A 218,339-nucleotide genomic window follows, 5' to 3' on the forward strand; every position below is an offset into this window, starting at 1 on the left:
GTAGGCTCAGGCGGCCACCCTGTAAGTGGCCAGGCAAGGATGTCCGTGTGTACATTGCAGGAGCCGCTGCCTCTATCACGTGGGGGGATGCAAGCTTGAGCCTCTCTCTGCTTGCCCAGAGGCAGTGAGGTCCCATTCACCTTTGCTCTTTGTCCTGGAGCCTGGGGGTGGCCAGTGGGGCTGTTCCCTGGGGCTAGATCGGAGCTTCCAGGGAACAAATTACCCACCCCTGCTTATTGACTTTCCCACCCCTCCCCAGAATGCCTCTAGGATGGGCTGATTCCAGAACCTCCCCAGGGTGGAATCTGGAACCAAGATCCTTTCAAAGAGCAGGGAAACTTTGGTCCATGGGTGGAGTTTTCCTTCTGTTTCCAAAGCCCTAATGGTCAGGCCGGAGACTGTGGCCTACTTGGATCTTCAAAGTGAGCTGTCAAGGAGGCCAGCCTCTGTCCCTCGCCATGGACCCCTTTTGGTCTGGACTCACAGCCTGTGTATGAAAACTGGCACTCTCTGCTCAAGGAGAACATGGCCAGATGGCAGAGCCTGACACTGAAGCCCACGGGGCATGCCAAGTAATTACGGACACATCTGAGGGGTCAGAGACATGCTGCACACTGCCTGGCAATGACTCAAAGCATCAGCCCTGGGCCATCTACCTGCGGCCTGGGAGTGGGGCCAACTGATGAGACCACCGTGCTGGGCTCCAGACCCTCGCCCCGCCGCAGCAACTGGTCGACTGTCTGGCTTAGATTCCCCCACCAGGCAAAGCTTCCAGACTCCGCATGTGCCTGTGCGCGCCCCTCAGAGCACTGTCACCTGCATTCAGAGTTCAGCTCCATTCTACAGCCAGGCCCTTCCTGAAATGGCCATTTTACAACTATCTGGCTGAGTCTCAGGAGGGCATGGCTAAGGAAGACTCCCAGCCACACAGCCAAAGCCGTAACACCTGACCCCGCCTGCCCCCATCACCGCAGCTCTTCCCAGTAGAGCATGGGCAGCCCTCATTCTGCTTAAGGATTCACTGACCCCAAGGGGAGGCTGGGGAGTGAGGAGCAGCCCGTCTCTAGGAAATGTTTAACCATGTGTTCACTGGAATGGTTTTCAAATCGATGGCACATTTGCAAGCCAGACACGGTGACATCAGGGCTTTGCACAGCCATTCCTCTCTCAGCCTCTGCTGTGGGCAGAATGGGGCTACAGTGAAGGCAGGTACAGAAGGCCCTGGGGGTGCTGCCTGTGTTCTTTCCTGTCAGGGAGCCTTCCCTGCACCCCCACTGACCTCCAGGGGCCTCTGCACCCCCATCCCACCCCCACCCCAGCATGGCCTCCCAGCAGCAGCCTAGTACTCCCAGAAGGCATGGCAAGGAGTTCCGGGGTGGATGCCACCTTGGAAAGCAAGCTTGACGGAAACTCAATGCAGCTGGAGTGGAGGGAGCGTGGGCCACACACATTCTGGCTCAGGAAACAACTGCCCCACCCCTTGTGCCCAGCACACGCCTGCACACACATGCAGAGGAGCAGGGGCTCAAAGGGCCTTTAAGATGACTCCCACGCCAGCTCCCCGCCCCCAACATGAAGGGCAGGAGTGTGGCAGTGCTGCTCCCGGAAGTTAGAGACCACCCCTGGATGTCAGGTCACTCTCAGTAGAGGACCACCTTCAGCACATGAAACCCCGGTGCTAACGCAGGCTGCCTGAGCCGACAGCCTGCTCCCCACCAGCCCCACACAGAGAGCACAACCCCTCCTCACCAACACAGGTGCAGAGGCATCACTGAGAGGCCTTCTAATCCGCAGGAGGCTGGATGGAGGGTCCTGTGTCTGTCCAGTCTGCAAACCTCTGGAGTCACCCCTGAGTGCCTGGTGACGGGTGGATGTGGCTGCCACCTGCATGGTGTCCCCAGTCCAGAGGAGAGGCGGGTAGTGATGTAGTGTTGCATCTGCTGGGGCTGCCATAACAAAGCACCCCAGATCAGGTGGCCCAAACAGCAGGGATGGATCTGTCTTGCAGTTTGGGAGGTCGGAAAACCCAAGGTCAAGGTGTTGGCAGAGCTGGTTCCCCCTGTGGCTGTGAGGAGGAAGCTACCCCAGCCTCCAGCTTCTTGCTGCTGGCAACCCTTGGCACTCCTTGGTTTCTAGAAGCATCACCCTGATCTCTGCCTCCATTTCACACGTCTTGTGTCTTCTCCACGTGTCTCCATGTCCAACTTCCCCTTTTGATCACGAACATCAATCTACTTGAGTCTGACCTCAACTTAACCTGGTTACATCGGTAAAGACCCTCTTTCTAAACAAGGTCACATTTACAGGCACTGTGGGTTAGGAATTCAGTATCAAGGGGATACAGTTCGTTCCATTAACAAGTAAGTAAATTCCCAAGTAAATATGTAACTTCAGATTGAGAAGTGCTCTGGAGAAAACAGGGGAATTCACCAAGGTAACCTAACTATGTTTCAAAATATTCAGAACACATTGCTATTAGAAGACCATTCTCTATCCTTCCACTTGGACTGGCCTCTATCCCTCTATCTTCAAACAGCCCCTGAGGACTCAGCATTTCATTCCTTGCTGCCCACGTACAGCCCTGGGGCTCTTTACTCTGCTTCTGGGGTCTCACGCGGAGCTCTGAGGAACACGGACAGCCGTCACAGGAACCCTGGTGAGCCCCGGGCAGGCTGCACAGCAAGGGCAGGGGACTGACGCTCAACAACCAGCCCCTCCCGCAACAGGCCACGGCAGCTCAGCAGACACTCCCATGCTGCCTCCCAAGGCCAAAAGAGGACGTGTTTGCAAAGGGTGTTGTCCTTCCCCTTGCCTGCAGTGATTCAGCCAGCCGAACGAGAACTCGTGGTCACCTTAGGTAGCCACGCTGGACAAAGAAAACATGTAACCAAAATCCTCTTTGTCTTCGTTCACAATGCTTCCTGCCTAAATTACCCACATGTCCACTGGAAGACTCGTGCGCATTTCGTCTGTACCAAGAGCAATCAGGAAGTTTGGGGTCTGTGGTGCTCCCCACTATAGCAAGCTCCAGGGCTACAGGGGAGTCGTTAGCTCCCAGGCCAAGGCTCTGTAGACACTGTGAAGACCGGTGCCTGCTGCAGGTGGAGCAGCTGTGAGACCTCCTGGCTTGCCTTCCCAGGGATGTGGGCTTTAATTTTCCATCCTGGTTGCTGTCCCCTTCCATGACCTATGCTTATGAATGGCCATGTCTAACAAGTGCCATCACCCCCTCCCACTCTCTCCAAGGATCCTGCTCTGGGGAATGCTATCTTGTTTTTCTAAAGAGTCACATCTACAAGCAAAGAGGAAGATGTGTGGTGCGTTCCAAAGCGCTAGCTGCTGGAAAAGGACACATCCCTCACACCTCCTTTTCGAGCTGCAGAAAATGTAGCTCAGAGATGCCAAGTGAGCATGGCACTCAGGAAATGTGCTGTGCCCTCCGTGGAGTCAGACTCTGGCCTCAAGCAAGAGCCGGAGAAGGCGAGGGGGTGGGCAGCAGCCAGGGGCAGGCGCTGGCATAAACAGATGAGGATCTAAATCCACCTGCTGGTCACACAGCCCTGAGCTGGCGTCTCGCCCCTCGCAGCCCCCGCTGCAGGTGTGTAAAGCTGGGCACAGGTGGACAGGACGCAAAGCAGTGATATGTGCCTCCAGTCAGCCCCGAAGGCCAGGGTGGCAGCTTCCCCTAAGAGCAGAGGGGGCCTGGGTGGTTGCCCCAAGAGAACAAAGCAGTGCAGACCTGCAGCTCCCCCTGCAGTGAACAGAGCTCTCTGCAAACGTCCTCTGACAGCAATGTACTGAAATCTTTTCCTAACTCAAGTTTACAAAAATTTTGTTTTCTTCTAGAAATTTAATAGTGTTAGATCACATATGTGGGTCTATGATCTGTTGAGTTAAGGTTCTGTATGTAGTGAAAAAGTATGCAGTTCCATTTTTGTGCCAGTGAATACCCAACTGTCTCTGCTCCATTGTTAAAAAGACTTCCCTTTTCCACTGAATCATCTTTGAATCTTTGTTGGAAATGTGTGTCTGTATTTGTGGGTCTATTTGTGAACTCATTCTGTTCCACTGATACACTGTCTATCCTAATTTCAACCCCACACTGTGATTACGGTAGGTTTACGGTAAGGAGGCCTTGGCCTCTGGCCTGGGGTGTTGACAGAAGCTGCCCCCAGGCAGTGGTTCCTGGGGACAGTAGGGGCCGCAGGACCCCGCTGGCCCACTCTGCACCTCGGGCCGCCTGCCTCTGCTTCCACTTCCTGCCACCTTTGCTCCACAAGGTCACAGCCCAGGAGACCAGGCAGACTCCCCCAGGTTTACGTCCAACACCCGATCTGGGTTTCTAAAGAAATTTCTCTAGGAAACGCCCAGCTTCCCCAGTTTCCTTTGTTCCCAGAACCAGCAGGGAGCAGAGACAAGAATCATGAGCCTCCCAGCAGCCTGGGCCCTGGGGGAACACCACCACCCTGCTGTGCTTCACATTCCCCAGCCACAAAACCGGACAAGTCTCCCCTCCCCTCCTGGATCCTGTCCTGTGTCCTGGAACCTTCCAGAGAGAACAGGCCCAGAGCCTGCAGAACCTGCGTCACCCAGAACCCCCACTGGCTGCAGAGGAGACTCGCTCGGGCTTTTGAAGGCCTGCACAGTTCTCTGGCTGCAGTATGAGGAGTGGTGGAGGCTGCAGGAGGACTGAGGGCCTCCACTGCAGAGAAACCAAGGAAGGAGGGGTGCTGCCTGCCACGAGGTGGTCCTCAGCCTGCCAGCGCCCACATCACAGGGGCTCCCCCATCTGCCCGCCTGCCCTGGAGCTCACCCAGCCTCCGTCTCCCTATCTGTCTCGGGACACGGCGACCGTGCCCTCACCCAGTTGCTCTGAGGACAGAAAGCAATAATCCACTGAAGCCTCCTGCAGGCACACAGGGTGGAGACACTCAGAACCCAGGCCCAGCAAGCAGCCCCTACCAGAACCAGGCATTCGTTCACACGCGTCAGTCATTCTGGGGGAGGGCAGAGGACAGGCCCTGACTTTACAAGCCCCGTGCTCGCAGATGAGGGGGAACAGTAGAGATAGAGGCTGGTTCTTCTGCCCTGCCATGGCGGATAATGGGAAACCGCAAAGGAACACACTGTGGCTGTTTCTTCGGGATGGACCTGCGAGTCCTCACTGCATTTCTCTCAGGATCCTGGGGCTCAAGTGAACCGATGCCATCCTTGGTTCATCGTTTGTTCATGTAAGGCTCCCTTGTATTTTCATTCATTCATTTTAATAACGTGATAAGCACTTGTGAACCTATCCCCCTCCAAGAAGTGGACAGCAGAGAAAGCAATCAACATGCTTCTTTCCCTCCCATTCCCACCCTGCCTGGCAACCCTCATCTGGAGTTTTCTCCTTCTCCTTTTTCTTAAAATACTTATATACACACTTTCTTATATACACACTTGCTGAAAAACACACGGCTTGTTGTGCTTGTTTCCAAGCCATATGGGACAGAGTCACACAGTCTTCAGGACTTGTCATTTTCACTCAGTCTTATGCTATCTGGTGCTGTCGCTGTGGCCTTCGCTCACCAAGGCCAGAGCCACGTAGGGTTTCAGTGTGCAGTGCGCCATGATGTGCTCCTTAACTCTGGGATGGCGCTGGGCTGTGTCTGGTTGGGGCTGCTCCCAAAAGAGCTGCCCTGAGATGTGAGCACATGCCTGAGCTTCTCCTGGGGGTGCCTGGAGGACACCTGCTGTAGAAAGGGCACGTGATGTTCAACACCACACACAGTGCCAAACGGGTTTCCCAAATATTCAGACTGCTGCTCTCCCAGCAGCACTGGTAGAGCCACACCCTGCTCAGGCTCCAGAGGTTGCACTTCCGAGGCTCGGCCAATCTGGTGGGTGCACAGTGGTCTCCTTACCATCCAGATTCGTGTGCCCCTAGAGACGAAAGAGGTTGACCATCTCTTTCCATGTTTGCCAGCCAAGTCACTGAGAAATGCCTGCTAGTCACATACGTGTGTTTCTCCATTGGGTTGTAGGTCTTTTTCTTACTGATTGGTAGGATGTTTTACTTAAATTTCTTTCAGGTGGTTTTGGTAAGCATGTGTTCTTAGCTTGCAAACTTTCAGATTGTACCAACTCTTTCATCTTTGGCTGCCACTCTTGGGTCTTGCTGAAGCCACCTTGCTGCTGCAGGTCCGTGGCTATTCGCTTGGTGCCCTGCTCTGGGGAAAGGCAGCCCGGGTCTGCCCCGCTTCCGCCAAGTGTGCAGGCTCTTCCTTCCTGGGAGAAACCCTTCCCAGAAAAGCACCACTGGGGACAGGCCCTGCCTTCTGCTCGTGACTTAGGACACACCGCAAGCTCCAAGGGACCCGTCTGCGCAAATGGCAACCACAAAGGACACCTCTGTGGGGAGTCATTGATCTCACAAGGCAGGGAGGGGCCTCAAGGGGTACCCCAAAACAAACTGAACAAATGCAAGCTGGACCCAAAGGGCAGGATTCTTCAGTGGCCCAAAGTGGACTGAGGTACCCAGCACTCAGGAGGCCAGTGTGCACCAAAGCCCAGGCTCAGGAGGACAGAGCATTGGGTAGGGGCAGAGCCGACCAGACTATGGTGACCACAAGGCCAGGCCAGCCAAGTGGCCTCTCATAGGCGCAGTCGGCAAGACACACATGTGGCCTGTGATGACACAGGCTCTGGACTGGCACTCGAAGGTCAGAGCCAGGATGGGCCAGCCCTGTTCTCACAGGCATGTGACCAGCAGGACAGTGCAGCCTCAAGGAACAAGTGAACTGAAACACCAAGAACGGCCCCGTGGGTGCAGAAGCCCCGGGCGGCAGCAGCGTCAGAACAGCTGCTTGCGGACCCACTGTCCCTCCCTCCCTCTCAGCCAAGTAACTCAGTGCTGCAGCATCTGTACAAGATAGAAGCGCATCAGTGATGCCCCACAGCCACCACAGGCCCCCGAGGCACACAGGCAAGGCCATTCAAAACAACACACAAGGGCAGGCAAGGCTCTCTCCGGAAGACCATGACTCATCCCATCTAGACAGGCCAGAGCAGAAGACAACACGCCAGAGGCAAGCACCCCCCAAGACAGCCCGGCTCCACCACCCCCACTCCCTGTGCAGGCTGAGAGACGGCGACAATGGCACCCTGGCACTGCGCCACCCTGGACCACTCCTTGCTGTGCCAGGCTAAAGGACAGCCGGTCCTGCCCTCACAGAGCACGTGTGGCGAGGTCCCCACTGCTGAGACAGCAGTCACCTGGCTCTTTTACTTTAAAACGCCCCTGTGAGACTGGAACAGGAATGAAGAGAAATTAAAGAACGTGTAAGCAGAAACTCAGTTGTATGTAAGAAAACCCGATTCCCCCTGAGGAAGAGAAAGAGCTGGAGTCTTTACAAATTAATGGCCTGTTTTTCTGTGGCTAGTGAGCCTTCTCTCTCCCTTTCCCAGGCAGTGTGGAGACCCTGATTCCCTAGCTGTGCAGCTGCGAGGTCACAGATAAACTCGAGTCGCAAAACATGTTTCTCCTTAAAAAGTAAGAAATGACATAATACATGTCTCAATTAATTAAATAACTGTCTTTGTTTCTCATTTGTGTAACATGCATCCCCCTGTACAGATCTCCCCCCACCCCATGAGATGCTTAAAAGGAAACTTAACTCTGTGTTCAGGGCTCAGCCCTTTGGATGTTAACCTGACTGGGCCAGTGCACCTGAATCATAAACACCCTTCTGTACCCCATCGGTCTCTCTGATTCCTTAAAAAGCCCTGCTACGAGACGGCGTCCGCTCTGGGCTGTGTCTTTCACACTGAGGTCTCCCCCAGCCAGCCCGAGGGATCGTCTCCCAACTGCTGTGAGCTGACCCTGTGCTCACAAGACACCTTAGACTCTTCAGGCTTGAGGTTTGTGCACAGCTACCTTCAATGAAGAGCAGATGCCTTTCACTGCTGAATTACCCAGAGAGGAATTCATGTTGTGGCCAGGATGGGAAAGGCTTCCAGGAGCCCGAGGGGTGAGGCTGTGCTCCATGCTCAGTGCTGGAAGCCTGGGGCATCAGGAGGCTCCCACTCTGCCCCTCATCCCCGAGTTCCTGGTCGCAGACGCAGCATCACACCTGAGAGCCAGAGGGAGGTTTCAGGGTGTAATCTAGCCTGTGTGACCCCTTGTTCCTAATAAACACCTGGAACCCAGGCCAGCAGCCTCCCCTGTGCCCATGGAGTAGGCAGATGCAAAAGCAGAGGCAGGAAGAAGGAAGTCCTTTCTCTTGGATCCCACTCTGAGTTACAGATGTGGCAACCATTCCTAATGCTCATCTCCTCTTCTCCAGCCCGTCTCAGAAACACGTGGTGAAGCTCCATGATGAAACACTCTGACCCACTCTGCGGGTGCAGCATTACTGTTCAGGTCAGCTTCCTGAGCCCAGGAAACCTCCTGGCCCTGGCACAGCAGTGGGTGGCTGGTAGGGCCCTGAGCTTGGCAGGGAGGCCCCTCCCCAGGCTTCTCTGTTCTTTCCCAACCCTGGGAGGAACACCTGGATGGGGCCACCCTCTACCTACCCCACTGGCCTCAACAGAAAGAAAACTAGACTCGTGAGATGCTCAGACTCCCAGGCAAGGACCCCCATGAACAGCAGAGCCCAGCAGGTGAGGCCCCCAGGAACAGAGGTGTCCGGCAGGTGAGGCCCCCGAAGAACAGCAGTGTCCAGCAGGAGAGGCCCCCCAGGGACAGAGATGCCTGGTAAAAGCAGCCTCCCAGGGACAGAGGTGTCTGGCAGGAGAGGCCCCCCTGACAAGCATCATTCTGAATGTGTGCCCCAGAGGAGGCCCCTCTGGAGGTAGGTGGGTACAGTCTGGTGGCGACATCCTGCACGTGCACGTACAAGAGAAGAGCCCAGGCAAGTCCCCAGCGCAAATGCAAAGTCCTGCCAAGGATCTCCTGCCCTCTGCCCGGACCAGGGGTGTGCGGGGAAAGTAGGTGAGGTGGCTTTTCTTTCCTATGGACCAGACCCCGCTCTGGGTCAGAGGTAGGGCCTCAGGACAGCACTCCCTCCAGGTGGCAATTATTCTCAAGGAGTTACTCTTCCAGGGCTGTCTTCCCTAGTGTCTTCCGTGAAGCGCCGTTGCTGCTGGTGAGAAGGAGGGGAGAGGAAAGCCATCTTCAGATGCTCAAGAATCTGCCAGGTGTGAGAGGGACCAAAACTGTCTCTGCAACTCCAGAAGACATAGCCAGGATGACTGGGGAAGAGTTAAACAAAGGTGTTTTCAACTCCCTGCTGAGAACTTTAAACAGTGAGAATTCTCCAAGAACAGGCAGGATGAGGTGGAAGTTCCTCTCACCAGTGAGTCTTAGATCCACAGCTGCACATCATACTGTCCCTTTTCAGCCCTATACTGTCCCCTGTGCACAAAAGCTTGCCATCTGCCCTGCATCCTCATACTGGCTGGCATGACCTCCTTGGGACACCCTGTGGATGCCTTCCTTGCCACTGCACACTGTCCCCTGGCCGATATCACTCTTGACTTTTATACAAGCCTTGGGGAGTCCCTGAACCTCTGGCACCTCTGTCTCCTTTACATTTCCTGCAAATTGAAAGTCTGGTCTTGATCAGTGATTCCCAACTCATGCTCCACGGACTAGAAGGGGCTGGACTAGGGTGGCCCAATGGTCAGACAGGCCTGGGAAATGCTGGGCCAAGCAGAGTAAGCAGGCGTCTCTGCTGTGGATTTCTCAGCCTTTAATTGGTGCCTGTTGCGAATCTCTGAGAGAGCAACAGGGCTTCTAGGCTCCTCTGCCCCTGCAGCCACTGATCTGCAACATCAGGTAACATCCCTGTGGTGGGTGAGCAGCAACAATCTGGGCCGGTGGTGCTGGGGTAAAATAATTTACCAAGACAGTCGTAGGCAAAGAAAGGCAGATTTATGAGAGAAAGTATGAAAATGCGTTGCAAGGTTGCAATGCGCAGAATCAGCAGAAGAGGAGCCAATTGTAAAGAAACAAAGGCTTGCTGGGGATTTTATAGGGTGTTTCTTAGGCTGCAGAGGGCGACATGCAGAACTGGTAACGCCAAGGCAGCCGGGAGCTAACCTGTAGGTGTCTGGATGTAGCTCGGCACAGGAAGATCATGAGTTACCTAAGCAGGAGACCTGCGTGTCCTGGACCATGAAGAAAGTCAGATCTATAGCTTATCTGCTTTCTCTTTTTGCTTGCCCTTGGTCCTGCCAGCCTGACTCCTTCTCCCTACCTAGGACTCCACAATCCCAAGCCGCCAACATTCACAGACAGGCTGGGAGACACTGGCTGATGCAGGAGGTGAGGGTCGCTTATGGCACCAACACCACTTGCTGAGGCTCTGCTGAGACCCGGAAGGTTCCCTAGTGGGTGAGGGTCCCTTACGGCACCAACAGCACTTGCTGAGGCTCTGCTGAGACCCGGAAGGTTCCCTAGTGGGTGAGGGTCCCTTACGGCACCAACAGCACTTGCTGAGGCTCTGCTGAGACCCGGAAGGTGCCCTTACGTGGAGCCAGAGAACAAATGGAGGCCACAGGAGGAAGGCAGGAAGAGCTGCTTCAAAAGAAAAACTTCAGGCTCCCTTGAGCCTTTTAACTGCCTCCCTGCAAGGCAGCCACTGACTGATACCAGCCAGGCGATCAGTGCAGGAGAGCATGGGGCCCCTCCCCATGCGGGGGAGGGGGTGCTTTACAGACACTTCCAGAAGGTCCCCAGGGGAACCTTCGCAATTCAAGGGCAGAAAGGATGTGGGGTCTGGTGAGGTTCCAACTGCCAGAGAGGAGCCAGGCAGGTCCGTTCAGCTTGAGAGCTTGGCCCACCAGCAGCTTGCATTGGGTCAGAGCCTTCCTCCCTCAGCCACAACCCCCTCCCTGCTAAACAGGGAGTCCCAAAACAGGCAAGCCCCAAAACAGGCAAGTCTGAACAGGTGTGACTAGAGGGAGCCAACAGGCAGGGTCCTTGGTGGGTGACACATGCTCACTCCCGACACTGACTCAGACAGCAGCAGGGAAGGGAAACCCCAAACCATCAGGGCTAGCTGAGTCAGCAGGTGCAGTGTGGCCCAGAGTACAGGCTCAGCCCAGCTGACTCCTGGTACCTTGGGGAGGCACTGGGAAGTTTCAGCCAGGGAAGGAATGACTGCTCTGATTTCTATTTCTAAAAGATCCAACAAGCCGCTGGAGAGAGAATGACTGAGAGTGGAAAAACAGAGTCTGGTGAGACGGACACTGAAGGAGGAAATCAAATGGCTCTGCCGTTCATGAGTCCACAGGGCCTGGACACAGAACCCTGTTACTCAGCCAAACTCTACTCTAGGAGTTGCTAGGAGGGCATGTGGTAGCTCCGGGTGACTTTGAGTAAAGGAGATTGTCCTCAAACATCTGGGTGGGCCTCCTGTCAACAGCTGAAGGCCTTGAGAGCGACAGAGAAACTTCCCTGAGGAAGGAGAGATTCCTCCTGTGGACTCCATGTCAGCTCCAGCCTGAGAGTTTCCAGTCTCCCATCTGCCCTGGATTTCAGACTTGCCTAACCAGCACCCCCACAGTTGCATAAGCCAGTTCCTCGCCATATATGATGCGCCACATTAAGCATGAAACGTCTGTTTAGCATCCAAATGTGCCAAAGAAAAAGATTTACATTGATCAGAATTTGGTGGCATTTGCCGCTGGAACTGAGTGTGGGGGCTGCTCTGGAGATGGGTCCAGCCCAGGGCAATGTCCACATTGAGATACCCAAGAAAGGAGGCCAGTGTGGTTGGAGGAGTCCTGGGAGGGAGCTGGCTCAGGCGAAAAGAGGAAGAAGCACTGGTGCTGGGGGCAGGGGAACTTTGACCCCAGTGTATCCAAGTGTCAGGGGAGGCAAGGGGTGGCAGAAAGGGTGCTGGTATCCGAAGGGCAGGAGTGGACTGATGGGGGACATGTGCTGTCAGTATTTCCTGAGATGGAGCAGCTGTTTCCCGCCATGGTGCAGCTGCATGGGACAGCCCAGAAGGGGCAGAGCTGAGTGACACCAGGGCCAGCTTTGCCAGACAAGCGCGACAGTGGGCAAGCAGTGAGAACATGAAGGGTGTTCGTAATGGAGTGGCTCTAACATGGTGCAGCCATGGAAATTTTTTAGGGAGGAAGAAGGCCAGCCGGGGCGAGGCACAGGGGGCTGCTGTGCCAATGGGCAGGACCAGCTGTGCCAGGTCCGGGTGTGCAGCCAGCTTGCTGGGGTGTGGTCTTAGAACCAGTGAGAAGAAAAATAGAAACGGGCAGGCAAGGGGTTCCCAAAGGGACCTTTCAGAGGGGTGGCAAGGCCAAGGGGCTGGGCAGCCTGGAAGGGCCACAAGGACTAGTTCAGGTTGCCCAGAAGCTAGCACCAGGTGGCTGAGGCCACTAAGAGAAGCTGATGGGGGGCGGCAGGGGCAGCCAGGGCATTTCCTTTCTGAACTGTCCCCGCTTAGATGAAAGCACCATGACTGACATACATCTGTGCACACGGCGAGTAGCCATGGAGCAGCTCCTCCGAGAGCACGCAAGGCACGAGAGGCACAGAGAACCCCATTTCAGAGCATCCCATGGTGGCACACTGGGAGAGAAGGCTCCTGACAGAGGGGCTCTATGAAGCTGAAGCTGTACCTCCCTGTGGAGTTGCAACTCACACCCGCATGCACACATTCATACACTCATACACGTGCACACACATGCACAAACCTCCACACACTCACAAGTCTATGTGTATGAGCACACATGTGCATACACTCACACATACATGCAGCCACCCCCACCCAGCACCAGGTACCCACCCTCGAACTCCAGAGGTTCCTGGGTGCAGGTCCTTGAGCCTGTCCAGGGCTCCAGCTCCCAGCTATGCTCATCCCAAATCACTCTCCAGACTGCCCAGAGCATGACTCCAGCTAGGGCCCCTCTGGGGGCCTCCCTCAGCCTCCTCCAGCTCTCAGGCCCTTTCCTGGTCCTCAGGGCCAGGGCAGATCCCAACCAGTGAAATGGGGAAGAGGCACTTGGGACACAAGGGGATAAGAAATGAGTTCCCCAAAATGCTGCAATAACCATTCATCGCCAACTTGAATGGGTCTATAATCCTAGATATGAAAAACAGATGCAGGTATTAAGCCAGTGTTTATGGAGATACTCAGCCCTCCCATATCCCAAGAAAGGATTAGGCCTTCCAAAAAATTCTAGTGACAACTTTCTAGGAAGAGTAGGCCTTTGGTGATGGCTGGTCTTGAGGGCTGGGAATGAATGGCTGGGCTCCAGGAGGAACTGAGCTCAGGTGCAGCCTGTCCAAGGGCAGTGGGAGGCTCCAGTATGATGCTAGAACATTCTGTCACCAAGGAGAAGGTCAGTCCTCTGTACAGAGTTCAGACAGTCCCCTCCACATAGGCTTCTGCCAGCCCTCATGACCTTGCAGCTGGCCTCTCTGTCCTCCCCATTCTTCACACCCAGCCAGTTTCTCCCACACACGGGGCCAGGGTTGCCCAGCCCTTTATATCCGGCCATATTGAGAGAAAAAGCATTTATGCCAAGGTGATTTTTGCCAAGAAAGAAGACAACCATGGGCTTGTTTCCGTCATTCCTGCTGCACTAACCCTGTCAAAGTGTGACAGCCACTGCTTCCCAGGTGGCAAGACAAGAAATGCTAGGTTGAGAAGCTGGTCCAATGACCTTGAATTTCTGGAGCGAGAACTTGGAGGCCTTGCTCTTCTCCCTTTTCTGGGCTCACAACCTCAACACACACAATCATTCTTCCACAATGTGGTGGTGAGGCATCCACACTGGGTGACCAATGGAGGCCGGGTAATTATCCAAAAAATTAAGCCTCACCAGAGCAATTTATCTGGCCATCCATTGTGAAATATATCTCAGACGTTCTAAAAAGATAGGAAAGAAAAGAAAAAGTCAGCCTGTAATCTTAGTACTCTGGGAGGCCCAGCTAGGAGCTTGAGACCAGCCTGGGCAACACAGTGAGACCCCCGTCTCTACAAAAAAATATTAAAATTATCCAGGTGTGATGGCATACACCTGTAGTGCCAGCTACTTGGGCGGCTGAGGTGGGAGGATCACTTGGGCCAAGAAGTTCAAGGCTGCAGTGAGCTATGATTGTGGTACTGCACGCCAGCCTGGATGACAGAGTGAGACCCTGTCTCTAAAAAAGAAAAAAACAAACAAAAAAATAAAGAAAAGAAAAATCCAACTCCAACAGAACAAGACCAAAGCTAGATATCCTCCTGTTTCCCCAACTTCCCTCTGCGATGGCCTCCCTCTAGAACTTTCTGTCCTCTTGGAAAGTGGCCTTCACTTGAGTTCAGCAACATTTATTGGACATGGCACTGATTTGGTCCAGACACTGGGGACGTAAAGAACACAGCCTGGTGGGGGCACAAGGCAGAGAAACCATGAGGCCACGCTGGCCCTCCCAGTCTGCTGGCCCCAACCTCCCCTCCAAGTGACACCCTGACGGTGCACATCCTATCCCTCTGCCCAGAAGCCCCCCTTCCCACCACAGCTCCTTCTCTGACTCCTTGGCAGAGCGTGTGTGTCCTTCCAAGTCCAGCTCAGACATCACCCCAACTGCCAGAGCCCCTTCGTACCAAAAGTGTCCCCTCTGCATCTGTGCTTCACTCCAAGCCCCAAAATCCTTCCATTATGGCCAGCATCTACCATCAACTGCCCAATTCAAACCCCAGCCACTCTTTCTAAAATTTAACCTCAAAATCTGTGTCCTCATCTACAGAATAATAATGGTTGCTAAGCTGAATATCTGTATTCAACTGAACTTGAATATGTGTATAGGGAGGCGCACGTGAGACCATTCAGATAACAGGCCATGTGTGGTACGTGCACACACTAGCGCTTAGAAAACATCTGCTGAGTATTCTGATGACTGGTTTGAGTTCAACCCCCTGAGCTGTGGATCCCTGAATCTGTAGGGTCTGACCCAGGGCCAGAGCACAGAGGTTCTGATATTGATCTGTCACACTCACTGTGCCCAGCATTTTGGAGAACCCTGCAGGGGAGGAGGAGGGGGACTGCCCTGTGGAGAGCTGGGTCGCTGCCGCATGTGCTTACTGGCTTGTGCATTTCATTCCTCAGGTTGTTTGGGCTTGATAAGTGTAAATTATGTAGCAAGTGCACGAATGATCAGGGATACATACTTTGACCTGCACTGGGGCAGGAACAGGACTTCCTCCTGGACCTGGCTTCCACCAGAGCAGAGCCCAAGGCAGGGCTCCTCCTATGCAGAAAGCTCTGTTGTGGTTTTTAGAAACCACCCCCAGGAAGAGGAATGGCCAGGGGAGCAGAAAGGAGGAAATGTCAGCCCCAAAGTTGCATTCTTGAGTTGGTCTCCTCTGTGGACAACTGAGGCTCTGTCCCTCAGGGACCCTCTGAGGAGCTGGGGAGAATGGAGCTTGTCTGCACATGCTCTGCTCATAGGAGTACTGGCCTGGTATGGTCCTGGTATCCTACCCTGCCCGATCTGAGAAGCCCAGGAGAGGGCAAACGGGGCTGTTGGTGATACCTGCATACAGCAGTGGCTGGCGCAAAGACAGGCCTGGAAGCTGTAAGGAGGTATAAGAAGTGTCCAGTGCCCAGACCCATCACTCCACAAGAGACAGGCCTGTTGGTGTCATGTGGAGAAAGACCCTAGGGCTCCAAGCTCTCAGGGTGCCCGACCAAAGACTCTGCAAGACCCTTGTCGGCCTGTCACCCAGTGGGTGCTCTCTAGAGGACAGAGGGGTAAATGGCAGAGACACCTGAGGAACAGGCTTCCATGCCGCCACAGAGCACCAGGTAAACTCCAGACAAGTTCACACTGTGAGGCCCAGGCCCAAGGGGCAGGGGACAGGAGGGGCCCCATGCCTTGTTGCAGGGGAAATCTGCTGCCCTGACCCAGCCTCTCTGGGGACACTACATCAGGACAGGCTCACCCTGGTGGTGTCGCTTGCCTCCAGCGTGCAGTGTCTGCAGGAACATCTGAGTCCCTGGCTAGAACCCCTCGTCCTGCCTCTCAAGGGCTCAGGGTGTGCTATGGAAATGCAGATGAATTCTAACAGGATCCCAAGCTAAATGCAATCAAGGAGAAATGAAAACTTGGGCAAAACATGTCACATGTCCCAAGGTCAAAGGTGAAAGCTGTTTGTGACTATCGCACATCACTTCAGCTCTCTGTCACAGCCCTGCCTTGCCCCAGTATACCGCTCTGATAGTTAAGTGATGTTTTAAGTACAAAAAACTGTCACACCTGGCAGGTGAGGGGCCCTGGAAACCTGAGCTGCTGGGAAAACATGCTCCCCTCCTCCATGAGGAGGACACAAGCCCACACCCCTAAGCCACTGTCATGGGGCTACTCTGATGGGGCTTCAGGATGTGCCCCAGCCTGGAAGGAGCTTGCTGATTCTCGCCTCTGAATGGCCACGTCCTGAGCTGGAGCACCTGAAGACAGCTATGGTGCCCAGAGGCCTGGGAGCTGTGGGGTAGCCTGGCCCCACTGCAGGTGGCAGATCTGGGAGCCACAAGAAATGCTCTGCTATTTCGTACAATGCATTATTCAGAAGCTGGTGCAATAGAGTTTAATCAACTTCCTCTGAAAGAGACTATATTACACGGAGATTTGTAATAAAGAGAAATAACTTGAACTTTGGTTTATTTGTTGTTCTTGGTGTGCACATTCATAAATCTCTAAAAACCCTGAAGCACAAGCGCTGCCTCTGCCTCTCCTGCTCTCTGCTTGGTGGTCAGGCCACTCCATGCTGCAGACGAGCTCAGGCCTATGTGGCCTGGAACCATCTCTTCTACATGAGGCAAGGACGGGAGCTCTGCCCCCACCCACAAGCACATGGAGAGGGAGAGGGAGCCCCCTGCCTGAGCAGCAGAGACCCCGGGAAGGAGGCCAAGCCCTCCTCACACAGGAGGTCTCCAGCTGCCCTCTGAGGTGAGGGCTGTCTCTCCCAAACAGCACAAAGTGCAGCCCAGACCAGAATGTTTTGGAAGGACTCAGAAACAAGGAAGTATGTGCTGAATAAGGGCAGGGGCTGCAAAACACAGGGAAGAGAAGCCACCTTGCAGCCTGGAGTGCGGGCTGTGCAAACCCTGCCGGCTGCAGCCTGCCCTCCCAGGCTGGGGATTAACACGGGAGCAGACGGCTTGGCTCAGAACCAAGTGTGACTAATTGAGAGGACAAACAGGAAGGCTTTTCACCTGCCCAGACCTCATTCAGGGTTTCCTACGAGACGATAGCATCAGGAGCCCTGGCGAGTACAGGCAGTTTTGTTCCTTGCTCTGAGTCTCTTGTGCTGATGACGTCAAAGGGGCCTAAGACAGTGTCCCCAAACCTGGCCAGAGCGTGGAGGAGAAAGAAGGCTGGTGAGCAAGCGTTTGGCCTTGAAGACCAGATCGCTCATCCCAAAGCCTGCGTCCCTGGCCTGGGAGCGGGGTTTACTGATTCCCCTTGTGATTCTAGCTCCTTTAACCTTAAGACGGAGCTTTTCTTCTGGTAATTTCCCAGGAATGGGATTTTCTCCCAGCACAGCAGAGAAAACAGGATTAAGCAAGGGGCTTTGGATCCTAAGACAGCCTCCGGAGCTGGCAGGAGAGTATGGTGGCTTCTGCATTGGGCCAGACTTCCACTCAGGTTTCCAGTGACAAGGTTGTTGGGTTTTAAGAGAGAAATGCAAATCTGATGAACATTTCACTCCCATAAGCAGACAGCTTCAGGTTTGTCCTGCAGGACTCAGAGGTCTCTGACCCCTGACACATCTACACTTGACCTGTAGCCAAAAACAGTTAAAAAGATTTATACAGCCCTAGAAATCTGGCCCTGTCTTCAATGCCCACAGGGTAAAATGTATCCTCTGGGCTCATGGGAGGGATGCAGTCACAGCGCCCTCCCGTCCCCTCATACACGGGGGTGCAGAGCCAGGAGCAAATGGGAGAGAAACATTCCCCTAAACCCTAGTTCCAGCCCACACAGCTAAAAGCCAACTCCCCCTTAGAAAACCCTAGTATGCGTGTCAGCCAGATTCCTTAGGGTTGAGGCAGAGACATAGCGAGGGAAGCCTGCCGGACTAGAGTCAAGACGCAGGTATGTTTAGCATGGGAAGGAAGGTATGGCAGTCCCCACACACAGAGACGCAGACACAGAGAGAGATATGCACACAGAGACACACAGAAACATACAGACAAGATACAGAAACAACACTCAGACACAGTCATGCAGACATACATGCACACATACATGCAGACTCATACAGATAGGCACACACAGAGGCACAGTCACACACAAAGACAGACACATACACACAGAGACACACACACAGATCTGTGGCCATCTCCACTGAATTGCCAGGAACATCACTGAAACAACTTAAACTCTGTCCACACCTGATTCAGGCAATAAGTGTCCGTGGGTCAGGGCCAGGGTTGTGGGTGGATCCCACCACGGTGTGACTGTGGGGAGAGTCCAGGGCAGCTCAGCAGCCTCCAGGGAAGGACACAGCCCAGGAGACGTGCTAGGGGAGTCTGGGGCCCTGGCGAGTGACTTGGACAGGTAGTGAAAGCACACCCAAGGAATACTGGCGCCCAGCCAGTTGAGTGGCAGGGGCTCTAGCCACCCTGGGCATGGGTGCCTTTTCCACCCAGGGTAAACCGCAGCCACAGGGGCAGGGGTCCCCGAGGAGAAGGTGGCACAAGGAAGGGCTCTCAAGGCACCTTCTTGAAGACCAGGAAGACTTTGTGAAAGAAAATAAATCTCGGGACCCCAAAATCACTAAGCCAAAGGGAAAAGTCAAGCTGGTGTAAACCAAAAATAAAATTCTAAGTCCCCTGACCAGAACGGACCCCTCCTCTCAGCAAGGGCATTCCAAAGCTAACCTGAAAAACTTGTTCAGGCCATGATGAGAAGGGAAGTCAGGCATGACTCATTATACCCTCTTCCCTTTTGGAATTACTGATAGAACAGGGTCTTTAAGTCTGATAAGAAACATTTACAATCTATTGTCTTGGAAGCCTGCTACCTGGAGGCTTCACCTAGGGTCTCCACAAACCCTTATCTTAACCCAGACATTCCTAAGTCTTTAAACAATAACTTAACTCTTCCAACCAACTGCCAATCAGAAAAGCTTTGAATCTACCTAAGACCTGGAAGCCCCCACCTTCCAGTTGTCCCACTTTTCCAGACAGAACCAAAGTACATTTACATGTATTTGATGTCTCATGTCTCCCTAAAATGTACAAGCTGTACCCCATCCACCTTGGATACATGATCTTAGAGCCTCCTGGGGTTGTGTCACGGGCCACTGGTCACTCATATTTGGCTCAGAATAAATCTATTCAAATATTTTAGATAGTTTGACTCTTTTAGTTGACACTGGAACTGCGTCAGGCCTCCCATTTTATTCCTAAATGAGATAGCTACAAAGATTAAAAAAAAAAAGCTACATACCTCCTTCACAATTTGCCTCAAGATCTATACCTAAAACAGTTCTGTTGATTTTCACCCTGGCAATGTTAATTGGTAAGTTATCTTCACAGGTGTGGGACAAAGGACAGGACTCAAAGTCATCCCTCTGGTCACCTGAGACAAATGCATATCTGATGGCTTCCTCTGCCCTATTGTTTATGTATAAAAATGCAGATTTGGCCTGGCACAGTTGTTCACACCTATAATCCCAGCACTTTGGGAAGCTGAGGCGGGTGGATCCCCTGAGGTCAGGAGTTCGAGACCAGCTTGGCTAACATGGTGAAACCTGTGTCTACTAAAAATATTTTTAAAATTAGCTGGGCATGGTGGTGCGTGCCTGTAATCCCAACTACTCGGGAGGCTGAGGCAGGAGAATCACTTGAACCCAGGAGGCAGAAGTTGCAGTGAGCCGAGATTGCGCCACTGCACTCCAGCCTGGGCAACAAGAGTGTAAAACTCCATCTCAAAAAAAAAAAAAAAAAAAGTGCAGATTCACTGAGCCAGACTTAGGCATAAGTGATTATTCCTCTACCTGCCTCTCACATGTAAATTGTATATTCAGTGAAAGGCTGATCAAAGACCCAAAAGAATGCAACCTTCTGTCTGTTGTTTACCTATGATCTGGAATGCCCTCCCACTCCGCCCAGCTTCCAGTCTCCCATCTTTCTGGACTGAACCAATGTACATCTTACACATATTGACTGATGACTCATATCTCTCTAAAATGTATAAAAGCAAGATGTGGCCCGACCACCTTGGACGCATGTCATCAGGACCTCCCAGGGCTGTGTCACAGGTTCATCCTTAACCTTGGCAAAATTAGCTTTCTCAATTGATTGAGGCAAGTCTCAGATACTTTTGGGTTCACAACCTGATGAGAGAACAGAAAGGCCCCAGTCTGCTGACTGCCACCCTCAACATAGCACACCCACATGCCCCTAAATACAGCACACATACCCCAACACAGCACACACACAGGCTGCTGCTCCAAGCAGCAGAACAGCTCATGGGACATTCAGGTGCTGCCTCCCCGTCCTGGGCTCAGGACCAAACCAAAACTACCTCGAAGGAACAGGTACCTAAGCCAACACATGCACCCCCAGCCCCTTTACAATGAGTTTCACAGAACCTTAGGTACACAGAGGTAAGAAACTTCATCCAAATGTGAGAAAACAGCCTTCTACTCTCATAATTGAAGGAAGTGTGCTCAAATGCCAAAGTGTAGTACTAAGTTTCTGGAAAACTTACTTCCCTGGCTGAGGGTGGTAGAGGGAAGGACACTGATTCATCAAGAAGAGGAAAATGTTCCAAGTACAGTGTATAAAAAGTAAGCATGCGATATATTTTTTAAGAATTTCCATTAAAATGGTTCTTTCAAAAAACAGCTCTGATGCCTAAGCAGTGAGCTTCAGCTCCCAGGAAAAATGCACACTTTGTGAATTGTATGCTCACTCCACTCTGTCCTTAAGTAATCTTAACCTCGTCTAAGTTTCAGATGCCCCTTTATTTCTCTTCTATCAGTATTTGGATTAAAAAAAAAAAAAAAAAAAGAACAGAGCAGAAGCACCTGCTATATTGCAAGGTATGCTCTTACCTACCCCTCTCCCCATCCGCTCTGGCTTGGTCATGTCAGCCCTGGGCTGCAACCACCTACCTGCCCAGAGCAGGGGACATCTCGAAGGGAGAGGTCCTGTTAACCCTAAGCCTAGTGATGTCCTGTGCTGGCTTTCTGGCCTAGAGCAGGGAGGAGAATTTGTCATGCTCCTGCCCTAGTTTGTCTCAGCTCTGTGGAATCTAAAAGGCTGAAAGAGAGGACTACTCAATGATTCTAAGCAAGGTAAGACAGGTTGTAGTGATCCCTGAGCATGCAGTTCATGGAGACAGGAATGATAATTTTATAAACTGCTGTAGATACTGAACAGAACCTTTTAAAAATCAAGGCTTTTGATACTGATAATTAATCTCTGTCTCTCCCTTTTTTTCTGAGATGAAGTCTTGCTCTGTTGCCCAGGCTGAAGTTCAGTAGTGCGATCTCAGCTCACTGCCACCTCTGCCTCCACAGTGCAAGCGATTCTCCTGCCTCTGCCTCCTGAGTAGCTGGGACAACAGGCATATGCCACCATGCCCACCTAATTTTTGCATTTTTAGTAGAGATGGAGTTTCCCCTTGTTGGCCAGGCTGGTTTTGGACTCCTGGCCTCAAGTGATTCACCCGCATCAGCCTCCCAAAGTGCTGGGATGACAGGCGTGAGCCACCGCACCTGACCAACTCTCCTTCTTCTTTCTAAATGTTCCTGTGTGATCAGGCAGCCACAAGAACCTGTCACGTATCAGCACATCTTGTCTCAACACCAGCCTGGTGGGGAGCAAGGGTTACTGCCCCCCACCACATCATCTACTCCCCATCTGTTCCCTCCCTCTTGACCCCATGGGCCTGCTGGTGGAAACGGAGCAGCACATTGGCCAGAGTGGCTGCAGACCCTCTGCCAGGGGGTGAAGCAGCTCATCGCCAGAACTGCAAATGCCCAGGTGCAGGACAGACACTGGCCTGGAGGCAAAGGACCCTAGATAAGGTTATGGGCCCAGGGAAAGGGAGGTGACACCAAGAGGCGCAGATCTAACCGCATCCTGTCACTCGAGTCCAGTGTCCTCACCTGCAGTGTGTGGCTGGTGATGCCGACCTCACGGGATGGCTGTGAGGACTGACTGAGCTGAAGGATATCAGGCAGAGGTTCTGAACTGCCACCAGGAAGCCAATGCTTTGTTTTCAGCTATGGGACTGCCGTTAATGTGGGACGCCTTACAGTATCGTAGACATCATTAAATGCTTTCAATGTTCCAGTGCCTGGTTATGTGCCTGGTACTACACTAGGCCACACAAATTCCACAAGCCCAGGGCAAAGTGCTCCTTATCAAAAAGTAAATGATCCTGAGGGGAATCCCACAAACCCCCAGAAATTGCAGATGAAACATCAGATAAGCATGTCCATATATTTTTGTATAGAGAAGGTTTCTCAGATTCTCCGAGTGGCCCATGACCCTATAACAGCTAAGAACCACAGTTCTAGGGCTTATGATCCAAAAAGACAGTAGGTACAAGTCATGGCCAGAGGAAAGGCTGCTGGTGCCAGTGATTGAGCATGAAGGCACAGGATGGCAGAGGAGATGCTTTCCTCCCTGGTGGGCAGGTGGCAGGCCCCACTCCAGCAGGGACCTATCACCTTCACGTCAGCCCACGCTATACAGGACCAAGTGTGTGTATGGCAGCTGGGCACAGTGTCCAGTGAGAACGTGCACACTTGGGCCTCAGATCTGGGTGTGGCTGGAGTCTGCGGGGAGAGTGAAAGCTTTACCCTGGGGAGGCACGTTTGGAAACAAACTCACTTCAGCAGTCTCGAGGACTTTTGCCATTTGAGGTGCTAGGGGTCAGGAGGGTAGCAATGACTAGAGGCTGACAGTGTGGTCATCGGACAATCTTAAGAGCAGATTCCACTTTTTAAATTTTTTTTTTATTTTTTACATTTTTAAGTGTGAATCAGAGGCTGCTCCTGCCCCAGGCCCTATAGCCATTGCACAGAGCAAGGCGAGAGGTCTCCCAACCCGCATCCGAGCACTCTCTGCTGCCCTTCAAACATACACCAAGCCCACATTTACAGGGCCTCTGCACTTCTTCCCAAAGCCTGCACTGGTCTCAGACATTGAAACAGTAATATTTTGCATAATACCATTTACTCTGAAAAGTTGGGCTGCAAGTATGACTTCGATTTAAAAAGACTATGTGAATGGGAGTCATTTTTTCCAGCTAACAGTCATTTTGTGCTGAGTATGATCTAAGAGCATTAAACACACATTTATGATGGGAAAAGCAGCAACTTAGGGAGCTCCACTGGAACAATATAAAATCCTATAATAAAGGCTATTCATGGCCAGGTGCAGTAGCTCATGCCCATAATCCCAGCACTTTGGGGAGCTGAGGCAGGTGGGTCACTTGAGTCCAGGAGTTAGAGACCAGCCTGGACAACATGGTGAAACCCCATCTCCCCCCAAAAATACAGAAAATTAGCCAGGTATTGTGGCACACACCTAGAGTCCCAGCTGCTCTGGAGGCTGAGGCAGGAGATCACTTGAGCCCAGGAGGCAGAGGCTGCATTGAGCCGAGATCACTCCACTGCACTCCAGCCTTGCTGACAGAATGAGATCCTATCTCAACAACAACAACAAAAAAAAGGCTATTCATGAAACCAAATAATTTAAAAATATGGCAAGCATATGAGCATAGTATTCATAAGTGTTTGAGTTTTGAAACTCACATTTGTAATAACATTTTCAAATAATAATTATAAAATTCAGCAAGTGGTGGTGAGAAAACTGAAATATCCACATGTAAAAGAATGATGCTAGACCCTTAGCTTAATGGTATGTAAAAATTGACTCAAAATGGATCAAAGATCTAAAATGAAGAGATAAAACTACAAAATGAAGAAGAAAACACAGGAGAAAATCCTTGTGACCAAATCATTTGATAATGACTTCTTGGATATGACACCAAAAGATAGGCAATAAAAAGAAAAAAATCAATAAACTAGACTTAACCAAAATGAACTCTTGCACATCAAAGGACACTATTAATAGAATGCAGAAGCCCAGAAAATGGGAGTTAATACCTGCAAATCCCACATCTGATAAGGCGTTCGCTTCTGTAACTCAACAACAGAAAGCAAACAATCCAACTCAAAAATGGGCAAAGGCCTTGAATAGACTTTTCTCCAAAGAAGAGATACAAACGGCCAATAAGTACAAGGAAAGATGCTCAACATTATTCATCATTAGGGAAATGCAAATGAAAACCTCAATAAGATGCATTTCACACCAATTATCAATGGCTATTATCAATAAAACAGAAAATAACAAATGTTGATGAACACGTGGAGAAACCGGAGCCCTCGAGCACTGCTGCTGGTGGGGATGGAAAGTGGTGCGGCTGCTGTGGAAAGCAGGTGGCAGTTCCTCAGAGAGTTACACAAATAATTACCATGTGATTCAGCAATTTCACTCCTAAGTACACACCCCAAAAGATTGAAAGCAGAAATTCAAACAGATACCTGTACCCCAATGTTCACAGCAATACTATTCACAATAGCCAAAAGGTGAAAACAAGCCAAGGGTCCCTCAACAGATGGATATATGAACGACAGGTGCTGCGTCCACACACTGGATGATACAGCCGTAAGAGGGAATGAGTTCTGACACACACTACAACACGGGTGAACCTTGAGGACACGATGCTAAGTGAAATATGCCAGACCCAAAAGAACACAGATCATATGACTGCACTTCTATGAGGTGCGTGGAGTAGTCAAATGCATGGAGACAGAGAAGAGCAGATACTAGGGGCCAGGGGAGAAAGGTTTAGGGAACGGGTTGTTATATAATGGGTACAGAGTTTCTGTTTGGAATGAAGAAAAGTTTCAGAAACAGATAATGGTAATGATTATAAAACACTGTGACATATTTAATGCCACTGATTCTTCACTTTAAAATGGTTAAAACATAAATTTTATGTTAGGTATACTTAACAATTTTAAAACTTTTTAAATTACAAATTAAAAAGGACAGTAACAACAGTTTTCATTTTGTAGCATGCACTAATTAGCACATTCAAAGACTCCGATTTCTTATTCTACATCTGGAGATAAATTTAAATGTGTGCGTTCTCAGAGCAGAGAGGCAGCCATAGCTCTTAAAGAGAGAGTTTGTGAAGACAGAGGTGTACAGTTATCTCTTGCCCTTCTTACCTGAGCCTGGACTCAAAAAGCATCCAAAGACCTTGCAATGCCCTACAGGATGCCACATCCTACACTGTATCAGGGTCTCTACTCAGGATCCTACACTGGCTGGAGAAGTTCTGAGGCATTCTCAGCATCTATGCCATGGAAGACAGCAAAGCAAACTTCAGGACTTCTCAGAAAATTAGTAAGTCTGCAAAAGTTTTTATCAACCTTTTCCATTTATATTAATGTGTGGCAAAATAGCTAATGGCAGGTCCAGCCAAATCAATGGAATGAGCAGGCACATTTACAAGCTTTATTCAAAAACTCTGTAAACCAAAAATACAATTCTAAGTCCCTCAACCATCCAAATGGACCCCTCCTCTCAGCCAAGGGCATTCCAAAGTTGGCCTGAAAAACTAGTTTAGGCCATGATGGGACGTGGAGGTCAGACAAGCCTCATTATGTCATGATGGGAAGTGGAAGTCAGACATGCCTCATTATGCCCTCTGCCCTCTGGAATCCAGGTACAACTGACTGGTATAAACATTAAAACAGAGATCTTGAGACTTTTTGTTGCAATAAGACACCAAATTCTAGCCTGACTCTAGTATAGCATCACATGACAGATACCAGGCCCTGAAAGAAATCAAAATATTTTACCCAAAAATATATTTCTTCGACATACTTTGAAATGGCCCTGCAAAGCTGTCTCTTGTGGGGAAAAATTTACATTCTGTAGAGAATTCTTTTCCTCTTCTCTGATCCAGGAGAGAATTAACTAAGAGTCTGGTACCTTTTTAAGTCTGATAAGAAACATTTCCAATCTATTCTCTCTGAAGCCTGCTACCTGAAGGCTTCATCTGCATAATAAAAACCTTGGTCCCCACAACAGATACTCCCTCCTAGGGATTCCAGGTCTTCTGATAATAACTTAACTCTTTAATCAATTGCTAATGAGAAAATCTTTGAATCTGCCTGTGACCTGGAACACACCCCCCGCCCCCTCCAATTGTCCCGCCTTTCCAGACAAAACAAATGTATTATACATCTCACATCTATTGATTGATGTTTTATGTCTTCCTACAACACATAAAACCAAACTGTGGCCCGTCCACCTTGGACACACGTTTCCAGAACTTCCTGGGGCTGTGTCACAGGCCACTGGTCACTCACATTCGGCTCAGAATAAGTCTCTTCAAATATTTTACAGAGTTTGACTCTTTTCGTCAACACTTCCTTGACCACGGCCTGACTTCCAGCCTTGTTCTAATTTTCTTCAGGCTCCAGACCTGTGATCCTATGCTTGGTACTGTAACTTTAAAATCCTCTGGAATGAGTGAATGGCACAGGCGATATAACTGTATGGAACAAGAAGAACTCTGTGGCATGAGGCTTATCCCAAGCTATGCCATGAGGAGGCATAGGTCTCCAAAGCCACACAAAAAGTCTCCATATTGCTCTCAGTCAGAACAAGGGTTTGCTCTTTTCAGACTGAAGAGAAAGCAGCACTGATGGTTAATGAGCTGCCAGACAGCAAGAGGCCTGCTCGGAGCCTCTTGTGTGGGGGAAGGGGTGAGGAAGGAGGGAGTCAAGTCTGACGTCTGGCCTGCCAGGTTTCACATCTTTACATACAAACTGACGGTGCCAAGGAGAAAAATAGTTCCTTAACTTAATAAACGTAAGAGGAATTCTGTTAAAATTACATTTCAAGGTTGGGCACAGTGGCTCACGCCTGTAATCCCAGCACTTTGGGAGACCGAGGCAGGCGGATCACTTGAGATCTGGAATTTAGACCAGGCTGGACAACATGGTGAAAACACGTCTCTACTGAAAGTACAAAAATTAGCCAGGCATGGTGGTACAAGCCTGTAATCCCAGCTACTCAGGAGACTGAGGCAGGAGAATCACTTGTACGAGGAGGCAGAGGCTGCAGTGAGCCGAGATGGCGCCACTGTACTCCAGCCTGGGCGACAAAGCAAGACTCTTGTCTCCAAAAATAAAAATTAAAAATAAAAATATAGGCCAAGCGCCGTGGCTCATGCCTGTAATCCAGTACTTTGGGAGGCCGAGGTGGGTGGATCACCTGAGGTCAGGAGTTCAAGACCAGCTTGGCCAACATGGTGAAACCCTGTCTCTACTAAAAGTAACACAAATTAGCTGGGCGTGGTGGCAGGTGCCTATAATCCCAGTGACTCAGGAGGCTAAGGCAGGAGAATCGCTTGAACCCAGGAGGCGGAGGTTGCAGTGAGCCAAAATCATGCCATTGCACTTCCAGCCTGGGCAACAAGAGGGAAACTCCGTCTAAAACAAACAAACAAACATTTCAAAATATATGCACTATTTCACTTTGATTTTAAAATTCACAAGATCTGCAAAGTACATGCTTTTATGAATACCTTTTCAAAAACTGACATTTTCTTTAGATCACTAGTTGTAGAAAAATTAAAGAACCTATGTATTCCTGTTGACCTTCATATGAAGAGCTGGAGGCAGGTCACTCCTTAAAACTGGCCTTATGTACTTTTCCTGGGACATATGTTCAAAATACGGATTTGTCGTATGTTTCTTCCTGAGAGAGTTTTCATAAGAACTCTCGCTATTCTTAGCACCTCAAAATCAGGAGAAAATAAATGATCCTTCTTAATCACATCCATCCACTAATTAGCCAAACTACACAACATCCAAGAGTCTGGCCAACGCTCACTCCTCTCTACACACTGTTGACCCCATCTTTGGCAGGAAAAGGTCCTGTAGTTCTAGAGGCAGCATCTCTCATTACCTTATTAAATAAACAGCAATCAAAAAGAAGATAGTACCATGCTATTAAGCATAAAAACACAACATTCTCAATTTTATTCACCAATAATCAGGACCTACAGAAGCACACAGCACAGATGGATCAATTTCTGCCTCCATGAATTTTAAATTGCCTTTTGCAACATTCCCCTGGCTCAGATGAGCTAGTGTTCCACAATATGCTGGCTCACGAAATCCAAGCAACTGTGCCTTCCTCTACACTTCTTCACTCAGCCTCAGCCTTAAATTGCACACTGCCTATAAAAATCTACTTAAAAGAAAAATGAAGTTACTCTAAATGCCATATGCAACCAAACAGCTTATTCTTGTAGATGGGGCTGCCACTGGTGGAGTGCACCTGCATTTGCTTTGCTCTTACAGCATGCCCAGAGCCCAGCAGCCCTTCAGCATCACACCGAAGGAAGCGGCCCAGGAAAAGGAGGGAATGTGTTCACTAATGTGACTCTAAGGATTGATTTAAATGGTGACGTGGTGAGGCTTTGTGTCCCACCCACATCGCAGCCTGAATTATAATCCCCGTAACTCCCATGTGTCGAGGGAGAGACCAGGTGGAGGTGACTGAATTATGGGGGCGGTTTCCCCCATGCTGTTCTCAAGATAGTGAGTTCTCAAGAGAGCTGATGGTTTTATAAATATTCGGTAGGTTCTCCTGCATTCATTCTCCTTCCTGCCACCTTGAGAAGAAGGTGCCTTGCTTCCCCTTCAACCATGATTGTAAGTTTCCTGAGACCTCCCCAGCTACAGTGAACTGTGAGTCAATTAAACCTCATTCCTCTATAAATTACCAAGTCTCAGGCATTTCTTTATAGCAGCATGAAACAGACTAATACAAATGGCAACTCTCACCAATCATGGTATCCGTGAGAAATGAAGTGCATTCTCCCTTGTTCTCTGCCAGTGGCCTAGAAAACAAGCTGGATGGCAACCAGTAGGCAGATAAGACAGATACGGCAGGGCCCTGGCATACGGGCACACCCATGCACAAAAACGGAGCTGGAACTATCATTTCATTTACAGAATCTCAACTAACTGCATGTGTTCTAATCTATTATACAAGTTGTTTTTACAGTATTTGTTATAAGAAAAATAGGACTTCTAAGTTTATAGCCAGAGGGCCCGGAACAGTTTAAGGAGAGTTTTTTTTCCACCAACCAAGAGTAACATAGAAACATGCAAAGATCAACTTCCTAGTATCAAGTTTAGATTTTAGACAGCAGGGGTTGTAATACAACTCTTCTGACTTTCTTTATTCAAAAATAAAACAGGCACAAAAAATATAGAACTAAAATGTCCAGTGTCATCCGAAATAGCAGGTTCACCAAAAGGTTATAAAAGTAAACTTGCATTTTGGGGTGATTGATTACAATTACTAGAGAGAGAATGAGTTGCTTTTCAAAGAAATGTATCTCAGGAAAATGCTGACCAATGGGGTAGATGGTTATTTAATTTCCCTGTTTTATAGGTGAACCTATCAGTCATGGTCTTTTGAGTAGCAAGAAACTGCCCTAAGCAAGCCCTCTTCCAGCCAGCAGACATGGACCACTTTTCTGGAAGGCCAGGTTCTTTCATGGCCTCTTCCTTGGCAAGCTTAACCAACCGCCTACAAGTACTCTCACTTCCAAGGCAAGTTATGTGGGATACATATCAATTCAGGTCCATCTCTAGTCAATCACATTTTGCCAACTCTAACACATGGCACATGGTGACGGTTTTGCAGTATCAAATGAGGGATCTGGGGAGGAGAAGGGACACCGGCATTTTCACCAAAACCCTGGTGGCCGAGCACACCTACACATTATGCTGCAGAGTGCGGAGGTCTTCCAGGAGCTCCTGGGCTGCGGTTTGCAGGCGGGGGTTGCGGCTCTTGGACATTGCCAGGATGCGTTGCAGGGGCAGGGAGCTCCGGAACTCAGAGGCCGACTTGGAGAAGACTTCAGGTTCCAGAACCACAGACTGGACAAGCCTCAGTACATGAAGGCACACCTCTGCATCAGGATCTAGGGGGAAGGTAATGATTCCGGTTAGAATAAAATTTTATTTTTTCTTTTTGCTTTATTTTTTGAGACAGAGTCTCGCTCTGTCACTCAGGCTGCAGTACCGTGGTATGATCTCTGCTCACTGCAACCTCCGCCTCCCAGGCTCAAGAGACTCTCCTGCCTTAGCCTCCCAAGTAACTGGGATAACAGGTGTGTGCCACCATGCCTCGCTAATTTTTTGTATTTTTAGTAGAGATGGAGTTTCATCATGTTGGTCAGGCTGGTCTCGAACTCCTGACCTCAAGTGATCCACCCTCCTCGGCCTCCCAAAGTGCTGAGATTACAGGCGTGAGCCACCACGCCCGGCCTAGAATAAAATTTTCTACTGCAATCTACCCCTCAAGGGGTTCCTGGCCTTTCTGAACAACAGGTTTGACAGTTTAGAAAACTACAGGCTAATCTAGAAACGGAGTCAATGACATAAAGGCTTAGCTCATAAAAGCAGCATCAAAAAACTCAATAGTCTAATAACCATCATCTTCAAATACTACAGTCATACAATTTTAAAGTGCTAAACTAGAAAGATGAGAGCTTTCTACGTTTGCTAGTAAGGACTAAACTCTGATTTTTAAAAATCTTGCCCAAATTCCTATCTAAGAGGTCTGGGGAGTCATGTCCTACAAATCATAAATTCTCATCAGATGGGTTTTATTTAACCCTACATATCGTGACTCTCCAACCTGACTCTGGCATAACATTATGAGACAAGGAAGAAAATAATAATATTTTAACCCGAAATATGTTTCTTTGCCATATTCTGAAATGGCCCTGCAAAGCTGTTCTTTGTGGGGGAAAATCTGCATTTGTAAAGAATCTCTACTAACATAGCTAGACCTTTTTCTTTGAGACCCTCCCAGTCCTAAAGAGATTAACTAAGATCTGAATAAGAAACATTTGTCATCTATTGTCTCTAAGGCAGCCACTATAAGAATTCAAAAAGCACTCTGATGTTCACAATCATTACCTTAACCTGAACATTCCCTTTCTATCAATCCCAGGTCTTTATCAATCAGAAAATGTTTAAATTCACCTACAGCCTGAAAGCCCCACACCCCCCGGCTCTGAGTTGTCCCACTTTTCTGGACCAAACCAATGTACTTCTTAAACGTTTTTGATGGATGTCTCACACCTCTCTAAAATGTATAAAACCAAGCTGCACCCCAACCACCTTGGGCACATGTTCTGATGACCTCACTCATATTTGGCTCAGAACAAATCTCTTCAATTATTTTATAGAGTTTGACTCTGTTGACACTAGCATTCTGTCCACTTATAACATTGTTTTAAAAAGTATTACTTCTTTTTCACTCCAACTGCAGCACATCCCTCGGGGGCCACATACACATGCAGCACATATCAGGGCCACTGAGTTTACACAATGTCACTGGGTATATAAAATTCACATTGTTTATTTTCCATGGGAATGGCCCCAGGAGTCATAGAATCTGGTAGCTTTGCATACATTGGAGCAACCACTAAAAAACAGCTAGACAACCCACTGGAAGCTTCAATTCATCACCAGAGTGGAGCCAACTTTCCTTACCATTCCTCTCTACTGGCAGCCTTTACAATGCTGTAAATTCACTTCTTGACTGAGTACTGTAATTGGAGCCAGGCTCAAAATCAGCACCTCTTTCTTAGCACATTTACTTAACAAAAAAAGAAAGAAAGAAAGGAAAAAAAAAACCTTTTAAGATGTAGACTGAAAGAGCAGACTGAACAGTCTCTCAGTGGGAGCCGCCACAGCACTAAGCCCTAACAAGAAGCTTCTCACCTACAGAATCAGAAGACTGCTGTGGCCAGGGAAGCTAAAAGGCAATCTGCTCTAGCCCTCGGGGAGGGTCTAGGAGCCATCTTAAGTCAGACTGTTAGAGTCCTCCTACTTTGGGGGAAGGGAGAGGAACTTTCTCTAGTAGAGACCTGCCAAAGATAAGGGGCAGCTAAGGCAGACACAGAAGCAAGGCCAAAAGCCATGGGTGAAGACGCTTTGGCAACTGAGCCCTCATCCTAAGCTCAAGGAAAGGTTAGAGGAATTTGAAGCCAGTGGGATGGAAGGTACATACACAACAACAAAACCCAGACCCACCTCAACTCCCCAACAACGACAGCCCAGCAGAACAAGAGGAGTGGCCGTTCCTGAGTATAACACAATCTACCCACCTCATTCCCCCCTACGGAGAGGGTACGCTATGGCCCGGAGGCCAAATGTAGCCCATGACCTGTTTCTGTACAGGCTGCAAGCTAAGAATGGCTTTACTTTTTTTCTTCTTTTTTCTGGAGACAGGTTCTTGCTCTGTCTGCCAGGCTGGAGTACTGTGGTACGATCACGGCTCACTGCAGTCTCAATCTCCTGGGCTCAAGCCATCCTCCCACCTCAGCCTCCCAAGAAAGCGGGACCACAGTACATGTGGCCACGCCCAGTTAATTTTTTGTATTTTTTTTGTAGAGATGGTGTCTCACCACATTGCCCAAGCTGGTCTCAAACCCCTGGGCTCAAGCAATCCTCCTACCTCAGTCTCCCAAAGGGCCAGAATTACAGGCATGAACCATTGCACCCTGCCAGGTTTTACATTTTTTAAGGGTAATTTTTTAAAAGTAAAAACCAGAAGAACAATATGCAACAGGGACTACATGTGGCCCTCAAAACTCGAAATATTTCTTATTTGGCCCATTACAGAAAACGTTTGTTGACCTTGCCTACAGCCCTCCACACAATGTCCAACACTGAAATCAAAAATTACAATGAAAAGGCAATGGAGGCCAGGCACAGTGGCTCATGCCTGTAATCCCAGCGCTTTGGGAGGCCGAGGCGGGTGGATCATAAGGTCAGGAGTTTGAGACCAGCCTGGTCAACATGGTGAAATCCCATCTCTACTAAAAATACAAAAATTAGAGGGGTGTGGTGGCACATACCTGTAATCCCACCTACTCAGGAGGCTGAGGCAGGAGAATCACTTGAACCCAGTGTTTGGGTGAGGGAGAAGGGACAAAATAGAGGAAGGTGAACAAGATGGCACAGTCCCGATTGCTTCCGGGTTCTTCATCACCAACTTTCCCGTGCCCAGGAAAGTGCAGGACAACCGAGCATGCGCCAGGTGATGTCAATCCGAAGAGATTGAAACTTACCCGGCCACGCCTTCAGAGCCGCCCCATCACGCCCTTATCCTGCCCACTGCCCTCCCCCTTCCAGTACCAATGCATAAAAGTCTGCCGCCCGCAGGAGCTGGCGTGACTTCTTCGGCCCCTCCTACTTGTGGACCGGAGAACCTGGCCCGAGAACGCCAGCTCGACTTCCCTGGCCCCATACCTGAGGACCGGAGAACCTCGCCCGAGAGCGCCGGCGTGACTTCCCTGGCCCCATACCTGAGGACCGGAGAACCTCGCCCGAGAGCGCCGTGCGTGACTTTGCAATAAAAGGCTGCTGCTTTGTTATGTACTTTGGCCTCATGTTTAACTATTTAGCTCTCCCAAATTAAATTAAATTAAATTAAGACACCCAGGAGGAAGAGGTTGCAGTGAGCCAAGATTGTGCCACTGTACTCCAGCCTGAGCGACAGAGTGAGACTCCGTCTCAAAAACAAACAAACAAACAAACAAAACAAGGCGGCAAAGGAAACAAAAGGCTCATTGTCAAGTGACAATCAACAGAAGCAGACACACAGATAACCTGGAATAATAATACACAAATTTCAGAAAAAGAATCTGAAATAAATATGATTAATAGATGGGAAAACACTGTTTTAAGGTACTTACACTATACCTGAAGCAGCAGATTATTATTTAAAGGTAAACAGTCATGCAATGCATAACATTTCAGAGGGCTTCATTCTCAAATTCTATCAAACAATTAAAAAAGAAATAATAGAAATTTTAAACAAGTCTTTCAGAAAACAGAAAAGGGGGAAATAAGTCAACTTTTTTTTATGAGGCCAGAATTACACTGACACCAAAACTAGATAAAGATGTTAAAATAAAGAACAGACCAATATCCCTCATAAACAAAGACACAAAAATCCTAAACAAAAAAATAGCAAATTGCATTCAGCAATATATAAAAAGGATAATACTTCACAGCCAATAGATACTTATTCTAGGAATCGAAGGCTGGCTCATTATTTGCAAATCAGTCAATGTCACCTACCATAACAGTAGACTAAAGATGAAAAAAAATTATCTCTTCAATAAATGCAGAAAAGTCTTTTGACAAAATTCAACACCTGTTCATAATAATAATAATAATAATTATAATAAACCCTCAGCAAACCAGGAATAAAAAGGAACATCCTGAACCAGATTAGGGGCATCTACAAAAAACACACAGCTAACATCATACTTAATGGTAGAAGACTGAATGCTTCTTTCCTAAGATGAAGTACAACGCGAGAATATCCTACCACACCCCTATTCAAAAATCATAGTAGAGATCCTAGCCTGTGCAGTAAGGCAAGAAAAAGAAATAAAAGATTTATTGATTAGAAAGGCAGAAATAAAACTGTCTCTATTTGCAGATGACATGACTGTCTATACAGAAAATCTCAAAGAAACTACAAAAAAAGTTATTAGAACTAATTGAGTTTAGCAAGGTCACAGAACACAAATTACACATACAAAGGTCAATTGTATCCACATACTTGTAATAAAAAATTGAAAATCTAATGCTTTTTAAAAACTACCATGTATTATATAATAGCACCAAAACATGAAACACTTAAGTATAAATCTCATGAAATTATGTGCAAGATTTCTATGCTGAAAAATGACAAAACACAGATATAAGGATCCACAGACATACAAATGGAGAGAATATGCCATATTTATGGAGTAGAAGACTCAATATTGTTAAAATGTCAGATCTCCCCAAATTCACCTATATAATCAATGCAATGCCAACCAAAATCCAAGTTGAAATTTTAGCAGAAATCAACAAGTGATTCTCAAATTTATTTGGAAAAGCAAAGGAACTAGGCCAGACAAAACAATTTAGAGAAAGAGAAATGTTGGAGGAATCACAGTACCAGATTTCAACATTTACAGTCATCAAGAGTGTGGTACTGGTCAAGCGACAGACAAAGAGATAAGTGAAATAAAGTTAGAGGATCCAAAAATGAACCACAGCTTTGTGAACTCTCAACGAAGGTATACATTCAATTCAATCAAGAAAGAATAACCTTTACAACAAATGGTACTGGAAAGAATTGAACATCCATATGCAAAAACAAAGAACTTCAATCTATACCTTGCCTAACATACAAAAATTATACAAAAAATAATAACAGACCTAAATGTAAAACCCCAAATTTTAAAACTTCCAGAAGAAAACAGGAGAAAAATCTTTGTGACCTTGAATTAGGTAAAGATTTCCTAGACACAAAACCAAAAGCATAAGCCACACAACCAAAAAATGTATTAACCACACCAAAATTTTTAAAATCTGCTCTTCAAAAGATAGTTACAATGAAATGCCAAGCCACCAGATGAGGACAAAACATTTGCAAAATACGTATCTGATAAAGGACCTGAATCCAGAATACACATACACCTCTGAAAACTCAGCAACAAAACAGCCCAATAAAAATAGGCAAAGTGTTTGAAAAGACACTTCACCAAAGGAGATACATAAATGGCAAGCACACAAAAAGATGCTCAGCATCATGGCTACTAGAAAAATGGAAATTAAATCCACACCTATTAGAATGGGTAAAATTAAAAAATAAAAACCTGAAAATACCAAGTGTTGACAAGAATGAGGAACAACTGGAATGCTCATAGATTACTGGTGAAAATTTAAAATGGTGCAGCCACGCCAGGCGCAGTGGCTTACGCCTGTAATCCCAACACTTTGGGAGGCCGAGGCGGGCAGATGACCTGAGATCAGGAGCTTGAGACCAGCCTGGCCTACATGGCGAAACCCCATCTCTACTAAAAATACAAAAATTAGCTGGGCGTGGTGGTGCACGCCTGTAATCCCAGCTACTTGGGAGGCTGAGGCAGGAGAATCACTTGAATTTGGGAGGTGGAGGTTGCAGTGAGCTGAGATCGTGCCACTGCACTCCAGCCTGGGCAACAGAGCGAGACTCTGTCTCAAAAATTTAAAAATAAAATAAAATAAAATAAAATAAAATAAAATGATAAAAATAAAAATAAAATAAAATAAAATAGTACAACCACCTGAGAAAACAATTCGGCAATTTCCTATACATTTAAACACATACTTACCATGTAACTCAACATATGAGTTATATGCTGAGACAGTTTTATGTCACAACTCACAGAACTGTCTACTAACAAGTGAATTTTGTTCTATGTAAATTATAACTCAACAAATCTGGCTTTATATTAAAAATAAGAAGGCGGCCAGGCATGGTGGCTCACACCTGTAATCCCAGCACTTTGCGAGGCCAAGGTTGGTAGATGACCTAAGGTCAGGAGTTCGAGACCAGCCTGAAAAACATGGTGAAACCCTGTCTCTACTAAAAATACAAAAATTAGCCAGGTGTCGTGGCAGGCGCCTGTAATCCCAGCTACTTGGGAGGCTGAGGCAGGAGAATCACTTGAACCCCAGAGGCAGAGGTTGCAGTGAGCTGAGATCACACCATTGCACTGCAGCCTGGGCGACAGAGTAAGACTGCATCTCAAAAATTTAAAAAAAAAAATTAAAAAATAAAAATAATAAGAAATTAGATCCTTGGACTCTCTCCCCTACTCCCTGCCTCTGGACAAATGCCCCTTCCCTAGTAGAGACTGGACATTTCTTTCTTTTTTTGTGTGTGTGTGAGATGGAGTCTCACTCCGTTGCCCAGGCTGGAGTGCAGTGACGCAACCTCAGCTCACTGCAACCTCTGCCTCCCTGTTCAAGTGATTCTTCTGCCTCAGCATCCCGAGTAGCTGGGATTACAGGCACCTGCCACCAGGCCCGGCTAATTTTTATATTTTTAGTAGAGACGGGGTTTCGCCATGTTGGCCAGGCTGGTCTCGAACTCCTGACCTCAGGTGATCCGCCCACCCCGGCCTCCCAAAGTGCTGGGATTACAGGTGTGAACCACTCCACCTGGCCTGGACATTTATTTTCTAAAGAATCTCTGGAGATGAAATATCAGGCACAATTGAGGATGGAGGTTCTGTCTGGAAAACACGTGGATTAGATAAACACATACCTACAAGCTCTAAGACATTCCCTCTATCCCTACTTTGTTTCCAGAGTTTATAGGCCTTCATCCCTCCAGAAAGAAGGGTAGGTGAGTCTTCTCTGGACAATCTGAACAACTCAAGACAACACAGTCAAAGATACTGACCTATGGGTTCCCAATTAATTGATGCACCAGCTCATACTGCAGAAAAGTTCAGAAGCTCCACCCATATGCTCACAGCTTCCAATCAGCATTATAAACCCCACTGTTAAACATGACCAGACAACCACACATTGCCAGACACCTGAGAAAAAGATAGATGGCTATCATTTTAAACAGGAACAAAAGGAGGACAAAGAAAAGATTGTGCAGTGAGAAGAAAAGTTTTAAAAAACTATTATTAATATCTTCCTCAAGGAGGTAAAAGAAGCTATATCATCTGTTAAACAAGAATGGGATGCTATTTTTTAAGACAATTAAAAAACAACCAGCAGTCTTAGAAATTACATGCCTGAGAGCAGAGATGAAAACTTCAATAGGAAGTATGAAAAAAGAAGTTGAGAGTACAGATTTTCCCTCTTACCTGTTGCTAAAACTTTCTGTGGTAATGCCAGCATGTGTCAAATACAATCAAACTTGTTCCTGTCAGGTGCTTCCTGACAGTGGCAAAGCTCTCAGGGCACACACTGATCATTCTCTCCTCCTGTGGGCTCCCTGGCCACCTCCAAAGCACGTATGGATTCCAGAGCATGTCAGCCACATCTGAGGCAATGCCCCATGCTCCCTGGGACCTAGGAACATGGAGTCATCCAGCAGCAACATAAGCCCATTCCTCCAAGCTTCAAAGAACAAGAAGGCAAAAAAAAAAAAAATCTTCCTTGACCCCAGACTGTCCTCCAGTTCTGCCCAGTTTTTGACTTCCTTCCCAGAAATATTCCAAGAGTTGTCTGTTGTTGCTACCGCCCCACCTCACCTTCACCCTTCAGTCATGCTACCATCTGCTCACTCCTGAGACAGCTTCTCTCAAGGTCACCAATGTCTTCCATGTTGCCACTGTTCAGCTTTCATCTCACTTGACTCCTCTGGCTTTTCTTGGCTTCCATAGAACTCCTTCTTCGCCATTTTCTCCTTATACTTCTCCTTTAGATGCTAGCCCAGGGCTCTGTCCTAGGCTTCCTTATCTTTCTACTCTCCTTAGGTGACTTCGTCTACTCCGTGACTTCAAATCCCACATATCTACCAGTGACTCTCAAAACCATGTCTCCAACCTCGGCCTTTCCCTGGAATTCCAGACTTCATAGCCACAAAAACCTGCCTGGACAACTCCCCTTGGGAATGTACTGCCAACTCAGGTTTCACAAGGCCAACCCCCAACTCCTGAATCTCTGTGCTCATCCCTCATCTTCCCCATCTCAGTAAACACCATTACCATTTACCCACCCAAAGATGCAGGTATTGTTATTGATTCATCTCTTCTCCTCTCACATCATATCTTATCAACTCTACCTCCCAACACGCCCTAAGCCCATAACCACCACCCTAGTCTAAGCTATTCTGCTTCCCCTACTGTAACAGTCTTCTCGGTGGTATGCTTATTTAATCTTGCATTCTTGCCTCTTCCTACCCCTATCCATCTGCCATGCTGCAGCCAGAATTCAACTGTTTGTCTGTTTGAGACAGAGTCTGGTTCTGTTGCCCAGGCTGGAGTGCAGTGGCACGATCTCAGCTCACTGCAACCTCTGCCTCCCAGGTTCAAGTGATTTCTCTTGCCTCAGCCTCCCGAGTAGCTGGGACTAGAGGCATGTGCCACCACACCCAGCTAATTTTTGTATTTTAAACTTTTTAAACAGAAATCAGAATATATACCTTCCCTGCTCTCCCACAGATCCTCACTGCACTCAGGATGGAGCCCCAAGTCCTCGTCCTGGCTGATGAAGCCCCGCCAGATCCAGCCCTGCTGCTTCCCAGCGCTCCCATCACATCACTCATCCATCTGCACCATGCCCCAGGAGCGCCAGCCTGCTCTCCATTTTCTTAACCAGAATGTTCCTGCCCCAATCTTCACATGTCTTGCTCCTTTCAAATCTCACGCAGTGCAGCAATTCCAACTCCCACATGCTGAGGACTAAGCTCTGATTTTTTTAATCTTGCCCAAATTCCTACCTAAGGGGTGTGGGGAGTCATGCCCTACCAACCATGGATTCTCAGCAGATGGGTTTTATTTGACCCTGTGTATTATGACTTACTTTTCATTCTGACTCTGGCATAACATTATGAGACAAGGACAAAATATTTAACCCCAAAATATATTTCCTTGCCATGCCCTGAAATTGCCCTGCAAAGTCTTTTGTGGGAAAAATCCACATTCTACAGAGAATCCCCTTCCCACTTTGTTTTCCTTCATTTCTTTGCAGATCCAGGAGATAATCAACTAAGAGCCAGGTACCCTTTTAGGTCTGATAAAAAACAATTTACAACCTGCTCTCTCTAAAGTCTGCTATCTAACAGCTTCCTCTGCACAATAAAACTTGGTCTCCGCAATCCTTTATCTTTAACCTGAACATTCCTTTCTGTTGATCCTAGGTCTTCAGACAACCTCAACCAATTGTCACCCAGAAAATGTTTAAATTTACCTATCGCTTGAAAGCCCCCGCTTTGGGTTGTCCACCTTTCTAAACTAAACCAATGTAAGTCTTAAATATATTTGATTGATGTCTCAGGCCTTCCTAAAATACCTAAAACCAAAATATACCCCAACCACCTTGAGCTGAATGTTCTCAGGACCTCCAGAGGGCTGTGTCACAGGCCATAGTCACTCATAATTAGCTCAGAATAAATCCCTTCAAATATTTTACAGAGTTTGACACTTTTTGTCAACAATGCAAAGAGTTTAGAAATCAGCACTTCAATCCTTACACTAAGAAAAGCAGAACAAACAAATCAATGACTTTTCTTGGACCCATCAAAAAATTAAGCCACGGAATTACCATGAAATCATGCCACCATGAAATCCGGAGAGTCACAGCAAGATCCGCTTCCCTGGAGGGAAAGCTGCTGTAGTCATACTGGTGGGAACATTTAAATGACAAATTGTTGGAAGCTGAGGGTAGACAACCATGAGAATCAGGAACTCCTGGGGGTCACAACCTTAAGGGGCCCCCATATTTCTGTGGATTTTGTCTCTAGGAATCCCATGAGGTTCTCAAAGTAAAGTGCCAAGAAAGTTCCCTCATGGCTCTGACGGGGGAAAGGCAGAGAAGCCATTACGAATACACCCTGTTTCCAGGGGAAGGCCTCACCAGAGCCTTATCTCACCTAAAGGGAAAGGCTTTTCTCCCACTCCAGGCCTCTCTGCCATCCTTGACTTACCTAAGCAGGAGAGGGGGTTAAGAAACACTTTTGAAGATCAAAGCCCAGAGACACAGACCCGCTAAAAGACTGAGATGATAAATACTTCTCCTCCCCACACACACTTTGAATCATACCAACAGAGATGAGAGAGCATAATAACACACAACAGGGATTTTTAAAACAGGGGATTACAGCTGAGACAGCTGAAAGACACCAATTCTATCTAAGGAGGAATTTGAGGGAAACCCAAAGGGAACAAGGGAGCATAAACAAGGACGCTAGAAGAGTATAAAACCTCTGTCCCCTACAGTAAACACAGCCCAACTCCTAGCCAGATTACCAAAACACCTCACGCTAAAGGCCTGTTTTCCTCAGTTCCCATTACCCAATAAATCACGTCCAGCTTTCAACCAGAAATTGCAAGGCATTCTAAAAGGAAAGAAAAATCACAGTCTGACGAGACAAGCTAAGCATCCAAACCAGCTGCAGAGATGTCAGATTTTAGAAGTATCGGATAGGGAAGTTAAAATAACTATGATTAATACGTTAATGGCTATTAGTTTGCCCAGCCTGCCATAACAAAATACCACAAACTGGGTGGCTTAACAACAGGAATTTATTTTCTCACAGTCTCTAGAGGTTGGAAGTCTGAGATCAAGCTCTCAGAAGGCCTGCTTTCCTCTGAGACCTCCCCTCCTTGGCTTGCAGACGCCACCCTCTTGCTGCCTCTTCATGTGACCGTCCCTCTGGGCACACAGGCCCCTGGGGTTTCTCCATGTGTCTTCATCTTCTCTTCCTATAAAGATACCAGTCTGACTGGACTAGGGTCCACCCTAATGGCCCAATTTTACTTTAATGAAAAGGCTCTATCTCTAAATACATTAACAATCTGAGAGACTGAGGGTTAGAACCTCAACATATAAACGGGGGGTGGGGAGGGGGAGAATATTATTCAATATATAACAAATTCTAATGGCAAAGTAGAAAATATGCAAGAACAGATGTGTAATATAAACAGAAATGGAAATTCCAAAAAAGAATCAAATTTCAGCTTACATATTCTCTCTTCAGAGAGGCCGTCTCTTATCGCTCACTCACTGTCAAGCCCATTAACCTATTTTAGTTCTCTCAATAATAATTATTCTATGAAATAGGAATAAGTGTTCTTCCTTAGGCCGGGCGCAGTGGCTCAAGCCTGTAATCCCAGCACTTTGGGAGGCCGAGACGGGCGGATCACGGGGTCAGGAGATCAAGACCATCCTGGCTAACACGGTGAAACCCCGTCTCTACTAAAAAATACAAAAAACTAGCCGGGCAAGGTGGCGGGCGCCTGTAGTCCCAGCTACTCGGGAGGCTGAGGCAGGAGAACAGCGTAAACCCGGGAGGCGGAGCTTGCAGTGAGCTGAGATCCGGCCACTGCACTCCAGCCTGGGCGACAGAGCGAGACTCCGTCTCAAAAAAAAAAAAAGTGTTCTTCCTTAGGCTGAAAGCTTCATGAAAGCAGAACATTGGCTGCGTTGTTCACCACCTTACAGTAAGGGCTCAGTAAATATTTGCTAAATGAATGGAAAGGATTTATTTTATGTGGCTAAGGCTGTTGGGATACACGGTATACAAATGATAAGCAAATTTCTGGACAAATCGAATCACTAGTCAAGCTGAAGAGATAGCTACATGAGCCCCCTGAAAGGGTAAAATAAAACAGGCCACTTTAGCCATAAGACAAATGCTGTCAAGGGCACAACCCAAATGGAACAACCTCATGAGGACATCATCCTAAGGAAAACACAGCAGCAGGGTGACAGCCTTTGAGGAGAACACAGATGAAAAGGATGTGAATGGCTGATATGCACCAAAACTCTGCTCATAACATAGGCAGGAGAGTAACACAGAGCTCAGGTCTAATCATGAAAAACCTCATTACTTGAGACTGAGAACATTTACAATAGTCATGGCTGAACTTTGAGTTTAAAGACACATGAGGCAACTTAAATGAAAAAGAAAACTGCCTGACACCAGCGGAGATGACACAGATGTTCACATTATCCGATATTATTTAAGGTGGTTTTAAATCGGCCCTCATAAAATTTCTTTAGTGAGCAACTATGCTGGAAACCAATGAGAAAAAAACAACATATAAAGAAAACCAAAATGGAAAGATTAAAACGGAAAAAGTAAAATAACTTAAATTAAAATCTTGGTGAAGACCGAATGGAGGGGACAGAGGCAAAAACTAAAAATAAATAAATCAATAAATTGGAAGATAGGACAATCAAAACTACCCAATCTGGGTAACATCATCAAGATAGCCGACTAGAAGTGTCTGGCACTCATCCCCTCACAGAGACAGCCAGAACAATGAATCACAACTACATGTTAAGAGAAACAACTGAGGGAGAATGCTAAAGTGCATTAGAGGAGTGATGGAAACCCTGGCGAGCCCAGAAATTCATGAGAGTCACAAAAAGAACATAAGGAAACGCCGGAACCCTGCCACCCCATCCCCTAACCAGGGTCAGCTAGAAGCCAGGAAAATATCTCCCTTCAGTGAGGAGGTAATCAAGAGGACCCCAGCAGCCCCCACCAACACCGTGGACACCCACCACCCTCACCCTTGGGGTCCCCTGCAGTCCTCACAAGCACGAAGCCCAGGGTGGAGTGAGCTACCTGGAGGCCACACCGCGGTGCTCCCACCGGAGAAGGAATCGACACTGTGCCTGCCCCCATGGCCCTGCCTGGTGCTCCTCCTGGGAAACCCCTGGGAACTACCGTGGAGTGTCCTATTCCTGGGGAGCAGCCTCCCAGCTCCTCTTTCCCCACCCCTGAGGCTAACCCGCCAAGCCCACCAACACCCCAGCCCAGTGGCCCCGCCATCCCCAGCCAAGCTGCAGGCATGTTACACCTTCTCTGTGGGGCCAAGCAAAGGTGGGACTCACTCACCCGCCTCGCCTCAGGCTGGAGCTAAAGCCTGGCAAACTGCCTCAGGAAAGTCAATACCTTGGTTGTTCTCGTGAGCAGTCACCTCCTAACCCAAGTTGGAAGAAGCACTCTGCATCCAGGAAATGATGCCTGGGCCGACAGTCCCGGCCCCTCAGGCCCGAGCGGAAGCAACAAACCACCACCCTAAGGGGGAATCAGAGCCCTGGCTGGCCGGAGCAGTTGCACACCCTAGGGCTGAGCTGGAGCAGCCCCATCCTAGAGAAATGCAGAAGTGAAGGAGCCTAGACATCCCAATCTTACAGGCCAGCCCAACCCAATTGCCTGTTTCCCTGAGCTGAACCAGCCTAACCCCCAGTCTGGTTGAGACACCTCTCCCCCTGCAGAGTGGAATCATGGATACACTGCTTCCCACCCTCCTCAGGGCCCCAATGGCAAGTGTGCTCTGTCATTCTGGGGTACGTTCTCCTGCCACACATGGCCTTACAGAGTCTGGGATACTCACAAGCCCCACCATCCCAGGGTCTTGAGTCATCGTTACACAGTGTCACATCCCCTGGGACCTGTTGGCTCAGGTTCTGGAACTGCAGCCACACCCTGCTCCCTAGGCCCAAGCCCCTAGAGCACCCCTTCTTCCTCAGAGTTCGGCCAGTGCTGTACCCTGCCCCGCCCCCTGGGGTGGAGTCATAGTTACAATCTGGCCCCCTGGGCCCAAGCTGCTAGAGGGTGCCTCAGAGTCACAGATCCTGGCTCTGAGGGCCACCTACACCCAACCCTGCTGTAGAAAGCAAACCTGTACCCCAAGACCCACATGCCACAACAGGGGTTGTGACCCAGCCCTGCAACCATTACAAGCACCTACACCTGGAACGCAGCACCAGGGCAGCTGCTTGTAGGCCATGTCAGAGCTGACATCAAAGGGATTCCCCTCAGCTAAGTGTCCCCATTGCAGGGAAAATGAGACTAGGATGACCCCAAAAGTCCTTGATACCAAGGACATCGACAACTTACACTGTCACCACCATTATAACAAACTTCTATAGCCTGGGCCACTGAGGCTAATGCTGAACACAGCTGAAAAAGGTTCATGGAGACTATACCACTGCACCTAACCAGAAACAGTCACTACACCCTTCCTAAACAGCACACTAAAACCCAACTGCAGGTAAAAGTCTCTCTCTACAAAAACCATGCTAGAAAATTTGGAAAAGGCAATTGTTCTACCACATGTACAGATACCAATGCAGGGACACAGGAAACATCAAAAAGCAAGGAAATAGGACACCACCAAAGGAACATAATAACTTTCCAGGAACAGAAGACTGCAACAAAGAAAATCAGTGAATTGCCAAAAAGAAAAATTCCAAATGATCTTAAGGAAATTCAATCAGACATAAGAAAATACATATAGACAATTCAACAAAATCTGGAATTCATGATCTAAACAAGAAATTCAACAAAAAGACAGAAATCATAAGAAAGTACTAAACAAATCCTGAAGCTGAAGAATTCAATGAATTGTATTTAAAATACAATAGAGAGCTTCAACAGCAGACTTGATCAAGCAGAAGAAAGAATCTCTAAATATGAAGACAGGTCACTTGAAACTGCCCAGTCAAGAGGGGAGAAAGAAAGAAATAACAAGGAAAAAGAGTGAAGAAAGTCTACAAGACTTATGGGACACTATTAAGCAAATGAATTTCATATAATGAGAATTATAGAAGGAGAAGACAGATAAGGGAAGAGGTATAGAAATCCTACTTAAATAATAGCGAAAAACTTCAAAAGTCTGGGAAGACATATGGACATCCAGGTCCAGGAAGTCTAAAGGTCCCCAAATAGATTCAACCAAAAAAAAAAAAAATTATTCCCCAGGCACACTGTAGTCAAATTGTCAAAAATCAAACACAAAGATAAAATTATAAAAGCAGCAAGTCACATAAAAAGGAATCTTCATTAGACTAGCAGAAAATTCTCCACAAAAACCTTACAGACCAGAAGAAAAGGGGATGTAATATTCAAAGTGAAGGCAGAATAAAATTGGCAGGCAAGATTATTATACCCAGCAAAGCTATCCTTCAGAAATGAGGGAGACATAAAGTCTTTCCCAGACAAGAAAAAACTTAAAGGAATTCATCACTACTAGACTGGCCTTACAAGAAATGCTCAAGGAAATCCTACATCTGAAAGTGAAAAGATGATAAACACTCTCTTAAAAACTCACAAAAGTATAAAACATACTGGTACAGCAGATACACAAGGGAGAAAGAGAAAAGAATCAAGCCTTATTTCACTAAAAAAACACACTAAACCTCAATGATAAAAAACAAGATAGGAAGAAGGAAACAAAGACTATACAAAACAACTGCAAAACAACAAAATGACAGGAGTAAGTCCTTACCTATCACTAATAAAATTAAATGTAAACAGATTAGATTCCTCCACTTAAAAGATATAGACTAGCTGAATTAATTTTAAAAAATACTAACTCTCTAGTAACAGACCCCAATGAAAAGGAAACTACGTATTTCCTACATGTAACTCATGTCACTTATAAAGACACATATAGACTGAAAGCAAAGGGATAAAGAAAAGATATTCCACACGAATGAACACCAAAAGCAAGCAAAAGTAGCTTTATTTATATGAGTTAAAATAGACTTTATGTCAAAAACTACAAAAAGAGACAAAGAAGGTCATTATATAATGTTAAAAAATCAATTCAGCAAGAGGATATAACAATTCTGAACATATATGCACCCAACACCAGAGCACCAGATAGAGCACATACTTTTAGATCTAAAGGGAAAGCCAGAAGCCAATACAATAATAGTTGAAGACTTCAACACCCCACTCTTGGCATTGGATCACCCAGACAAAAAGTTAACAAAGAAACATTGGATTGAAACTGCACATTAGACCAAATAAGCCTAGCAGATGTTACAGAACTATTTCATCCAACAGTTACAGAATACATATTCTTCTCATTAGCACATAGAACATTCTCCAGGATAGACCATATGTTAGGACACAAAACAAGCAACAACAAATTTTTGAAAACCAAAATCATATCAAGTCTCTTCTCAGACCACAGTAGAATATAACTAGAAATCAATAACAAGAGGAACTTTGGAAATTACAAATGCATAAAAATTAAACAATATGCTCCTGACTGACCACTGAGTCAAGAAAGAAATTAAGAAGGAAATTTTTAAAAAGTCTTGAAAACAAATGAAAATTGAAACACGTACCAAAACCTATAGAATACAGCAAAAAAATGCTAAGATGGAAGTTTATAGTAACAAATGCCTACATCAGAAAAAGTAGAATGATTTCAAATAAATAATCTAGCAGTGCACCTCGAGGTACTGGAAAAACAAAAACCAACCAAACCCAAAATTAGCAGAAACAAATAATAAAGATCAGAGCAAAAAAAAAAAAAAAGAAAGAAAGAAAAGAAAAACCCACAAAGGATCAACGAAACAAAAAAAGTTGTTTTTTTGACAAGATAAACTTGATAAAGCACTTCCTAGACTAACCAAGAAAGAGAAGACACAAATAAACAAAATCAGAAATTAAAAAGAACACATTACAACTGATACCATGGAAATACAAAAGATCACCAGAGTCTATTATGAACAACTATACACTAACAACCTAGAAAACCTAGAGGAAATGGATAAATTCCTAAGCACATACAATCTACTAGATTGAATCAGGAAGAAATAGAATACCTGAACAGATCAATAACAAGAAATGAAATTGAATCAGTAATAAAAAGTCTCCCAATGAAGTCCAAGACTGGATAGCTTCACTACCAAATTCTACCAAACTTTTGAAGAACTAACACCAATTCTCCTAAAACTATTTCCAAAAAATGAAGAGAAAGGGATTCTCCCTAACTCACTCTATGAGGTCAGCATTATCCTGACAGTAAAACTAGACACGGATGCAACAAAAAAAGAAAATTATATGCTAGGCCAGGCGCAGTGGCTCACGCCTGTAATCCCAACACTTTGGGAGGCCAAGGCGGGTGGATTATGAGGTCAGGAATTCAAGACCAGCCTGGCCAATATGGTGAAACCCCGTCTCTACTAAAAATACAAAAATTAGCTGGGTGTGGTGGCACACATCTGTAATCCCAGCTACTTGGAAGGCTGAGGCAGGAGAACTGCTTGAACCTGGAAGGTGGAGGTTGCAGTGAGCCAAGATAGCACCACTACACTCCAGCCTGGGTGACAGAGCAAAACTCCATCAACAACAAGGAAAGGAAAGGGAAGGGGAAGGGGAAGAGGAAGAAGAAAAGGAATGGAAAAGAAAACTTATAGGCTAACATTCCCAATGAATATAGACTTATAAATTCTCAACAAAATACTAGCAAACTGAATCCAACTGCACATCAGAAAAAGAACACATCATTATCAAATGGAACTTATCCTAGGGATTCAAAGATGGCTCAACATATGCAAATCAATAAACATGATACATTACATCAACAGAACAAAGGACAAAACCATATGATCATTCAACAGATGCTAAAAAAGCATTTGGTAAAATTCAACATCCTTTTATGATAAAAACCTTAAAAAAACTAAGGATAGAAGGAATATACCTCAACAAAATAAAGGCCACATATGACAAATCCACAGCTAACATCATACTAAGTGAGAAATGCTGAAATCCCTTCACCCAAGAACTGCAACAACACAAGATGCCCACTTTCACCACTCTTATCCAACACAGTACTGGAAGTCTTAGGCAGAGCAATAGACAAGATAAACAAATAAAAGGCAGCAAAATTGGAAAAGAAGTCAAACTGTCCTTCTTTGCTAAAGATATGATCTTCTACCTAGAAAAATCTGAAGAGTCCACCAAAAAACTGTTAGAGAACTGATAAATCCAGTGAAGCTGCAGGATACAAAATCAATATACAAAAATCAGTGGTGTTTCTATATACCAATAATGAACAAGTTGAGAAAGAAATAAAGAATGAAATCGCATTTACAACAGCTACCAAAAAATTAAAATACCTAGGAATAAATTTATCCTAGGAGGTGAAAGATCTCTACAAGGAAAATGACAAAACACTGATGAAAGAAACTGAATAGGACACAAACAAAAAGACATCCCATGTTCAAAGATTGGAAGAATTAATAGCATCAAAATCATCATACTGCCCAAAGCCATCTACAGATTCAATGTAGTCTCTATCAAAATACCAATGTCATTTTTCACGGAAATTGAAAAAAAAATCTAAAATTTGCATGGAACCAAAAGAATCCAAATAGCCAATGCAATTGTGAGAAGAAAAAAAAAAAAAAAAAAAAAAAACATAAAAGCAGGAGGCATCGTATTACCTGACTTCAAAACAGATTACAAAGCTTTAGTAACCAAAATAGCATGGTACTGGTATTAAAACAGACACACACACCAATGGAACAGAATCTAGAATCCAGAAATAAATCCGACTATTTACAACAAAGATGCCAAGAACATACCTTGGGGAAAGGGCAGTCTCTTTGATAAACGGTGCTGGGAAAATTGGATATCCATATGCAGAAGAATGAAACTTGATCCCTATCTCTCACCAAATATTTAAAAAGCAACTAAAGATGTACTAAAGCTTAAATGTTAGAGACCCAAAACTAAAAACTACTAGAAGAAAATATAGGGAATACACTTCAGGACATTTGGCATAGGCAAATATTTTATGGCTAAGACCTCGAAAGCACAGACAACAAACAAAAATAGATAAATGGGACGATATTGAACTAAAAACCTTCTGCACAGCAAAAGAAACAACAGAATGAAGAGACAATGTGCTGAATGGGAGAAAATATTTTCAAACTATTCCTCTGAAAGGGGATCTATCTAAAAGGAACTCAACTCAAATAAAAGAACAAATAATCCCATTAAAAAGTGAGCAAACGATTTGAACAGTTATTCCTCAAAATAAGCCATACAAATGGCCAATAAGTATATTAAAAATGCTCAATATCACTAATCATCAGGGAAATGCAAACCAAAATCACAATGAGATATCATCTTACCCCAGTTAGAATGGCTATCACTAAAAAGACAAAAAACAGATGCTGGTGAGGATGTGGAGAAAAGGGAACTTTTACACATTGTTGATAGGCATGTAAATCAGTATAGCTACTACAGAAAACAGTACGATATTTCTCAACAAACTGGAAATAGAACTACCATGTGATCCAGCAATTCCACTTCTGGATATTTATCCAAAGGAAAAGTAATCAATATGTTAAAGGGATACCCCCAAGTTTATTGCAGCACTGTTCATAACAGCCAAGAGTGTCAACCTACAAGTGTCTGTCAACAGGTGAATGGATAAAGAAAATGTGGTATATATACATAGTGGGATACTATTCAGGCTTAGAAAAGAATGAAATCACGTCATTTACAGCAACATGGATAGAACTGCAGGTCATTAAGTGAAATAAGCCAGGCACAGAAAGACAAATTTTGCATGTTCTCACTCATATGTGGAAACTAAAAAGGGATCTCATGAAGGTAGAGTGACTGACAGCAGAGGCTGGGAAGGGTCTGTGGGTTGAAGGGGGATGAGAGACGTTGGTCAACACAAACACAGTTAGATAGAAGGTGTAAGTACTAATGTTTGAGAGTAGAGTGATGATAGTTAACAACAATGTATACTGTATTTCAAAGTAGCTAGAAGAATGTGAAATGTTCTCATTACAAAGAAATGATAAATACTCAAGGTGATGGATACTCCAAATACCCTGACTTGATCAGCTTGATCAGTATATATTCTATGTGTGCAATAAAATATCACATATCACCCCATAAATATGTAAAATATTATATATTTTAAAAGTCTGAGAACAGAATGAAGGGAAGGATAAAGGAAGAGAAGGATGATAGAAGGGGAGGACAGAGAGAAGAAAGGAGAAAGAAAAAGAAAGATTTGCCGAAGTCCTTCCCATATCTCCTGGTCAACTGCACTCGTGTTCCCAGACCCATGAACTCGGCAACAGGGTTCAGCAACCCCTGCCCACCCATCCTAGCCCTTACTGACATATCCACTCTGATTCCTGGCTCTACCAGGATCCTCACTGCCTGGGCTCACATCCTGCTCTGCCACTTGCTCCCTGGGTGAATCAGCACTGACCTGGCAGGGCTGGCGAGTTACTGCGTGGAAAGTGCTCTAATAGGGTTCAGCACAGAGGAAGCACTGAGAACTGCTCATGATCACAACTATCATCTCATCAAGTACTTTGTACTGTCTGAATCTAGTTCATTTAAGTCTTGCCTTCTCGGCAAATTTCAAGTTCTGTCACACAGTATGTAAGGCAGTAACCCTCACAGATCTAAACCAGTGCTGTGTACACTCCCGGCTGCCATTGCACCTGAACACATACCACTGTGGTGAGCAGGGTTGGCTGGACCCATTGAGATGTGCCTGCAACACAGTGAGGCCTAATGCATGTGGAGTGCGTGGAGTTTCCCAGTCAGGTAGGAGTTGCTGTCCATACCCTGCATCGGGACTACTGTTCATGGGGTGTGCCAGCCCAGGCTGTCTATCAATGCCGTGCTCCCACACTGTCTAGTAGACTAAGATCTAATATCAGGTAAATTCTAAAAATAAACAATGCCAAACATATATTTGAAATAAGCTACATGTCATCTGCCACAGCACACTCAGTCAAACAATAAAATCTACTTGGTTTTCCTCTGCTCCTTGCAGATTCTTTTCCTTTAAGCTAAAGAAATAGGTGCCTTGAGCATCAAACTATCATTTTAAAATATCCTGAAAGCCACCAATGTTCTCAGCTACAATCTAAGAAGTATTCATTCAAATCACACCTTGTACACTGCTATTTGTTCCAAGTGACCAGTGAGCATTTTAAAAAATCTCTTATTTCTGTCAAGTTCTTCATAAATCTTTCTGGCCTTTCACAGTGTTGTTTCTTCTGATGGCAGCTGCCCTTGCCCTACACTGACATCTGATTATTTCTCTCAGATGATTACCATGCCCACCAGCTCTTATACATAAATATCAATGTGTGTTACTCTGGAAACAACATGAAGGACATCTCTACAATACTTCTCTGCAGTAAAGAAGAAAAAATTCAATGGGTCAAGAAAAAAAATCCCATTGAATTTTTTAAAACTACTTTTATAAACCAACTATATTAGTCCATTTTCACGTTCCTGATAAAGACATACCTAAGACTGGGAAGAAAAAGAGGTTTAATGGACTTACAGTTTCACATGGCTAGGGAGGACTCACAATCATGGTGGACGGTAAGGAGGAACAAGTCACATCTTACATGGATGGCAGCACGCAAAGAGAGAGCTTGTGCAGGGAAATTCCCATTTTTAAAACCATCAGATCTTGTGAGACTTATTCACTATCATGAGAACAGTACAGGAAAGACTCGCCCCATGATTCAATTATCTCCCACCAGCTCCCTCCCACAACACATAGGAATTATGGGAACTACAAGATGAGATTTGAGTGGGGACACAGAGTCAATCCATATCATTCTGCCCCTGGTCCCTCCCAAATCTCATGTCTTCACATTTCAAAACCAATCATGCCTTCCCAACAGTCCCCTAAAGTCTTAACTCATATCAGCATTAACTCAAAAGTCACAGTCCAAAGTCTCATCTGCGACAAGGCAAGTCCCTTCTGCCTACAAGCCTGTAAAATCAAAAGTAAGGTAGTTACTTCCTAGATACAATGGGGGTACAGGAATTGGGTAAATATAGCCATTCTGAATGGGAGAAATTGGCCAAAACAGAGGGGCTACAGGCCCCATGCAAGTCCAAAATCCAGCAGGGCAGTCAAATCTTAAAGTTCCAAAATGATCTCCTTTGATTCCATATTTCACATCTGGCCTTGGGTAGCTCCACCCCTGTGGCTTTGTGAGGTATAGCCCCTCTCCTGGCTGCTTTCATGGGCTGGTGTGCCTCCACACACAGCTTTTCCAGGTGCATGGTGCAAGCTGTCGGTGGATCTACCATTCTGAGGTCTGGAGGATGGTGGCACACTTCTCACAGTTCCCCTAGGTAATGCCCCAGTAGGGACTCTGTGTGAGGGATCTGACCCCACATTTCCTTTCTGCACTGCCCTAGCAGAGGTTCTCCATGAGAGCCCCATCCCTGCAGTAAACTTCTGCCTGGACAATCTGGCATTTCCACACATCCTCTAAAATCTAGGCAGAGGTTCCCAAAACCCAATTGTTGACTTCTGTGCACTGACAGGCTCAATACCACATGGAAGCACCCAAGGCTTGAGGCTTGCACCTTCTGAAGCCATGGCCCAAGCTCTGTACTGGCCCCTTTCAGCCATGGTTGGAGTGACTGTGACACAGAGCACTGAGTCCCTAGGCTGCACAAAGCACAGGGACCCTGGGCCTGGCCCATGAAACCACTTTTTCCTCCTAGGCCTCTAGGCCTATGATGGGAGTGGCTGCTGCAAAAGTCTCTGACATGCCTGGAGACATTTTCTCTACTGTCTTAGGGCTTAACATTCAGCTCCTTGTTACTTACGCAAATTTCTGTAGCTGGTCTGAATTTCTCCTCAGAAAATAGGATTTTCTTTTCTATCGCATTGTCACGCTGCAAATTTTCCAAACTTTTATGCTCTGCTTCCCTTATAAAACTGAATGCCTTTAACAGCACCCAAGTTACCTCTTGAATGCTTTGTTGCTTAGAAATTTCTTCCACCGGATACCCTAAATCATCTCTCTCAAGTTCAAAGTTCCACAGACCTCTAAAGCAGGGGCAAAATGCCACCAGTCTCTTTGCTAAAACATAACAAGAGTCACCTTTGCTCCAATTCCCAACAAGTTCCTCATCTCCATCTGAGACCACCTCAGCCTGGACTTTACTGTCCATATCGTTATCAGCATTTTGGTCACAGCCATTCACCAAGTCTCTAGGAAGTTCCAAATTTTCCCTCATTTTCCTGTCTTCTTCTGAGCCCACCAAACTGTTCCAACATCTGCCTGTAACCCAGTTCCAAAGTCACGTCCACATTTTTGGGTGTCTTTTCAGCAGCACCCCACTCCTGGTACCAACTTACTGTATTAGTCCATTTTCACACTGCTGAAAAACAGGTTTAAGGGACTTATAGTTATGCATGGCTGGGAAGGACTCACAATCATGGCAGGAGGTAAGGAGGAGCAAGTCACATCTTACATGGATGGCGGCAGGAAAAGAGAGAGCTTGTGCAGGGAAACTCCCATTTTTAAAACCATCAGACCTCATGAGACTTATTCACTATCAGAACAGCACAGGAAAGACCTGCCCCCATGATTTAATAATCTCCCACCAGTTCACTCCCACAACACATGGGAATTATGGGAGCTACAAGATGAGATTTGGGTGGGGACACAGAGCCAAACCATATTATCAACCAAAACTAATTATTTGATTCTCTAACCAAAAAAGAGTTATTGAGCTTTAAATATTAAAACCAATAAGATTCACATTTAATACTGCCATAGGAACCTTTGTATTAAAGTAGCAATTTGAGTAGATTTAGTGCTATCATGTAAGAATAATACTTTCATAGATGATGTTTACTTCTGCCCTTTTTATGAGTGACCCTCACCGAAGTGCACTGGTCTTGCTGCTGCCATCTGCAATGAGGTTCTGGAAGGTTCAACACCTTGCCCTGTCTTATCTAAAAGAGCTGACAAACAGTGAAACTAACACAAAAAGGCAACATGCCTGTGGAAATCGACAATAATCCTTGACACACAAGCATGGGAAATGGGAGAGCAGGTGTGCTTTCAGCCTGTTCTTGGAGAACATTTAAACTATAAAAAGGGCGCTTGATAAAACAGATCAATTTCAAGGCAAATTAACAAAAGTACTAACCACAAGATCCTGTTAAGGGTGGGGAACATCACACACCAGGGCCTGTCGTGGGGTGGGGGGAGGCGGGAGGGATACAATTAGGAATATACCTAATGTAAATGACGAGTTAATGGGTGCAGCACACCAACATGGCACATGTATACATATGTGACAAAATTGCACGTTGTGCACATGTACCCTAGAACTTAAAGTATAATAAAAAAAAGATGTTCAATTACAATTAGAACATAATTTGATTTTTAAAGTCATATATATTAAGATATGCTTATGCAAAACAAAAGAATCCCTTCCCTGGAGAAAAATTATCTAGCTAATTCTTAAAAAAGAATTTAGAGATTACAAAACGAATTCCAGCCAATCTTCTCAAAAAAAAAAAAAAAAAAAAAAAAAAAAAAAAGAATAGGTAGTTGCCATTGTGTGGAACTAAGAAGGATGAAGAGAACAAGTAATAATAAACTGAAAAGTCCTCCACAGAAGAAAATTTCTCTCTACCAAAATCAAATATTCAACAAGAATCTGCTAAACAAAATAAAACCATCCAGAAGAAAACCGGTCTCTCCCTCAATAATTCAATATGGCAGAAGAGAGTGTAGGCTGGCAGCTATTCCTCCCTTGCTGTGAAAACTGCCTCTTCCTTCCACAGAGTCCTGCCCGATGACCAACATCCAAAATGGAAACAGCCTAGGAGGTCTCCAGGGCACTACACTTTCACCGGAGTACCAGAACTCACAGAAAACCAAAGTTTGCTCTCCCCTTCAAGGCACTCAGCTGTGTGTGTGATAAGTACACACAAAATACTGTCATTATTCAGAACATTTTTGGAACTCCTCCTAGAATAGCCTTCAATCTGTGAGCCACACACAAACATCAGTGTTACCATCTTTTGACACCACCTCCCCATCAGGATTCTAAGACTGAGAGTGTTACTTAAAAGTCACATTGGTGGCCAGGTGCGGTGACTCACGCCTGTAATCCCAGCACTTTGGGAGGCCAGGAGGTCAGGAGTTCGAGACCAGCCTGGCCAACATGCTGAAACCCTGCCTCTACTAAAAATACAAAAAAAAAATTTGCCAGGCATGGTGACACATGCCTATAGTCCTAAGTACTCAGGAGGCTGAGACAGAAGAATCGCTTGAACCCAGGAGGCAGAGTTTGTAGCAAGCCAAGATCGCACCATTGCACTCCAGCCTGGACAACACAGTGAGACTCCGTTTCAAAAAAATAAAATAAAAAATAAAAGTCATGCTGGCTACTGTGAGTTTCATTTATGAGTCACTAATGAAGGTGAAGAGACCAAGTGGCTGCCTTGAGCCCCACTCACACAGCTGGGCCCTCTCACCTGCCCGCCTATAGGCTTACCTGCCCAGCTCAGGAGCATAAGACAGTCCCTAGCTGCGTGTGGAAACACCGTTTCCATTTAGCCCTGGAGGACACTGCATCTTCCTGGCTTTCCTCCGACCTCACCTGGCTGTTCTGTGCTCCCTCATCATCTTCATCTGCACTGAAAATGCTGGCCCCACAGCTTCATCCTCAGCCCCATATCACTCCCTCAGCAATGCAGTCCCCTGCCATGGCTACAAATACCTTCTAGACCATGATGATTCCCAGCACCAGCTATTCCTCTGGCCCCGACTCCTGAAATTCCCTCCTTATCCCCTCCAGCAACACTGGCCTTTAGTCACTCCTACAATATTCCTTTGCCCATAGCTGCCTCAGACCCTTCCCCTGCGACCCTTGGCCTGTGATGCTCTGCTCAAAGATCTCGGCACAGGCTGCCCTTCACTTCATTCAGGTATCCACTCAAAAATACCCAAAACAGCAGCTCCACCCAACACTCTCTAGCCTGCTCCTCATGACACTCCATTTTTATTCGCATTACTATATGATATATGCCATTACATGTGTTTACTGTCAAGTCCCCTTACCTGAATATAAGTTCCATAGGGAAAGAACTCTGTCTCGCTCACTTCTGAGCCTGACAACTACAACAAATGGGGCTGCTTCTCTCCCTGCATTCTGACCCACCCAAGTGCTGGGAGCTCGACAACAATGGTAATAAACAGGCGGGCCCACTCCCTGCAGACTAACTCTCGTGAGTGTGCTCCAAGCTGAAGTGCACCGTCCCATGGCACCACCCCCGACCAGGGCAGGTTCAGCACCCTGCCTGGCTCAGCAGCATTGTCTGAAGAGGGGATACAAAGCTCCCTCAGCGTATTTTGTGGAAGACAGAAAAGAAACACAACTACTCCCTTACCGAATCCTTACTTTCTTACCTAGTTAGGGACTTTTCTTTTTTTTTTTTTTTTGAGACCAAGTCTCCCTCTGTCGCCCAGGCTGGAGTGCAGTAGTGGCATGATCTCAGCTCACTGCAATCTCCGCATCCCGGGTTCAAGCGATTCTCCTGCCTCAGCCTCCCGAGTAGCTGCGACTACAGGCACTCGCTACCACGCCTGGCTAATTTTGGTATTTTTAGTAGAGACAGAGTTTCACCATGTTGGCCAGGCTAGTCTCGAACTCCTGACCTCAGGTGATCCACCTGCATCAGCCTCTCGAAGTGCTGGGATTACAAGCATGAGCTACCACGCCTGGCAACGGATTTTCCAATGAAACCATTTCAGAAGGTAAAACTACGACCCTATTTGTAATATTCACCATGGGATACAGAAGAAGGAATGATCAGACTTGAGGATGTGAAATCTGAAAAGGCTCTCCGGGAAGTGGTTTCAAGTTGGCTTTTGAAGGTCTAGGAACATAAAGTATCTACCCATTTAAATGATTATGAGATGGACTCGTAAAACTTTATATAGTAGGCTATTTTATATTTCTGACTTTTTCTTTCCAAAAAGATGCTATTCCCTCAACCTTTACAGTAAATTAAAACTCCCTTATAATGGAATGTAACATCTTGGCTTCTTCCATTAGCTCATCTGTTTCTCAATTACACTCTGGCAACAGATTCCTCACTTCTCTCTTTCCAAAATCGCTTCTCAACTTTTTCAACATGATACTGTAGACAACAGATCACACACAGAGGAGAAGTGGAAAAGGTGTTACTTGGCCCAGCCAGGAATTTGCTCCTTTTCTAAAACACACTTGCACGGCAGATGGGTCAGCCCTGATACATATGCAGAGCCTGAGCCACTACCAGATTAGTCCCACTTCCACACGTCAAAATACATTAAAGTAAGCAGATGTCAGTAACCATAACAGAAATACCACTGGCAAGCAGAATTCTCAGAATGGTATATCATCTATTAAAATGAAGGCAATATATAATTTTTACATTTCAAATTAAATGTAGGTTTAATTTATAAATTCGGCATGGCACAGGAGAAAACACACAAGCTGAGGTAGAGGGTTTATAATCAGGGGCCAGGATATGAATGCCAAATGGGGTACTGCCTAACTAACTGGCCTTGGCAAGCAAAGCTTTTACATTCTCTGAACCTGTTTCCTTGTCAATATAATACAAAGTACATCCATCTCAAAGAGTTTTATATAGCACATTGGATAATACACGTAAAACAGGTAGAAATTTAATAGTAACTATTAGGGCTCTCATTGGCTACTCTGCTTCCTTTGGCCATGCAGATTATCACATACTTATGGCCTGAAATAATTATCTTTTCAAGAATTACCTTTTGGTTTGGTTTTCTGGGAAGTTTAGTTTGTGGAAAATACAAATATGTTTGTGTCAGCAAATATGTTTCTGTTTATTGTGATAACACAATGTAGGGCAAAGCAATACTTATATCCCTCACTTTAAATATATGTACATATGCTAGATTAGTCACGTATACTGAATTATTTGTGTATATTTAAAACAAAGACATATAAGCATTCTCTTCATTGCAAATTAGATCAGAAATTCTCCAGAGGTACCCAGATACAAATGCTGTCCCACAAAGTCCACAAAGCCTCTCCCATCCCACAGCATCTGTGGAAGTCCCTCTGCTTTGACTCACGCCTGGGCAGCCCCTCCACCCTCTGTCCACGCAGCTTTGCCCTGCCACTGGGTCATTTCCCTCCTACCTGCTGCCACTGCATACCTCGCGGGGCCCTCCCTCCGTGCTTGTCATCCCTAGCCTTCCTTCAATATGGCTTCTAGCACCACGATGCCACTGATTCTGCTTTCTTCAAGGAACCCAGACATCTGGACACTGGCTCTCGGGGCCTCTACTCAGTCCTCAGCCTCTTGGTCTTGTTTTCCCCTCCTTTTCCAGGCTCTCCCTTCACTGAGCAACTCCGAACCCCTCAGCAACTCTGCCTTCCCTTTCTACAGGCCAGTAGGAGTGTGTGGCAGCTCAGCCTCCTCCATTCACTGCCACGCTCATGCTCTACCCTGAAGATGGAATCAATTCTGCTCCATATCACAGCTCAAAATAGAGCTCTCTCAAATTCACATTTTGAGAGTTTCTCTCCCGAAAAGCTCTCACCTTTCTGAGTCCAAACCCAACAAGGCAATCTGAGGAGTGTGAGCAGAGAGACACGGTGATGAGGATGTGGTCACGTGTGACCACAGCCTGTGTAGGATGCCCAGGGGTGAGGCCAGAGGAGGCCGGATCATGGACTCTGATCAGAGCCCCTTCTGGTTTTCAGTAGGGATGTCAGTGATGTGATCTGACTGTGAAAGATCGGTCTAACAAAACGGCGGGGAGAGAGAGGGCTGAATCAGAGTGACTAGGCCCGAAGTCGAGGGAACCACCAACAGATCCCCTGGTAGCCCAACAGGAAATGCTCATAGTCTGGACCCAGTTAGAGTCTGCAGGACACAGGAGACATTCTGGAAGTTACAACAGCCAGGAGCAAAAGGACACATGGCCTGACTGGACCCGCATGATGGGAGTGAAGGGAAAGGCCAGGCCTGGGGGAGGAGAGGGGACACCATTAGCCAGGATGTAGAAGAGAGAGCACAGGGCGAGCCCCAGGGGAAACACAACACGTCCAGCTCTGGGAGTCACGAGGTGGCTGTGGGACATCCACGTGAAGGAAAGGCACAGGCACTGGACGTGCTAGCCCAGAGCTTGGGAGAAAGATCTGCCCAGAGAACACGTAGCCTTGGAGAAGAGGCCTGCTATGGACAGGAGCCTGGGGCAAGACGCATTCTCAGGAAAGCAGGTGAGAGAGAAACAGAGATGTGCAGTGCAGCAGAGAGGGAGCATGCAAAGTCACCCACATTTCCTACACCCAGCACAAGAGCACACAGGGAAGGCCCACCACAAAGCCAGTGGACAGAACTCCCTCAGGGCTTCAGCAGCGACGCCCCCTCTCGAGCTGCTCCCTGGCACTCAGGTGTCTGAGAGGACAAGGACGAGTGCTGCTGAGCTCTCTCCTCTCTGCTGGAAAACTAACCAACGATGTCTGGCAAAAATGACAGCTGCAGATGCTGCCTTTTCCAATGAGCTGTCTTCAGAGTCAGAGCCCTCTGAAACACACACACGTTTTCCTATATTTGAAAGTTTAGCAAAGTGAAAAAGTTCCAGTCTTTGGATAAATTGGACATCGGGGCTTAGATGTTCTTGATATCTTTGACTTTTCTTCTCTATGCTATAAAACTCTTGGATTAGACCCAAATCAATTCCACTTTCACAATGCTAAACAATAACAAAACACACTTAGGTTGGAGTACACCAATGAACAGACGTTAAATCTGTGAGCGTTAAGAAGTTTCCCTTGTTCTACAACACTAGCGGCGCACTTGGTCCTTACGAGGCACTAAGTGTTTGGTGAATCCACGAATCAGCCCATGAGTGAGTGAATGAAAGAATGTGTGTCCCCCAGCTGTCCGCTGCCACGGCTCTGCATGGGTGAGCCAAGCATGGTGCTCTGGAGTCAGAAAAGCAGGGCTGATCCTGGCTCCCCTGCCAGGGGAGAGAGAGGGCTGAATCAGAGCGACTAGGCCCAAAGCCAAGGGAACCACCAACAGATCCCCTGGTAACTCAACAAGAAATGCTCACAGTCTGGACCCAGTCAGAGTCTGCAGGACACAGGAGACATTCTGGAAGTTACAACAGTCAGGAGCAAGAGGACACATGGCCTGACTGGACTTGCATGGTGGGAGTGAAGGGAAAGGCTAGAGCCTACTAGCTCTACCGAAAAGCCACCTTTCCATTGCTGCTACCCAGTGTGACAGGGGGGCTGACGCTGCCCACTCCCCATTGCAGCTGTACCGCCGAGCCAGCTGTGTGGTGGGCCCATGTGGGGGTGCTCCATTCACAGAGCTACAGGCACGGCCCAGAGGAGCACAAGGCTCCCCCTGAGAACCTGTCAACGATGCTACCATCTCAGAGTGAAATTAGGAAAACCCACAAACTTAGAAGGTACGTAATTAGAAATCTTGGAAAATAAATTAGATATCCAACCGGTAACATATGAAGAGTCCTGAATTACCCAAAACTCCAATCAAAATGACCCTGCTGTAACCTTCAGAAGGCCAGACCAAAATCCCTTCGTTCATGTGATAAGTGCAGATGAAACACTGCTACTTCCCCAGCTCCGGGTCACAGCGGAGCACAGGGCAACGACCAGGACTCGGTCTCTGCCCTCTCCCTCACAGGGGACAGAGAAACTGTGCTGGTGGCGCCCTGGGGGGAAGGCCCTGTGAACTGAAGGGAAACCTGGCAGCATGGGGGAGGGCGTGGAGGACAGCACGGGAAGGGGCCATCACTGGAGTGGGCACTGTGCTGGGGGAGGGTGACAGCTGGGCATCTCGGGGCTCATCTGCATCTGGCTCCCCACATCTTCCACTTTGCCCAAATTCCCATCCTTTTGGGGCAACCTCATGATGAGTAGCTTCATTTGCTAAGTCGCCGGAAACTAGGAAGAAGTCATCTTGTCTACATGGGACAAGAGCATCCCAGTCACTAGCAAAGCAGCCTCGAGGTCAAGCCATCAACGGGCTTCTGCTCCATGAGACTCTGTGAGAGCAGGGCCGGGACAGCCTTTCATGACCAAGACCACCGTGGGGCCCTCACAGGGAGAGGAGGCCAGACCACAGGCCCAGCAGGATCTCTTACCAGACTGCCAGCATCCTGCCTTCCCCTGGAAAACAGCACAACTATGTCATCTCGTCCTTTCAACTTGTAACTATTCAATTTAGCACTTAAATTTGAAACAATAAAAAAATCAATCAGTTGCCATGCACTAGCTGACTCCTCTGAAGACAGCAAATCTACACGTTGGGTGATTATCTTGGGAGCAATGGTTCTTAAACCTCTTTTTGAGTTTAAGCCCTTTTTCAATTCCAGTAAAAGCTGGGGCCCAGTCCTCCCCAACCCCAACATCCATGCACACTGGGACCCCAGAGCACACAGGTCCACCCTCCGTGGGGAGCAGCTGTCCTTGAGGCTGATCTTGCTTTTCCCTCCTCTGCAATGGCTTCCTCACGGCTCAGCCTCCTAGGGACAGGGGGTGCCGTCAACCCAGCTGCTTCCTCTTCTCTCCCAATGAGGGGATGGCTCAAAAGTGCCAGCAGGACAAGCCACGGCGGACACACAGCTCAGGGCCTCAGGCTCTGCTTCCTTCCACTCCCAGGCCCGATAGAACCCACAGGGCTCACCGCATGTGCACAGGCGACCAGGGCACAGGAGCAGTAGGCCCTTCCCTCCCCATCCTGCTGCTCACAGGGCTCCTGCTGTGCTTTCAGGCAGCTCCTTCATGTCTTCTTCCTGTTTTAAGAAATGGAACTCAAAATGTTTGGACCTCCGGGGTTTGGAATTTCTCAAATGTTACAGGATATTTATATCACAGTTCTGATAACAGGTGCACTAAGTCAGCCACAAAAGTTACAGAATATGAAAACACGAGGCTCCACTGGGCCGCACAAGCATGCTCACCTTTCGGGGTGACGCAGCCTCATCCTTTCATGCGGACAACTAAGGGCAATTTATTGTGAAGCCTGCACATCTCCGTGGAAAAACTCATAAACCTGTCACAGAGATTTACACCCGCCACCTAAGCTTTCAGACTCCCTTTAAAAACTTCAGAAGATACTGTAGCCATTCAACTGCAAGAAGTGGGGAGCCGATACCTAACACTGTGGGACAAACTGCCGGCACCCTCTGAAGGCCTGATTCTTTCCAGAAGGAGAGGATGATAAAAATAACATACTTGACTAGCAATTTACCACTTACAAACTACTTTCACACATATTACTGCATTTTTACTTTGGGAGGGAAGTCTTTAGCCCAAAAGAAAATGAAACACACTACTGTTAAGTAATCCTGCCAAATAAATAGGAAGTGCATCTTAACAAACCCAGCCGGACAACAGAGTGAGCTAATGTTAGGATCCCACTATAGACTAAAAAACTCCTAAAGCTAGCTTTCTTCCTATTTATAGTTAAAAGAATAGCCAAGATTAGTGCTAAGAATATTTAAAATATCATTCAAAAGTCAGCCAGGCACAGTGGCTCACACCTGTAATCCCAACACTCTGCGAGGCTAGGGTGGGTGGCTCACTGAGGCTAGGAGTTTGAGATCAGCCTGGCCAACATGGCGAAACCCTATCTCTACTGAAAACACAAAAATTAGCCGGGCATAGTGGTGGGTGCCTGTAGTCCCAGCTACTCAGGAGGCTGAGGCAGGAGAATCCCTTGAACTTGGGAAGCAGAGGGTGCAGTGAGCTGAGATCGTGCCACTGCACTCCAGCCTGGATGACAGAGCAAGACTTTGTCTCAAAAAAAAAAAAAAAAAGTCATTTCCAAATTCTCATATTCAATAGTATGTAATGGCATCAATTCTCATATTCAATAGTATGTAATGATATCAATCTCAGATGTGAGGCCATCCTCCTGGGCCAAGACCTCAGTGACTTCAATTTCTAAGGGTAAAAGAAGTTAATGGTTTCCTATTTGTTTTGTGACTTCCTGATTGTCTGCAAGCCTTAAACTTGTCTATAACCATGAATTTAAGTCATCTTCACCTCTTACTAGTCATAACTAGTTGTCACACAGAGCCTCTACACTACTAAGCCTCAGTGTCCCCACATATAAAATATGTCTGGCATAAAGATTACACCAATCCCATAAGGAAAGGCTCTAGTCCAGGGGCTGTCACATAGTAAATTACACAAGTGAATGTGATATATTCACGTTTGCTTCCACTGCTGTTCACGACAAAGCGCCAGTCATGTACAGTCTGCACAGCCCTATATAGAAGGCAACCCTCCACTAGCACATCGATGAAAAGCTTGCCTTGGTAACACTAAGCATTTTAAAGAATGACACAGTTATAACCTTCCATATTCCTACGAATTAAATACTCTGCAGTCTTGAAAAATTAAATTTGTAGGTTCTTTGACTAAGGTCTTAAAACATGCAAAGTGAGGTGAAACATGGAGAATTTCAGTTTTTAAAAACTTTCACCGAACATTATTTGAAGCCAAATTAATGCTTTGGTTATGCTCACGGACATCCTCAATTCCCAATTTCACTTACTATTAATAACAGCTATCATTATTAAAGAAATTATTCAGCTAAACCACGTGAAATTGTCATTTTCATAAGTCTAAAATGAATAAATACTAGCAATTTCATGTGGTTCAACCTAAGCCTATCACCAGTGCCTGGACTGGGTGCTCTATGTAGGTCAACGAATTTAATTCTCATAATTGCTCTGAAGTGATGTCAGCGACATCATTCTTCAGGTGGTAAGGAGCTTGCCCCAAACCCACAGCTGACATGCAGGTTGGCACTCCAGCACCCCATTCCTCGACCTCCACTTCTCAACCACATGCGGGGGGCTCTGTTCACCTCTCTATTTGCATTTGGTGTCTTCATATTTTAAGAAAAGCAAAGCAAGTAAGTTGGTGCTGGCAGGATATGTTTTTAAGAAAATGAAGGTGTTACCTCCAATTATCACGCCTTCTTTATTTCCCTCTATTCTGCATATCAAGAAACTTGGAATTGATTTAGGACACTTCGTGACTGTATTACTACAGAAACAGTCAAAATACTTCAACTAAAAATACAAAGTACTTCAGCTGAAAGTACAAAACTGCAACTCAAAGTGGCTTAAATGTAATCACATGTATTATTTTTTATAACAAGAAGTCCAGGGATGGATCCAATGTCTCGATTATGTTAGGGAAAGCCTGGGTTATGTTCTCTGCTTGCCCCGACAGCATCAACTGTAAGGCTGGCATTCAGGGCCACAGGCTTCCTTATTCATCTCCAGCGAAGAAGTCTCTCCCCGATCCCTCGGGGAGATGTAGCTACTCAGGTCATGTACCCACCTCTGGACTGTCAGGCCTCTGAGCCCAAACTAAGCCATCATATCCCCTGTGACCTGCACGTATACATCCAGATGGCCTGAAGCAAGTGAAGATCCACAAAAGAAGTGAAAGTAGCCAGGTCCTGCCTTAACCGATGACATTCCACCATTGTGATCTCTTCCTGCCCCACCCTAACTGATCAACTGACCTTATGACAATACACCCTCCCCGCCCTTGTGATAATGGACTCTGTGATATTCCCCCACCCTTAAGAAGGCAGTATGTAATATTCTCCTCACCCTTGAGAATGTACTTTGTGAGATCCACCCCCTGCCCACAAAAAATTGCTCCTAACTCCACCACCTATCCCAAACCTGTAAGAACTAATGATAATACCACCACGCTTTGCTGACTCCTTTTTCAGCCTCAGCCCGCCTGCAACCAGGTGAAATAAACAGCCTTGATGCTCACATAAAGCCTGTTTGGTGGACTGTCTTCAGACGAACACGCGTGACATGGACCATGTACTGTTGGCAGAAGGATGCGATGTACTGACAACCTTATGCCTTGAACCCTAAACCCATCACTGGCACACAGTAAGATGGCTAGCTGGCTCAGACCATTCATTTTCAACCCTGTCTCACATATTAGAATCCTTGAGAAGAATACAATGGTTGTTAAGAGTCAGAACTCAAAGAAAACAAGAATGAAGAGAAGCCTTCGGCAACAGAGAATTGATGAACTCTGAAAAGGTTTCCCACAGAGCACAGGGTCAGGCACAAGGGCGGCTTAGGAGGAATGGGCAGAGAAGAAAGAGGGCCGGGTAGTAAGGGTGATGCTGAGTCCCTAGAGGGATGTAGATTCCCTAGAGATGGGTGTGTGTGTGTGTGTGTCTGTGTGCATTCTCTTTTTTTTCTCTCTGAAACCCCTTTCTCTTTCCCTGAGTCATATGATCCATACGACCCAAAAAGAGAGGATGGAGCCCTGAATAAAGTTGGGGTTCTGTTAGAAATGAAGAAAGGGAAAAAGGGTGAGGGATAAGCCATCCATGGTGTCCATTCTACACAGACGCAACCAAATCAATCATGAAGAAAGGCAACATAGGTCCTTCTCTATGCTGCGACGGGCTCAGGCACCATACCACCTTCACCACTCTCTCATGGATGGCTCAGTGTTGCGCAACACATAGGTGATAACCTCAGCGTGCTGTCACCTGACACTATAAGAAAGCCTCTGAAGGGTCCTACAGCCCCAGAGAATGTAAGCAGAGCTCTCCCGCACAGCCTCCCAGATGAGATGGTGCTGGGGCCCCCACCCTGTGCTGTTTCTGGGCTGAAGCTGTGTGACTGTCCAGGGCCATGGCAGTCTGCTCCACCCAGGTCTCTGTGGCCTGGCAGGGCACTCTGGCTTAGGAGGGGCATGAGCCAGAAGAGAAGACTAGTTGTGTACCTTCCAGCCGGCCGGGACTGCCTCTGGGATATCAGGACTTTGACAGGGCTCAGGATGTCCAAGTTTTTCTTAACAATTTTAACACTTACACATATGGTATATTTGTGTCCAAGAAACGTAATCCACAAATATTTGACAAATGCTAACTCCCCAATTTTCATCTCCTAAAGGATTTCCTTTGACATCTGAATAGAAAGGGTTTCCAAGACATTATGTAACTAAGATTGTCATCAGTTGACTGTGTGCACAGCTGGAAGACTTACAAACCATACAGAAGATTTCATTAGCTGCGGTTTTCTAATCTCACAAAGAACAATAATCCTAAGCACCCGGATCCTTCATCAATGAGTTACTGAAGAACATTCGATGACATCTTTTCTTAAAGAACAATGAAGAATTCATGCAGAAAGAATCATTGTAAAAATTATTCCAATATTTGTGGCTTATAGTAAAACAAACAAAAATGGAGCAAGCATTACCTTTTAGTAACCTACTTTGATGCCACAGATGCCACTGTCTAAAGATGAACTGCAGGGGACAGTGAACTCCTAGTCCAAGAAAATATGAAGAAAGCCACAGTGTATTTTGAAGTAAAATAGTTAACTCTTGTTCTTATTTTTCATTTTAGACTGAAATGCTGAAAATTAGAATCTGATTACCCTTAATACAAACACCCAAAACTCTCCTTTCACCAACAAATCCCCAAAGCAGCATCACCCTTACTACCCACCCCTCTTTCTTCTCCGCCCATTCCTCCTAAGCCGCCTTTGTGCCTGACCCTGTGCTCTCTGGAAAACCTTTTCAGAGTTCATCGATAATTCTCTGTTGCCAAAGGCTTGTCTTCATTCTTGTTTTCTTTGAGTTCTGACTCTAACAACCATTGTATTCTTCTCAAAGAAATGCTTTTTGTCCCTCTTCTTAAAAAGTATAAAGCATTTCCACTTGCTATTCCACTAAATTCTCACAGCCACCCTGTTCCAAATAGAGATAGGAACAGTGTTTCTATCTCTATTTTGTGGATGACAGAATATCACGGAAGTGAAGGGACTCACCCAGAACCACAAACCAGAACACAGGAGAAGAGGGGCCAGCCTGCCTTCTGATGCCTCGACCTGTGTCTCCTAGCTCAGGGCTCTGATGAGCCCTCCATCCCTCTGCTCAGGCCTCTTTGCCAGCCTGGCTGTGTGATGTTCCCTACACTGCCAGTCTCTCTGTTTGTCACTTTTTTTCAGAATGACTCCCAAATCCATGTCAATAGCAAGTTTCTTGTGAACTCTAAGCTTCTTGTCTCCAACTACTTTTTAGACAGTTCCATTTGGATTTTTGTTTTACCATGATATCAAACTGACCATGTCACACACTAAATTCATCTTCATGTAAACTCACTCCCCTTTCTCAACGTGCCTATGAGTTAACTGTATCCTGACCAGACTACAGTAAAGTTTCAGTTGTGCTCAGCTTGGACAGGACATATGCAAGCCAAATGTTTTTTGACATCCTTTGACATACAAAGTGGCCATTTGACCACTCAATTATATCAACAGTGAAAAATCAAACATTTAAATTATGTTTCTTATTAAAGCTATCATGTAAGCGTTGATTAATCAAAGAAAACAGTCCCAGCACTCTCTTGTGGAAAGGCTGACATCTTTGTTCTATTGGACCTTCTGAAGGACAAGTTTCAAGACAACAATGTTTGAGAAATTTTTTAAAAGATACAAATCACATCTCGTATTAGCTCACAGTATTAGCCCAGTGTTTAGACTAACAGACTAAACACTGGGCTAATACAAACGTATTAAGAGAAACACTTGACCAACATAATAAAACATTTACATGTAAAATTCTTTGTCGGTGAAGATCTGATATTAAATATTTTGCTTTTCTATCAAATGGCCATCCACAGCTCGTGGAATAAAGACGTTGCTTAATAGAATCATAACATATACAATACACTGACAATGCCACGTACTTGGGTTGAAAAGAATTATGACGACACATTGCTGAATATTCACTAGTTACTAAACCCCTCGGCCTTTCTCTGTTATGTGATATAGCCAAATTCCAGACACTCAAGGGATTCAGATGCCATTATCAAAGGCAATTGGTGCCATGGAAAATATGTGGAATCAAAGTTGGGCAAGTGGGCACACTGCCCTCATGGGAAGGAAAATGATGCTTAAATTAGCTTAAGAAAGGTAAAAGGGGGCCGGGCGCAGTGGCTCACACCTGTAATCCCAGCACTTTGCGAGGCCAAGGCAGGCAGATCACGAGGTCAGGAGATCAAGACCATTCTGGCTAACACGGTGAAACCCTGTCTCTACTAAAAAAACAAAAAATTAGCCAGGTGTGGTGGCGCGTGCCTATAGTCCCAGCTACTCAGGAGGCTGAGGCAGGAGAATGGCGTGAACCTGGGAGGCGGAGCTTGCAGTGAGCCAAGATCATGCCACTGCACTCCAGCCTTGGCGACAGAGTGAGACTTCATCTCAAAAAAAAGAAAGAAAGAAAGAAAGAAAGATCAAAGGAGTCACTTATGAAAGATGCTGGAGTAACTCAAAATCTGAGGAAAAGCTAAACAGCACAGCCTGGGCAGGGATGAAGCTGACTGCAAGCCATAGGGCTCCTCTGCATCTCAGGTCAGCATTTATGTCTTGGCATCAGCAACTGAGAACACAGATAAATTTTCTCCAGGTGGCCAGGAACATGGCCACAGGCAGCTCTAGAGTCACATTCAATAGTTCCATGGCCCAAAAATGGGGAAAAAACACTGTTCTTCAGCAGCTCAAGTCAGACAATTCCTGGAGAAAGACTCTGGCCTAGCTCAGAGCACAAACCCACCACTAAAATCACCACCGTGGTCACAGCTACATTGCTGGCACTGCCAAGTCTCATCTTGGGCCAGTGATCAGAAGGGCCTGTTGCAGGAGATGATGGCCTGCTGAAGGAGATGAAGACCTGCTCCGGGAGATGAGGGCCTGCTGAGGGAGATGAAGGGCCTGCTGAGGGTGATGGGGGGCCTGCTGAGGGGAGATGGGGGGCCTGCTGAGGGAGGTGGAGGGCCTGCTGAGGGAGATGGAGGACCTGCTGCAGGAGATGAGGGCCGGCTGAGGGAGATCAAGACCTGCTCTGGGAGATGAGAGCCTGCTGTAGGGGATGAGTCTGCTAAGAGACAGATGAGACCTACTGTATGGGGGATGAGAGACTATTAATGGGGAGATGAGGGCCACTGTGGGGGATGAGGAGCCCTAATTAATGGGAGATGAGGAGCCACTGTGGGGGATCAGAACCCTATTCTGGGGAGATGAGGGCTGCAAAGGGAGATCAAGAGAACTGTGAGATAGGGAAGGCCATTTGTGGGGGATAAAGGCCACTGAGGGGAGAATGAGGAGCCTGCTGTGGGGGATGAGGGGTCTGAGGAGATAAAGGGGTCCTACTAGGGGAGATGGGGTCAAGGGAGTGGGGACAAGGGGCAAAGGGGAGATGAGGGGGCCGCAAGGGAGATCAAGACCTGATCTGGGAGATAAAATGCTGTTGTAGAGATGAAAACCTACTAAGGGAGATGAAAGACCACTGAAAGAGGGAGATCTGGGGGACTAGAGGGAGATGAGGGCCCTGTGTGGGATAAGGGCCTGTTGTGGGAGATGAGGTCCTGCTGAGGGAGATGGGGGCCTGCTGCGGGAGATGAGGGCCTGCTGGGGGAGATCAAGACCTGATCTGGGAGATGAGAGCCTGTTGTGGAGGATGAAGGCCTGCTGAGGGAGATGAAGGGCCTGCTGAGGGAGATGGGAGGCCTGCTGAGGGAGATGGGGGCCTGCTGTGGGGGATAAGAACCTGTTGTGGGAGATGGGGGCCTGTTGTGGGAGATGAGGGCCTACTGCGGGAGATGAGGGCCTGCTGAGGGAGATGGGGGCCACTAGGAGATCTGTGAGACCTGTTAATGGGAGGATCAAAGAGACCTGCAGGGAGGATCAGGGGCCTCCGAGACAGGGTCTGTTAGGGAGATAAAGGGAGCCACTGAGGGGAGATAAAGGGCAATGGGGATGAAGAGATCTGCGGGAGAGATAAAGGGGCAAGGGGGCTGTGGGGATGAGGGCATTAGGGGAGATGGGGGCCTGTGGGAGATAAAGAGATCATTGATGGAGATGAGGGACCGCAGGGGAGAATGGGATAAGGCCTGTGGGGATAAAGGGCCAGGGGAGATGAGAGATCAGAACAAAGGGAGGTCGAGGGGGCAGAGGGGCCTGAGGGAGTGGGGGCAGGGAGATGGGGACAGTCAGGAGGCATGGGAGATAGAGGCCAAAGGGAGATAAGGAGCCAGGGCAGGGCCTGTTATGGGAGATGGGGCAGGGGATGAAGGGTCTGGGGAGGTCGGGGCAAGAGGGTGGGATGGGTGGCGGTGGGCAAAGGGGATCCGAGGAGCCATTATGGGGAGATAAAGGAGATAAAGGACAGGGAGAGATGAGGGAAGCCTGCTGTAAGGGGATGAAGGTCTACTGAGGGAGATGAGGGCCTCCTGTGGGGGATGAGGGTCTCACAAAGGGAGATGGAGGGCCTGCTGTGTGGAATAAGGGCCTGTTGTGGGAGATGAGGGCCTGCTGAGGGAGATGGGGGCCTGTTGTGGGAGATAAGGGCCTGTTGTGGGAGATGAGGGGCCTGCTGAGGGAGATGGGGGCCTTTTGTGGGAGATAAGGGCCTGCTGTGGGAGACGAAGGCCTGCTGAGGGAGATGGGGGCCTCCTGTGGCCGAGGGGATATGGGCCTGTTGTGGGAGGATGAGGGGCCTGCTGTGGGGATGAGGGTCTGCTGGGGAGATGAGGGGGCCACTATGGGGATAAGAGACCTGTTGTGGGAGATGGGGAGACCTGCTGGGAGATGGGGAGACCTGCAGGAGATGGAGAATACTGAGAGGATGAAAGGGCCTGCTAGCAAGGGAATGAGACCTGCTGAGGGGAGGATGAGGGGGCCTGCTGAGGGGAGATGAAGGGTCTGCTGAGGAGAGGGGCCTGCTGGAGATGGGGGCCTGCTGAGGGGAATGGGGGAGCCACTGTGGGGAGACGAGACCTGGGGGAGATGAGGACCTGCTGGGGAAGATGGGGCCTCCTGGGGGAGATGAGGGCCTGGGGGAGATCAAGACCTGATCCTGGGAGATGGGGAAACCTGCTGTGGGGATGAGTCTGCTGGGAGATGAAGGCCTGCTGAGGGAGATGAGGGCCTGCTGTGTGGGATAAGGGTCTCTTGCAGGAGATGAGGGCCTGCTGAGGGAGATGAGGGCCTGTGGGGATAAGGGCCTGTTGTGGGAGATGAGAGCCTGCTGTGGGGGATGAAGGCCTACTGAGGGAGATGAGGGCCTGCTATGGGGGATGAGAGTCTGCTGTGGGAGATGAGGGCCTGCTGTGGGGGATAAGGGTCTCTTGCAGGAGATGAGGGCCTGCTGAGGGAGATGAGGGCCTGCTGTGGGGGATAAGGCCTGTTGTGGGAGATGAGAGCCTGCTGTGGGGGATGAAGGCCTACTGAGGGAGATGAGGGCCTGCTATGGGGGATGAGAGTCCTACTGCTGTGGGAGATGAGGGCCTGCTGTGGGGGATAAGGGCCTGCTGAGGGAGATGAGGGCCTACTATGGGGGATGAAGGCCTACTGAGGGAGATGAGGGCCTCCTGTGAGGGATGAGGGTCTGCTGTGGGGGATGAAGGGGCCTGCTGTGTGGGATAAGGGCCTGTTGTGGGAGATGAGGGCCTGCTGAGGGAGATGGGGGCCTCCTGTCGGGGATATGGGCCTGTTGTGGGAGATGAGAGCCTGCTGTGGGGGATGAGGTCTGCTGAGATGAGGGGCCTGCTGAGGGAGATGAGAGCCTGCTGGGGGAGATCAAGACCTGCTCTGGGAGATGAGAGCCTGCTGTGGGGGATGAGGTGCTTGCTGTGGGAGATGAAGGCCTGCTGAGGGAGATGAGGGCCTGCTGTGGGGGATAGGGCCTCTTGCGGGAGATGAGGGCCTGCTGAGGGAGATGGGGAACCTGCTGAGGAGATGAAGAGACCTGGGGAGGTCAGGAACCTGGGAAGGGATGGGGAGCCTGCAGGGGAGATGGAAGGACCACTGAGGGAATGTGGGGGCAGGGGAGGTGGGGGGCCTGCTGAGGGGGAAATGGGAGACCTGCTGGGGGATGAGGGGACCTGCTGGGGGAGGATCAAGATCTGGGAGATGAGGGGCCTGCTGTGGTGGTGGATGGTGCCTGCGAGGGGATGAGGCCTGCTGAGGGGATGAGGGGCCTGCTGAGGGGAGATCGGGGGCCTGTTGGTGGGAGATGAGGGGCCTGGTGAGGGGATGCTCGGGGGGGCCTGCTGGGGGAGGGGGCCGCTGAGGGATGAAAAGAGGGGCCACTGAGAGGGGAGATGAAGAGACCTGCTAAGGGGAGATGGGGCCTGCTATGAGGTTGATGAGACCTGCTGGGGAGATGAGGGGCTGAGGGAGATGAGGGACCCTGGAGTGAGGGGATGAGGGCCTGCTGGGGAGATCGAGGGGCCTGCTGAGGGAGATGAGAGGGCCTGCTGAGGGAGATGAAGGGCCTGCTGAGGGAGATGAAGGGCCTGTTGAGGGATATGAGGGCCTGCTGAGGGAGATGGGGGCCTGCTGAGGTTGATGAGGGCCTGCAGCGTGGGGATAAGGACCATTGTAGTGGAGATGAGGGGCCACATTGTATGGGGATAGGCATTGTGGGAGATAAAGGGCCTGTGGGGATAAAGGGAGCCTGCCTGTGGGGAGACCTGTGGGAGATGAGGGCCTGCTGTGGGAGATGAAGGCCTACAGAGGTAGATGAGGGCCTGTTGAAGTGGGGGACAAGGGCCTGTTGTGGGAGATGGGGGGCCTGCTGTGGGGGATGAGGGCCTGTGGGGAGATGAGGGGCCTGCTGTGGGAGACTGTGGGAGATGAGGCCTGCAGGAGTGGGGTGAGGGGCCACTGTGGGGGATAAGGGCCATTGTGGGAGATGAGGGCCACTGTATGGGGATGAGGGGCCATTGTGGGGATGAAGGGCCACTGTGGGGATAGGGGCCTGTTGTGGGGAGGGCAAGGGGGGATGGGGCCAGGGGAGATGGGGCCTGCTGTGGGGGATAAGGACCTGTTGTGGTAGATGAGGGCCTGTTGTGGGGGATAAGGGCCTGTTGTGGTAGATGAGGGCCTGTTGTGGGGGATAAAGACCTGTTAATGGAGATGAGAGACCCTGTTATTCTTGGAGATGAGACCTGAGGAGATGAGACCTACTCTGGGGAGATGAGAACCTACTGTGTGGGGATAAAGGGAGCCCTGTTAGTGGGAGATGAGACCTACTGTGGGGGATGAGACCTGTTGTGGGAGATGAGAGCCTGCTGGGGGAGATGAGGGCCTGCTGAGGGAGATGAGGGCCTGCTGTGGGGGATAAGGGCCTGTTGTGGGAGATGAGGGCCTGCTGTGGGGGATGAGGCCTGTTGAGGGAGATGAGGGCCTGCTGTGGGGGATGAGGGCCTGTTGTGGGAGATGAGGGCCTGCTGTGGGGGATAAGGGCCTGCTGTGGGAGATGAGGGCCTGCTGAGGGAGATGAAGGGCCTGCTGAGGGAGATGAGGGAGTCCTAATATCTGCAGTCCACGCACTGGAGACTCAGGACAGCCAATGTGTAGTGCCAGTGTGAAAGTCAGCATGCTCAAGACCCAAGAGGTGGTGTTTCAGTTTGAGTCCAAAGGCAGGAAAAGGCCCACATCCCAGCTCAAACAGTAAGCTTATTCAGCCTTTTTATTCTATTGGGGCTCTAACTGACTGGATGAGAGCCACACACCTAGCTGAAGGCAATCTGCTTTACTCAGTCTCCTGGTTCAAATGTTAATCTTATCCAGAACATCCTCACAGACATACCCAGAGTTAATGTTTAGCCAAATGTCTGGGCATCTCATAGTCCAATCAAGTTGATAACAAAAATTAACTCTCTTAGGGACCACCTACGTGGTTTGAATAAAAGCTTCAAACCTGCATGAAAACCAGCCTACTAATTCTCAGAAGAGATTTTTCCACCACTACACTCAATGCCAAAAGTCAAAACAATTTTCCTAAAAAAACCTCAGGATTAAGCGAGTATCTTCAGTTTACCCCTACACTGTTGGGAAATACCCTTGGGAGTTTCCTCTCAGGCTACTCACCTGAGGTGGGACCGGGGCTTTGTCTCCTATTCCCCACACCCTGGGAGCCATTGAAACTAAAGGACAAGTTTGAAAAATACCCTCAAAGCAAGAAGCTAATTTCTCTGTTAACCTCTCTGTCCTCCCACTTTCACTTGACTTTCATGCTCTAGGTATGTGTGTGTGTGTGTATATTACATGTGATATATTACATATATTGCATATATATCACATGTAATCTATTATATATTATATATATGTAATATGTATTACATACTGTATATCATATTATATATAATATATATTACATATATTACATCTAATATATGTTGCATATATCACATATATTGCATGTAATATATGCTACATATAATATATATATTACATATTATATATTGCATATAATATATATTTTATATATAGATAGTTTTTTTTTTTGCGGCCAAGCACAGTGGCTCACACCTGTAATCCCAGCACTTTGGGAAGCCAAGGCAGGAGGATCACTTGAGACCAGGAGTTCAAGACCAGCCTGGGGAACATAGTGAAACCTCGTCTCTACCAAAAATGTTTTAAAAACTAGCCAAGTATGGTGGTGCATGCCTGTAGTCCTAGTTACTCAGAAGGCTGGGGCAGGAGGATCCCGTGAGCCCAGGAATTTGACTTTACAGTAAGCTAGCATCACTCCACTACAGTCCAGCCTGGGTGACACTATCAAATAAGTAAAAATTTTTTTGCATCTCACCCAGCATTTTGAATGTTCAGTAAGGAGAGGTGGTCAGGAATTTTTCTATCATAACCCTGGCTCCCAATTCATGGCCTGGAAGGATGGAACATAGGGAGACTTAGAGGAAGCTCTCAACCCAAGGTGATGGTGGCTCAAAACCAGGTGAGAAAATCAGCTGGGCGTGGTGGCGGGCACCTGTAATCCCAGCTACTGGGGGGCTGAGACAGGAGAATCGCTAGAACCCAGGAGGCGGAGGGTTGCAGTGAGCCAAGATCACGCCACTGCACTCCAGCCTGGGTGACGACTGACCGAGACTCTGTCTCAGAAAAAAAAAAAAAGAAACGCTCAGTGGGAGTGCTAGCTGATGACCAGATTCTAGATTCTGGAGATGTTTTGAAAGCAGAGCCATCAGGACTTCCTAACAAATTGAACGTAGGTGTAAGAGATTAAAAGGAGTCAAGAATCATTCGAAGGTTTTTTAAAAGTCTGAGACACTAGAAAAACAGAATTGTAATCAACAGAGATTAGAATTTGGTGTGAGGGAAGATTAGGGGTTCAGTCTGAACACACTGAATGTGAACATTTATTAGATGTTCATGTGGAGATATCAAGTAGACAGTTCAATCTATGAGGCTAGAGCTTGGGACGGAGGTCTGGGTTGAAGACACAAATCTGGTAGAACCTGATCAATGCTTCGTGTTACTCAGACAAGCCAAACAGATGTAAGATGGAAATAACCGCCTATCTGCCTTTTAAGCATTGAAAACATGGTAGGAAGTGCAGTTTCCTGTGATCACAATACTAGTCTGCATTAACAGTTACATAACATGTGGCCACCATCTCAATACACTCTGTTCTCATCGGCTATTTGCTAGAGTTCTATGCCAGTTCTGTGGCTGAAGAGGAATGTGAAGAATGTGGACAAAGCCTGGGAAAAAGCCAGACATGGAGTTGAACAAAGGGAAGACAAATGAAATCTAGCAAAGGTTAAAGGAAACAAGACGATTTAGTCAGGGATGATTAATAGCAACTGGTCTCATACTCTGAATCGGAGAAGTCTAGATACTTGAAAGTAACGTGCCACCTTTAGAGCAAGCAAACAAAAGAAAATGAGCTTTCACTGCAGCATGAGATTTCTTTTTTTCATTTCAAGTCTTTTATCCCAAAAGCATGAGATATTTAGATTAGAAATAAAAGAGGAAAACTAGCACCTATGTGACACCTACGACATTAGGTGTTGGCCTAAACACTATTGCATTTTAGCATACATTAAGATCTTTGAGGTAGAAATTCTCATTTTATAGATCAGAAAAGCAGGATTCTAAAAGTTTAGGTAAGTTCACAAGCAGGAAAGCTGCAATTCAAATCTGGGTCAAATGAGTCCAAAGCTCATATTCTTATTAAAATATATCAAATTTCTTAACAGAAATTGATACAAGTAGGAACTGATTACTGAAAAGGATAATGAGATCTTTTTTTTCCTTGATCTTTTTTAAACGAAGTTTCACTCTTGTTGCCCAGGCTGAAGTACAGTGGCATGATCTTGGCTCACTGCAATCTCCGCCTCCTGGGTTCAAACAATTCTCCTTTTCCTCAATCTTTTAAAAATTAGAAGAGATTCTTATCTGTCCAGTATGTTTTCATAAACCAGATCTATCTAAAAGCAAAGGAATAGAGGAAGCCAGTTTTCAAATTATCTCTCAGTCCTAAGCAGTTATGATTCTAGATTCTGAAAACAGTCTAGATTCTGAAAACAGTCTAAATTCTGAGAACAGTCCCACTACCACCAGCACCACCACCAAGCACCAAGAACTATTTTTGTTCCTATTTTCCTATTCTAAAGTAAACTGTATATTCACCTTCTAAAACACATATGAAATTCTATCATTTAAAATTTAAAGTAATCCCATACATAACTCAGGAGTCAAACATCCTAGGCTTAAACACATCTTGTTTTGTTTGACTTTAGAACAAATGATTCTAAAGTAAGACGACCTAGAAATGAATTTATGAGGGTTGGGCTGTGCTCACTGTGTTGAAAGAACCAGTAATTATCTTCACGGATAAGAAAGCCTGGGATGGCTGGGCATGGTGGCTCACACCTATAATCCCAGCACTTTGGGAGGCTGAGGCGGACAGATCACCTGAGGTCGGGAGTTCAAGACCAACATGACCAACATGGAGAAACCGCTTCTCTACTAAAACTACAAAATTAGCCGGGCGTGGTGGTGCGTGCCTGTAATCCCAGCTACTCAGGAGGCTGAGGCAGGAGAATTGCTTGACCCCGGGGGGTGGAGGTTGTGGTGAGCAGAGATCACACCATTGCACTCCAGCCTGGGCAACAAGAGTGAAATTCTGTCTCAAAAAAAAAAAAAAAAAAGAAAGAAAGAAAGGAAAAGAAAGCCTGGGATGATGTCCCAGAAGCAAAAAAATTGCATTAACACAACTTAACAAACACCTCATATTATCCATAACCCAAAGCTTAAGCAGGAAAAGCCCACCTGAGTCAAAGAACACAATCTCTGATGAGTGGCAGGAACTTGGGTTGCTTGCCACAGACAGAGCTGCATAAATTAAGATTAAACTCATCACAATTTTCACTCAGCCCCAGAAACTTCCAGAGGACCAGAGCTAAAAGGGCCATCGAGAATATTTAGCCTCAACTCCTCTTTCTATGAGAAAATAGGATTACTGGCTGCAAATTAGCCTAAGTAGAGACGGGCATATTGTTTCAGGGCAACTGACTCAGAAGTCAAGCAAAGCCAGACCTAATGTCAACTAAACATGAGAAGTCACCCAGCACTGGCCCGGCACAGTGGCTCACACCTGTAATCCCAGCACTCTGAGACGCCGAGGCAGGTGGATCACCTAAGGTCAGGAGTTTGAGACCAGCCTGGCCAACATGGTGAAACCCAGTCTCTACTAAAATTACAAAAATTAGTCAGGTGTAGTGGCAGGCACCTGTAATTCCAGCTACTTGGGAGGCTGAGGCAGGAGAATCGCTTGAACCCAGGAGGCAGAAGTTGCAGTGAGCCGAGATTGCGTCACTGCACTCCAGCCTGGGCAACAAGGAAACTCCATCTCAAAAAAAATAAAGTAAAATAAGAAGTCATCCAGCACTAAGGCTTCCACCCCGGAGATGTGTCCTGCTGAGCAGCAGTCCTATAGAATGGTTGGGAAACAGGGTCTGGAGCCAGGCGGTCGGGGTCTCAGATCCCAGCTCCACCACCGCCACCCCATAGCTATATAACCCTGGCGCCTTACTCACCTCTATGTGCCTCAGTTTCTTCATCTATGATACAGAAACAATACCTTACAGGGTACTGAGAGACATAAATGTAACAAACATAATGCACTTAAAACCATGACTGGTACTCAAGAAGTACTAGGTATTCTTATTTAATTATCCTCTCCCATAAACTGGCAATGTCTGCTTGCTCATGGCCCATAACAGCCAGCCCGGATAGTTACCTTATAGGTCAGGTCTAGGAATCACCTCTGATTCTACGATTCTTGAGAGGAAAAAAGCTGTCTGGTCAAGTATCCAACCCTGGTGGGTAAGTGTTATCAACGGAGTACAAGCATAGCCCCCTGGACCTGCCCTCAAACTATGGAAGGTCTAGGGCTTTACCCTACTTGCAAGCTAACAAGCTAGCATGCTAGAGTCTTACAGACGCTGGCAGAAGACACAAACTCTTGAGTCTGAGACTAAGAACTTGTTACAGCAACAGCCATAGCCAGAGCAGCAGCATTTATGCCAGTTTAAGATCCAATTCCACAAGGCCACACACATGCTGTGTGGCTGTGTCACAGGAGAGGAACCCCAAGCTCTGGCTGAACTTTGCCCTAGAGGGAAACATTATCTTTACTAGATAGATATAAACAAACGTACCCTTTTTGCTCTGGAAGGAAACTGCATCTCTGTCCTCTAAGGATGTCTGCTATACACACATCCTTGAAAAGCTAGCCAGAAACAAAGGTCAGTTCCTCTGCTCTTAACACATGAAGAAACAGGACAGACCCTTGTGTCTCGACAATATCTAAATAAATGAAGATATACACTTGTGTTCATGGATTGTAAGTCTCAATATTGCTAAAGTGTCCATTCTCCCTCAAAATGAACTGTTGACTCAACACAATCCCAATAAAAATTCCAACAGGATTCTTTTCGGTAGCCAGTGACGAGCTGATTTTCAAATTCATATGGAAAGGCCAAAGGTTTAAAAATAGCCAAAACAACCTTGAAAAAGAAGAACAAAGTTGGAGGATTTATACTACCTGACTTTAAGATTTATTATAAAGCTATCAAGATTTATTATAAAGCATGGTATTGGCATAATGATCCAAAAATAGATGACTGGAACAGAACAGAATCCAAAATGACCTTCACATGTATTGTCAACTGATTGTCGACAAGGTGCAAAGGCAATTCCCTGGAGAATAAAGTCTTCAAAACAAATGGTACTGGATCAACTAGATAGAAAACTTTACGCAAAAAAAAAACCAAAAAATAAAAATAAAAACAACAACAAAAAAACTCTCACACAAACAGATACCAATTAAAAACGAATCATATAACTAAACGTGAAATGCAAAACTATAAAACTACCAGGAGAAAACACATTAGAAAATCTTTGTGACACTGATCTAGGAAAAAATTTCTACAACAAAAGCATGATTCTTCGAAGAAAAAGAATTATAAACTTTATTACAATTAAGATAGGTCTTCTGCTCTTCAGAAGATGCTCTTAAGAGAATGAAAGACAAGCCATAAGCTGGGAAAAATTATTTTTCCAACACATTTGTCAAAGGACACAAACCGAAAACACAAAGAACTCTCAATATTCAGTAAGAATCTATGCAATTTTTTAAAAATAAGTAAAATATATGAACAGCTATCATCAAAGAAGTTACATGAATGGCAAAACATGAAAAGGTACTCAACATCATTAGTTATAACAAAAATACAAATTAAAACCAGAGTGAAGTACCACAGTATCCCTACTGGAATGTCTAAAATTTAAGAGAATGACCATACACTAACACACTGCTGCTGGGAATGTAAGATGGTACAAGCACTTTGGAAAAAAGGGTGGCAGTTTCATAAAAACTAACATGCACCTACCACATGTCCCAGAGATCCCACTTCTAGGAATTTACCCAAGAGAAACAAAAGCATATGCCCATGCAAAGACGTGTACAAGAATGCTCCCAGCAGCTTTATGAACAGTAGTCAAAAGCTGGAGACAACCCAAATGTCCATCACTAGCTGAAAGAATACACCAATTGTGGTATATCCATAACATGGAATATTATTTAGCAATAAAAAGTAATGAACTATTAATAGACACACGGATGGATCTCAAAATCAACATGGATGGATCTCAAAATAATTATGCTGAGTGAAAGAAGCTCGGCAAAAAAGAATACAAACTATGATTCCACTTATATAAAATCAAAGAAAATGAAAACTAACTACAGCGCAGAAAGAAGGCAAGTCTCTCTCCGGAAGGCAGGGAGAGGAGCAGGGAGGAGGGACCACGAAGGGGCACAAAGTGCCTTTGGAGGTCATGGGTTTGTGTATTACCTTGATTGTGATAATAATTTTACAGGTGGACATTTATATCAACACTTATCAATTGTTCACTTTAAATATATGCAACTTATTACATGTTGATTATATATCAATAAAGCTATTATTTTAAAAAAGCAATCACCACCAAATGGAACTGACACTAAAAATTAGAGGTTAATTTGAATTATGAAAAAATAAGGAAAATTAATTTATTTTTATACATGGGTCAAATATATACTCATTAAACAACATACAGTGTTAAAAATTATGATGAAATTGGGACAGAACTTTAGGTTAGATTGGTAGTTAAGGGTGAAGAGGAAAGGTTGCAGTAAAGATAGCTTTTTAAAGAAATTTTAAAATACATACACACTCTACACGTGTACTTCCCTTCAGAGCTGCGGTGTCTTTCCAATTTCTTTTTACCCAAATTATTTAACAATGGGTCTTCTATTTTATCTGATAGAGCCACATACCCACATATAGTACTGTGCTGTTAATAGAGAATGGGATAGGCTAATGCTGTTTATCAGCTGTTTTATAAGACAATTTTTCTTTGTGTTGTAGGGACACCAGTAAATCACATCCAAATTGAAAGCAATACTTCAGAAACAGAACTAAAGTAAACCTAACATACCAAGGAATTTTCTAAAATTTGACTTCTTTAAAAAGAAATAACATCTTATAATCAATCCTACTTTCTAATACTTTAAAATTTCCTTCAGCAGGCCGGGCGCGGTGGCTCAAGCCTGTAATCCCAGCACTTTGGGAGGCCGAGACGGGCGGATCACGAGGTCAGGAGATCGAGATTATCCTGGCTAACATGGTGAAACCCCGTCTCTACTAAGAAATACAAAAAACGGCCGGGCACGGTGGCTCAAGCCTGTAATCCCAGCACTTTGGGAGGCCAAGACGGGCGGATCACGAGGTCAGGAGTTCGAGACCATCCTGGTTAACATGCTGAAACCCCGTCTCTACTAAAAAATACAAAAAACTAGCCGGGCAAGGTGGTGGGCGCCTGTAGTCCCAGCTACTCGGGAGGCTGAGGCAGGAGAATGGCGTAAAAACCCGGGAGGCGGAGCTTGCAATGAGCTGAGATCCGGCCACTGCACTCCAGCCTGGGCGACGACACAGCGAGACTCCGTCTCAAAAAAAAAAAAAAAAGAAATACAAAAAACTAGCCAGGCAAGGTGGTGGGCGCCTGTAGTCCCAGCTACTCGGGAGGCTGAGGCCGGAGAATGGCGTGAACCCGGGAGGCGGAGCTTGCAGTGAGCTGAGATCCGGCCACTGCACTCCAGCCTGGGAGACAGAGCGAGACTCCGACTCAAAAAAAAAAAAAAAAATTTCCTTCAGCTACAGAAGAACAGGTATACAGTAGGCCCCTCTTATCTGTAGTTTCACTTTCCACAGTTTCAGTTAGCCACAGTCAACCAAGGTCTGGAAATACCAAATGGAAAAATCCAGAAATAAACAATTCTTAAGTTTTAAATTGCAAACCATTCTGCATAGCATGATGAAATCTCATGCTGCCATCCCACTCCATCCCATCAGGGACATGAATCATCCCTTTTTCCAGCATATGCTATGCGCCCTTTAGGTCACTCAGTAGCTATCTAGGTTATCAGGTCAACTGCTGTAGTACCACAGCAACGGTGTTCAAGTAACCCTCATTTTACTTAATAATGGCCCTAAAGCACAGGAGTAGCGGTGCTGGCTTATTATTATAATTGTTCTATTTTATTGTTGTTGATAATCTCTATGCCTAATTATAAATTAAACTTTATCATACAGATGTATGAATGTTTAAAAATACAGTATATATAGAGGGTTTGGTGCTATCTCTGGTTTCAGGCATCTGCTAGGAAGCTTGCTAGGAAGCTTGGAACGTATCCCCCGTGGATAAGGGAAGACTACTGCATAAACCATACAAGCAGCTGTAGAGATAACCACCCTGCTTACCACTCAAAAGCCACCACAGCAACGGGATGAATCCTGGACTCTCGCTGATGTATTTCAGGCCTTTCAAATTGATGCTTACATTGTACAGGGACATCAGCATCAGCCTGAAATGTAAAAGAAAAAGGTGTTGGAATGCTCCATCCACACTACATTTCACCCTAAACATATCTCCTAGTTAAGAGGAACTTAACATATTTAGTTATTCCCTCACATTTTAGATGTCCAATTCTACAATCTGGATAATGAGCATTGTAATATAACGTATGTGAAGTAATATCTGTCTATGTGAGGCTACAGGAAAATGGGAAACTTCAGCAATGATATCACATAATACCGCCTTTCATACGCTCACATAATCAAGAGTCTCGAACGCAGAGAGGGTCCCACGGGAAACCTCACAAACCATATTTATTGATTCATCTCTTTTATGACCAATCCTGCATTAATATACAGGTTACTCTCAATTTGTAAGAGTACTGTACTCTCAAAGTTCAATTCAGCCATCTAAAACCTAATGACATATTCTCATTCAACGAACATCACACATGACATCCAGGTAGCCAGGTCAGGCCACAGGACTGCATAATCACAGTACAAGGAACGAAGAGTACTACAACCCAACCATCCCTCACAACCAACAGAGCAGTTTACTGAATAGGACAGGACTTTACAAGCTGTTTCAGGACTGAACTGTGGCTGGCAATGCAGAGTCTAGTGAAAGCCAGAAACTACAGGACTTCGGTTTCCGCAAATACTGCAAAATACAGAGAACCCAAACACTTTACACTGCACAGCAATAAAAAGGCTAGACAAATATTTTTGTAAAGCCTTTGAAATAAAGAATGAGTTTGCAAGAAATGAAAGGAAAACATCTCTGATCAGGAACAAAGTAAGAGCACAAAATCTCAGAGGAAAGTGCAAAAGATGCTACAATTCCAAAAGACTAGAGCTTCAGTTACAGTGGCTTCACGCAGAGGGACAGAGGGAAAAGCCTCAGAGAGACATGGGCATTCAGTGCACAGGCCCTGCAGAAACCAGAAGAGACAAAACTTCCAAGCTTAGCAGGAATTCACTTTTTGGCAGGCCTCAAAATCCCCAGGCCAGTAATTTTAACATAAAACAGAGTGGGAAAGAAGCTCCCCCAGCTTCCTGGACATTAAAGGAAAGGATCCTCAACCTGGTCTTCAAATAATTCCCCCAAATACATACTAGCAAATGAGAGTTCATAACAAAAATCATAATCTGACTCATGAGAAAAAGAAGACCAGGTGAGTAACAGCCAGCACAAAGAACCAATAACAGGGCTAGAACCAAAAATTTTTCAGATACTAGAAGTATCAAATGCAGAATAGAAAACTGATACGTTTAATGGGTGAAGATAATTTTAAAAGAAAGTAAAAATATAATCAAGAAGCTAGGATTACTATTATGAATGACCAGCCAATTCAAAAATAACAACAGAATTTACAAAAAAGGAAAACAATAATTAAAATGTAAAACTCAAGGATAATTAGACACATGGAAAAGCAGAAATACTAAACAGAAAAATAGACCTTAAGAAACTACAGCAAGAAAGAAAAACAGATGAAAGAGAGGTTAAAGTACAAGGAGAGGAAGATGAAAAGTTCAATATTCTTCCAAATACGGTCCACAAAGAAAGAACAGAAAGAATGAAGGAAAAAAATATTTCAAAAATATTTTCCAGAAATGAGTAAATATAAACCCTCAGACTCAGGAGGCACAAATAAATCTCAAGAAAGACACAAAATAAATACAAATCTACACACATCACAATCAAACTTTAGAAAATTAAAGACGAATTTTGTAAAACAGCCAGAGAGAAAGGATATATTACCTATAAAAGAGTAATTACACCAAAAGCTAGGCTCTCTATATCTACCAAGTATAAAGAGAAAACAATACACAGAATTGTAAACCCAGCAAAAAGACTTTCAACAAAAGAGGTAAAGTAAAAATACTGTCAAAGAAAATCTCAGACATTTTTAAACAAACAGATCTGAACTGAAAGAATTTGAAGGACAGACTTCGGAAAAAGGAAAATGACGTCAGAAGAATGTTCTGAGATACCAGGAGGGAGTAAGTAAAGGGATGTGAGTGTACAGAAGTAAACACTGGGGGGTAAAAGTAGTCATTAAAATGTCTACTCTATGGGATTTTTGAAACTTTTCAACAGAGCTAAGATACAGTCCATGAATCCATGTAATCCAGGATGTAAATATTAGAGCATTCTAAGATCTTTCAACTGTTTAGGTGAGAAAGACGTTAATTACTTTCACGTATACCAAATGCATCAAATCATGCTGTAAAACAGGGGCTATCACTGAAAGAAACAAGGGTAAACTTTCGAGACACTAGAAGAATAAAATGAACTCAGAACTTAGTGACTTTGAAAGAAAGATAACAGAGTAAGACCCTGTTGAAAGAAAGAATAAAAAAGGAACAAAAAGAGTAAGAAGAAGGGAGAGACAGAAGGAAGAAAGAGGGTGGGAGGAAGGGAAGAAGGGAGGAAGCGAGGGAGAAAGGGAAGTAGGGAGGGAAAGATAACAGAAAAAAACATAATAAAAAGAAAAACAAAATATGACAGAATAAATAAATCCAATTACTTCATTAATCACAAATGTTAATGAACAGGATATTCCTATTAAAAGGCATAGATTATAGATTGTTAAAGGAAAAACAAAATGCAACCATGGACTGTTTCAAAGAAACACACCTGAAACAAAAGTCTCCAGAAAGGGGCCAGGAGTGGTGGCTCACACCTGTAATTCTAGCACTTTGGGAGGCCAGGGCAGGCAGATTACTTGAGGCCAGGAGTTCAAGACCACCCTGGCCAACGTGGCAAAACCCTGTCTCTACTAAAAATATGAAAAAAATAGCCAGATGTGGTGATGTGCACCTGTAGTCCCAACTACTAGGGAGGCTGAGGCAGGAGAATCTCTTGAACGCAGGAGGCGGAGGTTGTAATGAAGCGAGATTGCACCAGTGCATTCCAGCCTGGGCAACAGAGTGAGACTCTAAAAAAAAAAGGTTTGTGGAAAGTTGAAAGTAAAAGAATGGGAAAAGATATATCAAATACTAATGAAAAAAGAAGAAAGAGAAGGCTGAGGTAGCTACATTAACAGAAAAGAAAATAGACTAAGTGCAGTGACTCACACTTATAATCACAACACTTTCAGAGGCTGAGGTGGGCAGATGGCTTGAGTTCAAGAGTTGGAGGCCAGCCCGGGCAACATGGCAAGACCCCGTCTCTGCAAAAAATATAAAAACAGCTGGGCGTGATGGCACACCCCTGTGGTCCCAGCTACTGGAGCAGATGAGGTGGGAGGATCGCTTGAGCCCAGGAGGTCAAGGCTGCAGTGAGCTGTGATAGTGCTACTACACTCCAGCCTGGGTGACAGAGCAAGACCCTATCTCAAAAATAATAATTAAAAATAATACTAATTTTAAAAGAAAGAAAAGTGGCCAGGCGCGATGGCTCACGCCTGTAATCCCAGCACTTTGGGAGGCTGAGGTGGGCGGATCATGAGGTCAGGAGATCAAGACGATCCAGGCCAACACGGTGAAACCCCGTCTCTACTAAAAATACAAAAAATTAGCCGGGTGCGTTGGCGGGCGCCTGTCGTCCCAGCTACTCGGGAGACTGAGGCAGGAGAATGGCGTAAACCCGGGAAGCGGAGCTTGCAGTGAGCTGAGATCGCGCCACTGCACTCCAGCCTGGGTGACAGAGGGAGACTCTGTCTCAAAAAAAAAAAAAAAACGAAAAAAGAAAATTAAAAGTACACTTCTATAAGAGTAAGTCAAAGAAATTATGAGGAAAATTGGGCAACTGAACAAGAATGAATATACAAAAATAAAACTTGTGATGCTAGTGAAATACACACACACACATACACACAGCCTTAAATACTTATTCCAGAAAAAAATAGCTGCAGCAATGGCAGAATAACTTGCATTGGACTAACCGTCCCACTAGTAAGAATCACAAATTCTGAACAAAATATAGGAACCATTTAAGGGGAATGGAAAGCAGCCAAAGGCAGGCAGAAAATGAGGAGAAGTGCCCCCTTGAAAGAAGAGGGGTGGCTCATGCCTGTAATCCCAGCACTTCGGGAGGCCAATATGGGAAGACTGCTTGAGCCCAGGAGTTCAAAACCAGCTTGGGCAACACAAAAAGATCCCATCACTTCATTAAAAAACAAACAACAACAGGAAAAAAAAACATTAGACAGGCATGGTGGCACATGCCTATAGTCTCAGCTACCCGGAAGGCTGAGGCAAGAGAATCACTTGAGCCTGGGGCCGTCAAGGGCTGCAGGGTTGTGATGGTGCCAGCCACTGCACTCCGGCCTGCGTGACAGAGCAGTATCCTGTCCCCCCCCAAAAAAAAAAAAGAATTTTTTTTAGATAAAGAGGGCAAATATATTGAGGTTTAGGCAGGGCTACACAGCACCAGGCAGCCAGCCCTCAATCAGAAACCTGGGGATGCCCAGTTTCAGAAGTAAAACCACAGAGTCCAGGGTCACCAGGGTGGAAAGAAAGGGAAGAAGATACCTAGAAAGGAGGGTTTCAGAACAAGGGAGCACTAAAGTGTGCACGAAAACCCTCTAAGGTTCCGACCTCTAAATGACACAAGTGTAAAGCAGAGAAAGAGGGACAGCTGCAAGGCAGAGGAATGAGGCACAGCTCTGCTTCAGACCATGTCCAGGGAGCCAGAGCTCAGGTATGAGTCAGGCAAAGCTGACGACCAGCTAGAACACACATAATTCTCTTCAGGAAAAGATAACAGAGTCCAGAGCCCCCACAACCTACCTTCTGCCACCTCCACTACACATGCTATCAAATAAACACTGAACTAGCACTGCCGGCTAGGATGAGGAGAGTAAGCCACTTGCTTTGGGTGTAAATTTAAGGGAGTATCAAAATGCCCAGTAGCCCATATTTTTTAACACTGTAATTCAATATTTTAAAAAATATATAAAAAATGCCCTAATAAGCAAAACTTTAATGTTTTACTTTTTTTTCCTACAGCTAGGGTCTCACTTTGTCACCCAGGCTGGAGTGCAGTGGCACAGTCATTGTTCACTGCCACCTAGAATTCCTAGGCTCAAGCAATCCTCCTGCCTCAGCCTCCTGAGTAGCTGAGACTACAGGCACGTGCCACCATACCCAGCTAATTTTTCAATTTTTTGTAGAGATGAGGTCTTGCCATCTTGCCAACGCTGGTCTTGAATTCTTGGCCTCAGGCAATTTTCCCACGTCAGCCTCCCAAAGTGCTGGGATTACAGGCACAAGCCACTGTGCCCAGTCCAAATTTTTAAATAAAGATGGAACTGGTTAACAGTGCCATGCCAAGACATACTGGAGCCTAAGGCAAAAGGAAAAAATCATAACACTGACCAAGTTCATTGTTAAGGGACTAACTAAACATACTATGGTACATGTAACACATGCGTGCCATGGAAAATTTCTATTATAGTTTTCTATTAAAATCTCTGGTTTCCCCACTAAATTTTGTCAAAAGCAAGCTCCCGGCCTTGTCTTCATCATCTCACAAACTAGTATAGTAAGACTGGATGCAATAAGGACTCAAATTTTTTACTGAAAAGTGAATCAACTGCCAGTGATTAAGATCAAAATATATAAAAGCCAAGGTCTTCCTTCTCTCCCATGTGACCATAGGCACTTTCTTTTTCTGTTGGTGTTTTTTTTGAGACAGGGTCTCGCTCTGTGGCCAAGTGAGACAGACAGGCTGGAATGCAGTGGTGCAATCTCGGCTCCCTGCAACCTCTGCCTCCCGGGTTCCAGCAATTCTCCTGCCTCGGCCTCGTGAGTAGCTGGGACTACAGGCCTGTGCCACCACACCCGGCTAATTTCTGTACTTTTTTTTTTTAGTAGAGACAGGGTTTCACCATGTTGGCCAGGCTGGTCTCAAACTCCTGACCTCAGGTGACACGCCTGCCTTGGCTTCCCAAAGTACTGGGATTACAGGTGTGAGCCACCGTCCCTGGCTGACCATGGGCACTTTCAAAGTCCCTGGCAATGCTATGGAGCCAGAAAAGACAGAGCTATGCAAGCATCCTCCAGAGCAGGGTGCTCAGTTCTCTAAACAAGGTCCTCACCATCCCAGCGGGCTACAAAATAAGCCACACTGCAAGTTCTTCCAAGTTTCACTGACAATTTTTACACGCATTCAAAAGCTACTCACTAGTAACCTGTTTAATGAGGTAGTAAGGGCTACTCAAATGTAGTGTTCATGAGGAAAATTTAGGACCTTAACTAGAATTTAGTGAGGTGTCGAATCCAGTGTTCCAAGAAGAGAAAACTTCCTGCTTCAGATCACAAACCCAGAGAGGTGGAATTCCTTAGAATTAAATATATTGCCCATGGCTGCTTTCACACAGGCAGTAACAGCAGAACTGAGTCACTGCAACAGATATCATATGACCCCAAGAGCCTAAAATATTTTCTGTCTGACACTTTATGGAAAAAGTCTGCTGACCTCTGCCTTACAGCATGAAAATAAGATAAACCAATCTTTTGTATGTCTTAAAAAGCAAAGCTAGCATCTGGTAATAACTGTAATATAGGGCAACCTTCTGAAAAGATGGCCAGTTGAAATTCTTTGCTGAATGCCATTTAGATTTAAGGTGGCAAAAACAACTCCCAAGTTGGTAGAGGTCTTTACATTTTTATATTTGGTCAAAATCAGTTATCCTTAAGAAGCTAAAACAAAACACATACTTACAACAACCATGTCGCCACCTGAGACCTCACGTCACTGCCAAGATACATCTCACAGAAGACCAAAGACTTCTAGGTCACACTAGGTCACACAAGAGTTAGCAAAAAAATAAACCCAAAAGATTCTGTTTCTTATGCAAGTGTTTTGTCTAATATCATATTTCTATTCCAACCAAAAATATCTGTAAATAGTGTATCAAGTTTCCAATTATCAAGTCTAAAGAGACTGCCCATTCATTTTACTCTTCTAGTATTGAAATATTAAATGTCATTTCTTGGCCAGGTGCAGTGGCTCACGTCTGTAAACCCAGCACTTTGGGAGGCTGAGGCGGGCAGATCACTTGAGGTCAGGAGTTCGAGACCAGCCTGGCCAACATGGTGAAACCTCATCTCTACTAAAAGCACAAAAATTAGCTGGGCATGGTGGCACATTCCTGTAGTCCCAGCTATAGAAGGCTGAGGCAGGAGAATCACTTGAACTCGGGAGGCAGAGGTTGCAGTGAGCCAAGATGGCACCACTGCACTCCAGCCTGGGCAATAAAGTGAGACTCAGTCTCAAAAAAAAAAAAAAAGAGGCCGGGCGCGGTGGCTCAAGCCTGTAATCCCAGCACTTTGGGAGGCCGAGGCGGGTGGATCACAAGGTCAGGAGATCGAGACTATCCTGGCTAACATGGTGAAACCTCGTCTCTACTAAAAATACAAAAAACTAGCCGGGCGAGGTGGCGGGCGCCTGTAGTCCCAGCTACTTGGGAGGCTGAGGCAGGAGAATGGCGTGAACCCGGGGGGGCGGAGCTTGCAGTGAGCTGAGATCGCGCCACTGCACTCCAGCCTGGGAGACACAGTGAGACTCCGTCTCAAAAAAAAAAAAAAAAAAAAAAAAAAAAAAAAAAAAAAAAAGAAAGAAAGAAAGAAAGAAAATGTTACTTCTCAAACTAGTGTACTAAGAGTTAGGCTTTTCCTTCCAATGACAAAAAAAAAAGTAGGCAAATTCTGCTTCCTACCACAAACCTCAGCAGAAAGCCTGTTATAAATGGGGCTAATGGGCTCCAAAAGAGCAACTTCCCAGTCTCTGCAGTCTCGATCATCTCAGATCCATCTGACATTTAAAAGAACTGAAAAGATGGCTAAAATAAAAGTACTGGTGAACTCGAAATGCTACATAAGCAACACGAGTAACTCATCTTCAATAAAAAGCAAATTCTCTTTACCTAAATACACAAGGTCTCGGGGCTGAACAAGCTCAAAGTGTGAAAAGCAAGACAGCACTCCTCCATAGGCCAACACAACTGAGTCACTAAAGGTAAAAGTGACAACTTGACCACCTTATTCTTCATCTTGAAAGAAAATATAACTTGTAACCTACGAGTAACAGAATAAACACACCCAGTACTTCAAAACAAACTAGCAATAAAAATAAGCAAGAAAAAGTAGTATCTGTGAAGTTCACTGCCCAGAAACAAGCCAGTCAGTCATGCTAAACTGACCAAAACCTAAGAGAGCCAAATTAGCACCATAAAGTAATTCTACAGTACAATAAGTAATAAAATTCCTACAAAAGACTGCATGTAATTTGAGAAAGCAACTGGCACAGCAATACTACATTTTTAGACCAAATTATTCTTGACAGACACTTAAGAGGCCTACCAATTTTTCATTAGACCGAATACAGTAACTAATGACCTAACAGACTTAGATTCTGTGACTCTTTCCTCAGTCAAGTTAGAACCTAAAAACCTGTGGTCTCTACCATGTCATCCTCAAATGTCTGTATGTTAATTCATATATATTATGTTACAATGAAGACATACAAAAGGAGATAAAGAATAATACAATACTCACCCCCCTGGTTAAGAAAGAAACCCTATAACCAGAGTTGAATTCCCTTTGTGAACGCTACCCAAAGGTGTGCTTCAGGGAGGTGTAACCACAGCTATGTCTGATATTTAAACTAGCCATGCAGTGCTAATACTTTAGGTGCAGAATCATTTTTCTTTGTATGTCTGCATCAACAGCAGCATACTGCAGGCAACCTTCCACACCATGGCGAGATCCGTTTATGTTGATTTCTATAGCTCCAACCTATTTCCACTGATATATGCCAACTTTTTAACTAATCACAATTTATTTATCTATTCTCCAGCTTCTGGACATTTAGGTAACTTCCTAGTTTGTGCTATTATAAACACCACTGCTATAACATTTTCTGTACAAGCATCCCGGTGTCCTATGGAAAACGTTCTCTGAAGTACACATGCAGACGGGGACTCTGTCCTCAGCATGTGCAGACATAGCCTCCACAGACGCAGGCCAGCTGGCTCCACATACCCTCCAGCAGCACATGGACAGGTGTAAGCTTCACTGTAGCTTCACGTCCAGTCGGAAGCTTGTAATCACCAGACTGTGATTTTTTTCAATGAGAGGCACTGAAAAGGCATCTTATGGGTTATAATTTGCTTTCCCCTGATTACTATGGAGAGCAAGAATCTTTCTCGTGTTTATGAAGCTGCTGCGTGTTTTATTCTGTAAATTGCCTGATTTTCTCTTTTGCCTATTTGTGTATTTGGTTATTTGCCTTTTCCTTATTGAAAAGGCCAAATAAGCAAATGACTTAGTTATACGAGTTTTTTTTAATGTACACAGAATGACCAAACTAGAAAGGGTAAAACCCAAAAATGCCTTTCAGAAGAGCTGATGTTCACAGTACCATCTACCAATTTATAACTCAACAGAGACCAATTCAGTGACGGGTAAGCACACTGCAGCTGAAAGCTGTACCACCTGGAAATAATACACATTAGTTCACAGGCCCCATATGACTTCCAGATATTGACTTTTGTTAATATCTGGAAATGATGAGGACTCTAAACTTAGGAATTTGAACATTATCTAGATAGAGTTTGTCTTGAAAACATACTTCCTTCATCAGAACAATTAACGGTAATGCAATGTCTTAAAATTATCTTACAAGATTCCTGATGATAACTTTCCTATCTAGAATTACTAAAGCTTTGACTGGAAACTGTTTAGAAACTCCATCATGTTTGAAGATTTCTTTTCAGCCAATACATATGTGAAAAAGGGACTGGGCCACCAAAATGCACAGTAACATTCTGTAGAACTTTTAATAACAAACAAGGGAGAACCACACCCAGAAAGTGGCGATTTGCTCTCACTCATCATGTAACATTTACTGAGCATTTTCTCTGTCCTGGACTCGACACTCTCCAGAAGTTTACAGGAAATGGGAGACAGACAGACAAAGCAACCAGTGAACAAAGTGTGGTACAAGCTTTACAGCTTCCTCTCCACACTTAGTTCTAAAAGGCTGCTGTTGTCTTAAGACATTTTGTGGAAACACTTCTGGAAGCATCTTTGAAAAATACAATCTGCACTGTGACTATTCCAGACAAATTCTTTGGAAAACAGGAGCTTGTGGGTGGCTCCGCCCTGCAGATGCAGCCACACATCTACTCCACAGAGAGGTGGGACAATACCATCACCCTGATTTGCCCACAGAGGTGAGCTGCTTTTCCTGCACAGCTCACAGCTGCTTCTGAAGTCAACTGCACAAAGAACCCAGAAACTTCTCACAAGCCATACTCTCACTGATGACATCCTACTGGTGACACCTGGGGAAGATGCTGGGCGAGGATAAACCAATAGTAACTTCAAGAAACAGGAACCGTAAAGAGCCCAAACTCCAAGAGGCATTTCTGTAACCCTCCACCCTGTGCCTGGATGAGACAACCTTGCTGAGCCACTGTTGTCCCACACAGGCCAAATACTCCCCGGCCCCTGACAGTGAAATCCACTATGTCAGTTACCTCGGCTTGGTAAAAGTAGAGGTGGTCTCGTCATAGACACTGCACCCCAACTGCAAATCCAGGGAGAGCGTCATCCTGAGAACCAAGTGACCATTTAGGAATGTGGGTAGCTCCCGCCCTGAAGGCCTCTCTCCTCACTCCAGGTGAAGAACCACCTTAAACTCTGGGCCTTCCACCATCCCCTTCAATAACACCTCCAGCAGGTCTGACCTGAGGAGCCACTAGCAAAGATGTGAAAAGGCCTTTCATGGCCTACTCAACAAGGACCGGTAAAATCATAGGCAGCATGGGCAGTGAGGAAAAAAAATAACCTGGCCTCCATAAGGAAGTACAAAAAAAGGGAGGGAAACTTGAAAGGCTGGAGAAATCCACAAATCTAATATAAAAAATAATAATAATTGCAGTTGCCTAAGTGTTACCAAGTGTCAAGGTGAATGGAAACGCCAGTGTCACGTGGCAGCAGTGGAGAAATAGCCACAGAAAGGAGACTTTGGGCCCTCCACATGCAGCTCAGTGCCAGGACAGCACTCAGGGTCCCCCGCAATCCAAGGTCCAGGCACAGCACAAATCCTGCCCACACCAGGCCCTGGGAGCACAAGCCTGGGTGACCAGTGGCCAGAGGGGAAGGAAATGGACTGAGGCAGTGACGATGCGGGACGCTCCTGACATGTGTCATCCCATGGCTGAATGACTAAGGAGAAATACACAGAGAAGAAACAGACAGGACCCTGCTGGGGGCATGCCACCAGCTGACTGCACTGAACTGCCCCAGCCTTGGCTGACACAGCTCACCCTGCACACAGTTCTGTCAAGTGGCCATTTCCAGCAGACACCTGAGAGGTTGACGGGAATGGGGAAAATTACCCGTGAGGTATGGCTGTCAAGATTGAAAAGCTACAACCACTACAGTAAACAGAATCCAGCCAGCCTGCTAGCAGCACCAACCACCTTGAGGGGTCTCCAAGGTCAGCTGGTGTGTCTGGCCACCATATGCTGGAAGTTCCTAGATTTGGAGAGTAACAAACAGGGTCTTCATTAAAAAGGTAGATGAACTAGCAACAGCCTGAAACCATATGGCTGGGGAGGCTATGCCACTGAAAGAACTCACAGAGGCCAAGTCGCAACAATGTCCCATGTACAACCCTATCAGTGTTTGCCACAAAAGAGATGGACGTGTGGCCCAATGGCAGAATCGAGTCTGATCCACCACTGACCTACAGGGCCCACAGGGATTTCAGGTGGAAGCAGAAGGAATACACCATGAGCCAGCTCTGCATTCTGGGAAAATGCAACATGTCATGATAAACCCAGGGTGGCTAGTGGTTTGAAAGGGCAGCCATGGCCTGGGAGACAAAAGGCTGAACAGGAGCCAGTGGAACAGGAGTGCTAGAAATACTGGAGCAAGAGGTGACAGGCAACAGGGCACATCCCAGAGGAAGGCTCGATACAGAGGCAGGAAGATTACACACACACACCCCACAGCACACACTCCACACCACACCACACACACCAGTCACACACACCCGTCACACACATCACACACGCCACGCCACATACACGTTACACACACCTGTCGCACACATCACACACACCACGCCACACACACCAGTCACACACCGATCACACCACACACCACTCACATCACACACCACACACACAACACACCCACCACACACACACCACACAGCACGCACCATAATGCATAATACCACACACACACACACCACACACAATCATACACCACACACCACACAGACCACCATAAACACACCACACATACCACACACACACAACACACATCATACACCACACACACACAATCAAACACCACACACACACCACACACTGCACCACACACATACCACACCCCACACCATACACACACCACACACTGCACACACACACACCACACGCACATCTGTCACACCACACACACACCATACGCAGACCACTTGCACACTGTGCACACCACACACACTGCACACACACCACACACCATACACACATCGCACAACACACACACCACACCACACATATCACACCACACACATCACACCACACATATCACACACACGCCACACACACCACACACCATACACCACACATCACACACCACACACACACCAGACACCACACAACCACACACACCACACATCACACACACACCACACACACCACACACACACACACCACATACCACAGACCACATACACCACACACACACCAGCTGACTGCACTAACTGCCCCAGCCTTGCCTGACAGAGCCCACACACCCACACCACACACCACACACACCCACATCACACACTACACACACACCACACATCACACACCACAGATCACACACACACCACACACCACACCCCACACACCATACACAACACACCAGCTGACTGCACCAACTGCTCCAGCCTTGACTGACAGAGCCCACAAACACACATCACCCACCTAACACACACACCACACACACCCCACACACACTCCAACACACATACACACACCCCCACATATGCAGCCCACACACCCCCACACGCCACACCCACACACACACCACACACACACCACACACGCCCACACATATCCCCCCACACACCTTCCACACACACACATACCCCATACCCTCCACATATATATACATACCACAAACATCCCCCAACATACACATACCACACACACACATCCCCCTCATACAGCCACACACACCAAGCACACCACACCCACATCTCCCCCCACACACAAAATACACACATCCCAATCCCCCATAGTCCCACATATACAGACACACCACAGTCACACACATCACATGACACCCACCTCCCCCACCATATACACACACACACCACACACATTCCCTCACACTCACACCATAAACATGCCCCAAACACATACACACCATACACACCAGACACCCAAAAAAACACCCACATACACATACACCACACACAAAATACATCCCAACCCCCCAACCCCCTCCACATACACACATCCACACCCACACCATACACACACACATCCAGGCCATATGTGCCTCTGACATGTAAAAGGAAAAAGCAAAGGTGAGTGGAATAAACAAGGGAGGGCCAAGCTGAGGTGGCCACACTCATACCCTTGACTCCGTACAGCAGGAAGTAAAGCCGCCTGCTGGGACACCCACCTGCAGAGGAAGAGCAGAGCAGGGAGGCCGTGAGGGTCACACCCGAGGTCTGCCTCCACCACTATGGAAATGAGTGGGAGATAAGTAAGGACATAGAGGAGGATCCCAAGGTGCTGGAAACCAGGAGAAATGACAAGAGTCCATGCACACAGGAAAGCTTCTTCCCAAACCTCACTAAGCAGCCCCAGCTGTAGGAACAGAGAAGGAGGATGGCTGGGCTGGTCCAAGGTTGAAAGCATTAGGAAATGTAATGGACACTGGGGCTGGGTGAGCTAGTGGGAGGGGAGGCCATGGAGGCAATGGTGTCAGCAGGAGGAAGGAGGAGGAGCAGGAGGTCTTGCAGTTTAGAGGGAACAATGGTAGGAAAAGGAGGCAGGGAGGAGAGGAGGTACTGCCTGAGTGCTAGAGCAGTGTTTACCAGACAGTCCACCTGATGACCATGTGCAGGGTCTGGCCCAAGGCAGACTATTGCCACAGTGAAGGGCACAGCAAATCTTGGCAGCTGAGAAGGGCATGTGACCTTGAAATTAGATTGTTGAATGAATCACCCCTAAACATGTTCAAGTCATTCAAGATAGCGGGAAATGGGGAGGGGGACACCAACAAGCCAGTAGTCAGTGAACAACAGAAATGCCTGGGTGGTCAGAAAAGTGCAGTGATGAGAAAGGCTGGATGTGAAGAGAGCCAACTGGTTGCTTGAATTTTCAAGGAGGAAAAATTTTTGTATGAGATTGGAAGAGAAAGAGCCTTTTAAAGAGCATTCTGGGACATTTCATTAAAAATAAAAATGGGCAGCTAGAAGAAACACTTCCCCTAAGAACTGAAATAAGACAGAGATATCCATTCTTACTGCACCTATTCAACACAGAACTGAAGGCCAGGTGTGGTAGCTCGCACTCGTAGTCCCAGCACTTTTGGAAGAGCCAAAGAAGGCAGATCACTTGAACTCAGGAGTTCGAGACCACCCTGCGCAACATGGCGAAACCCTGTCTCTACAAAAAAATACAGAAATTAGTCAGGTGTGATGGCACACACCTGTAGTCCCAGCTACTCAGGATGCTCAGGCAGCAGAATCGCTTGAGATCAGGAGGTTGAGGCTGCAGGGAGTCGTGGTCATGCTACTGCACCATAGCCTGGGTAAAAGAGTGAGATCCTGTCTCAAAAAAAAAAAAAAAAAAAAAAAAAAGGTTCAAGCTGAGAGCCAATCCTCAAGAACACAATCCTATTTACAACAGCCACACACAAAAAAATAACCTAGGAATACATCTAACCAAGGAGGTGAAAGAGCTCTTCAAGAAGAACTACGAAACACTGCTGAAAGAAGTATCATAGATGGCACAACTGGAAAAACATTCCATGTTCACAGACTGGAAGAATGAATATCATGAAAATGTCCATACTGCCCAAAGCAATCTACAGATTCAATGCTATTGCTATTCAATTGCCAACATCATTTTTCATAGAATTAGAATAAACTCTTCTAAAATTCTTATAGAACCAAAAAAGAGCCCAAATAGCCAAAGCAACCCTAAGAAAAAAGAACAAAGCCAGAGCCATCACATTGCCCATCTTCAAACTATACTACCAGGCTACACTAACTAAAACAGCATGACATTGGTACAAAAATAAACACATAGACCAATGAAACAGAATACAGAACCCAGAAATTAAAGCTGCACACCTACAGCCAATTGATCTTTGACAAAATTGACAAAAATAAGCAATGAGGAAAGGACTCCCTGTTCAATAAATGGTGCTGGGAAAAATGGCTAACCATATGCATACAAATGAAACTGGACCCCTACCTCTAACCACAGATAAAAATTAACTCAGGATGGATTAAGAACTTAAATGCAAGACCTCAAACTATAAAAGTCCTAGAACAAAATCTAGGAAATAGTCTTCTGGACATCGGGCTAGGCAAAGAATTTGACTAAGTCCTCAAAAGCAATTGCAACAAAACCAAAAATTGACAGTTGGGACCTAATTAAACTAAAGAACTTCTCCATAGCAAAAGAAACTATCAACAGAGTAAACAGACAACCTACAGAATGGGAGAAAATATTCACAAACTATGGATCCAACGAAAGTCTAATATCCAGAATCTATAGGGAAGTTAAGTTAAACAAATCAACAAGAAAAAAACACATAACCTCATTAAAAAGCAGGCAAAGAGCAAGAACAGACACTTCTTAAAAGAAGACATATAAGCAGCCAACAAAAAAAGAACAAATGCCCAACATCACTAGTCATCAGGGAAATGCAAATCAAAACCACAATGAGATACCATCTCACACCAATCAGAATGGTTCTTATTAGAAAGTCAAAAAACAACATGTTGGCAAAACTATGGAAAAAAAGGAACTCTTATACACTGTTGGTGGGAATGTAAATTAATTCAGCACCTATGGAAAGCAGTTTGGAGATTTCTCAAAGAACTAAAAATAGACCTAGCATTCAACCCAGCAATCCCATTACTTGGTAAATAGCCAAAGGAAAATAAAATTGTTCCACCAAAAAGACACCTGCCCTTATACGTTTATCACAACACTGCTCACAATAGCAAAGATAAGTGGTGATTCATGCCTGAAACCCCAGCACTTTGGGAGGCTGGGGTGAAAGGATCACTTGAGTCCAGGAGTTCAAGACTAGCCTGGGCAAGAAAGTGAGACCACTATCACTACCAAAAAAAAAAAAAATTTAAATTAGCCAGGTGTTATGTCACATGCCTGTAATCCCAGGTACCCAGGTACTTGGGAGGCTGAGGCAGAAGGACTGCTTGAGCCCAGGAGTTTCAGACTGCAGTGAGATAAGACAGCACCACTGCATTCCAGTGTGGATGGAACACCCAGACCCTGTCTCAAAAACAAAACTAAACAAAACAAAAATAGCAAAGGCATAGAATCAACTGAGGTGTCCATCAATAGTGGATTGGATAAAGAAAATGTGGTACATATAAGTCATGGAATACTACACAGGCAGAAAAAAAAAAGAACAACACCATGTCCTTTGCAGCAACATTTATTCTAAATGAATTAATCCAGAAGTAGAAAACCAAATATTGCATGTTCTCACTTGTAAGTGGGAGCTAAACCCTTGGTATACATGGACATAAAGATGGGAACAAGAGACACTGAAGACTCCAAAAGGACAGAGGGAGGGAGAGGAACAAGGACTGAAAAACCTCCTATTGGGTACTATGTTTACTATCTGAGTGACAGATTCAATAGAAGCCCAAACCTCGGCATCATGCGATATACTCTTGTAACAAACCTGCACATGTACCCCGTGAATTTAAAATTAAAATTAAATTTTTTTTTTTAAATGAGCAACTAGGAAAAAAATAACCCCTATCTCTGGGTCTAAGGTACTAACTGCTGAAAATTAGTGACCTTCGATCACAAAAGTGGCAGTGAAAGTGTAGTTCTCCAGAGAGCGAGAAGCTATACCGAAGGCAGGGGGCGGCCAGGAAGAAAAGAGGCTGATTTATAGCAGGAGAAAGGAGGTCCTGGGGCTCCAGAGGACTCAAGGGTGGGCGTTAGTGAAGTGGGGGAGGTGAAAAGAGGAGAGAACAGTGCCTTGGAGATGAGAGTGAGAGGGAACAAGCCATGAGCATGTTGGAAGGCAGCCAAAGATCCCAGCGGGAAGGCCTCTCTCAGGCTGGTGCATGCTGAGATCCCGAGTCAGGATAGAGGCTAAACACGCGGCTTTGCTCAGTGGCCAAATGGAAGACTGCCAAGAAAGTCAGTGAATGGCTCAGAAGGCAATTCTCCCCATTTCCCACTGAAATCAACAAGAGCTCAGCAGGACCCACAGGCACAAAGCCCTAGGGACTGGAACCAGAGAGGCTAGAAGTGACCCAGCCCTCACACACAGCTTCACCTTGGAAGTTGAAGGGGGGACTTTAGCTGGCCCATAAATATGGACCTTGTACAGACCACAGAAACAAAAGAGGCAATCGATTAGTATCCAGAACACACAACTACAGCACATCACTCAGAAAAATGCAGCCCAACAGGAAAGTGGGCACAAGACACAGACGGGTGACTCAAAGGAAAAACTGGAATGGTACAAACATGAGAAGAGTCTCAACCTCACTGGCAATCTAAATCTGAAGGAAGGGAGAGAAGGACAAAGACACACAGATGATAGGCGGATGATAAAAATACTCTTTAAGGCCAGGTGCAGTGGCTCACGCCATAATCCCAGCACTCTGGGAGGCTGAGGTAGGTGGATCACTTGAGCTTAGGAGTTTGAGACCAGCCTGGGCAACAAGATGAGACCCTGTCTCTGCAAAAAATACAAAAAAAAGTCCAGGCACGGTGGTTCACGCCTGTAATCCCAGCACTTTGGGAGGCCGAGGCGGGCAGATCACAAGGTCGGGAGACCAAGACCATCCCGGCTAACATGATGAAGCCCCATCTCTACTAAAAATACAAAAAATTAGCCAGGCATGGTGGCGGGCGCCTGTAGTCCCAGCTACTTGGGAGGCTGAGGCAGGAGAATGGTGGGAACCCAGGAGGCGGAGCTTGCAGTGAGCGAGATCGTGCCATTGGATTCCAGCCTGGATGACAGAGTGAGACTGCGTCTCACAAAAAAAAAAAAAAAAAAAAAAAAATTAGCTGGGTGTGGTGGCATGCCAAGTAGCCGGGACCCCAGTTACTCAGGAGGCTCAGATGGGAGGATCACTTGAGCCCCAGAGGTCGGGGCTGCAGTGAGCCATGATTGCACCACTGCACTCCAGCCTGGGTGACACAGCAAGACCCGGTCTCTCACCTTCTTCCCCCCGCACCTCTCCCTCTTTCCATATATATATAGATATATATATATTTTTTTCTTTAGAGGAATATAATAAATAGCGAAGTGCTGACAAGGACGTGGGAAACATGAATAGTGACATGGTGCAGGTAGAAATGTACACTATGGTGACCAGTTTGGCAGTATCTTATCAAACTGAAAATGTCCATGTCCTACTTCTCAAATCTTTCTTCTGGGAAAACTCCTAGAGGAACTCTCAGACAGGTTAGCAAATACTTTATCAAGGATGTTCACTACAGCATTATATTTGTCAAGTAAAACCTTAAAGTCAGGGAAGGATAATCCAAATATTACATCTCCTTTGATGCAAGGTACTTAAAAGGAATGAACTAGATCCACAAGCAATTGGTAAAATTATACCCCCAAACAAAACCCTCCATGCCAGCCTGGGCCACATGGAGAGACCTAGTCTCTACAAAAAAAATTTTTTTAATTTGGCCAGGCGCGGTGGCTCACCCTGTAATCCCAGCACTTTGGGAGGCCAAGGCAGGTGGATCACAAGGTCAGGAGATCAAGATCATCCTGCCTAACACAGTGAAACCCCATCTCTACTAAAAAAATAAAATAAAAAATTAGCCGGGTGTGGTGGTGGACGCCTGTAGTCCCAGCTACTCGGGAGGCTGAGGCAGGAGAAGAGCGTGAACCCGGAAGGCGGAGCCTGCAGTGAGCCGAGATCGTGCCACTACACTCCAGCCTAGGAGACAGAGCGAGACTCCATTTCAAAAAAAAAAATTTTTTTTAATTTAACAATTAGCCAGGCATAGTGGCTAATGTGCACCAATGGTCCCAGCTACTCAGGAGGCTGAGCTGGCAGGATAACTTAAGCCTAAGAGGTCAAGGCTGCAGTCAGCCATGTTCACACCACTATGCTCCAGCCTGGGTTACAAAGCAAGACTCTGTCTTTAAAAAAAAAAAAAATTGCATATATGTATATATGTATTATTTATGTAAATATATTTGTTAGTACAAAATATTGAAATGGACTAGAAAGCTTGGTTCTGGATAAGATGGCCTGAACACACCCTCCATTCTCGCTTCCACTGAACGCAGCTATAAATTCCAAAGAGAATACATGAAGCAGCTATTTGAGGACTCTGAAAAGTAAACAGTAGCAGGCAGATAGGGGAAGATGATGAAAATTTTAAGAACCACTAAACCAGCAGTGAGTTTACCACTTTTTCCTCTAGTGTCCTTGGCCTGGACTCAAGGGAGCTCCAAACCCAGAAGTAGCCCTGAGCCACAGACAGCACCAGAAGAAGGTCTCTAGTGAGGCTCAAGGAGTGGGAAAGGAGTCTCCTGCCAGCAACCAAGCACGGTGGCAGTGGGGGCATCCCCCAGGTAACTCAAACGCTGTGAGAAAGGCATCTTTTCCTTACACTTGAAAGCTCTAAGAGCTTCTCAAGTCCTGCTGCAGGGCAGGATGAAGGCACAGTTGCAGGCACTTAGACACAGCAGGGTATACGAAACCCCAGCATTGCAGGTGGGGGACTGAAAAAGGCAGTCCCAGACAACTAAAATGTACCCGAGAGTTAACAGCTCAGAAAAGTGACCCCACAAAGTTGTTTATAAATTCCTGGCCTCATCCCAAGTTGTGCCTGTGTGGATCTGATCACAAACAGCATCTGAAAGACTCTTAACTGTTGGCCACTGGGCGGCACTCACAAGGGGCAGTTCCAATAGCACTGTAAAGACTCTTTGAAAACAGGACAACACACTCAAAGCAAACAGAGAAAAGGCTGGCTGGAATCTGACCCGAAGGGGTTGACTGCCTGTGAAAATATAAACACCAGCATTTCCCAAGGATTTAAACAAGACCAGTGATCACATAAATGTCCAGGATAAATCCAAATTACTTGGCATATGAAGAAACAGGAAAATCTAAACTCACATGGGAAAAAACAACCAAGAGACATCGCGGCCAGGATGACACAGATGTTGGACGCACCTGGCACAGACTTGACAGAAGCTCTTACTTTTAAAAAGTGCTCCACAGCAGGGCATTGTGGCACATGCCTGTAGTCCCAGCTACTCAGGAGGCTGAGGTGGAAGGATTACTTGAATGCCTAGGAGTTTGAAGCCAGCCTGGGCAATGTATGTAGAGACTCGGTCTCTTAAACAAACAAACAAAAAAAATTAAAATGTAAAGATGCTCTAAGAAGTCAAAGGCAACACACAGAACGAACGGTGTGAGTGGCAGAATCTTACACTGCCCCTCTCCCCAAGATTTCCTGCCCTAATCTCTGGGACTATAAATTACCACACACTGATGATGTCATTGCCTGGAAAAGGGGATTCTGTAGATGTAATTAAGGTACGCTGACTTAAGAGTTATCAAAAGGAGTTTATCCAGGTATGCCTAAACACACAAATCTATAAGAAGCAGGGTTTTTGCCTTCTTGAAGTAAATTTTTTAACAAAAGAATAAAAGCAGAGAGAGTTTCATCTTGCTGGTAGACGAAGAGGAAGTCTCAGAGACTGGAAACGTGGGAAGGATTCAATGAGTGACTGTGGCATGAAGATGGGGCCCCTGTGAGAAGCAATGCAAGCTGCCTCAGCAGCTGACTCACAGCTGACCAGCCAGCCGGGAAACAGGGAACTTGGTCCTAGAAACCAAGACACTGGACTCTGCCAGCAACTTCAAAGTGCCCAGAAGTAGATTCCTCCCACAGAGTCTCTGAAAAGATCCCGCCCTGGAAAACACCTCACTTTTGACCTGTGCAGAGAAACTCTCAACCCCACTCAGACTTCTGACTTACCAAACTATGAAATAATAGATGGTGGTGTTTTAGCCACCAAGTTGGTGATAATTTGTTACATACAAAATGGAAAACAAATACAGATTTTAGTACCTGGAAGTGGGGTGCTACCACCACAAATACCTATTTAAAGTCATTTTGACATAACCACGAAGTATCATGCAATAGTATTTGGGACTCACTGATTGCTCTAAGGTAAGAACATTCCTTCCTTAAATTTATTTTCTAAAATGCTATTTAAGAGACAGTATACTCCCTTAACTTCTCCAGTCAATTTATTTCTTCAAGTATTTAGAACTACCACCAAAATTAACTGTGTTTACTTGAAGAGAGGCCCAATCAGCATAGTCTAATTAATATGTACATAGAATTAACTTGTTAACATTATCCACCATACACTTTGAGTTTGGTACACTGTCCTGGCTTCAAGTCTCCCAGAAGCTGCAATATGGTGTCCAAGAGCACCCGGCTTGAATTAACCAAGAATTCACGACCACATGCTATGGCAGCAACATCTGCAACAGAAAATGAAACAAAGCATCAAGATCAGATGACTTCAGAACATAGACAATTTTGTGCAGAACAGAGTATTTGTTGCTGTTTTTCTTCCAAAAGACCTAATGAAAACACAGCTGACAATGAGACATATAAAAATGAAACTGCTAGGCATGATGGTTCACACCTGTAATCCCAACATTTTGAGAGACTGAGGTGGGAGGACTGCTTGAGTCCACAAGTTCAAGACCAGCCTGGGCAACATAGCAAGACCCTATCTCTACAAAAAATTTAAAAATTAGCTGGGCATGGTGTGTGCACCTGTAGTCCTAGCTTTTCAGGAGGTGGAGGCAGAAGGATTGCTTGAGCCCAGGAGGTAGAGGCTGCAGTGAGCCATGATCACATCACTGCACTCCAGCCTGGGTGACAGAGCAAAGCTCTGTCTCAAAAAAAAAAAAAAGTATTATAACAAAAGTGACAGCCCAGAAAGAATCACTGACAACCACAAGAGTTACTGAAATATTAAGTCATGTGCACTGTAATTAGCAAGCACCTAAAGAGTGAAACAGAGCCCTGGAATCTAACTACGTCTGCAGTCACTATGCTCCGGAGTGCTGCATTAACCAGCTGTGGGCAGGCAGAGTCCAAACATAAGGTGGGGGCTAACTGTCTTATCTGGGACTGAGGATGTGAAAATTCACTTTTAATAAGCTCCATAATCTGAAAACCCAAAATCCAAAATGCTCCAAAATCTAAAAATTTTTGAGCACTGACAAAGATGCACAAAGGTCATGCTCACAGAGCATTGCAGATTTCAGATTTTTGAATTAGAGTGTTGAACCAGGAGGTATAATGCAAGTATTCCAAAATTCAAAACACTTCTGGTCCCAGGCATTTCAGATAAAGAATATTCAATCTATATTTGCTAATAACTTTTAGCCATGATACAAAACTGAAATTAGATGTAGTCAAAAAAGAGTATGAAAATTGATTTTGAAGAAAACTTATTTTCTCAATTTTATGTCCCACTGTGGATCAGCAAGTATCCCATTTCCTCATGCCTGAGACCCTGCAAATCGGCCTGAAGACCAGACCAAGTAATTACACTGCTCCCAATGGGCAGCGCTGCAGACATCTCCAGACGCTGGAGAGCAGCAAACTGTCCCTGCCAAGCCTGACCAAACTGCAGACCCATGAGCAAAATAAATGTTAAGACTTTATATTTTGAGGAGGTTTGTTACACAGCAACAGAAAACAAAAACATTACTAATACATCGCTGAAGAAAAAAAAAAAAAAAATATATATATATATATATATATAAAATAGCAAGCAACAATGCCCAACACAAGTGTACTGGTAAATGAAGTCTGTATCATATATCCAGTATTGTAACTGCAAATGCCAATGCTGCATTTCACTAAATACCACTAAAACATGAAGTACAAAGTAAAATAAATGTGAATAAATTCCTACACAGACAGCTTCAGTACTTGTCAATCTGTTGGAATTTGTTTGTTTTACATGGTAATTTGTACTTTGCTTACTGATATTTAATCTATCTAGAATGCCTGTGAGTCAATTCAAGGCCTATAGAATTGACTTTGTTACCATCTACCAAAACTAAAACACTGCCAGTTAATTTTTCTGTTAAAATGGTTTTTCTAGGTTCATTTTTCATTAAAAGTGTTTATAGGTAATTCTAGAGGTTAGCATAGTAATTACATAATTTAAGAAATGGGGCCAGGTACAGTGGCTCCCACCTGTAATCCCAGTACTTTCGGAGGCCAAGGACGGTGGATCACCTGAGGTCAAGAGTTTGAGACCAGCCTGGCCAACACGGAGAAACCCCGTCTCTACTAAAAATACAAAAATTAGCCAAATGTGGTGGCATGCACCTGTAATCCCAGCTACTTAGGAGGCTGAGGCAGAAGAATCACTTGAACCCAGGAGGTGGAGGTTGCAGTGAGCCGAGATGGTGCCACTGCACTCCAGCCTGGGCAACAGAACAAAACTCAATCTCAAAAAAAAAAGGAAATGAATCTGGGCCAAGCACAGTGGCTCACACCTATAATCCCAATACTTTTGGAGGCCAAGGTAGGAGGATCACTTGAACCTAGAAGTTTGAGATGAGTCTTAGGCAACATAGTGAGACCCTGTCTCTACAAAAAAATAAATAAAAATTAGCTAGGTGTAGTGGCTCATGCCTATAGTCCCAGCTACCCAGGCTGAGGTGGGAGGATTGCTTGAACCCAGGGGCTTGAGGCTACAGTGAATTATGATCACGCCACTGTATTCCAGCCTGGGCGATTAGAGTGAGACCCCATTAAAAAAAAAAAGATTCTGGTGTCAATTATTTACGCTGAAAAGGATATACAGAGTTGAGACGTACTATATCTGATACTTTTGCTTTAGACTGTAATAATTTCACCTTATTTTCAGCAATAAAAGTAATAATAGGGTATTGGCAGAATGATAGTCATATAAATCAATGGTAGAATTGAGAGTACAGAAATAAATCCTCACATTTATGGTCAACTGAATTCCAACAAAAGTACCAAGACAAATCAATAGAGAAATGATAAAACAATAATCTTTTGAATAAATGATGCTAAAACAACTGGATATCCACATGCAAAGGAAGGAAGTTGGATACCTACCACATACCATATACAAATATTAACTCAAAATGGATCTAAGATCTGAATATAAGAATTAAAGCTGGCTAGGTGCAGTGGCTCACGCCTGTAATCCCAGCACTTTGAGAGGCCGAGGGAGGATCACAAGGTCAAGAGATCAAGACCATCCTGGCTAATATGATGAAACCCCGTCTCTATTAAAAATACAAAAAAAAAAAAAAAAAATTAGCCGGGCATGGTGGTGGGTGCCTGTAGTCCCAGGTACTCAGGAGGCTGAGGCAGGAGAATGGCGTGAACCCGGGAGGTGGAGCTTGCAGTGAGTCAAGATCGTGCCACTGTACTCCAGCCTGGGCGACAGAGCGAGACTCTGTCTCAAAAAAAAAAAAAAATTAAACCTATAAAATTCTTTTTTCATTTTTTTGAGATTGTATCTTACTCTGTCACTCGGGCTGGAGTGAAGTGGCACAATCACAGTTCACTGCACCCTCACCCTCCTGAGTAGCTGGGACTACAGGTCTGCACCACCACACCTAGCTAATTTCATACTTAACAGACTAAAGTACACTGTAAACATAATTTTTATATATGCTGGGAAACCAAAAAATTCATGTGACTCACTTTATTGTGCTATTTGCTTTATTGCAGTAATCTGGAACCAAACCTACAGTATCTCTGAGGTATGGCTGCATTTGAAAATCCTATCTCTGATAAGGTACTAGCATATTACAAATACTTCTTACCACTCAGTAACAGAAAGGAAAATAACCCAATTAAAATATGGGCAACCAGGAGTTTCTGGTTCCAAATGGTGGCATAGAACTAAGTTGGCTTCACTGCTTCCCAACAGAAAACCAAAAACCAACATACAGCAGCTCCAAGATTATCAGCAGCAATATCCCGGAACTCAAATATGAGGATCAGACAGCTCCCATGGCAACAGACAAGTGAAAAACACTCTGAACACACAGTAAGACAACTGGACTTTCATATCTGTGACACCCCTCTCCATAATGTGCCCAGCACCAAGCGTGAGGAAAATTTCCCCAACTCAGTTTCTACACTGGAAAAAGTCAGATGGAGGTGAACAACTACTGTCCCCACCATCTTAGGTTCCCTGGCAGAAGACCTGTCCCTGCTTCAACCCACGGGAAGCACTGTAAGTACCTGAAGGGAAACTATCCCTGAGGATAGCCAGAGGCAAAGTGGGGAAGCAGAACTACCATTCCCAGCCCTGGAAACTCTGCTCTGTAACTTGGCCAGAGAAGACACCAAATCAGAGTGGTCGTTCAGCAGATGCACACAGTACAAGGTATGTCCCACAAGTCCCCTGGGCACAGACACCTTGCCAGTATTTCCACACTGCCAGGTTATCCTCTTTGTGACCTCCCCTATTCGGGATGGGCAACACTCTGATGGTTTTCTACAGCCAAGGTAAACCTGGGCTTAAGGCACCATCTAGTGCCTATAAAGAGGCAGCAACCTTGCAGAAAAAAAGGAAGAAATTCAACAAGTAAATTACAAAGAATCTCTAAGAAAACATATCCAATAAAAACCAAAATAACCCAGACAGACAAGACTGGAATAAATACTCTTTCAATGCAAAGACATAGACATATACCCATAAGAAACAACAGGAAACAGGGAACCATGGCCTCCCCAAACAGACAAAGCCAGGAACCAGTGACTGTCTCTAACAAGATGGCAATATGTGAGCTCTCTGACCAAGAATTCAAAACAATAGTTTTAAGGAAATTCGGTGATTTCCAAGACAACATAGAAAAGTAATTCAGAAATTTGTCAGAGAAATTTAATAAAGAGATTGAAACTTAAAACAATCAAACTGCTGGGCACAGTGGCTCATGCCTGTAATCCCAACACTGTGGGAGGCTGAGGTAGGGGCCTTGGGGCCAGGAGTTTAAGAACAGCCTCAGCAACATAGCAATATCCCATCTCTATAAAAAACATAAAAAATTAACCAAGCACTGTGGTGATCGCCTGTAGTCTTACCTACTCGGGAGGCTGAGGTGGAAGCATTGCTTAAGCCCAGGAGATCAAGGTTGCAGTGAGCTAGAATTGTACCACTGCACTCCAGCCTGGGTGACAGAGCAAGATCCCACTCATCTCTCCCAACCTGTAACTGTTACTCTGGGCCGTTATTAGAAGAATATTTCTTCCTTCTCCGGGACACAACCCCTGCAAAATTTAATAGATACAAATTTATTTTGCAAATGGAATTGGCAGATAAACGGTACTACAGAAAGATGATTTTAAGAAATTACAGAAAATTCTCAAATATACAAAATATAGCTGATCTGAACGTTAATTTGCCCACACTATGTATGATTCAAGAAATAACCGAAGATTTAACTATGGTCCCAGAATCCCTACGAGGAAAAGATTCTATGGACATACACGAATAACTGGAGCAAAGCCCAAAAGAGTCCAGATGGAGTCTTCTACATCTTTACCTAAACTACTTTGTTGTTATTGTTAAGAGACAGGGCCTCACTCTGTTGCCCAGGCTGGAATGCAGGTGCAATCGTAGCTCAAGGCAGGACTGAACTCCTGGGCTCAAGTGGTCCTCCCACCTCAGCCTCCTGAGTATCTGGGACTAAAGGCATGTACCACCATGCCCAGCTTGCCTGAACTACCTTGATACCATCTAGAACTAAAGCTATGGAAGCTCTTAGGCCAGCTGTGACCAGCTTAATAAAAAAAGGACTAATCATTCCTTTTACCAGTCCCTGCAATCACCTAACATTACCTGTTTAAAAAAAAAAAAAAAAAAAAACTAGTGGTCAGGGATATTGATTTGTCCAAGATCTGCAAACAAGCAGCAAAATAATCATTCTGCACTTCAATGTCATATCTTACCCAAACACCATCCTCTCTTCACCCAACCTGAAGCCTAATTCTTTACAGAATAGAGTGGTACTCAGGTTTCTTTAGTGTCCCATTCTATAAAGATGGCAAACTTGGCCAGGCGCAGTAGCTCACGCCTGTAAACCCAGCACTTTGGGAGGCAGAGGCGGGCAGATCACCTGAGGTCAGGAGTTTGAGACCAGCCTGGCCAACATGGCAAAACCTCGTCTCTATTAAAAATACAAAAATTAGCTGGGCATGGTGGTGCATGCCAGCCTGGGTGACAGAGTGAGACTATGTCTCAAAAAAAAAAAAAAAAAAAAAAAACAGATGGCAAATTTATTTGCCTTTACATGGAAAAATCAACGATTACCCAGGAAGTTATATCACTCACTGGAATTCTATTCTACTTCTCTCAAGTATTTTTTTTCAGATGGAGTCTCGCTCTGTCACCCAGGTTGGAGTGCAGTGGCACAATCTCGGCTCGCTGCAACCTCCGCCTCCCAGGTTCAAGTGATTCTCCTGCTTCAGCCTCCTGAGTAGCTGGGATTACAGGCGCCCGCCACCACGCCTGGCTGATTTTTGTATTTTTAGTAGAGACGGGATTTCACCATGTTGGTCAGGCTGGTCTCAAACTCCTAACCTCAGGTGATCCACTTGCCTCGGCCTCCTAAACTGCTGGGATTATAGGCGTGAGTCATCACGCCCGGCCTACTTCTCTCAAGTCTTAAACCTAGCTATACCCATGCAAAGGACACCTAGAGCCCCATGGGGTCATTCTCACCTAAAACATACATGATCTCTTCTTACATTCCATTAATCTGGAAACCTGTAACGCTGTGTTTATCTTCTCACTGAGCTACCTAAAAAGAAGCATGTTTTTAAGGAAAAACTCCAATTCCACAGAACAATGACCCGTATCGAATCCATACTCTGTCAACAGAAGGAAGGACCTTATCTAAGGAAAGACTACAAATTTTCCAAGACCAATCACTGAAAGACAATTAAGAAAACTTCTGTGATTTATTGAATATTGTAGATAATAGATATCCAATTATTCTGAATTAGGAAGACTGCTATATGATTAGACTGCATTGAAAATGTAAGAACCACGTCCATGGAAAACGGAGACCTAAAAACTTTCAGTGCTTTCAAAATCCTCTCAATGACGGCCTCTAATATCCCAGACTATCATAAATCTTTCCATCTACACACATGAAAGATTATGCCATGCTCTGGGGCAGTGGTTCTCAAAGTGGCATGGGAGGAGGAAGGGAGATGATTCTGCCCCAAGCAGTATTTGGAGACATTTTTGGCTGCCACGCTTAGGGGATGCCTCTAATGGGGAGAGACCAGGGATGCTGCCAAACAACCTACAACGCATAGGACAGGCCCCAAAACAGAGAATTATGGTGTCAAGGGTGAGGCACGCTGCTCCAGGGCACACCTGAAAAGTCCACTGCCCATCAGCCTGTCCCTGGATCGAGGAGCCAGGATGTACAGCTGCCTTGTCTCAGAGCCACTGCAGCTCAGCTACACTCAAAAAAGTCTTCAGGCCTCGTAGTAGATCACCTTGAAACCTAATGGCACCACAAACCAGATAATCCCTGTTGCTAATTGAGCCCGACACTTTTCTTCTAGTCAACTGATTATGAAGCAGCATTACTTTTTCCTTCTCATATGACAGTACATCAACGTAATACTCTTACCCCAGCCCTTTATTACACCTGCCTGATGCCAGAGAACCTCGAGGTTATCTCCATAGTCCAACAAGTGTCCATGCCCAGAGGAGATCTTGCAGACAACACTCCCATACAAAAGCCTGACTTCATGCTGTTTGTTGAGAGGGTCTTCTGTTAAAAGTACAGAGTCAATACCAGGCTGGTGATGCAGTCACCTGGGTCAAGGTTCCAGAGCGGTCTTCCTTCTTTATTTATTTATTTATTTTTTTTTTTTTTTTGAGACGGAGTCTCACTTTGTCGCCCAGGCTGGAGTGCAGTGGCCAGATCTCAGCTCACTGCAAGCTCCACCTCCCGGGTTTACGCCATTCTCCTGCCTCAGCCTCCCGAGTAGCTGGGACTACAGGCGCCCGCCACCTCGCCCGGCTAGTTTTTTTTTGTATTTTTTAGTAGAGACGGGGTTTCACCATATTAGCCAGGATAGTCTCGATCTCCTGACCTCATGATCCACCCGTCTCGGCCTCCCAAAGTGCTGGGATTACAGGCTTGAGCCACCGCGCCCGGCCGGTCTTCCTTCTTATAGTGCCTCAAATTATATTTGTTTGCTACCTGTTGCCTAGAGTCTTAAAAGTTTCTGTTCAGCTATTGTCCTGACAGATGATTCAACGGATGATTCCAAAAAAAAGAGGAAAAAATCATGTTGATCAGTGCTCAAGTTGTAAATCAACTCTCTCCAAACCAACCTTACCTTTCAGGAGGTTCAACCACAATGGGGAAACCAGGACCACGCTAATGATCTCTCCTAGAGTTCAAGGCACATGAGAAACAAATGGGTGCTCAAAGAACCAAAAACAGCAACAAGGACTCCTGCACGCCTAGAAAAAGACGGGCTGTTCGGAAGACATGGGGAAAGGCAGCCACCAGCACATAAAATGGTACAGTCACTGTGGAAACCTGTCTAGCAGTTCCTCAAAAAGCTAAACAGAGTTACCACACCCTGCTATTCCGACCCCAAGGTAGATACCAAGAAAAACTGAAACATACATCCACACATAAACTTCTATACGAATGCTCATATCAGCATTATCCATAACAGCCAAAAGGTGGGAACAACCCAAATGCCTGTTCATTGACCCTTCACTGCTGACTTAGACTCTGACACCAGAAGACCAGTAAGTTGAAGGTCAAAACTGGCACCTTATTCTTCCATAGGCAGAGTCACACAATTCTAGGACAGGGATATCATAATTGTCATCTAGTGTCAGACTCTTCTCAGAACACAAAAACCGAAGGTCATATATTCAAGAATACAGGGTTAGTCAGTGGCAGAAGCAGCAGTGGACACGGGGCCTCAAGTCCCACCTGGCCTTTTCTGCACACCACACTGCCTCCACGTGTTGGTATGAGTGTGTGGAGGAGGAAGGATCAGCAGACCAAGAACAGCCATGGTCACTGACACAAAGGTGCTCTGCTGGTAACTTTGTAACTAGGAAGGTCCCTGGAAGACTAAGCTGGATCCAGTCCTGCCCCCAAAGTATCAATCATCAAAAAGTAATTTTGATGCTGCAGTGATTATCTAATATTATTTGAATACATAAACCACAGACAAGGAATACAATCATGATTTTCAAATCACTGAAAAGCAGAAAAACCATTTAGAAAAGTTTTCACCAGCAAGTTAAGCAGTTAATCTTCACAGGATTGTAAAGATTTCCATCTCTTCCATGCTCTTCATTTGCCCTCTTATCCAAGTTACTGGAAACAATCACATTGCTGTCAATGTGCTATCGTTCATCACGGTTCAGTAGAAAATTCACAATATGTAAAGTAATTAGAGCAGATGTTACTATTCCACCTTGCAGATGTCCAGAGAACTGACATCCTGGGAAGCAATTCTGCTGGGCCAAACCTCCTCCGCACTACACTAACCTATCACTAAACAAGTGACTACAGTTGGGTGGAAATTTAACAATTTCAATGTTTACATAAATTCCTGATTTCCAGCTTCAGCTTAGGATACGAAAAACTGGTGATAGCTACCCCATTCTTTCCGGGGGCAGAGGGAGAGATAATTTACCAAAATCACAGGTTTTCTTGAATATACTAGAGAGCTAAGGCTGGACGTCAGCCAACCAATCTGAAAAATAAGGAAAAGCAGCAGCCTCCAAGCAGATACATGAAGCAAGCACTTGCTCACCTGGAGCATACGCTGGACACCATACAAGGTAGAAAAAAAAAATCCAGCTAAAATATTGAACAAATCACAAAATCAGTGGTTGCCTTGGGCTGGTGATGAGTGGAGAACTGGACTACAGAAAGATGCAATGCAGGCAGTCTGGGGGAAGGAATAGGAGTTCCACAACCTAATTGTGGTAGGTAAATGACTGTACACTTTTGTAGAAATTTATAGAACGGCAAAAAGTTAAAAAAAAAAAAAAACAACTAAAGAATGAATTCACTGTATGTAAAATTTTAAAAAGAATCCATTTGACAGCTAACCCATGGTCTCTATTACCTATCCCCACAGAACAGTCTTGGTATTTGAGACTCATAAGCCCCCAAGGCCTCCGCAAATCAGCACTTTAATAAAACATTCTTCCCAGTCAAATTCATTAACGTGCAAATACAAGTGCCCACTACCCAACTCTTCCTAAGAGTGCCTATGTAAACCACCACAAGCACAGGAAAACAAAGCCACGCTGAGCTTGAATGCTGGGCAACAGAGCAGCTTCACTCTCAGTCCACCGCCTCACCAGCACGCCAGCCAGCAATTCAGGCAGCTCAAATTCACAACCAGAAAAACAACAAGTCGCATAGGTCATAAGCCTTTGGGGTCACTTGCAAAGAGAAAAAAATGCAAATCATTAAATTTGCAAATGCCTTCTGTTAAAAGACAGCCTTCAAACAATTTTTTTACAGGGAGGGCAACGCAAGCCTGCTACAACTGTAGGTGCCAAGATGAACGAGCAGAATGCTGCCCTGCACTGGAGTAAGAGCCAGAAAACATCACGATCTCAGCACCCACCCCGCAAGAACTATCATCAAGTTTTAAGGGGTTAAGAAACAAATGTCTACACAGGACCTGCCCCATTAGGATTTCAATAAAAGAAGGATAATACCATAAGGAAAATAAAATTTTCTCTCTCTTTAACAGCAGAGAATTTTCTTAAGAACAGCATGGGAAAATAATAATAAAGCAGGGATTAAAGATCAATGTAAAGGCCGGGCGCGGTGGCTCAAGCCTGTAATCCCAGCACTTTGGGAGGCCGAGACGGGTGGATCATGAGGTCAGGAGATCGAGACCATCCTGGCTGACACGGTGAAACCCCGTCTCTACTAAAAAATACAAAAAAAACCTAGCCGGGCGAGGTGGCGGGCGCCTGTAGTCCCAGCTACTCGGGAGGCTGAGGCAGGAGAATGGCGTGAACCCGGGAGGCAGAGCTTGCAGTGAGCTGAGATCCGGCCACTGCACTCCAGCCTGGGAGACAGAGCAAGACTCCGTCTCAAAAAAAAAAAAAAAAAAAAAAAAAAAAAAAGATCAAGGGTGAGCCACGCTGAAATTAAATAATTCAAACTTAAAGCTGCTGGGACTTTAAATTATCCCAACCCTTGTGAGGAATGTAGCTATGCAGCTGCAAATTCTGTCTTTTTCTTTCCTGTAAATAATTAAGACCACACTGCTGGAAATAAGACTTCCTCAGATAACCCTCCTTGGAATGTAGCAATCTGTAAACAGTCAAATCACTGTGGCACACACGCTGGTCTTGCATGGAAAATATTCTAATCCTGCTGGAACTTCTCTGTCTCTGCCTATATCAGTGAAATCTTCTTCACCTTGGAACCCTAACCCCACTGGTTTGAAGTCAGTGTTTCTGAGTGGCCACTGTCAAGCTCTGTGCACAAATAAACTCTGTACTTAGTCTTATTTTCTGAATCTCATTATTTAAGGCTGATAAGTCACAGCAATGTATTGAACCATTTCACTGACTTCAGAACAAAGAGTCTCAACACTCACTACTACATTCCACCTTTCTATACCCATTTTTTTTTTTTTTTTTTGAGACGGAGTCTTGCTCTGTCACCTAGGCTGGAGTGCAGTGGCGCAATCTCAGCTCACTACAACCTCTACCTCCCAGGTTCAAGCGATTCTCCTGCCTCGGCCTCCCGAGTAGCTCGGATTACAGGTGCCCACCACCACGCCTGGCTAATTTTTTTGTACTTTTAGTAGAGACAGGGTTTCTCCATGTTGGCCAGGCTGCTCCCGAACTCCTCCTGACTTTATGTGATCCACTCACCTCAAGCCTCCCAAAATGCTGGGATTACAGGCATGAGCCACTGTGCCTGGCCTCTATACTAAGAAATTATTTAGTCCCTGGACTTTATCCCTTACGACAGTTCTGATACGGAATTTTATCATAACTCTCAGGGAAAGGTTTACTTTATTATCTTTTAGGAGAATTTTACTGAAGAGGCAATTTAGGTTTTTGGGATTATATAATTATTATACTAAAACAATAGCAAAGAGCTCAGTTTCAGCTTAGCTTACAGCTTTTACTTTACCTAGCTAGACAGTAAAATTATGATTCTGAATAAAAGCAGCTAAACTTAGTTGTTTTTTTCTGTCAAGGTACATAACTATGCAGAACATGCAAACTCATCTGTTTCCTTCAGATCATTCATTCTTTTTTTTTTTTTTTTTTTTTTTTTGAGACGGAGTCTCGCTCTGTCGCCCAGGCTGGAGTGATCATTCATTCTTAATAACTGATATTTATCAGAATCACCTGGGGTGATTTTCCAAAATAAACACACCTGGTACCTATTGGTACCCATCCCAGATCTATGGAATCAGATTCTCCAGGGTGCTCCCCAGCGTTAATATCTGAAAACACTCCAGAGATGTTTACACACTCTCAACCCTGACTGTAAACACCAGTCTCTACAACAGTCACTACAGCTGAAAAGAATTACAGGCACACTTCATTTTATTACAATATGTGCTTTGCAGACACTGTTTTTTACAAATTGAAGGAATGTGGCAACCCGGCACTGAGCAAGTCTGTTGGTGCCATTTTTCCAACAGTATGTGCTTACTTCATGCCTCTGTGCCACGTTTTGGTAATTCTTGCAATAGTTTAAACTTTTCATTATTATTACATCTGTTATGGTCATCCACGATCAGTGACCTTTGATGTTACCACTGTAATTGTTTTGGGGCACCATGAACCACATCCACATAAGACAGCAAATTTAATCAATACATGTTACTAATCTTCTGACTGTTCCAATGACTGGCCATTCCCATCTCTCTCCCTCTCCTAGGGCCTTGCTATTCCCTGAGACACAACAATATTGAAATTAGGTCAGTTAATAACCCTACAATGACCTCTAAATGTTCAAGCAAAAGAAAGAGGTACACGTCTGAAAGAAAAAGCTAGAAATGATTAAGCTTAGTGAAGAAGGCATGGCCAAAGCTGAGACCCTGCTGAAAGTTAAGACTTCTTGCACCAAACAGCCAAGTTACGACTGTAATTGCAAAGTTCTTGATAGAAATTAAAAGCTCTATTCCAGTGAACACATGAATGATGAGAAAGCAAAACAGCCTTATTGCTGATATGGAGAAAGCCCAAGTATTCTAGATAGAAGATCAAAAATCATCAAAAATCCCTTAAGCCAAAGCCTAATCCAGAGAAAAGCCCTAATGCTCTTCAATTCTATGAAGGCTGACAGGGGTGAGGAAGCTGCAGAAGAAAAGCTGAAAGTTAGTACAGCTTGCTTCATGAGATTTAAGGAAAAAAGTTGTCTCTATAACATAAAGGTACAACATGCAGCAGCAAGTGCTGATGGAGAAGTTGCAGCAAGTTATCCAGAAGATCTAGCTGAGATCATTGTCGAGGGTGGTTGCAGTAAACAAGAGATTTTCAATGTAGACAAAATAGCTTTCTATTGGAAGAAGATGCCATCTAGGACTTTCACTGCTAGAGAAAAGTCAATGCCTGACTTTAAAGTGTCAAAAGACAGGCTGACTCTCTTGTTAGGGGCTAAAGGTGCTGGTGACTTTAATTGAAGTCAATGCTCATTTAAAGTCAATGCTCATTTAACCATTCCGAAAATACTACAGCCCTTAAGAATTACGCTAAATCTACTCTTGCCTATGCTCTAGAAATAGAAAAACAAAGCCTGGGTGACAGCACACCTGTTCACTGCATGGTTTGCTGAATATTTTAAGCCCACTGTTGAGACCTACTGCTCAGAAAAAAAGACTTCGTTCCAAATACTACTGTTCATTGATAATGCACCTGGTCAATCAGGAGCCATGACGGAGAGGTACAAAGAGAGTAATGTTGACTCCGTGCCTGCTAAAACAAGATCTATTCTTCAGCTCATACATCAAAAAGAAATTTCAACTTTCAGGTCCTATTTTTTTAAGAACTACATTTCATAAGGCTACAGCTGCCATAAACAGTGATTCCTCTGATGGATCTGGATGAAGCCAACTGAAAACCACCTAAAAAAGATTCACCATTCTAGATGCCATTACGAATATTAATGATTCAGCCGGGCACAGTGGCTCATGCCTGTAATCCCAGCACTTTGGCAGGCTAAGGCAGGCGGATCACCTAAGGTCAGGAGTTCAAGACCAGCCTGGCCAACATGGAGAAACCCCATCTCCACTAAAAATAGAAAATTAGCCGGGCATGGTGGCACATGCCTGTAATCCCAGCCACTCAGGAGGCTGAGGCAGGAGAATCACTTGAACCAAGGAGGCAGAGGTTGCCGTGAGCCAAGATCGCACCACTGCACTCCAGCCTGGGCAACAAGAGTGAAAATTCCATCTCAAAAAAACAGAAAAACAAAAAAGAATATTCATGATTCATGGGAGGAAGTCAATATAACAACATTAACAGGAGTTTGCAAGAAGTTGATTTCAATCCTCATGGATGACTTTGAAGGGTTCATGACTTCAGTGTGAGTAAGTAACTACGGACGTGGTGACAGAAACGACGGATGAGTTGCTTCTTATGGAAGAACAAAGAAAGTGGTTTCTTGAGTTGGAATCTACTCTTGGTGAAGATGCTAAGACATCATTGAAATGAGAACAAAGGATTCAAAATATTACATAAACCTAGTTGACAAGTTTGAGAGGGCTGACTCCAATTTTGAAAGACGTTCTGCTGTGGAAAAAATGCTATCAAATAGCATCACACGCTACATAGAAATCTTACATGAAAGGAAGAGTTAATCGATGTGGCAAACTTCATTGTTGCCTCATTTTAAGAAATTTCCACAGCCACCCCAACCTTCAGTAACTACCACCTTGATCAGTTAGCAGTCACCAATATCACGGCAAGACCCTCTACCAGCAAAAACTTGTAACTCGCTGAAGGCTCAGATGATCATTAGCATTTTCAGCAATAAAGAATTTTCTAATTAAAGTTTGTACATTGTTTATTAGACATAATGCTATTGCACATATAACAGACTACAGTATAAACATAATTTGTATATACACTGGGAAAGCAAAACAATTCATATAACTCGTTTGTTATTGCAGTATTTCCTTTATTGCAGTGGTCTGGAACCAAACATGCAATATCTCTAAGGTATGCTTGCACTTACTTGTTACAATTCCAGCCAGAGCAAAAACAAACTGATTTTCATCCGAATCAAGCTCCTTGATATCACCATCCAGTGACTTCACAAAACTCTCCATTGTTTGACCAGTGATGCTGAAAAACTTCAAAGCTTTATCCTGAAAGTTTGGAAATCAAAGTGTCATATCCTTTTACAGACACAGTGTGAAAACATTTTAAAAGTTCAGGATACAGAAGATTCTAGTTTTAATTACAGAATATTATAAAATCTATTCCCTCATTAAAAGTTCCCATTAAAAGAACAGAGAGGCCAGGCGCGGTGGCTCAAGCCTGTAATCCCAGCACTTTGGGAGGCTGAGACGGGTGGATCACGAGGTCAGGAGATCGAGACCATCCTGGCTAACACAATGAAACCCCGTCTCTACTAAAAATACAAAAAATTAGCCAGGCATGGTGGCGGGAGGCTGAGGCAGGAGAATGGCGTGAACCCGGGAGGCGGAGCTTGCAGTGAGCTGAGATCCGGCCACTGCACTCCAGCCTGGGCGACAGAGAGAGACTCCGTCTCAAATAAATAAATAAATAAATAAATAATAAAAATAAAAGAACAGAGAAAGCAGCTTGAGGCATGCAGGAGCAACAAAAACTACCCTGAAGATTGGTGGGCTCTTCATATGCAGATACATGAAACAGGACAAACGTACATGATGATGAAAGAAAATGGGAAGAATTCACTCAAAATGTAATTAAAAATATACTAGAAAAACATGCTGTCTATTTGTTCTGAGCATTAAACCAGAGGTCTTCAAACCTTTAGCATAATTTTTTTCAAAAACAAAATCTTAATGGAAACATGTAAAAGAGATAAAGACTAGCTCTTCTGGTAGTTTAAATCTTCATCACTTGGCAAAAAGCATTTCCAGGTTTGAACCTTTGTGATACTTCCTTTGGGGTGCTAGAGTTCTGAAGAAGAATTTTAAAACCAATGCACATTTTAACCCAGTTAAAAAAATGGAAATATTTGCATTTACAAATGATACAAGAAAACTTCATGGATGATCAAATAATCTAAAACTGGGTTGTGGTGATGGTTAATGCAACTCTAGAAATTTGCTAAAAACCACTAAATTGTGTATTTATAGTCTTACAGTATGTAAATTAAACCTAATAAAGCTCAACAAACTTTTAAAAACACATTTAGTCTTTCCACCTAAAGTCAAACACAACTGTTATTTCTATTAGTAGTAAGTAATTTCCCACTGGTTTCCTGCCACACATCCCCCCTTCACCTTCATTTCCAGTCATGATCACGCCATGCTCCCAGAGTCAAACACCAATCTTTTTTGGCTCCTCTTGTCCCCTCCAGGTACACACTCTGCCCGGCCATCACATCTGCCTCAACTGCCATGGCTCTCATACATGTTCCTTCTTTCCCATCTCCCCTGCAGAGGGCCGAGCTTACTCCAGCCAGACCAGCCAGAATGACCACCTCATCGGTCATCCTGTCTAGACCCGATGTGCCACAACCCCACCTCCTAATCCATCCTCACTCACTGTCAGATGAATCTTCCTAAAATTCTGCTCTTATCCTATCACTCTTTTACTGAAAAACCCTTAGGGAAAATCCAGTCTTACCACCTACAGGATGAATCATCAACCCGGTATTCAAAGTCCCAAAGTCACATCCCAACCTACGTCTAAGCTTTATCTCCCCACTACTCTCTACTACAAGCAATAACCCTCCACTGTCACCAACTGGATGTACCTCCCACGTCCTAAAATTCCAAACCACCACTTTCTGCCATTTCCACCTATTCATCAAGGCCCATTTCAAATATATCCCTCCGTGAAAGTTCCCCTGATGCCCACCTCGGGCCAAGATACAAGGCGCATGCTCACACACACACAGGCTCCCCCACAGACATACCACCACACGCCCCCTCGGGACACTCCCACCCACCCACACATGCCACACACACACACTCCCACACATACATATGCTCCCACATACACAAACACACATACGCCTCTACACTTACCCATTACATCGCCTCCTATTAATACACGCCTAATATTACCTCCCATTAATATTATTACCACATCGGATTAATACCACACGCTTACACACGCCTCCTCATTATACACACACGCTGGCCCCCATTACCACAGGTGTTCCCATTATGTTCTAATACCAGACACATGTCTTTACATTGGTGACACACCACACTTTCACACACATACACGCCTCCATTACCACACACGCCTCTTCACATCGCTCCTAATAAACACACCTTACGGCTATTATCTTTACATATACAGCTTCACGCACACACCCTCATACATGGTCACACACACACGGGCTTCCAGTCTCTCACACACACGCTACCACACACACGGTCTCTCACACACACACACACACACACACGCTCACACACACAGTCTCACACACACGGTCTCTCACACACACACACACAGAGAGTTGAACCTTGAAAACAAGGGTTTGAACTGCACAGGTCCACTTACACAAGAATTTTCTTCAGTAAAAGTTACACTGAGTGTGTCTGCTACTCCAGCCTCCCCTTCCACCTCCTCCACCTCTACCACCCTTAGACAGCAAGGCCAACCCAACAACTCTTCCTCCTCCTCTTCAATCTACTCAATTTGAAGATGATGAGGGTGAAGATCTTTATGATGATCTAACATACAAAAAATGTGTTAATCAACTATTTATGTTATCAGTAAGGCTTCCAGCCAACCGTAGAGTCAAAAGTTCTATGTGGTTTTCGACTGCACAGGAGGTCAGTGCCCCTAACCTCCACGTTGCTCAAGGTTCAACTGCATCTATATGTACGTGTGTGTGTGTACAAACACACACATCTACATACATGTATATATGTTAGAGAACATACATTCAATAAATTAAATACTATATTAACCATGAGATAATATATATAAAAGCACTTTTGATCTTGTTAAACACATATAAAGTATTAATACTGAAGTGGTAATATGTCCACATATACCACAAGGTCTCCTGGAGAGAAGGGAGCTTATTTCATTCACTTTGCATCAGGTTACAATGAACCACATACGATAGGTATTCAATAACTAGCTGATGAACGAACAAAAGAAAATGGAAAGATAGGGACTTAGTCTTTAAATGCCTTAATAAGCTATATGCTCTAAGTTATACAAGCATTAATCAACAATATCTAGAGAGCCCACTGACCATACTTACTCCTCCCAAAATGGCCTTGACGACTTCCTCGCTGCTGGAGACGCCCCACAAGAGGGTACAAGCTGCTGCTCCCATTTCTGTACAATACTCTGCCTGCTGCAGAAGTTGCTGCTTCGCTTCATTCAGCTGCTGTCGAAGAGCCAGTTTCTCCTGAAAGCAAAACAAAATCGAAAAATAAATAATAGCATTCAACCGTGACATATCTTTATTACATTTCCTCTTTCACAAAGGTATTTATTAAAGAAATGCATGTATAATTATAGAAAATAGTTGCAAATGAAAGCCAGTCCTAAGAGAGCCATAATCTATATCTACAGAAGAAATTTCAAAGGCAAAAACATGTGAGAAATATCTGAGGAAAGAACATACTACTATATTATGGTTGATAAACCCACAGAGCTGAATTCATCTGCTTTAAGTAACTACATGAAATATCTCAAGCCCCAAGTGACTATACTCAGAACCAGCACCAACCGAGGCTTCTGAACAAAAACAACCTCACAAAGCAGTTTACCCAGAGAGCAACATTTCTAAGACAGGAGACTGCCTCCTCCAAATGGCTCACTCCACTGAAAAAACACCATCTGCCAGAGGCAGACGCCAAATAAAAGGCACTTGGACATCAGGATTTGTAAAAAAAGTACTTTAGAAAAACTCATTCTATATAAACATATCCTTAAGTCCTCATGAGAATATTGCCACAAGTGCCAGTAAATATAAAATACAATCTGTGAAGCTAAACAGGGAAAGAAAACCTAAAACCTAAGACCAGATAGGAAAGATGGGAGGAGGGGCAAAAAGAATTGTGAAGGCTGGGAGTCCTATTCATGCCCTGGTGCAGCAAGCCAGTGCCAGTCTAACAAGAAGATGGAGGCTAGGAAGAGTTTCCTACTCTCCCACCAGCAGTGTCTGAGGTGACCTGTAGCTGGGTAAGTCTCCGCCATGGATCTCTTCACAGGGGAAACACAAGGAATGGCCATCCTGATGGCCCTCCTGAACAACACAAGCACACTTGGAGGATTCACCTTGAGTGCACTACTGGAGTGATGTGGGGCTTTCTGTCCTCTCCAACCACCAGCACCAGGTACCTAAAATTCCCTCAAAAAGTGATAGCATTTCCTGATTTAATAAGACAAAAACTGAAAAATACAAAACCCTAGTCAAATTCATGTATACCAAATGTAATGAGTTACATAAACCACAAAGTTAAATTATATTAAATGTTGTAGATTTTCTTTTACAGAGATGAATACAAGACAAAATAGAGGGGGCTTTTCACCCCCTGGAGGAAAAAGAGAGCTTTGGGGCCACAAATCAATACTGTTGACCTCATAACTTGGATTAGGGTGGCCCGCTCATAGTTACCTGGAGACAATGCATTTGGCACACAGAGATTCATACACATTCATATATATATACACACATGTATTTAAGAAAAAAACAACCACTGAACCTCTGGCACATGCTAATACTGCATCATGTGACCTGTCAACTCTGAGTTTTTAATGTCTTCATTATAACAACAATCTGGACTCCTAGATTCATCCTTCCAGTGTATGTAGCTGAACACAAATCATGGTGACACATCAAGAAAACTATGTCACAGCACTTCCTTTTGGAATTCTAGCTTTTCTCACAACTTAAGCAGTCTGCATCTCAATTAGTCAGGGTATGGTGGTTCTTCTGCACGACCACAAAAAGACTACTGAGAATAACCAGGCAGGACTTTCCTCACTACAGTCACATTTGGTAGGTGAAGGAGGATATTCCCCAATGCAGGGTTCCACTCATAGTACAATAATATATATAAAAAAACAAAAAACAAAAAAAACCTCAAAATCATAGCATTCCCAGTAACATCAAAAATAAGAATAATTTTTTAAAGTACAAGACCTGTACAATGAAAACTACACAGCATTACTGAGAGAAAGTAAAGAAGAGCTAAATAGATATACCATGTTCAAAAATTGGTAGGATGTCAATTCTTCCCAAACCGATCAACACAATCCCTATCAAAATCTCAGCCGACTTCTGTACAAAGTGATAATCTGATTCTAAAATTTCTATGGAAATGCAAAAGACTCAGAATATCTAAAAAATTGTCTGAAAAAGAAGAACAATGTTAGAAGACTAACAGTGCCTGATTTAGAGGAAAAACCAAACTAATTATAAAACTACCAAAACAGAACCAGTGTGGCATTGGTATAAAGATGGACGTATAGATCAGTGAAACACTGAAAAAATTGATTTTAACAAAGGTGCCCAGCCATCAAAAAGGATGAGTTTGTGTCCTTTGTAGGGACATGGATGCAGCTGGAATCCATCATTCTTAGCAAACTATCACAAGAACAGAAAACCAAACATGTTCTCTCACTCAGGTGGGAACTAGACAATGAGATCCCACTTGGACTGGGAACATCACACACAGGAGGCCTATCCTTGCAGGGAGGGAGAGGATTGCACTGGGAATTATACCTGATGTAAATGACAGTTGATGGGTTGCAGCACACCAGCAAAGGCACAAGTATGCATATATAACAAACCTGCCGTGCACATGCCACCTACAGCTTACAGTATAATATGTCAGTAGAGATTAAAAAAAAAAAAAAAAAAACAAAGGTGCAATGCGTTCTCCATTGGAAAAGGATAGTCTTTTCCAGCAGCTGATCTAAAACAGCTGGATATTCATGTAACAAAAGTTAATTCAAAGGCCAGATCCACCTGGGGCGGATGTAGGTAGAAGCTCACACCTGTAATCCCTATAGCGATTCTGGGAGGGTGGAGGTAGGTGTGTTGAAAAGCGAGGTCAGGAGGCTCAGGGAATTAAGCTGAACAGAGCATGGTAGAACCCCATCTCTACTAAAAATACAAAATTAGCTGGGCATGGTGGCCTGTAATCCCAGCTACTCAGGAAGACTGAGGCAGAAGGGAATTGCTTGAACCTGGGAGGGAGGCTGCAGTGAGTGAGATCACTGCACTCAATACCAGGTAGAGTGAAATCCTGTCTCAAAAAAAAAAAAAAGAAAGAAAGAAAGAAAAGAAAAATGAAAACATATGACCACAGAAAAACTTGTACACAAATGTTTGTAGTGGCATTATTCATAACAGTCAAAAACTGGAACAGGCCAGGCAAGGTGGCTCACACCTGTAATCCCAGCACTTTGGAAGGCCAAGGCGAGCAGATCACTTGGGGCCAGGAGTTCGAGACCAGCCTGGCCAACATGGTGAAATCCTATATCTATAAAATAAAAAAGAAAAAGAAAAGAAAAAAAGAAAACTGCAAACAATCTAAACGCCCATCAACTGGTGAATGGATGAAGAAAATGTGATACATCTATCCAATGGAATCTTGTTCTGCAATAAAAAAGAATAAATGATGTATGCTGTAACACGAATAAACTTTCAGAACAGTATGCCAGACGCAAAAGACTACATACTATATAATTCTGTTCCTACAAAATATTCAGAAAAGGCAAATCTAAAGAGACAGAAAGTGGATCAGTGTTTGCCTGGGGCTGTGCAAGAGAGCAGGGACTAACTGCAACAGATATGTGATGGAAATGTTCTAAAAGTTTATTGGACAAAATCCAACAATCACTCATGATTAAAAAAAAAAAAAAAAAAAAAAATTCTCAGTCAGGACCAGTGGTTCATGACTGTAATCCCAGAACTTTAAGGAACCAAGGTGGGAGGTTCACTTGACAAGAGAGAGGAAGTAGAGACCAGCCTTGGCAACACAGCAAGACCCTATCCCTACAAAAACTCAAAAAAAAAAAAAAAAATTAGCTGGCCATGGTGGCATATGCCTATAGACTCAGGAGGTTCAGGCAATTGGATCCTATGAGCTCAGGAGTTCAAGGCTGCAGTGAGCAATGATCACACTACTGCACTCCAGCCTGGGCTGCAGAGTGAGGCCCTGTCTCTGGGGAAAAAGAAAAAAAAAAGAAAAAAGGAACTCAGCAAACTAGGAATAGAGGGGAACTTTCTCAATTTTTTTGGTTTGTTTGTTTGTTTTTTTCAGACAGAATCTCGCTCTGTGGCCCAGGCTGGAGTGCAGAGGCTGGATCTCAGCTCACTGCAAGCTCCGTCTCCCGGGTTTACGCCATTCTCCTGCCTCAGCCTCCCGAGTAGCTGGGACTACAGACGCCTGCGACCTCGCCCGGCTAGTTTTTTGTATTTTTTTGTAGAGATGGGGTTTCACCATGTTAGCCAGGATGGTCTCGATCTCCTGACCTCGTGATCCGCCCGTCTCGGCCTCCCAAAGTGCTGGGATTACAGGCTTGAGCCACCGCGCCCGGCCGACTTTCTCAATTTTATAAATGCATCTGCAAAAACCTACAGCTAAAATCATAATTAATGCTGAAAGACTGAATACTTTCCCCTGAGATCAGGAATAAGGCAAAGACATCTACTCTCACCACTCTTATTCAGCACAGTGCTATAGTGCTGGAAGTTCTGGCCATGCAAGAAGGCAAGAGGAAGAAATAAAAGGTATACAAAGCAGAATGACGAACTAGAACAGCCCCTATTTGTAGATGACATGACTGTCCATGTAGAAAATCTCAAGAAATCTATAAAAGAACTCCTAGAAGTCATTAAATGAGTTCAAAAAGACCACAGGGGCTGGGCGCGGTGGCTCACGCCTGTAATCCCAGCACTCTGAGAGGCCAAGGCGGGCGGATCACTGGAGGTCAGGAGTTCAAGACCAGCCTGGCCAACATGGTGAAATCGTGTCTGTACTAAAAACGCAAAAATTACCCGGGCATGGAGGCGTGCACCTGTAATTCCAGCTACTCAAGAGGCTGAGGCAGGAGAATTGCCTGAACCTGAGAGGTGGAGGTTGTAGTGAGCCGAGATCACACCACTGCACTGCAGCCTGGGGGACAAGATAAACAAACAAAAAGCAATCACATTTCTATGTACTAACTAAAAAATGGAAACCAAAATTAAAAACACAATACCATTTACAGTTACTCCAAATAAAATTAAATACTTAGGTAAAAATCTAATACAAATGTTTATGCTGAAAATAGGTAAAAATCTAACACAAATCTAGATGCTGAAAATAATTATAAACTGCTGATGAAAGAAATTAAAGACAACTTAAAGAAAAGGAGAGACATGCTATGTTTATGAATTGGAAGATTCAACATAGTAAAGATATCAATTCTCTACAAACTGATCTACAAATACACCACAATTTCTATTAAAATTCCAGCAAGACTTTTGTAGACACAAACAAGATTACTCTAAAATGTATGTGGAAAAGCAAAGGAGCTAGAATAGTTAAGGCAACTCTGAAACAGAGGAATGAAATGGGAAGAATCATTTTATCCAGTGTTAAGGCTTACTATGTCGCTACAGTAATCAAAACAATGTATCATTGGTGGAGGAACAGATCAAAGCACCTGAGTAGAGAACCCACAACAGACCCAGGTCAGTAGGTATGACTGAATTTTGACAAAGGTGCCAAAGCAATTCAACGAAGGAGACTCTTTTTGAGCAATAGTGCTGAAGCAATTGGACAATGATAAGCCAAAGAAGAAAATATTAACCTGAACTTAACCCTCATACTTTCTACAAAAATTAACTCAAAATAAATCATAGACTTAAATGCAAAATGTAAAACTATAAAACTATTAAGAAAAAAGAACAGGAGAAAATTGTGGGGACCTAGAGCTATGTGAAAAATTCTTAGATATAACAACAAGAAAATAGTCTATAAAAAGGAGAAATCAGTAAATTGGACTTCATCAAAATTTAAAACATTTGCTTTTTGAAAGAAGCTGTGAAGATGAAAAGAGCAGCTACAGACTGGGAGAAAAGACTTGCAAAACATGTATTCAGCAAAGGACTTGTGTCTAGAATATATCAAGAGCTCAAACGCAAAAGCGAAAAGGGAAAAAATCCAATTAGAACATGGATAAAAGACATGAAAAAAACATTTCATAAAAAAGAATACACAGACAGAAAATAAATGCATGAAATGATGTTCAACATAATTAGCTATTAGGGAAATGCAAATTAAAACCAAAACACACCTATCAAAATGACTAAGATTCAAAATAGAGATAACACCAAATGCTGGTTAGGACATGAAGAAAGTGAATCACTTATATATTTTTGGTGAGAATATAAAATGGTACAGCCACTCGGGAAAACAATTTGGCAATTTCTTTCAAAACTAAATGCTCACTTACCATACAACCCAGTAACTGTACTCTCAGGCATTTATCACACAAAAATAAAGACACACATTCATGCAAAAACCTATACATGGATGTTACTAGTGTCTTTATCAGTAGTAGAAAAAAAAACAACGTAGAAACTATTCAAACTTCTTTCAGTGGAGGAATTGCAACATATTGCAAACAAATCACAACATATACATACCATGGAATATGAGGCAATAAAAAGAAACTAACAATACATGCAACTTGGATGTATCTGAGTGAAAGTCAGTCTCTGCCAGACACCCGTGGCTCATGCCTGTAATCTCAGCACTTTGGGAGGACAAGGCCAAAGGATCAATTGAGCCCAAGGGTTCAAGACAAGCCTCAGCAACATAGCGAACCTATCTCCACAAAAAAATTAAAAATTAGCTGGGCATGGTGGCATGTGCCTGTGGACCTAGCTACTTGGGAGGCTGACACGGGAGGATTGCTTGGGCCCAAGAGGTTGTGGATGCAGCGAGCCATGATCCTGCCACTGCATGTCACTGCCTGAGTAACACAGTGAGACCCTGTCTCAAGGAAAAGTCAGTCTCAAAAGGTTATTCCACGTTATGACATTCTTGAGATAACAAAATTAGAGAGACGGAAAATGTATTAGTGATTGCCAGGGGCTACGCAGAGGGAATGGGGTGGATGTGGCCATAAAGGGGTAGCACCAAGGAGCCTTATGGTGATGGAACAGTTCTGTGAGTGTGGTGGTAGCTACATGAATCTACAAATGTCATAAAATTGCACAGAATTATGTACATATGTACACACACAAATGAGTACATACAGGAATGATGAAATACAAAGAAGTGCAGGTGAAAACTAGTGAAACTTGAAAGCTCTGTTATTGTACCAATTCCAATTTCCTAGTTTTTATCTTCTATTACAGTTATGCAAGATGTCACCACTAGGGGAAACTGGGTGAAGGGTATAGGTAACTTCCCTGGACTTTTTGCAACTTCTAGTGAATCTGTAAGTATATACAAAAATTTATTTTGTTTCCAGTGGGATTGGACCAAAAATTTTTAACCAAAAAAAAGTCATATAAATTTACTAAAAACTATCAAACTATACAATTACAATATATACAATTACAATGGAAAAAATGTTGTTGTACAAAATATACCTCAATAATCCTGCTTAAACCCTGATATATTTTCCTGTTTAATGGAATACCCATACATAACAAGTTTATCAAGCACAAAACTCCCAAGATTTCTTCAATATCTTTCTGTAGTTCATTTCTTATTTTAGCTTAACCACAATTTTTCTTTTAAAAGTTTCTTGGCTCACTGTAAGCTCTGCCTTCCGGGTTCACGCCATTCTCCTGCCTCAGCCTCCCGAGTAGCTGGGACTAGAGGCGCCCACCACCACGCCTGGCTAATTTTTTTTTTGGTGGGTGTGGGTGTGTGTGTGGGTGTGTGTGTGTGTGTATATATATATTTATATATATATATATATTTTTTTTTTGTAGAGACGGGGTTTCACTGTGTTAGCCAAGATGGTCTCGATCTCCTGACCTTCTGATTCACCTACCTCGGCCTCCCAAAGTGCTGGGATTACAGGCATGAGCCACCACGCCTGGCCAATATTCTGCAACTGTTGTGCCTTCACCAGGAAGCTGGGATCTTTTCCCTCGAGAGTCCAAACATTGCTACTGCCAGGACTCTTTCCTGGCCTAGCCTCCTCACATCATAAGCAGGTATCAAGACCCAGTGCACCTCCTCCACTGACCCTACAAAATCTCTGTGGAGGAAACATCTCCACCATGGCCAGGAACAAAGTCTTCCTTGTTTGAGTAGCCTTTCTCTAGGGGTTCGGAAGCTGCTTGCTCATACATCACACTTTTATGATTTTGGTTCCATACTTTGTTTCTGACCTTTTCTCACATATTGAACTCAATAATTTATGCCTTTTCCTAGTGATTTTTCACTCATACAGAAGTACTTACTAGCAGCCAGGCACAGTGGCTCACACCTGTAATCCCAGCACTTTGGGAGGCCAGGGTGGACAGATACCTGAGGTCAGGAGTTCAAGACCAGCCTGGCCAACATGGCGAAACCTCATCTCCACTAAAAAGATACAAAAATTAGCCAGGAGTGGTGGCATGCGCCTGTAATCCCAGCTATCCAGGTGGTGGAGGTTGCAGTGAGCTGAGATTGAGCCACTGCACTCCAGCCTGGACGACAGAGCAAGACTCTGTCTCAAAAAAAAAAAAAAAAGTACTTTCTAGCAATAATTTAACTTAGGATCTAGTCCCTGGATTCTTTCCTGGGTCCTCAATTCTATAATAAGTTTCCAGAGCCAGGTGCAGTGGCCCATGCCTGTAATCCCAGCACTTTGGGAGGCCCAAAGCAGGAGGATCACTTGAGCCCAGGAGTCCAAGACCAACCTGGGCAACATAGTGAGACCCCATCTCTATAAAAAATTTTTTAAATTGTTTTAAAAATTATTCTTCAATAGAATTGTTCTTGTAAAAAATAAAAATTTATTAATTAATTAAATTTATTTAGCTGGGTGTCATGGCACATCTCTGCAGTCCCAGCCACTCTGGAGGTCAAGGAGGAGGATCGCTTAAGCCCAGGAGGTCGAGGCTACCACAACTATTATTGCACCACTATACTCCAGCCTGGCAATAGAGCAAGATCCTGACTCAAAAAAAATAAAAACAATAAAATAAGTTTCTAGAGTCCTTCCTTATGATCTGTACAGGCCTGGACAGAGACTACAGCAAAGGCTACAGATAAGGCAGCTGCTAGAAGAGAAATGGCCTTGTTACAGCAACCTTGCAGGAGCCTCCCTCTGTATTCACCTTGCAGGAGCTTCCCTCTGTGTTCACTTTGCAGGGGCTTCCCTCTGTGTCCACCTTGCAAGGGCTTCCCTCTATATTCACCTTGCAGGGGCTTCTCCCTGTGTTCACCTTGCAGGGGCTTCCCTCTGTGTTCACCTTGCAGGAGCTTCCCTCTGTGTTCACCTTGCAGGGGCTTCCCTCTGTGTTCAGGGCTCCCTCTATGTTCCAGGGCTACTCTGTATTCTCACCTTGCAGGGGCTTCCCTCTGTGGTGTTCACTTCCTTGGGGCCTCTGTATTCACCTTGCAGGGCCTCTGTGTTCACCTTGCAGGAAGCCTACTCTGTATTTGTTGCTTGGGGGCTTCCCTCTGTGTTCACTGACAGGCTTCTCTGTATTCACCTTGCAGAGCCACCCTCTGTAGTACCTTGCAGGGCCCCTCTGTATTTACCTTGGGGAGGCCTCCGTGTGCCAGGGCCACCCTCTATATTCTCTTGCGGGGGCCTCCATGTCCTGCCTCTATATTCCACCTTCCATTAACCCACCTTGCAGGCTTCCTCCGTGTCCTGCCCCAGGGGCTTCCCTCTGCAAGGGGCTTCCTCCATGTGTCCTGTGCAGGGGCTTCCTCTGTATTCACCTTGCAGAGCACCCCTCTGCTGCCTGCAGGCCTCCTGTGTTACTTGCAGGGGCTTCCTCCGTGTGTGCCCCTCCTGCCCCTCTGTCAACACCTTGGGGGCTTCGTATTCACTGCTTGGGGCTTCCTCTATATTCACCTTGCAGGGGCTTCCCTCTGTATTCACCTTGCAGGTGCTTCCCTCTGTAGGCACCTTGCAGGGGCTTCTCTGTATTCACCTTGCAGGAGCTTCCCTCTGTATTAAATTGGACTACTGAACAAGACTTTTAACTATACATAGGGAATAGCTGGGTGAAATATTCCCACATTTTAAGGTCAAAGTTCCAGGGCAACAAAACTCTAGTGATTTCAAGCTACTTTACCATGGCTGTTTCCTCCTTCTCAGTATGCATTTACTCGAATGGCTTCTTTTTTTTTTTTTTTTTTTTTTTTTTGAGAGATGGAGTCTCACTTTGTCATCCAGGCTGGAGTGCAGTGGCACGATTTCGGCTCACTGCAACCTCCACCTCCCGGGTTCAGGCAATTCTCCTGCCTCAGCCTCCCAAGTAGCTGGGATTACAGGCACCTGCTACTATGCCCGGCTAATTTTTGTATTTTTAGTAGAGACCAGGTTTGATCATGTTGGCCAGGCTGGTCTCGAACTCCTGACCGCAAGCGAACTGCCCACCCTGGCCTCACAAAATGCTAGGATTACAGGCTTCAAATTTTATAAAGAGTGTCGGAATAGTTCTAGTTGTATGGAAAAGGAAGTTATGCCACACAAAAAGTTAAGCAATTTTTAAGAAATATTAGTTTATCTAATATTTATATAAAATATAACTGGCTAAAATATAATAATCCCCAAATTAATTACATGTACTTCTGATTTAATACACCTATCTCCAACTATAAGATATTATGTACATTTTTTCCCTCAAGATTCTTATTGCTATGGTTTGGATGTGGTTTGTCCCCATCCAAACCATGTTGAAATTTGATCCCCAGTGTGGCACTCTTGAGAGGTGGGGCCTAGTGGGAGGTGTATGGGTCATGGGAGTGGATTCCTCATGAATCGATTAATGTGCTCTCTGGAGGGTGAGTGAGTTCTTGCCCTCACAGGAATGGATTAGTTTCCCTGAGAGCAGGCTGGTAAAGAGTCTGGCTTCCTCAGTTTCTCTCTCTTGCTTTCTCTCATCATGTGATCTCGTCACACAGCCCGCTCCCCTTCTGTCATGATTTGAAGCAGCCTGAGGCCCTCACCAGAAAAAGATGCCCAATCTTGAACCTTCCAGCCACCAAAATCTCGACATAAACAAACCTCTTTTCTGTATAAGTTACTCAGTCTCAGATCTTTTGTTATAGCAACACAAAATACTAAGATAATTATGAGCCTTTATGTTGTAGGGCAGATTTTTAAACATAAAAGTTAAAACATACCAAGTGAATAACCTACGTGTTAAATGTTTACAAACTCCATCTGTTCAACTACATTCCAACACACTCAGAACACATGCATTTACAAATACAATTTATTGAGGATTAAGAGTAAAAAATTCAGACCCACTGCTTATCATAAGTGAAAGGCTGTAAACCAATCCCACTTTCTGGCATGGTGAGAGCCTGTCCCTAAGCATGGTACCTTCTTGTCTCTTATGCTGTCGGCCTGCACGGTTTCCAGGCGGGCTTTAAAGTGCTCACAATCCATTTTCAGCTGCTCTAGTTCTTGCTCTTTCCTTTCCAGGTCTAGGAGAAAGAGACATAAAATTTCTTAAGATATTTCAAGTCACTAATCTCTTCCTAAGCACCTATTTTGCCCAGTCTTGACTTATTAAAACATGCACTGATTACTTAGGTAAGAACATCTGCATTTCTTGACTCCTAACCTGTTCTTGAATAATCAATATTCTAAAAGTCTTGTTCTCTAAGTTCATCTCAGTTTTTAGCCCATAGCACAAAGGACTTTGGTTTTCTGTTCTGTGTTTTTAAGGCTTCGCTTTACTGCCAGACAGTACTCAAGGCTTCAAGAAAATGTGTTATTTAAAGGATTGAAGGCAGAGCTGAGAAGCCCGACTGTCTCATGGCACAGACTTGTCGCTACTCCATGAAAAGCAGAAGGCAGCTCAGGGAGTGCACGGCGCCAGCACAGGCTGATTCACAAAGCTAGTGTCACCCACTGGCAGACTGACTCAATGGGAACAACTGCAGTAGTCGGCACTGGAGGAGGGAAATAACAGTGATAAAAAAGAGAAAATGCTACAGTGAAAGAGTGGGAACTACATAGTACTTCCTCTCCACCACACTCATTTAGTTGATGAGTCAACAACCACCAACAAAAATCCCAAAAAAATCCATGTCAATAAACCAAGCAAAAGCATTATCAACTTTAAATTTAAAATATTATGTTGCAGAAATACTGACATTCAAAAAAATTAAACACATAATACAAAGTTTTAAGTGTTTGATCTCAAGAGCTAGGAAATTATCAGTTTTTATGCCAACATATACCAAGATTTGAGGGTGCTAAGAGCTAATGGTCTAACTTCTCTGATTAAAGTAGCGATGCCTTAGGACAGTGATTCTCAAACTTTAGTGTACATCAGAATCCCTGGAGGACCTGATAATACAGTGTCGGCTGGGTCCCATCCACAGAGTTTCCAATTTGGAACCCCTGAGGTGAGCCTGATAATTTACATTTCTAACAAGTTCCCAGGTAAGACTCATGCTGCCTGTCTGGGACCCACACTTTGAGAACTACTTCTGGGCAATAACCTGGTCTCTCATCACCAACTAAATAAAATGAACATGCAACACATGACCAGCAACAGCAAACAAGGGAATCCATCCACAGGAATGTGAAAGAGCAAAAAAAATGAAGAGTAATGGAAGGCAGCTACCTATTGTTTGTCACATGAAGGAATTTCACTTCTTTACACATTCCCTCTCCTAATCCTTGAACCGAGAAAAACACAAGGCAACTCTGCTTATCTGTCTCATTCTTATACTCTCACTTGGGATGAGTGAGAAAGCCTCAAAGAGCCAGGCGCCTGGAAAACGGAACATTACTCCACCCTAGAGGAGAAAAAGCTCACAGACACTTCCTCAATTATGTGCAAACAAACGAGAAGGGGTAGGGCTTTCGAATCTAGGGATCCGAGAGGACAAGAGGAAGCCCGAATAAGAAACTTGTGGGGACTGCTTAGAACACATGTGTATCCCCAAAGCCCTAAAGGAAACTTTAATAAAGGAAGGAAGAAATAAAGCTAGTCTCTAAATTTTCTAGAGACCCTGTCCCAGAAGAAAGATTAGAACCTAAAAGTAAATATTCAGACCAGCTAAACAGTATACAATTGGCTGGCAAAGCTTCTTATAAAATGTGTTTCTCAGGGGCCAGGCTCGGTGGCTTACGCCTGTGTAATTCCAGCACTTCGGAAAGCCGAGGTGGGAGGATCGCTTGAGGCCAGGAGTTCGAGACCAGCCAGGGTAAGAACCCCATCTCTCAAAAAAAAAAAAGTGTTTCTCAGAAATAGAGCAAAGTGCCATTGGACTATATCCTCTGCCTCAAATCACAGTTTCATTTTCTGCTCTTTTAAGAAATATTATGCCACAATGACTTTTACTGGAATTCTTGATTTTATCCTAATCCTGGCCAAAAAAATCAACTAGCAAGCACTATGCTTTAAAAACTACATACTTGTATTATTTGTAACAATGTCAAATGGAAATACATTATTTATACACATACATACTACAATCATCATATATGAAATACCACCTACAGTCATAGACAAAAAAGAACAAACTGAAAAACTAAAACGAAATTTCTGTGATTTAAAATTTTTCTTTGCATTTAACTGTTAAATTTGGCTTCTACTATTAAACTATATACTACTCAAACATGGTAAAGGAGATAGGAAATCTCTACAAGCCTTATTATGTATAAAAACCTGTGGGAATTAACTGTGACCACCCAAAAGGGCTCTCTTGCATTATGGTAATTTCATAATCACTTGTTCTAGACAGCTGTACGCAACCCTAATGTAAGTTAACACACCAAAAGGACAGGGTTAAAACATCCGACTCTAGGACTCTACGGTAGGCAATCTCAGAATTCCGGTCAGTCAGGGAGGCCACACCCATCCACGCCAGGCTCCTGGGGAGGTGGCAAGTGCCCTTCTTCTGTATGAGGCCGCCGCCTTGTGGCCAGATGGGAGCATTGCTGCTGCCTTAGAACACAACTCTGACCTTGCATTTTCAACTTGGCCCACTGTGTGCCTGCTACCTAAAAGCACCCTGAAGGCAGGGATTTGCATACGTTTTCTTCTATGCCTACCCTCCAAATGTCTATATGGAACATAGTAGGCAATACAAAAATATTTGTCACATAAATTTATTTCACTTCTTTATACATTCCTTCTGCTAATCTTTGAACCAATAAAAACACACAGCTACTTTGGTTATCTGTATGTCTCATTCTTACACAATAAGAATATATTACTTTTGTAATTTTTTTAAACCCAGAGAGAGAAATAATATGAACAGTGAATATTACAAACAACCTAAATCATAGACCATTAAAACATCTATGTATCTTCTGAAACAACATTTATTTTTTTTTTTTTTATGTTTTTTTTGAGACGGAGTTGCTCTGTTGCCCAGGCTGGAGTGCAGTGGGGAGATGGCACGATCTCAGCTCACTGCAACCAACATCTCCCAGGTTCAAGCGATCCTCCCAACTCAGCCTCCCGAGTAGCTAGGGCTACAGGCGCCCGCCACCACGCCCGGCTAATTTTTGTATTTTTAGTAGAGATGGGGTTTCACCATGTTGGCCAGGCTAGTCTTGAACTCCTGACCTCAAGTGATCTGCCCATCTTGGCCTCCCAAAGTGCTGAGATTACAGGCGTGAGCTGCTGCAAGCAGCCGATAATCATTTCTTAATACAGGTCTAATAACATGAGAATGGCTGTATCTCTTAATACTCAACTTATTCACAGGGAGGGTACAGAAAGCTAGAAATGAAAAGAAGAGTTTCTAAAACACTAATCAAAGAAAACTGCACAAACGGCATCAATTTATCTTACCATTTCTTTATCACCTGGTATGTGAGGTTGGGAGTTCAAGAGCAGCCTAGACAACATGGTGAAACCCCATCTCTACTAGAAATACAAAAATTAGCCCAGCATGGTGGTACATGCCTATAGTCCCAGCTACTCGGGAGGCTGAGTTGTGAGGACTGCTTGAACCTGGGAGGCGGATGTTGCAGTGAGCCAAGATCATGCCATTGCACTTCAGCCTGGGCGACAGAGCAAGACTTCATCTCATAAAAAAAAAAAAAAAAAAACTAAGATCAATCTTGAACTCAAATTAATTCTGTTGATTTCCCAAACCAGAGTCAGGGAACTTTGCTTTCCATTCACTGACACACATACACGACATGAATAGTAGGGCGGTCAGGGGTGATATTCAAGCACTACACGCCTCTTCCCCCTCCATCTTGACCACCTTTCCACCTCCTCTGTCCATAAGCTCCCCAAGTGTTTTTTTCTCTACTTTCCTGTGTTCTAGACAATCTCCACCCCGATCTGTGCCCCAAGAGGCGGATGTGAAGTCCCATAGCAACAGGGCTCCCTCGTCCTATGGCTTCCTGTTGGATGCAGTAGCAGCCCTGCAGGAAACTGGAGGACAGGAGGAGATGACTAAGGGTGGGACATGTCTCCCCACTCCATCCTCCCTGCTGGGCTTCATCCTTCTGGGTGAGGCCACAGGTGCTGTCAAGCATCTTATCCAGAGCAACACCTCTCACCAAGTCTGGTACCTCTCTCCCTTCTCCTGCTCCTTCAACCTAGGGGAGGCGATGGCGCTCCACTCGTCAGTTCCTGGATGCTTCTTTCTCCAGGCACTGGTTCCCTGAACCCTGATCACACTTTAATCTCTTCACTTTACTGTTTACTCCTTTTGTTCCCTGCCAGGATATGGATGTGACAAACTCTTGATGTTCTTTCATTTGGGCCACAATAAACTCTGAGTCAAAGTAATAATCCTTTTTTGGTGCTCACTCTTTGGTTCCACTCTTCATGGACATTTCTCAAGTTCTTATTTCTACAGACTACAAATAATTCTTCCCAGAACTGAAATGGGGGTACCCCATATCAAACTCTGTAAATTAATCTCAAAATATCCTACAAACACTTTTTTTTTTTTTTGAGACGGAGTCTCGCGCTGTCGCCCAGGCTGGAGTGCAGTGGCGCGATCTCGGCTCACTGCAAGCTCCGCCTCCCGGGTTCACGCCATTCTCCTGCCTCAGCCTCCTGAGTAGCTGGGACTACAGGCGCCCACCACCGCGCCCGGCTAATTTTTTGTATTTTTAGTAGAGACGGGGTTTCACTGTGGTCTCGATCTCCTGACCCTGTGATCCGCCCGCCTCGGCCTCCCAAAGTGCTGGGATTACAGGCGTGAGCCACCGCGCCCGGCCTTACAAACACTTTAGAAATAACATAGTGCAGTGGTTTTCAAATCCTACTGCTAAGAATCTAACAGTACCCGGGGAACAATTACAGTCTCATAAACATTTAATTAATACCCTATTTTACAATGTTATTTAAACTTTTTACTTGGAAGTAATTTCAAATTCACAAAAACTAATACAGAAAAAAAAATGCCCATATAACTCTTTACCCAGACTTACCTACCATTAACATTTTGTTTGCCTCATTTGCTCATCATTTATCTATTTAATTTAAAAAAATTTTTTTTAGAGATGGAGCTTCCCTCTGTTGCCCAGGCTAGAGTACAGTGGCACGATCTCGACTCACTGTCACTTCTGCCTCCCAGGCTCAAGCGACTCTCCTGCCTCAGCCTCCTGAGTAGAGTAGCTGAGATTACAGGTGTGCTGACCGCACCTGGCCTTTTGTTTAGGTTTTTGGATGATAGTGAGTTTGGGTGGGTTTTTTAGGTTTTTGTTCTTTATCCGAAAAACAAATGTTAAGATACTGAAAAATGACGCCGGTGCATAGCATGGTGCAAACCTGAATAGTCACCAGCTACTCAGGCGAGAGTGGATCCGAGTGAAAGGGAGAGTGGAGAGGGAAGGGAGAGGGAGGGGGAAGGGAGAACACAGCAGTGGAGACAGACGCAGGCTGATGATTCAGGATGCATCCATGAAGTAACACTCACAAGACTTACCAGTGGACAAGTTTCATGGGGAGTGGTGAGGAAGAGAGACAGGTAACAAGGAAGACTTCTGGGTCTCTAGTCTGGGTGGGGTGCTCTGAGGAGACTGAGACAGGCCAGTGTAAGACAGGGGCAGAGGATGGATAGCATGAGGCAGACATGACAACAGGAAGTAAACATTAGCCTGCACCGAGAAAGCAAAAGTCTGTCCTGACTTCTGTCAGGCTGGAATAATACACACAGATAAAGTCAGGTGCCAAGTTAACAGAAAATATCTCTCAAAGACAATGCAACCGTAAAGTGTCATAATGACCTCTTCTTTGAATGACTGCCTACTTCTTATTCACCGAGAAGCCTGATTCTGTAAAATACCAGACTCGCAGAAATTTTGTTGTTTGAAATTACACAAGAAAGAAGATCCCACTCTTGCCTGCGGGATCTAAGTCACTGTGACACAGAAAAGAACCCTATTTCCAGCTACTGCAGAGCTTCAAGTAAGGGATTTCTAGAACAATGTTCCACGTCTATTTGAACTTTGTAGTTTTCAAGGAAACAGGACCTGGGTCCACTTCACAGTCAGACTTGATCATGGTCCCTTTAGACACAGTTCTATTTTGCTTCATTTATGCTTCACCTAATACTACTCTCTCTCTAAGTCCTATAACAACTCTATCTTCTTCTTCGTTGAGATGCCCCACAGTTTCTTGGTGTTCTGGTATGGTTTTCCTCATTGCAGAGTCATAAACCTCACTCTGTCAGACTGTGGGTCTGTTCCTGGTGACCTTAGACTGATTAGGCTAGGGCAAACATTTAGAATTTGAAATAATCATGAAATAAGCAGGAAGAAATGCCAAGTAGGAGTCAGGCACAAGGCCTTGAGCTTGGAGAGTTCTGGGCTAGAGACTAAATCCAGCAGCCACTGGCATCAGGATGGTAACTGAAGCTATGAGTGCACATGAGACTGCCTAGAGAGAAGCCATGGGGTGAGGCAAGAAGGGGGGCCTAGGCCTGAGCCTCAAGCCCTATTTGAAGGCTGCTAAACAGAAGGATAAATTTCAGCAAAGCGGAATAAGCAGGAATTGCCGGAGAGATTATGGGGGAAAAGGTGACTCTATAGCCTGGGGGAGGCCAGGACTATGAGATAAGATCTCCCAAAGTCCCACCGTGATCAAGTGACCACAGATTTGTTTGTGGCCCTCACTCAGTTTGATTTTGGCAGGGGGACTGATCACTAAAGACATTCATGTTAACTAACTCATGAGACCCTGATGTATTTTTTAGAATGCCAGTTTATTAATTTACAGTGAGACTATAACATGCACCGCTACTGGTGTGTGCCTATTTATCTTCCTTTCCTGAAGACAAATGCACAAGGAATGACTAATCTCAGAAAGTTGCTGGATGAGCATGAAATCAAAACTAGGGAAAGTAAGAAGTCAATGACCTGACATTTTGGCAACCAATGACATGGCATACATCTGGCAGGGTCCCAGTGGGAAAGAGAAATCAACTCAGATGTTGAGACTTTTCTGAAAGGACCACTTACAGAGGGGAGAGCAGAGATAACGGAACCATCAAGAGACACTGAGGTACCCAGGGACCAGCAACAGCCCTACAGCCAAAGCAGCAGGAGAAGAAAACAGCATTCCTGGAGTCCAGCAAGAGCTAGGACTACGGAGGAGGCCTCTAGACAGGAGTACTTGTTCTGGAGGGATGCAGCTACTGCCACAGAACAGTAGCAAAGCAGGGAGGGAGCGGGAAGAAACACTCCAACCTCTCTCTCCACCCAGCAATACCTTCCATTGGTGAGCCCCACTGGCAGCCAGCAAGGGAACCAGGGAAACCCCGTCTGCAGGAATCTACCTCCCAGAGCACACCACAGGGCAGAGAAGAACGGATCCGAGGACTTTGGAGAGAATACAAACAGGACAAGGCACTGCGGTAACCACGAGAACTGTCCCTTCTAACTGGATATGGCTGACCCACTGACCAGACACATTTGCACATGCCAGAAACTCATATTCTTGGGGTGACCTATCTTCTTGTCTGGATGAGTGCTAGACCTACCTGGGCCCCCTGGATGCACCTTTTCTAGAGGGCACACAGTGAAGGCTAACAACCAAATGTCATGCAGTAAATTGGCCTTAACCGTCAAAGGCTGATTTAATCGTGACTTGGCCTCAATCAGGCAAGTGCTGAGACAATCTCAGAATATCTCCAGGAACTTCAATAGGCTCCTAAACTGGTATTCAACACAATGGCTCAGCTCAAATCTCAAAAGTCTGAACGGATACCAGAAAGCCTAAATTTCAATCAGTTCTAGAAACTGGCTCACCCATCTACCTAAAGATAAATGAACACAATTCCAGCTATCTGTACTGACAAGTAAACTCCATGCAAGGTTTCCAGATGGCAAGAACCTTGACTTATGACAGTAAGTACTTAATTTTCAGAATAGAGCTTTTCAGTTATCAAAAGTATAAAATTCTTCTGCCAATGAAGAAAGTGAGAGAGAAATAGAAGCTGATAATAGATGCTCAAGAAACTGGCAACCAACTTATACCAACTTACATATGTCCAAGTCAATATATTGAGGAAACCTCCCTTTCTTAGGTCATCAGACTCTCCCAAGTATCATCGCAAGGACTGCAAGAGTACCTTAAAATTGGTTTACAGGCCGGGCGCGGTGGCTCAAGCCTGTAATCCCAGCACTTTGGGAGGCCGAGGCGGGTGGATCACGAGGTCAGGAGATCGAGACCATCCAGGCTAACATGGTGAAACCCCGTCTCTACTAAAAATACAAAAAACTAGCCGGGCGTGGTGGCGGGCGCCTGTAGTCCCAGCTACTCGGAGGCTGAGGCAGGAGAATGGCGTGAACCTGGGAGGCGGAGCTTGCAGTGAGCCGAGATCGCGCCACTGCACTCCAGCCTGGGTGACACAGCGCGAGACTCCGTCTCAAAAAAAAAAAAAAAAAAAAATTGGTTTACAATTATTTACCTAAGGTAAATCTGCTAGAACAAATTACTGTTACCACCAATGACTGTTGAAAATGAAGACTCACTTTTTTCTACAATCTTTAATTTCTGGAAGCTCTCCAGCACCTCCCCATTTAGTATTCTGGGTAAGAAGTCCCGTATTTGCATCACTTCAGTTGTCAGCCGTTCCAGGTCCTTCTTTCTGACTTTAACAAATTCCTCTTTAGTACCTATGTGCTAAAACAAGAAGCAGATCTTTTATTTCTCTTCACATGACAAAAAAAAAACAGCCCAAGTCAACCTGCTTTTCTTTCACAACTCTTATGTTCATTGTTATTTCAAATCATGTCTCTACCTACTGTATGTTCTGCTATAGATCTATTTTATGTATATGTAAACATTTTGAAAGCTGAAGCTTCAGCCTTCAAAAAGGGAGCCTTTTCTATTATTAGAAATAATAAGGCCGGGCGCGGTGGCTCACGCCTGTAATCCCAGCACTTTGGGAGGCCGAGGCGGGCGGATCACAAGGTCAGGAGATCGAGACCACGGTGAAACCCCGTTTCTACTAAAAATACAAAAAATTAGCCGGGCGCGGTGGCGGGCGCCTGTAGTCCCAGCTACTCAGGAGGCTGAGGCAGGAGAATGGCGTGAACCCGGGAGGCGGAGCTTGCAGTGAGCCGAGATTGTGCCACTGCACTCCAGCGTGGGCAACAGAGCGAGACTCCGACTCAAAAAAAAAAAAAAAAAAAAAAGAAATAATAAAACAGGCCAGGCATGGTGGCTTACACTTGAAATCCCAGGAATTTGGGAGGCCAGGAGTTCAACACCAGTCTGAGCAACACAGACCCTGTCACTACAAAAATATGAAAACGTGCCCAGGAGGCCGGGCGCGATGGCTCACGCCTGTAATCCCAGTACTTTGGGAGGCCGAGGCGGGTGGATCACCTGAGGTCAGGAGTTCAAGACCAGCCTGGCCAATATGGTGAAACTCCATCTCTACTAAAAATACAAAAAATTAGCCGGGCGTGGTGGCATGCACCTGTAATCCCAGCTACTCAGGAGGCTGATGCGGGAAGAAGGTTTGAGTCCAGGAGTTGGAGGCTGCAGTGAGCTATGATCATGCCACTGCCCTCCAGTCTGGGCAACAGAGCAAGAACATGAAAAACTAAAGTCATACAAGAGCTCTATTCCTAAAAGTCAAAGAAAACGCCTGCAACTTTTTATCACTGCAGCACCAAACTAATCAGGAGAAAAAGGAAGTCATCTAGACTGGTTTCCCACTGGGTTTGCTAAGCCTTCTGCCCGTGATCTCATCTATTCACCCCAAGCCTCCAAGATCGTCCAGATGGAAATTAAGGCACGGGAGCTTGGTGACTCTCAATGCAGCACAAATAATAAGGAGTGGAAGCAGGATGTGAACACGGGTCTGGCCCCAGAGTCCAAGCACCTTCTCCATCGCATGCAATCAGTTAGTTATAAAATCGATGGAGGGGCCGGGCGCAGTGTAATCCCAGCACTTTGGGAGGCCGAGACGGGCGGATCACGAGGTCAGGAGATCGAGACCGTCCTGGCCTACACGGTGAAACCCCGTCTCTACTAAAAAATACAAAAAACTAGTCGGGCGTGGTAGCGGGCGCCTGTAGTTCCAGCTACTCGGGAGGCTGAGGCAGGAGAATGGCGTAAACCCGGGAGGCGGAGCTTGCAGTGAGCTGAGATCCGGCCACTGCACTCCAGCCTGGGCGACAGAGCGAGACTCCGTCTCAAAAACATAAAATAAAATAAAATAAAATAAATAAAAAATCGATGGAGGGCAGATTCTGAGACTGACGCTGTCTCGCTAAGTCCCGGAGCACGAGGCCAGGGCCTTCGGAGGGGAACTGGGCTTCCACAGGGCAGAGAGAGGTGACCATCCATCCCACGCTCCCATGCCCACTTTGGCGCCACTGAGTGCCCCCACCGCGCGCAGCCTCACAGACCCGGTCCCCGCGTGGGTTTGGAGGCGAAAGTCGCCTCCCACCCACGTCTTCGCCCCGCTCCGGCTCAGCTCACGCTGTCCGGGGAGGAAGTCTCCAGGCCTCCCCCAAGCACACGACAGCGGGCCGTCTCCGAGAGCACTGGGAGCGGCCCTGAGGGGAGCGAATGGCCACGGCTCAAACACGCTGGCGGTGGGCAGGGCTTCCTCACTGACCCTGCAGGCCTCCTCAGCACCGCCCGCTTCGCCCATAGCAGCCGCGGCCTCGGCTCCGTTCTCCTGCGCGGCGGCGTGCCCTCTGACCCCTGACGCCAGAAAGCGCGGGAACGTGTCCACGCCGGGGGTCGGGAACGGAGAGGCGCGAGGCTCAAACCTCGCAGAATTTGCGCAGTATTCTCGGCCGAGAGCGCGAGGAGTGGTCTTGGCGAGGTCCCACTTTGGCTCTTCTGGCTTAGCCGGGGTTTTAAACTTAGCCGGGGTTATCTGCAAAGCAGAAGGAAAGTCAGCCCCTGATGTGAGTGTCAAGTAAAATAAATCGGATGAGTCCTTTCCTGTTTGGCGAGGAATGCTACACTAAGGGGGACTGTTTCAAACTGGCAGTCTTTGCTGGAAACCTCGCCTCCGCGGTTCGCCTTCCCTCGCTCGGATGCAGGCGCTTTTATGTTAAGGGTTGAATTTTTGTGTCAACAGGCACCTCGGGAGGTCGCCCAGATAACTGAGCGGAGCAACTGAGATAACCCCCGCTACGTGTGGAGTGACCTAGTCCATTAGCTTGCCCCGGCACGCCCGCTGAGTCCGCAAAATACAGGATGTTCTTGGGTTTTAGATGAACCCAAAGCTAAGATTTCTTCCCTCTCTGGAGTTAGCAAGCAGCCCGCCCTGCCCAACTCCCCTGGAAGCGCGCGTGCTCTCCAGGCTTCGGGACGCCGGCGCGGGTGCCCCAGCACTGGCACTAGGGCTCCAGAGTAAGGGGCGCGCCGACCTGCCCGAGCCTCTGCAGGCGCTGGCGGAAGGTGAGCCCTCCACCCGCTCAACAGGCCCCAGTGCCGGCCTTTCCTTCCAGTCTCAACTCCACCCGGGGGCCCGGGGGCTCCACAGTTAAAAACTCCGTGCCACGGAGATCGCAGGTGAGCTGCTGGCTCAACGGGGTGTGCAAAATGGGATTAAAGATCCTAGACTGTGGCCAGGCGCGGTGGTTCAATCCCTTAATCCCAGCGCTCAGGGAGGCCGAGGCGGGAGGATTGCTTAAGCCCAGGAGTTTGAGACCAGCCTGGACAACATAGCGAGACCCCGTCTCTACAAAAATAAATAGTGGGGCGTGATGGCGCGCGCCTGTAGTCTCAGCTACTTGGGTGGTCGACATGGGAGGATCGCTTGAGTCTGGGTGGTCGAGGCTGCAGTGAGCCAAGATCACCGCCAAGATCGCGCCCCTGCACTCCAGCCTGGGCGACAGAGGGAGACCCTGTCTCAAAAACAAAAAATCCTAGACCGTTTACAAACAGCCGTCCGTCTCTTCCTGGCCAAGTCCTAACCCTGGCTAACCTCGCCGTGTATAGCCTGAATTTTGGCAACCGAAAGGCAGCGCCGGCGCCACTCGCACAAGAGATGGGCCGCTCCGCCCGCTGCCAGGGCCACGGCCGCGCTCACTCCCAGAGCGCGCTGCGAGCCGCGGCGCCTTTGTGACGCCATCAACCCGCGCTCCGTCGCCGCCTTCTGTGCAGTCGCGGCCCTGGCGGACGGCGGCTGGCTGCTCCGCGGCGCTCGGCTGGCGGCAGCTGCACCGCGGGTTGCGAGCCGGGGATGCTCCAGCGGGCGCGATGGCCCCCGCCATGCAGCCGGCCGAGATCCAATTTGCCCAGCGGCTGGCGTCCAGCGAGAAGGGCATTCGGGACCGGGCGGTGAAGAAGCTGCGCCAGTACATCAGCGTGAAGACGCAGAGGGAGACAGGTGGGCGCACGGCGGCGGTCAGCCGCGCCACATGGCGGGCCGGGGGCCGGGGCTGGGGCCAGGGCCCTGGCACGGAACGCGGCTTCAACGTGTTGTCGTGACACCCAGCGTGTGCTTAGGTTTCCGCGCTGCCAGAACCGCTTCTTGCTGTGTCTAGTGCCTTTTTACACTTGAGGAAACGGGTTGAGGGTGTTCCGTTACTTGTGAAAGTCACAGTAAGCGGGGAAGCTGAGAAAAGACCCACATGGGTCCGATTCCCCAGCCGGCATCTCGAATCACTGGGCTGCCCTCATTTGCCCTGGTGTCCGGTCGGTGATTGCCGCCTTTCTTTGACCAGCACCTTTACGTGCCGGGGCTGGAGGAGAGAAGACAGAAGCACTACTCTCGAGGATTTGTTAGTAATAAAGCAAGGAGGCAAACAGGCAAATAAAGTAGACCTTGTGTAAGTGTAGTAAAGGAAATGAAAACCAGATAGTAGGCCGGGCGCTGTGTCTCACGCATGTAATCCCAGCACTTTGGGAAGCCGAGGCGGGCGGATGATCGGAGGTCGGGAGTTCGAGACCAGCCTGGCCAATCCAACATGGTGAAACCCCGGCTCTACTAAAAATACAAAATTAGCCGGGCATGGTGGCGCATGCCTGTAATCTCAGTACTCGAGAGGCTGAGGCAGGAGAATCGCTTGAACCTGGGAGGCGGACGTTGCGGTGAGCTGAGATCGCACGATTGCACTCCAACCTGGGCAACAAGAGCGAAACTCCGTCTCAAAAAAAAAAAGAAAGAGAGAAAGAAAGAAAACCAGGTAATAGCAAGAAGTGAAGGAGGTTGCTCTTCTTGATAGACTGTTCTGGGAAGGCCTCTCGGGTGATGTTCAGCTGAAATCTGAAGAGAGATGAGCGGAAAGCGCCTATGCAGAGGCAGGAAAGAGCTTCACGTGCCCTAGGAGTGCTTTGAAAGACCAATTAAGTTGTGGGTGGGCGGGGAGAGTGTGATGAGATGAAGTTGGAGATTGTAGGCAGTGGCCAGATCACACAGGGCTTTGTAGTGTAGATTTTAACGACACTGCTGTTGAATGATTTCATTTACCTGATCCAAGAATATTTTCTGTAAACTCTTGAGTGAGCCCATACGATATGAACTACAATGTGTGACAGAGGTTTTAAGATAAAGTTTGATTTAGTTACTGATGGTACTAATACATTTAGAATCTGCTTAAAAGAACAGATATTATCTCCCCCATTACTGACATTCTCAGTTTGTTTTAAGAAAAATCACCAGACTACCCAAAAAAAGAAAAGAAACTTTCCTGGAAAGGAAGTCTGGTAGAAAAAGGAATGAAGACCAAAATTCCTGACTTTGATTCTGTTAGGGATGTCCCTAAGAGATTTTGTTTACTCTCACAGTTCCAGGTACCCCATATATGCTGGTGGTTTCTAAACCTAAATTGTTGACCCAGCCCTTTCCTACTTGCAACTGGGATGTGCCTTGCTAGCCTGGCTTCTCTACCTGGCACCTCACACTCAGGATGCCAAAAAATGTCATATTTTCTTTCCCCGAAAGCCTGTTGTCTGCTGCTGCTCCTCTACCACCTGTTTTCTCTTCTTTTGGTTGCTAGTTCCCACCAGCCATTCGGATTCCAGCTGGACGCACAGGATTGTCCTGGACTCCTCTGTCTTCCTCATCCTCTTCCCCTGGCCCACATCAGTGTCCCTCAGTCCTCCCTCCTTCGCCTCCTGATGAAATAAATTCTCTGACTGTGGGCCCTTTGCATCTCACCCAAACTTCTGCACCTGCATGTTCCCTAACTGGTCTCCTTAACTTCATTTGTGTCCCCCCGAATCTGTCCTGCACAGACCAGCCCAGGGTCATCTTCCTAAAACAAATCTGATCCCACATCACCAATATTTTTTGAAATTCAGCGTCTGCAAGTCATGATCTGCCCTCAGGTGCTCTTCCTCCCTAAGCCCCATGTGACTGCTTCATGTTCTGTCAACAGAACCAGTCCTGGGTCTTGGTGTATAGCACACAATTTCTCACCTCTCTGCCTTTGCTTCTCCTGTTCACTCTGCAAAGAATCCCACACCTTCTTCACTCCCAGCATTCAGTTCAGTATCACTTCCTTCAAAAAGCCTCCCCTAGCATCTCGCCCTACTCCTCCAGGGTCTAAAACATCCATTGTGTCTCTGTTGTAGCACTTAGCTACATTGCTGCTTAATTATCAATGTGCCATTCTACTCCCAAAACAGTGTAAGCTTCCATCTGTTTTCTTAGCCAGAAGTGGGAGTACATGCAGCCATGAAAGGTCTTGGCCTATACAAAAGTAGAAGACAAGAAGCAATACTTATGGTGCTAAGACAGCCTAGACAGAGCCTTTTGCTCAAACCCTTTGGTGAGCCAGCCCAGGATTTGCAGATGCTGAGGTTATGCGGGGGGCCTAAGACCAGTTTACACCAGTGCTCCAGAGTCCTCTCTGGTTAGTGCCTGTCACACCCAGAGTTTCTTGTCTTGTACGTCTTGTTCACCACCACATGGCATGGAGTACAGTGGGCCTTCAAAAAATAACTCTGCAGCGTGAACGTCATGGACAGTGATAATGGGACAAGAAAACACACGGTCTCCGCCACAGCTATGCCCCACCACAATTAAAACACAAGTTTGGAAATAACTTGGCCTGACATTTGACTCCCATTGATAGGCTCAAACTTTTTTGCATCTTGTCGTAGGCATCATAAAGGAAATCTGAGATTTCACTCTTCCTAAAACATGAGCTGTTCTGCAGCAACATAAATAGATAGCTTTGTAATTTTAAAAATAAATTGGAGGCCGGGCGCGGTGGCTCAAGCCTGTAATCCCAGCACTTTGGGAGGCCGAGACGGGCGGATCATGAGGTCAGGAGATCGAGACCATCCTAGCTAATATGGTGAAACCCTGTCTCTACTAAAAAAAACAAAACAAAAAAAACTAGCCGGGCGAGGTAGTGGGCGCCTGTAGTCCCAGCTACTCGGGAGGCTGAGGCAGGAGAATGGCGTAAACCTGGGAGGCGGAGCTTGCAGTGAGCTGAGATCTGGCCACTGCACTCCAGCCTGGGTGACAGAGCAAGACTCCGTCTCAAAAAAATAAATAAATAAATAAATTGGAAATCTTTGTATTACTTTAAGTAACAGAATGTTGAGCTCATGCTTTAACTGTTCAAGTTAGGTACTCACAGTCCTAAAATGATCACTCTCCATGGCTTTCATTCATAAGAGCTTATTTGTCCCAATTCATTCATTCATTCATATATTTAGCAAACATTTATGGAGTGCCAACCGGGTACTATTATGTACGCTACTCTTGGCACTGGGAATATAGCAGTGGACAAAACAGTCCCTGCCTATCTTACCAGTTCTGCGACTTTAAAAATACTGACTAAAATGGAGAGGCATCCTAAAATCAACCTGGTGACAATTTAATTTGCATCATTGCTTTCTTTTTGGCAACATACAAAATAACAGTACATCTTATGGTTAATGCTATATTCGATTCAGTAAGAAAGTGTTTTTTTGTAATGATGGGGTTAGGGTTCTCTCCGCCCAAGAGTTACAATAAATAGGAGTTGTGGATGTTCTGACCCTGGGGCGTGTTCAAGTATAACACTTTACCCCCATCTAAAATGGCTCCTGGGCTCATTACATGGTGAGAGTAGCTGTTGGATTTGCTGATTTCAAAACCTACTGATATTTCACATGTCTACATGTCTCACTTTGATGTTCACCTCATTTGTTTTGTGTGTGTTTGTTTTTTGAGACAGAGTTTCACGCTTTCACCCAGGCTGGAGTGCAATAGCGCGATCTCTGCTAACTACAACCTCCACCTTCCAGTTTTAAGCGATTCTCCTGCCTCACCCTCCTGAGTAGCTGGGAGCACCCACCACCACGCCTGGCTAATTTTTGTAATTTTAGTAGAGACAGGGTTTCACCATGTTGGCCAGGCTGGTCTTGAGCTCCTGACCTCGTGATCCGCCCTGCCTCTGCCTCCCAAAGTGCTGGGATTACAAGTGTGAGCCACACCGCACCCGGCCTTTGTTTTTGTTTTTTTGAGAGACAGAGACTTGCTCTGTTGCCCAGGCTGGAGTGCAGTGGCACAGCCTCGGCTCACTGCAACCTTCACCTCCCAGGTTCAAGCGATTCTCCTGCCTCAGCTTCCCAAGTAGCTGGGACTACAGGCGTGCACCACCACGCCCAGCTAATTTTTGTATTTTTTTAGTAGAGATGAGGTTTCACTCTATGTTGGCCAGGCTGCTCTTGAACTCCTGACCTCAGGTGATCTGCCCACCTCGGCCTCCCAAAGTGCTGGGATTACAGGAGTGAGTCACTGCACCTGGCCTACCTCATTCATTTTGAAATAACTAAACCTATATTGTATTGTTGTAAAAATGTAATTGTATTAAGTTTCAGTAATTTAGCCCCAAGAAGAAAATAGAGAAGAAAAGACTGGTGAAACCAAACTGCTTCAGATAATGTACTTTGCCTTTCAGAGTTTTGAAAGTAATTCAGTAATGAGTATTTCTCTCTTTTACTTTGAATACTTCAAAAATTGGTGGCTTGTTTTTATTAAATTCCTAAGTGAACACATACACATACACACACACAGACATAAATGGAAAATAGATGTTTTAAAAGGGAACCAAATAATGTGGGGTGTGGTGGCTCACGCCTGTAATCCCAACACTTCGGGAGGCCAAGGCAGGTGGATCACCTGAGGTTGGGAGTTCAAGACCAGCCTGACCAACATGGAGAAACCCCGTCTCTACTAAAAGTACAAAATTAGCCAGGTGTGGTGGCACATGCCTGTAATCCCAGCTACTCAGGAGGCTGAGGCAGGAGAATCGCTTGAACCCAGGAGTTGGAGGTTGCAGTGAACCAAGAACGTACCATTGCGCTGCAGCCTGGGCAACAAGAGCAAAACTCCGTCTCAAAAAAAAAGAAAAAGCCAGGCGCGGTGGCTCACGCCTGTAATCCCTGCACTTTGGGAGGCCGAGATGGGCAGATCATGAGGTCAGGAGATCGAGACCATCCTGGCTAACACGGTGAAACCCCGTCTCTACTAAAAATACAAAAAAAAAAAAAACTAGCCGGGTACAGTGGCGGGCGCCTGTAGTCCCAGCAACACGGGAGGCTGAGGCAGGAGAATGGCGCTAACCCGGGAGGCAGAGCTTGCAGTGAGCCGAGACTGCGCCACTGCACTCCAGCCTGGGCGACAGAGCGAGACTCCGTCTCAAAAAAAAAAAAAAGAAAAAGAAAAAGAAAAAAGGGAACAAAATGTAAATAGACCCTAGGAATAGAAAGTGAGACAATTATTATTGTAATATCTCACCAACTGAATAGCGCTTTATTCTTACAGTGTTTCACACATCTTGGGCTTGACCCTAACGATAAATCTTTCATATAGTATAGGTGATAGAACTGAGGCCCAAAAGTCAGTTGACAGTTTTCTGATACTGGGCACTTGTTGGTAGGAAGCTGGGGCCTGAGCCAAGGTTTGTTTCCGTGCTACTCTGTTGCCTCCTAGAAAAGAGACAATCAGAATATCTTTTCTCATTGTATTAGCCTGTTCTTACGCTGCTAATAAAGACATACCGGATACTGGGCAATTTATAAAGGAAAGAGGTTTAATGGACTCACAGTTCCACATGGCTGGGGAGGCCTCACAATCATGGCAGACAGCAAAGGAAAAGCAAAGCAAAGGCACATCATCCGTGGCAGCCAGGCGAGAGGGTATGTGCAGGAGAGCTCCCCTTTATAAAACCGTTAGATCTCATGAGACTTATTCATTCTCATGAGAACAGCATGAGAAAAACCCATCCCCGTGATTCAGTTACCTCCCACTGGGTCCCTCCCACCACATGTGGGGATTATTACAATTCAAGGTGAGATTTGGGTGGGGACATAGCCAACCCATATTACTCACCCAGCCCACTTTGCTGCCCACTGTGCAGGGTCTATTGTCACTGTCAGAATCTACTGTTTTCCATTATGAACGCCTCTGTAGCAGATCATATTGTGCCTTTGCCTATTATAGGTGTGGGCTGTCCATAGTAGATACTGGGCAGACCACATTATCACTTAACGTTGGCTTGACCCAATGGTCTACTTACAAAACCATCTGGAGATAAATGTGCTGTTTTTAAGTGAGAAAGACCAGAATACAGAATATTTTGCCATTTAGGTCACACACACAACTGTGCTTTTCTGCACTACATGTAACTCTTCTGTAAATAAATGCACAGGAAAGATCTGGAAAGATGCACATCAGACAGGTTGCATCAGTCCCTGTGGTTCAGAGCCTGGGATTCAGGAGGCAGGGAGCAAGACAAGCTTGTGATTATATCACTTTGGTGGTGGTAAGGTTCTTTTCAATAAACGTGTTTTTATTAATTAGGACTCTTTCAGTTGCAACTTGACAGAACATCCACACCACACTAGAGTTATTTTATTTTATTTATTTATTTGTTTATTTATTTTTTGAGATGGAGTCACGCTGTGTTGCTCAGGCTGGAGTGCAGTGGTGCGATCTTGGCTCACTGAAACCTCCACCTCCCGGGTTCCAGCGATTCTCCTGCCTCACGGAGAATCTTGGTGCCATTCTCCTGGGATTCAGTGAGTGCTCACTCCTAGTTCCTGTGGGATCTGACTGTTAAAGAGCCTGGCACCTTCCTCCTCTCTTGCTATGTGACATGACAACTCCCCTTCCCCTCCAGCCAAGACAGGCCGCTCCCTGAGGTCCTCACCGGAAGCAGATGTTGGAGCCATGCTTGTACAGCCTGCAGAGCCCTGAGCCAAATAAACCTCTTAGCGTCAGGTATTCCTTTATAGCAATGCAACAGACTAAGACAATGATGTAACTGGAAGGGCAGGAGCGTTAATCAACTTAAACACAAAAGGAGGATTTAAAGGACCCAGGTGACTGTGTGGGGTCAGGCTCGGGGCACTCCTTGTCCTTGCTGGGCAGCTACGTTGTGATTCCTCTCCAAGGCTCTCCACCTTCAAGCAGGGTGCGGAGGGACTCTGGTCTGGGTGGGGCTTACCCCACATGGAGAGGAGGCGGCTTCCGCCAATTCAGCAGAATTCTGTTGGCCCCAGGACAGGTTCAAGGAAAGCCAAGCGACCCTCTGCAGGTAAAAATCTTCTTGCTCAGTCCTTAGGAGTCTCTAGCTCTCTCCTTACTGGACTTGAAGAGAACACACAGTTTGTACCTGCTCCCAGCCACCTTGTAACACAAGTGGATCCTGTCTGAGAATGGAGACAGTCTTTGGGGCAGCAGAGGTTGCAGTGGAGAAAAACAAAGTTCTGGCACCAGCAGTTGAGCTTCTGCACAAAGCTGTGCTTCACTTTCCCCCTTAAAACTAGCGTGGCAGCCAGGCGTGGTAGTTCACGCCTGCAATCCCAGCACTTTGGGAGGCCGAGGCGGGCGGATCACAAGATGAAGAGACTGAGACCATCCTGGCCGACATGGCAAAACACCATCTCTACTAAAAACTACAAAACATAGCTGGGCGTGGTGGCAGGTCCCTGTAATCCCAGCTACTTGGGAGGCTGAGGCAGGAGAGTCACTTGAACCCAGACGGCAGAGGTTACAGTGAGCCGAGGTTGCGCCATTGCACTCCAGCCTGGGTGACAGAGTGAGACTGTCTCAAAAAAAAAAAAAAAAAAAATCCTTAATAGCATGAAATATCCAATCTGTTTAGTTTTTCTCATCATCTCAAATGTTTTTTATGACCAATCCAAATGAGGACCACCCGTTGCGTTTGGTTAATATGTCTGCCAAGACGCTCTTAAATTCTAACAGTTCTTACATCTTTTTTTTCTGTACAGTTTATTTGTTGGAGGACATAGGTCATATGCTTTGTAGAGTTTCACATATTTGGGGTTTGTTGACTGCATCCTGTTGTCTCACTTACCATGTTCCTCTGTCCCCTGTATTTCCTATAAACTAGTATTAATAGTTAAGATTTGACACAGTTGGGTTTTTGTTTTTTTGTTTTGTTTTGTTTTACTTTTGTAAGAATACTTCACAGGTTGATGCAGCGTTCTTCCTGTTGGCACCACCTCTGGCATCTGATGAGTGATTGCCTGTGCATGTTAATGATCAGTCAGTGGGTTTGGGTGTTGATGGTCTGACACATCCATTTTCAAGTTTCTTTTTTTTTTTTTTTTTTTTGAGACGGAGTCTCGCTCTGCCGCCCAGGCTGGAGTGCAGTGGCCCGATCTCAGCTCACTGCAAGCTCCGCCTCCCGGGTTCACGCCATTCTCCTGCCTCAGCCTCCGGAGTAGCTGGGACTACAGGCGCCCGCCACCACGCCCGGCTAGTTTTTTGTATCTTTTTTAGTAGAGACGGGGTTTCATCGTGTTAGCCAGGATGGTCTCGATCTCCTGACCTCATGATCCACCCGTCTCGGCCTCCCAAAGTGCTGGGATTACAGGCTTGAGCCACCGCGCCCGGCCCATTTTCAAGTTTCTTAATATTGTTTGTTTGTTTGTTTGTTTGTTCGTGAGACAGAGTTGCTCTGTTGCCCAGGTTGGAGTGCAGTGGCACGATTATAGCTTACTGCAGCCTCAAATTCCTGGGCTCAGGTCATCCTCCCCCCTCAGCCACCTGAGTACTTGGGACTACAGGCACATGCCACCATGCCCTGCCAATTTTTTGGTTTTGTTGTTGGGGTGTGTGTGTGTGTGTGTGTGTGTGTGTGTTTAAGACAGGGTCTTGCTCTGTTGCCCAACTGGAGTACAGTGTTGTAGAGACTGGGTTTTGCTGTGTTGCCCAGGCTGGTCTCAAACTCCTAAGCACAAGTGAGCCGCCACGCCTGGGTGATATCTTTTCTTTTTTTTTTTTTTTTGAGACAGAGTCTCGCTCTGTCGCCCAGACTGGAGTGCAGTGGCCGGATCTCAGCTCACTGCAAGCTCCGCCTCCCGGGTTTACGCTATTCTCCTGCCTCAGCCTCCCGAGTAGCTGGGACTACAGGCGCCAGCCACCTCGCCCGGCTAGTTTTTTGTATTTTTTTAGTAGAGACGGGGTTTCACCGTGTTAGCCAGGATGGTCTCGATCTCCTGACCTCGTGATCCGCCCGTCTCGGCCTCCCAAAGTGCTAGGATTACAGGCTTGAGCCACCGCGCCCGGCGATATCTTTTCATCTAATGTTTTAGCAGCCATTTATGATCCTTGCCCAAAGCCTTTAATTCACTGGAGATATATGTGGTCTTTGAACATGATTAAATATAAGTGCAGGTCACTGTGACCAAGAAAAAAAGTTATTGCAATCATGACCACAGTTGGCTCAGCTCTAGTGGGGTTTATCACTCATACCATACTTACATTAGCCATGTGAGGATCCCCAGGCGTGATTTGTTCATAACAAGAGGGCAAGAGAACCAGTTGGTACATCTTTCCAACTGCGAAAGGAAATATTCTTTAATAAACTAGTTTTATGTTAGTTTCTGATATCTTGGTTTTACATGGAAAACTATCAGAATCAAAATGCAGGCCGGGCGTGGTGGCTCACGCCAGTAATCCCAACTACTCTTGAGGCTGAGGCGGGAGAATCGCTTGACCCCGGGAGGCGGAGGTTGCAGTGAGCCTAGATTGTGCCACGGCACTCCAGCCTGGGCAACAGAGCAAGATTCTGTCCCAAAAAAAAAAAAGAATCGAAATGTACCATTATAAAATTGTTGATGGGAGAAAGACCCTTAGTAAAGTGGAAATCAGTACCTATAAATTAAGGTAAAGGCACTCTGAATACACTAAATAAACTTTGGTCCATCAAAAAAGGTCTTTTTGTCACTTTTTTTTTTTTTTAAGAGACAAAGTCTCGCTCTGTCGCCCAGGCTGGAGTGCAGTGGCACAATCTTGGCTCACTGCAAGCTCCGCCTCCTGGGTTCACGCCATTCTCCTGCCTCAGCCTCTGGAGTAGCTAGGACTACAGGTGCCCGCCATCACGCCTGGCTAATCTTTTTTTTATTTTTAGTAGAGATGTGGTTTCACCGTGTTAGCCAGAATGGTCTCAATCTTCTGACCTCATGATCCGCCCGCCTCGGCCTCCCAAAGTGCTGGGATTACAGGCGTGAGCCACTGTGCCCAACCCTTTTTGTCACTTTTTAAGCATCTTTTGGAGTATTAAGATCACATTGATTCTAAATATTTGTTTGCATTCATCTAATTTATAGCACTTTGTTGCTCCAAAAGATTTCTCCTAGGATCTCCTAGTAAAATCCTCATAAAGACCATTTGTAACACACATCAAGACTTGAGGTTTCTGTTTGTGTTCTAATTTCATGGTCCATAGGCTCGGAAACTCCAAGAGTGTACACCTACCTTATCATTTTGTGATTCTTTATGTCAGTCAGCAAATACTTTATGACACCTGGGATCTACTCAGGAGATCTAAGGCTGAACGAGACTGGTCATTTAGTCATAGATCATGAAAGCAGAGGTAGATCCCTAAGTAACTAGAGTCAGAACAAAGCCAACCCTGGTGATGCTGCAGTAAATGATCACGATTACAGGGAGGGTGATTGGGAGGCAGCCACTTTTGACCTCATACTAGGATCCTTAAAAAGTCATTTTTGCAAAAATGTTCCAAAGTACTGTCAGTGTCCCCAGGCCCTTTCCTAGGCCTTTGACTTTCAGATGTACTGTTCGGAGCTCCTGTGTCCTCAGCCTGGCTGGTTTTCTGTTCCTCGGAAGTGGGGCTGCCCGTTGCTGGGGCTTCATATGAGCAAATCCCCCGCATCTCTTGTAAGATTTGCAGTTTTACTTCACAAGACCAGCGAAAATGTCAGTGTGCAGGATGGCTGCACGTGGTGGGCAGGGAGGGCCTTGAGGGGGAGCTGTTTTCCTAAGTGGCCACTTTGTTCATGAATTTTGTGTTGTGATGACATTTGCTTCCTCACGCTGAGGCCAGGCCACCACTGCCACCCTACCCTGTAGCTGATAAAGCTGCAGGTACAATAGTAATTTATTTGTGTTTCTTTTATAATAATAAGGAAATGTTTGCTTCCATTTTTTAAAAAGACGTGCAAATGAAAGAGAATTAAAATGTATGTGGTACTTCACCATTTTCTAAACTTTAAGAAAGGAGATGCATAGACTCTTAAGATGTTTGTGCTGTTTTGCCTTCCAGGAGGTTTCAGTCAGGAAGAACTTCTAAAAATCTGGAAGGGGCTCTTCTACTGCATGTGGGTGCAGGATGAACCCCTTCTACAGGTAACGTGCGTTCCCTTTGTCATGCTCCCTGGTTCTTGCTGTGGCTGGATAAGAGACTTGAGCACTCACACTGTGCCAGTCCCCCGATACACTGACGCACACTGACGGTCATGCTTCAAGGAGTCATTTTCTTACCTCTTGTCCATACAGAAAGGCAGTGTCAACACAGTTAGGTGAATTGTCTTTTCAAATAAAATGAAAGATGTGCATTCATTGTCAATTTACTATTTCTCTGTAAAATTTCATAGGTTCCATGCTAGGTTTTACGTTACTTAAAGTTTCTGTCTTCTGGTAAGTTTATTTTTTGTGGTCAAGGATGGCATGACAGGAGCACTAACTAGTGAAGACCCTGTGAAACCCAGGACAAGGCAGCCACTTCTCTGGGCTTCGGGCTCCACGGAGAGCAGGCGGTAGGCGCTCCGCAAAAGCCTCCCTGTTAAAGCCGAGTGTGCCTGCGCAGTCATCCAAACATGCAGCAGGCTCGGTCTCTCTCTGCAGGGCCTGCTGAGCCCACCACCAAAGCCAACACTAAAGAAGTGACTTTCACTTTTTAAAAACTTTGTTCTGACCCATGAACGTAGATCGGATCTGCCTCTGTAGAGGTAGAGGAAGCTTGTCCACCCGCGGGCCACATGTGGCCCAGGATGGCTTTGAATGCAGCCCCACACAAATTCGTAAACTTTCTTAGGACCTTGTGAGATTTTTTTTTAAGCTCATCACTATCATTAGTGTTAGTGTGTTCTGTGTGTGGCCCAAGACAGTTCTTCCAGCGTGGCTCAGGGGAGGCAAAAGACTGGACACCCCTGAGGTAGAAGAACCAGCCTTGAGGAGAAGTGCTTGCAGGTCTCTGATGCAGAGGACAAGTCCTCAGGGCGAGATTTTACTTTTCTGGGTTTTAACGTGCAGCCTTGCCATTTCTCCCATGCTGCGTAATAACTTGTTTTAATTTATTTTTATTTTACTGAACATATTTTGAGTAGGAGCAGGGCAAAATATTTCTATATTACATTCAAAAGTAACAACCAACAGCTTTAGTGGAGGAAGAAAACCAACGGACAGGAACCTCATTCTCCCACAAAGGAGAACAGACCGGGTGCCGTGTGAGTGAGAGCGACGAGGAGTGCGCTTTTCTCACGAAACCTCAGGAACAGGAGGCATCTCCCCAGAGTGAGCCTGCTGCACCTCAGCAGCGCATGCGTTTCCAGGGACCCCTTCACCCAGGACAGAGCCCAGAAGGCTGGGTTTACCTTCACATTCCACCTTGTCTCTGACCAGGCCGGGGGAGGCCTTTCCCATGGTGTGCAGTGAGCATCCCAGCATCTAACCTCTGTGGGGTCTGCCCTGCTGTCTGTGTGTTTCACAGGATTTCTGGGATTATGGTGAAGTGGTTTTTTTGTTTGTTTTTGTTTTTTTGACAGTCTCACTCTGTTGCCCAGGCTGACGTGCAGTGGTGCAATCATGGCTCACTACAGCCCCAGCCTCCCTATTGCTCAGCTGATCCTCCTGCCTCAGCCACCCGAGTAGCTGGGAGTACAGGTGCACGCCTCCATGCCTGGCTAATTTTTGTATTTTTTTGTAGAGACTGGATCTCATTGTGTTGCCTAGGCTGGCATTGAACTCCTGGACTCGAGCGATCCTCCTGCCTTGGCCTGTCAAAGTGCTCGGGCTCCCATTACAGGCATGAGCTGCCATGCCCAGCTTAGATGTGGGTTTTTTGGTTGTTGTTGTTTTGAGACAGAGTCTCGCTCTGTGGCCCAGGCTGGAGTGCAATGGCGCGATCTTGGCTCACTGTCTACCTCCGAGTTCAAGCAATTCTGTCCCAACCTCCCGAGTAGCTGGAACTAGAGGCACACGCCAGCACGCCTGGCTAATTTTTGAAGTTTTAGTAGAGCTGTGGAGGTGCCATCTTGGTCAGGCTGGTCTTGAACTCCTGACCTCAGGTGATCCACCTGCCTTGGCCTCCCAAAGTACTGGGATCACAGGCGTGAGCCACCGCACATGGCCAGATATAGTTATAAAGCCAAGAACTGATAACTAAATTATTTCATTTCTAGTTCATTTGAACTGATAACTAGAGATGCTTTTTTAAACATGTAGCTTAACACAGTTCTTGCAGACATACTAAGTTAGCATGACAGTCCATCAGCATTGGAAATCACACATTTGATAAAATTCAGATATTCGGATACATACTTCTTAGTGGAAGTGACAAGAGGCAGAGACCTTCCCGCCAGCAGAAGTGGGAGAAGGAAGCAGGCCGCGGCACGAGCATCTCATGTTGGCCCAGGATAACCCCCATTTTTCTCCCCAACCCCGCCTCTGCAGGAAGAGCTCGCCAACACCATCGCACAGCTAGTCCACGCTGTTAACAACTCAGCAGCTCGTGAGTCCTGTTATTTCTTCTCCTTCCTTCCAAGTTTTCCGACTGCTAGTTTAATGGGAACCTTGTGCCGGTATTATGTAGATGTCAGTGGACAAGCCGTTCCTGTTTTTAAAAGCTGTGATAAACTTAGTCATTGACTTGGTGAGAGGGCGAAGTGTCTTGGGGAGAATCGATTTGACATCTCAGAGATTTCAGAAAATGCTTCTAGAAATAACAATCCTCCAGAATCTTCAAATTCTGAGTTACTTTAACTTGCAGCCTGGAGAGCCAGATGCAGGGTCCATGGTGACCTCTGGATGCCAGGTTCATCTTCCCCAAGAACAGAGCCATCACTGGTAATAAATAAATACACAGAAGACACCACTCCTGGTGTCTCAACCAAAGAGAAAAGAAATGAGTTAGGGTGCTTCTGTGTCAGGCATTGATTGCTTACAAAGGAAGAAAAAAGCAGCAGACTTTGTTTGTTCTGCTTAACACTCTTCGGAAAACCATCCTAATGATTTCAACAACCCCTAGTGGTGCTCTGAATATTAACTGACTCACATTGAACAAAATTCTACATATGATGTATAATAGATTTGCACAGATGAAAAAAGAATTATGCAAAAAGAAATAAAACCAAAAACTCAACAAAAATTGTTTTTGAATAAAAAAGTGCCAGTTTTGTGGGTCAGAAGAGAAAAATTGAGTGCTTTGTGCTGTAGCTCACCCAGACGACACCTCTCATCAGACAAAAATATGAGTTTCTATATGGATTACGTAAGTGTCAGAATTAATGGTTTTGGACTGATTGTTAGGTACCAATGCAGTCGGAAGAGTGACTAGAAGTAGAACAAGGAATGTTTTTATTTTGAAAGGAACGTGGCTTTGCAGTGGATAAAGGAAAAATGCTCCAGAGAACATTCAAATCTAACATTACAAGGTTGCCAGCCCTTCCTATTATTCTGTTTTTATTTAAATGCAAAAGATCAAGGCCAGGCACGGTGGCTCATGCCTGTAATCCCAGCACTTTGGGAGGCCGAGGTGGATGGATCACCTGAGGTCAGGAGTTTGAGACCAGCCTGGCCAACATGGTTAAACCCCGTCTTTACTAAAAATATGAAGATTAGCCAGGTGTGGTGGTGCTCACCTGTAATCCCAGCTACTCGGGAGGCTGAGGCAGGAGAATCACTTGAACCCAGGAGGCAGAGGTTGCAGTGAGCTGAGATCTCGCCATTGCACTCCAGCCTGGGCCACAGAGTGGGACCCTGTCTCAAAAATTTAAAAATGAAAAAGTAAAAGATCTACACAGTCCAAGTGATGTTTAAAAATAAATGTAAAAGAAATGATTGAGTATTTTTAATTATCAAACATTTTCTAGCTGCCCAAGAATTACTGAGAAAAGTGAATAATAAATAATGCTAGTTTGTTCCTCTTCATTATTTTCTTGCTATATGTTAATATGTTGATGTGGAAGCCAAGTATTTAGAGCCTTTTGTTCACTGCAGAACACCTGTTCATTCAGACCTTTTGGCAAACCATGAATCGAGAATGGAAAGGAATAGACAGGCTGCGCCTGGACAAATACTATATGGTAAGATCTGCCACAGTTACTTCAAAAACTCCGGGGAAGGGCCGGGCGCGGTGGCTCAAGCCTGTAATCCCAGCACTTTGGGAGGCTGAGACGGGCAGATCACAAGGTCAGGAGATCGAGACCATCCTGGCTAACATGGTGAAACCTCGTCTCTACTAAAAAATACAAAAAACTAGCCGGGCGAGGTGGCGGATGCCTGTAGTCCCAGCTACTCGGGAGGCTGAGGCAGGAGAATGGCTTGAACCCGGGAGGCGGAGCTTGCAGTGAGCTGAGATCCAGCCACTGCACTCCAGCCTGGGCAACAGAGCGAGACTCTGTCTCAAAAGAAAAAAAAAAAAAAAAAACTCTGGGGAAGAAAAAATTTGTCCTTTATCTTAAAAGCAATGGAAAGGTTTATGTGTGAAGGAAAACACGCCACAGGCTTAGTGTGAAGGAAGAATTTGAATGTGTCCTGGAAAGCTTCTCTGTTTTAGCTTTTGCAGCTCTTAAGGATGAGTTTGGGGAGCGTTAGTGAATATGTTGGGTATTTTTTGAGATAGAGTCTCTCTCGCTCTGTTCCCCAGGCTGGAGTGCAGTGGCGCGATCTCAGCTCACTGCGACCTCCACCTCCTGGGTTCCAGTGATTCTCATGCCTCGGCCTCCTGAGTAGCTGGGACTACAGACGCCCACCACCACGCCCGGCTAATTTTTCTATTTTTAGTAGAGATGAGGGTTTGCCATGTTGGCCAGGGTGGTCTTGAACTCCTGGCCTCAAATGATCTGCCCACCTCAGCCTCCCAAAATGCTGGGGTTACAGGCGTGAGCCACTGCTCCTGGCTCTGAATATGTTTTTTGATCTAGAAGTTAAATATGAGTGTTGTGAATATTTTTTTACTTTTGGGAACCAGGCCATACCAATTTCATTGGTCCCCTCATTCTGCTGAGCTGATAAATATTTCTTACCTTTCCTTTTTTTTTTTTTTTTTTTTACAAAAATTGCCTAACTGTAGCTGATTCGTCTGGTCCTGAGGCAGTCCTTTGAAGTCTTGAAGCGAAACGGCTGGGAAGAAAGGTCAGTAAACTATTCGAGTTAGCATCTGGTAGCCTTAAAACTTAAAAGGTAGTAGAGTGTCTGTCAAGTTTTCTGAACTTGTAGAAAACCATGAGAAGCTCGATGCATTGTTACCTACAGAGAATTGAAATCCAGTAGAAGGCATAAAACAGTTAAGTATATATGACAATTAACATTTTATACTGATTTAAGCGAGTGCTTTTTTCCTTGTCAAATGATTTCAGTCTTGCATTGATCGCTGTGTAGGCACCAGACCGAGTATTTTTGTTTCTCTTTGGGAAGTGAGAAGTGTTGGCTACTGTCATTAACAGAAGCATATGTTTGGTTCTGTAGCCGAATCAAGGTTTTCTTGGATGTCCTGATGAAGGAGATCCTGTGTCCTGAGAGTCAGTCTCCTAATGGAGTGAGATTCCACTTCATTGATATTTACCTGGATGAACTCTCCAAAGTTGGGGGGAAGGAGGTAAGCAGCTGCCGACAGGCTGCCCATGGGGTGAGAGGGCCACCAGTGTTTGCAGTAGTTGCCAGTGAATTGCTGTGGGGTGGCACTTCGCATGACCAGCGACTGTAGCAGTGTGAATTGCTTCAGTCCTGTCTGGGAATGTGTCCTAAGCAGCTGGTGGGGCGGGATTTGTGCACTGAGGATGTACATGACAGTCTTACCTGTAAAATAGAATTGAAAGCAAGCTACAGACTCCAATGAAGAACTCACTAACACAGGGGAGTGCTCAGGATCTAGGGAGCTTATAAAGCTGTAGGAAAAGCTATGCAAATGGTAGACATTTTTAAGGTATATACTCATAAAGAAACAAAAGGCTGGAAAGGAAACATACATTTTTTAGTATGCAAATGATTCTCTGGATGTGGGAATATGCACAGATTTTGCTTTTCTTTCACAGATGTTTTGCAGGGAACAGGTATTTTTTTTTAGTTAAAAGAAAATATGTTATATTCAAAACAATAATTCTTTTGTCTCACACGTGGAGGCACTGTCCCTGTGACCCCTCTTGTAGAGGAAGTGTACATATGTCCTATATCAGGTTTGTCCAGCCCGCCGCCTGAGAGCTGCATGGGGCCCAGGGCAGCTTTGAATGTGGCCCAACACAAATTCATAAACTTTCTTAAAATATTATGAGATTTTTTTCTTTTTTTTTTCCATTTTATTTTATTTTTAGCTCATCAGCTATTGTTAGTGTTTGTGTATTTTATGTGTGGCCCAGGACAATTCTTCCAGCGTGGCTCGGGGAAGTCACAGGATTGGGCACCCTTGTTCTGTATGTTGGGCGGATAGGATCGTGCATGTTGGGCTAGGTGCCTTTCTCCAGCCACTGCACTGAGATACCAAGTAGCTGGAGGGCGGCCTCGATCTTCAGCCTGGCTCCCAGCTTCTGTGACGTTCCCTAGGGGCGCCTTGGGGCTGTATGAGACAGGCATTGCTTGGTCTAACTCTACCTTTGTCAAAGATGTGAATGGTCCCTTTTTCAAGGACATGTCAAGAAGGGCAAGGCTGTTTCTCAATTTGTCCCTTTTTCTAAATTACAGCTTTTAGCAGATCAGAATCTCAAGTTTATCGATCCATTCTGCAAGATCGCTGCGAAGACTAAGGAGTAAGTGATCCCCATGTTGGTTCCCACTGCTCCGTGGCACTTGGTCCCCACTGCTCCGTGGCACTTAGTCCCCACTGCTCCGGGCACTTGCTCATGGGGAGTTGCTTGCCGTCATGCATCCTGGCGCCGGGTACCCAGGACAGTGCTTCACGGCAGAGAGCAGCTGGAGAAGGCAGCCGAAGCTTTGAGCAGTGATTTGGCTCTTCTAGCTTCAGTATTTGACTCACTCATTCCAGGAATGCCCTCCCACGCCCAAAGATCTGACTGCTGGGCGTCCCATGCCTGTCGGGTGGCACTTAGGCAGTTCCTCGCAGATGCTTGCTGGCCCGTAGGGGCCACTCCAGACCACAGCCATGTGTGCAGGGCTTCCCTCTGCGCTCCTGAAGCCAGAAGGCCAGGCCGTTCGTTCTAATCTCATGCTCTCCGCTGTGCTTCTACCCTCAGCCACACCCTGGTGCAGACCATAGCTCGGGGCGTCTTCGAAGCTATCGTAGATCAGTCTCCTTTTGTGCCTGAGGAGACGATGGAGGAACAGAAGACAAAAGTGGGCGATGGTGACCTCTCTGCTGAGGAGATACCTGAAAATGAGGTGTCCATGAGAAGAGCTGTCAGTAAAAAGAAGACAGGTAGGAGGATGTTCTTGGTCAGTCTAGCTTTCTTTCTGGTAAAATCCTCTCAGACAAACAGTTCTTAATATATTTGTTGGCATCTTACTGAATGCAACCTAGAGTTGATGACTCTGCCTCAGCCCTTCCCAAGAGAAGCAGCAGAGGTGGGTTCATTGTGCCTGCAGGGTGCCTAGCGGGGCTATAGGGAGACCTGAGACCTGTCCCATGTGGCATATGCACATTTCTGTACCTCCCAGGATCTCAGGACTCTCCTCAAGGATTTTACCATTGTCACTGCTAGTGCTTTCTGTACCTCCCAGGATCTCAGGACTGTCCTCAAGGATTTTACATTGTCACTGCTAGTGCTTTCTGGTGCTTTTTGTTTGCTTTGTTGTTTTGTTTGACGTATTTCAACACCTTAGCGTGACCTCATTCCTACAGGTTACTCGAGGGACGTATGCTTGTTTCTGTGGCTGTCCTTTCTCAACTCACGACTTCCTTCAAGGTTCTTTTTCTTGGGATGTTTACATGCCCACTGTGGACTGGCATCGTTCTTACTACTGTTTTGTGTCTGCAGACTTAAGGTAGAATATGCTTTTGAAGTTGCAGACCCATCCAAACTCTCAGTGCTTTATCTGAATGCACAAAATGAGGGGAATGGTTAGGTCACAGTTTACCTGCTTTTGAAGTGTTATATAACCATTTGAAAGCAAAGTTCCTAAAAACTAAGGACCAAAGGAATATTAATATACATATATATGTATTTTTTAAAGCGCAGCACCAACTTTATGGAGAAGGAGCCTGATTTGTTGTTTGGGTTTTCTTTAATTATTATGGCTATATAATAGTTGTGCATCAGATTTGTTTTTAAACGTTTATTTTTGTGCTTTTTTTTTTTTCATAAAAGGTTATTTATTTTGATAATTTAGGGGGAACAGGTGGTTTGGGTTACATGGATAAGTTCTTTAGTGGTGATTTCTGAGATTTTGGTACACCCGTCACCCGAGCAGTGTACACTGTACCCAATGTGTAGTCTTTTATCCCTCACCCACCTCCCACCCTTTCCCCTGGGTCCCCAGAGCTCATTGTATCATTCTTCAGCCTTTGCATCCTCATAGCTTAGCTCCCACTTTTAAGTGAGAACATAAAATGTTCTGGTTTTCCATTCCTGAGTTACTTCACTTAGAATAATGGTCTCCAACTCTATCCAGGTTGCTGTGGATACCATTATTTCATTCCTTTTTATGGCTGAGTAGTATTCCACGGTATATATACCACATTTTCTTTATCCACTCACTGATCAATGGACATTCAGGCTGGTTCCATGTTTTCACAGCTGTGGATTGTGCTGCTATAAACATGCGTGTGCAAGTGTCTTTTTCATATAGTGACTTCTTTTCCTCTGGGTAGATACCCGGCAGTGGGATTGCTGGATCAATGATAGATTTACCTTTAGTTCTTTAAGGAATCTCCATACTGTTTTCCATAGTGGCTGTACTAGTTTGCATTCCCACCAGCAGCGTAAAAGTCTTCCCTTTTCACCACATCTGTGCCAACATCTTGTTTTTTTTTGTTTTTTTTTTTTTTTTTGAGACTGAGTTTTGCTTCTTGTTGCCCAGGCTGGAGTGCAGTGGTACCATCTCAGCTCACTGCAACCTCCACCTCCCAGGTTCAAGCGATTCTCCTGCCTCAGCCTCCTAAGTAACTGGGATTACAGACGCCTGCCACCAGGCCCAGCTAATTTTTTGCATTTTAGTAGAGATGGGTTTCACAATGTTGGCCAGGCTGGTCTCAAACTCCTGACCTCAGGTGATACACCCACCTCTGCCTCCCAAAGTGCAGGGATTACAGGCATGAGCCACCATGCCTAGCCACCAACATCTATTATTTTTGATTTTTAAATTATGGGCCATTCTTGCTGGAGTGAGGTGTATCCTCTCATTATGGTTTCTATTTGTATTTCCATATGTCTGTTGGATCCATTTGTATATCTCTTTTGAGGAATTGGTTCCTGCTTCAGTGTCCTTAGCCTAATTTTTGAGACGTAGAGAGTCTCATTTCATGTTTTCACCTTAGGCTTGAGGCAGTGGCTGACCTGCTCACTGTGCAGCTCCTGGTTTATTTTTCTTATTCTTCCTCTGCTCCCTAGCCTCCCAGGCTGACTACAGGCCACTTACCTCACGCTCAAGGTTTTTGTATTTTAGTGACTTGGTTTCACTCATGTTAGCCAGGACGGTCTTGATCTCCTGATCTCGGGTGGATCCACCCTACTTCGCCTCCTGCAAAGTGCTGGGATTACAGGGCTGAGCCACTGCTACCGCCTTGGTACCTACTTTTTATGATGCATGTGTGGGATTTTTTTCTTACTGATTTGCCTTGAGTGCCTCCCGTAGATTCTCCTAGGATTAATCCTCTTTGTTATTGCATATAATTGCAAATATTTTCTCCCATTCTGTTTTATTCTGCTGATTATTTCTTTTGCTGTGCAGAAGATTTTTAATTTAATTAGGTCCCATCTATTTTTGTTTTCATTGCATTTGCTTTTGGATTTTTCTTTTTGGAGACAGAGTCTCACTCTGTTGCCCAGGCTGGAGTGCAGTGGCGCGATCTCGGCTCACTGCAAGCTCCGCCTCCCGGGTTCACGCCATTCTCCTGCCTCAGCCTCCCAAGTAGCTGGGACTACAGGCGCCCGCCACCACGCCCGGCTAATTTTTTGTATTTTTTAGTAGAGACGGGGTTTCACTGTGTTAACCAGGATGGTCTCAAACTCCTGACCTTGTGATCCGCCCGCCTCAGCCTCTCAAAGTGCTGGGATTACAGGCATGAGCCACTGCGCCCGGCCGAGCTGATTTTTCTGTAAGGTGAGAGATGAGGATCCAGTTTCATTCTTCTACATGTGGCTTCAGAATTATCCCAGCACCATTTTTGAATAGGGTGTCCTTTCCTTACGCTTTGTGTTTGTTTGCTTGGTTGAAGATCGATTGAGTGTAAGTATTTGGGTTTATTTCTGGGTTCTCCTGTTCCATTGGTCTATGTGCCTGTTTTTATACCAGTACCAATACCATGCCATTATGGTGACTATAGCTTTATAGTGTAGTTTGAAATTGGGTATTCTGATGTCTCTGGGTTTTTTGGGGGTTTTTGATTTTTGGATTTTTTTTGCAGGGCGGGGACAGAGTCTTGCTGTGTCAGCCAGGCTGGAGTGCAATGGTGCAATCTCAGCTCACTGCAGCCTCTGCCTCCCATGTTCAAGCGATTCTCATGCCCCAACCTCCCTAGTAGCTGGAATTATAGGTGGGCGCCACCACACCTGGCTAATATGTCTTTGTATTTTTAGTAGAGATAGGGTTTCACCATGCTGACCAGGCTGGTCTCGAACTCCTGACCTCAAGTGATCCACCAGCCTCAGCCTCCCAAAGTGCTGGGATTACAGGCGTGAGCCACCACTCCCAGCCTCCAGATTTATTATTTTTGCTTAGTCTTGCTTTGGCTATGCAGGCTCTTTTTTGGTTCCACATGAATTTTAGGATTGTTTTTTCTAGTTCTGCGAAGAATGATGATGATATTTTTATGGGAATTGCATTGAATCTGTAGATTGCTTTTGCCAGTATGGTCGTTTTCACAATATTGATTCTACCCATCCGTGAGCATGGGATGTGCTTCTGTGTTTCCATTAGTTTGTGTCATCAGTGACTTCTTTCAGCGGCGTTTTGTAGTTTTCCTGTAGAGATCTTCTGCATCCTTGGTTAGGTATATTCCTAAGGTTTTTGAGGTTTTGTTGTTTGTTTTGTTTTTTGTTGTCGTTGTTTTGGTGGGGGGTTTTTTGCAGCTGTTGTAGAAGGGATTGAGTTTGGCCGGGCGCGGTGGCTCATGCCTGTAATCCCAGCACTTTGGGAGGCCAAGACGGGCGGATCACGAGGTCAGGAGATCGAGACCATCCTGGCTAACACGGTGAAACCCCGTCTCTACTAAAAAATACAAAAAACTAGCCAGGCGAGGTGGCGGGCGCCTGTAGTCCCAGCTACTCGGGAGGCTGAGGCAGGAGAATGGCATGAACCCGGGAGGCGGAGCTTGCAGTGAGCCGAGATCGCACCACTATACTCCAGCCTGGGCGACAGAGCGAGACTCCGTCTCAAAAAAAAAAAAAAAAAAAAAAAAGAAGGGATTGAGTTCTTGATATGATTCTCAGCTTGGTCGTTGTTGGTGTATAGCAGTGCTACTGATTCGTGTACATTGATTTTGTATCCTGAAACTTTGCTGAATTCATTTACCAGTTCTAGGAGCTTTTCGGATGAGTCTTTAGGGTTTTCTAGGTATATGATTGTATCATTGGCAAACACCGACTTTGACTTCCTCGTTACCAGTTTGGATGCCATTTATTTATTTCTTTTGCGTGATTGCTCTGGCTAGGACTGTTTGTGCTTTTTAAAAATCTGGAAGAATAAACCAAAATGTTTTATTTATTTATTTAGAGACAGGGTTGGCCAGGTGCAGTGGCTCAGGCCTGTAATCCCAGCACTTTGGGAAGCCCAGGCAGTTGGATAACTTGAGGTCAGGAGTTCAAGACCAGCCTGGCCAACATGGTGAAACCAAGTCTCTACCAAAAAGTACAAAAATTAGCCAGGTGGCCGGGCGCGGTGGCTCAAGCCTGTAATCCCAGCACTTTGGGAGGCCGAGACGGGCAGATCACGAGGTCAGGAGATCGAGACCATCCTGGCTAACACAGTGAAACCCCGTCTCTACTAAAAAATACAAAAAAAAAAACTAGCCGGGCGAGGTGGCGGGCGCCTGTAGTACCAGCTACTCGGGAGGCTGAGGCAGGAGAATGGCGTAAACCTGGGAGGCGGAGCTTGCAGTGAACTGAGATCCGGCCACTGCACTCCAGCCTGGGCGACAGAGCGAGACTCCGTCTCCAAAAAAAAAAATTAGCCAGGTATGGTAGCGTGTGCCTGTAGTTCCAGCTACTTGGGAGGCTGAGGCGGGAGAATCACTTGAACCCAGGAAGCAGAGGCTGAAGTGAGCTGAGATCGTGCCACTGCACTCTAGCCTGGGCAACCAAGCAAAACCCTGTCTCAAAAAATAAATAAATAAACAGATAGCTAGATAGACAGAATAAAGAATCTATTTTTTTTTCTTTTTAATTTTTAGACCTGCTCAACAGGAAGTAATTTCAGGAAGTAAATTTATTTATTTATTTATTTATTTTAATTTTTTTTTTTTTTGAGACGGAGTTTCGTTCTTGTCGCCCAGGCTGGAGTGCAATGGCGCAATCTCGGCTCACTGAAACCTCCGCCTCCCGGGTTCAAGCGATTCTTCTGCCTCAGCCTCCCAAGTAGCTGGGATTACAGACATGCACCACCATACCATGCCCGGCAAAATTTGTATCTCCCTGTTGGTCAGGCTGGTCTCGAACTCCCGACCTCAGGTATTCCACCCGCCTGGGCTTCCCAAAGTGTTGGGATTACAAGCGTGAGCCACTGTGCCCAGCCAAGAATCTTTAAAAGAAAGAAAAAATACTCTGGCCAGGCATGGTGGCTCACACCCATAATCCCAGCACTTTAGGAGCCTGAGGTGGGAGGATCGCTTGAACCTAGGAGTTGGAGACCAGCTTGGGCAACATAACAAGACTCTGACTCTATAAAAATTTTACAATTAGCCAAGCATGGTGGCACATACCTGTGGTCTCAGCTACTCAGAAGGCTGAGCTGGGAGGATCAGTTGAACCTGGGAGGTTGAGGCTGCCGTGAATCATGATCATGTCACTGCACTGCATCCTGGGCAACAGAGCTACCAGCGCCCCTGTCTCAAAAAAGAAAGAATAAAAGAAATAGTCTAGTCTGGGTGTGGGGGCTCATGCCTATAATCCTAGTACTTTGGAAGGCCAAGATGGGAAGATCACTTGAGCCCAGGAATTTGAGACCAGCTTGGGCCACATAATGAGACCCCCATCTCTAAAACAAAACAATAAAAAAAGAAATAGTCTGATTTTAAGTTTGGTGTAGATAACAGAGTTGACTAAGGACCTGGAGCAAGTGTTACGTGGTCATGGGACCACATGGGAGTAGTCTCTGGGTCCCTCTGCTCCCCACATTTCTGTCAGCCTAACCTGGACACAGACTCTCTTCCGAGTGCAGTTCCAGACGTTCCCTCCCAGTTACGTTCATCAAATGCGTGCTGCACCTGCCCCATCCTCCCCAGGCCTCGCCCTGATGCCACACCACTAATAAGCTTAGAGGGTTCCAGAAACAGTACATGTTTAAGATAATTTTGAGTTCTCCTGAGTCTGTTTAATCTGCTTCTTCATAAGCTGTAACACTCTGAATGTTTTAAGTGCTAAAAGTTGTGTTAATATTGACTTGTGTTTCCTGAAGCATGCTCGTGAAGTGACTGTACTGCTGTGACAGGTTCTCACCAAGGCCCTAAACTGACCTGAGACTAGGGCCAGACTCCTGCATCCATGCTCCTACCCCTGGTGGTCCAGGGCGATACAGTGTCCCATCCGCTTGCCTGCGTCCCTGGACAGGAGCTTCCCATTCACCACAGCCTTCGTCCTAACCGGACAATGTGTGGGGGAGGGAATCATCGAAGGCAGCAGGGAATTGGGGTTTTATGGGTGCAAAAGGCAAAACATGTGCTTTTTCCCAGACTTATTTCCATTCCCATAGCCCGAACAATCAAAATGTCCTGGGAAATTATAAATGTCTTTGCAGAGTTTTTCTCCTGAAAGAAATTTTCTTTCGTCTTTTATTTTTTTGAGACGGAGTCTCGCTGTCACCCAGGCTGGAGTGCAGTGGCGCGATCTCGGCTCACTGCAACCCCTGCCTCCTGGGTTCAAGCGATTCTCATGCCTCAGCCTCCTGAGTAGCTGGGATTACAGGCACCCGCAACCACGCCCAGCTAATTTTTGTATTTTTAGTGGAGATGGGTTTTCGCCGTGTTGCCCAGGCTGATCTAGAATTCCTGGCCTCAAGTGATCCACCCACCTCAACTCCCAAGGTGCTGGAATTACAGGCGTGAGCCACCGTGCCCAGCCTTCTTTTTTGTTAAGAGACACCTAATTAGACAGTGGCTTCTGTGGAAGTAGTCACTTCTGTGTATTTGATATGTCAAGAATTTGGTCTCTGGGTATATTTTGACAGCACTGGGCAAAAATCATTCCAGAAAAGATGGACTCAGTGATGAAAGAGGAAGAGATGACTGCGGAACCTTTGAGGACACAGGACCCCTTCTCCAGGTGGGTGGCAGTTGTTGCTTTTTATAGAATATGGATTTGCTGTGGAGTAGCCTGACTACAGAATTAGGGTCACAGCTAGTTAAGCTATAAGGCCTGAAGTGTAAACTCCTTTTTAATCCCTTCAGTCACTAAATGTCACCTTCCTGAGAATAACCTTATTGGAGACAAGGAAATGTAAATACAATGGGGTTTTGAAAGAGATAGTAGCACTTATTTTGAATGGCTAAGCTTTGCTCTGTTCTCTACCACGGAGCCAGCTCTAGTGGCACTTGTCAAATAAAAAAAAGTTTGCCAAGTACAGATTGCAAATCTAGCTTCAGTTTAAAAAGAAGCACACCCTCCGGCCGGGTGCACTGGCTCACACCTGTAATCCCAGCACTTTGGGAGGCCAAGGTGGGCAGATCACCTTAGGTTAGGAGTTCGAGACCAGCCTGGCCAACACAGTGAAACCCCGTCTCTACTACAAATTCAAAAACAAATACAAAAACGCAGCCGCGCGCACCTGTAATCCCAGCTACTCGGGAGGCTGAGGCAGGAGAATCACTTGAACCCGGGAGGCTGAGGTTGCAGTGAACCGAGATCACGCCACTGCACTCCAGGCTGGGTGACAGAGACTGCGCCTCAAAAAAAAAAAAAAAGCACATCCAGGTAAATTTTGTTGTGGGTACTCTATCACAATTAAAAAAAAAAAAAAAAAAGAATTACTTACCCAGCTCCTCCCAAGAATAAACAGAACACGCATTTTTCAAAGGTAGTGCTTGTGCTCCTGGTGGCCAAGTCCCAGCACATGCTTGTTTAGCCTGTCTGTTGCCAAATGCTTCAGTAGGGGCTTCTCTTACTAGCAGATGTAAATGTCCAAGTCAGGCAGTGTTGTTTGGCTGCAGACTTACATTTAGTTTCTCTTCCTGCCTAGTTTGACTATAAGGCTGTTGCTGATCGACTCCTGGAAATGACCAGCAGGAAGAACACGCCCCCCTTCAACAGGAAGCGCCTCTCCAAACTCATCAAGAAGTCAGTGACTGGAGGGAGGGTTCTGACATCATCATTCCTTTAGTTCCCATCTCCTGGTGTGGGACAAGCCATCTGCATGCTTATCTTTTTTCTTTCTTCTTTTTTTGTCCTTTAATGCATTTGTGCATAGCAATGTAATAGACACATGTAAACTGAAAAGCTGAATGGAAACAGCAGTCCCACCCCTCAGGTTCCATTCTTCCAGTGCAGCCATACTCATCTCTTAGCTGCCTTAGAGTGATGTGAAGTCTATTCATGTGTGAAATGAACCAACCAGAAACTGATGTGAAGCTGCTATTTAGGTGTCTTCTGCTGGTGTGCTACTGAGATAGATAGGGTTAATTCTTTACCTCTCCCCTCCCTCCCATGTGGCTATGCCAAAAGTGTTAGTTAATTCAGCTGTCAGTGTTGACATCACTCTGACCATAGTGACATGATGACCTGGAATTCACGGAGGGCCTCATGCGTGGCTTGCTGTCATCGGTGACAACTGTCTGATCACACTCTAGGAGCTGGGCACTGCTCTGAGCACTTTGCATACATTCAAGTATTCCATGTTAAGCCCCCAGAAAGTAACTCCTGTAGTTCTGCCCATTTCCCAGCTGGGTTCCCAGGGTACAGGGTGGTCCTAGCTTGCCCGAGGTCCCTGCCATCCAGTGTCTCCTCCCCCGTGCACCTGCCCACACTGCGCCTCGATGCTTCTTATTTGTTCTAATGCACAAAAATTGTGTAAAGCAAAACACAGCTTTGCCTTTCTCCACTGGAGAATTGAACATAAGCAGAGATCTAAGCTATTTCTGCCTTCCGAAACAAAAAATTGAATTTCTTAGTTTGATTTGGGTGTGCCAAGGTGCATCTTTGGCCCGCCATGTCCTTGCTGGTATTGACAGTAACCGAGGGCGGCACTGGCCTTGAGCTTTTTGGCCTTTGTATTGCACCACCTTTCCCTCACGGAATTTCCTGTCTAGCCTCCCCTCCTGGAGGAGAACGTGAACTAACAAATATTTAACTATGGCTTGTATTTTAAAAATTAAATACATATGTCTACAGAAGACAGAAGGGATTTCTTTATGAACATTTGTTACTTTTTTTTAATTTTTTTTATTTTTATTTTTTATTTTTAGATTCCAAGATCTCTCTGAAGGTGAGGTGCGCCGAGAATCATCATTCACGGTGTTTTTCATGAATATGGACCCCACTGGGGGCGTTGATGCCAAACGCTGAGAAACAAGATTGAAAGAACTTTACTGAAAACCTCTAATAAGAAATAATAGTCCTTAGCCCAGGCAAAATAGCGAGGCCTCATATCTACTAAAAATGAAAAAATTAGCCAGGCATGGTGGCGTGAGCCTGTAGTCCCAGCACTTGGGAGGCTAAGAGGGGAGGATCACTTGAGCCCAGGAGGTCCAGGATACAGTAAGTTGTAATCACGCCACTGCACTCCAGCCTTGGTGACAGAGCAAGACCCCAACTTTTTTTTTTTTTTTTTTGAGACGGAGTCTTGCTCTGTCACCCAGGCTGGAGTGCAGTGGCCGGATCTCAGCTCACTACAAGCTCCGCCTCCCGGGTTTACGCCATTCTCCTGCCTCAGCCTCCCGCGTAGCTGGGACGACAGGCGCCTGCCACCACGCCCGGCTAGTTTTTTGCATTTTTTTTTAGTAGAGATGGGGTTTCACTGTGTTAGCCAGGATGGTCTCGATCTCCTGACCTCGTGATCCGCCCATCTCGGCCTCCCAAAGTGCTGGGATTACAGGCTTGAGCCACCGCGCCCGGCCAAGACCCCAGCTTTTAAGAAAGACAGACTAGCCCTTACCTAGTCATACCACAGTACAGCCATGGGAAGTGACACAAGCCTAGGGCCCCCTGCAGCTTGCCCACCTTCCTATCCTGGGCTCTCCCCTAACCGCCAAAGTGAGAGGGCAGACTGCTCTCATGTGTGGATACTGCGATGTTTTGGTTTGGTTTTTATTGTTTTAACTAGATGGATTTGCAGTGGCCTAGGAAGGTTTTAATTGGATACTCTGTGAAGGTAAAATGTAATTTCTCAGGATCCCTTTCATTTGCTGTTACGTTTGGACAAGTCAGTGAAGTCACCCCATACCCCTCATGCACTAGGGACACTTGGAATTGGGAAGGGCACCAGTGAGCTGGTTGGAATGCAGAGACCACATTAGCCAGGCCCCCAGAGTCCAGCCATGGAGGGTGTCACCGAGGGCTTGTGATCCCTTGCCTTGCCTTGGTTGAGAAACCCACAAAGCTTTTTTAAGTCTGTAATTCCTGTGTCAGCAGCGCTCAGGTTTGGGTGGGAGAAACAGTGAGGAACGATGATGATGAGGCAGAAATTGGGAGGGGGGTCTTAGGCCCCTGGGGCAGACTCTCGAGCGCCTGGGGAAGCTGACAGTGTGTCACTCTGGCATCTAGGAAGCAGTATATCTCAACTGAGTTTTGCGGAGGACATTTCTGCTGATGAAGATGACCAAATCCTCCGTCAAGGAAAGCATAAGAAGAAAGGAAATAAACTTTTAGAGAAAACTAACTTGGAAAAGGAGAAAGGTAAGCTGTAAAGCTGAAGAGAAGGGCCCTTCTCTTGAGGGCTCATGACTGAGCCCTTGGGGAGCGGTGTGCACCATGGAGGCATCAGAGACTTGAGCTCGTGCTGTCACAAAGCATTAGCAGAACCTAAAGCTTCGGTTTGTAATGGCTGAAAGGTAAAGGTGGTTTACCAAGTGTTCTGCTGTTTCAGTGGAACCGTGTCCCCAACTCACCCCGCTCACGTCCGCCTGCTCCCCAGGGCACCTCTGCAGGGAAGCAGGAGCTGCAAGGAGCACTAGGGGGGGCAGCTGTTTGATGACCAGTCTAGATCTATGGTTTTTACCTTTGGGCCCTAAAATTAGTGGAAATCGGACTATTTCAGTTCCATGTGTGTTTATAAATGGACAAAAGGAGGGCTTCCAGTCACAGTCGGGAGTGGAGGAAGTAGGACCAGACGACAAAGGTAGTGGGCACACCGAGTACCTCAAGGGAGACAAACTCTCCTGGTGGTAGAATGTCAGGAAATTGTGTCCGCCGATCATACTGTCTCAGAATCACCAGCAGGACTCTGGCCCAGCCGGCACTGGGAGGCTTATTGATGGGTTTCTGTCTTTTTAGGAAGCAGAGTCTTTTGTGCAGAGGAAGAGGACAGTGAAAGCAGTCTTCAAAAGAGAAGAAGGAAGAAGAAGAAGAAGCACCACCTGCAGCCTGAAAGTCCAGGCCCAGGGGATGCAGCCCCGTCCCTGGAACAGAACAGGGGCAGGGAGCCTGAGGCCGCTGAGCCGAAAGCCCTGAAGGCACGTGTGGCCGAGCCAGGCACAGAGGCCACATCCAGCACCGGGGAGGAGAGTGGCTCCGAGCATCCTCCAGCCGTCCCCATGCACAATAAAAGGAAACGACCGCGGAAGAAGAGTCCAAGGGCCCACAGGGAAATGTCGGCATCAGCAGGGTTGCCCCCAGAGGACATGTCTCAGAGTGGCCCCAGTGGCAGTCATCCTCAGGGACCTAGAGGGTCCCCAACAGGTGGAGCCCAACTCCTAAAAAGGAAGCGGAAGCTTGGAGTTGTCCCTGTCAATGGCAGTGGCCTGTCCACGCCTGCCTGGCCTCCACTGCAGCAGGGAGGCCCTCCCACAGGCCCCGCAGAGAGGGCGAACAGCCACACCACCCTGCCCCAGTGCAGGAGGCTGCAGAAGAAGAAGGCAGGGCCTGGCAGCCTGGAGCTCTGTGGCCTGTCCAGCCAGAAAACAGCAAGCTTGAAAAAGAGGAGGAAAATGAGAGCGATGTCAGACTTGGTAGAGCACAACGGGGCGCTGGAGTCCGAAGCCAGGCAAGCCCAGGCTCTGGTAAGGTGGGAGCACCCGCAGGCCAGCTCGCCGCAGAGGCGCTCAAACGCGTCCGGGGGAGCTCCACTGCCTCCTGAGAGGAAGGGTGGGGGCCGGCGGCCAGGTCTCTGGACTCAGCAGCAGTTAGAATAGGGCATGTTCACAACAGCCTTCACTGAGGAGGAAATCACAGGTGACCAGTACTTCGGTTCTCCTCATCGGTCACCTTCACTCCCCCAGACCACATGTTTGGGTTCGGGAGGGCCCGCTCTGAGCTGGGAAGGTTATCCATGGGCCAGGCACTGCTGCCCCAGCGTGTTCAGGCCAGTCTAGGCCTCTGTTGAAGGCGGGTCTGGTTTTCTTCATCAGCCCGTGGCCAGTCCAGGCCCCTTTGGCAAAAGAGGAAACCCAAAATTCTCTTGCCTCACTTACCTTCTTTTCTTTTGTTAGCTCCCCGCACCCCCACCCCACTTCCCTGCCAAAGAAACTTCACTAGCCGGACCACTTACCTTCTTAATGGAGAGATTTTCCTTCCCCTTGGATCTCTAGAGCCAGATAGAAATGAGGAACCAAGCTGTTGATCTGGTTTTGGGTCTGGCTCTGCCACCCAGCTTGGAGTGCAGTGGCGCAATCTCGGCTCACTGCAACCTCCACCTCCCGGGTTCAAGTGATTCTTCTGCCTCAGCCTCCCAAGTAGCTGGAATTACAGACAACATCACCACGCCCAGCTAATTTTTTGTTATTTTTGTAGAGACGGCATTTTGCCTTGTTGCCCAGGCTGGGCTCAAGCAGTCCACCAGCCTCGGCCTCCCAAAGTGCTGGGATTACAGGTGTGAGCCCCTGCACTTGGCCCTGATGCGCTTTTCACACCACCTGTGGGTGCACTGGGCTTCCAGGCCAGGGCCAGCAAATGTAGTTTCACTGGAACAAAGCCACATGCACTCGTATGTGCAGGTCCATGGCCACTTTCACACTGCAGCAGCAGGGGCAAGCGGTAGAGACAGGGACCTGTGGTCTGCAAAGCAGAAAATAACTCTGCCCTTCACAGAGTTTGCACACCTTGGTGAGATCTTGCTTTGCAAACACCGCTTTGCGGAGGTTGTGACATCTCCTTTGTTGAAGTGGACACGTGTGGACCTGGTTAAGTACTGGTTTGGGGCTAACAGTGTCTGCAAGTGGCTAGTGAGTTAGTTTATGGTCAGGAAAGCCTTACCCAGGGGAAGCAGTGCACTGAGCCAGACGGCAGGAGGCCCATTTCTAGCCTCGAGTCTCTCCTACCTCACAGTGCCTTCATCTCCCTGGACTGCAGCCTGTCCCTCATACCCTCAGTGCTGCTTCCTCACCAAGAGGGCCAGAGATATTGCCTTTCTTGCCGTCTTCTCAGGCCCCTGGCAGCCTGTTGTAAAGAGGATGGGGTGTTGCTCAGTCAGTCCCAGGGTCGAGGGAAGCTTTCCCCTGCCACCTCTCCCGGCAGAGGGAAGGCGCACAGGAGAAGCTCCTCAGGCTTCCCTGCCCTCCAGGCGGCACACTTGATCCTGCCGGAGCCACCCGTGTGTCGTCAGTGGCACTGGGTTTCCCACACGTCTGAGAGCCCAGAACGAGACCTGGTCTCTCTCTGGGTGGCTGTGAGTCGCTGCACACCCAGTGAGTGTCCTGGGCCTGCCTGTGAGGGACCCACAGCCCCCATATGGGCATCACTGCCCTCCACACCAGGCTGCCAGGGTAGTGACGATTCAGCTACAAATGGGAGAGTGAATTATTCTCTAACAGATTGGCTTTGAAAGGCTGAAATCCTCAATTTGAAGATGAAGATAAAAGTGGGTCCTTACTCTGAGAAGGCGTTTTCATCGCCCCTCTTGGCATGGTGCCATGATAGGTGGTCGTGTTGTATGTGAAGCCTGAGCTCTGCCGAATGCAAGGGCTGTCTGCAAGCGCAGTGCAGAAAACTGCAGGCTCTGGGGTGGGCTGGATCCGCTGTGGGGCTCGGCCTTCCCCTTCTGTGTGCGTGGGCAACACAGCAGGCTCTGTTGTCTGACCCCTCCTCTCTGCTTCTCACCCCTCGCTCACATAGGGAAGCAGCGGGACTTTCAGTTCCCTGAAGAAGCAGAAGCTGAGGGCAGAAAGCGACTTTGTGAAGTTTGACACCCCCTTCTTACCAAAGCCCCTGTTCTTCAGAAGAGCCAAGAGCAGCCCTGCCACCCGCCCCCCAGGCTCTGCCGTCCAGGTGTGCACCCTCCCCAGAGTGACACAGCACGTTTCACCACAAGGGCACAGATGGGCTTGAGCTGACAGTGCTTCCCATGCCAGGCCTGGAGTCCCACTGTGGCCATCTGAGCCTGCCCACAGCAGACAGGTTCCGCAGCCAGGGTAGCATGAGGTCTGGGTGGTCTGGGACCCACCCTGAGGGATCGCAGTCAGGAAGGGGACTTTGAGGGACGGCTGATCCACACATTCTGCCTCCCAGGGCTTCCAGCTCAGGGTTTGCAGAAACCAGTTTTCTCGTGAAATGTCACAGTGTTAATACGTAGGTGGTACAGGTCAGCAGGAGGTCCACACTTCTAGAAATGTGGGTCAGAGCAGGAACTTGAGGAAGTGCTTCCTAATGCAGGCTGGATCCACTCCCGGGAATGTGAGTAGGAAGAAGATCGTTGATTGTGGTGAACGGTTAGAATATGCAGATAGCTTGGAGTCCTTGTGCACGAGAAGCTGGGAACTGTGTCCATTGTCCACTAAAGTGAGATTCCATTGTAGGCATCGTCTCATCGATGTCATAGAGTCTTCAAGCTAGAACTTCAGAACTCTCCAGCAAAAGGCAGGGGAGTCTTGGCATTTTTCCTCATGGGTCCTCAGTGGTGAACTGTTTCTGGACAGTTCAGGCATCTTCACTGTTGCCTTTCTTCCCTGGATCGTAGAACCCTGTGGTAGTGATGAGGCTGTGACCGCAGATGGGCCAAGAGTGCCAGCACCACTGACCCTGGGCTGGGGGAGGCGTGCGTGGGACACTGGGAAAGACAGAGGGCGGTCCTGGTAAAGCCCGACAGCAGGGTTGGTTTCAGTCTTGGCCGTGGTCCCTTTGGCCTCTCCCTATATGTGCCACTCAGTAAGCAGCAGTGTGGGCGACGTCCCCTCCAGGGCAGGTTCTCCAAAAAATCCTGACAGGGAGACTAAGTGCCTCTGTTGTACTTGCATTACTCCTTTTGTTCCTGTTATTTCTCTTCTGCAGCTAAACAAGACACCGTCCAGCTCCAAGAAAGTCACCTTCGGGCTGAACAGAAACATGACTGCAGGTAAGTGGGTTTTGCCGGCAGCAGGCTTCTCTGGAGCACAGCTGCGGCTCCTGGCGCGGCTCGCAGCCTGGTTCCACAGGCGCTGAGGGGAGAGGTGGGGTCTGAGCTCCTCATTGCCCATTTCTTTCTTTTTTCTTTTTTTTTTTTTTTTGAGACAGAGTCTCACCGCTCTGTCACCCAGGCTGCAGTGCAGTGGCAAGATCTTGGCTCACTGCAACCTCCTCCTTCCCCCCCGCCCGGGTTCAAGTGATTCTCCTGCCTCAGTCTGCCAGGTAGCTGGAATCACAGGCGCATGCCATCACGCCCAGCTAATTTTTGTATTTTTAGCAGAGATGGAGTTTCACCATGTCGGCCAGGCTGGTCTCAAACTCCTGACCTCAGGTGATCCGCCTGCCTCAGCCTCCTAAAGAACTGGGATTACAGACATCAGCCACCGAGCCCAGCCCCTCACTGCCCATTTCTGAGTCAGAAGGAAGCACCTGTGTGTCCCTCGTCCTCAAAGGGCTGTGAGTGGGGTGCCAATGGTGAGCGGGCAGCCAATTGCCTGGGACCTCTTAAGAGAGGCTACCTGGAGAGACGTGATCCAAAAAGCTGTTCTCCCAAGTGTCTTTCTAAATACTGAAAGCCGTCCCACAGAGAGGCCATTTGAGATTGTAGTGATCCATCAGCTGTAGCTGTCTCTGCGAAACTTCGGAACAACTTGCTTCCTGGGGGACGGAGAAGGGTAACCCCTATCTTGATACTTTTCATATCGGTGCCATCCATTCGAGTTGCTTTTACAAAGGAAACCAAAGTTTTAAAAAGTATTATAGGCCAGGCGCAGTGGCTCACGCCCGTAATCCTAGCACTTTGGGATGCCAAGGTGGGCAGATCACGAGGTCAGGAGTTCCAGACCAGCCTGGCCAACATGGTGAAACCCCATCTCTACTAAAAATATAAAAATTAGCTGGGCGTAGTGGCAAGAGCCTGTAGTCCCAGCTACTCAAGAGGCTGAGGCAGGAGAATTGCTTGAACCCAGGAGACAGAGGTTACAGTGAGCCAAGATCATGCCTCTGCACTCCAGCCTGGGTGACAGACTGGGTGAGACTCCATCATCGCAAAAAAAAAAAAAAGTATTATAACGAATTTAGGACCAGACTCTTGTTGGGAACTGCAAATAATTGTGTGTGTGTATGTGTGAGTGTGTGTACATGTGCCAGTATGTGTGTGTGTGCGTGTGCATGCACAAGTGCGTGAGCGTGTATGTTTAGGGAAAAGAGACTCTCAGCCTGAGGAGCTCACCCAGCCTTTACAACTGGATGAGCAGGACGAATCCTGCAGCTCCACATAGCACAGATTCGTCCCAGACTCAAATGCCTAGTTCACTCATTGTCCAAAACACCCCCACCCTCAATGTTCACCCTTGCAGGAGCCACCCTACCAGCAGCTCCCCTTGGTCTGTACAGGCGGCCTTGGGAGGGTGAGTTGAGGCAGGGGACATGGCCTCACTGCCCTCCTTCCCTCAGAAGGCTCCCAGGCCTGCTGTCTGCAGGACCTTGAGATGGCCCTGCTTCATCCTAGCAAATGGGCAGGGTTGGCACCCAGGCAGGACACTGTCCGAGCTGTTGGAGGGACAGCTGTTGGACCTGCTTAACATGGGGCCTTGCTCTCATTTGGGACAGAATTCAAGAAGACAGACAAGAGTATCTTGGTCAGTCCCACGGGCCCTTCCCGAGTGGCCTTCGACCCTGAACAGAGGCCCCTCCACGGGGTGCTGAAGACCCCCAGCAGCTCACCTGCCAGCTCACCCCTGGTGGCCAAGAAGCCCCTGACCACCACACCAAGGAGACGGCCCAGGGCTATGGATTTCTTCTGAGGGGCAGCAGAGTCCCTTGTAAAAGACTGCTTTTGTACAGAATACGCTATAAATTATACCTTTAAGAATGTGGGGCCTTTTTTATGATTTTCTAAGTTCCCGTAAGTTGTGTGCACGAGGTTCTGAACGTGCCCGCGGGCTGCTGCGTCCTGGCCCCTCTGTAGCGGCTGCGGGCGTCTTGGTTGAATCTTTTGCTACAAACCATGTTTGTGTTCGAGCTCTCCAGGATTTAACATTTTTGGGTAACCTCAGTGATTCCCGTTGGTGTAGGAAGTGAGACCCTCCCTGAAGCTGAGGAGAGCACGTTGGTCGGAACTTTAAATCAGTCAGTGCTGTTGGTACATGAGAGGTGGAATTGCACTTCCTGTTGAGCTCCCAGTTCTGCGGAATTTGGTACTCATTCCTGTATTTGCTGTACTAAGTTGGTTTCTGTTAGTCTGAACAATCTGTTTTCTTTTCAAAGCATGTGGGGCTTGATTGCCATGTTCTGTGGGTGTTCGGCAGGTTACCGATGGGGAAGATTCTTGTCACAGAATCAGCAATACCATAGTTTTTCTACATGTGCTCAGCTGGGGGTGTGGACAGGTAGGGGTGAGGAAAGAAGAGGCTCTGTGTTCTGGGGGCTTTTTCTTCTCCTCCCCGCTACCCGGTTTCCCTCCCTGTTTTCCTACCTCTACGGCAAGCCCAAAGTGTCTTCTCGGGAGGCCAGCGCAGCCCCCAGCTCTTACCCAGGTCCCCGCCCCGTGCTGAGCCCTCTGCTGAGGTCCTCGCGTGGAGCACACTCATTCCTCCAAGCCCTTGCGTCTCTCTCTCTCTCCGTCCACGTTCCAGCCGAGTCACTGCCTGACCGGCTCCAGGGCAGCTCCCCATCTTCCCTGGAGGCTGCCGTGCGTATCTGGAGCCTGCGCTCCCGCTCCGCGACCTTTCCTCTCAAATGCGGAAGCGAGCACTTAAGAGTTTAGACAATTCTCCTGTAAGTTCGTGACAAACACGGGCGGAAGGCACTCAGGCTTTCGTTGGGGAAACAGAAATGAGGCCTTCTTTTGAGCAGCGATTGCTCGATCTGTTTGAGAAAGCGTCTGACCTGGGCGTGAGAGCTGGAGGAGCTGCAGATTCAGAGTGAGCGGCTGCGGAGGAGAGCCGCCAAGGCTGCGCGCCTTCTCCATGCTCCCGCAGCTCCCGCAGCTCCCGCAGCTCCCGCCTGCGCAGCAAGAGGGCACGGGAGCACGGTTTGGGCTGCCGTGCTGCTCTCCCAGCCAGCCGCGCTCTGCTCAGGCCTGGAGGTGAAAGCCGCCTGCCTCCCGTTATGCGCCCCATACAGGAGCCCCGGTTTTTCACCAAAAGCCGGCCAGTGCCCTTCTCCACTGCTGCCTCCCAGCAGAGGGCCCCAGGTTCTCCAAGGTCCCAGCTGTGGCTTTGGACAACGTGGCTTCAGTCCCTGGGGTTGCAGAGCTGCATTGGGTTTACCTCGGTCTCATTCGCTCACGGAGCCAAGGGCGGGTTTCACCTGGGAACATCAGACTGACTTGCTGGCGTCAAGAGCAGTTGACTCACTGATGAAGGCCCTGGTGAGAAGAAAGCACTCACTCTGTTCTTCGCCTACTCTGTAATCATTTTGTCATGATGAGCCATGAAAAAATTAACTTGTGCTGTTAAATCGTCACTGTAATGAGGTCTTACGTACGACATACCTGTGGTGGCTGCATGGTTTAATAGCTGCATTGGATAGGATCCTCACGTCACATTCAGAACCAAAACTGACACAGTGAAACAATTAAGGTGAGCACATATTTTTAACTTTTCTTTTTTTTTTTTTTTTTTTTTTTTTTTTAGTTTCATTCCTCCTAGAATATTTTTCTAACAATTTTTATTTCAGCTTTAAAGATGGGTCATATAGCCAAAGGGGCCATATGATCCAACATTGCTGAGATGTCTTAAGACATTCTAAGGCAAAACTGGCACATTTGTTCTGCAGACTGTTGCAGGAATGTTTCTTCCTAGCATTTCTATATCATCTGTCCATTCTGAGGAGCCAGTGAATGCCCCACAAACGCACCTCCTGTCAAAACCACGCCTGAGAGGTCCAGGCTGGCAGTGACAGGGTGCTTGGATTCTGTTGGTCCTTCTCTCATTCTCCGAACTTACTCCTTTTTATGGGTAAGTCAACTAGGTTTACAGTCCCTTATTTTTAATGCCGAAGTTTTGACAGCAGGAAGAAAACAATTTTTTAAAAATTCTCATTACATAGACACACAAGAATATGTCACATAAAGAAAATGTGTTTAGAATACCAGTTTTCTATTTAAGCATGATATTTTCCTAAGTAAAATTGCCAAGTGGACTTGGAAGTCCAGAAAAGAAAATAATTTAAATTAATGCTGGTGATCTTAATAATATTTTGTAAAATGGTGCCTCCCCCTTCTCCATGGTCTGGTCAGTTTTGCACAGTTAGGCGTCTGACTTTACAAGTTTGTTGTCCTTTCTAATTTCGACTGAACTGAAAGCACAAAGAAGACTGCACAGAAAATCTGGAAACAGTTGCAAGTGTTGGGAGGACGATGAAATCGAGCTGTCTTTTAACTTTTGTATGTGTTTTCTCAGAATTTGCTGGACTGTGCTGGCAAGGGCTTTGTTTACGATCAAATTGTACTAGTGTCTGCAGGGTTTGTCAGTACTCGTCAAAGCCAAGTCCAATTAAAAAAAAAAAAGTCTTTGCCCTCCAATTTGTGTTTGATGTTGACTTTCAGTATGCACCAAAAACAGGCCTCTGGGAGCTGTTCCAGAGCAGCAGAGTTCAGAAGGTGTTGGTCGGGTTTGAAAACAAGACTCTGGGTACCATTCTCTTCATCACCATCTGCTGCTGCCAGAGTCGGTGGGGCACTGCTCGGCGCATCTTCTCTGAGTGCTTGAAGAAGGCCTGACTGCACACACATGCTCATCATTGTGTCTAAAACATCACCCACAGGCCTGCACTTGTGACGAGGAGTGGAGAAGTGCCAGTGTCCTGGGTGGAGATCCCCCACTGCAGCCTGGAAACTGAGGCGGGCACAGGGGGCTACAGCCAGGGTGAGGCGGGCAACGGGGGGCTGGTACCCAGCACACTGCCTATTCCAGCCAGGGTGAGGCGGGCACGGGGGGCTGGTACCCAGCACACTGCCGGTTCCAGCTAGGGTGAGGCGGGCAACGGGGGGCTGGTACCCAGCACACTGCCTGTTCTGGGTGTTGGCAGTGGGTGTGGTCAGTGTCGGGCAAGCAGAGTACAGGCATGGTGCAGTCTTTATAGGCACACGTTCCCTGAAACAACTTTTCCACCTGTACTTTGGATCCCAGACAAGTCCACACACTGAACAAGCAAGCAAACAAAAACAACCCCTGGGCCGGGCGCGGCGGCTCACGCCAGTCATCTCAGCACTTTGGGAGGCCTAGGCGGGCAAGTCGCTTGAGTCCAGGAGTTTGAGACCAGCCTGGGCGACATGGCAAAACCCTGTCTCTACATTAAAAAAAAAATACAAATAATCAGGTGTGGTGGCATGCACCTGTAGTCCCCGCTACTTAGGGGGCTGAGGCAGGAGGATTGCTTGACCCTGGGAGGTCAAGGCTTCAGTGAGCTATGATTATACCACTGCACTCCAGCCTGGGTGACAAAATGAGACCCTGTCTTGAAAACAGAAAAAAGCCCTAGGGAAAGAAGGAAATCTGTTGTATTATTAAAAATGTCCAGTTTTCAACAAAGTTAAGACATTCAGGGAAACAAAAGAGTGTCACATACACAAGGAGCAGCAGAGAGGCAATAGACACTGGCTTGGAGGGTGCCCAGGCGCCGGTCTTAGCAGACGGACTTACAAGGAGCAGAGGCAATAGACACTGGCTTGGAGGGCGCCCAGGTACCAGTCTTAGCAGACTTACAAGGAGCAGAAAGGCAATAGACACTGGCTTGGAGGGTGGCCAGGTGCCAATCTTAGTAGACAAACTTCAAACAGCCATTATTAATATGTTCACATCACTGAAGGAAATCATATTTAAAGAAATACAAGATGGGGTCGGGCGCGGTGGCTCACGCCTGTAATCCCTGCATTTTGGAAGGCCAAGGCAGGTGGATCACTTGAGGTCAGGAGTTCAACACCAGCCTGGCCAACATGATGAAACCCCGTCTCTACTAAAAATACAAAAATTAGCCAGGGAGGCTGAGGCAGGAAAATCACGTGAACCTGGGAGGCAGAGGTTACAGTGAGCTGAGATTGCACCACTGCATTCCAGCCTGGGCAACAAGAGCGAAACTCCTGTCTCAAAAATAAAAATAAATGAAAGAGAATATGATGACAGTGTCTCATCAAATAATACCAATAGGTATTTTTAAAAAGAACCAAATAGAGATATAGATGTTAAAAAGCACAGTAAGAGAAATCAAAACTTCACTAGACTTGAGTCCCTCTAGTGAAGTTTTTATTTCAGTTACTGTACATTTGAGGGAGTAGAAGAAAGAATCAGCAAACTTGTAGATTAATAGAAATTATGTGATTTGAAAAAAATTTTTCTTGATGAACAGAGCCTCAGAAATGCAGGATCGCCAAATGCCCCAGTGCGCACACTGCAGGAGAAAAAATACTCAATGGCCAAAAACTTGCCAGCTTTAAGTTTATCTTCCTTGGAGCGTGTGGAGTTTCTTAGATGTGTACACTGATCAAAAACGGCACACATCTAAGTAACTCCACACCCTCCAACACCCAAACACAGCTGAAATGATGACACCCAAAATGTTGAAAGACAAAACCTCAAAGCAGCCAGAGAAGAAGGACTCATCATCACACACAAGAGAACCCCAGTAAGGTTAAGATTTTTTTTTAACCTGATTCAAGTATTTTTTCTGACTTCGCATCAGAAAAAAAAAAAAAAAACAAAGGCTGAAGGCGGGGATGAGATACTCAAAATGCTGAAAGAAAAAAGCCAAGAACCTTTCTTAAATTGAAGTGAAATTCACATAACTTTTTTTAAATTTATTTTCTGAGACAGCCTTTGTCACGCAGGCTGGAGTGAGGTGGTATGATCTCGGCTTACTGCAACTTCCACCACCCAGGTTCAAGCAATTCTCGTGCCTTGGCCTCCCAAGAAGCTGAGATTGCAGGCATGTGCCACTACACCCAGCTAATTTTTGTATTTTTAGTAGAGACGGGGTTTTGCCATGTTGGCCAGGCTGGTCTCGAACTCCTGGCCTCAAGTGATCTGCCCGCCTCAGCCTCCCAAAGTGCTGGGGTTACAGGCGTGAGCTGCCATGCCCAGTGGCATAATCATTGTTTAAAGTGTACAGTTTAGTGGCATTTAGTGTTGGGAAAAGGGCCTGTAGGGTTCCTATATAAACTGGCCATAAAAATATGGGACAATAAGTTGTGGAAACCCACAAGAGGCCTCTGAGGAGGAAAGCCTCCTAGTTGCCATCATGTTCCCATGCTCAGAGCAAGACCCGCTCTCTTTTTTTTTTTTTTTTTTTTTTTTGAGACGGAGTCTTGCTCTGTCACCCAGGCTGGAGTGCAGTGGCCGGATCTCAGCTCACTGCAAGCTCCTCCTCTCGGGTTCACGCCATTCTCCTGCCTCAGCCTCCCGAGTAGCTGGGACTACAGGCACCCGCCACTTCGCCCGGCTAGTTTTTTGTATTTTTTAGTAGAGACGGGGTTTCATCGTGTTAGCCAGGATGGTCTCGATCTCCTGACCTCATGATCCGCCCGTCTCGGCCTCCCAAAGTGCTGGGATTACAGGCTTGAGCCACCACGCCCGGCCGCGAGACCCGCTCTCTTATCTGTAAACTCGGTGTTCAAGGAGAAAGCGTTGGAATGTGAACAGACGTGCAGGCTCCTGGTTAAGCCGCTCCCACTAGCTACTCTCTGATAAGTTAAAGATACGCTGTTTGAGCACAAAGGAGATTCCTTTAAACCACTATTGCTATAGATTACGCCTGTGACATACCGTTTCGCCCTGAACATCTGCTTCTTAGATCTAAGTGATTGTACTCAATAAATAGCATGGACACCAGAGCTCGGTGCCTTTCACAGCCTCCATTTTGCAACTGGCCCCCTGGCTCCCACCTTTATGAACTCTTAACCTGTCTTTTCTCATTCTTTTGTCGCCACTGGACTTCAGGTACCCTATGGGTGGTCTTGAGGCTGGTCCCCAACATTTAGTATATTCACAGTGTTGTGAGACCACACGTCCATCTACGGCAGGCATTTCCTCACCCCAAGAGAAGGCCTGCACTTAACTGAGCAGTCAGCCCTGCTCCCCTTCCACCAGCACCTGGCAGCCAGCACTTTGTGTTTCTAAATATTTCAGGAGTGTGGACTCGTGCTCTGTGTGGATTAATGTTTGGCCAAACACACCCCCTGGCCTCCTGGTGTAAGGATGTCTCTCAGGTTCCTGAGAGACTGGGCTGACAGAGGATGTGCATGTTTCGTTTTAGAAGGTCCCGTTCCCGGCCAAGTGCGGTAGCTCACGCCTGTCATCCCAGCACTTTGGGAGGCCGAGGCGGGCAGATGACAAGATCAGGAGATCGAGACCATCCTGGCCAACATGCTGAAACCTGTCTCTACTAAAAATACAAAAATTAGCTGGCCGTGGTGGCACATGCCTATAGCCCCAGCTACTCAGCAGGCTGAGGTGGGAGGATCACTTGAGCCCAGGAGGTTAAGGCTGCAGTGAGCCATGACTGCACCACTGCACTCCAGCCTGGGCAACAGAGCGAGACCCTGTCTCAAAGGAAAAAATTTTAAAAATGTATGGACAACATGGCATTGTCCTCAAACACTCCAGCCTGCATTACCAGGTGACATTCCTCTCTGTACTACATCACCGTGGTTATAGGAAACCAACTTAGATCAAGGACATCGTCACACAAGTTCATGTTCAAATTTCCCCCTGGTTGTTCTCAAAACATTTTTCCTCACCAGGAAATAACCAAGGATGTGCAGTGATTCTTGTCTAAAGCTTCTCTTCCAGAGCGTCTGCCCCTCATTTCTTCTAATACTGTATTCTTGAAAAGTGTGTCTCACTTTGACCCCACAGCCCAGTGGGTTGCCTCTGATGGCACTGGGGATGGTCTAGCAGGGTTGTGGCCTGTCCAGTCTGTCACAGGGACCCCTGTGTGGGAAGTCCTGGATGTCCGATACCCCTGACAGGTGCTCAGCCAGGTGATTGATGGCCTGGTTGCTATGACAACTCCAACCTCAGCTTTCCAGCTTTCTCTGGGAAGGGATAACCCCCTGGCCCAGCATCAGGACCCAAATCCAGGGCTCACAGGCTGGTTCCCCTGACTGGGGCCTACTGCAGCTCAGGGCAGCACACGGGCTGGCGTCTTCCTGTGTGTCCAGGCAGGCAGCCTGAGGTGGACTGTTCTCACCCAGCCAGGGTGCTGAGCTAGCACCGTGGGGACACAGCAGACTCCAAGAAGACATCATCTTCTCCCCAGAGCTCCTGCTTCTTCGCAAGCGCAAATTGTCATCTAACTTTAGTCTCTACGCTGTGGATCTACCTAGGACCCCAAAGATCAACAAATTCCAGGGTTAGCACAGCAGGCAGCAGACAAGTGGCTGGTTTGTGCAGCGCCTGAGAATAAACTATTATTGTACCACCTCCCCAGCTCCATACCCCTTTTCTACAAATGACACATGAGCCAAGCCAAAGTTTTGTTTAAAAACATGACGCTGAATGCAGAAACATGACTGGATTTAGGTTTGTTTTCCGAGCCTACAAAGCCTGCAGGAACCAGGACATCGCTGTTGCCTCTGAATGTTCCATTCCTGCTTTGAAGTTCCCAGGGAGTCTGGAAAGGAGGGGCTGCCTGCAAAGCTGGAGAACGCCCACTCCCTGTGCCCCGACCAGTACGCATGTGCACACTCACATGCATCAGCTGCAGCCAGCCGGGCGCAGTGGCTCCTCCTGCAATCCCAGCACTCTGGGAGGCTGAGGAGGGCGGATCGCTTGAGCTCAGGAGTTCTAGACCAGCCTGGGCAACATGGTGAAACCCCTACTCTACCAAAAATAACAAAAAATTAGCTGGGCGTGGTGGTGCGCACCTGTAGTCCCAGCTCCTCGGGAAGCTAAGGCGGGAGGATCGCTTGAGCCCAGCAGGCAGAGGTTGCAGTGAGCCAAGATCACACCACTACACTCCAGCCTGGGTGACAGACCAAGACCCTATCTCATAAAATAAAAAATAAAACCCCAAAAACGCACAAACAGCTGCAGCCAGGTGAGGGCCCCATCCTCGGACGCACCCACACACTGACTCACTGAAGGTGGGTGAAGATCAAGGAGTCCCAGGTACTCCTTTGATAAACATGCTTGGCACCCCCACTGAGTGCCCAGGCAATGCCAGGCACTGGGATACAGGCCAGAAAGATAACAGGGACTGCTTGGAGTCCAGGGACCAGAGAGGAAATGAGATGGAGGAACCTGCAACACCATGCAAGCCACAGCTGTCATTTTCGATTTCCTTGCACACTTTTTGTTTTGTTTTGTTTTTGAGACTGAGTCTTGCTCTGTTGCCAGGCTGGAGTGCAGTGGTGCGATCTCGGCTCACTGCAACCTCTGCCTCCCAGGTTCCAGCGATCCCTCTGCCTCAGCCTCCTGAGTAGCTGGGATTACAGGTGCATACCACCACACCCGGCTAATTTTTGTGTGTGTGTTTTAGTAGAGACGGGGTTTCACCATGTTGGCCAAGATAGTCTCGATCTCCTGACCTCGTGATGCACCCGCCTTGGCTTCCCAAAGTGCTAGGATTACAGGCGTGAGCCACTGCACCCAGCTGTAGACATGTTTTTTTAAAAGAGAAAAAGAGGCCGGGCGCGGTGGCTCAAGCCTGTAATCCCAGCACTTTGGGAGGCCGAGACGGGCGGATCATGAGGTCAGGAGATCGAGACCATCCTGGCTAATATGGTGAAACCCCATCTCTACTAAAAAATACAAAAAACTAGCCGGGCGAGGTGGCGGGCACCTGTAGTCCCAGCTACTCGGGAGGCTAAGGCAGGAGAATGGCGTAAACCTGGGAGGCTGAGCTTGCAGTGAGCCGAGATCCGGCCACTGCACTCCAGCTTGGGCGACAGAGCGAGACTCCGTCTCAAAAAAAAGAAAAAGGCCGGGCGCGGTGGCTCAAGCCTGTAATCCCAGCACTTTGGGAGGTGGAGACGGGCGGATCACGAGGTCAGGAGATCCAGACCGTCCTGGCGAACACGGTGAAACCCCGTCTCTACTAAAAAATACAAAAAACACTAGCCGGGCGAGGTGGCGGGCACCTGTAGTCCCAGCTACTCGGGAGGCTAAGGCAGGAGAATGGCGTAAACCTGGGAGGCTGAGCTTGCAGTGAGCCGAGATCCGGCCACTGCACTCCAGCTTGGGCGACAGAGCGAGACTCCGTCTCAAAAAAAAGAAAAAGGCCGGGCGCGGTGGCTCAAGCCTGTAATCCCAGCACTTTGGGAGGCTGAGACGGGCGGATCACGAGGTCAGGAGAATGGCGAGACCGTCCTGGCGAGGCGGAGCTTGCAGTGAGCCGAGAGCGCGCCACTGCACTCCAGCCCGGGCGACAGAGCGAGACTCCGTCTCAAAAAAAAAAAAAAAAAAAGAAAAAACTGTCAGTCTTTTTAAATAATTTCCAAAATATAATTTCAACATGTAATTAATATGAAAAAGTATTGAGATATTTTTTAGGCTTTTGTTCTGTAGTAAGTTTCCAAAACCAGGCGTGTATGCTGATGGCCCACGTCGCCTGGCACTCTGGAGTCCCATGTGGTTGCAGCTATGATATTAGCCACGGCAATTCTACAGCTGAGAGGAAGTCTGTCCAGAGGACCAGTCGGGGTGGGGATCTCAGTAGAGGGAACCGCACCTGAGTGAGGCACAGAGGAGGGAACAGCCAGTGCAGCCAGGGTGCAGGTGGGCCAGCCAGGGAGGGCTGTGGGGGCTGTGGGGAGGGTTTGGGCTTTGTCCTGTGCATACTTCAGGAGCCACTGGAGGGCACCCACCAGGCAGCAGGGGCAGGAAGGGTCAGAGGCCAGGACCGACCAGAGGCGGGAGGGCACCGGGCCCGGGGCCCACACCTGAGCTCAGCGGGCAGGAGTGGAGGAGGACGGGCTTCTAGTTGATGTGGGGAGGGCCCAGGGAGAATGGGGAAAAGAACACAGGGAGGCTTCCAGAGTGTGTCGGCCTCTCTCCACCTCATTTTCTGATCCACGTCATCTCCAAGGGCACATTTTCCTTCTGAGAAGAGCTGGGAAGCCAGTCAGGACCTCTGTCCTCACCTCCACTAACTTGGCCCTTGCAGGCGTCCCAGGCTTCCAGGGCCAGCCCCCTGGGGTTTGGCACACTGCAGCCTCTGACTTTCTCTCCACTGCTTCTTCAGAGCACACGCCAGAAGAGACATTGCCTCCACGGCCAGCACGACGCCGCTGCCCAGCAGGCAGCTGTCTCAGGAGGACAGGCCCGGCTGCAGGAAAGGGCGGCCGCGGGCTTCTGGTGGGGGCTGAGGCAGGGAGGCCAGCCCTACCTGGGGGCTGGAGGTGGCATTGACTGGGGGTGTGGGGGGGGGGTCCGCAGACGGCAGCTGAAGCCCCTTCTCTGCAGGTTATGCTGGTGCAATTCCCTTTTAGGAAGTAGAGTCTGGGTGGAGAGAACGGTGAGTCACCTGCGTCTTGTTGTGATTCAGTCCCTATGTTTCCCGAGGGCCCTGTGCAGGCCTTTTGTTCCTAGGACTCAGTGCCTTTCTGAACCCAGTCTAAAAATTGCTGCAGCTCTTTCTGGCGTTAGTCACTGCCTGGTGACTAAGCCTTCAGTCCGTCAATCTTTAAATCCTATCATTATTTCTCCACCCAGGTTTTTAAGAATAAAAGTTGAAAATGTACTGAACTGACAGCTACCAGATTTGATTCCTACTCAATTCGTACCTTCCGCGAGTGGCCCTGATCGCCACCGCAGCGCCACGTCCTGGCAAATCGTTCACGCCGACCTTGAGAACTCAGGAGAGGCGCAGCCCTGACGCTCAGCCCCGCCCCATCAGGGGCTCCCTGCGGGTGAAAGGAGGCATTGCTTCTGTTCCCCACAAGCAACTGCAGGCAGTGCTATTTATTTTTAACACAGTGGAGTAGGCAACTTTATCTTCAATGATTATGTGCTGAAATCTGCTGATGAAAACGCTGTAAGATGGGCATGGGCGGGGGTGGCAGCCAGGTGTGTGCTGTGTGACAGCTTTTTCTGAACCTGCTGGACAAAGTCCCCACTCTGCATGCTCAGTCCCAGTCACAGCCCCACCTCCCCCGGGCTTATCTTCAGTTCCCCAAACCTCCACGCTGTTGACCTGCTCCTTGGCCTCTTTGTGAGGACCCTTCAGCCAGAAGGCCCTTCCCCCTTCCCCCCTTCCCCCTTCCTGCCCAGCTCTGGCCCTGGAAGGGCCCCCAGACCTGCCACATGGAGGCTGTTAGAGGCCGAATGTCTGAGGCCTCCAAATGCATGTGTCGAAACCTAATCCCCAGAGGGATGGTATTTGGCGATGGAGTTTCCCAGAAGTGGCTTGATTTGTGCTGGCTGCTATAGCAAGTACAGTCACGGTTGCCTAGTGAGGAGACCTGTCCTGAGAAATGCACCCTCGGGCGATATTACTGTCGTGCTGACATCACAGAGTGCACTCACACAAACCTGGCTGGCACAGTCCGCGACACACTTGGGCCCCGTGCTGTAACCTGCTTCTCCCAGGCTACACACCTGCAGAGCATATCACTGCACCAAAAACTGTGGGCCTCTGTGACACAGCGGTGGGCCCTTGTGTATCTAAATACGAAAAAGGTGTAAAAAATAAAGTGCCGGCCGGGCGCGGTGGCTCAAGCCTGTAATCCCAGCACTTTGGGAGGCCGAGACGGGCGGATCACGAGGTCAGGAGATCGAGACCATCCTGGCGAACACAGTGAAACCCCATCTCTACTAAAAAAATACAAAAAACTAGCCGGGCGAGGTGGCGGACGCCTGTAGTCCCAGCTACTCGGGAGGCTGAGGCAGGAGAATGGCGTAAACCCGGGAGGCGGAGCTTGCAGTGAGCTGAGATCTGGCCACTGCCCTCCAGCCTGGGCAGCAGAGCGAGACTCCGTCTCAACAACAACAAAAAAATAAAAATAAAAAAATAAAGTGCCGGCCAGGCACAGTGGCTCACACTGTAATCCCAACACTTTGGGAGGCCAAGGTGGGCGGATCACAAGGTCAAGAGTTCGAGACCAGCCTGGCCAACATGGCGAAACCCCGTCTCTACTAAAAATACAAAAATTAGCTGGGCATGGTGGCGCACGCCTGTAATCCCAGCTACTGAGGCTGAGGCAGGAGAATCACTTGAACCTGGAAGGCAGAGGTTGCAGTGAGCCAAGATCACACTACTGCACTCCAGCCTGGGCAACAGAGTGAGACTCTGTCTCAAAAAAAGAGAGAGAGAAATAAAATGTTCTTCAACAATCAAAATTTCGGCCGGGAAGCAGGTGAACTCAAGCCTGTAATCCTATGGGAGGCGAGCGAGTGAATCCTAAGGTCAGAATCGAGACCATCCCTGTGGCTAATACGGTGAAACCCGTCTCTACTAAAAAGTACAAAAACTAGCGGTGGCGGCGCCTGTAGTCAGCTTCTTTCGGAGGAGAACTGAGAGGCAGGAGAATGCGGCGTAAACGGGGCCGAACTTACGGTGAGCAGAGATCCAGCCACTGCACTCCAGCCTGGAGTGGAAACAGAAGACTCGATCTGCCGCCAGGGGAATTTGTTATCAATGGGTAGAAATATTAAAGGAGGCCTGGGCCTTGTTGGCTCACGCCTGTAATCCCAGCACTGTGGGAGGCCTTGAGAGGCAGGTGGATCACCTGAGGTCGGGGAGTTCAAGACGCCTGACCAGCTGGAAGCGTCTACTAAAAATACAAAATTAGCCAGGCATGGTGCATGCCTGTAATCCCAACTACTGGAGGCTGAGGCAGAATTGCTTGAACCCAGGGCGGAGGTTGGAGGTGAGCCCAGGTGCCACCATTGCCTTCCAGCCTGGGCAAAAGAAGCTGAAACTCCGTCTCAAAAAAAAAAAAAAGAAATGTTAAAAGGAGTGCTCCCTGGGCGGTGACCCTTAGAAACATTTCTTGGTGTTTTCTCCCCCGGCCCCTTACCTGAGACAGAAAGAAAGGTTAGAGGTGTCTTGAGTTATCTGAGAGACAAGCAGCAGACAGAAGGAGCCGTGCGTGCTCACTTGCCTGCAAAACGTCACAGAGCCCCTGGCTCTGACTGTGCGGCTCTCCAGACAGATGCTTTGAAGACAAAATAGGATGGAGCACATGGTGCCCATGTCTCTTGCCTGAGTCACCACATTCTTTAAAAGATAGGCTGGGCGCGGTGGCTCACGCCTGTAATCCCAGCACATTGGGAGGCCAAGCCCTCCTGGCTAACACGGTGAAACCCCATCTCTACTAAATATACAAAAAGTTAGCCGGGCATGGTGGCATGCGCCTGTAGTCCCAGCTACGTGGGAGGCTGAGGCAGGAGAATGGCGTGAACCCGGGAGGCAGAGCTTGCAGTGAGCCAAGATCGCGCCACTGCACTCCATCCTGGGTGACAGAGACTCCATCTCAAAACAAAACAAAACAAAACAAAACCCTAAAGAATAGGCACCTGAGCCGCTGGCTTGAGCCTGCTCCCCCTCTGAAATGTCTTCAGTAGATCTGTGCCTGCTCCCCCTCTGAAATGTCTTCAGTAAATCTGTGCCTGCTCCCACACTGAAGTGTCTTCAGTAAATCTGTGCTTTCCTTGCTTCTCCTGTTTCTTTCTCTTTCATGGCTTGGCTCTTTTGTTACTTTGCACATTTTGTTCAATTCTTTGTTCAACATGCCAAGAACCTGGACAACTCTATCAGGTAACAGAAGGTGGCTGGGAGCCTGCGGGAACGTTGTTCCCTGAGACAAAGTAGCTGGCGATTCTCTCCAGAACGCGGTGACACAGCCAGACAGGAACTGCTGCCGCTGCCGCGGCCACAGGTCTTGCTTGTGCACCAGTGGCAAGACGAAGATGGTCTCATCCAAACTTATCACCAGCACAGCCATGCACTCCACAAAGCAGACACCGCTGAGGGGAGCGCTGATGGCCGTGGCCGGCAGTGTGTCGCGCACAAGGATCGGGAAGACTGAGTAGCGCAGGAGGAGGGTGATCTTGAAGGAGAACCTCTCGCCACTGTCGGGGGCCAGGTGGGAGCCCATGATGTCCATGACGGTGAGGAAGACGAGGGGCAGCAGCAGGCCGACCACACAGAGGACGACCACCGGCGATGACCACGCAGGACCTCACTCCTACACAGCAGGCACTGACTCCACGCTGAACTCCGGGAAGCAGGGCGGCACCCCAGCAGTTCCCATGCTCCCCGGTTCGTAAAGACGCTCCTGTCAAACTTCCCCTTTTCTGGCAAGCGCCACAGGGAGATGCTGATTTCACGGACGATGTGGGGCGGCTGCTGAAGGTCAGCGAGCAGCTCGGACATCGAAGGGGAAGTTACAGACGTCAAGGCTACAGGCGGCCACCACCTGGAGGGGCTTGTAGTTCCGGACCTCACCTTGATACCGGATGTACACGTACGGGGTATTTGGAGACTTCCCCATGTCCACAGACTCATTGATGAGAGTGTCTGGGACCCACATCCGTGAGGATGGAAAACTTGGTGATGTCCAAGTCATCAGGATTCCACTGGAGAAACTCACCAGTCCAGCACTGCCAGGGCCAGATTCTGGGTCAGTGGCCGGTACCTTTTTCTCATCCCTGCTGAGGATGGTGTAGACCACGGGTGTCCAGTCTTTTGGCTTCCCTGGCCCACATTGGAAGAAGTGTCTTGAGCCACATATAGAATACACTAACATTAATAATACTAATGGACTAAAAAAAAAAATCACAGTAAAATCTCACAAATGTTTTAATAAAGTTTATGAATTTGTGTTGGGCCACATTCGAAGCTGTCTTGCACTGCAGGTTGGACAAGCTTGGCGTAGGCAGTGACGTCAGTGGATACGGCGTCGGCTTCCTCCAGTCCCGCACGGGCCACCCGCCCGTCGTAATTGGCCAGAAGGTCATTTGACAGCCTCGGCAGAGCTGGCCTTGTGGTGTTTTGGCCATGCTGGCCGCCCTTTGCCTGGAATTCTGGTGGAGGGGAGGGAGGGGTCTCTGAATAGCTTTGATCCTGGTTGAATCTGAGAATGCAAAACCCATGAGCACCAACGGCCGACTGCAGTTACTTACCCTTCCCCAAGCACTGGGGATTTTTCTCCACCCTTCTGTGCTAGAACCTGGTGGGGCTTCAGCAGGTAAAATGTATGGAAGGAAGCGTGCCCCTCTACAAGGCTGGGCCCCCAGAGGGTTTTAACCCTCAGGCTAGCCAGGGGCAGCCTCCAGCAACTTGTCAGTGATGGTTTAAAAGTTCCCACCAGTGCCGGGCGCGGTGGCTCACGCCTGTAATCCCAGCACTTTGGGAGGCCGAGACGGGCAGATCATGAGGTCAGGAGATCGAGACCATCCTGGTTAACACGGTGAAACCCCGTCTCTACTAAAAAATACAAAAAACTAGCCGGGCGAGGTGGCGGGTGCCTGTAGTCCCAGCTACTCGGGAGGCTGAGGCAGGAGAATGGCGTGGACCCGGGAGGCGGAGCTTGCAGTGAGCTGAGATCCGGCCACTGCACTCCAGCCTAGGTGACAGAGCAAGACTCCGTCTCAAAAAAAAAAAAAAAGTTCCCACCAGTTCCGGGCTCCAGAGGGGTGTCGCCCACCGCAGATCTGGGCTGTGACTCTGCTCACCTGTCTTCCCAGATCTAAAGGGTGGCATGTGTCATGTGACCTCAGTGCTCTAACGGATCTAAGAAAAGTCTTTGATTTTAAGTTATTTTTTTCTTGCTGTCAGGCCAGTAGTAAGAAATTCCGGCCAGGCACGGTGGCTCATGCCTGTAATCCCAGAACTTTGGGAGGCTGAAGTGGGCAGATCACCTGAGGTCAGGAGTTGGAGACCAGCCTGACCAACATGGTGAAACCCTGTCTCTACTAAAAATACAAAATTAGCCAGGTGTAGTGGCGCGTGCCTGTAATCACAGCTACTTAGGAGGCTGAAGCAGGAGAATCACTTGAACCTGGGAGGTGGAGGTTGCGTTTGCTGCGGCTGCCATAAGAAAGTACCACTGCTGAGTGGTTTAAACAACAGAAATGCATTTTCTGACGGTTCTGGAGGCCAGAGTATAACATAAAGGCATCAGCAAGGTTGGTGCCTTCTGAGGGCTGTGAGTGAAAATCTGTTCTAGGACTCTGTCCTTGGCTTGTAGATTTTTCCCATGTCTTCACATTTTCTTTTTTTACCTTTTTTCTTTTTCTTTTCTTTTTTTTTTTTTTTTGAGATGGAGTTTCACTCTGTCGCCCAGGCTGGAGTGCAGTGGCATGATCTTGGCGCACTGAAACCTCTCCCTCCCGGGTTCGAGCGATTCTCCTGCCTCAGCCTGCTGAGCGGCTGGGATTAAAAGCGTGCACCGCGACGCCCGGCTAATTTACATATTTTTAGTAGAGCAGGGTTTTCAGCATGTTGGCCAGGCTGGTTTTGAACTCCTGACCTCAGGTGATCTGCCTGCCTCTGCCTCCCAAAATGCTGGCATTACAGGTGTGAGTCACTGCACCTGGCCCACATTTTCTTCCTTTTGATAAGGACACCGGTCGTGCTGGATGACGGTCCATCCTAATGACGTCACTTTAAGTGATTACAACGGCAGAGACCCTATTTCCAGATAAGGCCACACTCGGAGGTGCTGGAGGTTAGGACTTCAACATACACATTTGGAGGGAAGACATAATTCAGCCGTAAGAGCCACTCACATGCAATGTTCCTCCGAGCCAAAGTGACGCTGATGGGAGAAAGGCCCAACTAGACTCCTCCTAGGCCAGGTGGCAGCACCCCAGTGAAGTAGGGGCACCCAGCCCAGGGTGCTGCTCTGATGGTGTTCAGCCACAGGGCTCACAGGCTGGTCTGGCAGAGGCGCTCACCTATCATGGACTGAGTGTCTGTGTCCCCCTAAAATTCATATGTTGAAGCCCTAAACCCAGTGCGATGGTGGCATTTGGAGGTAGGGCCTTTGGGAGGGGACTGGTTTAACAGAAGTCAGAGGGTGGAGCCCCCCAGGATGGGATTCATGTCCTTATAAGAAGAGGAGAGGCCAGTGCGGTGGCTCACGCCTGTAAACTCAGCACTTTGGGAGGCTGAGGTGTGCGGATCACCTGAGGTCAGGAGTTCCAGACCAGCATGGCCAATATGGCGAAACTGTCTCTACTAAAAATACTAAAATTAGCCAGGCGTGGTGGTGGATGCCTGTAGTACCAGCTACTCAAGAGGCTGAGGCAGGAGAATCGCTTGAACCCGGGAGGTAGAGGTTGCAGTGAGATGAGATTGCACCACTACACTCCAGCCTGGGCAGAAGAAGAGGAGAGACAAGCACCCTCACCCCGGGACCACACGAAGAAGAGGTTCTGTGAAGACAGTGCTGGAAGGCAGCATCTGTGGACCGGGAAGAGGCCCTCACCAGTGACCGAATCGGCTGGCACCTGAACTTGGATTTTCCGCCTCCAGAACAGCAAGAAACACTTTCTGTTGGCTTAAAGCCACTCAGGCTATGACATTTTCTTAAAGCATCCCCAGCTAACTAAGACACGACTCAGGGTCGGGCACAGTGGCTCACGCCTGTAATCCCAGCACTTTCAGAGGCCGAGGCAGGTGGCTAACCTGAGGTCGGGAGTTCGAGACCAGCCTGGCCAACATGGAGAAACCCCATCTCTACCAAAAATACAAAAAAAAAAAAAATTAGCCAGGTGTGGTGGCGCATGCCTATAATCCCGACTACTCAGGAGGTTGAGGCAGGAGAATCACTTGAACCCAGGAGGCAGAAGTTGCGGTGAGCCAAGATCGCGCCATTGCACTCCAGCCTCTGCGCAACAACAGCGAAACTCCGTCTCAAAAAAAAAAAAAAAAAAAAAAAGAGAAGACACCGCTCAAACTTCTGGCCAAAAGCAAATCCTTTATGGTAATTAAGGAACCCTGTGGTGCTGGGAAGCAGTTGCTCAAACATCCTCTGGGCGTGGTCTCCTGGCGAGGGGATTTCATTCGCTGCCAGGGTGTGAACGGCCATTTATTTACACAGTTATACCTGAGACGAGTGGGGACAGAGCTGGCTCAGTCCACCCCCCACTAGAGCATTCTCTCTAGTGTATGCCTTGCACGGATCACACACCCCACCCCACTACCTGGCTTGACACCAAACTCGCTAACCCTGAGACTTTGGTCGTTCAAAGAAAACAGCCATTTATATTGCTCTTCCATGCTCTTGTAATATTTAACTAGGCCTTTTACTTAAACAATTTCAGGAACTGGCTTTAAAAGATCCAGAATATCAACCAAGGTTGTAGAGGGTCCCCACCTTGGGAAGGAATGCTGAGCCACAGATTTACAGCCTTGCCGCCCGAGTCAGACAGCCAGCTGGCCCGTGACTCAAAATAACCACTGCAACCAGACGTGCTGACCAGCCTGTCCCAGTCCTCAGAGGCCTTCCCTAGCCCAGCCTGCACACCCTACCTTGATATCAGTTTCCACCCTTTGCCTGACAAAAAGTCCCAACCAGTTCCTTTCTAGGACTTAGTCAGGGATTCTTTCTCTCCCTTGAGCTGCCTCCCTTATGCCTGGACATAAGCTCCAATGAAGCCTTTGGCCCCATGTCAATTTTCATTGCATTGAGAGCCCAGGAACTCATGGTTGGTAACATATCCATTCCTGTGTCCAAACGGAAAGCTTTGTATTTTGTTTTGCATTTTATTTTATTTTATTTTATTTTATTTTTTGAGACAGGGTCTTGCTCTGTCACCCAGGCTGGAGTACAATGGCGCAGTTATGGCTCACTGCAACCTCAATCTCCTGGGCTCAAGGGATTCTCCTGCATCAGCCTCCCAAGTAGCTGGAACCATAGGCCCGTGCCACCATGCCTGGCTAATTTTTTTTTTTCCAGCAGAGATGGGGTGTCACTATATTGCCCAGGCTGGTCTTAAATTACTGGGCTCAAGCGATCCTTCTGCCTCAGCCTCCCAAAGTTCTAGGATTGCAGCCATGAACTACTATCACTGTCTGAAGGCAAACTTTTTTATTTATTTTATTTTGTTTTATTTTATTTTTATTTTTATTTTTTTAGAGATGGAGTCTCACCCTGTTGCCCAGGCTAGAGTGCAATGGTACGATCTCAGCTCACTGCAACCTCTGCCTCCCTGGTTCAACCAATTCTCCTGCCTCAGCCTCCCAAGTAGGTGGGATTATAGGCACACACCACCACACCCAGCTAATTCTTTTTTTTTTTTTTTTTTTTTTTTGGAGGCGGAGTCTCGGCTTGTCGTCCCTAGGCTGGAGTGCAGTGGCGCCGCATCTCGCTCTCACTGCAAGCTTCCACCTCCCGGTTTACTTGCATTCTGCCTCAGCCTCCCGAAAGTAGCTGGGATCACAGGCGCCACCACTCGCTAATTTTTTTTTGTATTTTTAGTAGAGACGGGTTTCACTGTGTTAGCCAGGATGGTCTCGACCTCTCCTGACCTCGCGGATCCTCCTGCCTCGCCTCCCAAAGTGCTGGGATTACAGGCTTGAGCCACCGCGCCCGGCCTACCCAGCTAATTTTTTGTATCTTTAGTAGAGATGGGGTTTCACCATGTTGGCCAGGCTGGTCTCAAACTCCTCACCTCGTGCTCTGCACACCTCAGCCTCCCAAAGTGCTGGGATTATAGGCATGAGCCACCGTGCCAGGCAAAAGCTAGTTTTTAAAAAAAGTATGGATCACATGACACGTGGTCAACATAACCATGGGTCATGTAAAATAAAAATAAAATTCTGAGGCCCCCCAACCATCTGAACGGACTTCCTCCTCAGCCAAGGAACTCTGAAAATTTAACCTGAGAGACTGGTTCAGGCCATGATGGGAAGTGGGGATGGGATGTGCCTTATTCTACCTCTCCAGCATTAACATCAATGCAGACTTTAAGTGTGATAAGAAACATGTGACAACCCATTCTCTCTGAAGTCTGCTACCTGAAGACTTTCTTTGCAAATAAGAGCTTCAGTCTCTACAATCCTTGATCTTAATGCGGACCTTCCTTTCTATTGATCCCAGGTCTTTTTTTTTTTTTTTTTTTTTTTTGAGATGGTGTCTTGCTCTGTCGCCCAGGCTGGAGTGCAGTGGTGCAATCTTAGTTCACTGCAAGCTCTGCCTCCCAGGTTCGCCATTCTCCTGCCTCAGCCTCCCAAGTAGCTGGGACTACAGGCACCTGCCACCATGCCCGGTTAATTTTTTGTATTTTTTTTTTTTTTGAGATGGAGTCTTGCTCTGTTGCCCAGGCTGGAGTGCTGGGATTACAGGTGTGAACCACCGTGCCCAGCCCAAAACCGATGTATTTCTTAAATGTATTTGATTGAAGTTTCATGTTTCCCTAAAATGTCTAACACCAAGCTGCACCCTGACCACCTTGGCACATGTTCTCGACCTCCTGAGGCCTGTGTTGATACAGATAGGAGACAGGGAAATACCGGGTAGAAGAGGGCAGTTCCCTGGGAAAGCCCCCACCCTCAAGTCTGGAAACCCACAGCCCTAAATGGGAACAGGCATTCCTGGTTTTACCCAAAAGTTGCCTTTTGGTCTGCCATGTCCCCCTGTCCTTACCCATATAAACCCCAAATCCCTGTCTCCATGAGGAGACAAACAGAAGAGCAGGACAGCAGAATGGTGGGGCAGAGAGGAGTGTCTGAACACCAAGACGAGTTCAGCTGGGGGATGGTCAGAGAGGAGATCAGCCGCTGGACGGCCAAACTCCAAGGGAAGATCATCTTCCCACTCCATCCCCTCTCCAGCTCCCCATCCATCCCGCTGAGAGCCACCTCCACCACTTAATAAAACCCCCACATTCATCCTTCAAGTCTGTGTGTGACCAGGTCTGTGTGTGACCTGGACAAGGACCTGGGTACCAAGAGGGCACTGGCTGGTTCAGACTTAAGCCATCTGCAGATGGCATGACTAAAGAGTGCACTGTAACCCATGCCCACTTGGGCTTTAGCAGTCACAGACACCCCCTGGATGCTGCTGTGGGGCTGGAGCCCAGAGGCACTCGCCCCTGCTCCTGCACCTGCCCATCTGTGTGCTCCCCCTCCCGTAAGGGGTTTGAACATGCATGGTGGCTCAACAGACAAGCTGTACCCCTGTTGCACATCCTACAAGGGGGATCAGGGAACTCTCCCATTTCAGTGTCATGGGCCATGGTCACTCATATTTGGCTTAGAATAAATTTCTTTCAATATTTTACAGACTTTGACTCTTTTTGTTGACATTTTCCAAGGTTCACCGTCCTTTGAGGGCACACTGTGTTGCCACCGTAACTCAACTGGTCATGCCTGGAATGTTCTGGTGGAAGACAAGCTTGGTGTCAGTTCTCTTGGGTCCCCTCTTTTCTTTCTCAGTGAATGACTTTCTGACTATCTCCGGGACCCCATCCATTTGCCTCCCCAGGCAGAGCTCAGCTCTGGGTCTCTCCAGCTTCCCTAGGGGAGCCTCCCTGGCCACCACCCAGCTGAGGGCCACCCCTCCAGAGCCCTCTTCCTCAGCCTTCCTGGAAAGGCTGACCTAGGGGTACAGGATGGGGTGGCAGCCCACCCAGTCGAAGCGGGGCATCCCATTCGTCTCCTGGCTAGCCAGGACTGGGCATCTTTTCAGTAGACTCATAGTGTCTAGAAGGTCTTTACTATCTGAGTCATCAAGGAAAAAGCTTTGCTCTTGGACTGATAATTAGTGCCAACTGACATGTGCTCATAAAAACAGCAAATTAGCTCATCTGCCCACACAGTGCCTTTCACCCTTGGGTGGTCTCAGAAGCACCTGCAGAGCTAAAAAGAAGTTCAGGGCAAGGCTCAATGAGGTAGGACAGGGCTGGGCCTAGGTGTGTGTATCCAGTTCCCTGGGTGACTCTAAAATGACCAGTGTGAGAACCACAGGCACTGGCCATCTGCACAACAGCTGGGAACGGGCAACCAGATCTTTCTAAAGCCCAAGAAACCACAGGCAAAAATGTACTCACCACAACGTCATTTTTAGAGTTTTGATCAGGGCCCTCTGTCAAGAAGGAGGGTCTGGGAGCCCACGGGCCTGGAGGCTGGTCAGCTCTCTTCCATGTCTCCCCTGCTCTTTCCTCTTAGTGCCTGGGACCAAAGGTGTGATAGGATGGGAGGGTGGGGGCTGGGGATGGGGAGGGGACCACGGATGATGGATCAAAGTGCGGAAGGACGAAATCCACTGCAGAGAGAGGGAGAGAGATTCATCAGGTGCTCCTAAGAGCCAAGGGCGAGAGACTCACAGAGTAGGATGAGCAAAGGGTAGTAACGGCAGTGGCTGGTGCTGCCTCTGTGGGTTCCTGGGGCTCTCACCCAGCACTGCTTGTCACCGACTCTGTAACCTCTGACTTCTCCTTAGTTTATTAACTTCATAATCTATAAGTTTGGGAAAGGAGAGGAGACTTTATTTCTTATAAAGGGTTACAGCCTTTGAGGTGCTGTGACAGGAGAGTTCCCTGGAGCCTTCTGCGGGACTCACAAACAAGTCTGTGGCTTGCTTACCTGGCACAAACTCTTTGTGGCAGGGGAAGCATGCAGGTGAGTGGGTGCGAGGGCCAGGGCAAGCACTTTTGGACTCCGGCCTCATGGTAGCATCTAGGGTTGTGTTACAATTATTTCTCTTTATTTTATTTTATTATTTTTTTGAGATGGAGTCTCACACTGTCACCCGGGCTGGAGTGCAATGGCGCGATCTTGGCTCACTGCAACCTCTGCTTCCTGGGTTCACACAATTCTCCTGCCTCAGCCTCCCAAGTAGCTGGGATTACAGGCACACACCACCATACCCAGCTAATTTTTTGTATTTTTAGTAGAGACGGAGTTTCACTATATTCACCAGGCTGGTCTTGAACTCCTGACCTCGTGATCCACCTGCCACGGCCTCCCAAAGTGCTGGGATTACAGGCATGAGCCACCGTGCCTGGCCAATTAATTATCTTCTAGTAATTGTCATCCATGGATTGCTAAGTGTTAACCAGTTTAGTGAAGAGTCAGAGTGACAGCCTTTTACACCCCGTCCTCTTGGTACTCAGGTCCTTGTCTGGCATCCAGGAAGAATCAGGTCACATGGACTTGAAGAATGGTGAAAGTGGACGTTTTATTGAGGGATGGAGGTGGCTGTCAGCAGGATGGGGAGCTGGAAAGGGGATGGAGTGAGAAGATAATCCTCCCTGGTCGAACTCCTCTTCACCTTCAGATGCTTCTTTCTCTCCTCTGCTGTGCCACTGCATTCCTCTGTCAGTGACGTTTTGGGTTTTTATGGGTACAAGATGGGGATGCAGCAAGCCAGGGTGATTTTGGAAAAAGCACCATTCAGGTGGGAAAACAGGGATGTGAAGTTCTTTTTTAGGGGCCTTTGCTGGGGAACTGCCTCTTCTATGCAGTATTTCCCTGCCTCCTGTCTGTATCAGTGGCCCTCCCAAAGAGACAGGTACTTCAAGGGAGGAGAGGTTGGGGAAGGAGCTCTATGCTGAAAGGGCTGGCTAAATATACATACGCAGCAGGTTACAGGAGGAGTGGTGAATATTCATGAAGGGGGTCTGGCTGCACACGTACTAAACAAACATGCATGTTGCATACGACCTGTGTTCACTCTGGCGTGGAGTCTTAACATGTCAATGTGTCGCAATGAGGCCCTAAATGTCAGAGGTCTAATCAGGACACAAAGGCACTCCAGTGCACAGCCTCTGTAAATCAGCCAGAGCCAGTCCATGGTCGGGGGTCCCTTATCAGGAGGAGGTTCCTGAAGTCAGGCTTCTACCCAGTCAGAGCTGTGGTCATGGCTGTGGAACGTGGTCAGTTTGTGTCTGCGGGTGGATGAGCTGCAGTCATTTGAATCTTGCTCATGGCCGGGCCAGTGTGTGTTTAGCTGCTGGAGAAAAAGCAGCTGTGGCGTGAGGGCAGAATCCGTTCTCTCAGTGTAGGGTACAAGGTTGACCCTTGCCTGCTATGGCCTGAGGGCCTGTTTGTAATTTGATATCTTATTGCCACAGAGTCTGTTCTGTGGGTCTTAAGGTCTCTATTTTAACTTTAATGCTATTCAGTGCTGTGTGTAAACCCTAAAGGGAGGGGGTAAAAAGATGCAGCTGACCTCCTGTTCCCTCATGACCAGGAACCCAGTTTTAGGGTTTTTCTGGTGTTCCCTTCCTTGGTGGAGGGGGGCTTAGGATTTTATTTTAGTTTACACTCTTCTGTAAAGTAGTGTGAAGATTCAATGTGTTAATGCATGAAATATGCTCAGCACGGTACGTGCTCAATGTTAGCTGTTATTATTATTTCTATTATTTTTTGAGATGGAGTTTCGTTCTGTCGCCCAGGCTGGAGTGCAGTGGCATGATATCGGCTCACTGCAACCCCTGTCTCTCGGGTTCTGCCTCAGACCCCTGGAGTAGCTGAGATTACAGGCACCACCCCGCGCGGTTTTTTTTTTTTTTTTGGGGGGGGTGGGGGATGGAGTCTCACCTTGTCACCCAGGGTGGAGTGCAGTGGTGTGATCTTCGCTGACTGCAACCTCTGCCTCCCGGGTTTGAGTGATTCTCCTGCCTCAGCCTCCCAAGTAGCTGGGATTACAGGTGCGTGCCACTACATCCGGCTAATTTTTGTATTTTTAGCAGAGATTGGGTTTCGCCATGTTGGCCAGGCTGGTCTCAAACTCCTGACTGCAAGATCCGCCCACCTCGGCCTCCCAAAGTGCTGGGATTACAGGTGTGAGTCACCGCACCCGGCCTAATGTTTGTATTTTTAGTAGAGTCGGGGTTTCACCATGTTGGCCAGGCTGGTCTTGAACTCCTAACCTCAAGTGATCCACCTGTCTTGGCCTCCCAAAGTGCTGGCATTACAGGCGTGAGCCACCACACCTGGCCTATTATTTTTCAGAGATGGTTTACCTTATGTTGTCTAGGCTGGCCTCCACCTCCTGGGCTCAAGCAATCCTCCCTCCTCAGCCTCCTTAGTAGCTGGGACTGCAGGCGTGAGCCACCATGCACTGCTTAAATGTTAACTATTATTATTATTTTTTGAGGCGGAGTATCACTCTGTCATCAGGCTAGAGTGCAGTAGCGTGATCTTGGCTCACTGCAACCTCCGCTTCCTGGGTTCAAGTGATTCTCCTGCCTCAGCCTCCCAAGTAGCTGGGACTACAGGCACGCACCACCACTTCCGGCTAATTTTTGTATTTTTACTAGAGACAGCATGTTGGCCAGGATGGTCTAGATCGCTTGCTGTGGTGATCCGCTCACCTCAGCCTCCCAAAGTCCTGGGATTACAGGCATGAGCCACCGTGTCTGGCCAATGTTAGCTATTATTAATGGACGATTATTACTATTCACGATGTACTTTCTTTTTAAAACCTGGATCTCTAAGTAATGTCCTCCTCCCTCAGTCCTCAGCACTGCCTGGTCGGGCATCGGGTTTCACCAAGCTGCAGAGCCGCAAGTGCACTGTGTTAGGTCACCAAGACTTTAGTCTGGTGATACTGACCCCAGAGACCCAAATCACCATGTCTGCAAGTCTGGAACCCAAAGGCCTCCGTTCCCTGGGGTGGTGCAGGGAAGCCGCAGGGAGTGTGTCTGTGGAGAGCGCAGGGGTGGGAAGTGAAGGCTGTGGGACCCCCTAGGGGGTCAGGTTCGTGGAAGGCAGGCCCTCCACAGGAAGACCGGGCTGGACTGGGATCGGACACGCGGCCCAGGCCCGGGCACCTGTGGATGTAGGGCCGGGCATGTGGCCGGGGGCTGGGCGCCTCTGAAGGCCGGGCCACCGGAGGGGGTACTCAGGGTCCGCAAGGGTCTGGGGCGCCCCGGAGAAGCCCGCCACCCCAGGCCGGTGTGGGGGAGACTGGGTCCCATCGGCCCCGTGTTTGTCAGCTCCCGCGGCCCGTGGGAGGGGACGTGGATTGGATGCGGGCTCCGGACCCTGCAGGCAATTGAGAGCGTGGTTCCCTTGGGGATCCGGGGTCTGGGGTCACTTCCGCGCCTCGGCACTCTTCCCACGCCCGCGTGCACTCTCGTGGTTCTCCGGGTGGTGAGAATGTCGCGCCCGGAGGTCAGGGGCGTGGCGCCCGGGCCTTCGAGTCTCCCCTGCGCGCGGCTGGGCGCGGGGCGCAGGGCTGGAGCGGAGCACGCGTGTTGACTGAATGAATGAACGAACGGCGCTCCAGAGCCCTCTCCCGGTGGAATGACAGTGCAAACCCAGCGTTTCCGGCGGCAGAGTGGCGGGGGCCACCGGGCGTGGCGGCGCGGCCGGGGTCGGGTTTCGCTTCCTCCCAGCCCGGGGGCGGAGCCCGCGCGACTGTCCCCGCCCCGGCCCGCCCTCGGCCCGCCCCCGGCGCCGCGCGGAACTCGCGGGTTCGGAGTCGCCAGCTGAGGTCAGAAGGAGGCGTCTGCGCCGACCGAGGCCGTCGCACGCCAGAGCCGGAGTCGGAGCCCAGGGGAGTAGGGGTCGGAGCCCGAGCTCGAACCGAGCCAAGCCGGAGCCCGAGCGAGAGGCGGAGACTGTGCCCCCGCCTCGGCCCCGCGCCGCCGCGGCCAGGCCCGGCATGGAGGAGGAGTGCCGGGTGCTCTCCATACAGAGCCACGTCGTTCGCGGCTACGTGGGCAACCGGGCGGCCACGTTCCCGCTGCAGGTACGCATCCGCCCGCAGCCCGGGCTTACGTAACCCGAGCCCGTGACCTTGGCGGGGCTGCCCGAGACGAGCCTCAGTTACCCGAGGGAGGCTTGGGAGCTGCGGGCAGAGTCTGGCGCTGGCGCCCGGGAGACAGGCGCGGGATGGGTCGCCCGCTCTGCTTGGCTTGCGGGGGCGGAAGCGGAGGGCTGAGCGCTCTGGGGGCCCCTGCGGGTGGGAAGTGTCCGGCGTCGGGGTGCACGGGTAGGAGGGAGCCCGGTGCACCAGCTGTGGCGCAGCCGCTTGTCCTCGCCCCTTCCCGCCGATCGGGCCGACTGCCGCGGGGGCGGGGGAGGGGGGGCGGTGAGGCTCCCGGAGGCGAAGAAATGCCGCAGAGCCCCGAGGAGTCCCGGAGCAGTCACGCGAGCCGGGACCTTGCCCCGCTGGAACGCAGAGGCGGCCGTGGAGCTCGAGGCGTTAGCGCGCTTACCTGCTGGGCCCCTGTGGGTCAGGAGGTCGGGAAGAGGGAGGAAGACTCCGAGTGAGGTCACAGTGCCCACGAGGGTGGACTCCACTCTTGGCCTGACCACGCCAGGAGGTGACCAAAGGGAAGAGGGTGGGGCGGGGACTGCCTTGCACCCTTTGGCAGAGCGGCATCCCTGCAGGTGTTTGCTCTGACGAGGAAAAGCCCCAGAAAACAGTTCGGGACTGTGCGGATCGGCTTTAGGGAGCCACTTTTTAAAACGCGTTAGCCCACGGCTTCCTGGTTGCAGCTAAGTGGCCCGTGGAGGGGTAAGAGAGGCCTGGGTGCAGTGGCATGGGTGTCACGCAGAGCCGAGGCAGAACCAGGACGACGGGCACTTCCTGGCCTTGTCGAGTCAGCAGGAGGGCTGGGGGTGCCCTGCAGGGTGGTGGCTCGCCCATGCTGCTCACCTATCGCCTGGTCCTTGGGGATGGGAGCAGGTATGCCCGGTCCGTGTGCTGGGCCCCGCGGGATGTAAAGAAGGGCCACTTGGGCACGGTGAGGCCTGCGGTGCGGGCTAACCTGGGAGGAAGGCAGGAAGGGGGGAGCAGAGCTTCGGTGGAATCTGAGGGCTGACCTAGGCATGCCCCCAGGAGAACCGAGCAGAGTTGAGTGTGGAAAGGTAGGGGGTTCAAGTCCGGAGTGAAGTGGAGGTCCTGTTGGGCAGGGTGCGGTGCTTCACAGGCCGTCTCACTTGAGCCCGTTTGCCAGCCAGCTGCGGGCAGACCCTGCCTGGGACAGTCAGGGTGCACAGGTTCTGTGGCCCTGGCTATTAAGCACTGCTCTGGGCCACTCCTAGCTTGAGGCGGGTCGGGGAGGTCACCACAGGCTGGTGGATTGCTTGGGCAGAGTCAGAAGTAGGACTGGGCTTGGGAAGAAAGGTGCAGGGTCTCTAAAGCAGGGGCAGCCAGGGAGTGTGGAACCAGGGGGCTCTAAGGACAGCATCTGCTGTCTTGGCAGAAGTGTGCAGGTCCTGCAACGTCTGTCCCGTCCCTCCTTCCGTCCACCTCCTACTTCACTGGGCAAACTGTTTCCTTCTTTGACTCCCTCGGGATACCCCAGCAATGTCCCTTGTTCTCTAACTCCCAGTGACTCAAGGGAGGGGTGTCCTCTGATTGCTCACCTCAGGTGGAGCCTCGTAAGGATGGTGCTGCTCTTCCTACCTGGGGTCTCCCCAGTGCCCGGCGTCCTTACCTGTGGGCTCCACAGGGTTCCATGCAAGCGTTTTGCTCCCATACCCCGACGTCCAATACCGGCTGGACAAGGAGAAACAATACGATGAGGGAGGGGCTGAGATGGCCAGCGACCCAACCAGCCTGGACCAGCCTGAGTGGGCACAGGAGGGACTGGGAGACAGAGCCTGGAAGTGGCCTTGGGGCTGGCGTTTGCCGCTTCCAGCCGCAGTTCCAAGGGGAAGCGTCCCCAAAGTCTAGAGCTGCTCTTGCAAGAGTTTGTTCTTGATTTTGATCATCATCGTATGGCTTAGGACTCCAAAGCCTTGTTCACATGGCTGAATGTAGGGAAAGAAAACTTACAAACCGGCAGAACAGAGCCTCTGGCTGGGCCCCAGAGATTTGCCTCATTGCTACTTGGAATGAGACTGGAGAATGCCTCAGGGGTGTGGCATGTAGCAGGGTGGCTGGAGAGGCTCCTTATGGGGACTGACCCAGGTGTCTGGGGGTCCCACCTCAAAGCAGGTGTCTCCTCATCTTGGAATTCCAGCTGAGGGATCTGGCCCTGGTTTCTGAGCCTTCCGGAGTCTTACTTGCAAACTAGGCACAATACCTGTTTGCAAGATAGCACCAGGGCTCCTTGTGCCCTTCATGCCAGACTCGGGGTATGCCCATTGCCAGGGAGCTCCCACTGATTCCCTGTGAGTGTAGCACAGGTTTGTCATGACTGGACCATCTGCACGTCTGGACTTCAGAGCTATTCTCCCCAGCCACTTTCTGCCAGGTCCTCTCCGTGTGTCGCTCTGCAGCCAGGAGGCAGCCTCCCTCCCTGGGCTGTGTTTGGATTTGTTTCTGGGCCTAAGCCCAAGGTTCATTTTAGTGGCAGAGAACTTAAGGAGGGAACATGTTGGCATGACCAGTGCTGGCAGGAGGTGCAGTGTGTCAGGCAGCATGATTTGGGTTTGCAGATTGACAGGCTCGAGGTCTGGGGGTGCATGGAGAGGAATCGGGGGGCTGCCTGAGTCAAGCATAGACCTGCCCAAGGACAGGCCATGGGATGCACCTTGGGGTGGGACACTTCCCCACTGCTCTGGCTTGGATTCTAGGCAGGAAGGAGTGGAGGGAACGAGTGGCTGCCCTTCCACATTGGTAGGACTGTTTCCTCTTGGGTGTAGGAAACCTCAGGCTCTTCCGGGGCTGGGAGGTTTGGCTCTTTGGAGCCCTGGGTGTGTATCTGTGGAAAGCCTTCCCGGCTCATCAGTTCAGCAGCTCACGTGTTTCTATAGGCCTCACTGCGTGGAGGAGATCCCGGGCCCTCAGGGCAGCTTCCCAACCCCCTTTGTCCTATTGCTTCCATAACCCTAAGGTACACAGCCGTAGGGTTATATATGAGTTTGCTGGAGTGAAAATACCGTAGGCAGCCTTAGGATCATGTAGGATTTTGCCCGGACTGCCATAACCAGGTGGCTCGCTGTAGCAGAAATTCACCTCCCATAGTCTGGGGGCCAGAAGTCTGAGAGCAGGGTGTGGGCAGGGCCATGCTCCCTCCATATGAGGGTCCTCCCCGGCCTCCTCCGGCTCTTGGTGGCCCCAGGCTTCTGGAGCTTACAGCCAAATCACTCCAGTCTCTGTCTCTGTCCTCACGTGGCCTCCGCCCCGTGTGCTCTCTGAAAAGCACACTTGACGTGGGATTCAGGCCCACCCGGATCATCTGGTGTGATCTCACCTTGGAATCTTACATCTGCAAAGATCCTTTTTCTTTTTCTTTCTTTCATTTTTTTTTTGTTTGTTTTTGAGACGAGGGTCTCGCTCTGTCGCTCAGGCTGAAGTGCAGTGGTGCAATCTCGGCTCACTGCAACCTCCCCCTTCCAGGTACAAGCAATTCTCCTGCCTCAGCCTCCTGAGCAGCTGGGATTACAAGTATGTGCCACAATGCCTGACTAATTTTTCTGTATTTCTTTTTAGTAGAGATGGGGTTTCACCATGTTGGCCAGGCTGGTCTTGAGCTCCTGACCTCAGGTAATCTGCCCGCCTCGGCCTCCCAAAGTGCTGGGATTACAGGTGTGAGCCACCGCGCCCAACCCAAATATCCTTTTTCCAAATAGAATCCCCTTCGCAGGTTTCAGTTAAACATACCCTTCGAGGGTCCAGCATTCAGTCTGGAAAGGGCCTTCCTTCCAGTAGGAGCCTTCAGAGAAATTTGAAAGTGGCACAAATCAAGGGGTGAATTGAAGGCCCAGAAGTTGATGACGTCAAGCTGTCGTTTTTGGAAACGAGGGGAGCAGCACAGCCATGAGTCTCCAAACTGGGCTGTGCAGAGATTGTCCTGAGTACATCGAAGGCCAGTAGCTGCCCTGTGGGGAGAGGCAAGCCTGTCCTGACCCTGTGCGTCCCGTCCAGGTGGAGAGGTAGTGGCTCCCGCTGGCTGGGTGACGTCGGTGTCCTTCATCTGTCAGCCTCTGGAGCAGCTGAGGCCAGGCACCAGGCACTGCTGCCTCAGACATAAGTGACCCCTGTGCTGCAGGACCACAGTGCACGTGTGCTCTCATAGGGCCGCTCCTAGGGAGGAGGTCGTAGACATCAGGCATTAAATGATTGAATTCCATGGCTTTGTCAATCTAACTTGGGGCCTTAGCTCAAGAACCATTTAAATACCACATTGCAGAGACCAGAAGGCAAGACCGTGGGACTCCCTGCAGCCCCCACCACAAGATGCTGTGAGGTGGCTGGCTCCGTCCGGGGCCTCAATGCCATGCCTGCTGGCAGGCGGACTGTGGCTCAGACACCCCACAGGAAGAAGCAGGGGGCTCCCTGCCCGGGAACCCTGGATGTCAGCACCTGCTCTGACTCCTACCTGCTGAGTGACGTTGGCAAAAGTAGCTGTGGCAGAGGTCGAGGGTCCCACCTGCTTACTGGGCCCCGCTTCTATGGCCAGGAGTAGAAGCTGCAGAGCTTTGGGACCTCAGCACTTTAGCAGCTCCTGGACGCGAGCAGCGAGTTACCCCGGGCTCCCAGAGATGCACGATGGGGTCCCAAGGGGGTTGCTTGAGGGCCCTCAAGTCAGGAGCTGATTTCTATCTTCGAATATTTAAGAATCCCCAAGCCCAGGTGCGGCGGCTCATACTTATGATCCCAGTGCTTTCAGAGGCCGAGGTGGGTGGATCACTTGAGCCTGGGAGTTTGAGACCAGCCTGGGTAACACAGCAAGACTCCATCTCTACAAGAAAAAAAAAGCTGGCTATGTGACTCGCATCTGTAGTCCCACCTACTTGGGAAGCTGAAGTGGGAGGATCACCTAAGCCCGGGAGGTGGAGGATGCAGTGACCTGTGATGGTGCCATTGCACTCCAGCCTGGGTGACAGAGTGAGACCCTGTCTCAAAAAAAAAAAAAAAAAAAAAGTAAAAAATAAACATGTATGGAAATACAATGGTTTTTTTTTGTTTGTTTGTTTGTTTTGAGACGGAGTCTCGCTCTGTCACCCAGGCTGGAGTGCAGTGGCCGGATCTCAGCTCACTGCAAGCTCCGCCTCCCGGGTTCCCGCCATTCTCCTGCCTCAGCCTCCCGAGTAGCTGGGACTACAGGCGCCCGCCACATTGCCCGGCTCATTTTTTTGTATTTTTAGTAGAGACGGGGTTTCACCGTGTTAGCCAGGATGGTCTCGATCTCCTGACCTCATGATCCGCCCGTCTCGGCCTCCCAAAGTGCTGGGATTACAGGCGTGAGCCACCGTGCCTGGCCAATACAATGTATTTTTAACCAGAAAGTTGACAGAGAATACCAGTGCACTAGGTAGACCCTGTCTCAAAAAAGAAAAAACAAATCCCCTGCTCTGCAAGGTGGCCTCTTCTTCAGAGATGTGTCATCGCTGGGGGTTCTCTTGGGGAAATGGTCAAAACGCCTGGAGATCGAAACCAGTCTGGCTAACATGGTGAAACCCCATCTCTACTGAAAATACAAAAAATCAGCCAGGCGTGGTGGTGGCGCCTGTAGCCCCAGCTACTCGGGAGGCTGAGGCGGGAGAATGGTGTGAACCTGGGAGGTGGAGCTTGCAGTGAGCCGAGATCGCACCACTGTGCTCCAGCCTGGCGGACAGAGCAAGACTCCGTCTCAAAAAAAAAAAAAAAAACAAGAACAAAACAAAACAAAAATCTAGTGTTTTGAAAAACCTTTACATTTTTTCTTAGAATTCCTAGGATAGAAAGAGCCTTCTGTTTCTTGAGAACTGCACTGGTAAGATCCTGGAAGAGTACCACCCTGCCTTTTAAAAGGCATCATTTTTGCCTTAACATTTTTCAAGGTGACTTGCATTTGCAAACAGCACAAAAAAGCCGTCGTTGGGCCAGGCACGGTGGCTCACACCTGTAATCCCAGCACTTTGGGAGGCTGAGGTGGGTGGGTCATCTGAGGTCAGGAGTTCGAGACCAGCCTGGCCAACATGGTGAAACCCCGTCTCTACTAAAAATACAAAAAATAGCTGGGCGTGGTGGCACACTACTGTAATCCCATCTACTCGGGGGCCGGGGTGGGGGGGGAGCCGGTGAGGAAGGAGAAATGCTTAAACCCAGGAGATGGAGGATGCAGTGAGCCGAGATTGCACCACTGCACTCCAGCCCAGGCGACAGAGCAAGACTAAGCCTCAAAAAGAAAAGAAAAGAAAAAAAAAAGAGCCAGCACTGAAGTGTGCCTCCTTCCTGCCTCGAGTGGCCCTCACTAACTTCCCTAGAGGTGATGCTGGTGCTGCAGGTTGGAGATGTTTCTGAGAGTCCTCGGAACGTTCCCACGTGCTCTCCGGGCCACGCTGGACAGCTGGCTTTCCTCCCATCTAGTTGAGATTCTCTCTCTCTCTCTCTGTGGCCTCTGCCAATCCCTGAGTCTGAGCCAGAATGTGTCCCAATCCAGGAAACAGGTGTTTTTTTCTGGTATTTCTTCTTTTTCTTTACTCTTTCTCCAAGAAGGAACAAAATTTTGGCTAGTTTCTTGCTTTTGTGACTCTCTTAGTTTGGGACTGAGGTTTCTGTTATTCCTGTTTGGCTGTCATGGAGAAAAACAGGAACTTATCGGTCCCATTTTCCTTTTCTCCTCTTTTTTTTTTTTTTTTGAGACCGAGTCTCACTCTGTCACCCAGGCTGGAGTGCAGTGGCGTGATCTCAGCTCACTGCAGCTTCCACTTCCTGGGTTCTTGCTATTCTCCTGCCTTAGCCTCTCGAGTAGCTGGGACTACAGGCAGGCTCCACCACGCCAGGCGAATTTTTGTATTTTGTCTTTTTTTTTTTTTTTTTTTTGAGACAGAGTCTTGCTCTGTCGCCCAGGCTGGAGTGCAGTGGCGTGATCTCGGCTCACTGCAAGCTCCGCCCCCCAGGTTCACGCCATTCTCCTGCCTCAGCCTCCCGAGTAGCTGAGACTACAGGCACCCGCTACCATGCCCAGCTAATTTTTTTCTATTTTTAGTAGAGACGGGGTTTCACTGTGTTAGCCAGGATGGTCTCGATCTCCTGACCTTGTGATCCGGCCGCCTCAGCCTCCCGAAATACTGGGATTACAGGCATGAGCCACTGTGCCCAGCCAATTTTTGTATTTTGGTAGACACAGGGTTTCACCATGTTGGCCAGGCTGGTCTTGAACTCCTGACCTCAGGCGATCCACTCGCCTCAGCCTCCCAAAGTGTTGGGATTACAGGCATGAGCCACTGCACCCAGCCTATTGGTCCCATTTTCTGATCTATTTTTCCCTCTTGCCTCTGGCTCTAGCCCACATTGGTGCATATGTGTGTGTATGTGTATGTGGTTGTGCATGTGTGTACATGGTGTGCATGTGTGTACATGGTGTATGTATGTGGGTGTGCATGTGTGTACATGGTGTGTGTGTACATGGTGTGTGTGTATGTGGGTGTGCTTGTGTGTACATGGTGTGTATGTGGGTATGCTTGTGTGTACATGGTGTGTGTGTACATGGTGTGTGGGTGTGCTTGTGTGTTGTTTAACCGTTTGCATTTATCGTGAAAACGCTTTCGCAGATTTTTCGTGCGCCGCTTCACATGGTGTGTGTGTATGTGGGTGTGCTTGTGTGTACATGGTGTGTATGTGGGTGTGCTTGTGTGCACATGGTGTGTATGTGGGTGTGCTTGTGTGTACATGGTGTGTATTTGGGTGTGCCTGTGTGTACATGGTGTGTGTATGTGGGTGTGCATGTGTGTACATGGTGTGTGTGTATGTGGGTGTGCGTTTGTGTACATGGTGTGCGTCTGTGTACATGGCATATATGTGGGTGTGCTTGTGTGTACATGGTGTGTGGGTGTGCCTATGTGGTGTGTATGTGGGTGTGCTTGTGCGTGTGTATTGCACATGTGATTGTGTATGGGTGTCGCATATTGTGCACGTAGGTGTACATGGTGGCGTATTGTGGGTGTGCATATGTTGTACATGGTGTATTCAATGGCGCATACATGGTATGTATTGACGCAGCGCAGACGCCTGTGCTCAGGATGTGTGCTGCGTCTGGGCTGCGATGTGGTATTAATCAAGGAAGCATATGTGCGTGTGTGTGTGTGTGTAGTGTATTTGCTCTACTGCAGGCCCCAGTGTTGGCTGGCCAAATCTTTCCTGTGGTGGCTTTAGCTATACTTAGGAGGCTTAAGTGACTGCCTCTGGAAGGGAGGCGGATCTGCAGAGCAGCTTAGGGGACACTATATAGGGCTGCCCCATTTAGCTGTGGCTAGCAGCCTTGCTTGGTGTCTCCAGGTGCACAGCCACAGAGCTTTGAAATGGGAGATCATGTAAGCCCCAGTTCACAGAGTGATGGCGAGGAATAAGAACAGAGGGAACTTCTCAAGGAGAAAGGAAGAAAGGAGTTGTCAGAGATGGGCTGAGCAAAAAACCGTGCGACCCGCCGAGGAGGGGCCGGCAGTGCCTCCCTTACTGCCCACAGAGCACCGCCCTGTGCCCGTCTATTCCCCGGCTCTGCATGGGGTCTCTGTTTTAAAGGGTTCTGTGGCCAAGACAAGCCTGCCAGTCCCTGTCCCTGTCCTTGGCCACTTCTCTTGGCAGCTTTCCCCATTCCTGAAGCAGGTGGGTAGCCCTGCTCAGCCTCTTGTCCCATCTCCTTACCTGTGACAGTTGCCAAGCCGCTGGGAATGTGGTCGACCTAGGACAGCTAAACGAGGAAACTGCGGTGCACACAGGTTTGGCTAACCCCAAGGGCCAGTTGCTGTGCGTGGGAGCGAGTTCCAAGGGGCGGAAGGGAGCCAGCACTAGGTGGAGCTCTGCTGGCCAGGGCACAGGGAGGAACGGCCTCTAGGAGGAGGGTGCAGCGGGTGTGAGGCCCTGTGGAGCCAACTTTGGAGCTAGAATAAGGTGGCATTTTTGCTGTACGCTGTGGGGGTGGACGGGGCCTGAGGTCACGCCAGGGAGCCCATATTGGGTCAGGAATGTTGCTTTGGCAGTCCCTGGACTCAGCCCCCAGCTGTCTGGCCATCTGGGTACTTCTGAGCCCAGCCATGACCTCTGCCTTCCCTTAGCGCTTTGCAGTGAGCCCAGCACCTGGCAGCCCCTGACCAGCCAGTGCACGGTCCCTGTGCGGTACTGTGAACCTGGAAGTACAGGGCTGGGTGTCCATGTGCTCTGGGGGCCCAGGTGATGGACCCTGGAGCTGTGAAGACTGAGTCACGGGTGGGTGAGGGATGAGGGGAGACTGCTCTGGGGGGGCTCAGGGCCATTTCTACCAGAAATTCCCCTTGGAGTTTGTAGGACGAAGGACATGGTTGACTTGGATTGTAGGGCTGACCAGTGACAGACAGTGGGAGGGACACGGGGTGCTCGGGCCCCAGGTTGATCAGGGTGAAGCAGTCACGTGATCTCTCCCATCCTCTGTCCTCATTCTGATTTCCTAAAGTGGTCAGAGGTCGCTGCAAAACAAGCTACAGGGAGGTTTCTGCTGCCGCCAGCACTCACCCGGCTCTCCCCGGAACGCCTGGAACCAGGGTGGTCAGGCTGGGGTGGAGGAGCTGCGCTGGAATGTTCCAGAGCTTCCCCCACTCCTGCCGCTCTGAGTCACTCTGCCTCCCGGGAGGAGGAGGATCAGCTGAGCCACCACGCTCACGTAGTGTCTCGCTGTGTCTCGCTGTCTGCCTTACTGTGAGCAGGGTGGGATGCTGCCGCTACGGCGCGCACGTGGGCCCTGGGAGGAGCCCGAGGCAGCCACTGCCGCACGTGGGCAGGAGGAGGGTTGCTCACAGGACCGGCCCGGCGGA

The 218,339-nt window shown here is 47.2% G+C and overlaps 2 protein-coding genes across 3 annotated transcripts; one reads left to right on the plus strand and one right to left on the minus strand.

Annotated features, from left to right (window-relative positions):
* Positions 1-29,272: 29,272 nt before the first annotated feature.
* On the minus strand, positions 29,273-145,636 carry HSF2BP (heat shock transcription factor 2 binding protein). 2 transcript variants are annotated; one of them, XM_003895419.5, is made up of 9 exons: positions 145,528-145,636; positions 144,202-144,468; positions 142,100-142,250; positions 133,511-133,614; positions 122,250-122,399; positions 119,040-119,172; positions 104,147-104,264; positions 82,436-82,539; positions 29,273-30,049 (listed from the first exon to the last, which is right to left on the minus strand). In XM_003895419.5, the coding sequence occupies exons 2-9, from the start codon at positions 144,235-144,237 to the stop codon at positions 29,841-29,843; spliced, it is 1,005 nt and encodes a 334-aa protein (XP_003895468.2). In that variant the 5' UTR covers positions 144,238-144,468; positions 145,528-145,636; the 3' UTR covers positions 29,273-29,840. The 2 variants fall into 2 exon arrangements, with proteins under 2 accessions (XP_003895468.2, XP_009200444.2); XM_009202180.4 differs by having other exon boundaries at positions 122,241-122,399.
* Positions 145,637-145,692: 56 nt separating this feature from the next.
* Positions 145,693-184,353, plus strand: RRP1B (ribosomal RNA processing 1B). Its single transcript, XM_003895418.5, has 16 exons — positions 145,693-145,932; positions 157,085-157,167; positions 159,493-159,550; positions 161,038-161,123; positions 162,113-162,174; positions 162,508-162,637; positions 163,717-163,781; positions 164,226-164,407; positions 171,529-171,623; positions 172,537-172,634; positions 173,759-173,778; positions 175,056-175,187; positions 175,785-176,509; positions 178,560-178,712; positions 179,712-179,775; positions 181,437-184,353. The coding sequence occupies exons 1-16, from the start codon at positions 145,803-145,805 to the stop codon at positions 181,628-181,630; spliced, it is 2,277 nt and encodes a 758-aa protein (XP_003895467.1). The 5' UTR covers positions 145,693-145,802; the 3' UTR covers positions 181,631-184,353.
* The last annotated feature ends 33,986 nt before the right edge of the window (positions 184,354-218,339 follow it).

The sequence above is a fragment of the Papio anubis genome, chromosome 4, assembly GCF_008728515.1.
Source record: "Papio anubis isolate 15944 chromosome 4, Panubis1.0, whole genome shotgun sequence".
NCBI lineage: Eukaryota > Metazoa > Chordata > Mammalia > Primates > Cercopithecidae > Papio > Papio anubis.

Excerpts from the sequence above, each read along its gene's own strand:
- HSF2BP (XM_009202180.4), bottom strand. The coding sequence starts at position 144,237 with ATGGGCGAAGCGGGCGGTGCTGAGGAGGCCTGCAGG. Across the intron at positions 142,251-144,201 it reads GTGCTGAGGAGGCCTGCAGG|CACATAGGTACTAAAGAGGA; the intron begins GTCAGTGAGGAA and ends TTCTTGTTTTAG. Across the intron at positions 30,050-82,435 it reads GCTGTGGTGGCTTTTGAGTG|ATCCTGATGCAGAGGTGTGC; the intron begins GTAAGCAGGGTG and ends CCTTCCCCCTAG.
- RRP1B (XM_003895418.5), top strand. The coding sequence starts at position 145,803 with ATGGCCCCCGCCATGCAGCCGGCCGAGATCCAATTTGCCCAGCGGCTG. Across the intron at positions 161,124-162,112 it reads GCCTGGACAAATACTATATG|CTGATTCGTCTGGTCCTGAG; the intron begins GTAAGATCTGCC and ends GCCTAACTGTAG. Across the intron at positions 164,408-171,528 it reads TGTCAGTAAAAAGAAGACAG|CACTGGGCAAAAATCATTCC; the intron begins GTAGGAGGATGT and ends ATATTTTGACAG.